Source organism: Malaclemys terrapin, chromosome 8 (assembly GCF_027887155.1).
Source record: "Malaclemys terrapin pileata isolate rMalTer1 chromosome 8, rMalTer1.hap1, whole genome shotgun sequence".
Classification (NCBI taxonomy): Eukaryota; Metazoa; Chordata; order Testudines; family Emydidae; genus Malaclemys; species Malaclemys terrapin.
In genome coordinates this window covers 961,059-1,204,851 of record NC_071512.1, presented here as the reverse complement: position 1 = coordinate 1,204,851, position 243,793 = coordinate 961,059, and the positions used below count along the sequence as shown (strand labels likewise).

Here is a 243,793-nt window from a genome sequence, read left to right as displayed (position 1 = left end):
CGGTTGGGGCTCTGGGCGGCGCCCGGCGGGACGGGGCCCTGATCCGGTTGGGGCTCTGGGCGGCGCCCGGCGGGACGGGGCCCTGATCCGGTTGGGGCTCTGGGCGGCGCCCGGCGGGACGGGGCCCTGATCCGGTTGGGGCTCTGGGCGGCGCCCGGCGGGACGGGGCCCTGATCCGGTTGGGGCTCTGGGCGGCGCCCGGCGGGACGGGGCCCTGATCCGGTTGGGGCTCTGGGCGGCGCCCGGCGGGACGGGGCCCTGATCCGGTTGGGCTCTGGGCGGCGCCCGGCGGGACGGGGCCCTGATCCGGTTGGGGCTCTGGGCGGCGCCCGGCGGGACGGGGCCCTGATCCGGTTGGGGCTCTGGGCGGCGCCCGGCGGGACGGGGCGCTGATCCGGTTGGGGCTCTGGGCGGCGCCCGGCGGGACGGGGCCCTGATCCGGTTGGGGCTCTGGGCGGCGCCCGGCGGGACGGGGCCCTGATCCGGTTGGGGCTCTGGGCGGCGCCCGGCGGGACGGGGCCCTGATCCGGTTGGGGCTCTGGGCGGCGCCCGGCGGGACGGGGCCCTGATCCGGTTGGGGCTCTGGGCGGCGCCCGGCGGGACGGGGCCCTGATCCGGTTGGGCTCTGGGCGGCGCCCGGCGGGACGGGGCCCTGATCCGGTTGGGGCTCTGGCGCTGCCAGGATACACTAGCTAAGCGCTAACACCAGCTCGCAGCGTGTGGCGCTTTGCCGGCCTCAGGAGGGATCAGGCAGCTCTCGGTGCTGGGTGGTGAGAACATCCAGGCTGACACAGCGCGAGGATCAGACTAATCCGGGCTTTAAGCCTGCTGCTGCGCGGCGCGCCTGGCGCTGCCTGGGGCGGGGGCTACTCCAGGCCTTGGGCCTCCGTCTGCCGGCCCCGTTCGCAGACGGCCCCCGGCCGACCCCTTCTTCCTCTGCCCCGGTGCACAGTGGTGGGGCGGGGGTGGGCTCAGCCATGGCGCTCCATGGTGAGGTCATGGCGAGTCTCAGGGTCTCGTTCAGCCCAGGACCTGGGGTCCCCCTGGGCCGGTGGAGGTGGAAGGGGGCAAAGAGCCCAGGCGAGGAGCCAGCGCCCGCTTGCTAAGGCCAGGGAGCAGCAGGGCAGGCGGCCGGGCGAGGACCCGCGGAGAGGAACCGAGCCCTGCGCCGTGAGGGCCGAAGCCAGGCCTGGGGGCTGCTCTGGGCCCGGGGGCATTTGTGGGTATTGAGGGCCCATGGCTGGTGCCCCTGGGAGGGGGAGGTGCCCCCGCGCCGTCCCGCCTAGAGGCAATGCTACACGGGCCCTTCTCCCCCACAGCCCGTGGGCAGGCCGGGAGCTCAGCGCGGGCCCTGCCCTGGGAGGGGCCTGACAGCACTGAGCTGCTCTCCGGTTCCTGCGCCTCCTGCCAAGGCAGAGCGCCCCCGGCCGGGTGTGCCCAGCGCTGGCAGGAGCCTGGCAGTGCCCGTGGGGCCCTGTGCCAGCTGCTGCAGGAGTGGAGCCAGCTCCCCCTCCCCTGCGGCTCCGCAGCAAGAGGGAGAGGGAGCGAAATTGAAAGTGATCTCCCCAATCTGTATTAATTAGGCTCTATTAACTCGTCAGCATGCCGGCTGTGCCACGAGCCAGCGCGGGGCTGCAGGGCACAGCGAGCGGGGTGGGCACAATGCTGCGCTGGCTGGGTGACGTGGCCCCTCGGAAAGCACCCCCGGCCCCCCCCCGGGCCTGGTGTTGCGGCGTGCCGGGGTTGGCAGCTCCCCCTCCCCGGTCCCCTCTCCCTCCCATCAGGGACACAGAGCTTGAGGAAAAGCTGGGGGCCGTGAGGGTGAGCAGCCAGTGAGCCTGGCACAGAGGTTGGGGGGGCAGAAGCTGCTCCTTGGGGCTGCGGGGTGGTGCTGGTCAGAGCCTGGGCCAGGGGCTGTGTAGACCAGGGAGCAGGAGGGGCCGCTTGGCCCTTTCTGCCCAAGTGGGCGCTGGCGCTTGGCAGGGGTGGAGAGGGGCCTGCCCAGACAGCTGCGATTCCCCCTCCCCCCTTCCCTCCCAGCGCTGCACTTGGAGCCCTTGTGCCCAGGCTGAGCCAGACACGGGCACCACCCATCCCTGTGCCTGCTCTGCTCTTGGGGAGCCGGGGGCCCCTCTGCTCCCCATCCTCTCCCCCGCACCCGAGTGGCCACTTGTTCCCCAGCCCGGTGCCGCCACCCTGCCTGGCAACTAGCAAACGCTCCCAAGGCGCCAGCTCCATCCTCTGCAACCCTGAGCGCCTGGTGGGGTCTGGGCAGTGCCGCCGAGGGGAGGTAGTGCCATGGGGAGTCAGCCAGCCCCTAGAGAGGAAAGGCCCCATGTCCCATTCCCTGCCCCCTGAGCCAGCCAGCACCTGCCTTGGGGCCAGTTCAGAGCCTGGGCACCCTAGAAGGGAAAAGCCCTGTCCCGTTCCCCCCCCTCAGAGCCAGCCAGCCCCCCATGCTGGGGCTGGATCAAAGCCCGTTCCCCAGCCCCTGAGCCAGCCCGTCCCCGCCCTGGTGCCAAGGCCAGGCTGTGTGATTCCTGCTCAGCACCAGAGCCAGAGCGGGGGCTGCTCTGGGGCAGGGTCTGCGGGCAGAGGGCAGGGCGGGGGCCTGGCTCAGAGGGACAGGAAGGTCCTAGGGGCCCTGCGGAGGGCAGTGAGGGATCGGTGCCAGTGCCTGGTGCCAGCCCAGTGGCTGGGATGTCTCGGGGGGGGGGGGGGGGGCTATTCCAGGGGCAAGCAGCATCCCAGCTCCCCAGCCCGGCCCCAGGCCAGCGGGTGGGTTTTTGCTGGTATTGGAATCACAGCAGCAGAAGCTGGCGCTGGAACCCGTCCCTGGAGGAGAGAAAATAACAACAGCGCAGGGAGCAGATGGAGTGTGCAAAGCACCGGCCCCTCGTGCCAGCGTCGCTCTGCAGGGCCCTGCCAGCTCAGGGCACGTGCGCGTGCAGGGCTGAGTGTGCGCAGGGCTGTGTGCTCTCCCCAGCAGGGCTGGGGCCACCTCCCATCGGGCTCTCTCTGGGCTGTGAGGAAATGGGACGTGGATTCTAAGAGGCTTCACCCCCCCCCCAGCTTTGCCCATATGAGCCAGGCGTGCCCCCGAGGGGCAGGGCCCTGAGCAGGAACGGGATGTCCGGGCACTGGCACCCAATGGAGAGCAAGTGGGCTGGGGAAGCAGGACCATCCCACCCCCCTTGGTGCCCCCATTATCCCACTAGGGCGGCTCCGTGGGCAGGGAGTGGGAGGGGAGGGGGGCACGGGCCAGGTCCCCCTTTGTCACTAAAGCCAAGCAGGAGGGAAGCATGGTGGAGGGGCCCTGAGAGCCAGCAGGCAAAGTCCCCAAAATGCTCCTGCAGATGAGTGAGGGTACGTGTGTGTGCACCTGGTGCAACCCGGCACCCACGTGCACTGCTTGTGGGCCTAGCCATGTGCGTGTACATGCGTGTGGGTGCGCACAGGCATGGCCACATGTTCACACCTGTGCTCACGCCTGCCTGCACCCCACCCTGCCGGGCTCGCCCGCCCCCCAGGGCTGTCCTGGCCTCTCCAGGAATGACAGATCATGTCGTGTGATGAAACCTCCAGGAATACAGCCAACCCAAACGGGCAGCTGTCTCCCTGGCACCCCGGCTCCTGAATCCCAGCCACGCACGCCCGGCGTGCTGCCCACAGCGACCAGGCAGCCACCAGACTCCCCCCCGGCCCCCGGGCCTGAAGGCCCTGTGCAGCTTTCCTACGCCTGTGCATCCCCGGGGGTTGGCGAGGGGGCACCACAGGGCCAGGGCAGAGGCGAACTCTGCTGGGGGAGGGGCTGGGGAGGGTAGAGCCCCCCTGCCCCACGGAGCAGGGGGCTCTGGGTCATTTCCCCTGAGGGAAGGTGGGTCTGCCCTCCCTGGCCTGGTCTCCAGCCCCTTGACTGGCCCTTTCCATCCAGGCTAGACGCAGAGGGAGCGAGCCGGGGGCCAGGGTCAGGCTGGTTGTGGCTGGCTGCACCGCCTGGGACCCTCACTGTGCGGACCCCTGGGCCTGGCGCCCCCAAACGCAGCAGGGGGGCCACTGGCAGACAGTATCCAATGCTCCCAGGGCCTGGCAGGGCCCCCGGGCATCGTGGCAGGGTGGGGAGGGGCACTGCATGCCGGGCCGGTGGGTGCTGCAGGCTCGTCTGGGGCACGGCGGGTTTGCCAGATCAGGGCTAGGCTGCAGCCGTTGGCTGCTGGGCCGGGAGAGGCTGGTGAATGGCGCATGGGCTGGGGAGCTGGAAGCAGCTTTGTCTCGTGCCAGCCTGTCAAACGCTGCATGTGCTGGGCACCCCAGCCGCCGTGCCCGGCGCCCCTGGCTGCCAGGCATGTGCCTGGACACAGGCTCTCTCGTTGGCTCCTCTGTGAGGTCAGACTCCTCACCGGTGAGCTCACTGGTGTCTCCACGGCAACCCCGGTGAGCTCATGCACGGCGCTGGTGACTTCAGCAGGAGCAGATGGAGCCGAGAGAAGCAAAAACATCCTGTTTTTGTGCAAATGCTGATAAGTAAGGCTGGGAACCCGCGGGGGGCATGGCGGTGCCACCCTGGTGGCACTGGGCGCTGCTGCCCACGCAGGGACCGGAGACTGAACTGCCCCCCATGCTCAGCGATGCCCTGGCCTCCAGCGCAGAGCCAGGGCTTTGCGCCCGGAGTGGCTGTGATCCCGGGGCTCCTGGGGGTGTGGGGCAGCAGGAGGGCGCTGCCCAGGGCACAGGGGTCGCAGCTCCAGCCCATGGTCCAGCGCCCGGCCCCGCCAGGGGCCTGGCGCCTCATTGGCTTTCGAGGGCTCGTGGCAGCCGAGACGCCGGCTGGTTCCGTGAGATTTCAATCAGATACAAAGAGCCTGGTGGGTGTGCAGCCTGCCCGGCTCCCACAGCACCCCCAGCGAGTGCCAGAGGGCAAAGGGGCCGTGCGGGCCCCGCCCGGGCTGCACTGGTGATGCTGCTGCTTTCAGCACGGCTGGAGCGTCTCTCCACTGGCGCTGGGAACCAGCTGCTGGGCAGACGTACCCGGGGGGGACACATGGGAGGTCCCTCTGCAGCTGGGGCTTTCCCCGCTCTCCTGGGGAGCTGGGCTGGGCCATGCCGTGGCCTCCCTGCCAGATGCCATATTGCCAGCCCTGGCAGCTGTCTCCCAGGCAGGTGTTGGGAGCAGAGGTGGGAGCAGGGCCTCGCGCTCAGGCTGCACCTGCCCCGGCTGGGAGCCCGGGCCCAGGCCACCTCTGGCCTTGGCTGGGAGGGGGCCCCGAGGGCGGTGGGCCAGGCTGCCTGGGCCCATCACCAGGATCAGAGCCAGGCCGGCGGCCAAAGGCTGGCGCTGCCTGAGCCCCGGGCCCAGCTCTGCCTGGAGGGGGCTGCGCAGGGGGTCCCTGGGCCCGGCTGAGAGCGGGAGGGAGGCAGCTGCCAGCGCCCAGGGGAGCAGAGTTTACTTCTCCCACTAAAGCTCTTCAAGGCATCAGAGCAGCTTGTTAATTGCTCATCCCCCGGCGCCACTAATGAAATTAACTCTGCCCAGCGCACAGCAGGCTCCGCTGGGAGCACACCACAGCCCCACCCCTGCCCCACAGTGCCCCCCCACGTGCCCCATCTCCTACCCCACAGTGCCCCTCCCGCTCCCACCTCGTCCACCCCCCCACAGTCCCCTCCCCACGTGCCCCATCTCCTACCCCACAGTGCCCCTCCCGCTCCCACCTCGTCCACCCCCCACAGTCCCCTCCCCACGTGCCCCATCTCCCACCCCACAGTGCCCCTCCCGCTCCCACCTCGTCCACCCCCCCACAGTGCCCCACCACGTGCCCCCTCTCCCACCCCACAGTGCCCCTCCCGCTCCTACCTCGTCCACCCCCCCACAGTGCCCCACCACGTGCCCCATCTCCTACCCCACAGTGCCCCTCCCGCTCCCACCTCATCCACCCCCCCACAGTGCCCCCCCACGTGCCTCCTCTTCAACCCCGCAGTGCCCCCTCCCGCTCCCACCTCCTCCATCCCTCCCCTCCCCCACAGTGCCCCCTCCCACTCCTACCTCATCCACCCCTCCTCTCCCCTACAGTGCCCCACCTCATCCACCCCTCCCCTCGCTCACAGTGCCCCCTCCTGCTCACACTTCCTCCACCTCTCCCCTCCCGCACAGTGCCCCCCACGTGCCCCCTCCCCTTCCCCACAGTGCCCTCTCCCGCTCCCAGCTCCTCCACCCCTCCCCTCCCCCGCAGTGCCCCCTCTCCTACCCCGGCAGAGCTGGGGTACAGGGGGAGGGGCCTGCACAGCACCTGCTGACCCTTTGCTGGCTCTGGCTGTTCACAGTCTTTGCCCTCCTGATTGCCATCCTCCCGCTTCTCTTGCTGGGAGCCCCGGGGACCTGCCAGAGGGGCCCAAGGTCGGGTGACTGGCAGGGCATTTGTGGGTGGTGTTTCCATGGGGACCGGGACAGGAGCTGCACCACTGCCCTGCCCCCAGGAGCGCTGCCCCCCACCTGCTGCTGGGCCCGCAGCACAGAGCCCGATGGGAGGGGACAAAGCCGCAGCTCGCTGGGGCCCCTTGGCCGCACGGCGCCTGCCTCTGCCGTGGGGCCCATAGGGGACAGCTCGGGCAGCCGCGGGGGTCCCATCCCAGCAGGCACCTGCACTGCACAAGGGACAGCCGTGGGGCACCATGCTGCAGGGCTGCACCTGCTCCAGGGCTCCAGCGCCCACCCCCGGGAGCAGCGAGCTGAGATGGTGCCCACCTGCCTAAGGGGCATAGTAGGCCTTCGCCTGCACCGTCCCAGTTCTGGCACATCCCTTCTCATTTGGGGAGGGGCCCTGCTGCTCCCCCCCCCGTCGGGTGACCCGTGCAAGGCAGCTCAGGTCAGCGTGCTTTGGAACACGCGGGCCAGAATATGGGGGTTTCTATGGAAACCCCGACTCAGCCTGGCGTCAGCGCTGCCCGACGGCGTGCCGTCAGCTGGGCGAAGGGGCAGCCCGTGGGGGGCAGGAGACGGGCTAGAGGGGAGCGTGGTTCCCTTCCACACAATGGCCCAGTTTCCATGACATTTGAAGTGCAACACGCCGCAACATTTGCTCTTTAACGCTGCTCCAGCAGGGCAGAGCCAGGCGCCCGCCGGAGGCCGGCTCACTGCCCAGCTGCCTGGCTCACAGCGGACATCCTGGCCACGGGCCCTTCCCTGCCGGGGGCCGTGCCGCTGCAGGTGCTCCCAGCTGGCACTGTCTGGGCCCCGGGGACTGTGCCGCCACTGCCCAGTGTGGCCTGGCCCAGGCCACGAGGTGTGTCCCTGAGCGGCTTCCAGAGCAGCAACACCTGCAGCCCAAAGGCCAGCGAGAGCAGGGCCCCCAGCCCAGGGGAGGGGCATACTTGGGTGGGTGGGTGGGGGTCTGTGTGTGTGGCCTCTGGGGGGGGCTCTACAGGTGGCATGGGGGGCTGTGCACCCATCTGTGAAGCGCCCCCCGCTGGAGCCCATCATCGCCTGTGCCTTTAGCCGTGGAGAGCAGCCCATGGGCGCCCGGTGAGTGTATTATCAAGCTCCCCCCAGCCCCTCCCGGCGTGTGTCTAGGGTGCCCAGGCTGCTGCTTGGCGTGCGTGATTGGCAGCCCCTGCTCCAGAGACGCCCAGCCCAGGAGCCGGACAAGACCCGATGGCCGGGGCGGGAAGCTCCAGCTCCGTCACTCCCAGGCTGGAGAACTCAGCTCCATGGCCCCAGGCTGCCTCCCTGCCTGGACTGGGGCACCGTCTGCTCCTGGCTGGCCCGGCACCCCGAAGCCGATCGCAGTGCACTCCCCATTGCCGGTCTCTGCTGCCCCTCTGCCTCAGACGGCCTGGCCCAGGGCCCCAGGCACAGGCCGGAGCCAGGACCCAGATCAGACCTTGCCTGACACTGACTTGCTCTGTGACCCTGGGATCACTTGCCCTTGACTGCCTCGGTTTCCCCATCTGCACAATGGGTGCAATGGGCGGGACAGCCCACGGGGCAGCCGGGCAGGGATGTCTGTGAAACAGGAGAGATGAGCAAAGGGCCATTGGCTCCTACCTGGTACTGGGAACGAGTCTGGATGGGCCGGTTACCCTGATCCAGGCGGGGGGGATGGGCCGGTTGCCTCGATCCGGGCGGTACGGGGGGGGGGGGGGGGGGGATGGGCCGGTTACCCTGATCCAGGCGGGGGGATGGGCCGGTTGCCCCGATCCGGGCGGTACGGGGGGGGGGGGGGGATGGGCCGGTTACCCTGATCCAGGCGGGGGGGATGGGCCGGTTGCCCCGATCCGGGCGGTACCGGGGGGGGGGCGGGGGGACGGGCCGGTTGCCCTGATCCAGGCGGGGGGGATGGGCCGTTGCCCCGATCCGGGCGGGGCCGGGGGGGCGAGGGGATGGGCCGGTTTCCCGGCGGGGGGGGCCCGGCCCGCCCCGCACCAGCTGTTGCTCGCTGCGCTCCGCTCCGCTCCGCGGCGGATCCAGTCCGCGTTTTGCAGTCCTGCCGGGCTCGCCCCCTCCGCAGCGCCGGCACCGGGCTGGGCCAGTCGCTCCCCGGCAGCTGCGGGCTCGGGACCCGCCGCCCGCTCCCCGCGAGCCCGGCCATGGGCTGCCGCGCGCCGCGAGCCCCGCGCCGGCTGGGGCGCTGAGCGGGGCGGGATGGCCGCGGCCGCGGCGCTGTGGCGGGTCCTGCTGGCCGGATCCCTGCTCGCCGCCCGCCCGCCCGCCGGTGAGTGGGGCCGGGGGGCGGGGGGACCCGGGCACGGACCGAACTGTGCAGCCCCCGCACCGAGAGCGCAGCCCCCCACCCCGGGCAGCCCCGCACCGGAGAGCGCAGCCCCCCCTGCGCAGCCCCCGCACCGAGAGCGCAGCCCCCCACCCCGGGCAGCCCCGCACCGGAGAGCGCAGCCCCCCCTGCGCAGCCCCCGCACCGAGAGCGCAGCCCCCGGCCAGCTCTGCGCGTCCCCCCCCCCCCGCGCAGACCCCGGCCAGCTCTGCGCGTCCCGTCCCCCCCCCCGCGCAGCCCCCGGCCAGCTCTGCGTACCCGCCCCCCCCGCGCAGCCCCCGGCCAGCTCTACGCACCCGCCCCCCCGCGCAGCCCCCGGCCAGCTCTGCGCGTTCCCCCCCCGCGCAGCCCCCGGCCAGCTCTACGCGCTCCACCCCCCCCTTCCCCGCGCAGCCGCGGGCCAGGTCCCCCCGCCGAGCAGTCCACGCCAGCTCTGCACGCCCCCCGCCCCCCGGCCATATCTGCGCTCCCCCTCACTGCAGCCCCCGGCCAGCTCCGCTTGTGGCCCTCCCATCCCCCCGGCAGTGCAGGGGCTCTGGACTCCCTGAGGCCGCGGGTTGGCAGCTGTACTGGGGTTTGGGGTCAGTTGTGGTGCCTGGTTCTGGGTTGGGCACAGGCTGTTTGGGTCCTTGGATGCTGCACCATGTAGCTCTGCCCATGGCTGGCACAGGCAGAAGGACCCTGTGCACTGAGAACCCGGTGCCACGTGCCTGCCCTGCCCCCTGGCAGGGGCCCTGTCCGCAGGGCGGTGGGGTCTGTGGGTCGCCCCCGGGTGCTGTATGCGGGCGGCTCGTGCCGAGCCCTGGGATAGGATCCTGCTGGTGCCACTGCTGGCAATGGGGTGCAGGGCCCTGGCTGGGGTGTGTCTGTCTTGCGGGGCCCCACGTCTGGGGGGCGCTAGTGGGTAGCTGAACCCAGGGGCTGGGGGTTGGCTCCTGGCTCCGGCTGGGCACAGAGCTGGGCAGCGCTGAAGCTGTTTGACTTGGAGACTTTGACTTGGCGCCCAAGGCGGGTCCCTGAGCCCCAGGAGCAGGGCAGGCTCAGCTCCTGGGGGGTCACGGGGCCTGTGGCACGGCACTGTTAACCCCCCATCTCTGGAGCCCCGGAGCCCCATACAGATTACCGCACCAGAGCCCTATGGGACCTCAGCCCCTCGCCTGCCTGGCACCGTCACTGGGTACTGGAGAGCGATGGCACGAGGCCCCTGGCTCACAGCCCCATAGCCTGCCCTGGTGCCTGGACCCAGCGGGCTGTGAGCCCCATCCAGTCGCCTCCCTGCTCCCCGGCCGCCGCGGCTCACTCAGGCTCCTTGAACGGTTTGGAGGGAGGGAGACGGAGATGCTGTTGGCAGCGAGGCCCAGCGCGGGCAGAGTCTGGGCAAGCGTCCCCCAAAGTGCTCTGCCGGTGCCCCTCACTCCCGACCCGCAGCCCCCGCCAGCCCAGCCCCCCCCCCAGCTCTGCCAGTGCCCCTCACTCCCGACCCGCAGCCCCTGCCAGCCCAGCCCTGAGCCCCCCAGCCCTGCCGGTGCCCCTCACTCCCGACCCGCAGCCCCTGCCAGCCCAGCCCTGGGCCCCCCAGCTCTGCCAGTGCCCCTCACTCCCGACCCGCAGCCCCTGCTCTCCCAGCCCCTCCCCCATACGTGCACTGGTGCCCAGAGCATTGCTGGTGCTCCCACGGAGCGGGGGGTCGTTGGGCCGGGATCCGTGTCACTGGCGGGTGCCGGGTGCCTCTTGCAGCGCAGAGCTGGGTGATCTGGGCAGGGCTGGGGCTGGGGCTGGGTCCTGGCAGCTACAGACAAAGGACTGAGGTGCTGGTGCCTGGCGTGGGGGAGGGAGGGGCTGCGTGTTCTCTGCTGCCTGCATCCCACAGGCAGGGGCCGTTCTCCCTCTGCCTGTCCCCTGGCAGCAGGCTGGGGGAGGGGACAGAGTTGTCCCAGGACCCCAAGTGGCTGCTGCCCTGTGCCTGGGGGGCAGGGATCTGACCCAGGCCCCATCCTCCCCAGGTCCAGCGCCGGGCGGGAGCCCTGCCTGTGGCTCCCCGGACACCCAGAGGGGGTGCTGCAGACCAGGGCCCTTTCCCTTCTCTCTACTGCAGCTGGCACCAGCGGGCATTGCTGGGGCACCCTGGAGTGTCCAGTGTGGGGTGATGGCAGCAGGGCACCCTGGGGGCATCAGCCTCTGGTGCTGGGCAGGGGGCCGGGGAGAGCATTGGTGCTTCGGTGAGATGGTGCTCGCACCCAGAGGTGGGGGGAGCGGCCCGCAGCCCAGAGCGTGGGGTCTCCCGAATCCCCCTCACTCACCCTTGGGGGGCTGGGGATGGCCCCGGGAATGGAGGCTGCAGGTGCCTTTGCTTGGTCTGTTCCGGTTCTGCCGGGTCTGTGTGTGGTGAGCGGGTCCCTGGCTGCGACTGATCTGTTCCCCTGCCTGGCACCGACACGGAGCTGGAGGCCGCGGCTCCGCAGCCCCTGCCCTGGTGGCCGCAGCGATGGAGCTGCCGGTGCTGTCAGGAGCCCAGCCCGAGCGCGGGAGCTGGGTGTAAGGATCCCTCTGCCGCGTGGCTGCACCGCAAGTGGGCTCGGCACAGGGCGTGCTCGGGTCGAGTTTTCCCCACCCCGGGCACCGTACTGACGTTGACCTAACTCAGGCAGGGCCCTTCCAGCCAAAGCTCCTTGGTGGCAGCGCAGGAGGCTGCAGGCTGGCCTAGCTGGCACGGCCCCAGGAGCGCTCAGACGAAGGGCCAGCCTGGGTCAGTCCTGCTTGCCGACTGCGGGCGGTGCCAGGTGCTTCCAAGGGAATGAGCAGGGCAGGCAAATGCGAGCGATCCGTCCCTGGTGCCCAGCCCTAGCCGCTGGCTGCGGGAGGTTCAGGGCCACCTGGAGCGTGGGGCACGCGGCTGGACGGGCCGCTCGGGGCAGGCTCTGATCTCGGCACAGCAGCTCCTGGGTCTGGGGGGGCCTGTGGGCACGTCCAGGTTGGTTGCTGGGGAAGGGGCCAGGGCAGGGAATAGGCTGGGGGCAAAGCAGCAGCTCCCCCCCCCCCCCCCGTCTGCAGCGCTCTGCCCGTCTGCACCGGCCGGGACTCCAGAGCCAGGGCACTGCCCACTGACGGTTCTGCATCCTGGGCCTCTGGGGCTCCCTGGGCCAGGCCTGCCAGGTGCTCGGGGCCCAGCCCCCGCAGCTGTGTGACTCCCCTGGCGGGATGCGAGCCCAGCACCGATGTGCCACCCCCTCCAGCTGCTGGTGCCACCTGAGTGGCTGAAGGTGCCTTGCGTGGGTGGCCTCTTGCAGGGGGTCTCCATGTCCCCCCGGGTGTGGTCCTGGGGCAACATCACCCTGCAGAGGCTGAGCTGTCCTGGAAGTGCCAGGGGGCTCAGATCCCAGGAGATCTGCCAGTTACTCCCCGTCCGGGTGCTCTGCGGGGCACGGGCTGGGCAGCCACCGGACCCTGCCCGGGAGAGTCTGGGAGCCAGAGTGCCGCTATTCCAGCAGGTGGTGCTAGAGCAGCGGGCATGGGGGCAGGCAGCGGGCATGGGGGCAGGCAGCAGGCATGGGGGCATGGGCTCTGCCCGCGGGCGGCTGGCTCCCACGGCTGGTCTCCCGCTGACTCGCCGAGCAGGGCCCGGTGGCTGCGTGGGGGGGCTCAGCCAGACACCATGGCAGGTGATTGCTGCTGCCCGGGCAGCGTGGCTCTCGCCAGGCTGTCAGCACGCGGTAGACACAGGCTGCCCAGGGGCTGTTTGTTCTGGCTCCGTGCCACGTGGGGCTGGCTCTGAATCAAACCTGCCCGAGCCCGGCAGGTGTTTGCAGGGGCGGGGGGAGCTGGGCTCTGGTAACTGACTCCACCAGGGCCAGGGCTGCCCTGGGCACAGCCACGCCCACCCCGTGCCCAGTCCGGTGGCTCCTTGGTGCTGCTGTCCCAGGAGCGGGCTTGGTCTGTCTGACGCCTCCGGTCGCCCCTTACTCAGCCCCCAGCTGCTGGGCTCCGGCCATGCCCGGCCCTTCGCCCCGTAGGGGGATCTGTGCCCTGCCCCCCAGTCACCCAGAGGCCGCCCGCCCGCCTATGGGCTCGGCGCTGGGGAGCGAGAGCTCACCCCGGCCCCGCTCCGCTGAGCTGCAGATCCAGCGCGGAGCCTTTGAAGTGCTAAGTCCCGTCTCTATCTGAGCTTTGCCTTCAGTCCCCCCAGGTCCCCGGCTGGCAGTGCCCACGCCGCGCGGGCTGGTGTCTCCTGCTGGGCGGAGGCATTGGGGCGTGGTGCTGGCTGGGGCGTGGCGCTCTCTGCGGGTCTGACAGGGCCCCTGGGCATGGGATCGAGTGTGTTGCCAAGGGGGCGGTGAGGCAGGAATGGGGGTGAAGGGGATAGGGTAGTTAGGGGGGAGGGGCCCTGAGCTGTCCCCTCCCCTCGGAGGGGCCCTGAGCTGTCCCCTCCCCTCTTCTCCCTGAGCCCTGCTGGGCCCTTGCAAAGGATGCTGTTAACAGGTGCTTCCCCTTCCCCAGAGGTGGCTGCATTTTGGTGCAGGGCGCTGGTGCTGCCCAGGTGGCACCATGGGTCTATGTGAGCGCGGATCCCGTCCCCAGAGCCACGCTGGGAGGGCCCCAGCCCCTGCACCACCACATCTGCCCCCTCTGGGTTTCAGCAGCGAAACCTGGGGCTTGGCGCTGCCCCCACTGCCAGCCGTGGGGCCCAGGGAAGGGGGGGCAAAGTGCGGGGGCTCAAGAGTCAGCACAATGGCACATGCTCGCTACCCGGCCGCTGCCAGGCTCCCAGCTTATTTGGGGCCCCATCCAAGGTAGCTGCTGTGCGGGGGAGGGGCAGATGTGCGGGGGAGGGGCAGTTTTGTTTCTCCCTTTTGTCCAGGAAATCCCCCCCAGGGCTTTGGGGGCCCGGTGCCCGCCCCGGATGGGTTCTGGCAGGCTCCTCTGCCGCCGTTCTCTGGGTGGCCGAGGGGGCAGCGGCCTGGCAAGGCCCCGGCTGGGCGCCAGCGGGAGGCTGGCGGGCGCTGCGGTGCTGGCGCTGGGGGAAGCTGCGAGGCGGAGGGCAGGGGGGTGAAAGCCCCGGGCTGTGCCCTGCCCCCAGCTGTGCCCAGCACCCTGCCAGGTGCTCCAGGCTGGCCCTGCCAGAGGCGAGATGGGGCCCCCCAGCTGGCCGGGTAACCAGGGCCTGCCCCAGCCCAGGCCACGGGCTCTGCCTGTCCCTCGGACGCAGCAGCGTGATGTGCAGGTGGGGCAGCGCGTCCTGGGCCCTTGCCCAGCCTGTGCCCTCAGCAGCTCCCAGAGACGTCTCCTGGCTCGGGGCCGCCAGCCCCCGGAGCTCAGCCCCCTCCACCCGTGGCTGGGCCCCTGCTCCTGCCTGCCCCCTGCAGGTCAGCGCTGGGAATGCGCAACATTCCCCCCCCCCCCCCCCCCCCGCACCCTGCAGCCTCCGAGCCGGGCACAGGGCGCATCAGAGAACGGCCCATGGGCAGGTGCTGTGCCCGGGCGCTGGGCGCTCGCCTGAGGGCGGCCAGGGAGGAGCCCCAGATGGATGCATCTGCCAGGCCAGGGCTGGGGCTAGCTGTGCCCAGCGGAGTCGGGCACTGACAGCTGCAGGCTGAGAGGGGATGGGCCTGGCCCAGGGGCAGGAGCCCCCCACCCCCAGCGTGGTCAGCCCCAGGACGGAGGGACAGAGGGATCCCCAGCTTGGCTGCCTGCTTGCCCCAGAGGTCTCCTTCCAGCAGCTCCCACTGGCTCCCCTGCCCCACGGCTCCTCCCCGCTCCACAGCCAAAGGCCCCGGGGCTCAGGGTGACCTTGAGGCTCCTGGCAGGAGTGAAGCGGACGGGAGAGCTCGATCTTCACTGTCACTTACAGGAGCCAGAGAATTCGCTCTGCTTCCCAAAGAACCACAGCCGAGCGCTGGGCCTGGGTTCGCAGGGGCTGTGTGTGGGGGGTGCCCTGCGCTGGGTTCGCAGGGGCTGCGTGTGGGGAGTGCCCTGCGCTGGGTTCGCAGGGGCTGCGGGTCGGGACTGAGGGGCACCGGTGGGAGGTGGCACCTGCCCATGTTCTCTGTGGCTTTGGTCAATATTGGTCTCTGCTCCCTGCTGGGAGGAGGGGTTACCTGGCTCCATGCCAGGCAGATGTGGGGAGCCCCATGTGGCCAGGCCCAGGAGAGCTTTTGTGGGGGGAATGCCGGGGCCAGCTGGGCCGGCCAGGACAGTGCAGCTGGCGGGCCGAGCTCTGGGGGGTGCGCGGCTGGTTGGCGCGTGGGGACCGGTGGGGCACATGCAGTGGGGACTTGCTGACTGGGCAGCGGTTGGCAATTAGCAGGTGCAGCCTCCTGCTAACGAACCCACCAAGACTATGAATGAGGCCTGGGTGGAGGTGGTTTGTGGGGGGCACAGTGGGGCTGGCAGCGAGTCCCCTGCCCCATAGTGAATGTGGGTCACAGCGCGCTGGCAGCACAGGGGGCCCGGGCGTAGTGCCGATGCTCTGCATTGGTCACGGCTTTGCTAGGAGCTGTCTGGTGCCCGGGGGGGGGGGGGCATGTCTGCCCCTCCCAGCCCCCCCCGGTTCTCCCCACAGAGCCTGCTCTGCCCCCAGTGCCCCCGGCTCCAGCTCGGTGCCCCAGCAAGGCAGTGCCTGAGGAGGGTCCTGCTCTGTCCCTCGACACCCCCCATTGTTGCCGTTCTCAGGTTGTGGGGCCCGGGGCCCCTCAGCAGCCGGCCCTGGGAGCGCCCGGGCCCAGACGCGCAGGGGGCTCGGGACCAGCCTGGCCCAGCGCGGCCCAGCGGGTGCTGCTTCGGCCCCCCATGGAGAGGGAGCCCTGCCAGCACATGCTAATTGGGTGTAATGGGGAAGTGTTATCAGCTGAAATACTTAATTAGAGTCGCTCCATTGTGATGCAAAACCACCGCGGACTAATTCATTCATCGCCGTCCCTGACTTAATCAGCGCCCAGACTGCTCAGCCCCTCCCGCCTCGCCCCGAAGGGGGCGCCCATCTACTCCCTTTCTGCCTGCCCCAGCAAGGGGTGCTGTGGGGAGTGGGGGGGTGCTGGCTGTGGGGGGAGCTGTGGGGAGTGGGGTGGGTGCTGGCCATGGGGGGGGCCTGTGGAAGTGGGGTGCTGGCCGTGGGGGGAGCTGTGGGGGGTGGGTGGTGCTGGCTGTGGGGGGAGCTGTGGGGAGTGCGGTGGGTGCTGGCCATAGGTGGGGGCTGTGGGAGTGGGGTAGGTGCTGGCTGTGGTGGGGAGCAGGGGGGGTGCTGGCTGTGGGGACAGCTGTGGGAACCAAGGGTTGCTGGCTGTGGGGGGGAGCTGTGTGGGGTGGGTGGTGCTAGCTGTGGGGACTGGGGGTTGCTGGCTGTGGGGATTGTTTGTAGGTTCATGGCGGTGCCAGGGTATGGTGCCATGGGACACGAGAGAGGAGCCAACGCTCTTGCCTGGCCCTGGCCTCCCTGCTCCAGAGGGGCCCATCCCCCAGCCTCACGTACTTACGTGGGTCTGGTATGGCCCCCGTGTTTCCTTGGCCCGGCGCTGCCCCTTGAGCCCAGCCTCTCCCCGCCCCCCGGCTCATGAATCCAGCCTCTGCCCCTGCCGTGCGGATTCCCTGCTGAGCAGCCCTCTTCTGTGCTTACGTAGGGGAGGGAGCAGGGGGCTGGGCATCAGGACTCCTGGGTTCTCTCCCCAGCTTGGGAGGGGAGTGGGGTTGAGTGGTTAGATCATGGGCTGGGCATCAGGACTCCTGGGTTCTGGGTGGGGTGAGCCTGGCCTGTGCTAATGTCCCGTCCCTGCTGGGCTGCCTGCCCTGTGATGTGCAGCCCCCTGGAGAGCTGCCCCCCCACCCGCCCCCATGTGTGGGGCTTATGCTCCTGACGGTGCCCTGCCCCCATTTGCTACCAGCCCCTAAGCAGCGCAGCCGGGCAGCTCCCTTGGCACAAGCGCTGTTGGAGCTGGGCTAGCTGGCTGGGGAGCTCCCTGCCTGGCCCCCGGCCCTGTGAGACGCCTGCCTGCCAAGCCCTGGCTCGCCAGGGCCCACGATGTGCCTGCCTAGGCTTGGCAGCCCCCTCAAAAGGCCGCCCTTGGCGGCTGCCTGTCTTGGAGCTCTGCCTGGCCGGGATTGGCACTGGGCAGTTCAGCCTGGCATGTCCCTGCCCTCGCGTGTGGCACCCGAGTGACAAGCGGGGAGCCAGCCTCCCTGGCCTGCTGCTTATGTGCCGAGTGCCCACACCTGGAGCACAGAGCGGGTCCCGTCGCGGCCCAGCAGATGCTGCCTGAGATGCCGGGGGGCATGGGGGAGGGGAGCGTGGGTGGGGGCAGGCTGTACTGTGTGGCTGTTTCCAAGGGGTGCCTCTGATCCGGCTGTGGGCATCCATGGGGGGACATTGGGGGCAGCATGGTGCCCCTGGGCTGCAACAGGTCAGTGCCTGGCCCTCGCCCCCAGCCTGCCCTGTGCCCGGCCGGCTCCAGGCAGCCCCTGGTCGCGGTACTGGTGCCCGGCAGGCTGGTGGGCGCAGGTGCTGGGAGGCGGCAGGAGCTGTGTAGCGCCTTGCTCCAGAGGGAGGCGCTGCGGGACGGGAGCTGGCTCTGGGAAGGAGGCGTCAGGGCGAGGGCTGGGAGGTGCCAGGCAGCAGTGCCCTGAGCAGGCCCGACTAGGAGGGCAGGTGGGGCGGGGAGGTGGAGGGGCGGGCGGGAGACGCACCTCAGGCCATCAGCCCGGAGCCATGCAACAGGCTAACCCTGCCAAGGGCAGGGGAGGGGGTTCTGTGGTACCCGCTTGCTGGGGAGAGGGGAGGGTCCACATGTGCCCACCAGATGGCTTGGCCTTGGTGGGTGGATCCCCTGGCCAAAGTGGAGCAGGGGCACTTGGGGGTTGGGGGGGCTGACGTGTTGGCTGTGGGGGAGGGGGCGCTGTGGGGGGCAGAGGTGCGGGCTGTACCCATCTGGACAGTGTCAGTGCCCGGCGGGTCCCAGTCAGGGGGTGGCAGCTGGGAGGAGGCAGTGGTGGTACAAGGTGAGGCTCCTGGACCTGGAGACAGACCCCCAGGGTTGCTGGGGTGTCAGGGGGCCCGTGGCAGCTGCTGGGTGGGCCTGGAGGGGCCCCCTGTGCTGTGGCTGGCGCTGGCTGCTCTGTGCTCTCCCTGGGGGGTGGGTACAAGGGGGCAGCCCCCCCCCCCCAGTTAGGATGGTGCCATCAGCAGCAATTAGTGCTTTAATTACCGGATGGCGGGGCACGGGCCGCATGCTGGTCAAGTGTCACCCGTCGGCCCTTGTCACGGAGTGCCAGGCAGGCACTGCCGGATTCTTCCTGCGCCCGCTGGGGAACCCGCTGCGATTCGAAAGGTGCCTCAGAAGTGGGGGGCAGGTGGCTGCGTGTCCCTCCCAGTGGCTCCCAGCTCCGCATCCCGCCCCCAGCTGGTCTGGAGCTCTGGGAGCCCCTCCTGGGCGGGGTCATTGTCCCTGTGGCTGGGGAGTGAGGCCCGGGGGGGCAGGGGCAGAGTGCCAGGCCATGCCCCGGCCCGGGGACCGAGGTGTTCAGAGGCTGGTGCTGGAGGCGGGGGTGCTGGAGGGGCCCCCTGCTGGGGTCAGACCGAGCTCAGCCTGGCATTGGCCCGTGAGCCTGGCCCCTCTCTACGCCCCAGGCGTGTGCTGGAGCAAAGGGAACCTTGTTTGCTGAGGGGATTCTGCGCTTCCTGTCCCAAAGTGCTCGGTGTCCCGCAGGACTCGACAGCTGCCACCCTCCACCCCAGAGGTGGCTGCCCTGTGCAGCGAGGGGGAGGCACTGAGCTATGGGAGGGGCCAGTTCTGGTTGGTTACTAGTATGAGAGTGTCTGGCTAGATCAGCAGGTTGGCGCTAGACTCGGCTGTCTGCCCTCCCCTCCCTGCACAGCTCCTTGCCACACCCCCCAGCCCGCCTCCCGCTTCGCTCGCCCGGCTGCTGGCATCTGGCTGAGTGGTGCCCAGCCCCTCCTTCCCCGTGCCCAGCCCTGGGGCAGGCGTGCTGCAGTGAGGCCCCTTGCGCTGCCCCCACCCAGGGAGCCGGGCGTGCTGGGCCCACCCTGGCAGAGCTGGTGATGCAGCAGGTGGGGATGGCGTCTCCCCGGCGCAGTGGCTGGTGGGGCCGGGCGTCGGCTGGGATCAGAGCTGAGCTGACGTGACACGAGCCAGTCTGGCAGAAAGCGTCTCCGAGAGCCGTCCCAGCGCAGGGCCCGGGGGGCAGGGCTTCGCTGCCTTCGCAGGGCACCGGCTTTCATCTCCTGTGACAGCGGCTGCCGAGCTGGGGCTGTCTGAGGTTCCAGGCCCAGCCACTGCCAGCGTCAGCGCGGCAGAGAGACTGCGCCTGTTCCCTCCGGCGCTCGCACGCGGTGTGTAACGCATGTGCACACGCCGTCTGTGCAACCCGGCACACACACACGCTGTGTAACGCATGTGCACACGCCGTCTGTGCAACCCGGCACACACACACGCTGTGTAACGCATGTGCACACGCTGTCTGTGCAACCCGGCACACACACACGCTGTGTAACGCATGTGCACACGCTGTCTGTGCAACCCGGCACACACACACGCTGTGTAACGCATGTGCACACGCTGTCTGTGCAACCCGGCACACACACACGCTGTGTAACGCATGTGCACACGCTGTCTGTGCAACCCGGCACACACACACGCTGTGTAACGCATGTGCACACGCTGTCTGTGCAACCCGGCACACACACACGCTGTGTAACGCATGTGCACACGCTGTCTGTGCAACCTGGCACACACATGCTGTGTAACACACACGGTCATCTGTGCAACCCTGCACACACTGTGCAACCCTATACATGCTGTGTAATGCTCATGTACCGTCCGTGCAACTCTGTACACACTCTGTGTAACACACACGAGCCTGCACACACACGCTGTCTGTATAAGCCTACACACACATGCATGGACACACACATGGACTGTCTATAAACACACACACACACACACACATGCACTGTCTGTACAAGCCTGTAGGCATGAGGACACACAGACACACACACACTCCCTGTGGCAACGCCCGCCCCCTGCTGTGCATTGTGCAGCGCTGCACGTGCGTTCACAGTCCCTGCCCTGGAGAACTAATCACCCCGTCCAGGCTCCCCGGAGGTGCCTGCTGTGCTTCTGGCGCTGACCCCCTGTGTCTGCCCCCCCCTTGCTCCTGCCCCTCTGGCTAGTTTATTTTCTACGGGAAGTGGCCTTGTGAGACAGGGTGGGGGCTGTCCCCACACATACCCCTCCCCGTCTGTCTGTCTGACAACTTGTGCCTCTGTCTGCTCTGCCCACATCCTTCCCTGATCCCTCTGCCCACCCCCCACCCCCGTCTCTTTGCTCTCCCTTCCGAGAGCCCTGCCCAGCCCAGCCCACTCCGCGCACAGCGCCGCCCTTGCCACGGGTGGTAGGGATGCCGGGAGAGCCTGGGAAGGGCTGGACTGGGTGCTGGGCTCCCTGCCCTGCCTGCGGCCCCTGGGGTTCCCTCTGGGCTGGCGTGGCCCCGCTCCCCCCAAGGCCTGGATCCCACAGCATGGTGCTGTGGGGCCAAGGAGCAGCTCCCACCGGTGCTGTGCTCTCCCAAGGTCCTAGCCTGGTCCAGCCGTCGTGTGGTGCCTCACCCAGGGCCCGATCCCCCAGCCCCTCCTACCCGCTGCCCCGCCAGCATCTGCCTGTCCCCGGGGCTTGCGCAGGGAGCGTGTGGGGACTCCGTCCCACCGGGTGCCTGGCGGTTTGTTCCTCGCGGGGGTTCGGAGATGAGCTGCAGGGCCGGGGAGACCCATCCATGGTGCTCAGCCAGCACCCCTGGGCCAGAGCCCGGCAGCCCTGTTGTGCCAGCCCAGTTGGCTGCACTTGGCCCTGGAGCCCTGGCGTGCGGGAGCCTGGGAGCCGCGTGGTGCCAGCAGCCAGGCAGAGGAGACGCGCTCGCCGCCTGGCACGGCTGCCTCCAATGAGCCCTGGGGGCCTGCCGCTGGCTCCACTCCAGGCCCAGCCTGGCTCTCCCCTTGGCTCTGGGTGTGTGCCCACCTCCAGCTGGCTGGAAAGGGCCAGGTCTGGCAGCTCCCTGGGCTCCTTCCCCCCAGCCTCAGCACCATGGACAGCGCCTGGCCCTCGCTGCCATCCCGCCGCGCTGGGCTAAGTCCTGCTGCCCCGAGCTCAGCGCTCGCTGCTCCGGGCACCAGGCAGAACCCAGGCTGGGGGGCAGGTGGGCGCAGCGCCCTGGCCAGCTCTGGCACCAGGAGCTATGTGGGCTCCCAGAAGTGACCTGCCCCCATGGGTATCCCTTTCCCCTGGCGCCGTGCATAGCTGTCCCTCCCCCTGGGGTGGGGGGGCACTGGCCGTGGCTCCCGTGTCTGCCTGCCCCACTGACCCATGGAGCAGCCTGGCCATGGGTAGCGCTGACCCCCGCAGCACTAGTCTGTCACCCGCCTCCTTTGCTGCCCGCTCCCAGGGGCAGGAGGGGCAATGCGGGGCCAGTGGGGCCAGCCCCATAAAGGGAAATGGTGGAGCCCAGCTCCGGGGCCTGTCTGTGCAGAGGGGTGTGGGGAGGTGCCCTTGCTAGGGCCCGGGCAGGCAGCGCTGCTCTCTCTGCTCCTGGCCCTGGCCAAGGCGTGCGGGGGAGGCCATGGGGGTGCAGGCAGCGCTGTGCCAGCTCCGTGACAGCTGCTCACCGGGGAGGTGGCCAAGACCTCGTGTCTGCTGAGAACACGCAGCCAGCAGCCACGTGTGCGCCGGCGCTAGCCACTAGGCAGCCTGGCTGGGAGCACGAGTGACTGAACAACGTGCAGGCAGGGGGCCAGCCTGCCAGGGCCACACGCTGCGAGCAGAGGGGCGGGCTGGGGGGGGGCAGGAGCAGGCCGGGACTGGGGCCGGCTGGGCTGGGATCGCCCAGCGTGTGAGCCAGGAGGTGACGCAGGCTGGAGCGAGCCGCAGACGTGAAAGTCCGGCACTGGACGGGGTGGCTGGAGCCGCAGTGGGCTGGGGTGCGAGCTGGCCCGGTGCTGCCGGCCTCAGGCCCTCCTGGGGGCTGACTCTCTCCCCCACAGGGCTGCAGCCCCAGGCCCCTCCCCTTACAGTGGGACCCTGGGCAGGGGGAGCAGGGTCTGGTTTCCCATCCCCCTCCCGCCATCAGGCGGCCTGGCCCCTGGGAGAGGGAAGTGGGGCTGGGCCGGGTCTAGGCTGGCGGGTGCTCGGTCCCAGGTTCCTGTGCAGTGTAGAGCACAGGGGAGCCCCCCGCTCCCCCGGTGAGCCGCTGGCGTTGTGTGTGGCTGGACACTCCCCACATGCCGGGGCCAGGGCCGGCTCTGGCTTTTTTGCAACCCCAGGCAAATAAGCCTCCGGCCGCGCACCCCCCCTCCGCGGGGAGCATGGCAGGGGAGGGCGCCGAGCCCGGCCGCAGGCTGCTCTCCCCAACCGGCCAGAGCACCGGGAGAAGGGCAGAGAGCCCGCTGTGGCTCTGCTCTCCCCAGCGGCCAGAGCGCCGGGAGGAGGGCGGCGAGCCCGCTGTGGCTCCGCTCTCCCCAGTGGCCGGAGTGCCGTGCCGCGCCGTCCCCCTCCAGGTGCCGCCCCAAGCACATGCTTGGTGGGCTGGTGCCTGGAGCCGGCCCTGGCCAGGGCAGTGCATGATGGGAAATGGGAGCCAGTGGGTCCAGCCCAGCACCACGGGCCCTGCCTTGCGCCTCCGGGCAGCAGCGCCAGCTTGGTGCAGATCTTCAAAGGAGCAGCAGTTCTGGGTGGGGGCAGGCTGCCCATGCTGGGGGGCAGCAAGGGGGCAGGGCTGGGGGAGCGACCGGGGCAAGCTTGGGAGGGGGCTGGGGATCGGCTGTGGTGGGGGGGTCTTTCCCTGTACTGGGGAGGGCAGATCCTCATGCACTGGTCCCTCCTGCCCCATCTGGCTCCCACGCCCTGTGGGCAGGGAGCTGCGGGGTGCTCTCTTCCCCTCGCTTCGTTAAGCTGGAGCTGCCCTCGTTAGCCCTGGCGGGGGCTGAGAGTGGCTCCCGCCCCCAGTTACCCGGCTAGCTGCCAGCGCCAGGCTGCTCTGCCAGCCTGAGCCTGGCACAGATGCCCTGCAGCCCAACAGAAGTGAGCAGCGGCGGGCAGCGCTCACGCCAGGCGCTGGAGCCAGCCCCGCCGCCCGCTCCATCCCCACATACTCGGCCGGCGGGCGGGGAACGTGGCTCAGATCTATTGCCAAGGTGACATCATAAGCATCTAGCCAGTTCCCATGGCAACGCAGAGGCAGGTGAGCTGGGAGGAAGAGCCAATCAGAGCTGGGGCCCAACGCCAGTGCGACCGTGGACTCGTGAGGGCAGTGCCCAGCATGCGGCGCCCTCCCTGCCACCCTACAGCAGGGGGCAGTGGCGTTACCTCGCGGGGCCCTGGAGCTTGGCGTTAGCCGCCCTGGTTAGGGCCACCTGGGCTGGGCAGGTACGCTCTGTGAGCAGGCGCTGGCCCTGTGGGCTGCCTGCCAGGATGTGGCCTGTGCACCAGGCTGGGCCATGCTGAGACCCACCCGCTGAGGATGCTGTGTGGCTAGCAGCACTGGGCTTTGGACTAGCAGGTGTTTAGCCCTGGGGGGGTTGTTGTATATTGTGGTCATGTCTGGTATGCTAGCAGCTGGAGACCCCCCGAGACTGGACGCGGCACAGATCCCGACCGAATCGGGGCCCCGTCATGCCAGGCGTGGCTGGAGGTTTCTTGCGGTGAATAGAGTTGTTTGCAGGGTGGTTGTGGCTGTGTTGGTCCCAGGGCGTAAGCGGGAGGGGGTGAGGGACTATCTGTCCCACCTGCCATTAGCTGGCACGCTGGGAGTACCTGGCCCAGCCCTGAGGAGAGCTCTGTGGCTCTCCCCAGCAGAAGTTGGTCTCTGGACCGGAATGGCGGGGGGGGGGGGGAGGAGGGCAGAGTGCTGCTGGAGGATGGCGCAGGATGGTGCAGGGATCTTGCAGCACACCTGGGGTTTGGGCTTGTTCTGCAGCAAGGTGCCGCTGGCTGCCACCAGGTTCTTCGGCTCCAGAGACAATCCCAGACCTCAGCCCCCTCCTGCAGGCTCCGGGAAGGCACAATCCAGCTCCTTTATGTAGTCAGAGCAACTGGGGGAGGGGTTCCCTGGGTGCCAGGGCAGGGTGAGAGTGAGTAGCTCTTTGGGCACAGAACCTGCCGGAGGGGCAGGCGTGGGGATAGTGAGGGGGTGGCTGTTTGGTCCCAGGGAATGGGGACTGAGCGCCTGTTCCTCGTGGCTACACCACAGACTCCTCGCACTGCCTTGCCCCGACGGGAACAGCCCCGCCAGCCTGCCACTCTTGACTAAGCGCGAGGGCCAAAGGGGGGCCAATGGGGAGGGTTGTTATTGGAGGGTCTCTTGGGAGGGCTGGGCGCTGGCGCAGCCATTCGTCTGTTTCTGGGCAAAGCCCCCAGCAGGCGCCAGCCCCGCGTGAGCCCGGAGCCCCGCACGGGGGATGGCAGCTTTGGCCTACTGAGGTCGGTTCCTCTGCCAGCTGCACATCCTGAGACTGGTGCCTCCCCCGCTGGGCGCATGTCCCACCTGAGTCCGTCCCCGGGCAGCAACCAGGTGCCCCCCTGCGCCCCCTCCACATGGGGCTGCTGTCGGGAGCCGTGTCTCCAGGGAGCAGCAAGGACAGAGCCTGGGAGATGCCGGCAAGCTGGTCTGGGAGCCATGGGGCTCCCCTGACTGGCACTTCCCAGAGGAGTGTGTGTGCGCTTGTGGGTATGTGCCCGAGCCCTGCGTGGCGCTGTGAGCCCTGTGTGGGTGCCCGTGCGCCCTGCGCGGGTGCATGGGTGAGCCCTGCGCGGGTGGGGTCACATACGCTCAGCGCTGCCATCCCGTGTTTGATGTGTAGCATGTGCTTTGCAACAGGTGGCTGCAGGGTGCGTGTTTTCTGGTGACTTGACATGCACCGTGGCCTGTGTGCGTGTGTGAGACCACAGTGTGTGTGCATGTGGGTGAGACTGCAGTGTGTTTGTGTGTGTGTTGTGCAGGTAACACTGCAGTGTGTGTGTGTGTGAGACCGCGGTGTGCGTGCGAGACCACAGTGTGCGTGCGTGACCGCATTGTGCATGCATGTGTGCATGTGAGACCACAGTGTGCGTGCGTGTGTGTGTATGGGTGAGACCGCAGTGTGTATGTGTGCGTGAGACCGCAATGTGTGTGTGTGTGAGACTGCAGTGTATGTGTGTGAGACCGCAGTGTGCGTGTGTGTGTGTGTGTGCGGGTGCGACCGCAGTGTGTGTGTGCATGTGAGACCGCAGTGTGCGTGCATGTGTGCAAGACCGCAGTGTGTGTGTGTGCGGGTGAGACCGCAGTGTATGTTTGTGAGACCACAGAGGGTGTGTGCGGGTGCGACCGCAGTGTGTGTGTGTGTGTGCACGCGTGCATGAGACCGCAATGTGTGTGTGTGTGTGTGCGGGTGAGACCGCAGTGTGTGTGTGTGCGTGTGCGGGTGAGACCGCAGTGTGCGTGTGCGGGTGAGACCGCAGTGTGTGTGTGTGTGTGTGCGAGACCGCAGTGTGTGTGTGTGCAGGTGAGACCGCAGTGTGCGTGTGTGTGTGCAAGACTGCAGTGTGTGTGTGTGAGACCGCAGTGTGCGTGCGGGTGTGCGGGTGAGACCGCAGTGTGTGTGTGTGCGGGTGAGACCGCAGTGTATGTGTGTGAGACTGCAGTGTGTGTGTGTGCGCGGGTGAGACCGCAGTGTGTGTGTGTGCGCGGGTGAGACCGCAGTGTGCGTGTGTGTGTGCGGGTGCGACCGCAGTGTGCGTGTGTGCGTGCGGGTGAGACCGCAGTGTGTGTGTGTGCGTGCGGGTGAGACCGCAGTGTGCGTGCGGGTGTGCGGGTGAGTCTCCAGCTGGCCCGGGCTGCAGCTGGGGGTCATTCAGTCTGTGAAGTAGGAAATGCCTTTCTCCCCAGGACAGGGGGGTTAATTGAATTAATTGCCAGCGAGGCTGTAAAAGTGCTGATGGGGGATTAATGGCGCGTTATGGCTGCTGTTTATCTTCACCATGGAAATTAGCTGCAGCACCTTGCCTCGGCTGGTGGCAGACGGGAGCGGTAGGCCGCGGCACAGCCGGGCCGGGTGGCAGGGCCGGGGCTTGCAGCTGGGTCTGCTCCAGCAGCGTCCCCTCTCCGGTGGGCGGGCAGCAGCCCCGTCTGTGCCTGGCAGCGCGGGCAGGGCAGCGGGCGGCAGGCTCAGCACAGGCCTCCCCTGGCCAGGTCGGGGGCAGCACGGTGGGCTCTGAGGAGAGCTCGTCTACAGGGCCGGATGCCCGGCTCCCCCAGCTCCCCGCCCGCCCGGGCTTCTGCAGCAGAGCCCGTTCCAGAGGGAAGAGACATCCCGTGCGCTGGGCGTCCCGGGGGGCTTGGGGATGTCCCCCGGCTGCCCCGCTGAGTCTGGCTGCGGGAGCCACCCCCCCCGGCCCGATCTGGAGCAGGGTCTTTGGCCACAGGGCTCAGCTGGACTTGCCTCTGCCCCTCGGGCCGGGCTGCTGTTGGCTCAGGCTTGGCCCAGGGGCCACGGCGGGTGAACTGAGTGTCCCCACCTCACACACCTGGCCCTGGCACTGCCCCCCAGCCAGCACAGACTGTTCGGGGGCCAGGGGGCTCTGGGCGGCATCAGGATTGATAACGGGCTTGCCCTTCCCAGAGAGGTGCCGCCCCCTGCCAAGGCACCCTGCCCCACAGCCCTGTCCCTGCCCCATCTATGCACGTCCTGCCCCACCCTGGTTCTCTGTGCACCCTCCTGCCCCACCCTCGTCTGTGTGCGCAGCCCCCAGGCCCCTCTGAGCCCCATGGGACTGCACGTGATTTGGGAGAACCGGGGGTCTGGAGGTGCCGGATCCGGAAAACGCGGGATCGGGGGACTGTGCAAGGAGGCACTTAATTACTGCCCTGCACTCCATGTAATTGCTGATTAAATCCTAACCAGCCAATTAGCAGCAGCAATTACCGCTCCCAGCGCCACAATTGCTAGTTGATCATTTGTTAATCAACCACGTCGTTAGGGCCGTTTTAGTAACTCTGTTGGCGGGGGGGGGGGCTGGAGGGGAGGCAGCCAGGCAGGGGGGGGTCCTGGCTCCTGGATTCCACCCCCCCCCATCACCCATTTAGCCCCGTGGTGGAGCCCAGCTCCGTGCGCTGTCTCTTGCCTGACTCCCCGCAGGGTCCCCGATCCAGGCATTGCTTTCTCTGCCCCACAGGCACCCGCCTGTGCTCTGTGCCCGGCCGGCGGCGCAGGGTCCGGAGGCTGCCCGGCAAACCGTAAAGCCGGTAGCGCTTGGCAGGGCCGGCTCTAGGATTTTTGCCGCCCCAAGCGAAAACAATTTTGGCCGCCCCCCCCCCCTTTTTATTTTACCCCACCCCCGGCTCCGGCTCAACTCCGCCCCTTCCCCAAATCCCCAGCCCTGCCTCCTCCCCCCAGGCTCTCAAGCCTAGGAGGGAGGGAGGGAGAGGGAGACGCAGCGCGTGCACTGTGGCCACTCGGGGTCTCCCCCTCCCTCCCAGGCTCTCAAACCCGGGAATCAGCTGATTCACGTGTCGCGGCCGCTCGGGATCTCCCCCTCCCTCCCGGGTTTGAGAGCCTGGGAGGGAGGGGGAGCAGCGGCGCGCGAGCGGCAGCAGCGGAGGTGAGTTAGGGCGGCCGGGGCACATTTTTAGGGGCGGCATGGCCGGCGCCAGAATGCCGCCCCTAGAAATGTGCCGCCCCAAGCACCAGCTTGTTTTGCTGGTGCCTAGAGCCGGCCCTGGCGCTCGGGCAGCCCTTTTCGCGTGGCTGGGAGGGAGTTAGGGCGGGGACTTTGGAGAAGGGGCGGGGAAAGGGTGGAGGTGGGGCGGGGCCGGGTGTGGGAAAGGGGCGGGGCCGGGTGTGGGAAAGGGGCGGGGCTAAGGCCCATGGAGTGTCCTCTTTTTTTATTTTTTAAATATGGTAACCCTAGTTTATTGAGAGTTGAACACAGCACAGGAAACTCTCAGGGCCTCAGGCCTGGCCTCCGTCAGCCCAGCACATCCCAGTCTCTCTGCATCCAGGTGGGCTCTGCCTGCTCCCCCTCTCCAGCCCAGAGCCCCCCTGCTCCCAGCTGGGCATCTGAGATCCCCGGCCCAGGCCCCGCCTCTGTCCATTGTCTTCTATCCAGGTAAACAGGGTCGTAAACCGGGGCCTCCTCTCCTCACTTCTGTCCTCTGGCTGGAACCGGCTGGTCAGGTCACTGGGTCCTCACTCTGCAGCCCATTGTCCGCCCACTGGCCAGAACCGGCTGCGTCTCCTCAGCTGGGCCTCCAGGTCACCAGTTCGCCAGGTCACCGGTCGTTGGGGTATCCATCCTCCCGGCCATCGGCTGGGTCCCCACGTCCTCTCTCCAGTCCTCTGCAAAACACACCCCCTCTCCCCTCACCTCGTTAAACCAGTAACACCCAGGGAAACTGAGTCCCACCCCCTCCACATGCAAACCATTGAAACCCCACCGAAAACAAGAAAACCCCCCACTTCGTCACACCCCCCCACGCTGGCTGGGGCAGCAGTAGGCAGCTACTCAGGACTGTGACCTGGATCCACCGGGGATGGCAGGTGCCTGGAGGGGACAAAGCCCCCAGCCCGGGGGGTCTCGTTCCCGGCTCTGCCCAGCGCCTGCTCCTGGAGGAGTCTGGGAACCCCCTGCCCCGTCCTGGCACTGTGCTCTCCGCCCCTCGCCTGCATCTTGTTGTACTTAAAGTACTGCACAGGATCTTTTTAGGGGGAATAAGACAAAACGCCACATTTATTAGTAATACATGTATTCATTAACCCTGTATTATATGCATATAATATATTACACTTACACACACACACACAAACACACTCCATCTTGTTGTTACCAATTAGTTGCTCCCCTTAACTTCACTGGCCAGGTGAGTTAGATGGGAGCGGGGGTGGAGCCGGGCTTCTGCCGATCCGGATCGATGCTCCCATGTTGACAAGACGAGACCCGGGGTCCTCTGCAAGACACCTCACTTTTATAGCAGCTTTCCTTTTATGCAAATCTATACCGGATTCAAACTCTGTGTCTGTGTCCATTGGTCCTTTGTGCTGCTTTCTTTTGAGTGTTGTCCCAATGCTGCAAAGAGGGTGTTTCCAAAAGAAGGTGCTTGCTTCTAACCCCCGAGGCCGTCGGTATGTCTGCTTGTTTTTAATGAGCCCACTTGAGGCGTTTTATTGTCCTTGGGTCTGGCTCCCAGCCCCTCTCCAACAGTTGAGGCTGTCTGGAGGTGCTGCCTTCCATGCCTTGCTCATTCACACCTCATTCATTCAACAGGGCAATTGATTAAGAGTGGGGGACGGAGAGCTCTTGTTCTACTGCTAGCAAAAAGAAATTTTTCTTCTATGTTATTCTATCCTTAGGGGCTATAATATTATACCAAGGGCAATGCAAAGTTTCTAAATGAGGCTTTGATACAAAGTCCCATGAAAACAGAGGTCACATGTGGATAGACCCACCACAAGGTTATATGAAGAGGCACAATGTAAAGTCATATGAAAATTATCAGAGATTTATCTACAATCTCTGCCCCGTGCCAATCCCCAGGGTGCCCCATGGGCCCTCCCCATGGGCTCACTCACCCCATCAGCCTCTCAGCACTGGGGCTGCCGGACCCCTCTGCTCACGCCCCCCAGCCATGGCTGGCAATGGCGGAGCCCACGGTGGTGACTGGCGTGACCCAGCGAGAACATGCAGCCTCATGTCGACACCGAACCCTGCCAGGCGAAAATCCTTGGCTAGAGCAAACGCCGGGTCCCCAAGCAGTGTGGGGTAGCAGGGGGCTGCGGGTTGGGAGTGAGGGGCACCAGGGGAAGGGCAGAGCCCGTGGCTGGGGCAGCAGGTTGGTTGGATTGGCACTGGCAGAGAGGCCGGTCCCAGCGAGGGAATGTAACGAATGCAAATCAGCATGCGGTTATGGCAACCAGAGCCTGCCAAACTCCCTTCGTGTCTGTTCTCAGGCGATTCCAGGGGCGGGTGCTGGAGGGGGTCGTGCTGACATCACAGACTTGGTGCCACCCGACGTCCTGATTGGAAAATAACCACGCTAGAAAATGAACGTGGCCCTTGTTAGGTGGCTTAGATCCTGGCTGGGTGATGGGTCCCCAGATGTAACCGAACGGGGGATTGTCACGGCGCAGGGCGTGCTAGTGGGGTCCCGCGGGATCGGATCTTGGCCCTGCCCATTGAACGTCTTTATCAGTGGCCTGAGAGAAAACATAAAACCACCCCTGAAGGAGCTGGCAGCTGGCACCAGAGCTGGGCGTTGGACGCAGTGAAGAGCCCAGGCCAGTGACACAGCCCTGGGTGAATGGGGTGCAGGCACACACCGCACGTCAGACCACCGAACGTAACTGCACCAGGGGCCAGGCATGGCGGCCATACGTGCCCTGGGGCGGCTCTGGAAAAGGTTGGGGGCCGTGGTGGAGAAGCACCTGAACATGGGTGCCCAGAGCGATGCTGGGGACGGGATTGCAAGTGGCACAGAGAGGTGATTTTCCCTTTGTATTTGGCACTGGTGTGACCGCGGCTGGAATCCGGTGCCCGGTTCTGGTGCCCACAGTTCAAGAAGGACGTTGGTAAAGTGGGGCGGGGTCAGAGATGAGCCCCGGGAATGATGAAAGGGTTAGAAACCTGCCTTAGTGGGACAGACTCCAGGGCTGACCAAAGAGAGAGTTACGGGGTGAGTTGGTCCCGTCTGTCAGTATCTCCATGGGCAACAAACACTAACAGGTCCTTGCGTCCCACGGGGAAAGGTCTGAGCCGACCCAGGGGCTGGAAGCAGGAGGCAGATTAATTCAGACTGGCAGTAGGGGCCCATTTTTAACAGGGAGGGGATTTGCCAAGGGTCCTGGTGGATTCCCCATCACTGGCCATGTGAGGAGTTTTTCTAGGGGTGATTCTGGGCTGTCCCTGGCCTGCGACTTCCCAGACTGGATTCTGGGCTGGCCCTGGGCTCGGTGACTCCAAAGGCTGGGGCTGGCTGGGCACTCTGTTGGCTGCTGCCCCAGATGCTCTCCTTGGAGCTACCCCAGGGCACAGCCTGGCTCACTGCCCCACCTCCATGGCCCTGGGGGCTCTGAGCCTCTCTCCTTTCCTGCCAGGTGCCCAGCAGAGTGCCACAGTGGCCAACCCCATGCTGGGGGCCTCTTCGGACCTGCTGCCCCACTTCCTGCTGGAGCCCCAAGATGTCTACATCGTCAAGAACAAGCCCGTGAGCCTGGCCTGCAGGGCGACGCCCGCCACCCAGATCTATTTCAAGTGCAACGGGGAGTGGGTGCACCAGGGCGAGCACGTCACGCAGCGCAGCACGGACCAGGGCACCGGTAAGGGCAGCGCTGGCCAGGCTGGGGCCTGGGCATCGGGGCAGGGGAAGCAAGGGAGGTGAAACCCCTTCAGCTGGCTGTGCCCATGGCCGGAAGCAGGGAAAGCTGGTGGCCTGCACACCTTGTGCCCAACCGGCGACCCTGGCTCCAGGCACCCCCAGGCCTGGGCGAATCTGGACACAAGTGAGATGAGTTTGCTGGTCCCTACGGGACATGTGCCCCCAGCAATGCAGGGACCTGCCTCGGGTCACGCTGGAGGGGCAGTGGGGGGCAGGCAAGGGAGATTGGGGGTGATTGAGCTGGGGTTTGAAGGAGGAGCCCTGGGGGAGAGGCCTGCTCCCCCATCCCCTGCTCTCCTGGCGACCCTGAGGCCAGGTCCTGCTGTCCCAGAGCCGTGGAGGGGCCCAGGGCCGCACAGCCAGGGCGTGTGCCCACCATGTTGTGAGGGGGCTGGGCTGGGAGCACGGCATGCGTGGGTGTCTGGGCCCGTCCCAGGCCATGGCTACATGGGGAAGGCAGCAGGTTGAGCCCATAGTCCCGCTCTGGACCCGACACGGCCAGACCCCACGTTCGCTGGCTGGGCCCTGGCCGGAGATGAGGCCCGTCCCCTGGCATAGGCCCCGCAGCCAGGCCATGCCCCGGCTCCTCAGAGCATTGTGGGGCGTCACACCATGGCGCAGAGCCTGACGTCGGCTCATTGGCCTGATGCTGCCCGGGCTGCACGATGGCACAGAGGGGAGGGCTTGGTCCCCCCACCCCCATCACTGCACTGCCAGGCCAGCAGGGAGCCCTGGGGGGCGCCATGTCCTGGAGTGCAGGGCTGGGCTGGCTTGGGGGGGTGGAGCTGGCGAATGCCCAGGAGTGGGGCAGTGAGTCAGAGGGTCTCCTTGAATTGCAGCGCCCGTGCTTCTCCCCACCGCACCGGGCCATGCCAGCCCGGCTGGTCCCGCTCAGAGCTGCCTTGGGGAAAGGCCCTGCCCCAGCCATGGCGTCTCTCAGTGCCCACGATCTGAGGTGCCATCAGCCATCCTGGGCACCGGGAAATCCACCTTTCTGCACCAACGCGCCGTGCTGCCTCCTGCTGGCGCCGGGTTGCAGCTCCATGTGTCGGCTGCCTGGGAGCACGGGGGTCCCTGGTGTGTGCCGAGCTGTGCCATGCACGGTCCCTCGCATGCAAACCGCCAGGCTCCCATCTGCCCCCCTCCCGCCCGTGGGGGTGGCCAGACTGCCCACTCCAGGGGGTGGATGGCTTGTTCTGAAGCCCCCTGCTCGGGGCTGTCCTTGTGCCGCCCTCCCGCGCAGGCTCCTGGGGGGCTGGGCCCAGTCCAGGCCGTGCAGGGCAGCCGGGGGAGCGCCCTGCCCCACGTGTCCTTGCAGCAACCTCCAGCGCTCGTCCCTCCTCCCCGCTGGAGACTCCTTCTGCTCCTGCAGCTGCTGGCTCTCCCGGGGCAGAGGGCAGGTGTCTCCACAGCCTGGCGGGGGCAGCAGCTGTCAGCGAGGCCTGTGCATGACGGGAGGGGTCCTGGGGGGGCTGCAGCCCCAGCCAGCCTGTGTCAGAGGGAGCCGGGGAGTGGGCTGTGTATGCAGAGCTCTGTGCGGGCCAGCTGTGCCCGGGGCTGCAGGCCGGGCCTGAGGGGCGCTGGCAGAGTTGGGGTGTGCGTGTCAGGGGTCCACAGGCTGGCTGCTACACCCCAGCCTGGGAAGAGCCTCTGGACGACCCCTCCAGTGGGCCAGACCCCCGAGGGGGCTCACACTTCCTCCAGCGTGGGCTCCGCGGCCTCACCGCCTCCTCGGACTGGGCTCCAGCCCCCCTGTCTCCCGCCGTGAGCTCTGCCAGCGAGTCCAACTGAGCCAGACGCCGCCGGGAGAGTAGAGTCCCCTCCGCAGGGGGCAATGCCCCTCGCCCAGCGTTCACAGCGACACTCCCTGTCACTCAGTCCCCGGGCGATGCTCTGGGACTGCTCCCCACAAAGCCAGTCAGGACTTTGGGGATCCTCCTCTCCCTCGGAGCAGACCGTCTTCAGAGCAAGAAGCTCATACGGCTTCACCTCCTGGGTCTCTCCTGGGAGCATTCAGCGTATGCCCCTCTGTGCGCTTCCCACAGCGAGTCTGCCCCGGCGGGGTCCTGGGGCAGCCAGAGGGTCCTGCACCCCCACTTCACAGTCAGACGTGACTCTCAGCCAGCCAGTAAAACAGGTTTATTAGATGACAGGAACATGGTCTAAAACAGAGCTTGTAGGTACAGCGGCGAACGGGACCCCTCGGCCGGGTCCATTATGGGGTTCAGAGAGCCAGACACCCACCCACGTCTGCCCTCACTCCTCGTCCCCAGGTAGCTCCAACTCTCAAACCCCCTCCAGCCCCTCCTTCTTCCGGCTTTGTCTCTTTCCTGGTCCAGGAGGTCACCTGATCTCTTTGTTCACCTTTAGCTATTTCCTTGCAGGGGGGGATGGGGCCCTGGACATTTGTTGCCAGGGAGACAGAGTGTCAGGAATTTATGCACACTGGCCTTTCCCCACCACCTAGAGACTTAAGAAATGCATAGGGGAAACTGAGGCACCCACACAGTATTGAGAGGAAACATTAAGAACAGTCCCACTTCATCACACTCCCCCAGTGCGGGGACTGGGCAAGGAGCGGGCACAGAACAGGGAGTCCTTAGGGGAGCCCAGAGAGAGGCAGGTGAGAGCCCGGCCCAGCCTGGCCAGCCTAGAGCCCAGGGAACCCCAGTGTCAGGGGCTGTATCTGATCCCAGGTGAGAGCCGCAGCTCCTCCCAGCAGCCAGCTCTTATCCCCCCTCCCCGCCCTTTGTTCTCCAGCTGGGATCTGTGCCCAGCTTCCCCGCTGGGGGGGACCCATCTCCCTCTGGGGCGCGAGGGGTCAGTGTCCTGGTGATGGGATCTGCCATAGTCGTCTCAGATTCTCCACTGAGATGGAGTCAGATTCAGCCAGTCTTTTTTCAGTGCCCCATCCTGGCTCAGACAGCGGGTGACATGCCCACCTATGTCTCTTAGCCCCCCTGAGAGCAAACTGTCCCCATCCCACCCCACCCTTGGAGCCATGTACAATATAGGGGAAACTGAGGCACACACAGGCTTCATAAAACATACAAACAGCTCTCCCTGGTCTCGGGGGCCCGGCTTGGAGATGGGATGGCAGCTCTGCACCCCCCTCGCTGTGAGCGCCGCAGATCCGGGGGAGCCCCTGGGCTGAGCTGCCTTGGGACCTGAGGGGCCCATCTGGACATGTGCTCTGTAATGGGTTGGCCCCTACGAGGGCTGGGGGCAGGGGCAACGCCACCCCAGCGTGTCACCCTCCTTCCTGATGCACTGCTCTCTCCCAGGGCTGCCCCTCATGGACGTCCGGATCGATATCTCCCGGCAGCAGGTGGAGCGGATCTTTGGGCTGGAGGAGTACTGGTGCCAGTGCGTCGCCTGGAGCTCCTCGGGGACCACCAAGAGCCAGAAGGCCTACGTGCGCATTGCCTGTGAGTGCCCCTGCCCCCCCTCCGCTGGCCCCCTGGGCAAGGGGCACAGAGCTCCCGGCTCGAGATCCGGAGCAGGCAGAGCCCTCGTGCGGCCCCGTGGGAGCCGGGCCAGCATCTGTCTGGCAGGCGTCCCGGCTGCTCAGGTTACTGAGGCCTGTGCCAGCCTCGGGGGTCCGTCGGGGTGTTCCATGCCAGGAGGCAGAGCCGCCTGGCCTGGGGGCGCGTCCTTTCAGCCGGCTCTGCTCTCTCGCCCTGTTCCCCAGACCTGCGGAAGAACTTTGAGGAGGAGCCAATGGGCAGGGAGGTCTCCCTCGAGCAGGAGATCATGCTGGCGTGCCGCCCCCCGGAGGGCATCCCGCCGGCCGAGGTGAGTCCAGGGGCCACGTCTCCCGTGGCTGGCACGGGCCAGGCCTCGCTCTGGAACTCAACGGGAATGAGCCGCGGTCGGGGGCCCCTGCTCCGTATCAGCGTCACTGATCGCCTGCAAGGACATTGAATCCCCCGGCTCCAGCTGGCAGGTGGCACAGAGGGGGTGGGAGTGGGGAGCGACGGGGAGCCAGGTCCTGACGCAGAGACCCAGATCACTTGGTAAGCCGGGCGCAAGCAGGCAGCGTAACCTCCCTGCATGGAGCGTGCTAGCCCCAGCCCAGGGAATGCAGGGCGGGCAACAGGGCAGGGACTGGCCTGGGAAGTCCCTCTGCTGCAGCACCCCATGTCCTCCCCTCCCCTGCCTGCCCCAGCGCCCCGTGTCCACCCCACCCCCGCCTGCCCCAGTGCCCCCCGTGTCCTCCCCTCCCCCGCCTGCCCCAGCGCCCGTGTCCTCCCCCGCCTGACGCCCGCTGCCCGCAGGTGGAGTGGCTGCGCAACGAGGAGCTGGTGGACCCAGCGCTGGACGCCAGCGTGTACGTGACGCCGGAGCACAGCCTGGTGGTGTCGCGGGCGCGCCTAGCTGACACGGCCAACTACACCTGCGTGGCCAAGAACATGGTGGCCCGTCGCCGCAGCTCCTCCGCCGCCGTGACCGTGTACGGTAAGGAGCCGTGGGGGCAGCGCGGGGCGGGGGCTGCCGCCAGCTGTGACGCAGGGAAACCCCAGCAAAGCAGGACCCCCCAGCTGTGTCCCCTCCCCCCGTGTCTCCCTGTCTATCTCCCCGCAGCCCCGAAGCTTCCCCTGGAGCCAGCGAATCCCCCCGGAGCAGGGCACCCCCGGGCGGCGCCTTCCCCAGGATGGGCAGCCCCCGCCCGGGCACCCAGCCCGCCGTTCCAGGGAGCCCAGCTGGGAGCCTCCCAGTGCAGCCTGTGCCCGGCGCCCAGGCCCGCGCTGACTCTGTCCCTTTCCCACCCCAGTGAACGGCGGCTGGTCGACTTGGACAGACTGGTCGGCCTGCAGCACCAGCTGTGGACGGGGCTGGCAGAAGCGGAGCCGGAGCTGCACCAACCCAGCGCCCCTCAACGGGGGAACGTTCTGTGAGGGCCAGAACGTGCAGAAAAACGCCTGCACCACCCTGTGCCCAGGTACCCGCTCGGCCACCGCCATGCCCCGCGCCCATCGCTCTGCCAGCCCCAGGCACATGCACATGGCACCAGGGGAGAGCCATGCTCAGAAACGTATGGGGCATGGGGCAACCTCGCCCCCAGCTCTGCCAGTGCCCCTCACTCCCGACCCGCAGCCCCCTGCTATCCCAGCCCTGCACCCCCCAGCTCTGCCGGTGCCCCTCACTCCCGACCCGCAGCCCCCTGCTATCCCAGCCCTGCACCCCCCAGCTCTGCCGGTGCCCCTCACTCCCGACCCGCAGCCCCCTGCTATCCCAGCCCTGCACCCCCCAGCTCTGCCGGTGCCCCTCACTCCCGACCCGCAGCCCCCTGCTATCCCAGCCCTGCACCCCCCAGCTCTGCCGGTGCCCCTCACTCCCGACCCGCAGCACCCTGCTATCCCAGCCCTGCACCCCCCAGCTCTGCCGGTGCCCCTCACTCCCGACCCGCAGCCCCCTGCTATCCCAGCCCTGCACCCCCCAGCTCTGCCGGTGCCCCTCACTCCCGACCCGCAGCCCCCTGCTATCCCAGCCCTGCACCCCCCAGCTCTGCCGGTGCCCCTCACTCCCGACCCGCAGCCCCCTGCTATCCCAGCCCTGCACCCCCCAGCTCTGCCGGTGCCCCTCACTCCCGACCCGCAGCCCCCTGCTATCCCAGCCCTGCACCCCCCAGCTCTGCCGGTGCCCCTCAATCCCGACCCGCAGCCCCCTGCTATCCCAGTCCTGCACCCCCCAGCTCTGCTGGTGCCCCCCAATCCCGACCCGCAGCCCCCTGTTGTCCCAGCCCTGCACCCCTCAGCTCTGCCGGTGCCCCCCAATCCCGACCCGCAGCCCCCTGTTGTCCCAGCCCTGTGCCCCCTCCCCTCAGCTCTGCCAGTGCCCCTCAATCCCGACCCACAGCCCCCTGTTGTCCCAGCCGTGTGCCCCCTCCCCCCAGCTCTGCCGGTGCCCCCCAATCCCGACCCGCAGCCTCCTGTTGTCCCAGCCCTGCCCCCCTCAGCTCTGCCAGTGCCCCTCAATCCCGACCCGCAGCCTCCTGTTGTCCCAGCCCTGCCCCCCCCAGCTCTGCCAGTGCCCCTCAATCCCAACCCGCAGTCCCCCGTTGTCCCAGCCCTGTGCCCCCTCCCCTCAGCTCTGCCAGTGCCCCTCAATCCCGACCCGCAGCCCCTGCCAGCCCAGCCCCCCCCCACAGCTCTGCCGGTGCCCCTCACTCCCGACCCGCAGCCCCCTGCTATCTCAGCCCTGTGCCCCCCAGCTCTGCTGGTGCCCCTCACTCCCGACCCGCAGCCCCCGCTGTCCCAGGCCTGGGCCATCCCGGAGCGGCACCGGACAAGCTGCTGCATGGTGCGGTGACTGGAGGGAGGTCGCCCGCCCCCTGAGCCGGTCACAGGCTGAACAGCAGGTTCCTTTCCTTTGTGAGTCCCCCCCACTCTGTGCCCAGCCCCTCCCCCCCGGCTGTGTCACTCCACCCCCACGTGTCCGTGTTGTTCTGTCCTGTGTCCGTGGTCCCGGCCCCGTTAGAAACCCGGGCAAGGAGCCAAGGGCAATGGGGCACAGTGGGGAGGGTGCAGTGACGCGCAGTGGGGTGCAGTGGGGTGCAGTGGGGAGGGTGCAGTGGGGAGGGGGCAGTACGATACAGTGGGGAGGGTGCAGTGACATGCAGTGGGGAGGTGCAGTGGGGAGGGGGCAGTAGGATACAGTGGGGAGGGTGCAGTGATGTGCAGTGGGGAGGGGGCAGTGGGGGGTACAGTGGGCTGGAGAGGCTGGGGTACAACGGGGCAGAGGTCTGGCCGAGGTCCCTGCGCGCTCACTGGCTGCTGTGTGCAGTGGATGGCGGCTGGTCGGGCTGGAGCCGGTGGTCGCTGTGCGCTCTGGACTGCACGCACTGGCGGAGCCGCGAGTGTTCGGAGCCGGCGCCTCGCAACGGGGGCCAGGACTGCCAAGGAGCCGAGCTGGAGACCCGCAACTGCACCACCGAGCTCTGCAGCCACTGTGAGTGTCTCCTCCCTGGGGCCCTGCCCGTCCCAGCTCTGCGCCCCAGCCACAGAGCCCTGGGGGCTGGACCCCCACAACCTCCGCACAGAGCCCCAGGGCTGGATTGACTCCCCCCCCAGCCACAGAGCCCCAGGGCAGGACCCCCCCAACCTCCGCACAGAGCCCTGGGACCGGATTGACTCCCCCCCCAGCCACAGAGCCCCAGGGCTGGACCCCCCCAACCTCCACACAGAGCCCTGGGACCGGATTGACTCCCCCCCAGCCACAGAGCCCCAGGGCTGGACCCCCCCAACCTCCGCACAGAGCCCTGGGACCGGATTGACTCCCCCCCAGCCACAGAGCCCCAGGGCAGGACTCCCCCCAACCTCCATACAGAGCCCCAGGACCGGATTGACTCCCCCCACAGCCACAGAGCCCCAGGGCAAGACCCCCCCAACCTCCACACAGAGCCCCGGGGCCGGATTGACTCCCCCCCAGCCACAGAGCCCCAGGGCAGGACCCCCCCAACCTCCACACAGAGCCCTGGGACCGGATTGACTCCCCCCCAGCCACAGAGCCCCAGGGCTGGACCCATCCGCACACACAGAGCACCGGGGAGTGGGGGGGCTCTGTGGCGAGGGGGGTTCCTGGCAGGGGCTGCGCCTGCGAAGGGGGGCTCAGCCGCCCACCGTGGGGACTGGAAAAGTGGCACGTCCCGGAGCGGGGGTGTGGCTGGGCAGAGCGGGGGGGGGGCTGGGCGGAGCCGGGGGGCTGGGCAGAGCGGGGGGTGGCTGGGCGGAGCCGGGGGGCTGGGCGGAGCTGGGGGGCTGGGCAGAGCGGGGGGTGCTGGGTGGAGCCGGGGGGGGCTAGGCGGAGCGGGGGGGGCTAGGCGGAGCGGGGGGTGCTGGATGCAGCTGGGGGCGGCTGGGCAGAGCAGGGGGGGGCTGGGCGGAGCCGGGGGGCTGGGCAGAGCGGGCCGTGGCTGGGCGGAGCTGGGGGGGTGCTGGGCGGAGCCGGGGGGCTGGGCAGAGTGGGGCGTGGCTGGGTGGAGCCGGGGGGCTGGGCAGAGCGGGGAGTGGCTGGGCGGAGCCGGGGGGCTGGGCGGAGCTGGGGGGTGCTGGGAGGAGCCGGGGGGCTGGGCGGAGCCGGACCAGGCTGCCCTCACAGTGCCCGGGCTCAGTGCCCTGGAGCCGCTGGGAATGAGGTTCAGGCAGGACCCTCCTGGAGTGCGACACCCCGAGGCAGACGCTCACTGGGGCGCCTCATGGAGCGTTCAGCCCCCATTCCCACCGAGAGCTCCCTGCAGGGGGGTCCGCCTGGGTGGTACCCGTGGGGGAGCCTCACGCCCCCCCAAGGGCCCTGCTCCCACCCCTGCAGCCAGCCGTGACTCCCAGCCAGCGTGTGGCACAGCCTGGAGCACAGCGTCGGACAGACCCAGCGCTGGCTCCAGGCACCAGCCCTCCAAGCATGTGCTTGGGGCGGCACCTGGAGGGGGGCGGCGCTCACCCGGGGAGAGCGGGGCCGTGGTGGGCTCGGCGCCCTCCCCTGCTGCACTCCCCGCCGGGGGGCGGTGGGAGGCTTTTTTGCCTGGGGCAGCAAAAAAGCCAGAGCCGGCCCTGGACAGACCATGTGAGCGCAGGAAGATTCAGCGAAGTCCAACACCGCCCCCCCCCCGCCCCCCCCCCCCCGTGTCCCACCCAGGAGACTGAGCAGCCTCCAGCGACTTTGAAAAGTCATGGAAGACAGGAGAGATTCCAGAAGACTGGAAAAGGGCAAATCTAGTGCCAATCTATAAAAAGGGAAATAAGGACAATCCGGGGAATTACAGACCAGTCAGCTGAACTTCTGTACCCGGAAAGATAATGGAGCAAATAATGAAGCAATCAATTTGCAAACACCTAGAAGATAATGAGGTGATAAGTAACAGTCGGCTGTGCCAAACCAACCTGATAGCTTTCTGTGGCAGGGTAACAAGCCTTGTGGAGGGGGGGGAAGTGGTAGACGTGGCATATCTTGACTTTAGTAGAGCTTTTGATACTGTCTCACATGACCTGCTCATAAATAAACTAGGGAAATACAATCTAGATGGAGCTACTATAACGTGGGTGCAAAACTGGTTGGAAAACCATTCCCAGAGAGTAGTTATCAGTGGTTCACAATCAAGCTGGAGGGCATATCAAGTGGGGTCCCACAGGGATCAGTTCTGGGTCCGGTTCTGTTCAATATCTTTATCAGTGTGTTAGGTAATGGCATGGAGAGTAAAGTTTGTGGACGATACCAAGCTGGGAGGGGTTGCAAGTGCTTTGGAGGATAGGATTGTAATTCAAAATGATCTGGACAAACTGGAGAAATGGTCTGAAGTAAATAGGATGAAATTCAATAAGGACAAATGCAAAGTACTCCACTTCGGAAGGAACAATCAGTTGCACACATACACAATGGGCAATGACTGCCGAGGAAGGAATACTGCGGAAAGGGATCTGGGGGTCATAGTGGATCACAAGCTAAATATGAGTCAGCAGTGTAACGCTGTTGCAAAAAAAGCAAACATCATTCTGGGGTGTACTAGCAGGAGTGTTGTAAGCAAGACACGAGAACATAAGAACATAGGAACGGCCATACTGGGTCAGACCAATGGTCCATCTAGCCCAGTATCCTCTCTTATGACAGTGGCCCATGCCAGGTGCTCCAGAGGGAGTGAACAGAACGGGGAATCATCAAGTGATCCATCCCCTGTCGCCCATTCCCAGCTGCTGGCAAACAGAGGCTAGGGACACCATCCCTGCCCAGCCTGGCTAATAGCCATTGATGGACCTATCCTCCATGAACTTATCTAGTTCTTTTTTGAACCCTGTTATAGTCTTGGCAAAGAGTTCCACAGACTGACTACGTTGTGTGAAGAAATACTTCCTTTTCTTTGTTTTAAACTTGCTGACTATTAATTTCATTTGGTGACCCCTAGTTCTTGTGTTATGAGAAGTAAATAACACTTCCTTATTCACTTTCTCCACATCAGTCATGATTTTATAGACCTCTATCATATCCCCCCTTAGTCGTCTCTTTTCCAAGCTGAAAAGTCCCAGTCTTCTTAATCTCTCCTCATACGGCAGCTGTTCCATTCCCCTAATCATTTTATTGCCCTTTTCTGAACCTTTTCCAATTCCAATATATCTTTTTTGAGATGGGGCGACCACATCTGCACGCAGTATTCAAGATGTGGGTGCACCATAGATTTATATAGAGGCAATATGATATTTTCTGTCCTATTATCTATCCCTTTCCTAATGATTCCCAACATTCTGTTCACTTTTTTGACTGCCGCTGCACATTGAGTGGATGTTTTCAGAGAACTCTCCACAATGATGCCAAGGTCTTGAGTGGTAACAACTAAATTAGACCCCATCATTTTATATGTATCGTTGGGATTATGCTTTCCAATGTGCATTACTTTGCATTTATCAACACTGAATTTCATCTGCCATTTTGTTGCCCAGTTCCCCAGTTTTGTGAGATCCTTTCTAGCTCTTCGCAGTCTGCCTTGGACTTCAGTAGTTTTGTATCATCTGCAAATTTTGCTACCTCCCTGTTTACCCCTTTTTCCAGATCATTTATGAATATGTTGAATAGGACTGGGCCCAGTACAGACCCCTGGGGGACACCACTACAGTAACTCCTCGCTTAACGTTGTAGTTATGTTCCTGAAAAATGCAACTTTAAGCGAAACGATGTTAAGTGAATCCAATTTCCCCATAAGAATTAATGTAAATAGGTGGGGTTAGGTTCCAGGGAAATTTTTTTCACCAGACAAAAAACTATATTATATAGATATACACACAGTATACGTTTTAAACAAACAATTTAATACTGTTCACAGCTATGATGATTGTGAAGCTTGGTTGAGGCGGTGAAGTCATAGGGTGGAGGAGGGTGGGATATTTCCCAGGGAATGCCTTACTGCCAAACAAGGAACTAGCACTCGCTGAGCCCTCAAGGGTTAACACATTGTTGTTAATGTAGCCTCACGCACAAGGCAGCACGAACACGAGGGAGGGGAGACAGCATAGCAGATAGAGACAGACACACACTTTGTGTGTGGGAGAGAGAGATGCACACTGCCCCTGTAAGTACACTGACCCACTCTTAAGTGCATTGTCTTTTTAAGTGGATCAGGAAGTTGAGACAGCAGCTGCTGCCCCAAGCTCTCTCTGTCTCTCTCCGTCCGTGTCCCCTCCCTGCTCTCTATGGGTAAGCGGGGTGCAGGAGCAGGGGGGAGGGGGACGCCCTGACATTAGCCCCCTCCTCCCGCCCTGCACAGCAAGCAGGAGTCTCTGGGAGCAGCTCCAAGGCAGAGGGCAGGAGCAGCACATGGCAGTGGGGCGAGGGACAGCTGCAATTGCTAGCCTGCTGGGTGGCTGCAGCACAGGGAACTTAGGGGAGCGGGGAGCTGATGGGGGGAGCTGATGGGGGGCTGCCGGTCCACCCAGGTTCCAAGCCCCCACCAGCTAGCTGCAACGGGCTACTCTTCCTGCAAGCAGTAGACAAAGCAGGCGGCTCCCAAACGACGTTAGAAGGGAGCATTACACAACTTTAAACGAGCATGTTCCCTAATTGACCAGCAACGAAACAACGTTAACCGGGACGACTTTAAGTGAGGAGTTACTGTATTTACCTCTCTCCATTCTGAAAACTGACCATTTATACCTACCCTTTGTTTCCTATCTTTTAACCAGTTACTGATCCATGAGAGCACCTTCCCTCTTATCCCGTGGCAGCTTACTTTGCGTAAGAGCCTTTGGTGGGGGACCTTGTCAAAGGCTTTCTGAAAATCTAAGTACACTATATCCACTGGTTTCAGAGTAGCAGCCGTGTTAGTCTGTTCTTCTTATATCCACTGGATCCCCCTTGTCCACATGCTTGTTTAAACCCTCAAAAAATTCTAGTAGATTGGTGAGGCATGATTTCCCTTTACAAAAACCATGTTGACTCTTCCCCAACAAATTATGTTTATCTCTGTGTCTGACAATTCTGTTCTTTACTATAGTTTCAACTAGTTTGCCCTGTACTGAAGTCAGGCTTACTGGCCTGTAATTGCCGGGATCACCTCTAGAGTCCTTTTTAAAAATTGGCGTTACATTAGCTATTCTCCAGTCTTTTGGTACAGAAGCTGATTTAAATGATAGGTTACAGACTACAGTTAGTAGTCCTGCAATTTCACATTTGAGTTCGAGAAGTAATTCTTCTGCTCTACTCTGCACTGATTAGGCCTCCACTGAAGTGTTGTGTCCAGTTCTGGGTGCCACATTTCAGGAAAGAGGTGGACAAATTGGAGAAAGTCCAGAGAAGAGCAACAAAAATGATTAAAGGTCTAGAAAACATGACCTATGAGGGAAGATTGAAAAATCTGGGTTTGTTTAGTCTGGAGAACAGAAGACTGAGAAGGGACATGATAACAGTTTTCAAGTACATAAAAGGTTGTTACAAAGAGGAGGGAGAAAAATTGTTCTTCTTAACCTCTGAGGATAGGACAAGAAGCAATGGGCTTAAATTGCAGCAAGGGAGGTTTAGGTTGGATATTAGGAAAAACTTTCTGTCAGGGTGGTTAAGCACTGGAATAAATTGCCCAGGGAGGTTGTGGAGTCTCCATCATTGGAGATTTTTAAGAGCAGGTTGGACAAACACCTGTCAGGGATGGTCTAGATAATACGTAGTCCTGCCAGGAGTGCAGGGGACTGGACTAGACGACCTCTCGCGGCCCCTTCCAGTTCTATGATTCTATGTCAGGCCAACACTCACATGCCCTCAGCTGCGTTTCCCGTGGGGACAGAGACGCTTTGTGAATGCAGGTCCCAGGAGTGGGGCCCAGTGGGGAGCCTGGCCCTGGCAAAGCCCCACAGAAGGCCTCAGCCCCGATCTGGCACATGCCCAGGGATACACCCTCTTGCCATGCCCCAGCCTCCCTGGGCGCCTGCCCGTCCCCTCCTGTGGGGGGCGCTGCAGCACAGGACCCCGCGGCCCTGGCCAGAGCAAAGCCTGGCTCAGCGCGGTTCTCCCCCCAGCCGCCTCTGGCCCCGAGGACGTGGCACTGTACGTGGGGCTCATGGCTGTGGCCGTCTGCCTGGTGCTGCTGCTGCTCGTGGTGGTCCTGGTGTGCTGCCGCAAGAAGGGGGGCCTGGACCCCGACGTGGCCGACTCGTCCATCCTCACCGCCGGCTTCCAGCCCGTCAGCAGCAAACCAGCCAAGGCAGGTGCGTGCGGCATGGGGGGCGCGGGCAGCGCTGGGCGGGGTGCAGCTCCCATGGGATCGGGCAGCGCGGTCCTGGAGCGCTCATCCCTGCCAGCCTGCTGGCACAGAGCCGGGCCCGGGCCCCAGGACCCTTCCCACTGGCCTGGGCAAGGGGCGGGACCTCCCTGCCCTGGGGGCAGGGCTCTCTGCCCCCTAGGAGCCCCCTGACCATGTGTGTGACTGGCTCACCCTCTGCCCGCTCACAGGGACGTCCCACCTGCTCACCATCCAGCCCGACCTCAGCACGGCCACCATGACCTACCAGGGCTCCCTGTGCTCGCGCCAGGACGGGCACAGCAAGTTCCAACTCAGCAACGGGCACCTGCTGAGCCCCCTGGGTGCCGGGCGCCACACCCTGCACCACAGCTCGCCCGCCGCCGAGGGCGTGGATTTCGTCTCACGCTTCGCCGCCCAGAGCTGCTTCCGCTCCCTGCCCCGGGGCGCTGCCAACATGGCCTATGGCACCTTCAATTTCCTGGGGGGGCGGCTCCTGATCCCCAACACAGGTACGGCTGGCGTGGGGGTGGGGCGGCACCCTGTGAGTCCCTCCCCCTGCCCACCAGGCATTGGGTGCCGCGGGGCGTCTGGGCTAGCCACGCTGGGCCTGCACTCCTGCACGGGCTGGCACAGCCCTGGGGGGGCACGGGGCAGGGCTGTGCTGGGGTCAGCACCCGCTGACCTGTGCCATCTGCCCTGCTGCAGGGATCAGCCTGCTCATCCCGCCCGATGCCATCCCGCGGGGGAAGATCTACGAGGTCTACCTGACGCTGCACAAGCAGGAGGACGTGAGGTAGGTGCTAGGCCTGCTGCCCTGCCAGCCCCCGGGCCACGGAGCTCCCTGGGCCACGGAGCTCCCCGGGCCTGCAGCCCTGCCAGCCCCCGGGCCACGGAGCTCCCTGGGCCTGCAGCTCTGCCAGCTCCTGGGCCACCAGCATGGAGCTCCCTGCAGCTGGTGCCAGCTCCGTGCTCTGGCAGTGCCCCCGACTCACCCCTCTCTCATCCTCTCTCCTCTCCCTGTGGAGGTTGCCCCTAGCCGGCTGCCAGACCCTGCTGAGCCCCATCGTGAGCTGCGGGCCCCCGGGGGTGCTACTCACGCGCCCCGCCATCCTGGCCCTGGGGCACTGCGTGGAGGCCAACGCTGCCGACTGGAGCATCCGCCTGAAGAAGCAGTCGTGTGAGGGCACCTGGGAGGTGAGTGCCCAGGCCAGGGGCCCACAAGGGGGGGCTGATATTGGGAGTGCCGAGGGGACCCCAAAGGCACTCACAGGGGGTGCACGTCCCCTCCCCTGACATGGCCTGGGAAAGAAAATGGCTAGGCCTGGGGTCCCTGCTTGGAGCCCCCCAGGGCAGGGGCAGGGGGAGAGTCCCTGCTTGGAGCCCCCCAGGGCACGGGGAGGGGAAGGGTCCCCGCTCGGAGCCCCCAGGGCAGGGGCAGGGGGAGGGTCCCCGCTCGGAGCCCCCAGGGCAGGGGCAGGGGGAGGGTCCCTGCTTGGAGCCCCCCAGGGCAGGGGCAGGGGGAGGGTCCCCACTCAGAGCCCTGCAGGGCAGGGGCAGGGGGAGGGTCCCCGCTCGGAGCCCCCCAGGGCAGGGGAAGGGTCCCCGCTTGGAGCCCCCAGGGCAGGGGCAGGGGGAGGGTCCCCACTCAGAGCCCTGCAGGGCAGGGGCAGGGGGAGGGTCCCCGCTCGGAGCCCCCCAGGGCAGGGGAAGGGTCCCCGCTTGGAGCCCCCAGGGCAGGGGCAGGGGGAGGGTCCCCGCTCGGAGCCGGCTCTCGGTGGCAGGCAGGGCTGAGGCAGGGGCCTGGCGGGCGCGTGCCCAGCTCTGGGGTCTCTGCCGCAGGACGTGCTGCAGGTTGGGGAGGAGCCAGCCTCGGGGCTCTATTACTGCCAGCTGGAGGCCCAGGCCGCCTACGTCTACATGGAGCAGCTGGGGCGCTTCGCCCTGGTGGGGGAGTCACTCAGCATGGCGGCCGCCAAGCGCCTCAAACTTCTGCTCTTCGCACCGGCCTCCTGCAGCTCCCTGGAGTACAGCGTCCGCGTGTACTGCCTCCGCGACACCCCGGACGTGCTCCAGGTACTGCCGCACAACCTGCCCCATGGCCTGCCCACAACCTGCCCCACAGCCTGCCCCACAGCCTGCCCCACGGCCTGCCCCACGGCCTGCCCACAACCTGCCCTGCCCTGTCCCCTGCCCTGCCTCCTGCAGCTCCCTGGAGTACAGTGTCCGCGTGTACTGCCTCCGCGACACCCCGGACGTGCTCCAGGTACTGCCGCACAACCTGCCCCATGGCCTGCCCACAACCTGCCCCACAGCCTGCCCCACGGCCTGCCCCACGGCCTGCCCACAACCTGCCCTGCCCTGTCCCCTGCCCTGCCTCCTGCAGCTCCCTGGAGTACAGCGTCCGCGTGTACTGCCTCCGCGACACCCCGGACATGCTCCAGGTACTGCCCCACGGCCTGCCCACAACCTGCCCTGCCCTGTCCTCCACCCTGGCCTGACCCCTGCCCTGCCTCCCTGACCCTGACTCACCTTCGCCAAAGAGGGGCTGATGCCCCCAGCCCAGCTGAGAGAGGCCTGGACAAAGTGCACTCTGTGTCAGACCTGGGGGGCACATGGAGAGCAGCGGGGAGCTCTGGCACTGGGGGGACTCCCAGCCACTCCAGCCCCAGCCTCTCCCACCAGGGGGTGCTCTAGGGAGCAGGGTGGGAGGGCTGTCATGGGGGGCGCTCTCTGCTACTCCAGTCCTGGCAGGGTTCTGGCCCTTAGTCATGTTCCTGGCCCACCAGCCAGTTCCCATCCCAACTACATGAGAACAGCCCCATGGGGTCAGCCCAAGGCCCGTCCAGCCCAGTGTCCTGTCTGCTGCTAGCGGCCAGTGCCAGGTGCCCCAGAGGGAGTGAACAGAACAGGGCAAGTGCGAGTGATTGGTCCCCTGGCATCCAGTCCCGGCTGCTGGTCGGCAGAGGCTTAGGGACACCTGGAGCGTGGGTTTGCATCCCTGCCCAGCCTGGCTAATAGCCACTGATGGACCTGTCCTCCATGAACTTATCTAGTTCTTTTTTGAACCCTGTTATAGTCTTGGCCTTCACAACCTCCTCTGGCAAAGAATCCCACAGCCTGACTGTGCGTTGTGTGAAGAAATACTTCCTTTTGTTTGTCTTAAACCTGCTGCCTGTTAATTTCCTTGGGTGACCCCTGGTTCTTGTGTTACAAGAAGGAGTAAACAACACTTCCTTATTCACTTTCTCCACACCAGTCATGATTTTATATACCTCGACCATATCCCCCCTTAGTCGTCTCTTTTCCAAGCTGAACAGTCCCAGTCTTCTTAATCTCTCCTCATACGGCAGCCGTTCCATCCCCCTAATCATTTTTGTTGCCCTTCCCTGTACTTTTTCCAGTTCTAATGTATCTTTTTTGAAATGGGGCGACCACGTCTGCACGCAGTATTCAAGGTGTGGGCGTACCATGGATTTATATAGAGGCAACATGATATTTTCTGTCTTATTATCTATCCCTTTCCTAATAGTTCCTGACATTCTGTTTGCTGTTTTGACGGCCACTGCACATTGAGTGGATGTTTTCAGAGAACTATCCACAATGACTCCCAAGGTCTCTTTCTTGAGTGGTAACAGCTAATTTAGACCCCGTCATTTTATACGTATCGTTGGGATTATGTTTTCCAATGTGCATTACTTTGCTTTTATCAACACTGAATTTCATCTGCCATTTTGTTGCCCCGTCCCCCAGTTTTGTGAGATCCTTTCTAGCTCTTCGCAGTCTGCTTTGAACTTAACTATCTTGAGTAGTTTTGTATCATCTGCAAATTTTGCTACCTCCCTGTTTACCCCTTTTTCCAGATCATTCATGAATCTGTTGAACAGCACTGGTCCCAGTACAGATCCTTGGAGGACCCCACTATTTACTTCTCTCCTCTGTGAAAACTGACCATTTATTCCTACCCTTTGTTTCCTATCTTTTAACCAGTTACTGATCCATGAGAGAACCTTCCCTCTTATCCCATGACAGCTTACTTTGCTCAAGAGCCTTTGGTGAGGAACCTTGTCAAAAGCTTTCTAAAAGTCCAAGTACATTGTAGCCACTGGATCCCCCTTGTTGACCCCCCCCCCAAAGAATTCTAATAGATTGGTGAGGTATGATTTCCCTTTACAAAAGCCCTGTTGACTCTTCCCCAACATACTGTCCCCTGCAGTGTTCATCTCTGTGTCTGATAATTCTGTTCTTTATTAGAAGTCAGGCTCATTGGCCTATAATTGCCGGGATCACCTCTGGAGGCTTTTTAAAAATTGGTGTCACATTAGCTACCCTCCAGTCATCTGGTGCAGAGGCTGGGGGTGGGTTCTTGCTTGGAGCCCCCCAGGGAGGGCACGGGGATTTAAGCTATAGGTTACACGCCACAGTTAGTAGTTCTGCAATGTCACATTTGAGTTCCTTCAGCACTCTTGGGTGATACCATCGGTCCTGGTGACTTATTACTGTTTATCAGTTTGTTCCAAAACCTCCTCTATTAACACCTCAATCTAGAACAGTTCCTCAGATTTGTCACCTAAAAAGAATGGTTCAGGTGTGGGAGTCTCCCTCACATCCTCAGCCGTGAAAACCAATGCAAAGAATTCATTTAGTTTTCTCCGCAATGTCTTGTCTTCTTTAAGTGCTTCTTCAGCACCTCGATCGTGCTGGTTTGATTGTTCACCAGGCTTGTTCACCAGGGTTTCTGCTTCTGAGGGACTTAAAAATGTTGCTGTTAGTTTTTTGCTAACTGCTCTTAAAATTCTTGTTTGGACTCCCTACTTACACTTTTACACTTGACTCGCCAGAGTTGATGCTCTTTCCTATTTTCCCCAGCAGGACATGACTTCCAATGTTTAAAGGATGCCTTTTTGCGTCTAACCACCTCTTAGACTCTGCTGTTTGCCACAGTGACATTTTTTTGGACTTCTTACTGTTTTTTTATTTGGGGTATGCGTGTAGTTTGAGCCTCTGTTATGGTCTCCATGCAGCTTGCAGGCATTTCCCTCTTGTGTTCCTTTTAATTTCTGTTTAACTAGCCACTAGTTCCCCCTTGTGAAGTTAAATACTACTGGGGTGGGTTTCTTTGGTATCCCCAGCCCCCTGGGTGTTAAATGTAATTACATCATGGTCGCTATTACTGAACAGTTCAACTCTATTCACCTCTTGGACCAGAACCTGTGCTCCACTTAGCACTAAATCAAGAATTGCCTCTTCTCTTGTGGGTTCCAGTCATTAATCGTGTGTAGAAATGTTATCTCTGTATCCCATCCTGAGGTGACATGTACGCAGTCAATATAGGGGATAGTCGAAATCCCCCATTATTATTTTCTGTCTTTGTGGCCTCTCTACTCTCCCAGGGCATTTCACAATCATCACCACCACCCTGGTCAGGTGGGCAGGAGTATATCCCTGCTGCTATACGCTTATTATTCAAGCATGGAATTTCTATCCCGAGAGATTCTATGGTACAGTTTGATTCATTTAAGATTTGTACTATATTTGACTCGACGCTTTCTTTCACATACAGTGTCACATCCCCCACAGCGTGATCTGCTCTGTCATTCCTATACAGTTCGTACCCTGGTGTCACCGTGCCCCATTGATTATCATCATTCCACCAAGTTTCTGTGATGCCGACTATATCAATATCCTCATTTAACATCAAGCACTCGAGTGCACCCAGCACTTCTAGCATTTCTATATTTGTCAATATTTAGTTGTGTGCCGTCATGTGAGGTAACTGCTGATACAGACTAACACGGCTACCACTCTGAAACCTTTCACTGGACTCTGTTTCTCCTCAGTTCCTACCTGCACTTTATCAACTTGGATCCTCTCCCCTTCACTAGGACATAGAGAATCCCCGTTAAGAGATCCTCCCCCAAGGGATGTCTCTGTCCGAACCATGTGCTCCTCCGCACCCGTTGCCTTTCCCCCAGCCCTTAGTTTCAAAACTCCTCTACCACCTTTTAGCGTTACACACCAGCAACCTGGTACCTGTTTGGTTTAGGTGGAGCCCAACCTTCCTGTATAGGTTCCTCCTTTCCCAATAACCCTAAACCCCTCCTCCCTTCACCATCATCTCATCCACGCATTGAGACCCTGCAGTTCTGCCAGTCTCCCTGGCCCTGCGCGTGGAACTGGGAGCATCTCAGAGAATAGCTGCCAGGGAGGTCCTGGACTTTAATCTCTTCCCTAGCAGCCTAGATGTGCCCTCCAGGACCTCTCTTCTAGCTCCCGTGTGACCCAGTGCCTGTCTCCCCTCCGGCAGCAGGGCCGTGCTGGTCAGTGCCCAGCTGGGCCCTGAGAGGGCTGGGCTGAGCCCCGCAGAGAAAGGCAACGGGCTCCCCCCGTGCCACGAGGCCCCCAGAGCTGCCTTGCTCCGCCCACCGCTCTCACTGGGGCCAGGGCTGCCCAGGGACAGGCTGGGGGCCCCTAGGGCAGGGGGTCAGCGAGGAGGCACCTGAGGGCGAGGGGTGCTCTGTCCCCCCCGCAGGCCGCTGGGCACAGCCGGATCCAGGACCCGTGCTGAGTGGGGACTGGCCCAGGCTGGAGCTCGGTCCCTGGCTGAGTGCCCATCTCCCGGCAGGAGGTGATGCAGCTGGAGAAGCAGCTGGGGGGGCAGCTGATCGGAGCCCCCCGCGTCCTGCACTTCAAGGACAGTTACCACAACCTGCGCCTCTCCATCCACGACATGCCCAGCTCGCTGTGGAAGAGCAAACTCCTCGCCAGCTACCAGGTAGGAGAGCCAGCTGTGCCTGCTGCACCCACCCTACCCCAGCCAGGGCTCAGGGCCAGGCCCAGCTCTGCCCACAGCAGGACGGGTGAGCCCTGCAGCAGCGCCACGGCCGAGCCGGCACCGAGCCCCAGGGCTAGCAGGGACGCCCTGCTCTTCCCTGCCCCCAGCTCCTGCTGCCCCGGGCCCCTGCTCTCGGCCGGGGTGGGGGCCGTCCCTGGTGCTTCCGGGGAGGCTGGGGGGATTCCTGCCCCACCCCTGAAGCCCGAGAGCCCTGCAGCAGCCCCAGGGCGGGCGGGAGTGACCCTCGGCTTCCCTCCGCCGCAGGAGATCCCCTTCTACCACCTGTGGAGTGGGCTGCAGCCCTACCTGCACTGCACCTTCACGCTGGAGCGCCTCAGCCCCAGCACCTGCCAGCTGGCCTGCAAGATCTGGGTCTGGCAGGTGGAGGGCGACGGACAGAGCTTCAACATCAACTTCAACATCGCCAAGGTGAGCGGGCCGGGATCGGGGGGGGCTGATTGCAGGCATGTGCCAGGCCCCGGAGCCACCTGCCCGAGGAACGGGAACCATGAGGGGGCCAGGCCCAGGAGCCAGTAGGGGGCGGGGGGCTCACTGCAGGCGGGTGCCAGGCCCTGGAGCCACCTGCCCGAGGGCTGGGGAGTCAGGGATCCTGGTCCATCGCCATGGCACTGGATTGCCTCCCCCTGCCAGGCACGGGGCACAGCAGACTAGAGGGCAGCAGCTCCCCAAGGGCCGGGCTGCAGCAACGCAGGTGGGTGCCAGCCCCTCCGAACGCCCAGCCCCACCCCCAGGCCTGGGGCCCTGCCACTCGGGGCTGTGGGTCCCCTCCCTGGCTCACCACCCTGTGATGCTGCCTGTGGGAGCCAGCCGAGGTCACTCAATCAGTGTGAACTGCGAACAGAACGGGGCAGACAAACCCCAAACGCTGGGGGATCTTCCAATACTTAGATTTACCAACCAGCTCCAAACAGCCTCGGTGTTACCTCACCGGTTACTCAAAAGTCCAAATTGTGCAGTTCCCTTAAAGTGCCCAGCCCAGGCCTCCATGCAGACACACACGTCAGATATGATGAGGGTTACTGAAAATCTGATCTCATCATGTAAAAGAAAAGGTTCTTCTGATCCCAAAGGATCAGCCACACACCCAGGTCCAATTATAACTTAGATTTTATGCAAAAGACATGCTAGAGCCAATTCTTGTTTACTAAACTAAAATTTATTAAAAAAAAGAAAAGCAATAGGGCGTTGGTTAAAAGATCAATATACTGACAGACTTGAATTCAATTCTTGAGGTTCAGATACAGAGCAGAGATGAGTTTGTAGTTGCCAAAAGTTCTTTTAGAAATCATAGAATCTCAGGAAGTATCTAATCCAACCCCCTGCTTAAAGCAGGACCAATCCCCAGATCCTTAAATGGCCCCCCTCAGGGATTGAACTCACAACCCTGGGTTTAGCAGGCCAATGCTCAAACCACTGAGCTATCCCACCCCCTGCAGGTTATAGTCCAATGTCTGTATTCAGGGTGGCTCCAGTCAGTGACTGGGGATCTCAATCCTTGTGGCTTAAGGTTTCCCCCTCTTGAAACCCAAAGCAGATCTGAGATGAAGCAGGATTGTGTCCCAGGGTTCTTATACATTTCCAGCAGCCTTTTGGCCTGAGAAAACAATAGGCCTAACTCTCCTTCCAAACATCCTGGCAATTAGCACAGGGTAATTTATCCGTTAAACAGTTCAGATCCAGGTTACCACAACCTTCATAGAGACATAGAGACAATAATACTGTTTCCCTCAAGCGTCTTCCGAACTGTTAATATTCCCTTTTTGATCTTTGAATCAAAGCTATAGCAATAGACAAGACTTGTTTGCTGACATCACAAGCCCTGAGCACACACCTCCCCTTCTAGCTCTAACAATGCAGACTTGCATTTCAAAGCTCTGTTCATTTACAGATTTTCCTAGCCAGGCTCTAAAGCTGGGCCCTGGGTCAAGTCAGTCTGGGAGATAATTAACTCTTTCTGGCCCTGTCACCTTCCAGTGAGAGATTATATCACACTCCTAACGTCACCCCCCTAGGACACAAGCTTCTCGGACTGGCTGGTGCCAGAGAGCGAGGCCGGCTGCCCAGCCCTGGTGGGCCCCAGTGCCTTCAAGATCCCCTTCCTCATCCGCCAGAAGATCATCAGCAGCCTGGACACGCCCTGCGCCCGTGGGGCTGACTGGAGAACGCTGGCCCAGAAACTCCACCTGGACAGGTATGGGGGCAGGGAACGTCTCCAGCACCAGGGCACTGGGGGCAGGGAGCATCTCCCTGCCAGGGCACCAGGGGGCAAGCAGCGTCCCCCCACCAGGGCATCAGGCACAGGGAGTGATCCCAGAGGCAGGGAATCGGGGCAGGGAGCGATCCTGGGGGCAGGACACCGGGGGCAGGGAGTGATCCCGGGGGCAGGATACCGGGGGCAGGGAGTGATCCCGGGGGCAGGGCACTGGGGGCTGGACACTGGGGGCAGGGAGTGTCCCCTCGCCAGGCCTCTTGCCCAGCCCCCCCCTGGTCGACCAGCCCGTGAGGGCAGAGGGTGCCCCGGGTGGGGGTGGGCTGGAGCTCCCGGCTGACGCCCCCTCCCCTCTCCTCTGCAGCCATCTCAGCTTCTTTGCCTCGAAGGCCAGCCCGACCGCCATGATCCTGAACCTGTGGGAGGCGCGGCACTTCCCCAGCGGGAACCTGGCGCAGCTGGCCGCCGCCGTGGCCGAGGTGGGCAGACAGGACAGTGCCCTCTTCGCCGTCTCGGAGGCCGAGTGCTGAGGGGCCAGCGCAGGGCGGGGCAGGGCCCTGCGGAGGGGGGAGCACAGGCCCCGGGGCAGCGGCGTGGGTGTCACTGCCCCAAAGGTGCCAGCTCTGTCCCCCCGGGGGCCTGTGCTGGGCTCCTGCCCCTGCTGCCCGCGCAGGGGGCAGGGGGCTGGCTGGGTGCGGGCACTGACTGAGTGCGGGGGGCTGTGCCCCTTGCTGCCCCAGGACCCCTTGAGGACTCACCTGACACCCCCCCCGCATGCCAAGGGGCTGTGGGCCAGTCCCCCCTTGGGGGCGTCTTGGAGCCAAAGAACAGGCCATGGCGGGGGCTGCGGGCGGGGGCTCTGACGGGGGGTGGGATGGGCAGCCTGGCTCCAGCCCGACCCATCCGGGCGCTGTGTGTGCAGCGGGCATTGTGCGTCGTGCGTGCTGTAACCGTGTGGGGCCGGGCGGTGCCAGGCCCTGTCCCATGTTGTGTAAAGACCGGTTTTTAATTCTGTATTCAAGTGCATTCGCGTATTTACACTTGGCCTTATGTACATAGCCAGCAGCGCGGGGAGGGGGCGAGCGGGCACCCTGTAAATAAATCGATCTATATTGCTAGCTGGGGCTCGCGCGTGCACCAGACACGGGGGGGGGGGGGGGGGGGGAGCAGCACAAGCTGCCCCGTGGGGCTGTTCCAGTCCCTGCCCACCCAGCAGCCTGGGGGCAATGCCCCGGGGGAAGGGCAGCGCTGGCCGCAGACGGGGCCGCGTGGGGGTGCAAACGGCCTGCAGGGCGCCCGAGCTCCTCCCAACACGGGGCCCTCCAGTGTCCGGCGCTGGCAGCAAGAGACACCTCACCGCTGAGTTGTGCAGAAAGCTGGTTTATGCTTCGCCCCCCGCATGCCCGCTCAGGTGGCACGATGCCCTGGCACGGGGCAGGGAGAGCCCGTCTCACAGGGGCCTCGGCGTAGGGCCCAGGCTGAGTCCGCGTCCCAGCTGCCTGGCGCAGTCCCCGTGGGCAGGGCAGGGCTGGACCCAGCTGTCCTCCCCCCGCTGCAGGACTGGGGCTGGCGCCAGCCAGAGCAGGCTCAGGCCCGTTGGTGGCGGGCGACACGACAGGCAACAGCTGCGATGAGCGCGGCGCCTTTCCCCGAGCCGTCCTCCGACTGCAGGAAGGTGACGCTGCAGCGTGGGGCCAGCAGCCGCACCGTCGCCTGCACCTGCTGCGCGAAGCTGCAGAGAGGGGGGGAGTGAGGCCGAGCACCCTGTAACCTGCCCCCCTTCACTGCCCACCGGGCCCCGCAACCTGCCCCCCTTCACTGCCCACCGGGCCCCACAACCTGCCCCCCCTTCACTCCCTGCCGGGCCCCGCAACCTGCCCCCCTTCACTGCCCGCCGGGTCCCGCAACCTGCCCCCCTTCACTGCCCGCCGGGCCCCGCAACCTGCCCTCCCTTCACTGCCCGCCGGGCCCCGCAACCTGCCCCCCCTTCACTGCCCGCCGGGCCCCGCAACCTGCCTCCCCTTCACTGCCCGCCGGGCCCCGCAACCTGCCCCCTTCACTGCCCGCCGGGCCCCGCAACCTGCCCCCCTTCACTGCCCGCCGGGCCCCGCAACCTGCCTCCCCTTCACTGCCCGCCGGGCCCCGCAACCTGCCCCCCCTTCACTGCCCGCCGGGCCCCGCAACCTGCCTCCCCTTCACTGCCCGCCGGGCCCCGCAACCTGCCTCCCCTTCACTGCCCGCCGGGCCCCGCAACCTGCCCCCCCTTCACTGCCCGCCGGGCCCCGCAACCTGCCCCCCCTTCACTGCCCGCCGGGCCCCGCAACCTGCCCCCCCTTCACTGCCCGCCGGGCCCCGCAACCTGCCCCCCCTTCACTGCCCGCCGGGCCCCGCAACCTGCCCCCCCTTCAAAGCCCGCTGGGCCCCGCAACCTGCCCCCCCTTCACTGCCCGCCGGGCCCCGCAACCTGCCCCCCCTTCACTGCCCGCCGGGCCCCGCAACCTGCCCTCCCTTCACTGCCCGCCGGGCCCCGCAACCTGCCCCCTTCACTGCCCGCCGGGCCCCGCAACCTGCCCCCCTTCACTGCCCGCCGGGCCCCGCAACCTGCTCCCCCATCACTCCCTGCTGGGCGCTGCAACCTGCCTCCCTTCACTGCCCGCCGGGCGCTGCAGCCAGCCATTGCAGCTCTCCTTTGCTCACCCACAAGCAAGCCCCGTGTCCCTGCCCTCGGCCGCACCTGCTGCAACTCATCCCTGTCCCACCCGCCAGCACGGCCCCTCCCCCGTGTGCCAGCGGGGCCCAGCCGCCCCTCCCGCCCCCACTCACTGTGGGTGCAGCTTGTAGAGCGTCCCGTCCACGCCCACCGTCACCACGAGCTGCTCCAGGCCCCGGTTCTCCCGGATCTTCTCCACCACAGCAGCCACGGCTGCCCCGCAGAGCTGGGCCGCGCGCCGGGCCACCACCTGGCACACCTCCCGTACCAGCACACTGTCCTCGCAGGTGACGTGCAGCCCCAGCTCCTCCAGGATGGCGCACACCTGGCGCAGGGCCAGGCCGTCGCTGTGGGGACACCGGGGCACCGTCAGTACGGCTCCAGGCCCTCGCTCCCCCGCCGGAGCCATGGGCACCGACAGCGCCTGTCCCCTTCACCCTCCTGCGCCCGCCCCGCGCTCACCTCTCGATGAACGACAGGAACTTGGTCTGGAAGATGTCCGGGGTCTGGAGCTTGGGGGACGGGCGGCCTCGGAACAGAAGCCCCTTGGCCGTGAGCTCCAGCAGGATGCGCCGGACGATCTCGCCCAGATACATGCCACTGATGAGCTTCTCGAACCTGCCCCGGCAGGAGAGACCGACCGGCCGTCAGCACAGCTGCAGGGGCCCTGGCCAGCCCTGCCCCGGTACAGCCCTGCCCCAGGACGGCCCCTGGCCAGCCCCTTCTGCACCCCAGTACAGACCCCTGCCCAGCCCTACCCTGCCCCCAGGACAGCCACCTGCCCCGGTACAGCCCCTGGCCGGCCCTGCCCTGCCCCGCCCCAGGACGGCCCCTGGCCAGCCCCTTCCCCACCCCGGTACAGCCCCTGGCTGGCCCTGCCCTGCCCCGCCCCAGGACGGCCCCTGGCCAGCCCCTTCCCCACCCCGGTACAGCCCCTGGCTGGCCCTGCCCTGCCCCGCCCCAGGACGGCCCCTGGCCAGCCCCTTCCCCACCCCAGTACAGACCCCTGCCCAGCCCTACCCTGCCCCCAGGACAGCCACCTGCCCCGGTACAGCCCCTGGCCAGCCCCTTCTGCACCCCAGTACAGACCCCTGCCCAGCCCTACCCTGCCCCCAGGACAGCCACCTGCCCCGGTACAGCCCCTGGCCGGCCCTGCCCTGCCCCGCCCCAGGACGGCCCCTGGCCAGCCCCTTCCCCACCCCGGTACAGCCCCTGGCCGGCCCTGCCCTGCCCTGCCCCAGGACGGCCCCTGGCCAGCCCCTTCCCCACCCCGGTACAGCCCCTGGCCGGCCCTGCCCTGCCCCGCCCCAGGACGGCCCCTGGACAGCCCCTTCCCCACCCCGGTACAGCCCCTGGCCAGGCCGGCCCTTGTGCGGCCTCTGCCCAGGCCCGGTATGGCCCCCTGCCCGGCATGGTGTGGCCATTGCTCCCCCCACCCCAGTACAGCCCCAGCGCAGCCCCTGCTTAGTCCCTCTGCCCCCAGTACCCCACCCCTGCCGCCCGGCCCAGTCCCGGTGTAGCCCTGGCCCTGCCCACCTCTGCCTGCCGGGGTTCAGCGAGACCTCGTCCACCTGTCTGTCGAAGGGGGTGAAGAACGCGTCCAGGCAGCCGTTGTCGCCGAACGCCCCCCACTCCATGTTGATGCACATCCGCCCCTCCTCCCCCGCCAGGGTGCCCACGTTCCGCAGCTCCTCCATGTAGCAGGCGTTGGTGCCCGTGCCTGGGCGGGAGGGAGGGGGCGTCAGCACAGGCCCCTTCCCAGCCAGGCTGGGGCAGCGTCCTCTCCCCTGCTGCACTAGCCCCTGGAGTGGGGCAATGTCCAGGGGCCAGCACTGCGGGAGGGTGGGGGGGCACAGGCCATGTGCTACAGGGGGTGGGGGCCAAGCGGAGGGGGTTGAACACTGTCCTGGCTCCTGAACCCCCCCAGGCCGGGCAGTGCCTTGCCCTGGGGCTGGGGGGGTGCGCCTGCCCGCTGGGCACTGGGGGGGGCTGCCACTTACCCACAATGAGGCCGACCTCACAGTTGAGGTCATCGTAGCCACACGACATCATGGTTCCCACGGTGTCGTTCACTATGGCAACCACATCCAGCGCACAGTGCTAGAAAGAATGAGACCCGTTACTAGGCAACACAATTCCCCGTCACCAGAGCAACAGCACTGGCACACTGCCCTCCCCGTCTCCTGGGAAACGGCCCCTCCCTCTGCGTCTTCCCGGAGGGAGCTGCCAGCCTCAGCCAGGCCGGGCGCCCACCTGCTCCCCAGACACGCCAGCATCCTGTGCCTGGGCATTACCAGGGCACCGTCGGGTTGAGACCGAGCATCACACAGCCCTGAGCCCCCGGCAACCTAACCCCCGCCTGGTGCTCCTGGCGCGATGCCTGGCCGGGCACAACACCCCCACCCGGGAGCCTGATGCCCCGCCTGGCCCGATGGCCTGGCACTACGATGCCTCACCCCACCCCTGCCCCCTGGCCCAGTACAACGCCCTGCATCGCCCCCCCCCCCCCGGCTCAAGGGCTGCCTGCCCAGGCCCCGTGTCGTACATTTCTGCGCTTCAGAGCCTCCCGGAGCAGCTTCACCACGTCCTGCCCCACGCAGCCTGAGGCGTTGAATCCTTTGGTCCAGCTCAGCAGGACGCCCTGGGGACCGGACAGGAGGGTTGAGAGTTAACAAGCTACAGAACAGTCCACTTAGCAGCAACCTGGCTAGTACCACCTGCGGCATCACAGCCCCCGTCTGCGGGCACCTCCCAGCCCGCGGGCGTTAGCATCAATGGGCACCTGGCACCAGGCAGCCTGCTGCGCACCAAGGGCGCTGGGAAGACAGGCCCCAGCTGCAGGCAGGGATGGAAGCGCTGCCTGCCCTGGCCACGGCCCCCCCAGCCTCCCCTGGCACGTCCCAGCCTCCTCCTGGGGCACGGCACCCCCCAGCCTCCTCCTGGGGCACGGCCCCCCCCAGCCTCCCCTGGCACGTCCCCGCCTCCTCCTGGGGCACGGCCCCCCCAGCCTCCCCTGGCACGTCCCAGCCTCCTCCTGGGGCCACGGCCCAAACGTTTCCCCTGCCTAGCGCCCCAAGGGGGAAGTTCAGGGCAGTGGCTGCCCCCCCCCTGGTGGGGTGTTTGCATAACGTCCCCTCAGCCAGCGCAGCGCCGGTCGCCCCAGCCCCTCACCTGGTCCAGGCTGGTCTGCTGGCAGGGGAAGGAGAAGGTGAAGCCGAGCGGCAGCGTGTGGTCCATCATGCCCTGCTTGGTCTGAAAGTCCACGATGCACTCAACAATGTGGTCAAAGAGCTACAGAGATTTGGGGGGGGGGTCAGTGGGGGCTGCAGCCTGCCCAGGGCACTGGCACCCACTGGGGGCACCAGGCGCTGGGGTCACAGCCCCGAGCCAGGCCCTGCGTAGGGGCTGGGAAGTGAGAGGTGGTGCCCCCCCCCAGGCAGCCCCAGCCCACCCAGCAGCAGGGGCAGCATTTCCAGCCCCCCCGGAGTGGGAGGTGTGACGGAGCAGGGAGCAGGGCAGATTTGACCTGGGAATGTTGCAGGGGGGTTGCAGTGGGGATGTGGGACTTCCCTTGAAGGAAGCTACCTGAGCTGTAACCTGAGCCAGGAACGGGGGTGGGGAGAATTAACACCTTCTGCCCGGGAGACTGAACAAAGGAGAGGAGCAGCGGGAGGGGCTGGGAGTTTAGTTTCGGTTGGGGCTGGGTGGTGCAACGCAGGGAACCCCAAGCTGGGGTCTAAGCTCCCTGAACCTCCCAGAGGGACCTAATTGAGGGGGTCCGGTCGTACCTACACGCTCTGCTTGAGACTGTGTTCCTGTCCTTAAATAAACCTTCTGCTTTACTGGCTGGCTGAGAGTCGCAGTGAATCTCGGGAAGAGGGGTGCAGGGCCCTAACTCCCCCACAATCCGCAACAACTGGTGGCAGCGGTGGGATCTACTGCACCCCGTGGACGGCGCTTCCTGCAGTAAGTGACTGGGGAGCAGTAAAACGAAGGGGGATTGACGGGGACCAGGCGTGCTGAAGAGTGAGAGAGAGACGGTTATTACCCCTGGGAGTGTGTGACCAGCGAGAAAGACTTTTGCAGTAACAGGGTCCCCCGGGGGGATCGCAGCGAGTGGTCCCAGGGGCGGAGGAGTCTGCAGCTCGACCCTGGCAGAGAGGTGGTGACCTCGAGAAGGGCTGGCACACTAGGGGTCCCCCTGGGAACTGTGGGGAGCTGTGAGCACACAGGCCGGTGAGTGGCCAGCAGGAAGATGTATGCCAAGCGGCTTAAGAGCGACCTGGTGGAGCTGTGCAAGCAGAGGCGGCTGCGCATTGGGAGGCTCACCAAAGAACAGCTCATTGCCCAGCTGGAGGCGGAAGATCGCGCGAATGAACCGATCCCTGTGTCTCAGGGAAGCAGCCTGGCAGATGCAGCGCAGGCACCAGTGTCTGTCCCAGCTGGGAGTGGTCAGCCGGCTGCTGAGGGCTTCCCGAGACCCCTCCTTCCTATGCCTAGGGGAAGGGTGGGGAGAAGCCCAGCAAATACCGAGGGCGCCGTGACCCCCCCGGCCAGCAGGGGATCCCCCCGGCGAAGCCCGCCGGCCAGCAGAGGATCCTCCCAGCGACGTTCGGCATCCGGGGAGCGGAATTGGCTGGAATGGGAGAAAGAGCTAAAACTGAGGGAGCTGGAGGATCGTGAACAACAGAGACAGCATGAAGAGAGACAGCGTCAGCATGAACGGGAGGAGAAAGAGAGACAGCATCAGCGTGAACGGGAGGAGAAAGAGAGACAGCATCAGCGTGAAGAGAGACAGAGACAGCATGAACGGGAGGAGAAAGAGAGACAGAGACAGGAGAATGAGAGACAGCATCAGCGTGAACTGGAACTGGCGAGACTGAGGGGCAGCGAACCCCCGGCTGCGGTGAGTGAGGGGGGACCCAGGACTGCACGGAGCTTTGATAAGTGCATCATGGCCCCATACAAGGAGGGGGAGGACATGGATGACTTCCTGGAGGCCTTTGAGACGGCCTGCGAGCTGCACCGGGTTGATCCCGCGGACAGACTCCGGGTCCTTACCCCCTTACTGGACCCCAAATCCGTGGCATTGTACCGCCAACTGGGAGAGGCAGAGAAAGGGGACTACGAACTATTCAAAAGGGCCCTGCTACGAGAGTTTGGGCTGACTCCTGAGATGTACCGGGAAAGGTTCCGGAGTCAAGATAAAACCCCTGAGATCTCATATCTGCAACTAGCCGTCCGCATGGAAAGATATGCCAGCAAGTGGGCTGGTGGGGCCCAGACGAAGGAGGACCTGATTAAACTGCTGGTACTGGAGCAACTGTATGAGCGGTGCCCATCCGACCTGAGGCTGTGGTTGGTGGACAGAAAGCCAGAGAACCCGCGACACGCCGGGCAGCTGGCTGATGAGTTTGTAAAGAGCCGGTCAGGGGGTGGCAGGGAGGAGCCCCAAAGGAACAGGCCCGCCGCGATGCAGAGAGAGAGTCACCCTGGGACCTCCCAAAGGGGGAATATGGGGAATCCCCTCCCACGGGGAAGGCCCAGCATCAGGGACAACCGACCGGCTCGAGGGGACCCACGGGACCTGAGCTGCTATTACTGCGGCCGAAGAGGCCACGTTCGGGCCCAGTGCCCCAAGCTCAAGGACAGACTGAGCAGACCGAACCCGCACCAGGTTAACTTGGTAGAGGCCCAGACGGACGAGGGGCAGGCTTCCCACGCAAGAGGGGCTGGCAGCTTATCAACTGCTCAAGAGAGAGAAGGGCCCCCGGCCAGCTTCTCTGGGGGGCCAGATGCTCCGGATTCAAAGTTCTCCGTTTACAGGGTTGGTGCGGGGCTGTCCCTGCGGAGCGAGTGCCTTGTTCCCCTGGAGGTGGATGGGAAGAAAGTTTATGGATACTGGGACACGGGCGCAGAGGTGACACTGGCCCGACCCGAGGTGGTGGCCCCAGATCGGGTGGTGCCCAACACCTTCCTGACCCTGACCGGGGTGGGCGGGACCCCATTCAAGGTTCCCGTAGCGAGGGTACACCTGAAATGGGGGGCCAAGGAGGGCCCCAAGGACGTGGGAGTGCACCACCATTTGCCCACTGAGGTGTTGATGGGGGGGGACCTAGAGGACTGGCCAAGCAGCCCCCAGACCGCTTTAGTCATGACCCGTAGCCAGAGCCGGCGAGGGGCACTACGCCCGGACCTTGGGAAGGATGTCCCACCGGAGGCACCGAACCCTTCCCGGGTGGGAAGGGAAACCCCAAGGACAGGCCGCGGGGTGGCTGGGGCTTCCGACCCAGCCGACGAGAGGGAGCAGGTCCCCATCCCTTCCCCAGCCACCGAGTTCCAGGCCGAGTTGCAGAAGGACCCCTCCCTGCGGAAGCTAAGGGGCCTGGCTGACCTCAGTGTGGTACAGACCATGAGGAGAGGATGCAAGGAGAGGTTCCTGTGGGAGAAGGGGTTCCTGTACCGAGAGTGGGCTCCCCCGGGGGAAGTGGAGTCGTGGGGGATCAGGAGGCAGCTGGTGGTTCCCCAGAAGTTTCGCCACAAGCTACTGTACCTGGCCCATGACATCCCTCTCGCAGGGCACCAGGGGATCCGGCGCACCAGGCAGAGGCTGCTACAGAACTTTTACTGGCCCGGGGTCTTCACCAACGTCCGGCAGTACTGCCGATCCTGTGACCCCTGCCAGAGGGTGGGGAAGGCCCGGGACAAGGGGAAAGCAGCATTGAGACCTTTGCCCATCATAGAGGAGCCTTTCCAGAAGGTGGCCATGGACATAGTGGGACCTCTCAGCAAGGCGACCCGGTCTGGGAAGAAATACATCCTGGTGGTGGTCGATTTCGCCACCCGCTACCCCGAGGCAGTGCCCTTATCGTCCATTGAAGCAGACACTGTGGCGGATGCGCTACTGACCATTTTCAGCCGAGTGGGGTTCCCCAAGGAAGTCTTGACGGACCAAGGGTCCAACTTCATGTCGGCCCTACTCCGGTGCTTGTGGGAGAGATGTGGGGTCCGGCACACCTGGGCCTCAGCATATCACCCCCAATCCAACGGGCTGGTGGAGAGGTTCAATGGGACGCTAAAAATGATGCTGAAAACATTTATGAACCAGCACCCGCAGGACTGGGACAAGTACTTACCTCACCTGCTGTTTGCGTACAGGGAGGTACCCCAGGAGTCTACCGGGTTTTCACCTTTCGAACTGCTATATGGAAGGCGGGTAAGGGGGCCCCTGGACCTGATGAGAGACGAATGGGAGGGGAAGGCCACTCCTGACGGAGAGTCGGTGGTGGAGTATGTCCTGACCTTCCGGGAACAACTTGCCGAGCTCATGGGCCTGGCCAGGGAGAATCTGGCCAGGGCCCAGAGGAAGCAGAAGGTCTGGTATGACCGCACAGCACGGGCCCGCGCCTTCGCCACTGGGGATCAGGTGATGGTCCTCATCCCCGTGAGGAAAAACAAACTCCAGGCCGCCTGGGAAGGGCCCTTCAAGGTTGTCAAGCAACTAAACGAGGTAAACTATGTGGTGGAGCTGTCGAACCGGGCACACCACCACCGGGTGTACCATGTGAATATGATGAAGCCATATTATGACAGGGGGAATATGGTGTTGGCCGTGTGTGGACAGTGGGAGGGGCAGGGAGATGACCCTTTAGTAGATCTATTCCCTGGGACAAGAGTTGGCTTCCCCCTGGAAGCAATTCCTCTCTCTGATCGGCTAACCCCTGCCCAGCGAGCTGAGATCGGAGGGGTGCTGCATCTGTACCAGCAGCTGTTTTCCAACCAGCCTGGACGCACTAATCTGACTGTCCACCGGGTGCAGACAGGATCGCACCCGCCTATAAAATGCTCCCCCTTCCGAGCCACAGGGAAAACTGCTCAGGACCTGGAAAGAGAGGTCAATGACATGCTGGCTTTGGGGGTGATCCAGCCGTCTTCCAGCCCTTGGGCCTCGCCGGTGGTGCTGGTCCCCAAAAAGGACGGGTCGATCCGGTTCTGTGTGGACTATCGGAAGCTCAATGCCATCACTGTGGCCGATGCCTACCCCATGCCCAGGCCGGACGAGCTCCTAGACAAGCTGGGAGGTGCTCGGTACCTTACCACCATGGATCTTACAAAGGGCTATTGGCAAGTGCCGCTGGATGCAGATGCCAGGCTGAAATCGGCCTTTGTCACCCCTCTGGGGCTCTATGAGTTCCTGACCCTGCCCTTCGGCCTCAAGGGAGCGCCGGCCACCTTCCAGCGCCTGGTGGATCAGCTACTGAGGGGGATGGAGAGTTTTGCCGTGGCGTATATCGATGACATCTGTGTCTTTAGCCAGACCTGGGAGGACCACATATCCCAGGTTAGACAAGTGCTGGACCGACTCCAGAAGGCTGGGCTGACCGTAAAACCGGAGAAGTGCAAGGTGGGGATGGCTGAGGTATCCTACCTAGGCCACCGGGTGGGAAGCGGCTGCCTAAAGCCGGAACCAGCCAAAGTGGAGGTGATCAGAGACTGGCCCGCTCCTCAAACCAAAAAGCAGGTCCAAGTGTGACGGAGCAGGGAGCAGGGCAGATTTGACCTGGGAATGTTGCAGGGGGGTTGCAGTGGGGATGTGGGACTTCCCTTGAAGGAAGCTACCTGAGCTGTAACCTGAGCCAGGAACGGGGGTGGGGAGAATTAACACCTTCTGCCCGGGAGACTGAACAAAGGAGAGGAGCAGCGGGAGGGGCTGGGAGTTTAGTTTCGGTTGGGGCTGGGTGGTGCAACGCAGGGAACCCCAAGCTGGGGTCTAAGCTCCCTGAACCTCCCAGAGGGACCTAATTGAGGGGGTCCGGTCGTACCTACACGCTCTGCTTGAGACTGTGTTCCTGTCCTTAAATAAACCTTCTGCTTTACTGGCTGGCTGAGAGTCGCAGTGAATCTCGGGAAGAGGGGTGCAGGGCCCTAACTCCCCCACAATCCGCAACAGGAGGGAAGCCCGCAGTACCTGGGTGCCGGGGCCCTGGGCCACGTTCGGCGGGATGGAGTACACCTCGCTGACGATCTGCACGCCGCCCTGCTCCCGGCTGCCCACCTGCACCAGCAGCACACGGAAGTTGGTCCCTCCCAAGTCCAGCGCCAAGAAGTCGCCTCTCTCTGCAAAGGGCATGGGGAAAGGGAGGGGGTCAGAGCTAGGCACCAGCTCCTGCTCCGGGCACTCAGCAAACCCCCCACCCCCTGCCTAGCCCTGCAGGGCCCTACCCCATGGGCTCCGCCCTTCACCCCCAGCCCTTCCCACGCCCATGGAGGTAGGCCACAGACTGACCAGGCCCAGGTGTCCCCATCTCCTCGCAGGGACCCCCAGGCTGGGATGAAGCACTGGGAGGCAGCGGGGAGGGGGGTCCCCCAAGGCAGGAATGACCCCACACAGCCTCCCCCAGCCAGCGCCCCCCGCAGAGCCCCAGCCTGCCGGCCCCTCACCCGAGCCGTCGGGCGTGGCACAGACGTAGGTGGGCAGCATGCGGACAGAGGACATGGCGTGTGTCTCCTTCTTCAGCCCCAGCTCCATCTCCCGTCTCAGCAAGGCCTGCACCTTGCCCAGGGCATCGGGCGAGAGCTGCAGCAGTGCCAGGGTTTGGTTCACCTGGAGGCGCTGGGCTGCCAGCCTAGATGCCACTGCGGTCACCATGGCAATCCCCTTGCCGCTGCCATCCTCCGACTGCACCAAGGTGACCTCGCACTCGGGGGCCAGCTGCTTCACCAGCTGCTGCAGCGTCTGGCTGAACCTGGGGACCAAGGGAGAGCCTGGCACGGGGCTGGCAGGACTGGCTGAGCAGCCAGCTCCCCATGGGTCTGCCCTGACCCCCAGCCGCCGAGGGGCAGGCCCCCAGCCAGCTAGAGCGGAGCCACCACCGGGGGTGCTGGGCCCACAGCTCCCTCCTGTCGCCATGGGGCCCAGCTGGGGCCACGGAGCCCAGGGCACGGCACCAGCCCCACTACCCCATTCCCCACAGCTCCACCCCTTGGAGGGGCAGCTGGCACGCCTGGGAGCAGGCCCCATGTTCCCTGGTGTCCGGCACTGTCCTGGGGGCCCTTACTTGGAACAGGCCCGGTACACGGCTCCGGCCACGGCCACGCTGGTCTTCAGGCGCGTCAGTTCCCGGTTCCTGCACATGTGGCTGAGGATGGCGGCCAGGCCGGCGGCGCACAGGCCGGCGGCGCGAATGCAGACGGCGGTGCACACCTGCTGCATAATGAAGCAGTCCTGGTCGCTCGCCTCCAGCCCCAGCGCCCGCAGGACACGCTGCGCCGTGGCCAGTCCCACCTGCTCGCTGCAAAGGAGAGCACAGGGGCAGAGCCCTGCCATCAGCCTCCAGGCCTGACACGTGTGGGGAGAGACTCCAGGCCTGGCACCCCAAGGGCGCAGGGGGGGCACAGAGGACAGAGCCCTGCCATCTGGCTCCAGGCCTGGCACCCCTGGGGCATGGGGAGGGCACAGGGGTCACAGACTTCCATCCGTCTGTGTGGCTAGCACCCCTAGGATGCAGGGAGGGCACAGGGGCAGAGCACCCCTAGGATGCAGGGAGGGCACAGGGGATGGGGGCACTTGCTCTCCACACCACAGGTGGGTTCGTGTGTCACTCAGTCACAAGTGGAATGAGGTTGCAGGTCTCAGCAGTTATTGGCTGTCAGGCCTGGCCAGCAGGGAGTGCTGCTGTATACCCCAGGCCTCGGGGACCCACTTACTCTGTGATCTCCAGGATGTCCTTGGTCTGGACCAACCCCTTGGTCAGGAGGGCAGGAGTCGTGCGACCGCTGAAGAGCTCGACCAGAATGTGCCGGACGATTTCGCCCAAGTACAAGCCACCAATCATCTTCTCGAACCTGAGTGGGGGTGAAGGGGCTTGAGCCGCGCGCTGGGCAGGCAGGGCCACAGGGCCGTTGTCACGGAGTATTGGGGAACTCAGGGCCCTGCACCCCCGGCTTCCTGCGATTCACCATGACTCTCAGCCAGCCAGTAAAGCAGAAGGTTTATTTGGATGACAGGAATACAGTCCAAGACAGGTCTTGCAGGCACAGACAACAGGGCCCCCCCTCAGTTAGGTCCAGCTTGGGGTCCCAGGGCATCCCAGCCCCCCCCCCTTTGGGGGGTCAGAGCCATCTCTGCCTCCCAGCCATCTCTCCAGCCCGCTTCCAACACTCTGCCTTCAGCGACCCCTCACACAGCCTTTGTTCAGTTTCCCGGGCCAAGGTGTCACCTGGCCTCCAACCCCTTCCTGGGTTCTCATGTTACACGCTCAGGTATTCGCCTTCGGGCAGACTCCCATCCCCCAATGCAGACTATCCTAGCCACACTCCCGTCAGCATTCACAGACCACAGTAAGAACAGTCCCAGTTCGTCACAGCCACCACTCCCTGGGCATGGCCACCACCCAGCCCAGCCCAGCCCATCCCTGGGCACGGGCGGCCGTGGGGCTAGGGCCCGGCACCCCCGGAGAGCCCTGGGCACGGGTGGCCGTGGGGCTGGGGCCCGGCACCCCCGGAGAGCCCTGGGCACGGGCGGTCTGGCTCAGGCGCTGGGGAGCAGGTGCCACCGACGGGGAATCAGAGGTAGCCAATGCTCCGCGCCCCTCCCCTGCCAGGGATGCCCCCGGCCCCCCGCCCCTGACCCTACCTCTGCTTCCCTGGGTTCAGGGAGCCCTGGTCCACCTGGTGGTCGTAGGGGCTCAGCACGTCATTCAAGGCGCCGTTGTCCCCAAAGGAGCCCCATTCGGTGACCACGCCCATCCGGCCCTCGCTCTCCTCCACCACCTCCACGTGCCGCGCCTCCGCCATGAAGCAGCTGTTGGTGCCAGCGTCTGCCGGGTACAGGAGAGCAGTGAGGGGGCTGGGACGCCTGGCCAGTCTGTGCCAGGCAATGCCGGAGCCACCCCCGCCCCACGCCTCCCCAGCGCCCTGGTCCCGTCTGGCTCTGCCAGCCTCCCGGGGAGTCCCGGCCGGGGCGGGTCCCACTCACCGACAACCAGGCCGACCTCGCACGGCCCTGCACGGAGATCGCAGCTCATCATGGTGCCCGTGGTGTCGTTCACCACAGCGATGACCTTGATATTGTAGCGCTGGCCAGGCAGAGAGAGAGGGCACGATCAGCAGCCACCACCACCACGGAGCCCCGCCCTGCACTGCCCCACCCCCACCCCCACCCAGGGGGCCCCCAACCTGCCCCACACTGGCTCACGCAGGGGCCCCCCACCCCCCACTGCCCCACCCCCACCCAGGGGGCCCCCAACCTGCCCCACACTGGCTCACCCAGGGGCCCCCCACCCCACACCCCCACACAGGGAGCCTCCACTCTGCACTGCTCCCCCGCCGAGTCCCCCCCTCTTACAGCTTGCTTGTTGATGGCACTTTGCAGTAACTCCACCACGTCTCTCCCCTCCACGCCGGGGCATTTGAAGCGTTTTGTCCAGGAGATCAGGTAGCTCTGCCAGGAAAGAGCCCAGACCCTGCAGTCAGCCAGTCCTGCCCCACGCCCCGCAGCGCCCCCTGCTGGGAGCCCCCAGCCAACGCTCCCAGCCAACCCCCCTACAGCACCCCCTACAGGGAGCCCCCAGTGCTCCCAGCCAACTCCCCTACAGCGCCCCCTGCTGGGAGCCCCCAGCCAACCCCCCTACAGCGCCCCCTACAGGGAGCCCCCAGCCAATCCTCCTTCAGCGCCCCCTGCAGGAGCCCCCAGCCAACGCTCCCAGCCAACCCCCCTACAGCGCCCCCTACAGGGAGCCCCCAGCCAACGCTTCCAGCCAACCCCCCTACAGCGCCCCCTGCAGGGAGCCCCCAGCCAACGCTTCCAGCCAACTCCCCTACAGCGCCCCCTGCTGGGAGCCCCCAGCCAACTCCCCTACAGCGCCCCCTGCTGGGAGCCCCCAGTCAATCCTCCTTCAGCGCCCCCTGCAGGAGCCCCCAGCCAACGCTCCCAGCCAACCCCCCTACAGCGCCCCCTACAGGGAGCCCCCAGCCAACGCTTCCAGCCAACCCCCCTACAGCGCCCCCTGCAGGGAGCCCCCAGCCAACACTCCCAGCCAACCCCCCTACAGGGAGCCCCCAGCCAATGCTTCCAGCCAACCCCCCTACAGCGCCCCCTACAGAGAGCCCCCAGTGCTCCCAGCCAACCCCCCTACAGCGCCCCCTGCAGGCCCGGAGCGATGCGCTCACCTGGTCCAGCCGTGTCTGCCTGCAGCTGAAGGGGAAGGAGAAGCCCAGCTCGAAGTCCGTCCGGCGCGTGCGGTGCCCGTCCAGGAACTCACACAGGCATGTCGCCATGAAGGCAAAGAGCTGGGGAGCAAGGCTGGGAATTAGCAGGGCAGAGGTTGCCCCTTGCCCGGAGCCAAGCCTGCCCCCCTGCCGGCTCCAGGCTCTGCTGTGCTGGCGCTGTGCTCACAGCGCCCCCCAGCCCCAGGCTGCCCAGCTCCCGGCGCACCCTCTGCCCGGCGCCGGCTCCGTGGGGCCGGAGAACTGGCTGGCATGCAGCCAGCCGCAGTCCCACCTCCTGCTCCACCAGTTGCCAGGTGGGTCACCCCGTGTCCAGCAGGAGCGAGGGTGCCCTGCCCCCGTACCTTCTCGCCAGGGCCCTGCACGATTGCGTCTGTCACAGGAAAGTGCTGGTCCTTCACCATCACCTTCTGGCTTGTGTCCCCCGACAGCTCCATCAGCAGCACCCGCAAATCAGTGTCTCCCAGCTCCAGCACCAGGAATTCGCCTCTCTCTGCCCGACAAGCAGACGTGGTGTCAGGGCCTGGGTGCCCCAGCCTGGCATACAGGGGGGCACCCCCAGGACGCAGGTACTCTGCGCCCTGCCTGGCTTCTGCAGGAGCCGCTCATGCCCAGCAGATCCAGGGACCCAGTCGCTCAGCGGTACCATCCCTGACGGGCTCCAATCACCAGCTTGTGCAGCCGCGTCCCCCCCAGAACTGGCACCGCACCCCTCGCCGGCTCACTGGCCAGTCTGCGACGCTGGGCTCGCAGGTCCCCAGGGCAGGCCTGACGCCAGGTGCAGCGTGGTCAGCGACGGGGACAAAGGTGCCCGTGGGCCTGCGAGCCCCACGCCGGCTGCACATGATGGGCTGGGGCACCAAGCCCCTGTTCTTAGTGTGGGGCCCAGCCACAGCCCAGCAGGGATGGGGGGGTGCTGACACCCAAGCTCCGAAGCACCCCGGAGCACTGGCCCTGGAGGGGGAGCCTGGGGCACGTACCAGGAGGGGCCCCAGCCCCGGGCACCCACAGCCTGTCCCTTACCGGTGCCGTCCGGGATGGCGCGGATGAAGGTGGGCAGCATGCGCACTGTGGCTTGGGCGTGCGTCCAGTGGCTCAGGCCCCGCTCCATGGCCTCCAACATGCGGTCCTTAACCCGACGGAGCGTCTCCAGCGACAGGCACAAGGGCTGCAGGAAGCTCTGCATCTGGGAGAGGAGGCAGGGTCGGTCAAGGAGCACTCCCAGCAGAGCGCGCTGGCAGCAGGGGGCAGCGAGTGGGGGTTTACCTGCGCGGTGAGGTGTCGGCTCTGGGCCTGGGGGCTGCCGCTCTTGCTGACGCCAGCCAGTCCGAGGCCAGGGCACGGGGGGCTCAGCTGGCTTGGGGGGGGCTTCCCCACCAAGGGCGTCTCCTGGCCGGAACTCATCTGGGGCCTGCAGGGGCAGAGAGCAGGGTCAGTTCCCTGCACCAAGGGGAAGCTGCAGAGCCAGCCTATGGCCCCCCCAGCCCCCGCCCTGCGGGCCAGGCACCCGCCAAGGGAGGAGCAGGCGTCTCATTGGGTGCACCGGGCCCCAGGGTGGGCGAGCGCCCTGCCCTCGAGCCCAGAGCCCCTCCACAATCAGGGGGCCACGGGGGCTCCCCAGCTGCCAGCCTTGCCAGGGCGCTGGCACTTCCCAGCGGCAGGAGGCAGAGCCAGCCCCTGCCAGCGCCCCCAGAGCTCAGCAGCTGCAATAATTCATGTGGGGCGGCCCCAGCATGATCCCCCCCCTCACCCCAGCGCCTCACCCCCGGCAGGGTGCGAATCCTCAGCTCACCCCTGTGAGCGCAGAGAGCGACGGATCTCTGAGCACCGATTAACCACAGAACAGATAGCCTGGCACACGCCCAGCCCAGCACATGCCCAGCCTCAAAACATGCCCAGCCCCGGCCTGCACTGCCCAGCTTGGCACATATCCAGCCCCAGCCTGCACTGCCCAGCCCAACACACGTCCAGCCCTGGCCTCCAATGCCCAGTCCCGGCACACACCCAGCCCGGCACACACCCATCCCCGGCACACACCCATCCCGGCACACACCCAGCCCGGCACACACCCATCCCCGGCACACACCCATCCCGGCACACACCCAGCCCGGCACACACCCAGCCCCGGCACACACCCAGCCTCAAAACATGCCCAGCCCCGGCCTGCACTGCCCAGCTTGGCACATATCCAGCCCCAGCCTGCACTGCCCAGCCCAACACACGTCCAGCCCTGGCCTCCAATGCCCAGTCCCGGCACACACCCAGCCCGGCACACACCCATCCCCGGCACACACCCATCCCGGCACACACCCAGCCCGGCACACACCCATCCCGGCACACACCCATCCCCGGCACACACCCAGCCCGGCACACACCCAGCCCCGGCACACACCCATCCCCGGCACACACCCATCCCGGCACACACCCATCCCCGGCACACACCCATCCCGGCACACACCCAGCCCGGCACACACCCATCCCCGGCACACACCCATCCCGGCACACACCCAGCCCGGCACACACCCAGCCCGGCACACACCCATCCCCGGCACACACCCATCCCGGCACACACCCATCCCCGGCACACACCCATCCCGGCACACACCCAGCCCGGCACACACCCAGCCCGGCACACACCCAGCCCCGGCACACACCCATCCCCGGCACACACCCATCCCGGCACACACCCATCCCCGGCACACACCCATCCCGGCACACACCCAGCCCGGCACACACCCATCCCCGGCACACACCCATCCCGGCACACACCCAGCCCGGCACACACCCAGCCCGGCACACACCCATCCCCGGCACACACCCATCCCGGCACACACCCATCCCCGGCACACACCCATCCCGGCACACACCCAGCCTCAAAACATGCCCAGCCCCGGCCTGCACTGCCCAGCCCGGCACACGCCCAGCCCTGGCAGCTGCACAAGCACACACCGAGGGTGCTGGGACAGAGGGGGAATTTTTCATACTATTTTGGATGAATAGTGTGTGTGCCTCGGTTTCCCTGACGTGGTCCATGGGTAACTAGGTGAGGGGACAGGGCTGTTTGCTCTTTGCAGAAGCCCAGCAATACCGGCATGGCCAACACCTGGCTGCCTGGGCCCCATGCCCATGGCGAGACCCAGAAGACAGTGGCCTCTCCAATTCCTGGACATTTGGCACCTAGCAACACCAGACTGTGGCTGGCCCCTCCTTGGGAAGCCAGGCGGGTGCGACCAGCTGGAGGACAGAGGACTGAGGTGGGGCTGCTGGAGGCAGGGGAGAAGTGTCTGGCCGTCAGAGGGCGCCGGGCTCTGCACTGCCCCGGATGGACCAGGCTGATACTTTCTGTCTCTGCTGTGTCCAGACACCTCCTAACCCTCCTGCTGTCCCAGGCAGGCGGGGAGTCACTCCAGGGTCAGGCAGCCGGGGGTGCATGGCGCCCTCAGGCGTCCAAGCCAGGTGCACTCGCTGCAGGGAGCTCACAGCGTGACCTGGGGTGCTGAGGGCTCTGGGGGGTCAGTCCCAGGAGGCGGGGAAACCGAGGGGCTGAGCCCAGCGAGAGGGTGACCCTACAGGGGCTGACACACCAAATGGGGGCTCCAGGGACTGCTGAGAGCCGTGCGAGAGCGCCAGGCCTGGGGAGCCATGACAGGCTGTGCCAAAGCGGGGGATTGTCTTGTTTTCTCAGGGGGTTGCATGCAGCATGTGGGGGACTCGGTTTCCCTGTGTGCTGCACATGTAACGCAGTGGGGGATGGGGTTTGTTGTTGCAGAGGACTAGGTGTGACCTCGCCTACCAGACCAGCCAGGACCCAGGACAATGGCCTGGAGATTGGGTGCCCTAGCAACTGGTTACCGGGAGGCTCAGCCCAGCTTAGACATCAGCCGGTTCTGGCCAGTGGGGGGACAATGGGCTGAGAGACCAGTCGGGTCCAGCTAGTGGGAACGAAGGACGGAAGCAGGAGGGTCCAGGTGACCTGTTTGCCTGGGACGGAAGACAAAGGACGGAGGAGGGGCTGGTGGGGAAGGTGATCTAGGATGATCAGCTAGAAGGAGGGGGCTGCTGGACCGGGGACAAAAGGCAGCCTGAGTCACCTGGGGTGCGGGACAGGCCAAGATGGCTGGTGCTGAGACTGGCCCGGCCCAGGGGCTCTGAGAACGGCCTGGGCTGGGTTCAGCCATTCAAAAACCTCCTGTTTTCTGCTGGCTGAGAGTCACTTCAGGCTGGAGATCGGGGGGGGGGGGGGGGGGGGGGGGCGGGGAGAAGAGGGCATTATTCCCTCTGGGAGTGGAGGCCTCGGGGGCCCAGAACAAGGGGACTCCCTGCAGGGCCCACAGCAGAGCCAGGCATGGTGGAGACTCGGAGAGGTGCAGGCCTGGGAGGTAGAGGAGCCTACGGCTTAACCCCCGAGAGAGAGGGGACCCCTGAGAAGGGCTGTCGCACTGAAGGGGGTGTCACGTTATTGATTTGAACTGGGACTATATAGAACATGGTTGCAACCAAAGTCCTGTAGTGGCACCAAATCTTGTATAAAGGGGGTCAAATGGAGTGTCTAAGACAAGGTTACGGTTTGCTGGTTATGATTATGCTGTCTATATGTGTGTATCAATTTGGTAGTTGAAGTTATGAATGTTGGCTCTATACTGTCTGTATGGCAAACTTATGCTATGCTTCTGGGAGACATCCCAGCCAAGTTGGTGTTAGCTCTGCCTAGCCTGCTTGATGGCCCATTAAGGACCATCAGCTATACAATGGACCCATTGAGAGAAGGCAGATACGCCTTGTACCTCGGCAAAGTATGCAGGGACTGGCCCATGTGACTCCAGACTCCATTTTGCTGTAATTTTCCACAGTAAGAACAAAGAGATGTTCTCACACCTGCAAAAGACTATAAAAGGCTGATGCCTCATCTCCATCTTGTCTTCAATCCTGCTTCTTACCTCTGGAGGGACTTTACGACAAATGGAAGCTCTGAACAAAGGACTGAATGACCCATCCCAGCTGGGGATGTTTCAGAGACTTGATTTGAACCTACAGTTTATTCCATCACTGCTACAAGCCTGAACCAAGAACTTTGCCATAACTGTGTGTAATTGGTTCCATTTAACCAATTCTAACTCTCATCTCTATCTTTTTCCTTTTATGAATAAACCTTTAGATTTTAGATTCTAAAGGATTGGCAACAGCGTGATTTGTGGGTAAGATCTGATTTGTATATTGACCTGGGTCTGGGGCTTGGTCCTTTGGGATCGGGAGAACCTTTTTTCTTTACTGGGGTATTGGTTTTCATAACCGTTTGTCCCCATTAAGAGTGGCACTGGTGGGGATACTGGGAAACTGGAGTGTCTAAGGGAATGGCTTGTGTGACTTGTGGTTAGCCAGTGGGGTGAGACCAAAGTCTTCTTCGACTGGTTTGGTTTGCCTTAGAGCTGGAAAAACCCCAGCCTAGGCCTGTGACTGCCCTGTTTGAGCAATTTGTCCTGAATTGGCGCTCTCAGTTGGGTCCCGCCAGAACAGCATCATTACAGGGGGCTCCTCCCAAGGGCCCTACGGAGCAGGGCCAGCTCTAGGCACCAGCAAACCAAGCACGTGCTTGGGGTGGCACAATTCCAGGGGCGGCATTCCGAGTGGGGTTTTTTTCTGCAGTTGCGCTCTTGGAGGTTTTTTTTTTTTTTCTTTTGCTTGGGGCAGCAAAAAACCTAGAGCCGGCCCTGCTATGGAGCCGAGAGCCCGGCCCTGGGAGCCGTGACCCAGGTGCACACTGCCCGGCCGTCACAGAGCCACCCACAGAAACGCAGCCCATGGCACTGTGCGCCCACCTGGGCACCGACAGCCATCCGAGGAACGCAGGTGCCTGACCCACAACACCGGCCACATGGGCACACGGGCCGGAGCTTTGCCTCGGCAGCCCCCCCAAGTGCCACGGAGGAAGGCCTCAGGATACGTGACAGGAAATGCCATGAGCCTAGGGAACTTGGGTCCTTCAGGACAACTCACGCCGGGCACTGCCCTCCGGGCCGCTGGAGCTCAGCCCGGAGCTGGGGACGATCTGTCCCAGTGGCAGGAGCCCAGAGCTGAGCACGGCGAGCCGAGGCAAAGCCCTGACCACTGCCCCGAAGCGATAGCCCAGCCTGGAGCTGCGGCTGCGGGGAGCTAAGGCAGGCCGATGCCGCGCCCCTGCACCAAGTGATAGACCCACGCCCAGCCTGGGCGCACACAGCACCCCCGGCCAATGCTGGCCCCAGGACACCCGCTGGAGCTGGCCCTGCCGACGCGTGAACAGTGCGAGCTGCCGGCCGCTGGCAGTGCCCAATGCTGGGAGACCAGCTCCCCTGCCACGGCGCAGCCGCTGCGCCCCAGGGCGTGGCTGTGGGGCTGGCACTAGCTTCGCCCCACAGCTTCCCTTCCCCTCACGCTGCCCAGGCTCAGGTCCGGCCTCTCTGGGAACAGGAAACTGCGAGTCAGTTTGTTCTTGTGTAACTGTCCATTGCCTCACCCTGCCCGTTCCCCTGCCACACCCCTTCCCTTGACCCTCACCCTGCCCCTTCCCCCCCACTCTGCCCGTTCCCCTGCCACACCCCTTCCCTTGACCCTCACCCTGCCCCTTTCCCCCCCGCTCTGCCCGTTCCCCTGCCACACCCCTTCCCTTGACCCTCACCCTGCCCCTTTCCCCCCGCTCTGCCCGTTCCCCTGCCACACCCCTTCCCTTGACCCTCACCCTGCCCCTTTCCCCCCGCTCTGCCCGTTCCCCTGCCACACCCCTTCCCTTGACCCTCACCCTGCCCCTTTCCCCCCCGCTCTGCCCGTTCCCCTGCCACACCCCTTCCCTTGACCCTCACCCTGCCCCTTTCCCCCCCGCTCTGCCCGTTCCCCTGCCACACCCCTTCCCTTGACCCTCACCCTGCCCCTTTCCCCCCCGCTCTGCCCGTTCCCCTCCCCTCACCCAGGCCTGATTTCAGCGCTAACCTGAGGGCAGCCAGGGCTCAGTCCTCGCCTGGCCACCGCCCACCTTGCGTCCCCTCCCCGTCCCTGAAAGCAGCTGCCATCCCCCCTCCCCAGGGTCCCTGCGGGGCGCCCAGCCGGAGCCAGAGCCCAGCGTGTGCCAGCGGGTGGGGGGGCAAAGCTCTGACAGCGGGCTCCAGTCCCGCCCCAGCGTAGGGCACCGGGGTCGCCAGAGCCTCCCCTCCTGGTTGTGCCCTGCGGCCCAGGGCTGCAGGACTGCGTGGCCAGGCAGAGCAAGCAGGGACAGCCTGGGAGCCAGTTCGCGGGGTGAGGTGCCTTGTGGCTGGGGGTCCCCAGCTCCTCGCTGGAGGGAGGCACCAGCTGCTGTGCCCCACCGGGTGGCGCGGGGCTGCCCCAGACCCGGCTCTCTGTGCCCCACTGGGCAGCGCGGGGCTGCCCCAGACCCGGTTCTCTGTGCCCCGTCCTGGCTCTCTGTGCCCCACCGGGCGGCGCGGGGCTGCCCCAGACCTGGCTCTGTGTGCCCCCCCGGGCGGCGTGGGGCTGCCCCCGACCCGGTTCTCTGTGCCCCACCCTGGCTCTCTGTGCCCCCCCCCGGGCGGCGTGGGGCTGCCCCCGACCCGGTTCTCTGTGCCCCACGGGGCGGTGTGGAGTTGCCCCCGACCCAGTTCTCTGTGCCCCGCCCTGGCTCTCTGTGCCCCACCGGGCGGCGCGGGGCTGCCCCAGACCCGGTTCTCTGTGCCCCGTCCTGGCTCTCTGTGCCCCACCGGGCGGCGCGGGGCTGCCCCAGACTTGGCTCTGTGTGCCCCCCCGGGCAGCGTGGGGCTGCCCCCGACCCGGTTCTCTGTGCCCCACCCTGGCTCTCTGTGCCCCCCCCGGGCGGCGTGGGGCTGCCCCCGACCCGGTTCTCTGTGCCCCACGGGGCGGCGTGGGGTTGCCCCCGACCCAGTTCTCTGTGCCCCACCCTGGCTCTCTCTGTCCCCCCCGGGCGGCGTGGGGTTGCCCCCGACCCGGTTCTCTGTGCCCCGCCCCGGCTCTCTGTGCCCCACCGGGTGGTGCAGGGCTGCCCCAGACCTGGTTCTCTGTGCCCCGCCCCGGCTCTCTGTTGCCCCCCGGGCGGCGTGGGGCTACCCCCGCCCTGGCTCTCTGTGCCCCCCGGGCGGCATGGGGCTGCCCCGTGTGCCCCTTGAGGCATGGCTTGCCCCTGTGACTCTGCCTTTCACAGGGCGGGGCTGGGAGCAGCCCCCACCTCCAAGTCAAACCTGCTGTGGGGCCAGGCCGGGCTCTCTGGCACCATGGGGGTGGGGTCTCTACCCTGAGCTGCTTGGACCCACCCCCCCCCAACACTGCCTGAAGTGGCAGTGGTGGTGCGGGAGGCCGGACGCCCGGCTCAGCCCCAGGAAGTGGGTTGTGTCACAGGCCTGCGGCTGGGCCCAGCCTCTGGGGCTGCCCCTCGCTGGGACATTCACCAGGGAACTCTAGGGCCACTGTGCCAGCTTTGTATCCTCTGCTCTGCCAAGGTCTCTGACCTGTCCCCCCAGCCAGTCCTCCTCCAGCTCTGCCAATGCACCCGGCCCCTGACCCACGGCACCACTGGCGCGCCCCTCCCAGGCTGTCACCCTGCTCTGGGCGGGGGGGGGAATCACTGGGATCCCTAGAAAACAGCTTCATTGTGCCGGGAAAGGCTCCAGACTCTCCTTGGAACCGGCTCTGCCAGGGCGAGTTGCAGACGGGCAGCCTGCGTCAGGCACCGGAATCCCACCACACTAAGTACCCGGAGAGGGAGTGGCCTGGGGCCAGGATGTGCCATGCCCCACTGGCACCCTGCATTTCTCCCCAGCTGGCTGGAGCCCAGAGCCTGCGTCCCCCGTAGGCCAGGCCTGGCCCCGTTGCAGCGCTCAGGGCTGGAGGGAGCTCCCTGGGCCAAGCTGGGATCCTTGGGGGAATTGCTTTCGTGTCCAGCCCCAGCCGCTCCTCGGATGCTGCAGCCGTGGAGCCAGGCCCGTCCCCAAGCAGTGTCTGGGGGCAGCGGGGCGAGAGGGCCAGGAACACAGGCGCCCGCAGGCAGCCCGAGCACCCGGTCCTGGTGCCGCTCTCCGAGTGCCCCGGCAGAGGTCTGGTGCTGCTGGGCTGGTCCTGGCAGAACCCACCAGGTGTTTCTGCCCTGGGGCGAAGCGGCAGGAGAGCCCTGACTCCTTGGCAGGGCGTCTCGGAGTGGGGCCAGCTCAGACTGCGGGGGGAGGAGACAGTGTGGGGCTGCCCCCCTGCCGAGCTGGGGCAGACTATTTCCAGGCCAATTTGCATTTACCTTCAGTTCCAATTAGCACTTGTAGATTTGAGCCCAATGTTTTAATTAGCTCAGCGATTATTTGTGCCATTAATTAGGCAGCCACATTAATGAGCCCTCCCCCTCCCAACTAGCAGTTGGAGCAGCGGGCGGCTCGGCAGGGGGAGCAGGGTGTGAGCCCAGGGCGCTGGGTCCCAGCAGGTGCTGCTGCCTGGCCCAGGTTCCCCAGTTCGCCCCTTTGGAGAGGAGCTGGGGGGAAACCGGTGGGTGCTGAGCTCGCTGTCCAGGCTCGGAGCATCCCGGCTCCGCCCCGAGGGACCTGGCACTGCTCACCGGCCTGCAACGTGGGCCAACAGCTCCTCACCCCGGGCCGGGGAGGGGGGGGACAGGGGGTCCCACATGAATTCATGTCTGAGCCGGCACCTCCCCATATGCTAGAGCTGCAGCTGGCACCATAAGGGTCAGACGTGAAAGCAACCCCCCGACCAAGCCAACGCCAGAGCCCAGGAAACCCCCACAGCTGCAGCCAGCCCAGGTGACAACCAACAGCCCTCCCATCCTGTGCTGGCACCTTGCTCGGTGCCCAGCCCTGACTCACCGGGGCTGGGGTGCCTGCTGTGGGCTGCGGGGCGCTCCTGGCACTGCTGCGTGTGCTCGCTCCACACGCTCTCCCGGCTGTGGTCGAATATCAAAAGTGAAAGCAGCATTTGACAAGCTATAAAGTTTTCCTGCACGTAACTCTCTTACTACACGTACTCTTACTGGACATACTCCGCCCTGTCGTCTGCCTGCCAATCCGCGCAGCCTCTGGTGGAAAGCGGGGACCCTGCCCTCCCAGCCACACCCTTCACTTCCTGGAGCTAGGGGCATCACCCCTGGGGTCATTGAATCCACCAGAGACAGCCATGCCCAGCCCCCCGCCTGCACATGCACCACCTGGAGCACAGGGCTGGCATCCGGACTCCTGGGTTCTCCTCCCAGCTCCCATGCTCAGGAAAGACTGCAGCAGCCCAGGTTAATCGCAGGTGCCTGCCTGCTGGGCGTGGGGCTCCGAGACCCCTTAGAGAGATTAATGAGTCTGGTCTACAGCCTTAGCTTGGTCCTGCACCGAGCTCCAGAGGTCCCAGGCTGGGTCCCGCCCGCCAGCGACCAGGGTCTGTCGGTGTTACACGGGGGGCTCCAAAGAGGATGGAGCTCGGCTGTTCTCAGTGGTGGCAGATGACAGAACAAGGAGCAATGGTCTCAAGTTGCAGTGGGGGAGGTTTAGGTTGGATATTAGGAAACACTATTTCACTAGGAGGGTGGTGAAGCACTGGAATGGGTTATCTAGGGAGGTGGTGGAATCTCCATCCTTAGAGGTTTTTAAGGCCCGGCTTGACAAAGCCCTGGCTGGGATGATTTAGTTGGGGATTGGTCCTGCTTTGAGCAGGGGGGTGGACTAGACACCTCCTGAGGTCCCTTCCAGCCCTGAGAGTCTCTGATTCTATGTTCCAGACTCATGGACACGTGCTCCCCCACTGCAAGGGTCGAGCCTGGCCCCTCAGCCTGGGCTGGGACCCTGCTGTCACTCCACGGAGAAGGGGTCACTGCTGTGCCCCACAGAGCGGGAGAGGTCTGCCCCAGGCCAGCCGAGCAGGGAGGGAAGCCAGACTGCCCCTGGGAACTGGGCAGGACCAAACCCCGGGAACTGGCCGCCTCCCCTGCTCCAGCAACTCAGGGGCCTCAGGCAGCAACGGTCAGGGGCTGGGCTAGGCTGCCGTGGGTGGGGAACCCTTAGGAAGAGCTCTGGCCAGGGGCGGCAAGCCACGGGGGGCAGTCTGCCGGTCCCTGCAAGGGTGGCAGTCAGGCGGCATTCGGCGGCTTGCCTGTGGGGGGTCTGCCGGTCCCGCGGTTTCGACAGCAATCCGGCGATGGGTACGCCAAAGCTGCCGTCCGGTGGACCTCCCGCAGAAACACCGCCAAAGCCACGTGACTGCCATGCTTGGGGCAGCAAAACACATAGAGCCGCCCGTGGCCCTGGCCGGTGGGGCTCTGGCGTGGCCACAGACTGAAACTGGGCCCTTGCTAACATGTGTGTCACTGAGCGTGGGGGAGTCAGGGCCCTGCACCCACTGCCTGGGATTCCCCGGGACTCTCAGCAGCCAGCAACACAGGTGGTTTATTGGACAATAGGAACACAGTCTACAGCAGAGCGTGTAGGTACAGCCAGGACCCCTCAGTCAAGTCCTTCTGGGGGGGTTAGGGAGCTTAGACCCCAGCTGGGGGTTCCCTGCGTTGCACCACCCAGCCCAAACTGAAACCAAAAAACCAAAACTCCTCCAGCAGCTCCTCCCCTCCTTTGTCCCGTCTCCCGGGCAGAAGGTGTTATTTCTCCCACCCCCTCCCGGCTCAGGTTACAGCTCAGGTATCTCCCTTCAAGGGAAGGCCCCCATCCCCAATGCAACCCCCCTGCAACATTCAGGTCAAATCCGCCCGCTCCCTGCTCCGTCCCAGCGTGCACTGCCAGGGGCAGCTGTGCCAGCCGCTGGGGCTCTTGCAAGGAACACGAAAGCCCGGGCGGGGGGCAGCAGCCGGCCGGGGGCAGAAGCCAGCACAGCCAAGAGCTGAGGACAGTCTCATGGGGACCACGTTCTGCTCCAGGCCCCAGCCCAGCTGCCACTGAGCCGAGCGCCTGCGGGGGGGACGGGACGGGACGGACTTTCCCCAGCCCCCCCCCCACCGGCTTGCTGCAGTCACTTGGGCAGGGGATTGCCCAGGCTCCCGGCCGTGTTTCCCAGTGGCTGTCACTGGTCTGGCTTTTGCTCCCCGGGCGTGAGAGGCTGACGGGCAGGGGTGGGTGCAGCCAGCCCCTTTCCCGCACATTGCAATGGAGCCTGGCGCTCCCTGCCCAGGCTGATGGCGTCAGGCAGCACCTGGAGCAGGGCTCAGCCCCGCTCTCACTGGGGCAGCCTGGCCCGTGGGTGGGGCATGAGCCAGAGACCTGGGTTCGAGTCCCCGCCCAGCACAGACTCCCTGGGTCAGCCAGTGCCCCTCAGCAGCTCAGGTCCCGCTGCCCCATGGCGCACACGGGGGTGGGAGGACAGATACCACAATGGTGCCAGCGGAGTACAGGGGCGAGGCAGAGAACCCCTCCCCCAGGCCAGGGCCCTTGTGCGGCTCACAGGGCAGGCCAGACACAGCAGTGGCTTCCCCCCACTCCAGGGAGAGGCTGGGGGTGGAGACGTGGGCATGGCCGGGGGGTGGGGGTTGCGGGGAAAACCAACAGCAGAGGCAGAAGGTGGCGTCTTTTGAAGGCACCAGGCGACCAGCTGCTTTCCAGCACCGGGCCCAACCCGGCCGGCCAGGGGCAGGGCTGGGCTGCCTGCGGTGGCTCTGCAGGGAGGGCAGCTGGCCTAGGGCACAGCACATGCCCTGGCACGTGAGCAGCATCCCTCGGGCCGGCCAGTCAGGGCAAACCCCAGCTCCAGCTTTCGGGCAGGACAAACCCTGCTCACTTCAGTAGGATTCTCCCCTGCAGCGGGCCCCGAATCGCTCCCCCCCGGGCTGCTCCTGCCCCTGCCCAGCATGGGCCACACCTTCCTCTGTGTGACTTCCAGAGCCCGGCAGGCTCTGGTGAACGTGGGGAGGGGAGCAGTGGTGTGCCCGCCAGCTGCCGTGCCAGTCTGTGCCCGTAAACCAGCAGAGTTCTCAGCACACATCTGATTCCTGGCCAGCACCCAGCTCTCTGCTCCCAGGGCAGCAGGTTCCTGGTTTACTGCCACCGCACAGGATGCAGCGCAGCAGGAGGCCTGGCCCAGCCTGGGCAGGTGCCATGCGACTCGGAGGGCTGGGCCACTCCACATCACACATCCGCGTTTCTGAAAATCTAGCATTTCCTGGTCCTGCAGGGGCACTCCCAGCTCCCAGCAGTGCCCAGGAAGTGCGCTCGGCTCTGGAGCAGGAGTGGAGCAAAGGGCACCAGAGCCTCACAGAACAAGCAACTGGGTGCACAGCTAACGCCCAATGCCCCGGCACCCCCCAGCCCTGCCTTTGAAAACCCTCCTGCTTTCAGGAGAACCCAAAAGCAATTGCTGGGACCCGCCGCTGGCCTGGCACCGGTGCCCGTGGGGAGCCCTGCCCGTGCACAGCCAACCCCCGCACTCGGCCAGGGTACGCACCAGCCCTGCAGGACACAAGGGCCTTTGGGGCAGGCCCAGGACAGCGCTGGGCACCAAGATTTCTAGTCGCTGGGGCATCCCCTGCTGCTACTCCTCCTCCGCCCCCCGGCCCCAAAGAAAGACGCAGAATGCTCCACCGGGTCGCTGCCATTTCATAAAAACATCCATAAATATATGTCAGTGTCTGGCTGGCAAGCGCCCCGCAGTGAGTCTCTCGCCCACGGCTCCCAGCCCTGGCACACAAGCACGTCACGCTGCCTGGCCGTGGGCAGGGGCTCTGCCCGGGGCTCTCGCTATGGCCCTGCTGCCCCTTCGCTGTGGGTCTCCCGAGGTCCCTTTTCCATCGCTCACGCCTCAGAATTTCCTCCTCCTCCTCCGGCTGCCCTTGTTCTGCTGCTGGAAGCCCCCCGGGTAGCCCGCGGCTTCGGGAGCGGACACCAAGGATGGACTGGGCAAGTCACTGAAAGCCATGTGTGGAAGGGGGCTCTCCCGGGCCAGGCTGCCGCCGGCTTCCTCCTCAGCCCCCGACGGGGCGTGCCTAATGGGAATGGGGGAGGGAATGCAAGAGATAAATGCCAATCCAGGCAAGAAGCCACCACCTTTGAGCAGCGTCTAGGCCCAGCCACCAAGGCTCCCATTCACGCCGGAAGCTGCTCTGCCCCCTCCCGTCCAGGCCCGCACACTCGCTGGCGTTGCACCTGTCAGCAGCTGGGAAGGAGCTGCCCGACGTGCCCTGCACAGCTGGCCTGGGAGCTCGCTGAAGGGCCCGGGACGAGCCCTAGGAGTGGGCCGGGCAGTCCTCTAGTCTTGCAGCCCAGGACAACCCCAAACCAAGCTCCCCGCACCCCCCGAACCAGCCCCCACCTGCCCTTCCCCGAGTGGAGAGCAGCCCCTCTGCCTTGCAGGATTTGCCTGCCCACCTTCCCCAGCCCCACTGCGCCGCCCTGCCCTCAAAGGAGCCAGGGAGCAGCTGCACGCAGCACAGCCTCCGAACAGGTCAGCTGGCCACAACCTCCAGCCAGCTTGTCCTTGGGCAGCACCGAGCGCGGCCAGCTGCGGGGGGCCCGGAGCGTGACTCCCCAGGAGCCCCGGCTCAGCTGCGGACAGCAGGAGGTGACGAGCCTGGGCAAGGGGCACAAAGGGAGAGAAGCAGCAGGAAGGAAGGGCCCAGGGCTGGGGAATGAAGTGGGGAGCTGGCACTGAGGCTGTCCCGGGGCTCACAAGGGGCCGGTGGAAGCAGGGCCAGGCCGAGCGGAGCCGCGGGAGGGGAGCCCTTTTGGCAGTGCTCATTCCACGGGCTCTGCACGGTCGCAGCCGGGGCTGGGTGCTGCTGTCCAGGCCAGCCAGCCACACCGCGCTGCTGGGGGAAGAAAACCTGCAGCTCACAAAGCACCGGCCGACCTCGGGTCTCCTCCTGCTCCCAGCACGGCCCCCGCAACAGCATCTGCAACGAGAACGACGCAGCAGCTCAGGCTCTGGGAGCCAGCGGCACCGCTGCCACCAGCCGCCTGCACTCGGCGAGCAGGAGCGGCCTGCTCCCCGGGGCGTGCCAGGAAGCGGGGTCGGGGGCATTTCACACTCCCAACCCCTGGCCGGGCCGTCCCTCACACGGAGCAGCGATGCCGACTCTCCGAGCACAGCGCTCACCAGCACGCCTAGGACCCTGGCCCCAGAGCCCAACACGGGGACAAGCCAGCAGCAGGGCTGGGGAGGCTTCTCCACCCCAGTGCGCCATCTGCTCAGGGGTGAGCCTGGCCACTGCACCCCACAGACCCCAGGCTGGCTAGGCAGCCCGCCCCCACCTCCAGCTGCCAGCTCTTCTCGGGGGCATGGGGCACGGGCGTACTGCCGGGCGCAGCCAGCCCCAACGGAGCCTGCACTGCAGGTGAAATCAGCCACTGCCCACGGGTCAGGCTGAGGGGCCGAGACCCTTGTTCCCAAGGGGCTCAGAGCTCCTGTAAGCACCTTGCGTCGGTGTCCCTCTGCCCCACCTGCACTGGTCGTGGCACTGGGCTCTGTCTGTGCTAACCGAGGTGCAGGGCTGGAGCAGCAGTGGGGCTCCCGGAGCGTATGGGGAGGAGATACAGGCCCTGGCCTTTCCCCCATGGCTGTCAACAGCCAGCTCCCCCGGGGGCTCGGAGCCAGCTGATACTGGGGCAGCGCCGGGTTACTCCCCAGTGGTGGGCACAGCCCAGCCCCACACTGCGTGTGCTTTGGAGATGTGGTGTCCCCACCTGCAGACTTGCACTCGGACATCTCCAGCATGCTGAGGAGTCTGCCGTCGCTCCTCCCAACGTCCTGTGGCAACGGAGAATGCAGAGCCATCACGGGGCTGACGGGGAGGGCCCCCCTCCGGCCCCAGCCTGCCCTGCCCAGCCTCTCCCAGGGACCATGGCAGGTGGCCTGACCTTGCTGCAACACCCCTACCCTCAGCCCCTGTACGCCACTGCACCTCCGCATGCCCTCACCCCACTGCACGCCCTCACCCCCCACACACACACCACTGCCCCCCAGCCCTCACCCCCCCGTACGCCCTTACCCCCAGCCACCACCTGCTGTATGCCACTACCCCCCACCCGACACTGCCTCTCCACCCACCGCCACCCCCCGCGCACAGTACACGCTCGCCCCCTGCCAACCCCCACATGCCACTGCCCCCACCCCTGTACACCACCGCCCTCTGTACGCCATCGTCCCCCCACCCTTGCCCTCCATATGCTGCTGCCGTCGCCGCCACCCCCCGCCCCCCGCCCACTGAAGGGCGTTCTGTGAGCAGTGATTACTTGGCTAGGGGCCCTGACTCCCACGGGAACGGGCTCCCTTTCACAGTCCTGTCCCCTTGCCCTGTGCCCACCTCCCTCCCTCCCAGCAATTCCACCTGTGGTCAGCCCAGGAACTGGCAGGACTGGGGTGCAGCAGGACAAGGCCAGCCCTCCCCGCCACTTGGAGTGTGCTGATGTAGTTGTAACAAGGCAACAGGCGACCGTAGCCACAGCTCCCCCGTGGGCAGAGCCGTGTCCACCCAGCTACTCACACGCTCGCTCACGCTGGAGGCCAAGCAGCGACGCTGATGCAGAACAAACCCACCTGGGCCTTGGAATGAGGCCGGACTCCACCCTCACCTTGGCACTGCGCAGCCTCCGGTTTCCCTGAGCGTCCCTCGCAGTCTGCAGGCAGCCGTCTACGTGCCTCGGATACTCCGCCAGCAGCACCAGGGCCTTACAAAGGTAGCACTTCTCACACCTGCCGTGCAAGGGAAGCAGAGCCGTGCATTAGGATTCACTCTGCAGCGGGGCTCTCGCTGACGCCCAACATGGCGTTTGACTTCTCCAGGCCATTCCCCTGATGAGGCCCGTCTGTGGAGCAGCACTGGCTCGGTGGGATCGCCCATCAAGCCAGCCCAAGGCCAGTCCAAACGACGGAGCGATCAGCCATTTCCCTGTCTGCTTCTCTGTCCCCCGCGGCTGCAGCAGTGGGACGGTAATGAAATCAGCTCGGCTGATGGCTCAGACATAAACCACCCTGTCAAACTGCAGAAATGAAGAGTTCAGGGGATGCACAAGGGAGTGACATGTTGCTGGAGAAGCAAACCCAGCGTGTTAAAGCAGAAAGCCACCTTGTCTGACTGGCAGCCCAAGTCTGTCTCTGCCCTGTCCCTACTTAGCCCACACCACCCTGGAGCCCTGTGCCAGTCAGCGGCCGTGCCCATCTGGGTACAGCAGCCTTGCAGGCCAGCGCTGGGCTGGCAGGGGTGAGCTGGGCAGAACAGTGGATACAGCAGTCGCTGTTCAGGAGAGGTGTCTCGGTTACCGGAGGCCCCACGCTCTCCAGTACGCGCATGGAGAGCCCCCAGCATGCTCCACGCAGCGGGTTCTTCTCCGATGCTCCTTCCAGGCAGTGCTGATTACCAGAGAATGTGTCTAAACAGAAGCTGTCCTCTCTGTAATTAGCCTAATTCCATTAGTGATGTTGCCATCCACTGTTTGTAACGGCAGAATAGCTTCCCTGGCAGGATTGTACTGTCTTCGGAGGCTCTGTGTGGGAGGGAGGAGGTGGGGCTGCACAGGGAGAGATTCAGCAAAACCACTGTGACTCTGGAAATCTAAGTGAATTAAGGTCATCACTCCAGGTGCCATCCTGTCAGCCTTCCCACCTCCCCGCTCCTTCCCACAGGCTCCTGCACTCAGCAAAGTGCCTGCCTTGGCCCACCTGACCCCCCCTCACACACACTTCCGAACCGCATGGCGAGCTGGCTGAGATCAGCTGAATGCAGCTAAGAGTAGGAAAAGAAACAGATTTCTTTTGTGCTCATCTGAGGACCCCCAGATACCAGACATCACAGTGCTGGGCCCCAAGAGAAGAACACAGATTACGGGGACATAGCTACAAGGAACATGCAGGAATAGAGATGGGCTGGGGGACGGGCTGCACAGAAACAAGCTCTCCGAAGCCAGCATACCTACTTACTTGTCAAGGGCTGCGGGTATCGGGACGTCTCTGCCTCTGCCCGCTCTACTCCTTGTTTCTCTCCGTCGCTGAGTGAGCGCTTAAGACACAAACAGAAAGTTACCCAGTTGTGGGTGACTTCTCCCTTCCTGACAGCGTTCGGGGGCTTGGAAAGCACCTGGGATGGGACGTGGGGCAAATTCAGGTGCTGCCTGGCAGCAGAGGGATGTGTGATGGGAAAGGCAAAAGGAGCACTGGGATGCTGATGGGCTGCAAAATTGGCAATTGGACAACTCAGATTGGTCCTGCCAGGGTCCTGGGAGTTTGCCATCCTTCCTGAAGCCAACCAACCTGGGAAGGGGCTTCGGGCCAAGTTTGCGGTTTAACTAAAGGTCCCGTGAAATGGAACAGCGGCCTACAACCTGATAAAGCCAACTGCAGCATTGCTCCCCCGTGTACCCAGGCCAAGGACCGGGCAGAGAGAAGAGCTGACTGGTCAGAGGGTGGGTCCGGTGAGCCCCTCCCGCCAGGACTCTGATTCGCTTCCAAGAAAGTTCCAGTCCCCTCCCCTGGGTGAGGGCTGGGATGGCTGGGTCAGACTCCCGGAGATGCACAGTAAATCTCAAGTCACTGCCTCGCTCTGTGCCCATGTGTGACATGTGGGGGGTCCCGACCCCCAGTCAGGTGCTGTGAGATCTCGGGGGAAAGGGCTCTATAGGTGCTGGGCGAAGAAAAGGGCTTCCCCCCCCCCCAGACTGCCAGTGGCTGCTGCAGGCTCTTCCAGACTAGTGTTCTGATGAGTGAAGCCAACAAGCAGTGCCACAGACCGGCTCTCCAGGCATCTGCAGGGAGAATTTCAACGTGTTTCTCTCTTTCGGTTGAATTGCTCTCAGCAGATTCCCGCTGACATGCCACCCGCTCAAATCCTGAGGGAGTGTTTCCGATAGCTCGGCCGGCTCCGGTAGGGATGTTTGAGTTTCCACCTCATAAACAGATATTGCCGTAAGTACTCCCTGGCAATCTGGCTACGGGGACAAAGTGCACGAGAGCTGCTTTCCAGCCTGGCATCGGAGCTTCCGGGATTAGTTCGGCTCCTGAGAAGAAAGGCCTGACTCCAGGATACAGGCGCCGGCCACCTCTTGCTGTTTGCTAACGTCTGTTATCACAGAGCTCAGCGCCTGAATCCGGAGCACAGCCCAGGTCTGAAGCAAGCCTTGATTTTCTTTTCTCCTCGGTGCTGGCCCAGCAGGCCAGTCAGTGACTAGAGCTGGCGGCTGCCTTCGGCACCACCCAACACGCAGCCGGGCAGCCTCCTGGGAGCTCCCAGGAGTGAGGCAGAGATGCTTGTGGTGGAGAAATGAACCACTGGGCAACAGCCCACGGCAGGGACTCCTTGTTCGCCCCTCGCCTGGACTAGGGGTGAACCAGTGGCCTATCCGTGTCCTGGTACCGATCCCAGAGCCCTCCTAACTCAGCATGGCGAGAGCAGCTCTCTCCATGGGGGTGCAGCTGTTAATATTCCTTTAACGCCGTCTCAAGACGCCGTGTGCACTCGCTCAGGTGTTAATCAGTTCTATTTTTTCCAAAAGCAGTGAGCACATCTGGCACGGCAGGCCTGTTAGAAATCTTTGGGATCACGCGGGAAGACCCAGCTGTGCTGCCGAGAGCAGCAGGAGGAATGGAGAAACATGGCCAGCATTGCTGATCGACTCCACCACACGCACACGAGCCAGCTATGGTTCCAAACTCCCCCTTCCCCCCATCCCTTGAGAGGCTTTTCCGAAGAGACTCGCCAGAAAGAGAGCACACCTGGGGGCCTGGGCTCACCCCAAAGACAGAGCCCTGTCCCAGCACACCTCTCCCGGGCCGTGCCACTCTCGTGTGAAATGTTCTGCAATGCACAGCATGTCTGAGAATGGACCTGTCTCCATCAGCTCCGTGTCAGGACAGCCGGGCATGGGTGCGTCCTGCCTGGGCGAGGCTCCAGTGCTCCCCTGATTCCACATTTGCCCTTGTCCCCATCACCACTGGCCAGGCAAGGCAGGTCGTAGTCAGTGCACAGGAATGGGAGCCAGGGCTTGCTGCGTGGCTTGGGGCAGGTCCCTGGTCTGTCCGCCTGTGGGTCTCTCTCACCAGCATGTAGAGAGCCTCAATAACTGCATGCCTGACACTCGGCAGGTGCTAAGTGCCATCGGTGCATGACGACGCTTCCTGCCTTTTGCACAAGGCTTGTGTCTGTTCAGGCTGCATCTCTCCACCCCAAGCTGTCTAGTCCCATTACCAGCAGGCTATTTTTGTGCAGATCCTATTAATGGAAAGATTCTCTAGCATGTTGGCCCATCTCAGAAGTGATGAAGCTTTTCCCTGCCCCAGTTGTGTTACTCTTTTTGCTGCATCAGTGCCACTTCTCTTGGTGTTGGGAGCTTTGTACAGTATCAGCACTGCTGCTGGTGCTCTGGAAACCGATGGTGGGGTGTCAGTTGCACGTGAGGTGTGGGAGGGGCATATGGCGTCTCCTGCTCTCCTGTCACTCACTGTGGAACAGGAAGGCTGGGCCAAAATGGAATGGGAGGTTAGTCCACAGCCGTGGTACCTGGTAAAATTCTAGGCTTTCTTCCCGAATACTGAGCTGGGTATGTTTGTGGTCGCAGCCGCAGAGCACAGCAGAGGGCAGTGACCCAAGGCAGAACGTGGGAACTCCTTCAGAGTCCTTCAGTTCTCATTCCCAACTCACCAGCCCTTTAGCGCTTGTGCCTGGGGGTGGGGGGCACACATATTCACTAGGGCTGAGCACGGGGGTCAGGAACGTTCATTACACCAGCAGCGAGGAGCCCACCACTCCCCGTCCTGGCGCAGTGTCTAGGGCTTAGAACAAACTCTTCAAGCCCTACTGAATTCACTCAGAAACAAGCACCCAGGAAAGCAGAAGCAGGACTCTGGAACACAGTCCACACAGGGAACCGTTTCAGTCAATTGCCCATGGAGACAAGCCCTAAGGGGCTGTCTACACTGCACTGTAAGCCCAGGGTTTGTAGACCCGGAGTTTGTTAGCCTAGGGCTTGAGCATCTACACTCATTTATAACCCCAGGTCAGGAACTGTTGAACCCTGGGTCCCAGCATCTACACTGCATTATGCGAGCCCAAGTCCAAACACCAGGCTTCTTTGCGCCCTCCCAAAATGTGGCCACTCTAGCCCTCAGCTTGAGGTGCAGTGTGGGAGAACGAGACCGGCCACCAAACCTGACTAGCCACAGGACAAAGGAAGTTGGAACTGTGGGATTGTGGGATACTTTTTGCCAACTCCCAGGGCACAAGTCCAGTGGGGCTGCGTCTCCACTGCAAAGCAACAGGGCTTGAATGTAGGTCCTAGCTGGACTCAGGCTTGGACCCTCCACCCTGGGTCTGAGCCCTGAGTTAGTGCGACTTGTGTGGAGGTGGAAGGCGGGTTAGGCAAGAGCCTGAGTGTGAACCCTGGGCGTACACTAAGGGTACGTCTACACTGGAATAAAAGCCCTGTGGCATGGCCACAGCTGGCCCAGGTCAGCTGACTCGAGCTTGCAGGGCTTGGGCTGCAGGGCTAAACATTGATGGATGGACGTTGGGGCTGAGGCTGGAGCCCAGGCTCTGGGACCTCCCCCGACAGGGTTCCAGAGCTTGGGCTCTAGTCTGCTGGGAAGCAGCAGCTCTGACAAAGAATTGGGAGTCGTGATGGCTAATCAGACGGACATGAGCTCCCAGTGTGACACGGTGGCCAAAAGACCTAATGCGATCCTGGGATCTCGAGTAGGAGCAGAGAGGTGGTTTTCCCTCTGTATTCAGCACTGGTGCAACCCTGTGCCCAGTTCTGGCGCCCACTGTTCAAGAAGGATGTTGGTAAATTGGGGAGGGGTCAGAGAAGAGCCACGAAAATGACTGAAGGATTAGAAACCTGCCTTGTAGTGACAGACTTGAGGAGCTCCATCTATTTAACTTAAAGAGAGAGTTGCGGGGTGAGTTGATTCCAGTCTATCAATAACTACATGGGGAACAAATACTTAATAATGGGCCCTTCTGTCCCACAGAGAAAGGTCTGACCCGATCCAGTGGCTGGAAGCTGAAGCCAGATGAATTCAGACTGGAAATAAGACAAAAAAAATTGACAGTGAGGGAAACTAACCACTGGAACAACTTACCAGGGTGGTGGCGGATTCCCCATCCCTGGCAATTGTTAACTCCAGATTGGCTGTTTGTCTAACAGCTCTGCCCTAGAGATTATTGTGGGGCAGGTCTCTGGGCTGTGCCACGCAGGAGGTCAGACTAGATGATCACAATGGTCTGGCCTGGCCTTGGGATCTATGAATATTCCCTCTCACCAAGTCAATCCATTCTGCACAGCACTTGGCGCCACAGCTCACCATGTGTTGGACACTCTCAGTGCAGGCTGTGTGCTCCATGCTGTGCCACACACACACAACCCTGGCTGAGACTGCGTGCTGAAGGGCTCCCTCCTTCTCTCTGCTCCGTGGGCCTGGGATTGTCCTAGCTGAGGTGCGTGGTATGGTCCTAGAGGAGTCCTGCATTGTGGGCCTGCAGGAGACGGCCAGGGCTGGAACCTGGAGCGATGGTCACGTGGACTGCTAAGTAACACACTGACTACAAGGAAATTCTAAGACTTGACAGTGCAATGAGTGCTGGAAAGCCACCGGGCTCAGCGCGCTCTCCGGGGCAGGTGGAACCAGGCAGAGGGGAGGAGGTCTCTCACACACCTCTCAGCGGGCCTCAGCAAGAGAGTGTTTGCTACACTCTCTGTAGCCAAGAGTCGGAGGGGTGCTGAGACCCCCAGCACACAAGGCTGCTGGGGCAGGAGAGGGAAATCACACGCACACTCACAGGACCCAGGCACGAGACCAAGTGCTTAGCAGACCTGGAACGCCTTCGTTTGCATCCTGTCCCCCAATGCCGTTACAGCACATGGCGTGCAGCTCAATCTCGGTGGCTGGAAACCCTCGATCACACAGCGGGCACGACACACTGTCATCAGCTGACGGGCTGCATTCAGAGACGGTGTTCCCAGCTTCTTCATCTCCACCCGCCTGAGGAAGGGGACAAGAAATCAGCCGAACAGCTCTTGCTGTTTCATTCTTCATGCCTACCCTAGAGCGCCTGGCTGTCTTGTAGCTACTTACCCTCCCGCAGCTGCTGCATTGCTCAGACACATTCATTCCCACAGTACAAGTCAGATCTAGTAACTGCACTGACTAGCTCACTGCATGAGCGAACACCACCGCACTACTATCAAATGCTTGTTCCAAAGCCAACCTGTCCTGCCGAATCACCACGAGGCGTCCCTGGACAGCCAGCCATTCCACTGAAGGCAAGGATCCCCTGTGCTGCCGCTACGCATCGCTGGGTAAAATGTAAAGCATCCCTAACTGAGCCCCCAAGAATGCCAGGAAGCAAACCCCACAAAACACATGAAAAACTCATGCGGCAAAGCAAGAGTTCAACACATGACATGGGCTCATCAGTCCCTAGCCATGGCCCAGCACAGCACAAGCCGCACGTCTGGGACCCTGCTGAAGGGAGGCTCCCACCCTCCCAGTGGGTGAGCTCAGAGTGTTAGTCTGTATCCGCAAAGAGAACAGGTGTACTTGTGGCACCTTAGAGACTAACAAATTTATTAGAGCATAAGCTTTCGTGGGCTACAGCCCACGTGGGCTGTAGCCCACGAAAGCTTATGCTCTAATAAATTTGTTAGTCTCTAAGGTGCCACAAGTACTCCTGTTCTTTTTACAAAAATGTCATAATTTGCTAGATATGATCATCTTGTTTATATGTTTGTATCACCTTTGTATTATGAGGTATAGATATGTCTGTATTTCAAACTTGTGCTATGCTTCTGGGTGACACCCCCAGACAGTTTGGCATCAGCACTGATGGCCCATTAAGGACCATCAGCTAATACAACTGACCCATTGAGAGAAGGCAGATACTCCTTGTGACTCAGCAAGACATGCAGGGACTTGCCTACGCAGAACTCTAAGGCTTCCAAGCCATGTGCTGGGTAGCTTGTGGTCGGAACAAAGGAAGCACAGGCCACATGGCAAGAGACTATAAAAGGCAGCATCATCATCTCCATTTTGTCTTCAATCCTGCTTCTGACCTCTGGAGGGACCTTGCTACAAACTGAAGCTCTGAACAAAGGACTGAATGACCCATCCCAGCTGGGGATGTTCCAGAGACTTGATTTGAACCTGCAGTTTATTCCATCGCTGCTACAAGCCTGAACCAAGAACTTCGCCATTACTGTATGTACAGTAACTCCTCGCTTAACGTTGTAGTTACGTTCCTGAAAAATGCGACTTTAAGCAAAACGATGTTAAGCAAATCCAATTTTCCCATAAGATTAATGTAAATGGGGGGGTTAGGTTCCAGGGACATTTTTTTCACTAGACAAAAGACTATATTTTTTATTTTTATATATATATATATATATATATATATATATATATATATATATACACACACACACACACACACACATATACACAGAGAGTAATAAGTTTTAAACAAACAATTTAATACTGCACACAGCAATGCTGATTGTGAAGCTTGGTTGAGGTGGTGAAGTCAGAGGGTGGGATATTTCCAGGGGGTGCCTAATCACTAAATGAGAAACTATTACTCGGCTGAATCCTCAAGGGTTAACACATTGTTGTTAATGTAGCCTCACACTCTACAAGGCAGCATGAATGGAGGGAGGGGAGACAGCATGGCAGAGAGAGACACACACCGTGTGTGTGAGAGAGATGCACATTGCCCCTTTAAGTACGCTGACCTCACCCTAAGTACATTGCCTTTTTAAGTAGATCAGCAAGTTGAGACAGCAGCTGCTGCCAGCAAGCTCCCTCCATCCTGAGCCCTGTCGTATTGTCGTTCCCTCCCCCCCTCCGCTCTATGGAGATGGGGTAAGTGGGGGGCAGGAGCAGGGGGGACACCCTGACATTGCCCCCCTCAGCCCCCCGCACAGCAAGCAGGCGTCTCAGGGAGCAGCTCCAAGGCAGAGGGCAGGAGCAGCACATGGCAGTGGGGGGAGGGACAGCTGAACTGCCAGCAATTGCTAGTCTGCTGGGCGGCTGCCACACAGGGAACTTAGGGGAGTGGGGAGCTGATGGGGGGAGCTGATGGGGGGCTGCCGGTCCACCCTGGTTCCAAGCCCCCACCAGCTAGCTGCAACGGGCTGCTCTTCCTGCAAGCAATGGACAAAGCAGGCAGCTGCCAAAGGACGTTATCAGGGAGCATTGCACAACTTTAAACAAGCCTGTTCTCTAATTGCTCAGCAACGCAACAACGAAACGTTAACCAGGACGACTTTAAGTGAGGAGATACTGCAATTGATTCCTTTAACCAATTTTAACTCTCACCTTTCTTTTTATGAATAAACCTTTAGATTTTAGATACCAAAGGATTGGCAACAGAGTGATTTCGGGGTAAGATCTAAGTTATATATCGATCTGGGTGTGTGGCTGGTCCTTTGGGATCAGAAGAACCTATTATTTGATGAGACTGGTTGTAACGAACCACTCATCTCTTACTCCAGTGTTTTTGGTGATGATATAAGAACTGGAATGACTGCGGAAACTGCCTTTACATTTTCTTGTTAGCCAGTGTGGTGAAACGAGAGTTTACTTTTGTGGCTGCTTTGGTATATCTTATAAAAGAACCACCACCAGTTCTGGGTTGTGTTTGCCCTGTTTCTCGGCAGTGCGTCCTCAGTTTGGCATTCTCGGTTATGACCCACTAAGGCACGACACAGTGGCGTAGTCGGCAGGATCCACAGAACCAGGTCAATTAAGCTTTGGGTCAGAACCTCACACTACTAACATTTGATATTGAGAGTTTGAAAAGTTAAAGATCAGTGACCACGAGTCAGATGGCATCAGCAGAAGCAATGAAACTGCAAGCCCTGAGAGAGAGCCGGTGTCTTGAACATGAACAGAAAATTGCTGAAATAAAGAAAAAAGCCGCTCAAAGAGAGAGAGAAGCTGCAGAGAGAGTGAAAGAAGCCCGTGCAAGGCACATGGAACGGCGGGCTGCTGAGGAGAGGGTTGCCAGACTTAGGCTCCAAGTCAAAAAGGCAATGGAAGAACAGCAGAAACTGTATCATCTTGAAAGTCCAGTTTTAACAATGTTGGTTTGTATGACTCTGAGCAGTTGTCTGTGTTTAACCCATCTTGCTATGACCAGGAAGAGGGTGTCTCTAACCTGGGGAAGGTGGAAAAGAGCGGTTTGTCTGTGAATGAAGTTCTAAATGTCTGTCTAGTATCTCAGCAGTGAATCTGGCATTAGATAAGGCTCAGGGAAATGTTTCTCTAGAGCAGATTAAAGTTGATGGTCAGGTTAATGCCCTAATTGAGGAAGAAAAGGGTAGATTTTTTGTGGGTGATGGATTGTTGGCTAATAAAGCTTGGGAAAGTAAGCCTGACACAGGTAAAAGTGATGTGCTTAAGTAGTTTAGTGTGATAAGCCACTGTTTGTGGAAAGCAACAGTTTATCTGTTGAAGGAAAAACTGTCTCGAATTGTTTGTCTGTTGCAAATAGCAGTGTGCCTCAGGAAGGAGAGTGAACCTCCAGTCTTTTGTCTGTGGAGGAGACAGAAGAAGCCTGTCAGCCTATGATGGTTGGAAATGTATCAGCTGATCCAGAGTTGGACCTGTATTTAACTAAAGCCCTGGAAGGGAATGTTCTTAAACTTGTGTCTGATAGGGATCATCCAGTTAATGTCATGAATAGCTCCCAGAGACCAAGCGATTCTGGTGCTTCTATTTTGCCTATTGCTAGTGTGTTGCTGTGTAAAGATATGACAGCCTTGTCCAATCAGGGTGATGATATAACCAGGGCATGAGGAAAGCATGAAGGTAATTTGACTGTGTTATCTACTGACAGTGTGGAAACTTGTAACAAGGAAGGAGAATGCTTCTAATCTTGTGACTATCAAGTCTAGCAGTTTACCTGAAAGGGGTTTTTGTAAAAATCCTCCTAATGGCCCAGTGGTGATTCTGGATTTAAGTGAAACCCAGAAAGAGTCTGTTGTTGCTCAGGGAAATGTTCCTTTACAGCAAGCCCTGGGTGAAAAGGGGAAGGGCAGAATTTCTGTGAAAAATGGATTGTTGCTTAGAAAGATTCCGGAAGAGAAAAATCTTCAGGGTAGTTTTTGCAAGCAGTTTGCTGCAACGGATGGGTGTGGAAGTGATTTGATTGAGTTAACTCAGGGTGAATCACTGTATAGAGAAAGCAACAGTTTGTTTTGGAGACTTGTTCCAGTTCCTAACTGCCAGTGTCTTTCTGAGATGTATAGCTCCACTGATTTTGCTTTAGAAAGACCCAGCGTGTATAGCTTTGAGAAGGTTTCAGATGGAGTGAAAACGGCAGTGAAACTCTCATCTCTAGACACTTCGGATATGTCTTGTAGTCTCTTAGTGGACTTGACACCTGATGCCATGTGGAAGCAGAGGTTGGTTATGGAAGGACCAAAGAACCTTGAGTCTAACATGTCAGTGAAAATGCACGGTATCTCTTTAAGACAGAGTCCAGCCTCGGAATTGGTAACAGTTAAGGATCTGAAAACTAGTAAACAAGCTAGTTTCTGTGTTGATGCAAATTACCTGACTGGGGGGAGGGGGGGAGAGTGAAAGACTTGTCCATAGTTGGTAGCAAAGAGGACACACGGAGCCAACCAATGGATTCTGTTAAGCAAAAGAGCTCCCTTTTGACCCTCTGGAAAAGGAAGAAAGGGGAAACGTTTCTCATGCTAATGAAAGGCGCAGGTTAACCCTAAAATACCCAAACCCCAGTGGTAGTGAGCCAAAGGCATGGCACGACACACACGATTGTAATGTACACCCACAATGAATCTTAATGCTAATGTTAACTCTGGTCACTCGTGTGTTGCTAATACCGAGAACTGTACAAATGTACAATGCGCCTAATCTTTGGGAAAACCCCTTAAACATGTTAAGAGTGATACATAGAAGCCCACTTTATGATAAAAGACCTTGGGATACTGATATTTCACAGTTCGTGCCTAGAACTAATCTTGAAACGGTACACAGAAGAAAAGACATTGCAGACCTAATGTCCTGTATAAGAAGGGAAACTGAGGCACACTACCATATTGCTTTCATGTCTAAATGCCAAGATTCCTACACTATAAAGAACATTAATATCTACATTGACCTGTTGTTAATTGGTTTCCAAACATTTGCCAGAGCTTGTATAAATAAATTAGCTATTTTCTTTAGCTCTTGGCAAGATCACATGAAACATACAGGAATTATGTGGCAAGAGCAGATCCAATCCACTATTGGTCTAACCAAGTTTTACCTTGGATTTGTAAAGGGATTCAACAATATTGTTAAACATGATTTTAATAAACCATTTTGGTTATACACTGCTACTTCTAATACTGGGTTAGAAGCTGTAATAATACAGAACCAAGAATGGGAAATTCCTATGATGCATTCAGTAATGCACCACTTCCTGCAACAATTTTGTGTCAGGGAGTTACTTTCGTGGCTGCTTTGGTATATCTTATAAAAGAACCACAACCAGTTTGGGGTTGTGTTTGCCCTATTTCTCAGCAGGGCGTCCTGACATTGACATTCTCAGTCATGACCCACCGAGGCACGTTTACACCGGGTTCCTCCAGTCTCCACTCCGGGTAATGGGGGTAGGGACAGAGGCAAAGGGGAAAGATAAAGGCGATAGGGTTGAAAATCTGTTACTAAAAGTTACCAATCCTGGCTTTTCTCTAGTACTCTGTGATCTAAAACGGTCAGACCGCCTGCGTGTCTGGCGTCACCTGCCCCCAGCCTCTGCATCTCAGCGCTAGCAACTCTCTGCAATGCAGACTGAGCCTTAACCTAGCAGAGCTTGGGAGAGGGGCAGTCTGACCACTGCTGCCGAAGAAAGCTCTACCGAGGCGGCCTCCCACAGAGGTTCCTGAACCTTTAAGAAAAGGACAGACCCTGCTTTCCACAGCCAGGGCCGCTCTGTGTAATTGTTAACTAGCTAGAAGGAACTTGCAGGAGCCGAATGCAGAGATGGCTGTAGCAGGGCTACAGTCAGCTGAGGAACTGATGTTACTTCCTTCTAACAGTGCAATTCCAGGAAAACCATAATTAGGGTCAGGCTGGCCGCTCAACCCCCGCTGCACGTTCTGTCGATGAGTAAGAATCTGCACTGCCAGGAGTGAGCCCACTCCTGCGCTTGCGTCACGAGCCCCACCCACATCAGTGTGCGGGAGAGTCTGCAGGCCTGGGCTGTATCTCACAAGGCACCTCAGGAACTGCCCTGGGATTGCTGGCCGACAGGCTCTCAGCACAGAACGCCTCGCAGGCAAACCCCACACAAAGCGCCTTTCCAAGCGAACGTTTCTCAGTTCTACTGGGGGTAGTTCAACGACTTCCCAGTTAGTGCACCGGCACTTCCACGCCGTTTTCCCTCTCCGGCTCCCCGCCTCGTTAGACTTTAGCGAGTCATGAGGACATGCCAATACAAAATCAGACATGCTGAATATGAAAGCTCAGATCAGATCGGTGTTACCCTAATCAGACGACACATGCAGATGTGAGGAGACAACAGCAGGCGCTGCTCCTTCTCATTTCCACTTGAAAAGCAATCGTAAAGATCACGTCTTTTGCAAATACCAGGTGTCCAAACACACCACTTACACTCTCGCTGTAAATAACTCATTTTAAATGTAAATACAACAGCGTATAACAAAAACTGTCAGGCGGCTCCCGAAACGGCTTGTGCAGCGCCTTACGAGAATGGCTTTTGGAACCGGTAACTGCACGCGGCCGAGCCAGGCCTGGTCTGCTCTCGGGTAGGAGAGTGCAGCCTGCAAGCAGCAGTGCCTGAGCACTAGGGTTACCATTCGTCCGGATTCCCCCGGACATGTCCGGCTTTTTCGAGTTAAAAATAGCGTCCGGGGGGAATTTGTCAATGTCCGGACTTCCCCTCCTCCCCCCCCATACAGAGCGTGCGCACGGCTTACAAAGCAGCCCGGGCTCCGACAGCCAGAGCCAGAGCCCTTCCTGCACTTCCCCCCTCCTCTCTCCTGAAACTTGACACCCCCCCTCCTCTCCCTCCTTCCCCCGCCCTCCCTGCATTCTCAGATCGCCAGGCTGTTCGCCGTCTGGAGCTCCGACTGTTTCCCCCCCCCCCCTGTCGAGCACGCTGCTCTGCAGCACAGTAAGGGGGCCGGGGGGCAGAGAAGCGGCAGGGAGGTTCTGGGGTGGGGGGGGGTAGTCAAGAGATAGGGAGCAGGGGGGAGGGTTGGATGGGTCAGGAGTTCGGGGGGGGCTGTCTGGGGGTTGGGGGTGTAAGGTTTTGGGCAGTCAGGGTACAGGTGGGGGGGTCTCAGGAGGGGGCAGTTAGGGGAAAAGGCACAGGGAGGCTTAGGTAGGGTGTGGGGTTCTGGAGGGCAGTTAGGAGCAGGGGTCCCAGGAGGGGGCAGTCAGGGGACAAGGAGCGGGGGGGGGGTCGGGAGTTCGGGGGGGGGCTTTCTGAGGGGGTGGATAAGGTTTTGGGCAGTCAGGGTACAGGTAGGAGGTAGGGTCCTGGGGGGCAGTTAGGGAGAGGGGTCTTAGGAAGGGGCAATTAGGGGATAAGGAACAGGGAGGCTTAGGTAGGGGGTGGGGTTCTGGAGGGCAGTTAGGAGCAGGGGTCCCAGGAGGGGGGGGGACAGGGAGCAGAGGGGTTTAGATGGGTCAGGAGTTCTGGGGGGGGGGCTGTTAGGGGGGGTGTGGATAAGGGTTGGGGCAGTCAGGGACAGGTAGGGGGTAGGGTCCTAGGGGGCCAGTTAGGATGTGGGGAAGGTCTCAGGAGGGGGCAGTCAGGGGACAAGAGGCAGGGAGGCTTAGGGAGGGGGTGGAGTCCTGGGGGGGCAGTCAGGGGAAAAGGAGTGGGGGGGAGGGTTGGGGGTTCTGAGGGGGCAGGAAGTGGAAGGGAGTGGAAGGGGCAGGGGCGGGGCCAGGACAGGACGGGGGCGGGGCTAGGGTGGGGCTCCTCTCGTCCTCTTTTTTGATTGTTGAAATATGGTAACCCTACTGAGCACCCACCCGGAAGTCTCAAGTTCCAGGGCAGGCTCCGGCCTGGGAGAAGGCTCTGGCTGTTGCTAACCCCCGAGCCAAGCAACAGGCATTTCTGCCTCTGGCCTAGAAGCTGAAAGCTCAAAGCCGACCCTGGCCTTGGGCCTACTGCCAGTGTTAGCGCTGCGGCGCAATGCCCATGCCCAGGAAGGTAAGTGCTCTAGTGCGAGGTGCTCTGTCACTGACATCGGAGCCACTAGCTGTCGACACGGAAGCAGGAGACTCCACGGGCACTATCTAAACATTGTAAGGGATGAGCCCAGTGTCCTGGCCATGATCCCGACTCTGCCAAAGGCTGCATGAGCACTGGCGTCCCGTGCACAGCGGTGGCTGCGCTATCTCACAGATGTGCCATGCTCTGAGGTGCGGCCGGACGAGAGGCCCAAGAGAACAGATTCTGGGCTGCTAAGAGCCCATGACAAAGACACGCTGTAGACTCCCTGAACTTGTTTCTCACTCATGTCCCCTGCCGGAGCACCACTTGGGACCCCTTTGGTTTTCCTCTGTAAATTAATACCCAAAGGAGCATTTCCAGAAGCAGGTCCAGAAGCCAGCTGTCACTGCTGAGATACCTGCCCAGGTGTGGCACCACAGCCAGGGGCAGACAGCACTTAGTTCCAGGGCTTTGGAGTGGAGCCCAGAGCAGCGGAGCTGCAAGTTTTTGCCTGGACCTGGAGCGGAGCCGGAGCGCAGCTCCAAAGCCCTGCTTAGTTCCACGATGAGGCCTCGAGAATGGCCTTGCCCTGGATTAATGTATTTCATTTTATAAAAGCCAAGGCTCTGTGCTGTCCCCAGGCGCTCTGCTCCACTCCTCTCTGGGCTCCACATGGGACCCAGGCTCTCTGGCTCAATCCAACCCAGCAAAATCAAACCTCCCCACTCAATCCCCTCCGAGAACACCAGGGGACAAGGTTCAGTAGATTCTTCAGAGTCCCAGCCTCACCCCTGAGATTACCAAAGTGAAGTTCAGTCATAGCAGGGAGTCACAGATACCCCTTGGCCCTGTCCCTCTCGCCTCAGGGCAAGCAACTGGCTCCCCTCCTGCAGCCCAACCATGGGGATTAGCAGCAACCACTTCAGCTGATCCAGGTGCTGCGAAGGGAGCTCCCGGCAGGCATGGGGCCAGTGGCTGGGATTGGGGAATCAGGGAGGGGTGTTAGGGCCCTAATGTCAGAGGTATACACCCTCCTCTGATCTTGGGGAACCCACTAGAGTTTGCTGGTGGAGCATGAGGATTTCCAGTTTGATAGAGGCCTGGAGCCTGGTCTACACTTAAACTAAAGTCAACATAGGCCGGCGCTCAAGGGGGTGAAAAGTGCCCCCCCCCCCCCCCCCGAGTGCTGTAGCTATGCCGGTCTAAGCTCCTGTCTAGACACAGCTAGGCTGATGGAAGGACGCTCCATGGACTTAGCTAGTGTTGCTCCTGGAGGTGGAGTTCCTACCGCAACAGAACACCCTCTGTCACTGCAGTCTAGTCACAGACCCGGAGCTGCACTGCTGGAACGCCCGCTAGCGTAAACATGGTCTGGAGCTGGGACGCTTCTCTGGCTTTTCCCCTTCAGGGACTCACTTACCTGCAGAGGTGCATCTTTGCTGGCTGAACGGAGCTCTTCTCTCTCTGGCTCAATAGCTTCCGATGGATTTGGCTGAGTCTCTGAAACAGAAGTCTGCCATGTCAGCGTGGGCTGCAGCTCCTAGAGCCTTCGCGATCGCCCGTCGCTTGACAGGGTTTTCACGGTTTCTAACCAGTTCTCACAGATGTGTAACCCCACAGCTGGATGACAGGTTACAAGTCACAGCACAGAGTGCAAGGACAAAGCTGCTGCAGCTTCACAGGAGTGAGACTAAAGGGGACCCACAGAGCATGTGCAGTGCGAGAATGGAGCTCTCCAACCCAGCAGAGAGAGTCCCAGAATTCCCTTTGTCACATGGGCACCCTCCTCTCCTGAGCCTCATCCACCATCCCATGTTTTCAATATCAACAAAAGCCACATCCAGCCAGCTGCAAGGAACCTCTCGGCCTCCCTGTTCCTCCTACAGATTTCAGAGTGAAAAGCCAGAATCAGGACATCAGTGCAGGACCAACGAGGAGAGGCGGGCCTGGAGAAAGCAAACGATTCAGTTCCAATCAAGTTTGCTAATGAAATGTGAGATGAAAATTCCTTTTACCTCGATCCAGCAGTGGTCAGTTTAGCGGGTCTAGTGAAGACCCGCCAAATCAACAGCAAATCACTCTCCAGTCGACCTCTGTACTCTAGGTAAGGCGACAGGAGAGTTTCTCCCGTCGACCCCCCGCGGTGAAGACCCCACGGTAACTCGACCTAAGATACATCGACTACGTAGCTGGAGTTGCATAGTATAGGTAGACTGACCGCAGTAGTGTAGACATAGCCTTAGAGACGCAGGGCTGGGAGGGACCTCCAGAGGTCACCTAACCTGCCCTCCGCACTGAGGCAGGACCAAGTAACCCTAGACCAGCCCTGACAGGGGTTTGCCCAACTGGTCCTTAAAAACCCCCAAGAACGGAGATTCCACAGCCTCCCTTGGGAGCCTGTTCCAGAGTTTAACTACCCTGAGAGTTAGACAGATTTTCCTAATATCCAACCTCAATTTCCCGGGCTACAGATGAAGCCCATTGCTTCTTGTCCTGCCTTCAGTGACGTGGAGGACAACTCACCCGTACCCTTTATAACAGCCCTTAATCGATTTGAAGACTTATCAGGTCCCCTCTTCTTTTCCAGGACTAAACTTGCCCAGTTTTTTTAACCTTTCTTCATAGGCCAGGGTTTTAAAACTTATCACTTTTGATGCTCTCCACTGGACTCTCTCCAGTTGATGCACCCAGCACCCCAGCTGGGGCCTCCCCAGTGCTGAGCAGAGCGGGCCTCCCGTGTCTGACATGGGACACCCCAGAATGATATTAGTATTTTTCACAACTGCGTCACTGTCACGGAGTCACAGGCTAGGTGCTCTGGCACCGCCCTGAGGAACGTCAGGCAAGACTCTAGCATAGGGTTGCCAGGTGTCCTGTTTTCTACCGGAACGCCCAGTCAAAAAGGGACCCCGGCGGCTCTGGTTAGCACCGCTGACTGGGCTGTTAAAAGTCTGGCAGGCTCCCAACATGGCTCTGTGCGGCTCCCCGGAAGCGGCAACATGTCCCTCGGCTCCTACATGGAGGGACAGCCAGGGAGGCTCCATGTGCCATCCCCGCCCCAAGTGCCGGCTCCGCAGCTCCCATTGGCTAGGAACTGCAGCCAATGGGAGCTGCGGGGTTGGCGCCTGCAGGCGGAGGCAGTGAGCACGCACTACGCAAAGCCGCCTGGCCATGCTTCTGCCTAGGAGCCGGAGAGATATGTCACCGCTTCCAAGGAGCCCGCTGAGGTAAGCACCGCCTGAAGCCCACACCCCCTCCCGCATGCCAACCCCCTGCCTGAGCCCCCTCCCCAAATCCCTCATCCCCAGTCCCACCCCAGAGCCTGCATCCCCAGCCAGAGCCCTCACCCCCTCCCGCACCCCAATCCTTGCCCCAGGCCTGAGCCCCCTCTTGAACCCCAAACCCCTCGTCCCCGGTCCCACTCTAGAGCCTGCATCCTCTCCCGCACCGCTGCCCCAGCCCTGAGCTCCCTCCCGCACCCAAACTCCCTCTCAGAGCCCGCACCCAAACTCCCTCCTGGACCCCACACCCCGCACCCCTCCTGCACCTCAACCCCCTGCCTCAGCCTGGAGCCACCTCCCACACTCTGTACCCCTCGGCTCCACCCCCCAGCCTGTAGCCCTCTTCTGCATCCCAAACCCTTCATCCCCAGCCCCACCCAAATCCCCTGCACCCTATCCCCCTCCCAGCCCGGAGCCCCCTCCCCCACCCTGAAACTGCACCCCCAGTCGGAGCCCCCACCCCCTCCCGCAACCCAAGCCCCTCCCCCAGTCTGGTGAAAATGAGCAAGTGAGTGAGGGTGGGGGAGAGCCAGCGACAGAGGGAGGGGGGAATGGAGTGAGTGGGGGCAGGACTCAGAGATGGGGTGGGGCAGGGCCGGGGCAAGGGTGTTCCGTTTGGTGCGATTAGAAAGGTGGCAACCCTACTCTAGCACAGTCTCTCCTCCCTCAGGGCAAGAAGCCTGCTCAGCTTCAGAGTTCCTGGGTCTGATCTCGGAGCGGTCGGGGCCCTGTTCACCCCGTGAGCTTCCCTGGCTGGGACACCTGGGGGAGCCTCACACTGCTCCAAAGGGGCCCTGCACCCCAACTCCATAGTCAGCAGTGACTCCCAGCCAGTGAGTAACACAGAAGATTTATTAGTCAACAGGAACACAGCGTAGAACAGAGCTTGTTAGCACAGAAATCAGGAACTTTCAGCAAAGTCCATCTGGGGGAGGAATCCAGACCCCAGGGTGCTGGCTCTCCCCATCCCTCCTCGAATCCCAAACCTGGAGACTGACTCGCTTTCAGGGGCCCAGCCTCAGACACACCCATTGCCCCTCCTCTGTCCTTTGTCTCATTTCTGGGCAAAAGGGTCACCTCCTCGTCACCTCTCTCCTGGTTCCAACTTGTTGCAGCTGGCGGGCTCCTAGGGAGAGGGCTCCCGGCCATCAGTTGCCAGGTTCGGAGTGTTTTGGTCATTATCTGCATGCAGGCAGCTAGAGGCAGCCCCACCTACCCACTCGGGTCTCAGCAAAAATCACACACCCTTGTCCCACCACCTAGGTATTTGTTTAATACACAGGGGAAACTGAGGCGCGCACAACATTCATGCAAAACATTAAGAAAATAACCTCCTACTTTGTCACAATCACATTGCTGATTCCCATTCAGTTTGTGACCCACTGTACCCCAGATCCTTTTTAGCAGTACTGCCACCTACCCAGTGATTCAGCATTTTGTAGTTGTGCATTTGATTTTTCCATCCTAAGTGAAGTACTCTGCACTTGTCTTCACTGAATTTTCATCTTGTTGATTTCAGACCAATTCTCCAATTTGTCAAAGTTGTTTTGAATTCTAACCCTGCCCTCCAAGGTGCTCGCAACCCTCCCAGCTTGGTGTCAGCTGCAAATTTTACAAGCATAATCTCCACTCCGCTATCCAAGTGAAAATACTGAATCGTACAGGACCCAGGACCAGCCTCTCCAGGATTCCCACTAGATGTACCCTCCCCGTTTGACAGCAAACCATGAATAACTACTCTTTGCATACAGACTCTCACCAGTTGTGCACCCACCTTACAGCAATTTCATCTAGCCCGCATTTCCCCGTTTTCTTATGAGAATATCATGTGGGACTGCATTCAAAAGCCTTACTAAAAATCAAGATATATCCCATCTTCTGCTTCCCCATATCGGCTAGGCCAATAACCCTGTCAAAGGAGGAAATTCAATTGCTTTGGCATGATTTTGTTCTTGACAAATCCACACTGGCTGTTCCTTGTAACCTGTTATCCTCTAGGTGCTCACAAATAGATCGTATAATAATTTGTTCCAGTATTTTTCCAGGTATTGAAGTCAGGCTGACGGATCTATAATTCCCTGGGTCCTCTTTGTTCCCCTTTTTCCCTGTCTGCCCTCTCCGGTCCTCTGGGACCTCACCCATCCTCCGTGAGCTGTCAACGATATTCGCTAACAGCTCTGAGATTGCTTCAGGTAGTTCCTTAGTACCCCGGGGTTCAGCTGGATAGATTGGAAAGTTTCTCGGGATGGAAGTTCTGCTTTAAATCAAGAGGCAAACACAGATTGCACAACCAAGAAAAGAAACAAGCCAGCCACATGAATTTCAGCTCTGTGAAAACACAGCTGGGGGAGAAATCTTGGTTTTTCTCAATGAATAAAAACAGAGAGAAAAATGCTGGGCTTCCCTTTTGGGAGAACAATGGGGGATTTAAAGAGCAGATGATGTGTCCTTCCCAGTGCAAAGTTCAGTACATTTCAATATGGCTCTTACCAGGGCAAACTGTGATCTCTTCTTCAGCAGGGCTCTCCGTGGCAATGTCTGGGCTCCTCTTACTGCCAAATGGGGTCAAGGCAGAAATGCTATCAAAGCAAACACACACATGTCAAATCAAATCAATCAATGTCACAGCATGCAGCTGGGTCACACACACACACTCCAAGATCTTTGGCTAATTACTGTCTGACCGCCAGAAAGGACCCGGAGAACTAACAAACATACAGGTTTAAAATGCCATGCAACGCCACATGGCTGAAAGGAACTTCCCTCTCCTAGAAGCCCATGATAAAAGGATCTGGAGGGTCATTGTGTCATGTGAGAGGAGTAAAAATATCGGCTCAGAACTAAAAGATGCCTTTGATCCTTTCTGTTCTCAGTTCTAGGAGTTCTGCAGGTAGCAGTGCTTCCTTACCTATATCAAGGAACTCGTTGGAGACAAAAGAGGAGGAGGTTTGCTTGACACTGTACTCCTCTTTCTCCCCATCCTTACTGCTAATTCTTCTTTTTATCCCTGTACATGGCTTTCTAGCGCAGCAGGAACGTGATACTACTCAAAGCTTCCCTACAGCAAAGTCCTGCCAATGTTAGCTTAGTGGCTCTTTTGTGCAGTGTTTAACCATGTCTGGCTCCTCTGTTTGACCTTCCAGTTCCTCCATTTTCTCGCTGGAGTGCAATCTCTTTCTGAAACAGGAAGCCATTGCTGAGTAAGTCTGTTCCTCATGCTGACCCCCTCAGCCAGTATGCAAGAACACTCTTTAAAAGCATGAATCCCCACACCAGCAAATCAAAGATTTATTTAACTTAACCACACACCTAGAGAGGAGTAAACAGCCACCATCGATTTATGACAAATAACCAAATTCTGAGCAGAAACCCCAAGTAACTTCTCTTTCTCAAGAAACCATCTCAAAGCATTTGTTATGAGCCCAAGCTGAGCATGGTTTACTGCGTGTGTAACACCGGGGTGACTTCGAAAAGACTCTCACAAAACAACTTACTATGACAGTTCTAAAATGGGCTAATCAATTTAAAGTCAAACCACAGTGCTTGCTACATCACCTGTCTCTGAGTACAAAGCACAGAACCATTCCTTCACAGTCCGATCCGCTGCGCTCTGCACCAAGCGTGGGGCTCTAACGCCTGTGTGACTTCTGCTACTGGTGCGACAGGCGCCCCACACCCGAGCAGGGGTTCTCCTGACCAGCATGCCCAGACATTGCCCAACAAAGGGCTGCACTGGCACATTGCCAGCAGCCAGAGAGCTCGCTTGATGTGCACACAAATCAGAAGACTGCAGCCACCATTATCTGCATACACAGGGGCTGTCTGCTGAAATGAGAAGTCACAGCAGGCAGTGGTGACGCTTGAGCCAAAAGAGAGCGGCCATCGGCTGCACTGTAGCATTCACGGGGCCACATTCTGGCACGTCAGCTGCCCACGGGTCAGATCGAACAGAGGATTAAACCCGCTACCTGGACACAACGGAGCCCTCTGGAACCCCTTATGTTGGGAAGCCAGCATCCAGCCCAGCTGCTGTCCTGGACTCTGCTAGGGAGCCGCACCTTCTGAGACAGACGCTGGCTACTGGCTACCTGAAACATTACCCCCTCCTGTCCCCCACCTGGCAACAGGGGGTGGGAGCTGCCTCTTCCTTCACGTCCCAACCACAGGGCCTCCTGCTGCTCCGAAGGGAGGGAAGGCTCCACCAGTCAGCCTCTTTCAGGGGATCATTGTCACCACCAGCTTTCAAGCAGCAACAGATTGAAATTGACCCAACTGGTAGTAGCCTAAACAGGGCATACTCCCCAAGCACATTTCAGCAGCCATGAAACTTACCAGAGTCTGGTTTATTTCACCGCCTCTGCTGCCTGGGACAGCTCTGCTTGGCAACAGGGGCCAGCACTGCATCGGTTCACACCTGAGGTTTTCTTCCCAGCCATAAGGGCTAGACACCTTCTGCATTTTTTAAAAACTGCTAAAGTTCTGCAGAAGCCAGGCAGCGTAGGTCCCTTTGCTCCGCCAGGCGAGCTTCCTACTGGCACGAGGTGAGCAGTCAGCTTTGGAAGCCCTGCCCCGAATCTCAGGTGTTCAGCCCCAATACTGCCATATCAGTGAGGGGGAGAAGAGAGTGGGGAGCAGGCAGGGAAAAGGCAGCAGCTTTATGCCAAAAGCATTTTGAATATAAAAGTAGTTTCAAGTACCATGAGAATCAAGCAGCTTCCCACAGCTGGGCTTGCAATGCCTGCAAATACTGAAACCTCCCTAGTAAACTGTTCCCCAAGTCCTCCCCATATGCCTGCTGCTCAGAGCTTATCTAGTCTGCAATAACAACTGCAAACCACCCCAGCCAATGTCTCCTAGCCCTGCAGTGAGAGAGGGCAACCAGAAGCCAACGCTCCTAGGGTCCTGTTCAGAGCCTGGTTTTACCGGACAAAGGGGTAGAGGTAAAATCAGAGGAGAATCGTGTTGCCATGGCCCATTCCCGCCACCGGCTGAGGCCTGGATTGGCTTCCCTGGAGTGCGGTTTCCATCTGGGGCACACAGGGAGCACTGTCTCTGGCATGACATTTTCTTTGCCTTCCCCCCCTGTTCTTTCCTCTTCAAAGAAATCTCTTTTTAATAGACTCTCTGCATAGTTGCCTTTCTGGAAAGACCATGCGATCCTACTGCTGTGTCTCATCCTTACCGCCCCAGCCCTGTCCTATTGCTCTGTTACGTCCGGTCAGATTAGACTGCTGCTCCCCAGGGCAAGGATCACGTCCGCTCAGCTGCCCTGCACAGCCCTAGCCCATGTCGGGATGCTGTCGTCAAACAACGAGAGTTCTCCTCTCCCCATTGTCTCTGAGCTGACTCTGGCCGGCACTGTCCAGCGACATCTATCAGCAGCAAGTGCAGCCCGCAGCACTCCCAGAGCACTCTCCTGCCTGGGGCGCAGGGTGGTGTGTCCAGGAACCAATGCTCTGAACTGACCCCTGCTCCTCACCTCTGTGTAATCTGCATTGGTTCCCCATCTTCAGGCATGTCCTCCGCAAATAGCGCCTGGGAGGCCTGGAAAGGAAATAATGCTGATCATAAATAAAACACAGGCCAGCAGCAGCCAGTTCCTCGTTCTCCAGAGCTGGCTAAGATTTTCCAAGCTACCTTCCCGCCGTTCAATTACAGAGGGAGCACCCTGTGTAAACCTTTCAGAGACCAGAAATCTGCCTGCCTACGTGAAAGGCTTTGAAAAATAGGAAGGAATCGATTCAATTCACTCTGAACTTTGTTCATAAGAGCCTGAAAATGGTGAGTTTTTCTGACAACACTGATTAGCCAAATGTGACGGGGCTCGTTGGCAATTTGTGGACAATCAAGGGGCCGGTAATGGAATGAACCGACACAGGAGGTCTCTCGCCCGGTTTGGGTCACAGGGCAGTGTACAGAAGGGTACCATAAGCACTGTTCCTCGGCCCGGCACCAGGGGAGAGGGGTTGATCACAGAGGAACTGGCAGAAAAGCAGTTACCGCTCCAAGTGGGTGTGGTGGGACGGCCAGCAGCTCCCTCAGCGACACAAGCCGACCACAAAGAGCAGCCTGACCCGGGGGTGGGGAACCTCCAGGTGTGGTGACCACACAGCAAGTGTGAAAAATCGGGACACTTTTTTTTCAGGGGGAGGAGGGATAGTTGCCGATATAAGACAAAGCCCCTAATATTGGAACATCTGGTCACCCCCACTCCAGGCTGTGACAACACCAGGAGTTTTGGCCTAGAATTTCCCACCACTGCTGTCAGCTCCACCCCAGTTACTGCCGTGGGAAAGCACCGGCAGCCGACTCTGAACAGGTTCAGAACTGCACTGGCCTTGGGTTCCCATCACCACCGCCAGCAGTGAAGTAAAATCTGTGGCAGCTGCGGTGGGAAATCTGACAGAAAAAGTGGCGTAGACAAGGCTCAGGTGAGCTGTAAATATCCTGAACCTGGCAGCAGATCACCTGCAGTGGCTCGAGGTGAATGGGAGGGGGGCTCTGCTCTTCGGTTAGCATCGGGGAAGGGGACGAGAAAGCAGACTGTAAAATGAACGGCACGCTCTTTTTTTTGGTTTTGCTTCTTTATGGCAGATAAAGACCTGCAGGGTTTTGTGCTCTGGGTTTCACAGAAAAGTTTTCAGGCTTTCCTGAAAATATCAGCAGGGTCGAATCTGCTCTTCCCTGGCTTTGCTGGAGGCCCTTGGGGGTTCAGACGACGTGCACTGTGAGCTCCTGCCTTGCATCTCTGAGACATCTTGTCTTCCCAAGTCCATTAGGCACTACGGTTACATATGTATTAACACCCCCCCCCAAGTTTTAAACAATCGGATTAAAAGTCCCTCCTTCCTCTCTCAATTGCTGCAGTTTCCAGTGTCTTTTGAGCCCATCATTTAGTTCTCCAGTCACCACAGAGCCTTCCAAGTTCAACAAGCCCTGGATTTCTAATGGAAAAGATGAGGAGAAAAAAATGCTTGTGACACAAATCTCTTGGGTCCTTTGTATCCATCATAAAGAAGCCAAAAAAGGGCACAAGGCCAATTTTTCCCCCCTGCAGGTCACCTTTAAGGCTTGTTTAAATATAGCCTCCAAATCCAAGCCCAAGAAAGAAAGAAACAAAGGCTGAGCACAGACTGCATGGCACTTCTACGTTCTACAGAAAATGCAGACATGATGCTTTTCCTGAGAGTGTTCAGTATTACCAGACAGAATATAAACATCACAGAACAAGGTAAGTATCTTTCTATCAACTGGGGTCAATGATCAAATACACTTGGAAATAGGAACAGAGCTGAGGCTGCCGTCACAGAGAAGATACAATTGTACAGTGATCTGGGAGTAAGTCATTATGAAAAATGAGGGTTGGAAAAGGCTGACACAAAGCTAAAATACAGCAGTAATAAATACTTCATCTGACATGCAATCTGTTTAAACTTCACAATGACAGAAAGCTGTCTTCAACAGTGCCCTGAAAAGTGGCAAACACTGACACCTAGTGCCCATCAGACAGAACAATTCGGGCCAGGCAGACTAACACTGCAAACTCGACAGCACCTGCTACCACAGACAACCCTCGGCAAGCAGCACACACACACAGTTACTCTGGAGCACTTCACTCTATGGTCTGCAGTAGAAAGGACGTAAGAGAAAAAGGTCAGTACAACAGTATAGGTGCCCCACCCACAAACCTGCCTGTTGTGCAAGAGGAAAAGGCCAGGCCATCAGCCTGGAACCATGTTTCCGCCTGGACAGCCTGGGCGGGCGATTAAGCTGTGGTGCCACAGGTCACTGGGCCCCACTCGCATGCGCTTTGCCAACCCTGCTTGGGATTGCTCTAAGGCTCTGGGGATGAAGCTCTTGAAGGAGCGGGTGCGGTTCTGGAGCGCTGCCAGGCAGGCGGTACATGTGGCAATGCCCTGTGGTGCTCGGCGTAGTCTGGGAGCTGAGCACGCAGCAGAGGGGCCCTCTCCTCTCCTGTGGCTGAGCTGCTGATGGGGGAAGGGAGCCACAGGGCACAAACATTAGAAAGGAAAGGCACTGACCTTTGCTGGTGTCTGGTCTGTTGCACAGGTTGGCCCCTAGACAGAAGTCAAGAGCATTAGCACCCCCTGCTCATCCTATATGTACAATACGTACAAGCTGACTCCGTTACCTGGCAATAGCTGGTGGTTGGTTCCTCCTCGGACGTAGAGTTCTTTTCCTCTTCCAAGTTCTGCCCTGGATTCTGCTCGGGCTCCCTGTTCTGTGTGGCGAGAAGCCAGGCAGCACTCTCTGGCTCCTTCCTGCCATCTTCTGTGTCGTCGGGAACACCATTTTCCCTGCTTATTCGCTCCCCTTTCCCATGCTCATTCTGGCTCAGGGGAGAAGAGCAGGGCACAACTGGATCACCAAACTCCTTCTTCTGCAAGAGCTGCCTCTGAGCCTGCTTCAGGCTCTTCTGGTACACCTCCAGCTGGCACAAGATGACTTGCGTGTACTGGTTTGGGTCCACCCCTTTGGGGCAGAATGGAATACCCCAGTAATAGTGCACTGTGTCTCTAGCATCTTCCTGCTTGCACTTTTCATCAGCCATGCTCAGTGTACAAAGCTCGGGTGCGTTGTCAGGCACCTCATTCCGTTCCACGTGCTCAGCACAAACGGAGCCTTGCCCACGGGGCCCACGTTGTGGTGCACACTCAGGGCCTCCTGCTCCACAGCTCTGCCTTGGAATGCCACCCGGCTCCCAGGTCCTGCCCTTCCGGAGCACTGCTGAGCTGCCAGCCGTGGGCTCTCCCGCAGAGCTTCCAGTGCTGGCCAGAGGTTGCTTGTCTTGTTCCCCACCCATTGCTTTTGAAGTGCTGCATGACCCTGAAAACAGTCTCCGAGGCGTCAGTTGCCAAGCGCCTGGAGTAATCCGGCCAAAGGTGGGGCTCAGGGAGATCAGGTCCTCCCCAGAAGGGCTGGGTAACGTGTCCCTGAAATGGCTTCTTGCTGGTGAGGAAGGGTTTTCGTTTGACTTGGTTAAAGGCTGGCTCTTCCCTGGAGAGACGATGATGCTGGATAGTAGGGAGCCTTCAACTATTTCCTGGCTTAACCTGGTCAGCACTACAAGGGGGCTCTTGACAGCATCCGTCTGTCCATTCCCATCAGCTTTTGTGCCCCAGGAATGGGAGCTGCATTCCGACCGGGGGGAGTCGGGGCAAGGTGGCACAGCTCCATGGATCTCAGCCGGGTGGCTCTGCACTGGCTCGCATCTTGCCTGTGCAGGAGGTGCTGCAGAGGGCGCAGCAGGGGAATCTGAAGGCTGGTAGCTCTGAAAAACAAAAGATTTGCTTTTTACAACAACACAAGGAACAACCGAGGTTAGTCCCCACGTGCCTTACAAGTCACCCAGATTGCTATAGTTCTCCCGTCAGTCCACACAAGCTAGCCCCCGTAAAGACTCCTTTCCTGCATGGAGACCAAAGGGGGTATGTGAAGCAACAGTTCTGTGAGCCTCTGTACAAAGGCACACTTACATTAAGGCTCTCGGCGATGGCCTTCCTCACAAGCTCCTCTTCTTCCTCTTCCCGGCAGTTCACTTGTCTGGCTTCCTGCTCACTCATTTTCAGAGCCAGTGCAAACTGTTCATCTTCAGTCATCTCTAAAGAAAGAAGACAGGTTACCACCACCTGGTGGTATAAAGCTACAGGCTTGGGTATATGGGGACAGTCAGGAAAATTAATCCAAATTAACTAAAGGAGCGAATTTGAAATGGATTAGTTAACCCACATTAACCACTGTGTGGATGCTGTTAATTCAGAATTAGTGGTCTTAATTTGGTATCTTAATTCACTTCTGAAGTTAAACAAACTAAACTGAATTAACCCACTTCAATTCTGACTTGTGGGAGGAGGGTTCAAACAAGGGTTTAATGTGGTTTAACTAATCCACTTCAAATATACACCTTAATTAATTCAGATTAACATTCCTGGATGTCCCCACATAGACTAGCCCACGTGAACATCCAGCACGTATGTGGCACGTGGAGGAAGGTACCTAGGGACGCTCACATTCCTAGGACAAAAACTTACACCAGACCAAAGCTGTTAAATCTCAGCTTTCCTTAAGAGGTACTTTTGACATGGGCACAGACAGTACTAAATGCAAAATAATACACTTGTGCAATGCTGAATCACGGACCCAAAGCTCGGAAATTCAGTTAAGGTTTCCATAGCAATCTTAGCTCCGACTCCTTTGGTGTATTCACTACAAAAAGACTTTTCATCCCCTCAGCGTGCAACAGAGGTAGCATTTGGCATTGCTGCAGACAGGACGTGCACCTACGGACACGGGAAGAAGCTAGACGTTGATCACGAACCAACATATTTATAAGGTTCGGTCTCACTGGCAGAGCAGCAGTTCCTTTGCATTACACTTTATTATTGGCCACATATCACGTCACATTGCCCTGTGGTGTGTGATATCCTGGGCGGCCCTACTGAAGAGCAGGGCAAAGGTGCTGAGCCGGGCTCATCCCATGAAGCAGATGCACGCTGTATCTGCTGGGCAGTACCCAGAAAGCTCTGCCACGTGCAAATGGCCCCTCGCCCTGCTCCCATCACTGCTCTGATGGATCACTGTGCCAGGTCTGATGCATTCAGAACTGCTAGTTCAGCAGCACATTTCTTCCCAAAAGGATTCTTCAGTCACAGCAACCCAGAAGCCAGGCTGCCTTTTTCAAACCAAGCAGTTACTTGGGAGAACACCTATTTATTTAGATTCTGACCCCACACTTCACCATGCTTAAAATACACAACACCTGCAGAATGGAGAATGTGGAAAAGCAACTCAGCAGCTCTCTTAGGAGCTGAAAAATACATTGTCACAGTCACAACTCAAACACAACTGGCAGATGTCCTTCAACCCCCTCAGGCCTGTGCACACCTGCACCTGGGGGCAAACAAAGCCTGGACCCTCCTAGCCCGAAAGGCACTTTCTGAAAGCTGAGAAGCAACTAACCATTGGGGTTTTGAACAAAAGGGCCCCCTCAGCCTCACTATAGCATCTCGAACACAGCCCATTTTCCAGGAGAAATGTCCCCCAGTAAAGCCACACCCAGGGACTGATGGCCTCTGCTTTCTAAACCATCCGCTGCCTCCCGGCTGCCCGTGGAATCCAGCAGCACTGTTTCACTTGAGAAAAACGGAGGAATGTGTTGACTTTTGTAATGACACCACATGACAGCACAACTGCATTCAGCCAGCCACAGGACATCACACTTTGGTGATGTTCTCCCATTCTGTGCTGACAAAGTTATTTACTCCACTGAAGTGAGGTTGGCCCATTCTTTCAACTATTCTGACTACAACTGCTGGATTCACTTATGTGCCATCTCAGAGCAGTGTATTGTTAGTTTCTGTATTTTTCTTTACAAATTAATCAAGAAAAAAGAAAGAGAAACAGGGTGAAGTGAAGGCAGACTGCAATGCACTCAGGACCCAGGGGAATCTTTGTCCTTGGACAAAGTCATGCTGTAATTTTCCAGCTAGAAGGAACCATGACAAGAGAATTTTCTCGTCAGTGTAAACACTGCACAATTCTCCATATATCAGAGAAGGGTCCTGTCACCAAACATAACAATACTCTGCACTCAGCCAGCACCTTTCTTGTTCAAACCCCACGCCCTGTAAGCCAGGGAAGACTATGACCCAACCGGGCAAGCATGTACACATGCAAGTACATTTATGCATTTAAATAACCCCCACTGCAGTCACTGGGGCTCCCCATGTGCTTAAAGTTACCCAGGTGCACAAGTATTTGCAGAATGCGGCTATCAACACACAGGCAGTTCAACAAATGCACCGATTTCTCCGTAAATTCCCATTGTACCTTTGTTGTCAGTTCCACCCAAGTGGATGTGGAACAGCTAGAAAAGTGCTGCCTCTGGCAAACCAACGAGAAAAAACTGAAATGTGTTTGTTCCCCTCCCAGATGGGTAGGTGCTTTGAGGAGTGGGGAAGTCCCAGGCCTAGTTCCACCTGGAAATACGAACTGCTGGGAGAGTGGATGGAGCCGCTCAGATCACGTAAAATCCAAAGGGGCTGATCTGTTTCAGCCGAGCTGTGCGTACACTGACTAGTCTGCGAGACCCAGAATAGTACATCTGATGGTATCTAACACTCACAATGTGTGTGCGCTTGATGTTGATTATACTGGTCATAATTTATGGTGATTAGAAATTCTAAGTATTGTGTTAGCCTCCTACTGATGTGTGCAAACAGACTATTTCAGAACTCTGAGGCACGAAAATAGAAGCTGTGCTTTAGAAGGCAAGATGCATCTCAAGGGTGTCCAGATGAGATGGCAGATTCTCAGGGTTTCAGAGAAATAACCACCGGCCAGCAAATAAGGGGCACATGTGAGCCCATGCACACGCCCACCCTGAACCTTCCCACAAGGATGCCTCTGCTTTATATTTTTTAAGGAGTGGTAGGTCCATTATTCCAAAGCTGAGCTTCCTACATACCACACTCCAAGAGACACTGAAGACGTTCATCGTGACAAGGCATGAAATCCAACAGCCCATACCCACTGGGACCAAGCCCAGCCAAGAAACATGGTGGCAGGGGAGAGAGATGCAGACAGACTGTTTTTAAGACATCACAGCCCTAAACAAATTAAAACATTTCAGAGTCTTTTAAAATGCTAATATGGCAATTTACTGTGCAATTTATGTTTCCTTTTAACATTTCCAAAGTGAATGAGATGCCAACCCCACTAATTCTAGTTCTAACACTTGCTAATGCGAGATTAACTCAAAATGGAAATGCAGAATCGCATCATTTCCACATATCCAGAGTGCAATTACAATAAAGATGTTCCAATGTGCTTTAAAGCACCAACTTCAGCCAGAAAAGACAGAGAGCGATTTCTGTGGGGTTTGTCTCTGAATCAAACGTCACAGATCTACTAGATTTATGGCTTAGGTTAAAATGAGGAACATGGCAAGAAGGCAAGAACGGGAGGCTACGTTTTACAAACCAGAGCCTGGAGAGAGCGCCCAGCAGGGGGAACAGGTTGGGGAGGAAGCTCCCACTCTGCCCGTAGGCAGAGTGCCTTTACAGAACCAATTTGCCATGCAATTCAAGAACACGTTTAAATACACAGAGAAAAAAGATTTTTACTGCAAAGCTTAATCTGCCTAAAAATAAACACCAAAAACCTCATTCTCGTTTATAATCAATAAAAGAGCAGCCCTGAAACCGAAAGTGCCTAATTAATTATTGTTAGCTGACCCCTCTCCCCCAGAGACCTGCATCCAAATCCCATGGAAACCTTCCCCACGCTAGGTCAGGACGTAAGAGCCCACACAAGGCGTGATGCCCCAAGGCCTGCAGCAGGCCGTGTGTGGGAAGCTGAAGGGACAGCACACCAATCCCCTGCACACACGCCAGCTGTGGAGCGGCAGAGGAGTCAGCCCAGCCAAGACTCGGGACAGGCGCACTTCTGTGGCAGCTGGGCCACCCCTATGCTAAGGAATGGCCAATGGATATGCCCCACTCCTAGCTCCAAATCCAGTGGGACAGCAAGGCACGAAGACCCCAGAGAGCTGGACTCACAGTGCGCGTTAGCGCCCCCCCCCCCATTTGTTCAGGTTCCTCACTCCAGCTACTTCACGCAGAGGGCTTGGCTTTCTGCCTCCACAGACAGGGGAGCAGGATTTGCCCCATTTGGCCCAGATTCTCGGTGTACAGAAATCCAGCAAACTGCAAAAGGTCCCAACCCATTATAGAGTGGCTGGAGAGCCAGAGGCGTGGGCCCCTTTCTCGTTACACAAGGAGCGCATGTGTGAGCCACACGCACGAGGGACATGGCCTATGATTCAGTCCCATTTTAATGCAATTCCTACGGCCGTTTCAGGAAACCTGCCCCCGCCCTATTCTGTTATCTCCTTTGCTTGTCTGCCATGGGGCACGCGGCAGGCAGTGCCAGGTAATAGCACTATCCAAACGGCAAGCCCAGTTCATTGAAATCAGCGTTCCCAGCAGCGTCAGAGATGCACTCCTCACTGCAGCTGTTGCACTAAAACGTTTCACTCCTCGTATTGATTTGAACTGGATACGTTATTTGGAGCGCTGCCTCCGAGACGCCCAACCAGCAGCTCTAGTGGGGGACGCAGTTATTTCCTGGACAGCTCCACACCTAACCTAGATCTTGGATGTGATGTGCGCGTGCTTGCGCACACACCTAGGAAGAGCACTAGTGTGTACACTCTCATCCTGGGGAACACACAAGTGACAGACAGTCTATTCAGGAAGGGTGAAATTCATCATTGTGCAAGGGAGTCAGCCTGGAATCCCAGGCAACCTTTAACTCCCCACCCCCACCCCCAAGAAACTGACCGTGGTCCGGTTGCCCTCTACCCAGCTCAGGTGAGACCTACGTGCAATTTTTCTTTTAGCGGCAAACTTCACTCTATCCAGCTGCTGCTTGGTTCTTTTCTTCTGTAATCCATTCTCCTCCTTTGACTCCTGCTGCAAAGGAAAACACAAAGTACACAAATGACACAAGTAGTGGTGCCTTTCCCCCTTCCCCAAGACATGCAGACAAAAACACTGGCTCTAAGGACCATCCTCCATTTGTGTGACATTTGAATTTCAAACGTTAATTGAAGAACATTCTGTAACCATTCAAAGAGCAAGCAAAGATACAGACTGACATGCAAACAGGAGCAGAAAGAGACAATAGACTTCATGCCAGTCACTGCAATGCAGTGCACCTGTTGTACCTGTCTGGCCTTAGTAAAATCTTGATATTCATAAGCAAATTCCTAACATCCAGCAGCCTGGCAAGTGAGGACTGTTCCCTTCAGCACAGCTTCTAGCATTCTGTCCTGGACAGCTCTAAGTGCCCCAAGAGGCAGCGCTTTCAACCTTTCATTTGGGGAGACAGCCTCATACCCCTCCCAGGCAGCACCACCAGCCTACCTGGCCCCTAATTCCATCCTAGTACGTTACACCTCCATGTGTTCCCGTCAGCCACTCCTTGCTGATGGTCACAGCCTTCAAACATGTGTAGTCTTGGGGCTTCCCGCAATAGGCCTCGATTCAGCAAACTGCATAAGCACCTGTGTTACTTCAAGCTCATTGATTCAATAGGACTATTCACATGTTTAAAATGCCACGTGTGCTTACATACATTGCCCTATTAGGCCTTAGTCAAGCCACACACGTTTCCACATAAATCAGTCAGTTGCTGAAGATCCCTGGCTATTTACATTGCTTGCCACTGAATTCCTTCCAGTTTGCATCATTTAGTAAAGCAGGGCCCACCAATGAACAGTTCTCCAGGGAGAGGCACTAACATCTCCCTGCTCCCTGACAGCAGGCCTCTAACTCTGCAGCCCCCAAAAGGCATTTAGGGTCAGCAGGAGCGGCGCCAGGGTTTTTGCCGCCCTAGGCAGCAGCGCTCCTCCTCTGAGCATTCGGCGGCGGGGGTCCTTCCGCTCCGCGTCTTCGGGGCACTTCGGCAGCAGGTCCTGGAGCAAGTGAAGGACCCGCCGCCGAATTTCCGCCGAAGACCCGGAGCGGAAGGACCCCCCGCTGCCGAATTTCCACTGAGGACGGCAAAATGCCGCCCCCGGCGACCGCCTAGGGTCGCCTAGTGGAAGCGCCAGCCCTGAGTGTCAGCCACGTTTGGAATTTGCTGTCTGCTCTCACCCTCCATCTCGTGCCACCGTTCCTGTCCCAGACTGCTCCTTCCCATGTGGTGTGCACACTTCAGGTTATTTTACCCTGGATGGATACGCTGCAGCCTTCCAAACTGAATCTACATTTTGCTGTTTCCTGCCCATAGTCCTTATTCCTGGATTGTCTCTCTATACTGATGTGTGTCGGGAACTCCTCCCAATTTAATATCATCAGTGGATTTTTTGAGTGTCCTAACACCAGCCCCTGTGGCCTCCGCTACATACCTCCCCAGAACTAGATTCCTGGCTATTTATCATTACCCTTTGCTGATACCCTCGTAGCAGGTTTTCAGTCCAGGAGGGTCCCTACCCAAACCAAGCTGAATTATTTATCCAACTAGGATTTTGCAAGACACAGTATTAAGTGGTTTCCTGAAACCCTAATACATTATGCCTACTGCAGTCCCTTCCTCCACGGATTGCAGAACTGGGTCAAAACGAGCAAGCATGCATATCCCCACACTCATGCTCCCACCAGAACAGGGGTGGCCAACCTGTGGCTCTGGAGCCACATGCGGCTCTTCAGAAGTTAATATGCGGCTCCTTGTCTAGGCACCGACTCCGGGGCTGGAGCTACAGGCGCCAACTTTCCAGTGTGTGTGTGTGGGGGTGCTCACTGCTCAGCCCCTGGCTCTGCCACAGGCCCTGCCCCCACTCCACCCCTTCCCGCCCCCTCCCCTGAGCCTGCCATGCCCTCGCTCCTCCCCCCACCAGCCTCCTGCACACCACAAAACAGCTGATCGGGACGCTGGGAGGGAGGGGGAAGTCCTACCGGTGGGGCTGCCGATGGGTGGGAGGAGCTGGGGGCGGGGGCGGGAGCTGATGGGAGGCTGCAGCCGTATTACTGTGGCTCTTTGGCAATGTACATTGGTAAATTCTGGCCCCTTCTCAGGCTCAGGTTGGCCCCCCGCACCAGAGGATTAGTTCTGACCACTCCTTTCCCTTCTCCAATCACACCCGGGCTCTGACTTCGCGCTCAGTGTCATTTCTAAGATCTGCCCCTTTTGCTCTGTCCCCAGAGCCAAAACTTTGTTTCACACCATGATTTGCTCTAGCTGGGATTAGAGTAACTTCCCCCCTCCAGCTCCCCGTCTACCCCCTCCTCAGTCTACCCAAGGTTCAGCAGTTAAAATAATATTCCACTCCCAGGCCTCTGCCCACATCACCCTCCCCTCAACCTCCTTGGGCCCCTTCATCGATTCTCTATTTCCTTCCACCTGGCTCTACCCCCACGACTCTCCCTTGTCCTATGCTGTTTGCCAGAGCCCACCACCTTGGAGTGACACGCGCCCCTGCAGTCGCCTGGGGAGAGCAGCCCTGTGCTAACATTTGGACAGGCCCTTGTGCATAGGAGCCAGGGGTGAAGTCCATAATGCCATGTGGCAATCTGGCCTTTCCTTTGTATGTGAGAAGCACACACCCCAATGGAGTGACGTGAAAGCTCTGGTTTTGCCCTCCCAGCCCTAGTTTAAAGGCCTGTCAGTTCTAGGCCTCAAAGGGTCTATCCCCCTCCTGTCGAATCCAAGCAGATGCTGTAAATCCTCAGCCCACCTCTCGATGCACTGCTGCACCACCAGTTGTGCTGCATCAGTCTTCTTCTTCCTTCTTGCAACTACCAAAACGATCTCTAAGATCACTCGCAACACTCCTGTCTTCAGTGCTCATCCCAGATCCCCGACGTGATTTAGGAACGTACCCAACTTTCCTTTGCAGATGCTGCTTGTTCCCATGCATGGAACAGACACTTATAAAACCTGCTACCGGGAAATGGATCCACTGACTGGAAAGGGATCTAGCGCAGCATGCCGGGAGATCAGAATCCCTTGATGTGTCTCTAGTCTCAGACGCGCAGTCACCGAGTGCAGCAGGCCCCTCTGTTTTACCATTTGTGGGTACACAGAGTCTAGACATTTAACAATTTCAGGAGTAAAATTACATGCAGAGGAATGTTTAATTTGCTTCACAATGTTCCACTGTACAGCTCCAGTGCAAAGAACTGCTGGAGGGAATCCAGCCAAGCCTGATGGGCCCAAACATACACAGAGCATCTGAGCTCCAGAAAGTCTTAAATCTTCCTTATTTACTGAACCAAAGAATCGGCACGCACCATTTAATTAGGTTTTACTTCTGCTGGTGGGAGGCTGCACCTCCAGGGCAGAGAAACCCTTTGCCCAGAAGTACTTGGCATGCGGTCAAAGACAGCCTGGAGATCTCTGCAGCGGATAGAGGGGCCTGCTCTAGGCTGACCCAACCTTTTAACAATGCTCATCTGCCGACAAGGCCGGTACAAACTCAAGGGGCCACTCAACCAAATGCTTCTTTAATAAGATCACAAGTCAAAAAAAACCCTTCATCAATTACATATCTCCCAGCTGCAGCCAATGCTTTTTGTTACAAGGTCATCGCTCATACTTAGTGTACAAGGAGAAACTAAGAGCTACGGCTGGTGTGATGCACCCAATGTACACTGCTGTGCTCAGTGACAGCCCAGGCTCTCCAGGCTACAGCTTTCAAATACAGCAGCCTGAAGGAATCCAAACTTCCTGCTCCTTGTAGGTGTAGGCACTGAAGCTGGGGGGGCTGCTGCACCCCCTGGCTTGAAGTGGTTTGTATTATATGCAGGGTTTGCAGTTTGGTTCCATGGCTCTCAGCGCCCCACTGTACAAACTGTTCCAGCCCTCCTGCTTGTAGGAATCTGCTCTTCCTTGTTTGGTTCCCTCTCATGAGCAATTTCACTGTAAGCATTGTCCAAAAAGTGAGAAAACGGTTGGCTTCCAAAGCTCTCGGCGTCTTTAACATCTGCTTTTCTTGCAGGCAGTAGAAAACTACACTGCCTTTCTCACCCCGCTTTGCACAGACTCCGGGGAGCAAATCCAGCCACAAGGCAGGCAGGTGCAACTCCATCTGCCTCTAAAGAGTCAGGTTGTTTGATTCCCCTCCCACTCCCCGGGACACAGCGATTGCCCTCACACTTGACGGGGAGCTTGCTTCGAGCATCTTCATGAAAAGAAATGGTCACTGGAAGCCAGAAGAGGTCACCAAAGGGACAGGGCAGGGCAGTAGCACGGCACAACTGCGCTACCAAGCATGCAACGAGAGGGCAAAGCCAAAACCACAGGAGCCCTGCACGGGAAACACACACGTACCAATGAGGCTAATTTAATTGTTGAAAGTACCACGCCTGGTGCTAGCCAAGGCTGCTGTTGAAATCAAAGTCACACTCTGCTCTATTAGTCTCAGACTTTCAGCTCATCAGCACAAACCTGCTGAAAGCAGAGACTTGAACAGTGAGATGCAACGGGCTTGTGCCAGACTCACAGCTTCCAACAGGTGAGAGAGCCTTGTGCAAAAGGAAGGGGCTGCCCCTGGCACCAGATCCAGCCTCATTTATTGCCAGTGATAGCAAGTTCCAGAGCCAAGGGCCTCCCCGACAATGCCCTCCTCCTCCTGTTTCACCCTGGGACCTCAGGCCTCAACTTCCCTGCTGGCACAGCCAAGCTTAGAAATGGCAAGGCCTTGCCCATTGGAGAGATGGACCAGGACCTTGGAATGGATCTGGAAGCGGACAGGGAGCCAGACGACCATGGAACACTATGGGAATGTGCTCTCATGGATCTCCCTGACCCAGATTGTAGGCCACTACGTGATGAACTACCTGAAACTACTGCATGGCCTTCAGTTAGCCTCAGGTAGAGGGCCCTGTAGTAGCCCACCGTGGAAGTGTCAAAAAGCCATCTCTCCCCACGGCTAGGCCTGCATCCAAGGAAAGCCACAAGACCACCGCCTAACCCAAGATGAACTCCACGCTACCTTGACTACCAGAGGGTAAGTTACAGAAGCCAGGCATTTATTATTGCTCCTGCCAGTTCCTCAAACCACTTCCCTCTCCTTCTACCAACATCATCTTGGTCAATGGACTGAGAATAAACCTGCTTCTATTTATCCAGGTGCCTTCAGATGAGGGACACTGGGGTAACAGTGGTGTTTGTGCCAGATGAGAAGGAGATGTGGAGCTGGGTGCCATCAGCATAGAGATGGCACTGCAACCCATAGCATCTTGCAACCTCTCCCAAGGGTTTGGTATGTTGAGTCTCTGTGGGACTTCACACGAGCTCTGTGAATAGAAGCAGCTACCCATTAGGGCCCTGTGGGCTCTATCCAGGATGACTGAGTGAAACCACTTGTAAGTGACTCCATCCTCCCCCCGAAAGGCCTCACAGGCAGATCCGCAGCACTTTACAATCACTTTATAAAGGCTGCTGATCGATTACCAGTATTAGCATAGCTCCCTGGGCTCTGCCCACAGCTCATCAGCTTGGCTGGTACCACCGCCATACTACAGCTAGGGTTCACCTCTGGCTAACAATGGTCTATCAGCGGAACTCAGCAACAAGCCAAATTGTACTGCATCCTTCTTCTCAGGAGACAGAGCAGTAACTGGCGAGGATCCTAGTGTCAGCTGGTTTCTCAAGTGCTGGCAGAAATATTGCAGATCTAAGGGTGGGTAGAAGATTGTCCTTCAAGGAAGCACGAACAATCTCTGTCGACAGAGGGCCTGGTGTTTCCCAGAGGCTTTCACCAACCAAAAAGGATCAGAACCATTTTGTATGTGGTGACACAGACTTTCTACAGCATTTCCAGAACCTTTGTTTGTGCAGGGAATGCTGTATGGTCATCTCTTCCTGTTTCCATAGAGTTGGGGAAAGAGTTTCAAATTTGCTTGACTCTTTCCAAGAAGGAGGACAAGAGTTCCTTGGCTCCAGGATAAGTCACAGGCACTCAAGTGTGGATTACACAACCCACTATCCAGAAAAGTTCCTGCAGATTAAACTTTTCAGATGCCACTGAAAAGCCCCGAGCAAATGGAGGAAACTTGGTAAAATAGCACTGATGAGCTTGGCAATACAGCATGTCTGAGAAATTCCTGAGAGAGTCAGTTTGCCAGAGATCATCAATAGTAAGAAACCAGAGGCTTTCCAGGTGCTTCTGCTACAAGATCTGCTAGTCTAGGAGGAGAATTGGGGACTACAGATATCTGCCAGGAGATTGCCAAGGAAAAAGGCCATTGTATCTATGCTGTCCAAGACTCTCCTCGTAGTCTTTGAATCCTGAACCATGTCCTAACAACTGCAAGATGAACTGAGAATTTATTGTTCTTTAAAATTGCTATTTATCTGGAGTGTTACACACCTCTTACAAATAGGTAACAAGGTCTTGCTGGAGCAAAATCAACAGTTACAGAGCTCAGGACTAAAATTCAACTTGATGTACACTGCAAGGCTGAGGGTAGTTACAGAAGCTGGGCATTTATTATTCAGAACCCACAGGAAGCAGAGATCCTTCCCAGGATAGAAAACTGGAGGGCACTGCTACGACTCCGGATCTGGAAGCCAAGGATTTAGAGGTAGAAACAGACCAGACTAAATAAACCCACTTATCCAACTGACTGTGAACTGCTGTCACTTAAACAGAACCTAACTGACTCATTAATGGTTTCTCTGAGCATCCCTTTCTGTAATATGGCCAGTTATGCCACCAGGATTTATTAAAAACAAAAAGAACGGCCGTATTGAGTCAGCCCAACGGCCCATCTAGCCCAGGATTCTGTCTTCCGACAGTGGCCAGTGCCAGGTGCTTCAGAAGAGATGAACAGGGCAATTATCGAGTGATCCATCCCCTGTTGTCCAGTCCCAGCTTCTGGCCATCAGAGGTTTAGGGACACCCAGAGTAGGAGGTTGTGACCCTGCCCATCTTGGCTAATAGCCACTGATGGACCCATCCTCCAGGAACTTATCTAATTCTTTTTTGAACCCAGTTATACTTTTGGCCTTCACAACATCCCCTGATCAGTTCCACAGGCTGATTGTGCGTTGCGTAAAGAAGTCCTTTCATACGTTTGTTTTAAACTTGCTGCTTATTAATTTCATCAGGTGACGCCTGGTTCTTGTGTTATGGGAAGGGGTAAATAACACTTCCCTAGTCTCTTTCTCCAGAGTAGTCAAGATTTTCTAGACTTCTATCATCATATCCCCCTTGTCTCTTTTCTAAACCGCACAGTCCCAGTCTTTTTAATCTCACCTCATATAGAAGCTGTTCCACACCCCTACTCATCTTTGTTGCCCTTCTCAGTACTTTTCCCAATTCTAATGTATCTTTTTTTGAGATGGGGCAACCAGAACTCCAATCTATATTTAAGGTGTGGGCTTACTGTGGATTATATAGTGGCCTCAAGATATTTTCAGTCTTATTATTTGTCCCTTTCCTTATGGTTCCGAACATGCTTTTCGCTATTTGCCACTGCACATTGAGTGGATGTTTTTAGAGAACTATCCACAATAACTCCAAGGTCTCTTTCTTGCGTGCTAACAAATAATTTAGACCCCGTCATTTTGTATGTATAGTTGTGATTATGGTTTCCAATGTGCATTTCTTTGCACTTATCAACACTGAATTTCATCTGCCATTTTCTTGTCCAGTCACCCAATTTTGTGAGTTTCCTTTGTAACTCTTCACAGTTAGTTTTGGCCTTCACTATCTTGAATAACTTTGTATCATCTGCGAATTTCACCACCTCACTGTTTACCCATTTTTCCAGATCATTTATGAATATTTTGAACAGCACTGGTCCCAGTACAGATCCTTGGGGAACCCTGCTATTTACCTCCCTCCACTGTGAAAACTGACTATTTATTCCTACCCTTTGTTTTCTGCCTTCCAGCCCATTACTGATCTATGAAAGAACCTTTCCCCTTATCCCATGCCTACTATGCTTAAGAGCCTTTGGTGAGAGACCTTGTCAAAGCTTTCTGAATGTCCAAGTACAATATATATCCACGGGATCCCCCTTGTCCACATGTATGTTGACACCCTCCCCCCCCCCCAAAGAATTCTAATAGATTGGTGAGGCATGATTTCCCATTTTTGTTTATAGACTTGATCATACAGTCAGGGAGATTAATCTTTTCATAGTCATGTTTTAAAAGATGCTTGAAAGTGAGGAGACAAATCACATGCATGTTAAGAGGAATAATTGTGGACAATGAGAACTCCTGATCGTTCATCTACGTCAACATCTCTTACAGCTGTTGGTTCTTCTTTCCTTATCGGTTTCACAGTAAAGGCCGCGATACAGCAGACATCTGAAGTTAACTTAGCTTATTGCAGAGCTTGAGGGTTTAGCCCCAGTGACCTATTACTGCCAGACATTCTAGATCTGTCTAGTTAAGGGAATTTCCCAATGGGGTAGAGCTCAGATAATGTGCAGAAATAACAGCCAATAGCATGTGCCCTACAGCTTGTTTTTCCTGCTTACTGATAGTGCTTTCCCTCTCCTCACATGTTAATTGTCAAGACTGATGCTCTAGATGTGGGCACTAAGGGCACTTGATTTAAGATCTATAGCTTGCAAGTGAACGGAAATGCTTGTTAAAACTGTATAATTCTAAAAGCGTCTTAGGCTCCCAAATCACGGCCAGAGCAAAGCAAAGCCAAGACTTAACAACTACAAATGAAAATATTGTTTCAAATCAGGTCCTGTCTCACATACCTTCCATGTCATGAGTTCAGGCCCCTACGCTCTGGAGCTCCCCTGAACCACTGACGCTATCCGTCACCTCCAGACTACCCTAAACAATGCAGTTACCTCTGACGGCTTAGTGGTTAAGGATGAGAGTAGATTACACTCAAGCCTCCATAATTCAGTTTCATGATCTGACACTAGCTGTACTTTGAACAGTTACTTGCATGTAACAGAACCACATTTCTGTGATTTAGTTAAAGAGCAATAAAATAAAAAGTTTGAAAAGATTTGTGAGGTGATTGAGGAAACATGATTTAAATTAGATTTCAGATTCTGTTTGGACAGGTTTTGGTTATCAAATCTCAGAGACATGACTCAGCACCAGCCAATCAGACGGCTCATTTCATAGTCAAATGGGACATGATTAATCTGAACTACACCTTGAAAAGAAACAGAGCAGAACACTAATGGCAAAGTGAAGCAGGCTGCCCCAAGATGCATGGTAGGTACCACTCAGGACAGTCTCTTGTCAGGAATACACTGGTAGATAAGCATGCCCCAGTCAGGATTTTGGGTTCCGCTTTTTTTAAACCACTGACCTCTCCATCGCTGTCAGATATAACAATAAAGGCATCCACAAAACTACGCTTCTTTTTGGCGTCGACCAGGCCCCTCGGCTCTTCCTCCTCCCCGCCCGGGTCCTGAAAGTCAGGGCTTTCTGCATGCTTCTTCTTCCTCGGCATCCTGACTCTGAAAAAAAGAAAGAGGTTGAAAGCAACCATTTCTTTCCATCTGGTTTAGTTTTCCCTTAACAGCCATCCAGTTTTACTATTTTAAGCAAAATACTCCAGGAATTAGGTCTTATTGCAAAGCATGGTGAATTTAGTGTTGTTGGGAGCCACATGCATAAGTCCCTACTCATCAAGTTATGAATACTTTACATAGCTGATTTGCTCAGAAGGGGCTTTGGAGGAGCAGCAGCACACACAAGAACTGCTTTCCATTCTTGTTCTCCAAAGCAATGAGTAAATTCCCACTCAACTCCTCTTTTTAACGCTCATCTGCAAATGTGTTCAATTATTAATTTTACAGCAGGAAATCGCCAGCCCTCCATCAAGGACCCTTGCCGTCCCCTATTAGCACCACCCTACACTACCACTGATGCAGAACAAACCAAGATGTTGTGGTGAATCATGCTGACAACCTGGTGGCCTTGGCACTCCAGAATAGGAAACCACAGCAGCTAAACCAGTTGTCAGCTTTCACATTCAATTAGATGTGGTGCAAAAGCCATAGTTTTCCAATAATGTAGTTATGCTCACAGAACCGTAGCTCCAAGAAACGCTGCACAAGCTCTGCGAGATAGAAGAGTGGGAAAGAGATCGAAAGCAAGAAGTCATGTGCAATGCACATCACATGACCTGCCTTCCCAATGAACAGCGAATTCAAGCTGTCCTCTGCTGAAATACTCTCCCTAAAGGGTCATCTCAAGCCTTTAGTATAAGCAAGGGCACTCGAGATGCCGGGAGAGCCAAGCATTATCACTGCAACCTTGTCAGTGTTACATGCAGCACCAGTGAGGGCAGATGCAAGTGCTAGTCCTAGGGGGATTCTGCGCCAAAAAAATAAAAATTCTGCACACAATATTTTAAAATTTTGCAAAATTCTGTATATTTTATTTGTCAAAATAACACAACATAATCACACCAGTTTCAATTATTTTGATAATTTATTTCAAAATACCTGTCAGTAAGAATGTCTGTAACAATATAGAACAAAAAAAGACTCAGGAATTTTTTTGTTTTGACAGATAGATTCCATACTAGATGGATTAATACAAGAACTTTGAGTAATTCATTTAAACTGCAATACAGAAACATCTTTCCCGCACCCCTCAGAAGCAGTGCAAAGGCTTGGGGGAGTCAGGGCTAACGAAGGAACAGAGGGAGCGGGAAGGAGCCTGGGAGCGAACCTGGAAGGCTATTGGGTGTGGGTGGGAGAAGTATGGAACAGTTTCTTTGGGGGGCAGAGGGGAGTGATTGTTATGGAGTTAGGGACTCCCCCGGGCACATCCTGGTTGATCCCAAGCCCTCCCATTCAGTCAGGCACATCTTCCCCATCCCCATGTGGCCCTGGAGCCCCCCATCCCCATGTGGCCCTGGAGCCCCCCTCCCATTCAGCCCTTGGCTCAATGCTGTCACCCCACTAGCTCCTGACCCTATGCCCCACTCTGCCCCCCACACACACACACTAGCCCTTTTGAACCCAAGTCTGTGATCTCCCAGCAACGCCTTGTGCCTCACGCTGCCTCCTAACCGGGCTCCATGGGCAGGCTAATGTAATGAACGCAGTCGGCTCTTCATGCACCACAGCGGCCTCTGGTGGGCGAAAGGTGGAACTGCAGCGCTTCTTGGGCAGAATGTATTTTCTGCAGGAAAAAAATAATTCTGCACCCAACATGAATTCTGCACATGCGCAGTGAATCAGAATTCCCCCAGAAGTAAATAAGTGCAAGAAAAGCTAGTGCATCAGTAAGTAGCTTCTTTCCTTGTTCATCTATACACTGCAGGGGGGAGCTGCACAAAAGCATTGGCTGCTCTGATCGGTAAAAGCACAGCCAAGAAGACTCAAGAGACACTGTGGCCAAATAAGAGCAGCAAGATGGCGATGGAGTTAAACTCCCATTTTCCTTCTCCATTCCCAAAAGCTGGTTTTGCATTTCAGTTGAACAAGCAAACTGCTGACAGCAATACTCTCCACTTCTTCCAAGAGCATCAAAAAGCTGTTTAAAGTGGTAGACGTGGTATATCTTGACTTTAGTAAGGCTTTTGATACTGTCTCACATGACCTTCTCATTAACAAACTAGGGAAATGCAGCCTAGATGGAGCTACTAGAAGATGGGTGCACAACTGGCTGGAAAACCATTCCCAGAGAGTAGTTATCCAGTGGTTCAACAGTCATGCTGGAAGGTTATAATGAGTGGGATCCTGCAGGGATCAGTTCTGGGTCTGGTTCTGTTCAATATCTTCATCAATGATTTAGATAATGGCACAGAGAGTACACTGATAAAGTTTGCGGACAATACCAAGCTGGGAGGGGTTGCCAGTGTTTTGGAGGACAGGATTCAAATTCTAAATGATCTGGACAAACTGGAGAAATGGTCTGAAGTAAATAGGATGAAATTCAATAAGGACAAATGCAAAGTACTCTACTTAGGAAGGAACAATCAGTTGCACACATAAAAAATGTGAAATGACTGCCTAGGAAAGAGTACTGCGGAAAAGGATCTGGGGTCATAGTGGATCACAAGCTAAATATGAGTCAACAGTGTAACTCTGTTGCAAAAGAAGCGAACATCATACTGGGATGTATTAGCAGGAGTGTTGTAAGCAAGACACGAGAATTAATTCTTCCGCTGATTAGGCCTCAACTGGAGTGTTGTGTAGAGTTCCAGGTGCCACATTTCAGGAAACATGTGGACAAATTGGAGAAAGTCCAGAGAAGAGCAACAAAAATGATTAAAGGTCTAGAAAACATGACCAAGGAGGGAAGATTGAAAAAACTGGGTTTGTTTAGTCTGGAGAAAAGAAGACTGAGAGGGGACATGATAATAGTTTTCAAGCATGTAAAAGGTTGTTACTGTACAAGGAGGAGGGAGAAGAATTGTTCTCCTTAACCTCTGAGGATAGGACAAGAAGCAATGGGCTTAAATTGCAACAAAGGAGGTTCAGGTTGGAGATTAGGAAAAACTTCCTGTCAAGGTGGTTAAGCACTGAAACAAGTTGCCCAGGGAGGTTGTGGAATCTCCATCATTGGAGATTTTTCAGAGCGGGTTAGACAAACACCTGTCAGGAATGGCCATGAGTGCAGGGGACTGGATTAGATGACCCCTGTGATGGGTTCAGTCACAGAGACCCCCTTGGGACTGTCACCTGATGTGCTGAGACTATCTCTGAGCCCGTTTTCTCTGCCAGTTTGGGCCTCCAGAACCCTGCCTTGTTGAGCCAGACATGCCAGTCTGCTCCAACACAGACCCAGGGTCTGAACCATGCAACCCAAAGCTGCAGACTTAACTGAAAACAGTTTAAGAAGTGCTCCTGTCTCTAGCACCCAGACACCCAGCTCCCAGTGGGATCCAATCCCAAATGAATCCGCTTTATTCTGTATAAATCTTATACAGGGTAAACTCATAAATTGTCTGCCCTCTATAACACTGATAGAGTTATGCACAGCTGTTTGCTCCCTCAGGTATTAATTACTACTCTGGGTTAATTAATAAGCAAACAGTGATTTTATTAAGTATAAAAAGTAGGATTTAAGTGGTTCCAAGTAATAACAGACAAAACAAAGCAAGTCACCAAGTAAAATAAAGCAAAACACGCAAGTCTAAGCCTAACACATTTAAGAAACTGATTACAGATGAAATCTCACCCTCAGAGATGTTCCAATAAGCTTCTTTCACAGACTAGACTCCGTCCTAGTCTGGGCCCAATCCTGTCCCCTAGTACAATCCTTGTTAGCTTCAGCTCAGGTGGTAACTAGGGGATTTCTCATGACTGGAACCTCCTTTGTTCTGTTCCACCCCCTTTTATAGCTTTGGCACAAGGCAGGAACCTTTTGTCTCTCTGTGTCCCCACCTCTCCTTCTAAATGGAAAAGCACCAGGTGTAAGATGGATTCCAGTAGCAGGTGACATGGTCCCATGTCCTGTGAGACCCCAAGCCTTCATTCTTCCCGGCCTGACTCACAGGAAGGCTTGCAAGTAAACAGAGCCGACTACAGTCAATTGTCCTGGTTAATGGGAGCCATCAAGATTCCAAACCACCATTAATGGCCCACACTTTGCATAATTACAATAGGCCCTCAGAGTTATATTTCATATTCTAGTTTCAGATACAAGAATGATACATTCATACAAATAGGATGACCACATTCAGCAGATTGTAAGCTTTGTAATGATACCTTACAAGAGACCTTTTGTATATTCCAGTTACATTACATTCACACTCATTAGCATATTTTCATAAAATCATATGGAGTGCGACGTCCCAACCTCTCAAAGTTCCTTCCAGGCCTATGATTCTATGATAAAGCAGCTCATAGACCGGGTCATGGATGCACAGACAGGTTACGTTGCATGCCCACAGTCACCATGCAAGACTAGAACACCCAGGTCCCTCAACTCCTAGCCCAGGGCCTTATCCACTGGTCCACTGCCTCCCTTAAAATGGTTGAAATCTCTTGACTCTACTGGCTTCGGCCTAATATGGAAACACAAGAAATTATACAGCCATGACCCTTGGCTATTTCCCCCATTACCCACGGAGTCCCTGGGCAATGCTCTGGAACTGCTCCCCACAAAGCCAGTGTGACGGAGCAGGGAGCAGGGCAGATTTGCCCTGGGAATGTTGCAGTGGGGATTGCAGTGGGGATGGGGGACTTCCCTTGAAGGAAGCTACCTGAGCTGTAACCTGAGCCAGGAATGGGGGTGGGGAGAATTAACACCTTCTGCCCGGGAGACCGAACAAAGGAGAGGAGGAGCTGGGGGGAGCAGGAAGGGAGGAGCAGCAGGAGGAGTTTGGGGTTTAGTTTCAGGTTGGGCTGGGTGGTGCAACGCAGGGAACCCCAAGCTGGGGTCTAAGCTCCCTGAACCTCCCAGAGGGACCTAATTGAGGGGGTCTGGTCGTACCTACACGCTCTGCTTGAGACTGTGTTCCTGTCCTTGAATAAACCTTCTGCTTTACTGGCTGGTTGAGAGTCGCAGTGAATCTCAGGAAGAGGGGTGCAGGGCCCTGACTCCCCCACACTCCGCAACAGCCAGTCAGGACTTTGGGGAGCCTCCTCTCTCCCTTGGAGCAGACTGTCTTCAGAGCAAGAAGCTCACACGGCTTCACCTCCTGGGTCTGACCTTGGAGCATTCAGCATATACCCCTCCGTGCGCTTCCCACACCGAGTCCGCCCAGGCAGAGTCCTGGGGAAGCCAGAGGGTCCTGCACGCACCCCCCACTTGGCAGTCAGACATGACTCTCAGCCAGCCAGTAAAACAGAGGTTTATTCGATGACAGGAACACAGTCTAAAACAGAGCTTGTAGGTACAGAGAACAGGACCCCTCAGCCGGGTCCATTCTGGGCCCAGCGAGCCAGACAACCCCGTCTGCACTCACTCCCCGTCCCCAGACGGCTCCAAACTGAAACCCCCTCCAGCCCCTCCTCTCTGGCCTTTGTCTCTTTCCCGGGCCAGGAGGTCACTTGATCTCTTTGTTCACCTTTAGCTATCCCCTTGCAGGGGGGAAGGGCCCTAGCCATTTGTTGCCAGGATACAGAGTGTCAGCCATTTATGCACACTGGAGACTTAAGAAATGCATAGGGGAAACTGAGGCACCCACAGAGTATTCAGAGGAAACATTAAAAACAGTCCCACTTCGTTACACCAATACTGAGCAGAACATTCCCTCTCAAACACCAGAGGAGTTCAAGCACGCAGTGGCTTCAATAGAAGTGAAGGACAGGAACATGCTCAGAACTCGTGCTGACTGAAGAACAAGAGTGTAGCACATTGCTTCATCTGCAGGCAGGCCTGGTCTCTGGTACAAAGTTAGGTTGACCTAAGTCAAATTGTGTCGACCTAGTTGTGCATGTGTCTACACCAAAATTTATCTCCTGCCGACACAATAACACCACACTCCTGAGCAATGCAGAGCCACGGCTGACCTATTTAGGTTGACAAAGTGCTAGTACAGACAGTGCATTAGTTGTGTCAACCATAACAGTCCTCCAGCAGCTGTCCCACAGTGCCCCTGTCCCCACAACAGTGGCCATTCTCGTCATGGTTTTGAACTCCACTGCTCAGGGGTCACAGAAACTGGAAGCTCACCTTCCCCCTTACAAATCTCCGTGTGCTTTTTAAATGCTGTCTCCTGATTGCCCACCTTGACGAGCACACCTACCACCTCACCTTTGTTCTATGCAGGCACCCATGCAGGCTCCATGCATAAAGACAAGCACTAGACCCACTCCTGTCTTGAGCAGGCTAGAAGTCTTGGATCTTCTTGGCCTGTAGGGAAAGACGCTCTGCCAGCGCAGCTACAGACCAGCCATAGAAATATAGACATCTACTGGCAGGATGCAGAGACTGGGGCACGACAGGGATGAGCAGCAGTGCCATGGGAAAGCAAAGGAACTTTGCCAGGCATACCAGAAGGCGATGGAGGCCAACAACAAATCTGGTGCTTCTCCCTAGACCTGCTGCTTCCATAATGAACTGCAGGCCAGACCTGGCAGGTACCTCCCCAGAATCCTGCATTTGATTGTGTAAAAAGCAACAGAGGGTCCTGTGGCACCTTTGAGACTAACAGAAGTACTGGGAGCATAAGCTTTCGTGGGTAAGAACCTCACTTCTTCAGATGCAAGTGTCCATTTGATTGTGGACACTTCACAGGATCCCAAGGCAGAGACTCCTACCATGAACAGCAAAAGGAAGAGGAAGGAGATACACCAGATGACTCAAACCACATGGCGACCCAAGAGCTATTTGAAATGCTACTGGAGTTACGCCATTTCCGCCAGACAAGTGCAGAAGAGCCGGCTGATTAAGGGTCAGGGAACCCGAATAAGTGCATAATTCCAAATAAGCATTTTTCATTGCCCAAAACTTTATCTTCCTCCTTTCCTCCCCCACCGCACTTCTCTCCCATGTAAAATGGCGCCCATCCCATCCGCAAGTTTAGAGACCAAAGGCTTTGACTTTTGATAGCTTACTTTACTTGTATAATGTTACAAAATGAAACGTTAGAGAATAACGTTACAGAACAATTAGCCATGGTATGCAACCTGCACTTAAATCAGCCTCTGTACCAGGTGACTGCAGAATAGCTAATGTAACTCAGATTTTTTGAAAGGATCCAGAGGCGATCCTGACAATTTCAGACCGGGAAGCCTAACTTCAGTATCAGGCAAACTGGTTGAAACGATAGTAAAGAACAGAAGTATCAGACACAGAGATGAAGATTGTGTGTTGGGGAAGAGTCAACATGGTTTTTGAAAAGCTAAATCATGCCTCACCAACATATTAAAATTCTTTGAAGGGGTCAACAACATGTGGACAGGGGTGAAGCAGTGGATACAGTGTACTTGGACTGTCAGAAAGCTTTTGATAAGGTCCCTCACCAAAGATTCTTAAGCAACGTACACAGTCATGGGATAATAGGGAAGGTCCACTCATGGATCAGTAACTGGTTAAAAGATAGGAACCAAAAGGTAGAAATAAATGGTCAGTTTCCCAATGGAGAGAGGTAAATAGGGTCCCACAAAGGACAAGTACTGTTCAACACATTCATAAATGATCTGGAAAAAGCGGTAAACAGTGAGGTGGGAAAGTTTGCAGACGATACAAAATTACCCAAGATAGTTAAGTTCAAAACTGACAGAAGAGTTACAAAGGGATCTCACAAAATCAGGTGACTGGGCAATAAAATTGCAGATAAAATTCAATGTTGAACAAGGCAAAGTAATGCACATTTGAAAACAAAATCCCAAAGATGCATACAAAATGATGGGGTCTAAATTAGCTGTTACTGCTTAAGAAAGATCTTAGAATCATTGTGGATAGTTCTCTGAAAACATCCATTCAATGTGCCATGGCAGTCAAAAAACCCAAAAACCTAACAGCATGTTGGGAACCATTAGGAAAGAGATAGAAAATATCTTAAGGCCACCATGTAAATCCATGGTGCACCCACATCTTGAATACTGCATGCAGTTCTCACCACTCCATCTCAGGACGACCAGGGATGGATCACTCTGTAAATAGCTCTGTTCTGGTCATTCCCTCTGAAGCATTTGGCACTGGCCACTTTTGGAAGACAGGATACTGGGCTAGATGGGCCATTGGTCTGACCCAGTGTGGCAATTCTTATGCTCTTATAAAGTAATATGTTAGTCCAAATGCACAATACACATCAGATCTGTTCTTGCACTTAGACAGAGGTAGAACAAACACAGAGGTAGAGGTGGCGTCCGCTTTTCAGTTCTTCGGTTTGTTGGGCTAAGCAGGAGGTTCTGGGTAGTACTGAATAGAGATCGTCTCTTTTATGTTCTTGAACACTCTCAATGAAACTTTTATGGAGATACTCTACAAACCTCTCCAGAACATCCCTAGAGACAACAGCTTGTTTCTTTTCCCAAAATAGGAGTTTTTCCCATGCCATTCTGCAATGACTTCCCCTGGCACCATGGCAGGAAATAGGCTACAAGCATAAGGGCCCAGGTAGCTTCAGGATGCCAACAGCAGCTAGGGTCTATGTGCCTCTGTCAGGCACGAGATATCAGCCAAAATCACCACTGCCTGTGAAAACAATGGCAATACTCACCACGCAGCCCCAATATTCCTGCCTAGAGGCACCCAGCATCTAGACCTTCCACCCCTTAAAACATCCCACCTCCTCCCTGCTAGACTAGGCCATATTCACCATGGCCTGAGCTGCACAGCTGTTATAAAGGCGCTCCAGAGGGACAATTAGCATTTCTGATGACAGGTGTTCATGGGAATAATGTGAGGGAGTTTTGAGACTTTTCTTTCCCTTCCCATTGTAACTGTAAATCTAATGATGTGTCTGTCTCTTCTAACCAGCAGCCTGTGGTGCGGTGGCATTGAGAGGTGCCCCCTCCATGCCCACTGAACATCTGACTCTGATCAGGAAGACAAAGAAGACAACTATGGAGGATATGTTTGGCGAGATCCTCCAGTCCTCTATGGCCTCGGCTTGTGAACGCTGGGCTTAGAAGGGCCGTATGAGCAGGAGCACAGCAAAGGACTGAGAATGGAGACAGTGGCTCCGCAGGAGAGGGAAAACGACGGAGAAGTGCATCAGGAAATGCACCAGGACATCCTGGGTTTGCTCAGGCAACAAACCCCGATGTTGCAGAGTATTCTGACCTACATGCCCAAAGGTGCTGGGACTCGGCAGCCTCTTCAGGGCTTAGAGAACTCTGTGCTCAGTGCTCCCGACACTCCTCTGTAGGTGTAGGGAGGCAACTTGGGGTCCTTAACCCGATCACTCCATTCCAGACAACACAGAGAACCATAGTTACACATCCACCGACCTGTCAAACCCACACATCAGCCACACTGCACTACATCGCAAAAGATTTTACATCCCTGAACATACATTATCACTGTTTACTTGCGTTTTGAGGTGAGGTTTTAAAGGATGGCTCACCAAGTTAGTGTTGCTAAAATGTTTTTACCTTGTGTATTTGCACTTCAATTTTGTTTTCTGCTTCTTTGCTCGTGATGACGTTCTATTTTTGGAGACTCAGAGTACATTTATCAGTTTACACCAGCATTATAGCTGCATTAAAGAATTCTGAATTCATACACACGAGACACACTATTTCATAAAAGCATCACACAATACTGTGGCTGACTATAAAAATGGTCTTTTAAAGCCTCCCTCAGCTATACAGGTCCACAGTTGGCTCTTCTAACAGCCCTTGTGTCTGGCTGTTCAAATTCAGCAGACAGATGGTCCATCACACCTCTCCACCCAGGCAGTAGCCTGTTCCCCTTTGCCTCAGATATTATGCAGTACACAACATGCAGTATAACAATGGGGATGTTTGCCTCACTGAAATCCCACTAGTGAGTAAAGAGTGCCAGCGACCTGTCAAGCTACCCAAAGCCCATTAAATTGTCTATTTGCTGATAGCTGAAGCTTTCTCTGGTGCTGTCGAGGTCGTCAGTGTATGTCTTCCTGAGCCAGGAGCAGGCCGGGTTCCCCAGAATCACAACTGGCATTTCACATTGTCAATGGTAATGTGTCAGTCAGGGAAGACTGTCCCTGCTTGCAGGTTTTTGAAAAGTCCTGTGTTCTTAAAGATGTGTCCCTGACCAGCCCACACAGATATCAGTGATGCATCCCCAGTGATCAACTAGTGGAAAAGTCTCTCTTTCTGTTTACGCACTCAGAGTCAAGGTGGGATGGTCCCAGAATAGGATGTGTGCGCCATCTATCACCCCACTGTAGTTCAAGATTGCTATTGCTGCAAATCTATGCACTATTTCCTGCACATTACCAAGACTAACAGTCCTGTGTCGCAGGATATACTTAATGGCCTTACACACTTGGAAAAAAATGGCCCCCACTGTAGATTTTCCAACTTTAAACTGATTGGCCACTGACCAATAGCAATCCGGCATTGCAAGCTTCCAGAGCATGATAGCCACTTGCTTCACCACAGTCATTGCAGCTGATTTCGGCCTCCCTGCTCTGGAGATCTGAGGCGAGCTCAGCACACAGATTCAGGAATGTGGCCATTCGCATCCAAATGTTCTGCAAGCATTATTCGTCATCCCAAACCTGCATTACAATTCAATCCCACCAATCAGTGCTTGTTTCTCAGGCCCAGAAGCCAACATCCACTGGGTGGAGCTGCTCCATGAATGTCAGAAACAACCTGGAATTTCTACTCGTTGTGTCCATCAGCACGCAGTCATTACACTGGCATAGCCCTGCAGCTTCCTCACTGCATGCTCAGTTATAGTGGCACTACCTGGGTTCTGCAAATACAGGAGAATTGTGCATCCTGTATTAGCAACAGTCATTAGAACTACACTGAGCTCTGCAGGGTGCATGCTTCTGCCAGAAATATGGTGCACACTGAAAAGCGATGTGTGGGACTGTCCGAGATTTTTAAAACGGTGTGAAAATTATAGGATGGAGCAGGCATCATGGAATGGAGAAATGCATGATGGGAACTTGACTCCTAGTAGCATAGACATGGCCTGAGGGCTGGTCTACACTGGGGAGGGGGGGGGAATCGATCCAAGATACGCAACTTCAGCTACGCGAATAGCGTAGCTGAAGTCAAAGTATCTTGGATCGAATTACCTGGGGTCCACACGGCGCAGGATCGACGGCCGCAGCTCCCCAGTCGACTGCGCTACCGCCGCTCGCTCTGGTGGAGTTCCGGAGTCGACGGTGAGCGCATTCGGGGATCGATATATCGCGTCTTAACGAGACGCGATATATCGACCCCGGATAAATCGATTACTACCCGCCAATACGGCAGGTAGTGAAGACGTACCCTTAGATTCGGTGAGAGAAGACTGGAAGGCAGGAATAAACAACTTCCCATCCCCTCCTCCTGCAGCCTTGTGCAAGTCACTTAGTATATTTCCCTCGCTTACCCCCATCTGTAAATCTGGGATGACAACCCTTGGAGTGAGGATTAATTGATAATGAAGGGCAATAAGGAAGAGTTTTAAAGTACATTAGGAAGAAAAACAATTCTAACAGTGATGTTGGTCCATGACTAGATGGAAAAGGTGGAATTATCAATAGTAATGCAGAAAAGGCAGAGCATTCAATAAACATTTCTGTTCTGTGTTTGGGGACAAGACAGATGATGTGGTAATAGCATGTGAGAATATGAAATACTTTCCATTCCAATAGTATTTCGGGAGGATGTTAAACAGGAACTACAAAAATCAGACATTTTTAAAACAGCAAGTCCAGATAACTTGCACTCAAGTGTTTCAAAAGTGCTGGGTAAGGAGCTGGTGGACCATGAATGTTGATTTTCAATAAGTCTTGGAATACTGGGGAAATTCCAGAAAACTGGAAGCTAACGTTGTGCCAATATTTAAAAAGGGTAAATGGCTTGTCAATCTGACATTGATCTGGGGCAAGATAATGGAGCAGCTGATATGGCACTCGATTAATAAAGAATTAAAGGAGGGTAATATAATTAATGTCAATCAACATGGGTTTATGGAAAATAGATCCTGTCTAACTCACTCAATATCTTTTTTTGACAAGATTATAAGTTTGGTTGATAAAGGTAACAATGTTGATGTAATATACTTAGACTTCTGAATGGCGTTTGACTTGGTACCACATGACATTTTGATTAAAAAATTGGAATAATATAAATCAACATGGCCCACCTTACATGGATTGAAAGCTGGCTAACTGAGAGGTCTCAAAATGTAACTAGAAATGGGGAAACATTAGCAAGCAGTGTGTTTCTAGTGGGGTCTTGCAGGGACCTGTTCTTATTTAACATTTTTATCAAGGACCTGCAAGAAATCATAAAATCATCACTGATATAGTTTGCACATGACACACAAATTGAGGAAATGGGAAATAAGAAAGAGGACAGGTCGCTAATACAGAATGCTCTGTTTACAAAGTAGCAACTGTGTTAGTCTGTATCCGCAAAAAGAACAGGAGTACTTGTGGCACTTTAGAGACTAACACATTTATTTCACCATAAGCTTTCGTGGGCTACAGCCCACTTCTTCAGATGCATAGAATGGAACACACAGACAGAAGATATTTATACATACAGAGAACATGAAAAGGTGGAAGTACACATACCAATTATAAAAGGCCAATCAACTGAGGTGAGCTATCAGTAGCAGCAGAAGAAAAAACTTTGAAGTGATAATCGAGATGGGTCAAAAACTCCAAAGTTTTTTCTTCTGCTGCTACTGATAGCTCATCTCAATTGATTGGCCTCTTACAGTTGGTATGCGTACTTCCACCTTTTCATGTTCTCTGTATGTATAAATATCTTCTGTCTGTGTGTTCCACTCTATGCATCTGAAGAAGTGGGCTGTAGCCCACGTAAGCTTATGCTGAAATAAATTTGTTGGTCTCTAAGGTGCCACAAGTCCTCCTGTTCTTTTTACAGAATGCTCTGGATCCCTGGGGGAGCTGGGTGCAAGGAAAAATATGTTTTAATATTGCTAAATGTAAACGTGTACACCTAGGACCAAAGAACATCGGCCAGTGTCACACGATGGAGGACTCTACCCTGGGAAGCAGTGACTCGGAAACAGATTTGGGGATTGTGGTGGATAATCACCTGAACATGCAGTACCTGTGCAACCTGGTGGCTGCAAAGGCTAATGCGATCCTTGGATGCATAAACAGGTGATCTCGAGTAGGAGCAGAGAAGCGATCTTCCCTCTGTATTTGGCACAGGTGCTACCGCTGTTGGAACCCTGTGCCCAGGTCTGGTGCCTACGGTTCAAGAAGGAGGTTGATAAATTGGAGAAGGTTTAGAGAAGTGCCATGAGAGTGATTAAAGAATTAGAAAACCTGCCCTACGGTATTTGACAATGGGCTCTTCAAACTGGCACAGAAAGCTATAACATGACCCAATGGCTGGAGGGGGAAGCTACATAAAGTGTAAATTTTTAACAGGGAGGGTAATTAACCGTTGGAACAGTTTACCCCGGGTTGTGGTGGATTCTCCATCACTAACAATTTTTAAATCAAGATTGGATGTTTTCCCAAAATATTTGCTCTAGAATTCTTTGGGGGCAGTTCTAGAGCCTGTGTTATACCGGAGGAGGTCACACTAAAGAAGAGAAGACTGAGGGGGGTGACATGAGTGTTAACAGTTTTCAAATGCATACAAGTTTGTTACAAGAGGAGGGAGGTAAATTGTTCTTCTTAACCTCTGAGGACAGGACAGGAAGCAATGGGCTTAAATTGCAGCAAGGGAGGTTTGGGTTGGACGTTAGGAAAAACTCCCTAACTGTCAGGGTGGTTAAGCACTGGAATAAACTGCCTAGGGAGGTTGTAGAATCTCCATCATTGGAGAATTCTGAGAGCAGTTCAGACAAACACCTGTCAGGAATGGTCTAGATCAGTGCTTTTCAAAGTTCAGGTCATGACCCAGGACTGGGTTGTGGCATGTAAGGCACTGGGTCGCCTGGCTCAGCACCCAGGGACCCTGGCGGCTCTGGTCAGCACCACCAACCGGGACGTTCAAAGTCCCATTGGTGGTGCTGCCCAGCTAAGGCAGGCTAGTGCCTACCTGTTCCAATACTGTGCTGCATCCTGGAAGTGGCCAGCATCAGGTCCGGCTTCTAGGCAGGGCAGCCACGGGGCTCCGTGTGCGCCCCCGGCCCCCAAGCACCAGCTCTGTACTCCCATTAGCCGGGAACCAGCCAATGGGAGCTGGAGGGGGTCGGTGCCTGCAGGCAAAAGCCGTGTGGAGCCAATTGCACGCCTCTGCCTGGGAACCAGACCTGCTGCTGGATGCTTCTGGGTGCAGCGTGGTCCACAGTGCCAGGTCAGGCAGGAAGCCTCCCTCTGCACCCCGGATGTGCCACTGACCGGGAGCCACCAGAGGTAAGCCCATGCCCCAGCTAAACCCGGGGTTGTGAGTTCAATCCTTGAGGGGCCATTTAGGGATCTAGGGCAAAAATCTGTCTGGGGATTGGTACTGCTTTGAGCAGGGGGTTGGACTAGATGACCTCCTGAGGTCCCTTCCAACCCTGATATTCTATGAAACCCCACACCCCAATCCCCTGCCCCAGCCCTGAGCCCCCACAAACCCAGAACTCCTTCCTGTACCCCAAACCCCTCATCCCCAGCTCCGTTGGGTCACAGGCACCAACCATTTTCTTCAACTGGGTCCCTAGAAAAAAAGTTTGAAAACTACTGGTCTAGACTAGGGGGTCTCACAACAAAATTTTTGGTGGCCTCAGAGTGTGGCCACCAACTCTTGCTGGTGGCCGTGCTGACAATTTTTCCTAAAATATTTGATTAACTTTAGGAAAAACAAATAAATATGTGCATATACATGTCCAAATCACTGTAATTTATGTAGGTAGGGGTTTTTTTAGACTCAGTAATAAAAATAATTTACAGTTGTCTCTATTCTTTACTGGACCTAAACAGAATAAAAACAGAAATAAGGTACTTTGCATGTTCTTGTCTTTTTGCTGTTGTTTCTTTTGATTTTTTGGTTGCACTTTTTTTTCTTCTCAGACTTGCTAGCTGGTAAGTCTTTTGCTGTGAAAAGTGATATTTGTATGTTTGCTAATATCACTTTTCACAGCAGCTTTACTCAGCCACAGCAAACCCTGGGACAAATTAAGCCCTGGATGGGGAGGTGGGCAGAGAGGCAGCAGGGGGTGGTGAGCCTGGAACCAGAGCCTGCCACCATGTGGATGGAGCCTGAAGCCCTGTGGCCAAAGCCTGGGAAAGTGGGGAATTCACCGGCTGCCTGCACCTCCAGTGTCTGTGTGGCCCTGGGAGAGGGGACACTGCGCCCCCCCTGCCCCCGAGCCCAGGAGGCTGTGGCAGCAAGAAAAGGCCCTGGTGGCTGCATTTGAGAAACACTGGTAGACAATACTTAGTCCTGCCAAGAGTGCAGGGGACCGGACCTGCTGGCCTCTCGTGGTCCCTTCCAGTCCTACAATTCTATGAAATGATCGCAGTGGTCCCTCCTGGCCTTGCAATCTATGAATAAGGTTTGGGAAGCCCCTGGAAGATGAAGAGTGCTGTATCAATTCTATGCATTGATTTTAAAAGGGACTGCAATTGTCAAGGCGCAATCAATAAATTCCTGTTTGTCTGCTACTGCAAAATAAAACAGGGCTCCCAACCAGGGCTTTGGAGCTGTGCTCCGGCTCTGGAGCAAGCTCCAGGCATAAACCTGCAGCTCCACTGCTCCGGAGCTGCTCCGCGCTCCAGCTCCACTCCAAAGCCCTGCTCCCAACAAGACCCTGCAGCATGTGGAAGGGCGTTAGCTCTTGAAAGACAAAACTGTCCTGCTCCAGCTGAGCTACATTTGGACATGGCTGGAGATTCCTTCTTACTGCTCTTCGGTTCCCTCCCCTGCACCAGACACACACCTCCTGGATGCAGGCAACTGCCCTTCTGAGATTCCATTAGAGTGGGGGAGGAGCCTTATCAGAGGAAAGAGATGCACAGACCAAGCCCTTTGGGATGATGGACAGAAGCAGCACCAAACAGACCTTTGGTCTCTGCTGTCTGAGTCCTTTCAGCTGGGCAATAGCCCCGTATTTGGGGAATCTGATTGTAAACCTAGATTTACCAGGAAAACAAGGCAAACAAAAATGAGTAAAAACATCCACGTCCCTAACTCCCTTCCAATTGTGCAACGCACCTTCTGCATGCAGCACCACATTCGATAAGGGATCACTTAGAAGCATCAGTTGGCGGTCTGATGATTTACTTATCCCTGACATTCTCCAAAAGAGATGCACAGAGCTTTACCCACACAACTCCCACCGCAGGAAGGGACTGAGGAGGCAGAGAGACCGTCTGTACAAGATACACTAAGTGAACAAGGCAAAAAAGGAAGCATTTATCAGCGATCTTTGCAGGGGGACAACTACCGGTAACTGAGGCAATGTGATTTGCTTTCACAGCAATGACACAGACTAAAGAATGAATTACTTACTACAACTTGTGCAAACTGGCTCGCATCTTGCTTTCCAGTCACCCACTTGCTAAGAACATCTCCTTCTAAATGTTCCGACAGCAAAGGTGACCCAATAATGAGAGAACTCACACATGCTTCTCTCCACCCGTAACATTTGTAGGGGTATTCTTGACGATCCCCAACTGGTGATTATCTGTCACTTTCTCTCTCCCCATCTATCATTTTGATGAATCAGAAAACAATTACTGACAGGATCATTCAAAATCTTGACACTGCAGCTACAGACTTGCCAAGCTATGACAGCTAAAAAAGGCTTGAAAAATGAGGCCAAAAATGAATGACTCTCCTCCACAGGTAAGTTTCGGAGAGGTCTGAGAGGGGGGGCTGCTGCTTTGTAAACGTCTCCCTCCCCTCAAGAATGATACACGTTGCTGACAATCAGCACCATGGACTAATCACCACAGGGGCTAATTCCACACTAGGCCCTTCCCTAGCCTCTTCTACCCAGAGGCCTTGGGGCTCTTTGCAGCCATTATTTCATTCCACCTCCCTGCAGCCTTGAGAGCCAGGCCTTATTGACAGGAATTCCTACTTCCCCACGGGGACGCTGCGTCCCAGGGAGAGGCCTGATTTCCTGAGGTGCTGAGCACACCGCAGTTCCACTAAAGCCAATGAGAGCAGCCCATCTCAGCATCTTGGGAGATCTGGCCAAAGAGGGCCAGCATCGCCCGACCAGCAGATCAGTCACAGGGGCAGGACTAGAACCCAGGACCCCGGAGTCCCAGGCCTGCAATTTACCCACTAGACGGCACTTCCCTAAGGCCCTGATCCGGCCAGGAGCTCTCTGCCGGGAGGACCCGGAGCTCTGGTAGAGACTTGCTGACGCAGGCTCTCCTGCAGGACAGGGGCCTAAGTGCTCACCTAAAACCAACCATGGCTTTCAGAGGGCTGGGCTAGGGGGTGTCGGCCAAGGCTGGCCCAGAGCCCCAGCTAACCCCCAAGAGCGCCCCCCCTGGACAGGGTCTTACAGTCTCTTGCTATGACCCCTCCACCCCCTGGTAACGTGCGGGAGTGGTTTGGGGCACCCTCCAGAGCGGCCTGGGGGGGCACCCAGCGGGGGGTGGGGAGGGAGGAGGCCTCCAGCGGGGGGGTCAGGCCTGGAGGGGGAAGGACTGGGGCACCAAGCGGGGGGGGGGGGGGGCGCAGGGACTGGTGCATCCGGCCGGGGGGGAGGGGGGGGTCAGGCCTGGAGGAGGAGGGACGGAGCACCCGGGGGGGGGGTCGGGGCGAGGGGGAGAGACTGGGGCACCAAGCGGGGGGAGGGAGGGGGGCACCCGGGGGGGGGTCAGGCCGGGAGGGAGGAGCGGGGGGGCGGGGCAGGGTACTCACCGGACCCAGTGGCTCCCACAGGCCGTAGCTCCGCCCACTCCCGGCCCGCTTGGCAGCGCGAGGGCGGTGTCTCCGCTCCCTCCCCGCGGCCCGAACCGACTCACCCGCCGCGATCAGCGGGTCCGCTGCCCACACTCAAGCTGGCGGCGGCGGCCTCACTGCCCTCTGCCCTCATTCAACATGGCGGCAGCAGCCTCACTTTGGGATCACGTGTTGGCCCTTTCCCATGTGACCCCGGGTGAGGCCTGGGCCGCCATCTTGCCTCCGGGCAGAGAGGAGCCGTTTGCCAGGAGTTGGTTCTTTCCCTCCTCACTGGTTCGTGGTTTGGTTTCCCAGCATTGCCCCCAGAGCTTGGCAGCACTGCAGCCGGGGCACGGCCGTCACACAGCCTTACGACAGGCAGTGGGTCAGACCCTCGGCCCACCCAGCCCAGCAGCCCGGCGTCTGGCAGTGGCCGCTGCCAGGTGCGTCAGAGCGAATGATCAGGACGGGGCGATTTATTGAGTGATCCATCCCCTGTCATCCAGTCCCAGCTTCTGGCCGCCAGAGCAGGGGGCTGCCTCCCTGACCATTGCGGCTAGCAGCCATTGATGGACCTGTCCTCCAGGAACTTGTCTAGCTCTTTTTTGAACCCACTTATACTTTTGGCCTTCACAACATCCCCTGGCAATGAGTTCCACAGGTTCACTGTTGATTGGCTGAAGAAATACTTCCTTAGGCCTTGCGTCTGAAGAAGTGAGGTTCTTACCCACGAAAGCTTATGCTCCCAATACTTCTGTTAGTCTCAAAGGTGCCACAGGACCCTCTGTTGCTTTTTCCTGGTTCTTATGTTATGGGAAGGGGTAAATAACACTTCCCTAGTCACTTTCTCCATATTGTAGACCTCTATCATCATATCCCCCCTTAGTCGTCTCTTTTTTTACATATTGAACAGTCCCAGTGTTTTCAACCTTTCCTTGTATGGACGCTATTCCAGACCCCTTCTCATTTTTTTGCCCTTCTCTGTACTTTCTCCAATGCCAATATATCTTTTTTGAGTTGGAGTAATGTAAGGTTACCATCCGTCTGGGTTTCCCCGGACATATCTGGTTTTTTCAGCTTTAAATGGCCGTCCGGGGGGGATTTCTAATAAAGTAGAAATGTCCAGGAGTTCCCCCTTCCCCTCATGCAGAGTGCGGCGCGGCTGATTGGACGGCTGGGCCTGATTGAAAGCCGCTCGCAGCCACTGGGGCCTCTAGCAACCACAGTCCCTCCCCCTCCCCCACTCCCTCCTCCCCCGCAGAGCAGCACGGCACAGTGTTTGGCTGCATGTGGAGCTCGCAGCTCTCCCTCGGCCTGGTGGGGGGGCAGGCAAGGGACAGGGAATGGGGGGTTAGATTGGTCGGGGGTTCGGGGGGGGGCTGTCGGGAGAAGGGGGTATAGAGAGCAGTTGGAGCAGTCACGGGACAGGGATCAGGGAGACTTAGATAGGGGGTGGGGTCCTGGGGGCAGTTAGGATGGGGGGTGTCTCAGGAGAGGGCAGTCAGGGGACAGGTAGGGGGATTCTGAGGGGGGTGGGAAGTGGGAGGGGGCAGGGCTAGGACGGCACCCCGTGTCCTCTTTTTTGATTGTTGAAATATGGTAACCCTAGAGTAATGAGAACTGCACACTGAACAGTCCCAGTCTTTTTAATCTCTCCTTGGACGGACACATTATCTGGTTCTGAGTAAACTAGTTTGTCTGGCTCTTGCAATCCATGTTACTGAGGGCTGGGAGTGAAGCTACCTCAGAATGGAGTGCCTTTTTATCTAGCAGATGTGTTTGATCTTCTAGTGCTTTATAACAGACAGAGTGTGTTGCTTTAGGTGAGATGATTCTAGAAAGTGCGTGGGCTTTTTGTTGTACAATAATTAACAGAGAAAACTGCCCTAGTTCTGTTTTGCAGGCATTGCTGGGCAAGTTCCTACATACAAACAGGACTCATTTGCAGAATGCCAGGTTCTGAATTTCTGTTGGGTTTTGCCCCAGTTGGTATAACCTGCCATTATAGTGAGCCCCGGACTACTCCCGTCTAGTACAATAAGTTGAATTACATTGTTAAGTAGTGTTGTTAATGAGTTGTGTGACCCAGAGATCCCTTGGTGCCAATTGGCAGAGGGCACAGAGGGGTGCATGGGGCTTTACAGGGATCCACTGGGTTGGATATCTGCATAAGAGTTCACCAAAGGGTAGCATATGAAGTAACAGTCTCCGTCAGGAGTAAAATAGGCATACAAACAGCCAGACACAATTCTGTGCCCATGCGAAGGCGCAGAATTCATATGGCCCGCATATTTCTGGTGCCCCCCCCCCCCCCAACACAGAAAAACGCAAAAAGAAATCTCAGGGGGACATGCATCTCTTCCCTGGCAGCCCAGGCAGCGTGTCTGTTCCAGCATGCCTGGAGCAGCTTCAGACACACAAATCACTGCCGGGGGAGGAGGGCTCAGCATGTGTGCCGTGAGGGAGACATTGATCACCGTCGGGGGGCAGGGCTGACCAACAAGCGAGAAAGACTCTGGGTATGTCTACACAGCCCACGTTACAGCACGGCCCTGGCAGCCGGGGGAGAGCTCTCCCGGCGATAAAAAAACCCCATCCCAAACAAGCGGTGGTAGCTTTATCGCCGGGAGCGCGCTATACTGGCGGTTTTTAATGCTCACATTTTTGTCGCTCAGGGGGATGTTTTTTCACACCCCGGAACAACTAAAGTTTTAATGCTGAAAGTGGCAGTGTAGACATAGCCTCTATCCCTCTCTCTTGATACTGCGGCTGGAGGGGCAGGGAGGAGGGGAGGTCTTTTTATTGTGCAGGAGGAAGGCTCTGTCCCCGAGGCAGAAGAGTAGCTGCCTGCCTGTAACTTCTTGCGAATTGAAAAAACACTTAATTAAATACGGGTGTCATGTTACTGAAAACTGTTTGTTTTTAAGTTAAAGAAAATAGCTTTTGTAAAAATAACAAAAAAAACCCACATTTTGTTAATGTTGCTGTTGATGGTTAATTGATCTCATTCTCTGATGCAGAAATGTAGCAACCTGTCGGCATAGTAACATTGTTAATTATTCTACTGTTAGTTAACTGTTCCCATTCTCAGTCAATTCCCCCAGGAGCATAAAAACCTGTAAAAGTTTTAAGGCCTCTATGCTGCCAAAGTGATGTAAAGACTTATAAATGACAGTAAGGGAATCAGCTAGGAAGATCTATGCGCTGTCTCACTTTTTTCCTGTGAAAAAGTGGCACAAAGGGGTTAGATTTTTACTTACCCATTAAAAAAAAAAAAAGGGACTTTTGAGGGAAAATAAAACATTTACCAAGCAGTGAATAAAATGTCAGGACAATCAGAACCAAGCACTTCCCAAAGTACCCAGCTAGGTACAGGACAATGATTAGCAAAACTGTATGACTTTCATGTGTGAAAGTCTGAGCAATTTAAAATGACATTCTACTTTTTTTTTTCCTTTCTTGTTTGATGTTCTGTAAACACCACTGTCATGATGCTGGCTTTGGTGGGACCCAACTGAGAGAACCAATTCAGGACAAATTGCTTAAAGCAGGGCAGTTACAGCCCAAGGCTGGGGTTTTTCCACCTCTAAGGCAAACCAAACCAGTCAAAGACGACTTCGGTCTCACCCCACTGGCTAACCACAAGTCACACAAGCAATTCCCTTAGACACTCCAGTTTCCCAGTATTACCACCAGTGCCACTCGTTATGGGGACAAATGGTTATGAAAACCAATACCGCAGTAAAAGAAAAAAGGTTCTCCCGATCCCAAAGGACCAAGCCCCAGACCCAGGTCAATATACAAATCAGATCTTACCCACAAATCACGCTGTTGCCAATCCTTTAGAATCTAAAATCTAAAGGTTTATTCATAAAAGGAAAAAGATAGAGATGAGAGTTAGAATTGGTTAAATGGAATCAATTCCATACAGTAATGGCGAAGTTCTTGGTTCAGGCTTGTAGCAGCGATGGAATAAACTGCAGGTTCAAATCAAGTCTCTGGAACATCCCCAGCTGGGATGGGTCCTCAGTCCTTCTCAGAGCTTCAGTTTGTAGCAAAGTCCCTCCAGACGCAAGAAGCAGGACTGAAGACAAGATGGAGGAGCTGCAGCAGACTTTTACAGTCTCTTGCCTTGTGGTCTTTCTTCCTTTGTTCCAAAGACAAGCTGCCCAGCACACGGCATGAAAGAACTTCAGAGTTCTGTCTGTAGGCATGTCCCTGCATACCTCGTAGGCATGTCCCTGCATACCTCGCTGAGTCACAAGGTGTATCTGCCTTCTCTCAATGGGTCAGTTGTGTAGCTGATGGTCCTTAATGGGCCATTAAGCAGGCTAGGCAGAGCTGACACCAACTTGTCTGGGGTGTCACCCAAAAGCATAGCACAAGTTTGAAATACAGACAGTCTAGAGCCAATACTTATAACTTTAAATACAAAAATGATCCATGCACACAGGTAGCATAATCATAACCAGCAAACATAACCTTGTCTTAGACACCTCATTTGACCCCCTTTATACAAGATTTGGTACCACTACAGAACCTTGGTTGTACCAATGATCTATACTGTCCCAGTTCATGTCAATAATGTTACACCTTGCCTCAGAGGTTTTATGACAATGATTTCTAGCATTCATGCTGCCTCTGATAACAGCTTCTAAGCTAGGCCTGGTCTACACTAAAAAATTAGGTGAGCTCAGTTACATCACTTAGGGCTGTGAAAAACCCACAGCCTGAGCAATGTAGTTAAGCTGACCTAACCCCAACTGTAGACAGTTACTGCCTCTGGGGGAGATGGATTACCTACACCGAGGGGAGTACCTCTCCCATTGGCATAGGTAGTGTCTGCATGAAAGCAGTACAGTAGCACAGCTGCAGCTGTCTATATAGGAGTAGCTAGACTTAAGGCTGTCTTCGGCCTTAGTTGGGGATTGGTCCTGCTTTGAGCAGGGGGTGGGACTAGGTGACCTCCTGAGATCCCTTCCAACCCTGAGATTCTATGATTCAATTGTAGCTGCTGTGAAAGATTTTTGTGTTTCACAATTTCCAAAATCATAGTTTTCAGCCAATGCACGCAGAGCTCTTATAAAACATTCAACGTTTTCCCCTCGTTCTTAAATTTTCTGCTGAAAACATAAACCACATTTCTCTGGGGTATAAAGTAGGCATCAAACATAACCAGAACCCTTTCATAGTCCTCTTTGTGACTGGCTTCAGAAAAGTCAAAGAATTTAAAGATATCCTCTACCTACTTCCCTATAGCATAAATTACGGATGATACCTGTATATCTCCAGTGTCTTTGTAAAGCTTGTTTGCCATTTGAAATCTTGCAAAATCCTGCTTCCAGGCTGTCCACTGTGAAGGTTTCTCAAAGCTGAAGTTCTCTGGGGCATTGAAGAGTGGCATATTGTTAAGATCCTGCAACCTTTGATGCTGTTTTCCTTCTGTGTCTGTTCTCCTGTGGCACTAGATGGAAAATAAAGCAAGAGTAGCTGAGGAGGTGTACAAGAGAAGGGATTCTAAAAAGGTTATTCTAGTATCTAAACAACTGATACTACAATTCTTGAACTATTGTGGCATTGTGAATGTTCGAACTGCACAGAAGCACAAGGTACATGTTAGATTGGATATCACTTTCAGGGAGGAGAACACGTGAGGACAAAGACTACCTATCTCAGTACAATCAACAGATGCAACCATCATGGAGACAACTTACAACGGAGTCAAACATCTTGCTCTGGAGACAAAAGTGAGAGAAATAGGTTCCCTTATATTTCACTAGGAACAAGAGTTTAAAACTAAAGCTTTGCAAAACAACCAAACATACATGAAATATTATCCAGGCCTCAAGATTTCTTCCTCTAGAGTTTCTGGTAGTTTTGTTTATATTGTAGTGGGAGAGTCTGTGGGATCTGGCAGATTTTAATGGCATCTCCTCCTACGTATATTTTGGTCATACAAATGTTTTTGTTAGAGAGAATTTTTTCTGGATGAGGTCCTCTGTATGGGTTTTGGAAGAGTTCTGTCCAGATTTTACCATCTTGGATTGCTGAATGTTCTTTCTTTTTGTGGATTTAAATTAATTCCTGATGTAGCAGAAGGAACTGGAATCTACTGTGGGCTGGTTTATGGTAGATCATTATTACTTTCTCCTGTTGGATGATTCCTACAAACCACCATCCAAATTTTAATTAAAAAAAAAAAAAAAAGTCAGTAGACTGTCTGGTAGTAAAGCTAATCTTCAAAATGTGACCCAATCAAAAATTAATGCAGTAAGGTCTGCCTGAGTTTACAGCCAGCCTGAAGTAATAGCTCTGAGGTGTGAACTACCCCTCCTAATCCCAATGGAATGTTAATTCTGATGCCTAATGACACACAATGTCAACCGTTAACTTTCCCACTGCTGATCAAAGCAGATTTTAAAAAGGGGGACAGTCATAGAAAGGTCTGCACAATCTACACACGCCTCGTCTCCCCTAGGTTGCTGTGGTATAAGTAACTTTTCCTTTAGTTTATGGAAGTTTGTATCATGGCCTTTCTCTTACCTTCGCTTTCTTTATGTAATAACCTTTCCCGCTGGGTGACTGATTCTCTCTTGAGGATTCGGTGTGGGTTTTATTTGACATTAGCCCTTGTGTTGGGGAATTTCAGTCTTGCCAACTTTCAGAGTTTTATCACAAGTGCTGTGATATTTGACACCTGTCTCAAAGCTCCAGGTCCTGGAGGCATGGCCGTCAGCGACTCCCCGCTCTGGTCAGGTCATTTCCTGTCCCTCGGGGTTGCAGAGAAAAGTGGATGTGGCCTAGAGGTTCAGAACCCAACTAAAAGACACGCGCGCACGCCCAGCAATGGGGCCGCACCGTTCTAGTCCGTTTTGAAGCCAGGGGTGTGACTTGTGAACACTTGAGGCTGCCAGCCCCGGGGTGGGGTTCACGGGCCCTTGGCTGCTGGATTTCCCGCGGGGCCTGTAACCCAGCAGAGCACAGGTGCGGTCATGCCGCCCAGCTCCAGGGGTGCCGGCTGGGCCCCGGCCTGCGGGATGGGTTTGGCACCTGGGCCTGGGGGGCAGCTGGGTACCTTGGGCAGGGGCCTGGCCTGGCCCTTCGCAGCCCTGGGACAGGCCGCCCCGTCCCCATGGCAACCCCGCCCGGGCCGCCTCTGCCCACAACCAACATGGAGGCCCCGGCCTGGCTCCTGTGTCACGTGCCCCGCGCCGGCGCCGGCGAGCAGCGCGGAGCTCGCGAGAACGCCGGCCCTCTCGCGATAGCTCCGTGCTGGGGGCGGAGCCGGCCGGGGCGCTCGGAGAAGATGGCGGACGGGGCGGGTAGCAACGGGGACGCCGCGGCCTTGCCGGTGGGGAAGGAGGCAGGTGGGTCCGGGCCCAGCGCGGAGGGGCCGCGAGCCGCCCCGGCTGTCGGGGGGGGGGGAACACCCGGGCTCGCGCGTCGCGTTAGCGCCTGGGCCGGGCGGGGCGGGGCGGGGAGCGAGCCCGGCCTGCCCGTGACGCGGGGGCGCAGCGCTCCCGGGGGGGGGGGGGGCGCGACACGGCTCCCCCCCCCGCCTCCTCCCACGCGCAGCTTCCCCCGCCCGGCGCGGGCCCGGCTGTACGGCCGCTGCGGCCCGGCGTTCCGCCCGCGGGCTCGTTCTCCCCCCCGGGCCCGGCCCGGCCCCTCAGCCCCGCTAGCGGGCCCGGCTGTACAGCCGCTGCGGCCCGGCGTTCCGCCCGCGGGCTCGTTCTCCCCCCCGGGGTCCGGCCCGGCCCCGGCCCCTCAGCCCCGCTAGCGGGCCCGGCTGTACAGCCGCTGCGGCCCGGCGTTCCGCCCGCGGGCTCGTTCTCCCCCCCGGGCCCGGCCCCGGCCCCTCAGCCCCGCTAGCGGGCCCGGCTGTACGGCCGCTGGGGCCCGGCGTTCCGCCCGCAGCGCGTGTCACGGGGTGTGTGGTAGCAGGAGCGAGTCCGACACTTCTCAGCACGAGAGTGGCTGGGACACTGCTGTGTCCCGTAGGGCAGCACTGGTTAAGGGAGATGTGACTTGGGGTGTAGCCGGGCAAGGCTGAGAGCCCTACATCTCCTTCGTGTGCCACTGACCCTGGGATGACTTTGCTCTTCCCTAACACCATGTCAGGCCTTACTGAGGAATTGAATCTTACGTCTGACGTCTCCGCTGCACAGTCTTTAGCCCGTTGACTCAGTAACAGGAGGCTAATGCAAGCTTTGAAGCCATATGTAAACTGACCATGGATTGATGATCGGAAGCAAAGGTTGAATCGTCCCTGGTATTCACGCTTCCGTGCTGATGTAATTACTGTTTTCCCAAAGTGAAATGTTCCTTGGATTTTTTTTTCTTTCATTTTTAGAATTGGCATAGTCTGCAATGGATTTTCTTGGGCTGTGAATTATCAGAGTTGTGTTTCTGTGGCTGCCCATCCCTTAACATTGGACTGTTCTTATTCGCTAGTGTACTAAAGGTGTAAAATGCCTATTGGCCCCTGCTCACTCTACAGGTGAGGTCTGCTTTAGGGTTGAGGCTAGAGTGGGGTTCAAGGTAATCTCTATTTGTAGTTCTCTCAGAAGACTGTATTAGGCGCCTAAGTTACTTAGGGCTTGTCTACACTGACACTTTACAGTGCTGCAACTTTACATACATGGAGATAGTTCTCTCATATAGAGCTGGAAGGGATCCTGAAAAGTCAGAGAGTCCAGCCCCCTGCCTTCACTAGCAGGACCAAGTACTGGTTTTTGCCCCTCAAGGATTGAACTCACAACCCTGCATTTAACAGGCCAATGCTCAAACCACTGAGCCATCCCTCCCCCATGAAAAAACCACCCCCCTGAGTGCAGCAAGTTTCAGCGCTGTAAAGCCCCAGTGTAGATAGTGCACCAGCGCTGAGTGCTGGGAGTGACTCCACGGTACCGCTTTAGCACTGCCAGTGTAGACTAGCCCTTAGTTGTGGTGGTGATATCTGAGTTTCTCCCGAGAGTGGGAAGGGAATTTAAGAAGTGATTCAGCACTTAGTGATTTTTTTTCCTCCTTGATTTGTATGCGTCTGTGCTCTCTCATCCTGACTGGGAACCTGGGCGAGAATTACTCTAAATGTCCAGCACCAGAGCATGGGAGATGTAGATTTGGGTGCGCTTCTCGTCCCCCTCTATGAGCTGAGGGGTGAAAACATTATTTACTCATAGATTTAAAATAATAAAATGCCCATCCAAGACTCTAGGCCCCCTAACTACATTATTGTGACAGATATTTTAAGATGGTAGTAGTGGCACGGTGTTAGTATAAAAGACTCTGGACCCTGAAGTCATAGCTACCTTGTTTGAAACTAAACTGCAACACGTTTCCATGTTTTGTTCTTCACAGTTGATCGTATGATCAGAGAGAACAGCCACATTTTCACAGACGCTCAATGTAAAGTGTGCAGCGCAGTGCTCATCTCAGAGTCCCAGAAGCTTGCTCATTACCAGGTACTTCAGGCAGCAAGATGTTGCTGGATTTCTTATTTTGGACGTAATTGAATAGAATATTTGTTGCACATTAACCCAACTTTCTTCCTCACTCCCTGCCAGAGCAAAAAACATGCAAACAAAGTGCGGCGGTACATGTCGATTCACGGCGAGGAGGAGCTCCGTCAGGGGAAGAAGATAAAGCTGGAAACCAAGCAGGTAATGTAGAGAACTACAGGGCCTCCCAGGTCAGAGCTCTAGAAGAGGACTAGCATCCTGTAAGGGCTGAGGAGTGTTTCATTGACAGGGACTTAGCAGACACATTCCATGACAGGTGCAGTGGAATTTGGAATAATACATCAGAGGGAGGATTGTTGGGATTGGGTAATTTAGTGAGGACAGCTGAGCCCTCTAGTTGCTACACATTGCTGCAGTGAGCACACCGCTTAGCCAGTGTGTGTAACACCTGCAATCTAAACAAATGTGTACCCCCCATGAGAGTAGTACTGCTGTGAAGCAACATTTGGAAGGACAGGTGAGCGTAAAAGGTGACTAAGAGCAGTCACAAATGTAATTACTATGTAACTTTCAGTGAGCATGTCCTGTGAATTAATTACATTGCTGGAGTTTACTTTTTTGGATGATCTCTTGTTACTCAAAAGTTCCCATTGCTGGTGCTTACGGTGCCTTTAAGGCAGTAATGGCAACACATTTCCCACAATCTGTCTGCATGGTGATTATGCAGTTTGAGTAACAGATCCAAGTTTTATCACTGCTTCAGCTTTAATTCCTAATCACCTCCAATCCAGCCTCTTGCATATGCCCACATAGCATATACAGTGCAGGGATGAGTATAAAAGGAGGATCTGTGTGTGTGGTGGTAGGTTCAGACATGAATAAAATAGATACTTTTCAGAGTAGCAGCCGTGTTAGTCTGTATCCGCAAAAAGAACAGGAGTACTTGTGGCACCTTAGAGACTAACAAATTTATTAGAGCATAAGCTTTCATGGACTACAGCCCACTTCTTCGGATGCTTATGCGAAGAAGTGGGCTGTAGTCCACGAAAGCTTATGCTCTAATAAATTTGTTAGTCTCTAAGATGCCACAAGTACTCCTGTTCTTTTTGAAAATAGACACTGTTAACCTAGTCAGGTAGCTTTGAATTAGAGATGACAGAGTTGGCTGCAATGCCTTGTATTGCTTGGTCCATACCTTGTAGAGAATAGGCTGGGAACCTACACCAATGCTGCCAGCTACCTTGTCCTCAATTCCTCTGGGTCATAATAGCTTACCAGAATGTGCCACTATCCAATGAAAGTGAGACTAGTCAGAAATAAGAGCGCTGTTCTTCAAAGGAAGGTATGAAGCTGTACCAAATTCCTTGGATATATCTGATTGACGTTTGAGAATCTGAAGCAATGTTCCTTCTTGTGAACAGGAGAGCAGCAATGGAGAAGACAGGAACAAATGCTGCCCCATCTGTAACATGACCTTTTCCTCTCCCGTTGTGGCCATGTCTCACTACTTAGGCAAGACTCATGCCAAGAACCTGAAGCTGAAGCAGCAGTCCCCCAGAGTGGAAGGTATGGCTGTTTGCAGTATTTGTATGGGTGTCCTGTGAGGAGCAGCTCAAGTAGGTGATCTTTCCACTCCCTTCACATCATGATTTCTAGATTAGAGGGTGGCTGAGTACCTTGCTCCAGCTCTGGACCCATTGGCATTAGGGTGCTAATGCTTTCCTAGTGATACGAGTGCTGTTAGAAATCAGAAGCATGTGGCAGCCTGGTGAAACACATGCCAACAACTCTGTTCCCCCTTTTGGTAGTCCGTTTTGTAGACTTGCATTGCCCTGAAGCTTGCTTTAAGAAAGGCAATTCTAATTTGGAGCAACTGGAGTGCCTAGTTCTCCATGTGCAATGCATGCAGAGAGAGTCGACTTCTGGGTCCCATCTGGCATTCTTATCCTTTGGAGCCTCCGTTGGGTCAGATAAGAAGACTTTATACAGGGGTGCTCATGAGAAGACAAGTCACTTTCCGGCAGCTCACTGGGGGAGCGCGCTCGGATATTTTGAAGGTGCCTGTCACTGCGGCATAAGAGTACGTTGCATGTGTCCATCATACAGCAATGGAACTGTGTGCATTTGTCTACAAATTCATTTAATCGGGCTCAGTCCTGTTCCGAGAAAGTTGGTGGCAAGGCTACTATTGACTAATGGTGCAGGATCCACACACAGTTTATATATCGTACCATTGAAAGGAAATGACTCAAAGTGCATTATGGGAGGGTTTGCTCTGTTCTGTATTGTCCCCTTTTTCCATTTGCTGGGAGTGACTGACATCCTTGTGGGTGGGAGGTGATTTGTTTCCAGTTTCTTTAAACATGTCACTGTTGGCCTGCTGTGCTCCAAGATATGGCCAGGTGAATGTCAAGGAGGATCTGCAGTTCTGATTTAACTTGGAACTCTGACTTGTCTTACCATTTGGTGTTTAATGATGGGATATGAAAGGAAGAGATGGATGCAGATCCAAATGAAAAGTCTCCAGCAAAACTTCTGTCAAAAGCCTTTCTCTGTAGAAACAAACTGAAAATTCCAAAGCCTGACTCTGGCTGCTTAGTTTGTACATCTCTGAAGATTGGTAATTGGGGTTCTGTTTCGTCTTACAGTAACGATGCCTCCACAGAAATGCCCAGCTAACTTCCCTCCTTCTGCTGTATCTTCCAACGAGGAGAACCAGAACACTTCTGACCCAGACAAGTTCTGCAGCCTCTGCCATGCCACTTTCAACAATCCGCTCATGGCAAAACAGCATTACGTAGGCAAAAAACACAGAAAGCAAGAGACCAAACTCAAGCTGATGGCACACTATGGTCGTACTTCTGACGCACCTGCATCCTCCTCCATGGGTGAGTCCTGGGCAGCCAAGCTTACTAAAGTGGCTGAAGGATGGGGTGGGAGGGTCTCACGGTGGCAGTGGGTGTGTGAAAGCATTGGGATTGACAGCTTTTTAAAGAGAATAGAGTGAGACTTGCAACAAATTACACACTTTTTATTTTTAAGGTAGGATTGTTGGTGTTTCCATTATAAACTCCTGTTATTGCTTGAGGTATTACCTTAGCAGTTGGTAATTAGCTTGGGGTTGAAATTTGTTGTGGCTATTGTCTGTCTAGATGTAAAGTTTCAAGATTTAAAGATTCTGAGGAATCTTGGGAGCAAGTTGAACTTCTAGCTAAGTGGATTGATCCCTAAATGGAACTATAAAGATGGCAATCAATGCTCCAAAGGTACCTTTCAAGATGCCCTGCCAGGGGAGAAAATACTGGGCTTGTACTAGTCTTGCTGCTCTATGATGCATACATAGGGACTGTGACAGGTTTTTCTGCCTGTTTTGACACTAGTCTTTCCAGTCCCATCTGATGAGGTAGTGTGCTTGCTTCATCCCAGCACATGCTGGAGGGAAAGCTGAGCTATTGAGAGGGATTTGTAGTCTGTTTAAAATCATGTTCTCTTTTAACTGCTATTTATAAACAGTGTTGAGTACAAGAGTCTCTGTTAAGATGGAGTGAAGGTATTTAAAAGCTCACAATAAACTCCTCTGTGCCTCCCACTGCACCTCCTCACACCAGAGAAACCAGACTTTACATTCCTGAGACTTTGAAAATAAAAAATAACAGCCAGAAGAAAATCTTTTTCAGTAGACCTCGATTTCGGGCCCTATTCTAAAGAGATGTAAAAGGGCACAAGCCCAGATTTTAACCCTTTCAGGCACTGCTGGCACTAACAAGTAATGGGTATCACTGATACTAAGCACTTCCCTGCCCCTGGAGCAGTAAGATTAAAGATGCCAATGGCACATGATTTCCACATTCAACTAGAGATGGCCAGGCAATGGAGTGATCTGATGGTCTAAAAATCTGCCCCTTCCCTAATAGTAGAGCCCTGGGTTAGTGTCATTCTTTTGTTGTGGCTCAAATAAAGACAACGTGAAGTCACTTAAATTCTGACCCTATCCGGTGCAGGTGGATGCTGTGACGCTGCGATCTTTGGAGTAGGGAGACTGTGCTGTAATCTTCCATGGGATGTTTGAGGCACCTGTAATGTCTGTCACATCTCATGTTACATTTAACCTATCAGAAACACGATTTCAGAGTCTGGGCTGCAATCAGGAGCCACTCTGATATGCAGCACAAAGAGCATTGGTCTGAGCTACTTTCTTGTCTATTTTTGTCCAACTCCTTCAGCTGTCGGATCTTTGTACAGTTGCTATCTAGCTCTTTCAGATGTCATACACCCATGCTTCCCTCCATGAAATCTGGGCTCCAAGTCAAATCTGTTCTTTCATGGAGGCTCTGGCATCTTCCCTCGCATGATCCTTCCGGTTATCTCCCTGGACTGCCTATCTTGGGGCTGTACCTGATTAGCCAGCAGGCACATCTAAAATCTTCACTTTTATATTGGTAACTTTAGGTACCTCACAATTTAAAAAGCTCCCTTTAAACACAGCCAGTGTAGGGTGGCAGAGATGCCGTTTAAATCGCTTTAACTTGAGTATCTTCCCATAAGGAAGTGTGGTGGAGTGAAATTCTCTGGCCTAGGTTATGCAGGAGTGCAGACTAGGCGATCGTAATGGTCCCTTCTGGCTCTTAAAATCTGACTCCAGATCAGTTCTCAAAGCTAAATGACCTCAGTCCAAAATCTTGACAGTACATCAGCATTGTAAGGAGTGTGTGCTGCATTGCCCTTCGCACTGTTGGTCATTGTACTGCTATTTTTCTCCCTTAGTTATGTTGGCTGAGGTGTGTGTTCTTGGCCTCTTAGTTGTTTCTTAAGATACCTGTTTTTATTATTTTTGTGCATGGCACTTTAGCAAATAGACTGAGGCCCTGCCCCAAGGAGCTTGCAGCCTGAGGGGCTGAGCTGGGAATATACTCAGCAATTTTCATCTTAAAAAAAATTCTGTGCAGTTGTCCCCTGAACTAGCCTCCTACACTGTGCCATGTTTTCCACTTCTGATCCCACTTCCTTGTGCTCAGCATCTGACGTCCAGTAAAAGTTCCAGAACTCTCACTCCAGCTGGAGTTTGACATCTTACCCCAGAGCACTGATGTATCTGGGACAGCTACCAACAGGAAAGAGTTACGTCTGAATGATACACAAACTGCAGATCAAATGCTTCAGGACAGAGCTTAATGTGTGACTGAGGGATGGCCTACAGCGTGTCATGCTGTATCTTAAATTTGACGTTGTGTATGTAATCTTGTGTGGTGCTGTTTCCCTTGTACTTCAAGTCGAAAAATTAGAAGGTTCCCTCTCTGAAACTGAGATGTACAGATGGAGAGAAGTGGAGTTGCAGAGGCATTGCTGTCAGATTTTGGACTGAAAACTCTCAAACCCTACCCCAGGCCATTGAAAGAGCATGAACGATCTCAAACATTACAGTGCATTTTATAATGAAGAAACCGGCCCTCTGATTGGAGACGACGGTTTTGGCTTGGCACGCTCTTCTCCAAATGTCTGTGGCCTCTGCTAAGGCTCCATTGGTGGGGGCAGATAACAAGCTCTCTATCTCCTCAGCCAATCAGAATGCTGGAGTTTACATGCCGTTTATTTCTGTTTAGCAACTGTTTCACTGGTGTGTCCAGTTGATTGATTGATCTTGCTTATTTCTACCTCAGGCACCAAGTGATTGGATAGCTGTTTGTTAACATTGATGTCTGTTTCAGCTGGGAAGGGGTACCCCTGCAACACATGTAATATAGTACTGAATTCCATAGAGCAGTACCAAGCTCACATCAGCGGCTTCAAACACAAGAATCAGTAAGTGATCTTTGGTTTAAATGCATTTACAATGGCAGTAGTTACATTGTATAGTTACATTTCATGCCATTGAATTGGAAGCACTGGTTCAGTGTGACTCGCAACCAACATGATGCACTTTGTGCAAATTTGTGTGCTTCCTTTTAAGACCAAGATCCACTAGTGTCTGTTTACACAGATACAAGGGGGGAGGTGGGGTAATCTTTTATGGGACTAGCTTCTGTTGGTCAGAGAGAGGCTTTTGAGCCACCCAGAGCTCTTCTTCAGGTCTGGAAAAGGTGCTCCTAGGGTCACCGCTAAATGCGAGGTGAAACAGATTGTTTAGCATCAATAGTTAACACCTAGTGTCTGGGGCCATTCAAGGTAGAGTGGTGTGGCTTGAAGGCATGTCTGTCTGTCTGTCTGTCTCTCTCCCCCCCAACAGAAGTTAATCCAATAAAAGATTCTCTCCCCCACCTTGTGCGTCTCATCCTGGGACTGACACAGCTACCACTACACTGCAGTTTACACTCTGGTCAGTTTTGCTTAGAGCTCCCCCTACAGGCCAATCCATGGTGCCGCACTAGCAGATGAGTAGGGCCCTATCAAATTCACAGCCTTGAAATCTGGTCTCTTATGTGCTTTTACCCTATACTCTACCAATTTCATGGGGGAGACCAGCGTTTCTCAAATTGGGAGTCCTGACTCAAAAGGGAGTTGCAGGGGGGGTCACAAGGTTATTTTAGGGGGGATTGTGGTATTGCCACCCTTACTTCTGCACTGCCTTGAGAGCGGCGACTGTTGGCCCGCTGCCCAGCTTTGAAGGCAGCGCCCTGCCAACAGCAGCACAGAAGTAAGAGTGGCAATACCACACCATGCCACCCTTCATCGCTGCTGCCTTCAGAGCTGGGCAGTTGGAGAGTGGCGGTTGCTGACGGAGAGCCCAGCTCTGCAGGCAGCAGCGCAGAAGTGAGGGTGGCAATACTGTACCATGACGTCCTTCCTTCTGTGCTGCTGCTGGCGGGGCTCTGCTTTCAGAGCTGGGCTCCTGGCCAGCAGCCGCCGCTCTCCAGCTGCCCAGCTCTGAAGGCAGTGCTGCTGCCTGCAGTGGTGCGGAAGTAAGGGTAGCAGTGTGGCCACCCTCCCCCCACAATAACCTTGTGACTCTCCTTCCTCTCTTCTCCCCCCCCCACTCCTTTTTGGGTCAGGACCCCTACAATTACAACACCATTAAATTTCACGTTTAAATAGCTGAAATCATGACATTTACTATGTTTAAAATCCAATGACTCTGAAATTGACCAAAATGGACCATGAATTTGGTAGGGCCCTACATATGAAAGCTGTTTGCCAGTTGTGAACCAAAAACACCAAGCAACTGATGAGCGGGTTGGCTGTACAGACGCTCCCCGAGTTACGCAAATCCGGACTTATGGGAAAAGTTCTGTACTTTTTTTTTTTGCATAATTGTCGTATACGTTCCCGACTTCGCAAAATTCGACTTACGCAAGGTGTTCCGGAATGGAGCGCTTGCATAAGTCGGGGAGCGTCTGTATAAGTAAGCCATATAACATCAGGCAGATGTCCCATATACATGGGCGTTTGAGGTCAAGTTGTCTAGCCTTCCTTCTGTCGAGCAACATTTCTGGAGCAATAAAGCTTTTGATCTGAAGAGAACGTAGCCGGAGAGCTGTTTGCAGCTCCAGCTTTTTCTGCTGCCCTGCCTGGAGTTGGCACATTCAGTCACAGACAGTAGCACTAAGTGTACTGTAACCAGGCACACCAAATTACCTGCTCTACGTAGTGTATTACTGACCTGAGAACGACTTCCACAAGCATAGGCTGCTAGGCAAACGTTGGATAAATTATACCACAAACATTTGGGAGCCCTGATTCTGAGCTTTAAATTAGAGGGTGCTCATAACGAAGCCAAACCGGGAGGGTGAAGTGTTCCTTAGAAAGGGAGGGGAGCTCAGTAGTAGGAAATCTCCATGGTGGAAACCTGCTGTCCAACCACGTGTCCCAGAGATGTTCGGAAAGATCTGGGAATGGGGACAGGCAGAAGAAAGGTGCTTCACCCCCCTTCTGTACCATAGGGAATAGCAGCCCCTCCACGGGTTTTGTTACGGGGGGAATACTCCAGCACAGGCAAACTCCTCTGACAGAAAGGTTTGACCGTGTCCCAAGGCAGGACGCTGCGCTGAGGAGGTGCCCAGCCTTTGCAATGCAAGGTGCTGAGGGCTCTGCCTGCCCGGCATTTTGGCCTTAGTTCTGACCTTGTTTGCATTTGAACAAGCTCAGGACATGTTGGGGGGGCAGGAGGCCGTTGGTGACTCCCTCCAATTGGAATGTGGGTGCTTGTGGTCTCACCCTTCACAAGCGCGTGTTGCCTGTGTACTTGGTGAGCTGGAGCTGGCTGTTTGCACTGGGGCATTGCACCTCCAGGCAGAGAGGTGGGATGTGCATTGCGAATGAGCTCCACCACCTCTGCTGCTGAACTAGGACTAACACCTGCTGGCACTCTTAAGCCAGGGCTTCTTTTAGTGACTTCTTAAATGCTGGTAGCCATTTTGTAGAGCCCTCAAATCTGCAACGTTCTTCACAGAAAACACAAGTGGGACCCACCCCAACTCCTTACACTGCCTACATCTACCTTTCTGTAGCTTAGAACTCCCACAAAGACGCTTGTGTACCACCCCACAGGGCCCTTCAATGCTAGTCCAAAGAACAATGTCACGAAATGTGTCCAGAAACCTCTGCTCTTTCTCTAGTGACGCAGAGCAATAATTATCCCCATTACAGAAAACCCCTTACAACAGTGTAGTTCAGCAGTAAGCTGCTTTTAGCTCCCGGGAGCCCAAATTCTGGGTTGCCAGTCTTTGCAGCCATTGTAACTGATCTGTTTTAAGCGGCTATTGGTTTGCTGCTGCCAGCTCCAAGCTGGATTCTACAACCTAACTGAGAAGAAAACAAGGAAACTTGGTTTATAATGGAAACACTCGACAGACATTCGAGTGGCGCTGTAAACACACGGTAGCTAACAAGTACTGGGTGCTGACATTTGTGCATAGTTCTGTAAATAGGTCACTTGAAAGCACATTGCCTTGATGTAAGCATGCTGCCCAGCTGCAGTAGGGCCGTGGCTAATGATGGCAGTGTTTGTTTAGCAATGATAGCTGACAGACTCCAGAGTGGTTCTGACTATGTCTACTCTCCCTTTCTTCCCCTCCATTCACTGTGCAGGATGCCAGGAGCAGTGCCCAGCGTAGGACGGTTCCCAAGGCAGCAGTATGTTCGGGAGGAGTCCACTGCCCCTGGGGGCTACAGTTACTTCAGCCAGGACTTCTAGAGCAATCTGCAGCCTTGTTCTTGGAGCTGTCAGGGGCCCAAGAACGAGCATTCTTTGCCAGCCCACAGTGGCTTCATTATCCCTCTGGATAAGCAAAGCCGTTCCCTCCCGTGTGCGCCTGTCGATCAGCCCCAGGGCTGGACGTCTCTTTGATGAAGGATCCAGCAGAAGCAGACATTGGACAGCAGGACCTCGCTCCCCAAGAGCGGTTCTCATTGTGCAGTCTCTTCCTGTGTGGCTGGTGGGGCGAGGATGTGTCTGGTACAGGCAGGGTCCAACAGCCGCAGACAGCCTGTCTCAAGGACACCTCCTCCCTCACCTAGAACAAACAGCATGGAATTCCTGCATCCGATGAGCCAACACCCTGTGCCAGGGGGTATCTGTCACCGAAGGAAGGCTCCTGGCTCTCCTAGGGCAAATGGCTAGGAGGTGAGGTGTGGATTGGACGCTTCGCTACACCGACAGATTAGCCTTGCCCAGGCTTAGACTGGGAAATCCTAGAGCCATGTTTCTTCCTGCCCCCCTCCCCCAGTTGGGTTTGTGCACAAAGTTTCTTGGTCCGCTGACTGCCAGTAGGGTTTTTCTGTCGTTCTGCAGATGTTGGTTCTGGAGTGTCAGATTTAGTGGTCTCTTTCCATAGCTACTATGTCTGGCATACAAAACCTGCTGCTAAAACAGGGAGCTGGCAGGGCCCTCGAAGAAGTAGAAAGTACAAGCTGCTGGGTCTCCAGAGAACTCTCAGGACCCCATTGGCCTCCACTCCTGGCGCTTTTCACTTGAAAGGAAGGAAACTTTCAAACCCTCCTTGCACAAGTTTCTTTTACGTCAAACGTTCATGTCCGTCTGGTAGAGGAAATGGTTGAGTCAGGTGTTCTTCATTCAAAACCTAAAGATGGTAGCAAATCTTGATGTGGTGCTAGCAAGGCTGAGCTCCTTGGGAGAATGCTCCCAGACTCGGTAGAGGAGACCCCCGAAGGAAGGGCTAAGGCGGCTTTGAATCTCAGATCACATTTGTGTGGTATTTTTTCCTTCAATTGAGGTATTTTCCTTTTGGTCTCTGCTAAGCTGCTGCACAGAGCTGCACACTCCCAGCTGGGCTGTCCACGTGTTCTGTCTGACATCCCTTCCCTATACCAGGCCTTGGCAAGCCCCCGTCTGGCTGTCCTCCCTCATCTCATCTCTCGTGAGGCTTGTGTTGGATCCTGGGGCTTCCCACATCTTGTGCAGGTCTGTCGTGCTGCTGACGTCCATTTCTCTACAGGAGGGAGACGTGCCCAGCCTCTGCGATGCATTTGGACAGTGACTTCCAGGGCCGATGGGCGGGAGTGTTACAGCTGTGGATGCTGTATGTATGCCAAGGCTGGGGGGAGTGATGGTTGGGCTAGAGGCGTTACTGCTTTGTGGAGGCACCGCTTCTCAGGTGGTTGGGATTAAGAATCCAGGCCATTGACTTTCTCCCTGAGCCCTGTGTGAAGCAGCTCACGTTGGCATAAGACTGGGAGCTGGCCTGGGCTCCAAGGCATATCCAAGGTGACCAGCACCAGGGAAGTGAACACACAAAGCAAGGGGACCACCTTGGATGCTAATCTCTGAGCTAGCACCTTCCCCGCCCCCAATCCAGGCTGTAGCTCTCCTCGGCAGCCTAACCTGCGTTCACACTAGAATAGGCGGCTGCCGCTCTGCCTAGCGCTTCCCAGTCCTGCCGTACTCGGGCGCCTGTAGGCTGCTTAGTGTCCCAAAGAGCCCGTCCAAACGTCAGACTCGCTAATGAGCAGTAAACACTAACAGACTGAAGGAAACACTGTGCATTGTGCACACTCCCATACTGTGCTGCTTTCTAGCTAGCTCTAGTCTCATTGTGCCAGTTTCCAGAGTGCCTGGCGGCAGGCAGGCACTGCGCGTTATCACCAGCATCACGGGAGCAGTGTGCGGCTCTGCTCCCGCCCAGTCTGGGATACAACTCACTGCCAGTGCTGCCTCGTCGGATAGTCAGTGTCTACGTAGCTGCTGTTTCCCCAGGATAAGCTCTCAATAGAGTGTTACTGTTTGTGTGTCGTGTGTGTATTTGCTGTTGCAGTTCGTGTTCATACCCGTGGCAGAAAAGCAGGCTGGGAAGAGCCACACTGGTCAGCCAAAGTGCATCTTTGTCAGCCAGCCATCTTGGGTTCCTGCAGCCCAGGGCATATTGGGGCTGAAACCCAGTCAGCGATGGGTTTTCTTACGCTGCTGCTGTGGGGTGATGACCTGTAGCTGGTTGCCAGCCAGGGCAGCCACTGGGTGAGTTAAGGGAGAGTCCAAATCTGGAAGCTGCTTCCCCTTTCACTGTTGCAAAACTTGTGCCAAACGTGTTTCCCGGCCAGGTTGGCCTGGGCAGTTGTAAGAGAATACGTCCTATTCTTCCACCACACGCCGCCTCAGGCCTGGGGACAGACAGCACAGCTGTGCTGGGGTTCAGCATGTGTACATCCCACTCGCAGCGGGACAATGTTCTCGTGCATCAAGGGACCAGACTTGGCCTAGTCCAGTCTCTCTCCTCATTCCTGCCTGGCTATGCCCAGGCGTAGAGCTTGCCAGCTGCTCTGCATATCAAATAACAGCTTGGCCCTGTGTTGTGACAGCAGCATTCCTCTGCGAGGTGCTGCCACTCAGCGTATGCCCTGCAGTGTGAGGCAGCTAGTTTATCCATGACTGATGGGTCAGGCAGGTATTGCCTGACTCCGGCTGGGTAGAGCCTTCCTTTAACTGGCCTTGATTCTTCAGGGCTCTGCACTATGCTGAGGCCTTGTCCTGTAGGCCAGGTGTATGTTCTAACCTTGACAGCACGGCACACAATGGGCATGTGCAATATGAAAGAGCAGAGGGGGAATGGGGTGGCTTCCTTGCTTTGCTTGGAGTGTAGAATCTGGATTATCCTGCCCTGAATTGCATTTTATTTGTGGTAGTAAGAGGCTATGTCTTGATAAGAAAGTGTTTCACAGCTTGAAGGACAGGCAAATACCAGTACTGTGATAACGTGATCTTCACACTGGCTCAGCTGGGGAGAGGGATGGGCTGACTTCCATGCGTTTCCATTTGAAAAAAACACCCACCCGCTGCCTTGTCTGAGAGTGTAAAGCAGGATTCTCCTTTTCGGTGTCTCAGTTCCATTGTCTCCCCAGCCCGGAATTGGCAGGGGAGCTTGGGACTTGCTGCCTTGGAGTCTCGGCTAGAGCGAGTTGGTTCCCAGGATGCTTTGCTGCCCCCGAGGGGTGAGCCTGGCGTAGTGAGTGCAGAGGCAGCACGGGTATCCCCGGAGTCGGAGGTGACTTGTTCTAATACAGATGTGGTTGCAGGGTCTGGAGCTGCTCAGGGATGAGAAGGACTCTGCCCCATGGAAATACTGCAGGATTGGAAAGGGACTGCTCTGTCTATGGTGCAGACGTGCCCTGGGGTGGCACGGACAGACAGCACATGGGGAACTCGGGATCTTCTCAGCATCCTTGTTACAGCTCAGGGTCTGACCCTTGCAACTGCAGAATGCTACAGCGCAGCTGTGCTGAGGGGGCAGCAGGAGTCCCCGCCAGTCTAAGCCAAGCCCCTGACATCTACCTCCTGTTGGCATCGGAGCCCTCCTCTCTCTAATGTGAACAGTGGGGGTCGGAGCTAGGGCCCCTGGTGAAAGGGAGAGCAGCTTAGCAGGGTCACAAGGTCTCTTTCCCCTGGGTGGATTCCCAAGCATCATATAAGTCTATAGGGTGACACCTGCTTTCGTAGCTATCACCACAAGGTAAGAGCACGTCTTAGCCAGCGTGACTCACAGAGTTCCATTGGGAAGCTGTGAGGACACTGGTTCGATGTGGCTGGCACAGCAGAGTCCACGGGGCAACTCTTGCAGAGTACCACGGCATCTTTCACAGCCACAGACTGAGGCCCAGCACCGTCCAAAGCAGACCTGGTCCCATGATGACGGATGGGTGACGGGAAGCCAAGGAAAGGCGCCCACCTAGTCGTTCTCTTCCCCCCCCCCCCCCCGGTGCCTTCAGGGGTGTGTGGAGCTACCCTGGCAGGTGCAGGAGGAAGGGGACACGGCTAAATTGCGTTAGCTTTTGTGCTGTTTGCGGCAGTCAGGCTCCAGGCCAGCATCCACGTCCTGTGTGAAGTCTGTCCAAGGAACAGCATCCGCATCGGGGTCTGCTCCACGGCGCTTGCCTGGGAATGGCTGGGTGCAGCAGAGGAGGGGAGAGCTGGTGTTTTCCCTCAGCCCAGGCCTAGTGCACAGCTGGTTATGCAGCTCAGCACAGGAGATGCCGGCAGTGCCCAGGTATTCGGGTATGCCGATGCCATGTCAAAGCCGGGTGCCATGCTGCACTGCAGGGCTGGCTGATGTCTTGCTTCTGTACGTTCCAGATCACACTTCAGCCATCCTTGCTGAAAGAGGTGAAACTGAGCAGGGAGTGTCTGTGACCACCTCTAGGGCAGGGCAGTCTTATGGCAAGTAACCCCTGTGCCTGCCTCCGGCTGAGCACTGAGACTGGCCCGGAGCGTGGGAGCAAGTCTCCCATGTGCCCCATATCCCCTGTTGGAACCTAGCTGGGCATGTGCCAAGCTGCTCATGGCTAAGAGCTGCAGCAGTGGCTAGGCCCTGCCCTGTGCTGGGGTCTGCGTGTCTGTGTATTGGGCTGGGGCCGAGTCCATCTCAAGCTGTCCTGTCAGTGCAAATTCCCTGCGGGGGGGGGAGCTTGGGGAAAAATGGGGGGAACCCCCTGCTCAGTATCCTGAGCACTTGCTTCCCCAGTGCACGGTTATCGCCGGCAGCTGCCTAGAGCCAGCCTCCGGTAGGGTCTCCTGGCCCAGTGCAGAGCTGGGCCTGGGTGTCACTTAACCTGTGTGTTTCCCTGGCTGCCTCCCTCGGGGGTAGGAGCATTTCTACAGCACTCCGGGCACTTCGCTGCTGCTGGGGCAGGTCCCCTGGGGCTCCCCAGGCTGCTAGGGGGAAGGAAGCCTCCACCACGGAGAAACGCTGCTCCACCAGGGGCAGGAGGCTGTACTGTCCCCCCTGTGATTAGCTTATTCACAGCCTGACCTCCGAGCCAAGGCTTGCAAGGGGCTGCGGCCAGCTGGGTTCCCATTGGCCCCTACTCCAGCCAGCTGAGGTCGCTGGGCTCGCACTGCAGGGCTGGAGCTGAAAGTGCTGGCCAGGGAGAGATCTGCTGTAACTCAGCCAGCCCAGTGCCTGCAGCCTCGGGGCGGAAAGCCTGCCTGAGGAGATGCTCTCGGGGCACAGACCAAAAATTGGCTGTGAGTTCTCTGCTGAGACTTCCCCAACCAGCCCCCCAGTGTAAACTTCTCCGTCCCTACCCTAGCCTGGCCATGGAGTCAGCCGGGCCCCTGGGTGCGCCGCTCTGATGGTTCCTTACACCGAGAATCTCAGCTCTGTTCCAGCTGCTCTCACTCCCCGAGGGCCAGTCGCTTACCCCAGGCCATTGCTCCCTAGATCTCACTGCAAGGACAAGGCTTGTAGCCAAGCCTGTAATTATTTACCCGTTTATTATCTAGGGAAAAGAAAGGAGTTATTCACAAGATTGGAGCAGGTGAACTCTCACCAGTGAGTTCCCAGGTGAAGCTTCAGCAGGGATCATCTGTCATAAGCGAGCTCTGTCCAGCACCAGGACTCTTTGGCTAAGGCCTAGTATGCCTTGGCCCCGGAGCCCAAGTCGCAATCACCCCTGTTTCCTCAGGCCCTGCCCCCTCCTGCTGAGAGTTACACACCCAGCTGCTGGGAAGAATTCACTCACAAGCCGGGGGGGGAGGGGAGATGTAATGCACATTGGAGAAAAATAACCCCAACTCTACATACAATATGATGGGGGCTAATTTAGCTACAACTGATCTGGAAAGATCTTGGGGTCACTGTGGATAGTTCTCTGAAGGTGTCCACACAGTGTGCAGAGGTGGTCAAAAAAGCAAACAGGCTGTTAGGAATCATTAAAAAGGCATAGTGAATAAGATGGAGAATATCTTATTGCCCTTGTATAAATCGATGGTATACCCACATCTTGAATACTGCGTACAGATGTGGTCGCCTCATCTCATTGGTTTGAGCATTGGCCTGCTAAACCCAGGGTTGTGAGTTCAATCTTTGAGGGGGCCATTTAGGGATCTGGGGCAAAAATTGGGGATTGGTCCTGCTTTGAGCAGGGGGTTGAACTAGATACCTCCTGAGATCCCTTACAACCCTGATAGTCTGTGAGTCTATGATTAGGGGTTTGGAATGTGTCCCATATGAGGAGAGATTAAAGAAGCTAGAACTCTTCAGCTTGGAAAAGAGGAGACTAAGGGGGGATATGATAGAGGTATATAAAATCATGACTGATGTGGAGAAAGTAGATAAGGAAAAGTTATTTACTTATTCCCATAATACAAGAACTAGGGGTCACCAAATGAAATTAATAGGCAGCAGGTTTAAAACAAATAAAAGGAAGTTCTTCACACAGCGCACAGTCAACCTGTGGAACTCCTTACCTGAAAAGGTTGTGAAGGCTAGGACTATAACAGCGTTTAAAAGAGAACTGGATAAATTCATGGAGGTTAAGTCCATTAATGGCTATTAGCCAGGATGGGTAAGGAATGGTGTCCCTAGCCTCTGTCTGTCAGAGGATGGAGATGGATGGCAGGAGAGAGATCACTGGATCATTGCCTGTTAGGTTCACTCCCTCAGGGGCACTTGGCATTGGCTACTGTCGGTAGACAGGATACTGGGCTAGATGGACCTTTGGTCTGACCCAGTCCGGCCTTTCTTATGGGGGTGGGGGAAGAAAACAACCAAGTCTTGTTCCCTTTAACATTCCACTCTTGTCCCTCTGGTGTTGCTGGGCCTTCCCTGTGGGGTGGACCTGGTACCTGTGGGGAACCAGCCCTTCCCACCAGTTAATGCCCCTGCTATCTGGTGATTTTCACTCCACTATCACCTTGGCCTATGAGCTGCAGCTGTTACAAGTGAGATTAACGCAGGCTGCAATGCACACGCCTAAGCCGAAACACTAACCCCCTTCTGCTCGTTCTGATACGTGTCCGGTGAGCCAGGTTGCTCGGGCTGTCCGTGTTCAGGGGAGACGGGGGCACCTTGGCATGGGCTGGCGGCTGGTCTGCCGGCACCACCCTCTGCAACTGTCCACATTTCAACTCGCTTTCACACCGTGAGCGTCAGTCCTGGAGCCCAGGGCCTGCTCTTGGTAACTCCCCCAAGCCATGGCCCTCAGCCGCTGGGACTTTGGGTCAAGGAGTGGGTAGGGGCTAACTGGACTCGCTATCTTCCCCTGCCAAAGCCAGGCAGCCACATTTACCTCTGCTCTGCGTGGTCCTTGCCCTCCCTCCCCCCCCCCCCCCGCGTCCTCCAGGGCCAGTGCAGTGTGGCCGGGGAAGGGGGTGGATCTGGCAGGGCCCAGCCTAGCAGCGAGCTGGTGCATCTCCTGGATGTTCGATTCTCCCGCCGAGTGCTGGAGTTGGTGCTGTGCGTGACTGCGCCGTGTTCGGCAGAGAGCAGTGCTACGCCGGGGGCCTGCTGCCACAGCTGTGCACAGAAGCCCTGGAGCTAATCTGTGCGTGTGTGAGCTGGACCAGGTCACAGCTGCTGGGTGTGTGCTAAGAGCTGGGCAGTTCTGGCCCTGGGATCTGCCAGGCAAAGGAATCTCATGGGACAGCACAGGCTGCAGGCCAGGAGCAGACACTGCTGCCCACACTCTGCCTGGGCTGTGGGGGCCAGCGCCTGGCTTGGCTCCTGGAGCTGGGTGTTCAATCAGGACAGGGCTCTACCTCCTCTGCCCACAGGAGGGCAGCCAGAGTCCATCAAATCCCTGTCCCCCGAGCGCCTCGTGCCCCCTTTGCAGTAAAGGCACCTGCTGCCCCCCCAGCCTGGCTCCCTGGCAGTGTCACCCAGGCCACTGGCCTTTCTCCAGCTCCCCCCTCCAGAGGTCACCACTCGCTGGCTTGAATCTCCCCCCAGCTCAGCAGGCAGACGGGCTGAAAAACCCGTTCCTGGGGGCAGGGGGCACAACGGGGCAGGGAACTTAGTCCTCTGGGTTCAGCCCTGGGGCAAACACAAGCCGGTCCCCCTCCTTGAGGCTCTGGCCTGGGTGGGGTTTGTTACTGGCCTGGAGCTGCTGCGTCCCAGGCAGAGACGGGCACCCGCAGCTCCCCGCAGTGTCCCCGAGCTGCAGGGCCCATCCTACCAGCCCTGGCTGGGACTGGAGTAGCCCAGCTGTGTTAGCTCACAGGGTGGGAGCAGTCCCTGGGCGGGCGGCGACTCCTCTGAACTCCGCTCTTGCAGGCACAGGTGAGCAGGGCCTTGGGCCCCCCCAGGCATGGCAACAGGCGGGGAGTCCTGCGGGGTGAGCCTGGGGCTAGGGTGACCAGTCAGCAAATGTGAAAAATCAGGACGGAGGTGGGGGGTAATAGGAGCCTATATTAGAAAAAGACCCCAAAATCGGGACTGTCCCTATAAAATCAGGACATCTAGTCACCCTACTTGGGGCACTGGCACTGTTTGGGGTTCCTATGGGAGGTGGCTGCCCCAGGCCTTGCAGGTGGGGGCCTTTTCTGTGCTGGGGGGGCAGGACACAGATACGCCACCCCCTCCTCCCATGGAGACCTGGGTCCCTGAGCTCATCCCTGCTAGCTGAGGTGTTGCTGTCTGAAGCTGCCCCTGGTGGGTGATCCAGGCTGGGCTATGGGGTGTTGAGGGGTTGGGGGGGCTCAGGCCCCCAGCCACCCCCTCTGTTCTCACCTCAGCCTGCTTCTCCATTGGTCGTGGGCTCCTCTGTAAGGCAGGGGGTTGGGGGCGGGGGACGCTCTGGCTGTGACTGGCACTGGAGACATCCCTCGTGCTGCTGCCCCAGGAGCTAAATCTATGAGGTCCCTGGCGTGGGGTGTGAAGCGTAGGTTTTGCTGAGTGCCTCTGAATAGAAGAAGTGAGGGATTGTGGAGTGCCCTTCCCCCCAAAATGCTCAGGGCTCAGGGATCCTGAAATTGGGGTGGGGCAGTGCTGGCACCATTTCTCTTTGGATGTGGGGGGAGCCCAGGGCTGGGGTAGCAGGGGCTGCGAGTCGGGAGTGAGGAGCACCGACAGAGCTGGGGGGGGGCAGGGCAGGGCTAGGAGGGGGTGCAGGTCGGGAGTGAGGGGCATCGGCAGGGCTGTGCGGGGAGCCCAGGGCTGGGCTAGCAGGGGCTGCGGGTCAGGAGTGAGGGGCATCGGCAGAGCTGTGGGGAGCCCAGGGCAGGGGTAGCAGGGGCTGCAAGTCGGGAGTGAGGGGCATCGGCAGGGCTGTGGGGAGCCCAGGGCTGGGCTAGCAGGGGCTGCGGGTCGGGAGTGAGGGGCACCGGCAGGGCTGTGGGGTGGAGCCCAGGGCTGGGCTAGCAGGGGCTGCGAGTCGGGAGTGAGGGGCACTGGCAGGGCTGTGGGGTGGAGCCCAGGGCTGGGGTAGCAGGGGCTGCGGGTCGGGAGTGAGGGGCACCGGCAGGGCTGTGGGGTGGATCCCAGGGCTGGGCTAGGTCACCTAAATGGAAGCGCCGGCCCTGCGTAGGGCAGTTTCTGGCTCTGCCCCTCCCACACAGCCGGCGGCTCTGGGGTGAAGGCCCCACTCAAGGGAGTGCCCAGGGACTGGGGCTCTGGTGCCTGTTGGTGAGGAGCAGCCGTGCCGGATGGGGGGTGAGGGCCAAGCGGACGCGAGCTCTGTGCACCCCCCGTACTGGGGGACCCAATCCCTTCCCGAAAGCCTGGAAATTCCCAGGGCCAGGAGCCTCTCCGTGAAGTGAGCCGGGGCCAGGCTTCCCCAGCCAGCAGGGCCGGGAGCTGCTAAGTGCAGGTGCCTGGCTCTGGGCACAGGAGAGGGGCCGAGCCCCACCTGGAGTTCCCCTGAGTCGCCTGCCACCCCAGCCCCTGGGTTAATGTTTGCTGGGATGGCGCCTGGTTAAACCTTAACAGGGAATCAGTTATTGTAGCTACCGATTGATAACAGTCCCTGGGGGAGCGGGGCCTGGATGGGGGGTGAGGGGACAGTGACCCCCCCCGGGAGAGGCAGAGGAACTGGCACGAGCCCTGGCTTCATGACTAATGCTCTGTAGTCGCCATTCACCGGCCACAGCCTGTGTTGCTGGGAGCTCGTCCCCGCGGGGAGCCCCCAGGCGCCGGTGCCCCCACCTGCCCGCCACAGCGGAGGCCCCTGGCTCCGATCCAACAGGCCAGGCAGGGAGGGGGCAGAAGGGAATTCCCAGCGGGGACCCCTGGCTCCCGGGGATGGCACTGGGGCCGGGCGCCAGCCTTCTGCCTCTCCCCTAAGCTGTCTGCAGCTCCTCAGGGCCCCAACCCACGCGCTGCGGGCTGGGGTCTCGGCTCCGTCCACTCCCAGCAGGACCCTCCTGCGGGTAACAGGGATTGTGGGAAGCGGCCAAAGGCCATAAAGCTGACGCTTCTCAAGGCCAAATACCTGGAGGGAGCTGGGAGCCTTTGGACTGGGCTGGGCTGGTTCTCTCGGCACTGGCCACCCCCCCCCAGGACGGTTCCCTCACTGACTCGGCGTTTGGGGCTGTGGGGACCAGGCCTGTTCTGGGCACCCCTGGGCCATGGTGTGGGCAGGGGTGCTCTGGATGGCTCAGGTCAGGCCTGGGGGCTCTGGGGCAAGGGGTGCTGGTGTCCCAGACAAGGAGTCAGGAGAGGCCAAGAGAAACTTTCCGAAGGAAGGGGCCCCGGAGCCGGCTCGGCCGCCCACGGGTCTAAGCGGGCTGGGAGTGGCAGAGGGGAAGCGGCCGCAGCTCACGGCCCAGGCCAGCACAAGGGCTGCTGTGTTCCCCGCGGCCGCGGCTGCCGCCCAAGAGAAATATTGTTGGCACCAGGCAGCTCGGTGCTACCGCAGCACAAACCTGGGGCTTTCGCACAGAGGAGCAGGGACGAGGTACGGCTGGGGGGGGTGTCGGGGGGCCGGTGGAGCAAATCCTGGAGAAACCCCCTGGGCTGGGCGCAGCCTTGGCCCCTGTGCCCCTCCCTGGGCACGCACAGACACATGGCGGCGTGACAGACACACGGACATGCGCATGTAGCTGCGCACACGGAGACACACCGCCCTGTCCTGTGCATTCGGAGACACGCATCGTACATGCCTGCACATGCCCAGCTGCACATACACACTCGCACAGCGACACCACCAGCCACGTCCACATGCACACGGACCACGCTGCCTCCAACGGTCCCTTGCACACGCAGTAACTCCTGTTCCACCAGCCACGGGGTGCCCCGTCCAGCCTGCAGAGAGCTCTGGACGGTCACCGCTGGGCTCCCCCCAATAGAAGCTTTAACCTCACGCGCCTTGTCTCTCGGGTACACACCGTACCTGCCCCTCCTGGGGGGGAGGGTCCCAGTCCTTGTTGATCTGACTGGTGTGGGGCACCGGCCAGTGGTGAGTCTCCTAGTCCCTGGGGCAGCATGTGGGGCTGGGGGCTCAGGCATAGCAAGGGGGGGTCACAGCTCAGGGCCCCCCAGGCAAGGCAGGAGGCGCCTGCTCTGCTGTCCAGGCCCCACCCCAGCCCCAAGCAGGGGGGGGAGGAGCTTTCCCACATGGGGGGTGGAGATGCGGTGCCCCAGCTCTGCCCCTGCAGGTGTGGGCTGGCACTGCCCACGGCCTGTTTCCTGGCTGCCCTGAGATCTCCCCCAGCTGCCTGGGGCTGGCCTAAGGGCTGGGCAGGGCTGCGTTCCCCACACTCAGCTCTGCCCTGGCTGGGGGGGGCAAAGGCGCCTCCCCCTTCGTTCTGGGCCCAGCTCATCGGGGCTCACCTGGCCTCTGGCTAGTAGGGACCAGTGTGAGGGGCGGGTCGCCCCACCTGCCCTGCGGGGTCCTACACCTTCCTCAGAGCACCTGGGGCTGGGACCCCTGTGTCCCCTGCCCGTGAGCCCATCCCCACACCCAGGAGGCAGCCCCACAGCTCTCCCCGGCCCCATTCCATAGCTGGCTCCAGGGGTCCTGGGAGGGCGGCTGGGGCAGCACGGCCCATGCATCTGGCCGGGGCAGCTGCTCTGCAGAGCGGGAGCAGGGCCAGGGGAACCCGCGGGCTGGCGCCGGGGAGCAGCAGCGAGCTGTGTGTGTGCAGAGCTCCGGCCGTGGCTCCAGGGAGGGGGAGGCTGGCTCCAGCTCCAAACACACCATTCAAATCTGGTTGTAATTGGGGGGGGGGGGGTGTCACCCTAGCGCCAATTGGATCCAGGCTTGCGGGGGGGGGGGGGGGGGGGAGAGGGCTGCTGCAGCTCCCTAGGCCAGGCTGGGCCACCCCGCAGGGCGCAGGACAGGCAGTTACATCTCCCCACCTGAGGGGAGGGGCTGTGAACTGCCCCCAGGAGCAGCCCCCCGTCCAGCCCCGGGGAGAGTCCTGCAGCAGCGCTGGGCGGCCGGGGGCTCGGCAGGTGCAGCTGCAAGTCCCAGCATGCACTGCTCCAGTGCGGCCCTATCCCTGGCTGGGAGCGAACTGGCAGTGCAATGGAGCCAGGCCATGTGCACCACTGAGGCCAGCCCGGCCACAGCGGTACCCGGACTGCAGGCGCTGAGCTGTGCCCGGCCGGGTCACCCTCCCCGTGGCATGGCCACGTGCTCTGCCCTGCGCCCAGGCCAGCTCAGCAGGGCAGTGCTGCTGGACGGGCTGCTCCTGGGGGCACATGCATAGGAGCAGGGGGGACCTTGTGTGGCACCCATGGGGCAGGATTTGGGCAGGTGCCTGTGGAAGGGGGGTTGGGCGGGTGCCCGTAGGGTGGGGTTTGGGCAGGTGCCCATGGAAGGGGGGGTTGGGCGGGTGCCCGTAGGGTGGGGTTTGGGCAGGTGCCCATGGAAGGGGGGGTTGGGTGGGTGCCCCTGGGACAGGGGTTGGGTGGGTGCCTGTGGAAGGGGGGGTTTGGGCAGGTGCCCGCGGGTGCCAAGTCCTAGTGTAACGATGTGGTTCTGGCAGGACCCAACTGAGAGTGCCAATTCAGGACAAATCACTTAAAGCAGGGCAGTTACAGCCCAAGGCCGGGGTTTTTCCACCTCTAAGGCAAACCAAACCAGCCAGACTAAGAGGATTCCGGTCTCACCCCACTGGCTAACCACAAGTCACACAAGCAATTCCCTCAGACACTCCAGTTTCCCAGTATCCCCACCAGTGCCACTCGTTATGGGGATGACTGGTTATGAAAACCAATACCCCAGTAAAGAAAAAAGGTTCTCCCGATCCCAAAGGACCAAGCCCCAGACCCAGGTCAATATACAAATCAGATCTTACCCACAAATCACGCTGTTGCCAATCCTTCAGAATCTAAAATCTAAAGGTTTATTCATAAAAGGAAAAAGAGATGAGAGTTAGAATTGGTTAAATGGAATCAATTCCATACAGTAATGGCAAAGTTCTTGGTTCAGGCTTGCAGCAGTGATAGAATAAACTGCAGGTTCAAATCAAGTCTCTGGAACATCCCCAGCTGGGATGGGTCATTCAGTCCTTTGTTCAGAGCTTCAGCTTGTAGCAAAGTCCCTCCAGAGGTACGAAGCAGAATTGAAGACAAGATGGAGTCGAGGCATCAGCCTTTTATAGTCTTTTCCAGGTGTAAGAACACCTCTTTGTCCTTACTGGGGAAAATTACAGCAAAATGGAGTCTGGAGTCACATGGGCAAGTCCCTGCATACTTTGCTGAGTTACAAGGTGTATCTGCCTTCTCTCAATGGGTCCATTGTATAGCTGATGGTCCTTAATGGGCCATCCAGCAGGTTAGGCAGAGCTAACACCAACTTGTCTAGGGTGTCTCCCAGCAGCACAGCATAAGTTTGAAATACAGACAGTCTAGAGCCAATACTTATAACTTTAAATACAAAAATGATCCATGCACACAGATAGCATCATCATAATCAGCAAACATAACCTTGTCTTAGGCACCTAATTTGACCCCCTTTATACAAGATTTGGTGCCACTACATGACTTTGGTTGCAACCATGTTCTATATGGTCCCAGATTATGTCAATAATGTCACACCTAGGTCCCCGCGTGTGCCAGGTTCAGCACGCCCTGGCCGACCCCCCTCCCCTGCAGACTGGAGTTGGGGGGGCTGCCCCAGCACCTCTGAGATGTTGCCAACTCTGCCTCTGGGCTCGGGTCAGCCCTGGCACAAGGCACCACGTCTCGTCCCAGCTGGGGGCACCTGCCCCTTCCTGTGGGGTACATGGAGCCAGGTTGTAGCTCCAGGACCTGCTGCCAGCATGGGCACCCATCCTGTGTGCCCAGCCCAGCCCGGCTCCCCGTGGCACCCTGCCTGCACCTCCCTCCTTGGGCCTCCTGCAGCGCCTGGGAGCGCGGGGTGTGGGTGGGGGCGTTGCTTTCTGCCTCGGTTGCCTCTCCCACGTGCGGCTGGCTGGGGTGCCCGGCGCTGGGCTCAGCGCTTGCAGGGAGCAGTTACACATGGACCCGCCCCCAGCCCGCTCAGGGCCCCTGCTGCAGGGGGGGGGGGGGAGGGAGGCTGTAGGATGGGGACTAATGGCAGCACCCCTGCCCCTGCTCCCCTGGATGAAGCCGGTAGGAGTTGACTGACATGATCCCTGTCACATGACGTGCTGCAGCCCGGCAGAACCAGCCCCTGGCCCAGGCGTGAGTGGTGGCTCTAGGGCCCACGGGGGCGATAGCGGGGTCGGCCCGTGGCCTGTGCTCTGCAGCACAGCAGACTAGTCACAGGCTCTGCTGGCCTTGGGCACCGGGAGTCTAGGGGCCGTGGGGAAGCCCCTGACAAAGTCGCGGTCTCGGGATCTTGGTGTCGTGTCTGGCAGGGCCTGGCCTCGTTTGCACAGACACAAGCGGGCCCAAGCGCAGGGCCCTGTAACGTTGAACAAGGGCCTCCCGCCCCCTAGCTGGGTCCCGCTGAGTCCTGCGAGGTGGGGGGCAGGGTGCTCCCAGGGCAGCAGAACTCGGCTGTTCTCCAGCCTGTATGTGGGGGGTGCCGAGAGCCCCCGCGCCATCCTCACCTCCCCAGCCCTGCTGCAGCAGCCCCAAGAGAGAAAATACCCAGAAGAGCAAAGAAAGCTCCAAGGATCAGCAACAAAACTCCCCCCCCCCCCGCCAGTGTCTGGGCTGCACAGTCCTCTCACAGGCTGGGAGGGGGCGGGTGAGGGCGCAGGGAGGGGCCCTGCGGCCTGTCTACACCAGGGGGATCCGTAGGCAGGTTTCTCCCCGACAGGTTAGAGCAGGCGGGGCTCACGCCAAGGCCCCAGCACTGCAGGGCAGGCTAGAGAGGCAGTGGGGCAGTGGCGTGTCCAGGGGGGCTGAGCGAGGGCCCCTGATTCACTGCCCTGCCCCACGCCCCAGCCCTGGGGGCTCTGACAGGAAGTCTCAGCAGACGTGTTTATTGGTGGGATTAGGGCTGTTTAAACCCCAGGCTCCCTGCTCCAGAGTTTATGAGAGTCTCTAATGGGCTCCTAATGAGGGTCACAGCCGCTTTATGGCATTGGCAGCGATAATGGCTCAGCTAATTACACCAGCAATTAGCCACCGACCTGCCTCTGCCATGCACACGCTGAGGTGGCACCCGGAGAATTCCACGGCAGCCAGGCTGGCAGGCGGGACCCTCGGCAGGGCACTGCCGCCCCCGCTCGCCGTGCGCTCGCGGCCTGGGCCTGCAGCCGGGAGCCGGCCTGAGCTGGGGCACACGAGAGCTCGGGAGGGGGCCGGGCCGCACGGTGCCCTGGGTGCTAGAGGCATGTCGCTGAGGCTGCTGGGTCCTGCCCTTGGCCTGTGCGTGTAAATGTCTCTCCAGGGTTTGACGTGGATTTGATTATTATCACCCAGCACCTCCGTAAGGATGAGCCAGTGTGACCCGGTTGGCCCAGTGGAGGAGTTTCCCAGGCACTTAGATGCTGATCAGCGGTGTCGGCTCGTGCCCAGCCTCACGGAGACGCCGGCTTTACGAGTTTGGAGCCATCAACACAAGCCCGAAGCAGGGTGCCATGTGCCTCGCCCGCCGGCGCCCGCCAGAACCTCCCTCCTCCTCCCCCTCCCCCTCCTGGCTTTGTGTCCACTTGGGTCTGTCTCTGGACGTTCAGTCATCGGGGGCAGGGGCTGCATATTTGATTTGTCTGCCCAGGACCTAGCACCCGCTGGGTGTGGTATAACGACTGCCTGGTGTGACACTCAGCACTTATACACCCACTCCTTGCGCCAGGAGCTGCACATGCATGAACCAGGGGATTCATACTGTAGTTAAGGACCTGGTTCCATCCCTCTGCGTTGCTGCATTGTGTGGAATCCAGCACAGTTACATCCTGGCTCGTACAATGAATAACGGAGAAAATGGAAGTAAAAATGTTGTGAGTCACCCGGCTGTACCGGACACAGCCCGACCTGCCCGTCACCCGGCTGTACCGGACACAGCCCGACCTGCCCGTCACCCAGAGTCACCCGGCTGTACCGGACACAGCCCGACCTGCCCGTCACCCAGAGTCACCCGGCTGTACCGGACACAGCCCGACCTGCCCGTCACCCAGAGTCACCCGGCTGTACCGGACACAGCCCGACCTGCCCGTCACCCGGAGTCACCCGGCTGTACCGGACACAGCCCGACCTGCCCGTCACCCGGAGTCACCCGGCTGTACCGGACACAGCCCGACCTGCCCATCCCATGGAGTCACCCGGCTGTACCGGACACAGCCCGACCTGCCCGTCACCCGGAGTCACCCGGCTGTACCGGACACAGCCCGACCTGCCCGTCACCCGGAGTCACCCAGCTGTACCGGACACAGCCCGACCTGCCCGTCACCCAGAGTCACCCGGCTGTACCGGACACAGCCCGACCTGCCCGTCACCCAGAGTCACCCGGCTGTACCGGACACAGCCCGACCTGCCCGTCACCCAGAGTCACCCGGCTGTACCGGACACAGCCCGACCTGCCCGTCACCCGGAGTCACCCGGCTGTACCGGACACAGCCCGACCTGCCCATCCCGTGGAGTCACCCGGCTGTACCGGACACAGCCTGACCTGCCCGTCACCCGGCTGTACCGGACACAGCCCGACCTGCCCGTCACCCGGAGTCACCCGGCTGTACCGGACACAGCCCGACCTGCCCGTCACCCAGAGTCACCCGGCTGTACCGGACACAGCCCGACCTGCCCGTCACCCAGAGTCACCCGGCTGTACCGGACACAGCCCGACCTGCCCGTCACCCGGCTGTACCGGACACAGCCCGACCTGCCCGTCACCCGGAGTCACCCGGCTGTACCGGACACAGCCCGACCTGCCCGTCACCCGGAGTCACCCGGCTGTACCGGACACAGCCTGACCTGCCCGTCACCCGGCTGTACCGGACACAGCCCGACCTGCCCGTCACCCGGAGTCACCCGGCTGTACCGGACACAGCCCGACCTGCCCATCACCCGGAGTCACCCGGCTGTACCGGACACAGCCCGACCTGCCCATCACCCAGAGTCACCCGGCTGTACCGGACACAGCCTGACCTGCCCGTCACCCAGAGTCACCCGGCTGTACCGGACACAGCCTGACCTGCCCGTCACCCAGAGTCACCCGGCTGTACCGGACACAGCCTGACCTGCCCGTCACCCAGAGTCACCCGGCTGTACCGGACACAGCCCGACCTGCCCGTCACCCAGAGTCACCCGGCTGTACCGGACACAGCCCAAAGAGATGAGAAAAATCCAACGGGAAAGGACATTCTCAGCTGAGGCCTGGGACTGAATCCACCCAGCCAGCACTTTGGATTCCATACACATTTTAACTCTCATTTGTTTCTATTTTCCTGGATTTGAAAATGCCCTGAAAATAAAAGCAGTGTCCTCTCCCCCACCCCGGCCCAAACAAGCAGCAGTGAAAAGCCTCAGTGCAGAGCAGATATCGAGTGGTTTCTGCAGGGTCACACAGGCTGAGCCCCATGAATGGGCAAATCAGGCAGCGAGCTGAAGGCCGAGGCCGGCTCTGACGCTGGGTCCAAGGGCAGGGCGCTGGGGTCTGTTCCAGCCCCGTCCGGTGAGCTCGGGCAAATCACTTCCCCTTTCCGTGTCTCAGTCATAAATTACAAGGAGGCCCTGCTCCTGGTGAGCCGCTAAGCTCCAGCCCAGCACCGGCCGGGCAGGCTCCTTCCTCCCGGACGCCAGCAGCCAGGGTGGGAGATAGGTGTCCCACACGGCAACCAGCGGCTGGTTCATCTCTGCAAATAGTGTGGGGGGGGGAGAGGTGTCTCTGAGTGTGTACAGTGTGTGAGGGGGTGTCTGTGTGTGTACAGTGTGTGTGGGGGGGGGAGGTGTCTGTGTGTGTACAGTGTGTGTGTGTGGGGGAGATGAGTGCACAGTGTGTGTGTGTGGGGAGGTGTCTCTGTGTGTGTGTACAGTGTGTGTGTGTGGGGAGGTGTCTCTCTGTGTGTGTACAGTGTGTGTGTGTGGGGGGACTGTGTGTACAGTGTGTGTGGGGGGTGTATCTGTGTGTACAGTGTGTGTGGGGGTGTCTGTGTGTGTACAGTGTGTGTGGGGGGGAGGTGTCTCTGTGTGTGTATAGTGTGTGTGTGGCGGGGAGGTGTCTGTGTGTGTACAGTGTGTGGGGGGGTGTATCTGTGTGTACAGTGTGTGGGGGGGGTGTATCTGTGTGTACAGTGTGTGTGTGTGGGGGGACTGTGTGTGCATTTTGTCTCTGTGTGTGTCTCTGTGTGTGACTTGGTGCCCGCGTTGGGGAATCGCCGTGGCCTGCACGTCAGGGAGCCACCTGGGACTTTGCTGTGGTAAAGCTGGTGCCTTTCTGGTCACTCGGGGGGGGGGGTGGCTGGGGCAAAGCGGGGGCTGGGGTGTGTGGCTGCCATCAAACTCCTCCCACAACTCCAGAACCTCACTAGAGAGATTCCCTTGAGGGGTTAAACAGGCCTCCAGGGGCCGGGCCCCTCCTGGCTAACCACGCCGCAGCTCTCCCTGCCCTGACATGGGGCTCCTTACCGTGGCCCTGGGGGGTCGCCACACAAGGAGCCCTCTAGAGAAGAGAGGCCCTGTGGGGGCTGGGGGCACCTCTCTCTGCCTGGAGCCTGCACCGGCAGGTTTTCCCAGTACAGCTGCAGGGGAGAGAAGGGCAGACGCCTGGATCGGTGTAACTGCAGCTGCCTCGGGCATGGCGGGATCCGTGGGACCACACGGCCACATGCTGTGCCGCTTACACTGGCCAGGGCAGAGCAGGCCAAGTGGCCTCCCACTTGTGGCTCCCGGGGTCACCGGGTCTGGCTTGGTCCCACGGGAGGAGCTAGACCCTGTTGCTCAGTGACTTTCCGTTCCCGGGGGCACTGCGGGGGTGACGGAGCAGCACCTGGTCAGGCCAGCACAGAAACTGCAGCCGGCTTCCTATGTGTGATCGGAGCGGGGGCAGGAGAAGGGACAAGGATACTGGGGCAGTTCCCCCTTCGCCCCTCTGTCCCTGGGAGCCCAGGGGCCGGGCTGGGGGCTGGGGCGGCCTGCAGGTGTGGGGTTTGCATATCAAAAGGCCCCGCAGAGTTTGGCCTATTGGAGGAGCCATTAATAAAAGTACCATTGGCGTCTGCCCCATGCAGCAGGGAGGGCCCTGGGCCCCACAGTCATGAATGTGCGGAGCTAACACAGAGCAGACACAAAGCCCAGATCCCTGTGGGCCAGGAGCCAGGACAGCCAGACTATGGGCCCCTCCTGGCCGGCCATTGACATGCAGCCGAAGGCAGGGCCAGGGCCTGAGGCAGGAGGCAGGGCCCGGTTTGAAATGCCCGGTGGTGGGGGAAGATAATGCAGCTGGCTGGGGGGCGGGTCGCTGAGACCCCTGTGGAATGTGCGTTTGTTTGGCTCCAGGGAGATGGACTCAAGAGCTGCAGGGCTGGGTGGGATGGGTCGGGAAGGGCCCTGGGTCAGCCAGCATGTGCCCTTATGTCCCCCCCCCCGTGATACCTACGGAGCACGTGGCAAGGGCGGGCAGGCTGCCCAGCATCACCCCCCTTCCCTGGGTCCCCTCGCCTGGCTTTTGTACCCACCTGGGGTCTCCTATGCCTAGAGCTTAAGGGCAAGCGGAGCCACGACCATCTCGTTTGCGCTCGTCCCTAGCCCAGGCCGGAGGGTTTCATCCCCTTTCCCCTGCCTTGAGCCCAGTCACTCGTGTTCAGCTAGAGCACCAGCCTGGCTCTGACGCCCCCAAGAGACGGAGAACCCCTGCGGCCCTGGGGAGTTTGTCCCAGTGGCTGGTGGTCTCCGTTTGCACTTAGAGCTTGTCTCCCTGGGGAACTGTCCTGGCCTCACCACACTGGGGTGAGCACAGCCCTGGGGCGCTCCGGTCTAACTCCGTCTGGGCAGCGCTGTGTTAGGGTCACATGGCTGTAGTGACGCCGGTGACGGTTCCCCTCTAGACCGGCCCTTGGACTGGAAACTCTTCTGGGCAGGGACCGGCTCGGTTACGGGTCTATATCGGAGCTAGCGGAACAGGCTCCGCCAGGTCACAGGCAAAGGCAGAAAAGTTCCAGGTGACACAAGATGGGATTTTTCCAGGGGAGGGTGACGAGCCACGGGAATTACCAGGGGACGGGCTCCGGCTGCATTCTCCAGCACCTGGAGTCCTGGCATCCTCCCAGAAGGCTCTGCTCTAGTCCCACGCCCAAGCTGATGGTGAGTGGAGGGAGGTTCTCCAGCCTGTGCAAGGCAGGTCAGACTAGATGGTCTAACCTCCCCTCTGGCCTGCCCAGGTGAGACTGGTCCTGAGCCTGCATTTCTACCCCTGCGAGCCGTGAGCTAAAGGCCTGACACCAGTGGGGTCTGTCCCTCTGCATGTCCCCTTTGGAACTCTGCCAGGCCCTTGTGAGCTGAGATCTTGTGGCAGTGAGTTCCGCAGACCAGAGTGCCGTGTGTCAATGCTGCCTGCGCTCTGCACGCACTGGGGTGGGGGGGAGAGCATGGAGACAGCTCTTTGGCGATGGGCAGAAGATCCCAGGGCCAGAGGGTCATAGACTCATAGGACAGGAAGGGACCTCAAGAGGTCACCTAGTGCAGCCCCCTGCCTCCCCCCAGCCATGGCAGCAGGGGAGAAGGGCTCCTGGCAGGGGCTGGGAAGCGGTGCTTCCCCTCGGTGACGGCCCCGTTCCGTGCTGGCTGCAGCTGCCCGCCCCGAGGAAGCAGGGCTCGGCCCCAAGGCGCCCGGGGGCAGGCATGCGGCTGACCTGAGCTGGAGCGGAGCAGGGCCGGCCGGGGGCGGGCCGGGGGCGGCCCATTGTTAGCTCGGTGTAACCCGAGCGCTGCGCTGCGCTCCGCTCCGCCCGCCCAGCGGCCCCTCCTGCGCTGCCCCAGAGGCGAGGAGGCGGCGCCGGGACCTGCAGAGCGCGACCGGGGCGCCCGGGGGAAGGAGCCGCCCGGCAGCTCCAGCCCAGAGCCCTGCGCGCGGCTGCGGGCCCGGCGACAGGCTCGGCCCCTTGCCCAGCCCCGGGATGCGGAGCGATGAAGCCCGGCCCTAGAGCCCCGCAGCGGGGACCCGGCGGCGGTGAGGGGCCGGGGAGCCGGGCGCTGGGGCGCGGGGAGCTCCCGGGCGGGGCCGGGCGGACTTTGCCCGAGTCCTGCAGCCGCGGGGTCTGTAAATCTGTGACCAGCCGCACTGGAGCCTTTGTCAGCCGGGTTAACCATTAAACTGCAGCCGCCTCGCGGCTGCCCCCAGGGCGCTGGAACGTGGGTGTTGTGGGTGCGGGGGGGCTGGAACTGGGGTGTTGTGGGTGCGGGGGGGTGGCTGGAACTGGGGTGTTGTGGGTGCGGGGGGGTTGCTGGAACTGGGGTGCGGAGGGGTTGCTGGAACTGGGGTGTTGTGAGTGCGGGGGGGGCGCTGGAACTGGGGGGCTGGAGGTGCGGGGCCCCCGCCCGCGGGTCTGCAGTTTGGTTCCCTGGCTCTCAGCGCCCCTGCTCCCCGGTCTCCCCATCCAGCCACGGGGAGCCCCCACGCGCGCCCAGCCTGGCCGGTCAGGGGCAGGGAGAGCCGGGGGCCGGGCAGCCCCTCTTCTCCCAGTGGCCGGTGGGCTGGGGGCCAGTCCGGCCCGGCGCTGGCTGGAGGGAGCGGCCGGGGCTGGGCTGGTTCCCCCGCGCCCTGCCTGTACCCAGCGGAGGGAGGAGCGGTCCCCGGTCCCATGCCCTGACTGCGGGTGGGGGGGACCCCGTCCCCGGAAGCGCCTGGTTCTCCCAGCCGGTGCGGTGGGCGCAAGCTAGTGCCAGCTGCGTTTGGAGCGCAGGGACGATTCTTCCTGCTGGGACAACCCAGATTGTCCCCGGTGCCCAGGACACTGAGGTAGCCCCCCGCCTCGCACCGCCCGCGGAGCGCCTGCCTCCGGCTTGGGAGAGCAGCATCCGCCAGGCCATGCCCGGGGCCAAACGCTGCCCGCCCCGTGCAGGAAGGGTCTCGGGGCGGTTGGGGGGAGGACTCCTCTTAGACCCACGCCCTCCCTCCAGGGCCCTTGCCTGCTCCGGATGGAGCAGAATGGAAGGGGTTAACAGCTCAGCTCGTGGTGGGGAGCCCTCTGCATTGCTCCCCTGAGGCTCTGGGGGTTCCCCAGGGGCTGGAACTGGGGGGGGGGTTGAGGCTCTGGGGGTTCCCCAGGGGCTGGAACTCGGGGGGGGGTTGAGGCTCTGGGGGTTCCCCAGGGGCTGGAACTCGGGGGGGGGGCGGGGGGAAGTTGAGGCTCTGGGGGTTCCCCAGGGGCTGGAACTCGGGGGGGGGCGGGGGGAAGTTGAGGCTCTGGGGGTTCCCCAGGGGCTGGAACTGGGGGGGGTGAGGCTCTGGGGGTTCCCCCTCGGGGGGGGGCAGGAGGAGGTTGTGGCAGCGGCAGGGTAACCGGCTCTCTCTGGCCCTGTGGTTTCAGGCTGTGAGGGCCTGGGCTCCAGCCTGAGCCAGGAGAGGAAGGGCAGGAAGATGCAGCCACTGCCCTGTGCCCTGCTGGGCCTCCTGGCAGCGATGACAACAGGGGCTCAAGCAGTTGCTTCCCCCGGAAGGACAATGGAGCCAGGTAGGAAAGGGCAGAGAGGGGCCTGGCGGAGGTGGGCAGAGCCGGGGGTGAGGGGAGCTGGGAGGAAGGACCAGAGGGGAGCCTGTGAGCTGCATGGAGCAGGGGAAATAGCCATTGCAGGCAACAGGCCAAGGAGAGTCCGAGCCTAGTTCTTCGCACTTGGCACCTGGGCGGTGCTGGTAGGTGTGCAGGGCGCACAGCCTGTGCGGGAATGGCACCGGAGCACGGAGCGTGTGCCGCACGGGCAGGCGCTGTTCAGGTGCGCGGGTATCCAGGCCTGCTGCTGTTGTACCTGGCCCGGCGCAGGCAGATGGTGGCAGTTCAGTGCCGCGGGAGCTCCAGGGATCGCACCGTGCTGCAGCCAGGCCTGGGCGAGGACGGCCGAGCAGCTGGACTGGCCCTTGCTCACAGCAGGAATGGTTCCTGGGTCCCCGGTGCTGCCTGGCAGAAGCCCAGTGAGACTCACAGGGTGGAGGGTTGGCTGGTATTGTGGTAACACCTGGAGACTTCAGCAAGGGACCTATTGTGAGACGGGGGGGGGGGGGGGGGGGGAGTTCAGGGGCCACCGACTTGGCTTTTCAAAGCCCGTAGCTAGTGGAGCCTTTGGCCCTGTCCCTTCCCCACAGGCCCAGAGTCCGGCTCCTCGGGGTTGGGCCGGGCGGAGCCTTTTCACCTCAAAGCTGGCCGATCCGGAGCAGTTCTGTCTTGCTGGCTGTGGGCGGGTTTAGGCTCCTGATACCTCCGCTCTGGTGTCAGCCACTGAGCCCCAAGCGCCACCGGCTGATGGAGAAACTGCCTGAATGATAAAACCGTCCTCCCACCCCATCTCCTGGGGCTGCCCGAGCCAGACCCCGGCCCAGAGTGGAGTGAGCCAGGCCCGTGGCTGGAGACGATCGTTATGGATTCCCTGGCTTGGTTCAGGGCGTGTCCCGGTTAAAGTGTGGTTCTGGGGGACTTGGCGCGGCTCTCATTGGCTCTGACTCCTGATCAAACCTGCTCCATTTACACACAAAGCCCCATAGCCCCTTGACATCTGGCGCCTTCTTCCCTCTCCTCACCTGCAGCCCTAAGGGTTCTCAGTCACCACGGCTGGGGCAGAACGGACTCGCTCGGCGGGGCTGGCAGGAGCCGCTTGGACCCTGACTGGGAGCCGGTCCGGGTGGGAAGGAACCCTCCTCGCCCCCACCCCCAGTGTGCCGTGGCTGCCTCCCCCTTCGGGGGAGGGGGCAGGCAGCAGAACAGCCCTGACCAGGGCCGGGCAGGGCCCTTTGGAGGGGATTGGTGGTGTCCGGTCTGGAGATCAGGTGTGAGAACTCCAGGTCGGGGGCAGCAAGAGAGGGGCTTGGTGCAGCCGAGCTGGGGGTGGGAGAGTGCGTGCCCGCCAGGTCCCTATGGCCCTGCTTTGCGGGGGTGTCACCGAGCAATCACAGTTCAAATCCAGGTTAGACAAACAGGGCAGGCGGGAAGTGCTGGAGGCAGCTGAGTGTGAAAACCCATCACTCCCAGTGGCCATGCCCAGCTGGCAGCCCTCCCTCCCGAGCCCAGCCGGCGCTGTTTGGGGGGGAGCTAGACGCTGCTCCCCTGGGCTGGCTGCTGGAGCTCTGGGACTGCAGCCGCATCTGGGCTCCTCTCCTCCAGCTACAGCACATGCAACACCCGCTCTTCCCTCAGCCCTGCAAAGGGGGCCGGGGCTGGGCCCAGCGGGAGGTCAGAGGGTAAGAGGGGCTGGCGGGGGAGGAGCAGCAGTCCCTGGCTGCCTGAGGGGTCCATTTGGGGGCGCTGGAGAGCCGGGCTGGGGGGTTGGACTGAACGCGAGGAGGCTGCAGCGGGAGATGAAGGGCCTGGGCCCTTGGCCCCCAGCGTTAATGCTGGTCATGCCCCATGCCCAAGGCCTCTGGAAAGAGGGAGCCAATGCCACGGGCAGCCTGGCTCTGGGATCCAAAAAACCAGCCTCTCCCCCTCCCCCCACACGTACCCTGCGCTGGCCACACCGGTGCCCAGGGCCTGGCCTTGGAGCGGTGCGGAGAGGAGGGAGCAGGCCATGTGGCCTGTGCTCAGGCCGGGGGCTGTAGTGAGTCCACACCAACCAGTGGCTATTGATTAAAGCCTCTTCTCTCTGCCCGGGGCAGGGTCCAGGCTCCGGCCTGTGGCTCCCCACCTGCCTGGCAATGCCACCGCAGGACATGCTGCCCCCATCTGCCCTGGCTTGTCCATTGCAGAGGGTGGAAGGAGCAGCTGCTTGGGGCCTGCCTGGGGCAGAGGTCCCCCTCGGGCCCCTCCGCAGGGTGTGGGTGTGCGGGGCACAGAGCTGCTGAGCTTGTCTGGGGAGGGATGAGCTGCCTTCGGGCCCTGGGGCTCAGCTGTCCCCCCTGTGCTGGGCAGCGCTGTTTGAGAGCCGCCTGCTGGAGACGGAGGAGCACCTCCTGCTGGACCCCGGCCACGTGCTGAGGCTTCACTGCGATGACAACCACAGCCTGGGCGTCACCTGGTACAAGGAGGCCAAGCAGCTCTTCCCAGGCGGGCGCGTCCGCATCTGGCAGCGCACGCTGGAGATCGCCGAGGTCGCCTATGAGGACTCGGGGCTCTACATGTGCCGGGCGCAGGACACTGGACAGAGTCTGCGCAACTTCACCATCTCCATTGTGGGTAAGAGCCCCGGGCAGACAGGTGCTTCCTGCCCCGGGAGATGAGTTTGTCCACCCCGCTGCTTGCCACCAGCGCTCCTGCCCCGCTCCCTGCAGCGCCCCCTGCTGGGAGAGCCAGACCAGCGTACCTGGGACAGTTGGTTCCCACACCCCCCCCCCCCCCCAGCCCGTGCTCCTGCCCCACTCCCTGCAGCGCCCCCTGCTGGGACAGCCAGACCAGCATATCTGGGACAGTCCCCGCCCCGCCACCCCCCCGCCAGTGCTCCTGCCCTGCTCCCCTGCAGCGCCCCCTGCTGGGACAGCCAGACCAGCGTACCTGGGACAGTCCCGCCCCCCCCCCCCAGCCAGTGCTCCTGCCCCGCTCCCTGCAGCGCCCCCTGCTGGGAGAGCCAGACCAGCGTATCTGGGACAGTCCCGCGCCCCCCCCCCCCCCCCCCCCCCCCGCAGCCAGTGCTCCTGCCCCGCTCCCTGCAGCGCCCCCTGCTGGGAGAGCCAGACCAGCGTACCTGGGACAGTTGGTTCCCACCCCCCCCCCCCCAGCCCGTGCTCCTGCCCCACTCCCTGCAGCGCCCCCTGCTGGGACAGCCAGACCAGCGTATCTGGGACAGTCCCCGCCCCGCCACCCCCCCGCCAGTGCTCCTGCCCTGCTCCCCTGCAGCGCCCCCTGCTGGGAGAGCCAGACCAGCGTACCTGGGACAGTCCCGCCCCCCCCCCCCCCAGCCAGTGCTCCTGCCCCGCTCCCTGCAGCGCCCCCTGCTGGGACAGCCAGACCAGCGTATCTGGGACAGTCCCGCCCCCCCCCCCCCAGCCAGTGCTCCTGCCCCGCTCCCTGCAGCGCCCCCTGCTGGGAGAGCCAGACCAGCGTATCTGGGACAGTCCCGCCCCCCCCCCCCAGCCAGTGCTCCTGCCCCGCTCCCTGCAGCGCCCCCTGCTGGGAGAGCCAGACCAGCGTATCTGGGACAGCCCCCCCCCCCCCCCCCAGCCAGTGCTCCTGCCCCGCTCCCTGCAGCGCCCCCTGCTGGGACAGCCAGACCAGGGTACCTGGGACAGTCCCCGCCCCCAGCCCATGCTCCTGCCCCGCTCCCAGCAGCGCCCCCTGCTGGGAGAGCCAGACCAGCGTATCTGGGACAGTCCCCGCCCCCAGCCCATGCTCCTGCCCCGCTCCCTGCAGCGCCCCCTGCTGGGAGAGCCAGACCAGCGTACCTGGGACAGTTGGTTCCCACACCCCCCCCCCCCAGCCCGTGCTCCTGCCCCACTCCCTGCAGCGCCCCCTGCTGGGACAGCCAGACCAGCATATCTGGGACAGTCCCCGCCCCGCCACCCCCCCGCCAGTGCTCCTGCCCTGCTCCCCTGCAGCGCCCCCTGCTGGGACAGCCAGACCAGCGTACCTGGGACAGTCCCGCCCCCCCCCCCCCCAGCCAGTGCTCCTGCCCCGCTCCCTGCAGCGCCCCCTGCTGGGAGAGCCAGACCAGCGTATCTGGGACAGTCCCGCCCCCCCCCCCCAGCCAGTGCTCCTGCCCCGCTCCCTGCAGCGCCCCCTGCTGGGAGAGCCAGACCAGCGTATCTGGGACAGTCCCGCGCCCCCCCCCCCCCCCCCGCAGCCAGTGCTCCTGCCCCGCTCCCTGCAGCGCCCCCTGCTGGGAGAGCCAGACCAGCGTACCTGGGACAGTTGGTTCCCACACCCCCCCCCCCAGCCCGTGCTCCTGCCCCACTCCCTGCAGCGCCCCCTGCTGGGACAGCCAGACCAGGGTACCTGGGACAGTCCCCGCCCCCAGCCCATGCTCCTGCCCCGCTCCCAGCAGCGCCCCCTGCTGGGAGAGCCAGACCAGCGTATCTGGGACAGTCCCCGCCCCCAGCCCATGCTCCTGCCCCGCTCCCTGCAGCGCCCCCTGCTGGGACAGCCAGACCAGCGTATCTGGGACAGTCCCCGCCCCGCCACCCCCCTGCCAGTGCTCCTGCCCTGCTCCCCTGCAGCGCCCCCTGCTGGGACAGCCAGACCAGCGTACCTGGGACAGTCCCGCCCCCCCCCCCCCAGCCAGTGCTCCTGCCCCGCTCCCTGCATCGCCCCCTGCTGGGACAGCCAGACCAGCGTATCTGGGACAGTCCCGCCCCCCCCCCCCAGCCAGTGCTCCTGCCCCGCTCCCTGCAGCGCCCCCTGCTGGGACAGCCAGACCAGCGTACCTGGGACAGTCTCCCCCCCCCCGCCCCCCAGCCCGTGCTCCTGCCCCGCTCCCTGCAGCGCCCCCTGCTGGGAGAGGCTGGGGCTGGAGTCGCTGGGTGCACTCTGCAAAGCCAGTGCCCTGCTCCGCTCCCAAGAACTGGGTCTGGAGTAGCCGGGAGCTCGCAGGCAGGAGGAACGTGACCCCTCGTAACGCTTTCCTTCAGACTCGCTGGCCTCGGGGGACGATGATGAAGACAGTGACGGGGACGGTTCCCTCGGTGATTCAAACGAGGAGCCCACTTACCGCAGAGGTCAGTCCCGGGGCAGCTGCTTGCAGCAGGGGCTGTGTCCCCAGCTCTGCTAAAGCAAGAGATGAGGGAAAAGAGGTTTGGTGCCGGGTCACTCGAGCTGCCAGGAGTGCAGGGCACCCTGCCCATACGCCCCTTCCTCTGCAGGCCACTCCCATCAGCCCCCACGTGCTTGGCAGCCTCTGTGTCGCCCATGGCAGGCGGCTGAACAGGGCCAGGTGCCCCTCGGCCTGTGCCCCGCTCACGGGGTTCCCGGGCTGAGCTCTGTTCCGGGGCAGAGGGCAGTGCTTGGGGAGCGCTGCCGCACCTCCCGGAGGGCTTTGCAAGCCCTTTCCTTGCTGCCCTGGCGTCGATACAGGGGAGATTTGGAGGAGCTGGTGGTGAGGACCGGCTGGGTCCCTGGGCACAGCTCCGTGCACACTCCGAGCCCTGGTACTTGGCATTGGGAGCTTCTCCCGACCCTGTGGCTAGTGGCCGTCAATCGTGCAATGTCCTTCTCAGCCCCGTATTGGACGCAGCCGCAGCGGATGGATAAGAAGCTGTATGCCGTCCCTGCGGGAAACACGGTCAAGTTCCGCTGCCCGGCGTCGGGGAGTCCCAACCCCAGCATCCGCTGGCTAAAGAACGGGCGGGAGTTCCGGGGCGAGCACCGCATCGGCGGCATCCGGGTAAGAGTGCTCCAGGGAGCCGATCGGAGCTCAGTCGCCTCTGCCCCAGCCCCCTCCAGGCCTCCGTCTGCCCTGGCTGAGATCAGAGCCGTCCTGTAACCAGGCGCTGCCTCTGGGATAAGGGGAAGGCTTCTGCCTGCCAGCTCCGTGGGGGGCACTGCTGGGCACCGGGTGCCATCTGCCTCCCCTCACCTGGTGCTTGTCCCCTTCTCTCCGCAGCTCCGGCCCCAGCACTGGAGCTTGGTCATGGAGAGCGTGGTGCCCTCCGACCGGGGGAACTACACCTGCCTGGTGGAGAACCAGGCTGGCCGCATCCACTACAGCTACTTGCTGGATGTGTTAGGTGAGGCCTTCACCTGCGCCGGGGGCTCGCAGACACTGACTCTGGGGTTTCCCCAGTCAAGCCCTGCCTGGCGCAGACCCTGGGGGCTGTGCTAACGAGGGGTCTGTGTCCCAGTCGGGGGCCGTCCCCAGGCAGCCTGGGAGCAGAACAGAGCAGACTCCTGGGCGCAGAGTCACTGATCCCGAAGCTTCACAGCGCTTTGGAGATCATCCGGGTCCTGGCATCAAATGGACGCAACTAGCCCCCAGCCGGGACCTGCCTCCCACCCCTCTTTGCCCCTCCCCTTCTGGCTGCTGCGGGCCTGGAGGAATTCCCACCGGGCTGTGGTGCTGGGCAATGGCAGAGGAGGGTCAGCAGCCACGTTCCCGGGGCGAGGAGGGAGAGGGACAGACAGGCAAGAGACACTCTGGCCTGAGCATCGCGCTGAGCGAGCAGCGGGAGGGAACGCGATGGCCGGGTGTGGCAGTGGGAGAGCTTGGGGGGGGAAGGGGGCTCCTGTCTGACCCCTGGGGATGAGGTACAGAGAGGCTGTAACCACCCCAGGCCACGGAGGGAGTTGGTGACACAAACCAGGTGCCCTGCCTGCCAGTGCCCTGCTCTGCCCACTTGGCCGGGGCCCCGGTCAGCGGTTGGCGCGTGCTGGGTGGATTTGGCCCCGCTGTCGGGCTGGCTGCACTGGGCTGTCCAGCTGGGCGATGCTGCTCCCTCTTCCCTCCCGGCAGAGAGGTCCCCGCACAGGCCCATCCTGCAGGCCGGGCTGCCTGCCAACACCACAGCGGTGGTGGGCAGCGACGTGGAGTTCTTCTGCAAGGTGTACAGTGACGCCCAGCCCCACATCCAGTGGCTCAGGCACATCGAGGTGAACGGCAGCAGCTTCGGCCCCGATGGGGTGCCCTACGTCCAAGTGCTCAAGGTAATGGCCAGGCCAGCGAGGGCGCCATGCCCCCAGAGCAGCCCCTCCTGGTGCAGGCGCTGGCTCTCCAGGGCACACGTTGCCCCCAGGCCCGGGTGGGACTTGACGCAGACTGGGGGGGAGCAGTGGGAGAAGCCCCAGTCCTGGGGGCAGCAGGGTAGGGCCAAGCGGGGCAGGCTCAGCCTGGGTCCAGGGGGCTCAGTGCCCCCCCGTGATGGGAGGGAATCAGCCACCTGCTGGGACCCCATGTGCGGGGCTGGGCCCTGACGCTGCGGCTCTGCCCCCGCAGACAGCCGACATTAACAGCTCGGAGGTGGAGGTGCTGTACCTGCACAACGTCTCCAGGGAGGATGCTGGGGAATACACCTGCCTGGCCGGGAACTCCATCGGCCTGTCCTACCAGTCAGCCTGGCTCACCGTGCTGCCAGGTAAGGCTGGGGGGCTGGGAGCGCTCCGGCCACGGCAGGGGCCCGAACTGCCGAGAACACGGGGAGGCCCCGTGGGGGCGGGACAGGGCCGGGCTCACTGGCTTCACTCTCCAGCAGAGGAGCTAGTGCGGGAGGTGGAGGCCCCCGAGACCAAGTACACCGACATCATCATCTACACGTCGGGCTCCCTGGCTGTCGCCATGGCCGCCGTCATCGTGGTGCTGTGCCGGATGCAGACCCAGGCGAGCAAACAGCCCCTGGAGCCCGTGGCCGTGCACAAGCTCTCCAAGTTCCCACTCATCAGACAGGTACGTCCGGGCAGAGGGAGGCTGCGGGCCCCCTGCGGGTCATAGACGCTCTGCGCTGGGCACAGCGGCCTGCTGAGTCTGCAGGGCCAGGGACCGGCTGTAGTGTGTGCGGGCTGCTGCCCGGCACCACGTCTGGCGGTGACCTCCTGCCGGGGCCGGGGCCTAGTGCCGCGTCTGGCGGTGACCTCCTGCTGGGGCCGGGGCCCGGTGCCACATCTGGCGGTGACCTCCCGCCGGGGCCGGACCCTGCACTGCAACCTCTCCCCTCCCGTGCTCCCCGGCTGGCCCTGGTGCTGACAGCAGGTCTCTTGGGCTCTCCCACAGTTCTCCCTGGACTCAAGCTGCTCCGGAAAGTCCAGCACGTCCCTGATGCGCGTCACCCGCCTCTCGTCCAGCTGCACCCCGATGCTGGCCGGGGTCCTGGAGCTCGACTTGCCACTGGACTCCACGTGGGAGTTCCCCCGAGACAAGTAGGGCCCTGCGCTGCTCTCTGCCGTGGGGGCGGGGTCACGTGGCAGTGCCCTGCTGCAGGAGGGCTGGGATTGGGGCATGGACAGACAGACTGACCTGGGCTCAGACACCGGTTGCCTCCAAGAGCCATTCACAGAGCGAGGGCCCAGCGGCAGGGCAGGAGACCCGGGGCCTGGCCCAGCCTCTGCGTGGCCCTGGGACATGGGCTCTGGGTTGCTTTACTGAGAGCTTGTACCAGTTTCTCAACTCCTGCCACCAGGGCTCCTCCCTCCGCGCTCCGGGCAGGCTTTGAGGAGGGGAGCTGCAGACCCCCCGTCTCTCCACCCCTCCCCCCCGTGCACTGCACAGCTCTGCCTGGGGACCCTGCAGTGCCGTAACTTCCTCCCCTCTGTCTGTCCGCAGGCTGGCACTGGGCAAGCCCCTGGGAGAAGGCTGCTTTGGCCAGGTGGTGCGAGCAGAGGCCTATGGGCTGGACAGAGCCAGGCCAGACAGAGCTCTCACCGTGGCTGTGAAGATGCTCAAAGGTAACAGGGCTACGCAGGGCGGTGTCCCAGGGCTCAGCCCCGGCAATGCCGGTTCCCTGCCCTGCACAGTCACCACCTCCCTGTGCCCCCAGACAATGCCACGGACAAGGACCTGGCCGACCTGATCTCCGAGATGGAGATGATGAAACTGATGGACAAGCACAAAAACATAATCAACCTGCTGGGAGTCTGCACGCAGGACGGTGAGGGGCTGCCACGCTTGGTGGGGGCGAGGAGAGGGGCTGCTGTGCTGGGGTGGGGGTTGTTCTATTCAAGGGAGGGGGGGTTCACTGCCATGCTTGGGGATCAGGGTGGGGGGCTGCTGAACTCGAAGCAGGGGGGGAGCTGTCACGGACTCCCAGATCGTGCCCACTCTTGGCCCCATGCGGTCCGTGGGGGTGCCCCTTTCAGTGAGACAGCCCTTCTCGGGGATCCACTCTCTCGCAGGGTCAGGCCCCTCCACCTCCTGGAGCCGCACCTCTCGGAGCCTTAGCACGTCTGTCTCTGACGTGGACTCCCGGGGCCTCCACCCCCCGAAAGGGAGTAATCCCCCCCCCGCCCGCCGCCCTGTCCTCCAGACCGGCTCCGCCAGTGTCACACAAGAGGGTTTATTGAGCGTTGAACCCAGCACAGGAAACTCTCCAGCCTCAGGCCTGGCCTCCCCAACCAGCACCTTCCAGTCTCCCCTGCATCCAGGTGGGCTCTGCCTGCTCCCCCTCTCCATCCCAGAGCCCCCCTGCCCCAGCTGGGCCTCTGAGATCCCCGGCTCCAAGCCCCCACTCTGTCTATTGTCTTCTCTCCAGGTAAACAGGGTCGTAAACAGGGTGGCCTGGGCCTCCTCTCCTCGCTTCTGTCCTCTGGCTGGAACCGGCTGGTCAGGTCACAGGGTCCTCTCTTCACAGCCCATTGTCCTCCCACTGGCCAGAACCGGCTCTGGGTCACCAGGTCACCTGTTGCTGGGGTATCCATTCTCCAGGCCATTGGCTGGGGTCCCAAGTTCCCTCTCCGGTCCTCTGTAACAACAAACTCCCTCTCCCGTCACCTCATTAAACCAGTAACACCCAGGGAAACTGAGTCCCACCCCCTCTGCATGCAGCCCACTGGAAAACAGAAAAAAAACAAGAAACCCCCCCACTTCATCCCAGGAGCAGACTGCGCTTGAGGTGGGGGGGCGCTGCCTCCCCTTGGAAGGGGGTTGTGCTCGGTCAGGGGGGCAGGAGAGGGAGGCCCCAGTGACCCTAAGCCCCACCTGATGGCCCGTCTCCGCAGGGCCACTGTATGTGCTGGTGGAATTTGCCTCCAAGGGGAACCTGCGGGAGTTCCTGCGTGCCCGGCGCCCCCCCACGCCTGACTACACCTTCGACGTCGGCGCCATGCCTGAGGAGCAGCTCTCCTTCAAGGACCTGGTCTCCTGCGGCTACCAGGTGGCCCGCGGCATGGAGTACCTGGAGTCGAAGAGGGTAAGGCCCTGGCTCCGGGGGTGCTGGCTGAGAATGGGAGGTGGGCCCGGCTCCGGGGGAGCTGGCTGGGAATGGGGGGTGGCCCTGGCTCTGGGGTGCAGCCTGGGAATGGGGGGTGGCCCTGGGGTGCAGCCCTGGCTCTGGGGTGCAGCCTGGGAGTGGGGGTGGCCCCGGCTCCGGGGCACTGGCTGGGAATGGGGGGTGGCTCTGGGGGTGCAGCCTGGGAATGGGGGGCGGCCCTGGCTCCGGGGTGCAGCCTGGGAATGGGGGCGGCCCTGGCTCCGGGGCGCTGGCTGGGAATGGGGGGTGGCCCTGGCTCCGGGGCGCTGGCTGGGAATGGGGGGTGGCCCTGGCTCTGGGGCGCTGGCTGGGAATGGGGGGCGGTCCTGGCTCCGGGGCGCTGGCTGGGAATGGGGGGCAGCCCTGGCTCCGGGGGGGAGGCTGGGAATGGGGGGCGGCCCTGGCTCCGGGGCGCTGGCTGGGAATGGGGGGCGGCCCTGGCTCTGGGGCGCTGGCTGGGAATGGGGGGCGGCCCTGGCTCCGGGGCGCTGGCTGGGAATGGGGGGCGGCCCTGGCTCCGGGGCGCTGGCTGGGAATGGGGGGCGGCCCTGGGACCTGGCTCTGCCATGCAGTTTCTGGGCAGGCTCAGGCGGCACCAGGTGGGGGTGGGAGGCTCCTGGTCCATGGGGCAGGTCGGAGGTCGTCAGAGAGACGTATTTGGCCAGGCCCCGGCTGCGGGTTTCGGGCCCCCCCACCCCAGCCCTGAGCCGCCCCCTCCCTGCAGTGCATCCACAGGGACCTGGCCGCCCGCAACGTGCTGGTCACGGAGGAGAACGTGCTGAAAATCGCTGACTTTGGCCTGGCCCGGGACGTCCACGACATCGACTACTATAAAAAGACCAGCAATGTGAGTGGGGTGGGGGTGCCGAGGTCCAGGAGGGGGCGGGGCTGCCGAGGGCCAGGCCAGGAGGGGGGCGGGGGATGCCGATGCCCGGGAGGACAGCGGGAGGTGCCAAGGGCTAGGCCGGGAGGGGAGCCGGGCGGAGGGTGTCGAGGGAGGGGAGAAGGGCTGGGGGTTGCCGAGGGCTGGCCCGGGAGGGGAGCCGGGCGGAGGGTGTCGAGGGCTGGGAGGGGGGTGGGGCAGGGCGGGGGGTGCCAAGGGCCAGGCAGGGGCCGGGTCGGGAGGTGCCGAGGGCCAGGAGCGGGGCGGGGAGGCATGTCACCTTGCAGCGGCAGCCGTGGGCTGAGGGCTTTTCATCTCCCTGCAGGGCCGGCTTCCCGTGAAGTGGATGGCGCCCGAAGCCCTATTTGACAGAGTGTACACGCACCAGAGCGACGTGTGAGTCCGGCTGCGCTGTCAGGGGCTGGGCCTGGGGTGAGGGCGGCTGAGGGCATCAGGCCCCGAGGGCAGCCCCTGTGCACACACCAAGGTGTGGCGTGCGCCCCGCTCTCCGGGTAACACAGGGCAGATTGGCACCCTCAGCACACTGTGCCCGGGATCATGGCACTGCTTGGCCATGGCCCTGGTAATGGCGGTGCTCCAGTGACAGTGCCCTGCCCACAGTGCCTGTCCCAGCCCACGCTGGGCCTGATCCTTGCCCTGTTCCTAGGTGGTCCTTTGGGATTCTGATGTGGGAGATCTTCACGCTGGGGGGCTCCCCGTACCCTGGGATCCCGGTGGAAGAGCTCTTCAAGCTGCTGAAAGAAGGGCACCGCATGGACAAGCCTTCCAACTGCACCCATGAGCTGTGAGTACCCGCACTGCCCCTGGCATGCGGGGGGGAGAGGGGACTGGTTCCTCTGGCTGACAGCTCTCTGCTCTGCCCTGCCTTGCCAGGTACATGCTGATGAGGGAGTGCTGGCATGCCGTCCCCTCCCAGCGCCCGACCTTCAAGCAGCTGGTGGAGGGGCTGGACAAGATCCTGGCAGCTGTCTCAGAGGAGGTGAGTTTGCAAAGCAGGCAGGCCCTGTGGCATGTGGCCCAGGAAGGTGGCCAGGGGGTTCCTGGTGTGTCTGGGCCTTGCCCTGTCTCTGGGGGGCACGCTCCCTGCAACGCTGACGGCTCTTCCCTCCCGCAGTACCTGGACCTGTCCGTGCCCTTCGAGCAGTACTCCCCCTCCTGCGAGGACAGCACCAGCACCTGCTCCTCCGACGACTCCGTCTTCACCCACGACCCCCTGCCCATCACCCCCTGCCTCTTCTCCTACCGCAGCGTGAGGACGTGAGGGGCCGCCCGGCACTGGCCTGCCTGCCCAGGGCGCCTTGGCTCTGGGGGGCTGGACAGCCTGGCAGCGGGGCTGGGAATGACGAGGCAGCTCTTGCCCTCCTCCCGCCGCAGGGCACTGGAGAGAGCTGAGCAGCGGGAGTCTCTGGGCCCCCGCCCCAGCCTGCTCCTTGTGAGGGGTTGTCCTCGGCTGGCCTGGGGACTCCGTGTGGCCCACCTCCCCAGCCTCCTGCTGGCGTCTGCTCTCCAGGCAGTCAGGGCAGCCTGGCCCTTCCCGCACTGCCAAGCCCCCAAAGGTGCTAGCTTGCCCCCAACCCGCCGTCACGCCCCGCAGGGCAGAGTGAACTCGTGTCAGCCCATGGGGCATAGGCTCGGTGCCCAGAGGAGCTGCCTGGGGCCGCCCACAGGCCTCGCCCGGGAAACTCTGCTTGTTTTGTTTGATGTAATTTTTAATCATATTTTTGTGATCCTGTACCAGTGGGAGCCAGGCACCCCACCCCCGCCCACTGGAGCACCCTGCCCAGGGCTGGCCAGCCGCCCCCCCACATCCCACCTAGCCCTGTACATAGCCAGAGAGAGGAATATTTATGTACATAGCGTCTCTAATGCACATGAAGTATCGCCTTGATAAATTATTTTTTGAATAAAGCCTCTTGCTGGAGGTTTCTTGGCTGCCTCCGGGGAGGGGTGGGGGCTGCTGCTCCATGCACCGAGCCCGGGTGTCGGGCCAAGCATGGCCCCTTCCCATGGTGAACTGGGGCTTGGAGCCGTGTCCCGAGCCCACTCCTTCCTCGCCCTGTGCTGCTTCTGCCAGACCCTCAGCATGGGCTTCCGTGTCCAGCCGGCATCCTACGCCCTGGGCAGGCGTGGAGCCCTCCGCTGCCGGGTCTCCCCCTTGGCATGGAGCCCCCCCCCCCACCCTCGCTGCAGGTTCCTGCTTCTGCCTGTGGGGCCTCCAAAGCAAACGCCTGGCTCCTTTGGCCTGGCACCGTCTCTGGGGCCGGGGACTCATCCTGGCTAATCGGCCCGGGCCCTGCTCTCATCCTTGGCTTGTCTGGAAGTGGGCTCAGCCCCTGGGGCTTATCCCCACCAGAGCTGGGGGAGGGGCGCAGAGTCTGCCCCTCCGGCCAACAGCAATTACAGGCAGCTGCTGGTGGCTCTAATGGCCACGGCGGAGCGGGCTGGGGGCGGTCAGCCAAGCAGCAGGCCGGAGCCATGGCTAATTCATAGCAAAACCCAACTGGCTTCGAGGCTGCTGTAAATGCTGCCTGGGGCTGGGGGTTGCCTTGCTCAATGGGGTGGGGGAGGCACACCCCTCCCCCCCCGACGCTACTGGGAAATCTGCAGCTGGGAGGGACAGAAACCTTCACCCTCAGCAGCTGCGGCGTGGTCCTAGGGCGCAGGCAGGGCTGCGGCGGGAACAAGAGGCCAAAGGCTCCCTGGTCAGAGGTGGCCAGTTCTGCCCCCTGGAGCGCCTGGTTCCTGGGAGCCCCTTTGGCTCCAGGGCAGAGCGACGGTGGGCGCTGCCAGCTCCCCCGTGTCAGAACTGCTGCCTGGGGTGGGCGTGCTGCAGCCAGCAGTCTGAGAGCAGTATGCTCCCGCAGCGGGGCAGAGCCCCCTGCCCAGACAGGGACTGGTCGAGCCCTGGGGTGCATAAAAGCAGGCAGGCCCCTGGGCCTAGCACGGCCCCAAACACTCGTGCTTTGGTGGTGGTGTGGCTCCTGTGGGCTTAAATCTCGGGAGAGCGCAGCGGAGTGGGCAGGACCGCAGGGGAGCCCCAGCTTCACAGGAGGGGCAGGACCGGTGCTCCTGGCCCCCAGGCTGTGCTGGAAGGAGCTCCTGCTCATGGGGGGCCCTCTCCTGCCGCTGGCTGTCACCTTCCAGCCTGTAAAAGGAAGAACAGGAGTACTTGTGGCACCTTAGAGACTTCCAGCCTGTGAATCGCTGCACGCCCCGAGCCGTGGCCACCACGGGCTGGGTGACTCTGCTGTGAGCCTGACGCTGGGCCAAGGGGCCCTGGGTGCCATCTGCATTCGGCTGCGCTTGCTGGCTCCGAGCGTGCCCCTGTGCACCTGTGTCCCTGTGCGTGGCAGGGGGCAGGGGTGGGCCAGGGCCCGCCCACGCACACAGAGCTGCTGCATCTGTTCTGCCTTAGCTGCTGTTCCATTAAGCCACCGTGACCTCCGCTCCCAGCGCCCCCTGAAACCGATCCACCAGCTGCCTGCTTGCTCCCAGGCTGGGAAAAATGTCCGGACTGAGCACCGCAGCCTGGAGTATCTGCCCCTCCCCCTCCCCACCTGGCCGGCCCCCAGTTATGGGGCTCTGAGCTGCCTTCCTGTACCCCCGCCACAGCGCCCGGGGGGAGAGTGGGGCAGCTCCAGCTCTGAGGGCGAATTCCAGCTCGGCCTGTCTCACGCTGGCTCCTTGTAGGGCCTGGTTCCCTCCCCCCAGCTCAGCCCAGAGCTGGGCACCCAGCAGCAGGGGGGCTGCAGCTGTCCCTTGCCCCCAGCCCTGCTGCGCTGTGGGTTTAGGTTTCACCGGAGTCCCCAGGGCCTTGCCTCTCCTCCGCTCCGGCAGGATTGGGTTTCGCTGGGCCGTTCGCCTCAGGATCTTCTTTCATCCTCCCAGCCCCAGCTGCGGCTGCAGCCTGCCCTTTCCCTGGGGGTGGGGACAGCCCCCCCCAGACAGGCTAGGGGATGGGGGTTGGCTTCGGGTACGCTGTGCTGCCAGCCTGGGCAAGCACTGGCCCCTCGGCCAGCTCAGCCCTGCAGGCCGCTGCCTGTTCATAGGCAACTGTAACTAATTCCCCACGGGCCGTGTCTGCTGCTGGGCCTAGCAGGCTGGGTGCTGGCAGTGGGTTGAACTGGGTGCAGGGGGCGGGCACTGGGCTGGGTGTGGGTGGTTGGTGGCGGGCCAGACTGGGTACGGGAGGTTGGCGGGCCGGTCGTGGGTGGTTGGGGCTGGGTGCGGGTGGCTGGTGGCAGGCAGAGCCAGGCGGTCTGGGAGTGGGTGGTTGGCGAGCAGGCCGGGTGCAGGTGGTTGGTGGCGGGCAGGGCCAGGCATGGGAGGTTGGTGGTGGGCAGGGCTGGGAGCAGGTGGTTGGCAGGCAGGCTGGGCACGGGTGGTTGGTGGGGGGCAGGGCCAGGCATGGGAGGTTGGTGGTGGGCAGGGCTGGGTGGGCTGAGTGCGGGTGGTTGGCAGGCAGGCTGGGCACGGGTGGCTGGTGGTGGACAGGGCCAGGCGCGGGTGGTTGGGGCTGGGTCAAGCATGGGAGATTTGGGCTGGGTACGGGACCCTATGCTGCCCCCCCCCTTGGCCCCCCAAGCACCAGGGGCTCTGGCCACTGACACGCTGCAGCTTGGCCGGACTCATCTAGCCCAGCACCTTCTCCCCACTGGGGAGGCCCCCCCCCAATCCCTGCTCATGGCCCCCTCCCCACGCCATGGCAAAAGGCAGACAGACCACCAGCAGGTGTGAAACCTGCTCTGTCCCAGCGTCTGTACCACGCCGAAGAAACCCAGCTGTCTGCTAATGTGCAGAACCGATGCATTGGTCACAGCCTGTGAATGGGGGCATTCAGCCAGGCACCAGGGCCTGCTGCCCAGGCAGCCAGCAGGGGCTTTCTTGTCCCACCCTGCACAGCTCCTGCCGGCGAGGGGGGAGGGGGTTTAGCCGTCAGGGCACAGGAAACTCTAATCAAAGCTGGGGGGGGGAGCAGCATCTCAGCGTCTGGGCCGCATTCGCCCCCTGCACTGCCAGCGGCCGCCTGCTCCTTTGGCTACACCCAGCTCAGCCCGCTTCCTTCCCCCAAGGCCTGCAACACGCTCAGCCCCCCCACAAGGTGGGCCTGTCCCTGCCCGCCGGGGAGCTGGGGCTCACGGGAAGGGGAAGGATGTGGTTTCGGAAATGCCCCGCCTCAGGCGCCCGGCTTCGCTCTTCATTCAGTCCCTTGTTCCTGGCCTCCCAAGGCCCTGGCAAACGGACCTGGGGCCAGTTGCAAAGGCAGGCGGGAGGAGGAATGACTGAATGTTTAACGCTAGCGCTGGGCCAGGGGGAGGGAGACAAGGGGGAGATTGTGTGCAAGGAGCCTGCAGGCCCCACAGCAAATGCGCTGCTCATGTTCCCGCTCCCCAGGCAGGCTGTGGGGTATGTGCAGCAAACAGGCGCGTCTCCTCCCCGCGTGGCAGGCACCACATTTGCTTGTTCGTGCTAAGTGTCCCCCCGTTGTTCCCACTCATTTAGCTCTGTGAGTTCCAGTGCGTGTGAGCGCAAGGGGACGACTGGGGGCAAGGCAGGCCCGAGGGGCTGCTCTGAATGCAGAGGGCTGAGCTAAGCAGAGGGGCCGAGCAGAGGAGCCCGCCTAGCTGAGCCCCTCCTGTTAGCGTCTGGTGCGTGCTGCACAGAGGAGTCATGGAGCTGGGGTTGGAGCTGACTTGGCCATTTCCCCCTCGTGCTGGTTCACTGCTCCCGCTGGGCTGAGCGACCGTGGGCTCCCACGGTCCCCAGGGAGTGCAATACAACAGCCAGGGCCCTGCTGAACTGCTCTGCGCAGGGCTGGTGTGCGAGTTGGCGTGGGAGCTGGCGCAGGGCTGGTGTGGGAGCTGGCGCGGGGCTGGCGTGGGAGCTGGTGTGCGAGTTGGCGCAGAGCTGGCACAGGGCTGGCGTGGGAGCTGGCGCAGGGCTGGCGTGGGAGCTGGCGCAGGGCTGGTGTGGGAGCTGGCGCAGGGCTGGTGTGGGAGCTGGCGTGGGAGCTGACGTGGGAGCTGGCGCAGGACTGGTGTGGGAGCTGGCGCAATGCTGGCGCAGGGCTGGTGTGGGAGCTGGCGCAATGCTGGCGTGGGAGCTGATGTGGGAGCTGGCGCAGGACTGGTGTGGGAGCTGGCGCAATGCTGGCGCAGGGCTGGTGTGGGAGCTGGCGCAGGGCTGGCGTGGGAGCTGGCACAATGCTGGTATGGGAGCTGGCACAGGGCTGGTGTGGGAACTGGCACTGGACTGGCATGGGAGCTGGCACAGGGCTGGCATGGGAACTGGCACTGGACTGGCATGGGAGCTGGCACAGGGCTGGCATGGGAACTGGCACAGGGCTGGTGTGGGAGCTGGCACAGGGCTGGCATGGGAGCTGGTGCAATGCTGGTGTGGGAGCTGGTGGAGCTGGCGTGGGAGCTGGCGCAGGGCTTGTGTGGAAGCTGGCGCAGGGCTGGCATGGGAACTGGCGCAATGCTGGTGTGGGAGCTGGTGGAACTGGCATGGGAGCTGGGCTGAGTGGGGAGCTCAGCACTGAGAAGTGCTGTCAAGGGTCATGAGGCACCACCAGACCCTCTACCCACCACTGGTGATGGGAAAAGGCCCAAAAAGGAGCCAGCCAGAATTCGTCTAAACCAAAAGGCCTCCGGACCCAGTTCCCGGCCTGGGCTGAGACCCTGCTTGGTAAAGCCCTGGAAGGAGAAATTAATGAACCAAACCTGGTGTGTTGGAAACGAGGCGTAATTGGTGGAGAAATAACAAGGGGCGGGGCTATTCCACCCACCACTCCCTTCCTGGGGCCTTGACGTTCGAGGCTTTGGGAAGAACCGAGGGAGGCTCCTGGAGCGAGATTCCCCATCATGGCTCCTCTGCGCTCCAGCTCCTGGGGCCGGCTTTGTCCTGCTCCTGAGAGCGGGACCCACGTGTCTGCCTGAGCTGCAGCTGGACCCTGACCCGCCGGGTGAAACAGGCTCCGACTGTAACAACCCCAGCTCGAGCCCAGCTCAGCCAACGCGTCTCTCGCCCCCGGAGGACAGGAAGCACCATCTTGGGTGCCAGCTCCGAGCCTGTCCCAGGGGTTTCCTTCGCAGATCCCTCCAGCTACAGGCCGGAAGGTGGGCTGGGGGCTCCGGGGAAGCCAGCCTCAGAGTTTGGAACTGCTTTTCCTCCTGGCTGGTGTCCTTACGAACAGGTGAACGCGGGTGAAGGGTGCGTTTACCATGGCACCAACATCTTTGGGGCACTGCAGTCCCTGGGAATTAGAGCAGCGGTGCCCAGCAGCATCTGGGAAAGCCGGGACCATAAATCTATCAGCCAGTCAGCGCAGCAATACCCAGCGGGGCTGGGGTGGGCAGCCCACCCCACAGAGCGTGCATCTCACCCCCACAAAACAGGTGGAGAACGCCAGCGAGCTGGGGAGAGCCCAGCTGTGGGTGAGGAGGGGGCCTGGGCACGTGGGAGGGTTGTGGCAATCGGGGAGTCGGGTGCAGAGCCCGGAGGGCAGAGCCCAGTGCAGGGCAGGAGCCCTGACCTCGAGCAGCGCTTGTCAGATGCTTTAGTAACTGGGATTTAGCCCCAGTCTCCACCTAGCCTGGCTGGTTTTGTGTGAAGTAGAATAAAGAGCCCAGGTCCCTGCACAGCACCTCCCCGCCTGCCTGCCCCGGCTGGGCGGGTGCCTCTCCCCGAGGCCAGCAGGGCTGCTGAATGGCCAGGACTACCCCAGCACCCGTGTTCCCGGCGGGGGCAGCGCAGGGCCAGAGCTAGCGGGGTCCCCAGTGCTTGCTGCACAGGGGCCTGTCTGCAGCCGGCAGAGCCAGGCCTGCCAGGAGCCACCGCGAGCCGAAGAGAGTCCAGAGCAGAGCAACACCCGTGGAAAGGAGGCCAGGTTAACCCAGCGGAGCGTGTTTAGTCTGAGGGGGGCCCTGCGACCAGCCTGCCCAGGGGCAGAGGGCTGGTCTAAAGAGTCTGGGGGTTGGGGGGCTCCCTGGACACAAGCAATGTAAGGCCATTACTCTGGAGCCGGGGAGATTGCAGGTAGATATTAGGGAAAACTTCCTAACTCGGGGGCAGCGAATCTGGGGCCCAGCTGTCTGGGGAGGCTGGACAGTCTCCTTGCTGGAGGTTTTTAACACGGGTTGGCCAAACCCCTGCCGGGGACGGGGGGTGTCCAGGTCTATGGGACCCTGCTGCAGCGCTGGGTCTGGACACGCTGAGCTCTTGCCGTCCCTCCCAGCCGCCATTTCTGAGTCTGTGCCTGGGGGTTACTCCTTAGCCGGGGCTCTGCCGACAGCCGTGGCGGGCATCCCGCACCCGCAGGGGCCAGGCGAGGTAGGGCAGAGGCTGGGGGTACGTGGAAGCAACGTGTGGGCTCCAGCTGAGCAGGACGGGGGAGCCCGGTGAGCCCAGAACAACTGGAGGCAGTTTTATTGTTTAACATTCCTGATCTTTGCTGTCACGGCTGAACCAATTGTCCTTAATCCGCCAGGCTCGGCTGGCAGAACAAGCGCGGAACCGCCGGCATCCTGTCCCGGGAACAGGCGGCTTTTGTGTGGGAGGATTTACAGCCCAGCCAGTAAATCCCGCTCGCTTCCTGAGCAGAGTTCCCACTCGCACTCTCCCAGCGCCTGCCTTGCCCACACACCACTGGGACACTGGCCTGCCTGCCCTGCCTGGCCCTCCACCCCACCCCAGCCCCGCTGCGCGGGCCTGCATGTCCAGGGGACTTACCAGAGTGTACAGGTCACCCTGCCCCCGCTCCCATGGGCAGAAAGAACCACTCTTCCCTTCACTCCACCTCCCTCCCTGGCCCCTCCTCGCACCAGGGGGAATTCCTCACGGCCAGGGCAAAAGCTGTGCCCTCTGCCTGCCCAGGGAGCCACAGCAGGACTGCCTGAGCCCTCCCCGGAAGGGGTAGCCAGCTCGGCACCACCCCCCTCCTCTGTGCAGCCGGACGCACTTCGGAGCAGGGCAGAGGCTGCAGGAGAACCTGGGTGCCACGCAGCACTCACCACCTGGGGCACAGAAATGGGGATGGGCCAGCACCCAGGGCGGGCGGCAGCAGGCATGGGGCTCAGGCAGGAGGGGCGAAGGTGGGGGCTCATCAGGAGGGGTGGGGCAAGGGCTCGGGCAGGAAGGGTGGGGGCTTGGGCAGGAGGGGCAGTGGCAGGGGCTTGGGCAGGCCCAGGCAGCCCCCAGGCAGGGACGCACACAGCAAAGGGAGGGAACTGGCCTGCTTACTGTTCTTGGAAGCTGTTTCATTTTACGACGATCCTCCTCCTGCAAGCCCCAGTGTGAAGGGGTGGTGGGTGGGAGATGCATTGGGACCCCTTACTCTGTCCCCCTCCCAGCTCCTAGCACCATGCGCCCCAGGAAGGCAGCACACACCCAGCCAGCAAACTACCCCCAGGCCCTGCAGCCTGTCCCGGCAGTGCCTGGGAGCGCAGGCTGGACAGGGTTAACCCAGGGGCGCCCGTCCTTGCTCACTGAGCTGGTGAGTGGCCAGAGCAGCTGGGACAATGGCCCCATTCAGGGCCAGGGGAGCTGTGTGGTATTTGCACAGCTCTCTCCTGAGTCAGGCACCTTTGCCCATCCTCCGCTGGGTTGCGCACTCCTACCTCCGGCCTGGCCACGGAGCCGCCCTGCCAGCCCAGAGCTGGTGGCAGCAGCCGAGCGTGGCACGGCCCTGGGCTCTGCAGGCCTTGGCGAGGGAGAGGCCAAGCAGCGAGATGGGTGCTGGCAGCCAGGCTCTGCCGCTCATAGCCCCCAGCCGGTGTTGGGCCCTACTGGAGTCACTGGGGGCACTGCTGACCCCATTGCCTCAGTGCAGGGCTCAGGGGGCCCTGCTCCTCTCGGAGCCAGCGCTGGTGGCTGACCCCGGGGCCAAGGATCCTGCCCACCGGCCCCTCAAGAGCCCCTGCGGCTTCCTGCCGCAGCTGGGCTCTGAGCTGTGCTTTCCTGCCCAGCTCCTGACGCGGTGATTCTGTTCTGCTCCCCCGGCCGCACTCACCGGGCTTCCCGGGCTTCTGCTCGGGTTGCTGGCGGAGGCAGGGCAGGGCTGCGAGAGGCCTTTGCTATCCAGTGCCACTGTGCCACACCTCCAGCCCCGAGGCCCTGGGGGGCTCCCCAGAAATGGGAGCTGAGCGTGCCCCGCACTTTGCAACGTGCCCCAGGCTCTTCGGCCAAAAGCTGTGTGCAGCGAAGTGCGCAGAGACCTGGGGCTGCCAGTCCAGCCTGCTGAGCAGTGACGGCAGCTGCTGTGCCCAGGGAGGGGGCACTGGTGTCTCACTGCAGTAAGATGCTGAGACCCACTTGGGCTGGGCCTCCATTCGCAGCCACGCGGCCTCGCACGCCTGCCTTCGCGTCTCCCCACAGCTGGAGAGCAGAAGCCCATCCGCCGGGATGCCCGTCTGTGCCAGGCACAGGACCACTTGTCGGAGAGGGCTGCTCGGCACTGGTGCCACGGCACTGCAAGGTGGCACTCGGGGCAGCAGGGCCAGGAAAGCGTTCCCGTCAGCCCTTCTCGGGGAGTTGGCTCCAATCAGTGGGACCAGCTTCTGCACAGCCAAGCCCCACATCTGAGCCCCCCAGTCCCTGTCCCTGGCCAACAGCTTGCCTTGGCCTCCCTGCCAGGCGCGGCCCTGCCCCGCCCCTCCTTCCTGAGCCCCTCCTGCCCAGGCCCCTGACCTGCCCCTCCTGCCCAGCCCCAGACTCCTCCCCAGGCCTGTCGGGGGGTCTCTGGCCCTGGCTGGCCTGGTGGGCTAGCAGGGGCGGCTCCCTTCTTCCCAGTTCCCCACATTCTCTCCAGAATGCGTTGCCGGCTCCCAGGTCCCGGCTCCGGCTCCCGTCCCAGGACTGCTCGGAACATCACTGACAGTGTCTAACCGACAAACTATTTCTTGGGTCTTGCCTAGTGACACCCGTGCGCCCCAGCCTCCCCTGGAGCGGCTGGCCCGCTGGAGAAATGCCAGGCCTGGCCCCTCTGCCCCAGCCCTTGTCAGGAGTACAGAGCAGACACGTCTTGGAGAGAGGCTGGAGAGGCAGCCAGCAGCAAAGCACGCAGGAATTTGAGGCCTGGCAGAACTGCCCCTTCTGTGCAGAGCATGGAGCTGGAACGTAAACCCTCGGGACCCTTCACCGGAGCTGGCACCAGGGATCGGGGCTAACAGAGCCGCAGGAACTGCTCCCGGCCCTGAGCGGCGCGGGGTCAGAACGAGGCTCTGCTCTGCATGGGGCCCAGTCTCGGCCTGGACAAGGGCAAAGAGGGTCAGCAATGGAGGACATTCCATGTTGCTCATGGGCTCCGTGCGTCTTACGCCTCGGCTCCCAGGGAAATCCTACCCCAGCGAATGGGCAGCTTTGAGCTGGGTCAGGACGACGGCCTGGGGCATGCCCCCACATGGCCAGGCGTGGCATTGCGCTCACCCTGACTCAGTTTCCCTCTTGGGTTTTCCAATAACTCATAGCCAAGAGTATTTACAAATCACATTGTCCTTTCTGGGGGTCTGATTCCTCTAGCCAGCGTTCCTGGCCCAACCAGTCTCAGCCTCTTCCTTCCTGGGCTCCCCACGCCCACTTTGGGTCCCACTTCCTGCCAAGCAGGGCAGCTCTGTTGGCCCCCCACCAGCCCCATGGGCTCTCAGCAGGGTCCTTCCTGACTTGCCTCCCAGCCCCAATCCTGGGCTCAAATGTCTTCCCTTACCCGCCCTGAACACCACTGGCTACATCCAGTCCTTGTTCCTGCCCTGGACTGGTTAGCAGCCAGCTGGTCTGCTTCCCGCCAGCGCCAGACTGTCATCCGAGCCCCAGCTCTCAGCCTCCCCATCACAACCCGAGCACCGTGGGAAGGCCTGGGGCACTGCAGACTGCCCGCAATATGACGGGCACAGGCTCCCCGTCCAACCCGGCTCCAGGACGCAGGGAGGCGAGTGTGACCATGGCCCGGCCTCTGGCTCCATGGAGCGAGGGGTGACAGCAGGCAGCGCTCCAGGAATGCAGCTAATCTCCCCCTGGGCCACAGAGTCGCACCCAGCCCTTTGGCCAGGGCACCCACCCGTAGCACTTTGCAGCCATGGCCCATTGCCCCCTCACTGCCTGCCGGAGGAAGGGACTCACCCAAGGCACATGGGCAGAGGCCCCCTTTGACTTTCAGGCCCAGGCCAAATGCCCTCCCCCCGCCCTGATTGCCCCTGGGTCAGGGCGGAAGAGGGTCTGTGGGCGGGCAGTGAGCAAGGGCCGGCCTGGCCAAGGGGCAAGCCGGGGTGGGGGCTGTCCACCTGCCGTGATGCTCCCCACGCCTGGCTCGTCACTCAGGGATTGCTGTGGGGCTGGCTAAGGTGGCTGTGGGAAGAGCTTCCCCACTGGACCCGTCAGACAGGCCCCAGCTGTAGCCCAAGACTCACACGCACGCGAGCGGGAGGCCGTCAGCAGGGCCGGCTCTGGCGTTTTTGCCGCCCCAAGCAGAGGAAAACAAACAAACAAAAAGCCGTGATTGCAAGCGGCAGCAGCTCTACCGCTGCTAATTCTATGGTGGCAATTCAGCGGCAGGTCCTTCGCTCGGAGAGGGAGTGATGGCCCCGCAGCCAAACGGCTGGATGTGCCGCCCCCCTCTTCATTGGCCGCCCCAGGCACCTGCTTGCTAGGCTGGTGCCTGGAGCCGGCCCTGGCCGTCAGGTGGGGAGGGGCAGGGCTGTGTCAGCCACTGGGCACGTTCCCATAGCTGGTTTCACTGCGCACACCCTGACTGGTGCATCCAAGGGTCAGAGAACATCTACCTGCACCCTGCTGCGGTGCTAATCCCCAGACCCCCTGGAGGGCCTGGCCACCACACAGTGCCCGGGCTACAGAGCTCACCGCTGTCTGCACCTGCCTGTGGCGCTCACCAGCCGGTCTCCAGGCCCCCTGCCACTCCCCCCACCCCCAGGCTCCCAGAGCCCTGACCGGCCTGGGGGTGCTGCACGGGCGCTGAGATGGTGTGTGCCAGGATTCAGTCGTGTTCATCACACCGTCTGCGGAAGGGGACGTGAGATGGGGCTGCTCCGTCGGCTGCGTGTGTGACCCGGCCCAGTCCCATGCTCCTGGCTGTGTCCTGGCAGGTTTCCCAGCTGGGTGGGCTCTGGTCTGGCAGGGCCCTGTGCGGCAGCTGCTGCCCACCCTAGCAAGTGCTCTGTGATCTCCTGCAGCCCCTCCCCTTGAGCTCAGGGCTGTTCTCCCAGACAGGTGGGCTACACCCAGGCGGTCTCAGGGGTTGGAGGAGGAATAGCCATGGGCTGTCCGGAACCCCAGTCGAGTGCCCGTCTCCCGGGATAATGCTTGTAGTGTTTTTACATGCGCCTCTGGTGGTCCCAAAGCCCCAGTAACGTCGTGCTCAGCCGCTGTTGGAATTGGTCAAGCTGAGAGCACCATCTGCTGGCGCACGGGAGAGCTGGCCCCATGACTGCGAAGCCAGCCACAGATGGGACACAGAGGAGATGCGGGCCCCGGGGGGCTGCCCAGTCTCCCAGACGGCTCTTGGAAGTTTCTTCTTTTTCCATCAGTGGCATATTGTCAGCCTGCTCCGGCCCGGCCTTCGCTGCTTGTCCCATGAGGAGCCATCCTTTCTCCGGCTTCTCAATGGCCAGGCAGGGCTATTGTCTGCAGTCTAGAGTCATGGCAAGGTGATGCCAGTGATCTGTCCCTCTGAAGTCATGTGAAGCCATAGGGACTGTTGTGGGGGGCTGGGTGCTTGAACATGGGCTGGGGCCGGCTGCACTGGGGACCGGGTGAGCGAATGCCGGAGCCGGGGCCTGCTGCGCGCAGATCTCTCTGTGTGGGGTTGCCGTGTTTTTTTCAGCCTCGTTGCGCTGTTCTTGGTGAAGCTGTGAGCTTGCATTCTGCCAAGCAGTTTCGGCTGCCCCACCACCGCAGAAATGTCTTTCCTGACTTATTCTCCTGCCAGGGATGGGCAGGGTGACAGCCCATGATGGCTTCACCCTTGGTAACATCCCAACGGCAGCGGAAATAAACCCAAGCTGTGAACTTGGTGCCTGGGGTCAGGGCTGCAAACAATCACTTCCTGCTCCCAGCACACAGCCAGGGAAGGGTCCCGCCAGCACACAGACTGGGAACTGAGCCTTTGTGTCTGTCTCTGCACGGGCCTGGGCCCTGTTCCCCCCACCCCTTTGGAGCACAGCCCCTCCCCCCTTCATCTGACCGGGACCCCACTGTCAGATCTGTCTCCAGCTGGCCACTGAGAATTCCTGCTGTGTCTCAGGTGCTGCCCCAAGCCAAGCACGCCTAGAGCTGCCGAGCCCCCAGTGTCTGCGCAGATGATCCCAGCGTGGGCGATGGGCCCTGCTCTGGGCAGCCCAAACAATCACCCCGGGGGAGCTGCTCACGGGCTGACTTTGCCAGAGCTCCCCGAGATAAGGTGCAGCGCTCACCGGACGCCGGCTGGGGCCCTCTCCCTCCCCACCCGCTCCTGTCACTCCAGACTGTGAACCAAGGCCCTGAACTTGTCTTGCCTCTATTTCCGTGCAGAGCCGCACAACCTGTCGGCTGGAGTCACCACACAAATCGCTCTGCTTTGCGGCATAGGGGGCAAAACTCTGGCTGAGCCAGCAAAAGCTCCTCCCAGTGAGGGTCACTGGTTAGCAAGACAGCTTCCCACACTGACAGAGCACACAGGGCCTGGCTGCACCAAGAGGGGAAGCCCTACAGGGGCTCACGGACATGGAGTAGCTGGTCCCTTCCCTTGCCCTTGTGGAGCTCCATAGAGTCCCATAGTAGTGGTGTGTGACGAAGTGGGGGGTTTTCTTGTTTTCTGTGGAGTTTCAATGGTTTGCATGTGGAGGGGGTGGGACTCAGTTTCCCTGGGTGTTACTGGTTTAACGAGGTGAGGGGAGAGAGAGTGTGTTTTGCAGAGGACCGGAGAGAGGAGGTGGGGACCCAGCCGATGGCCGGGAGGATGGATACCCCAACGACCGGTGACCTGGCAACCTGGTGACCCGGAGGCCCAGCCGAGGAGACGCAGTCGGTTCTGGCCAGTGGGCGGACAACGGGCTGCAGAGTGAGGACCCAGTGACCTAACCAGCCGGTTCCAGCCAGAGGACAGAAGTGAGGAAAGGAGGCCCCGGTTTACGATCCTGTTCACCTGGAGAGAAGACAATGGACAGAGGCGGGGCCTGGGGCCACGGATCTCAGATGCCCAGCTGGGAGCAGGGGGGCTCGGGGCTGGAGAGGGGGAGCAGGCAGAGCTCACCTGGATGCAGAGAGACTAGGGTGTGCTGGGCTGAGGGAGGCCAGACCTGAGGCCCTGAGAGTTTCCTGTGCTGTGTTCAACTCTTCATAAACCCTCCTGTTTTATGCTGGCTGAGAGTCACTCCGGTCTAGAGAACAGGGTGGCATCAACCCCTTCGGGGGTGGAGGCCCCAGGGGTCCAGAGCGAGGGGACTCCCTGAGGGGGCCCACGGCAGAGACAGCTGTGCTAAGGCTCAGAGAGATGTGGCTCCAGGAGGTGGAGGGGCCTGACCCCGAGAGAGAGTGGACCCCCGAGAAGGGCTGTCTCACTGAAAGGGGCACCCCCCACGGACAGCATGGGGCCAAGGATGGGCACGATCTGTGAGTCCGTAACATGGTGTCTCTACAAGAACCTTTGGGTTATGTCCTTCTATCACATCCCCAGTCCTCAGCAGGGTTTGGATCCAGAGCCTTCAGCACCCCAGCACTGGAGCCAGAGAAGTAACTCAGATAGCTGGTAGCAGTAGTAGGCTGTTATCCTCTAGTGCAGTGGATCTCAAACTTTGTTACTGGTGACCCCTTTCACATCGCAAGCTTCTGAGTGTGACCCACACAATAAATTAAACACACTTTTTAATATATTTAACACCATTATAAATGCTGGAGGCAAAGCGGGCTTGGGATGGAGGTTGACAGCTCGCGAACCCCCATGTAATGACCTTGCAACTCCCTGAGGGGTCCCAACCCCCAGTTTGAGAACCCCTGGACTAGTGGATGAGCTACCAGCACCATAACACTCAGCACTGGGCTTTCAGGTCCCTTCCACAGTAACTGCTTCACCCGCTCCTGCGGTGAAGGACTCTGAGTTCCCGGAATTTCCCAGACCCAGGGGTGTTTTCGCCAGGGGCCACCCCCAGCTCTTTGTGCAGGAGAATGGAAGTGTGGGAGGGTCCAGAGGCAGGTGGATTTGTGAGGAGACCGGATGGTGGGATTGATTTCACGAGAGAGAGACATACTCGCACCCTGGGGAGCCCTTGCCCCAGGCGTCTGCAGCACAGCTGTGGAGTGCCTGGCCCTGATGGATTAGAAAACCAGGCCCATTCTCCTCCCATTGCAGGATGGGGAAACCACTGCAGAGGAGCCCACGTGGTGTGGGCTGCAGGCGGGGCCAGGGTGGGCTGGGAGAGAGGCCATGGGAGGCGCCCACAGGAATCCTGGGAGTGCCCTACTCTGGGGCTGGGAATCCAGGTCGGGGCACTCTGTGGACTGATGGGTCTAGTCCATAGCCACGGTGCTCATTCGCTGCTCGGCCTGTGCAGAGCCCACGGGGCTGTACCTGCTGTGCTGTGATACCCTAACCCTAGGCCTGCTTCCCAGAGGCTGCAGGAGGCTCCCCCTGAGAGCGTCCCCCCCGGCACACATCTCCGCAGGCCCTGCCATGGGCTGAGGGGCCTGCGACTTGCTTTCTGGTCAGTTTGGGGGCCAGGACCCACCTAGGGAGAAGCCCCTGGAGCCAGCCCTGGCTCATCCCACTGCGAATGAAAGCCTCAGGCCAGGGCTTCCCAGGCGCCAGTGCAAGTCAGGCTGGTGAGTCGCCAGGTGCTGCAGGTGAGGTAACGTGTTGTACAGGCTGTGGGAGCTGCAGGCTCAGGAAACCAAGGGGAGGACAGGGCAACGTCTCAGAGTCCACGGGCTGCAGGCAGAGGCTCCCCTAAGAAGCCAATCAAATCTGAGAGAGACCCCCCCCAGGCAGGGCTGGCTGAGGGTAGCTGGGGCTCCAGCCCCGTTCCCCACCACAGCACGGGAGAGCTCTGCGGGAGTGGTGGGGTACCTGCCCCTCTCGCTGAGCTCCCCCTGTTTGACAAGGCAATAGCAGCACTGACAGGCTGGGGGCGCTTTCTCCGTGGCCCAGAAGTGGCACGACACTAGGCTGCTGTGGTGAGGAAGCCCTGGGCCCAAAGAGGGGGAATCGCACAGCCCCTGCGGCAGCAGGATGCCCTGGAGGGGGCCAATCTGGCAGCCGCCGGAGCAGCTAGTTACATGCTGGGTGTTTACGCTGGTTGTAGGACCGGGCGGGGAAGAGACCTGGATTTGAGCTAAACCCTCCATGTCTTTGCAAGCTGCAGGGAGCAGGGCAGACCAGCTCAGCTAAGCGGGGGCAGTTCCTGGGAACACGCAGTAGCTGTTTCTGAAGCTATGCGGGAAGTTTCTCTCAAGGCCCAAGACAAGGCAGGTCCCATACGCTGACCATCAGCGAGCCGAGCCAATCGCAGCTTGGGGGAGGGGCAGATGGAGACTGGGCGATGGTGCGTGTGAGTGTGAGCAAGGCTGTGTGTGTCTGGCCCAGCACCCTCCGGGGCCGGCTGGCGGGAGCCTCCGTGGATCCCTGCCTCGGCGCTTGGTTGAGGACCCCATTCAGAAACGTTCCCCTGCTGCTCGCCAGCGTGGGTGGAGGAAACCTCTGGTCACCAGAAATTGTCTGGCTCCTGGAGGCCGACTGGCAGCTGCTGTTAGCACCTGCAGCTGGGTGTCAGCGGCCTGCTCTGGGGGTGTGTGTGGTGGTGGCAGTGCGTGACCAGACAGAGCTCTGGCCTGAGCTGGAGCAGGTGGGAGGCCAAGGAGCAGACGCACCAGGACTATGACTGCCCCACAGCTACGGTGACCAGATGTCCCGATATTTAACCCTTTGTCCTGCGTCCCGATCAACGTACGCTCGGGACACCATTTGTCCCGATATTCAGGTAAGGAGGCCAGCGGGAGGGAGGCGCTGACCCCATGGGTGCTCCAGGGTTGGAGCACCCATGGGGAAAAATTGCAGCCAAGCTCCCCCCGCCTTGCCTCCTTCTCCCCCCGCGCGCCTCGTCCCCGCTCCACCCCCCTCCAGTGCTTCCCGCCGCCAAACAGCTGTTTGGCAGCACTTAGCGCTTTCCAGGAGGGAGGAGCGGGGACACGGTGCGCTCAGGGGAGGAGGCAGAGAAGAGGCAGGGCAGGGGTGGAGACTTGGGGGAAGGGGGTGGAATGAGGGCGGAGTGAGGGCAGTGCAGGGGTGGAAAGAGGTGCGGGGTGGGCGAGCACCCACGTGGGAGGGGGAAGTCGGCACCGTAGGGGTGCGTGGCGGGCGGGGAGGTGAGCGGTGGGTGGGGGACTGAGGAGGGACGCATCAAGCCAGTGGCAGGCCGGGGGATGAGGAAGGGCGTGGTTGGGGGGCTGAGTGGGGAGGGGGCTGGACCTGGGGCAGAGTGGGGGCGGAGCCTGGGAGGAGCGGGGTAGTGGTGGACTATGGGCGGGGCCAATGTGTCCCGATATTTGAGGAGTGTGGTGATCTGGTCACCGTACCCACAGCCCCTCACCTCAGCCCCGCAGCCTGTGCCACGGCATAGATCTGCAGTGGCCTGGAGGTTAGCCTGGCCCAGCCCACTCGTTTCCACAGAACTGCTTTGGCTTGTTCTGCCCAGGACTGTAGGGGTGGGGGGAACAGAATGACCCCACCAGTGTCACATGACAGTCTAGATGTGGGCAAACCCCCACAGGATGGAGCTAGGGCCCAGTGGGGTGAGGGGGCTGCAGGCTGGGACTGAGAAGTGGGGTGCAGCAGCCCATCTGAAGGTTACAATCACGGGCTGGAGTTTTTAGGATCCTCCGCTGCAGGTCAGGGAAGGCGGCCTGGGTCCCCTGCAGCTTGTTGTTCTCGGTGGCAGGTGTGGGCAGGGTCTTGTGCTCTCTCCACACAGGTCACTCTGAGGAGGAGACTGGCTGCACCTGGCCACACGGCAAACTCGACCCCTGCCAGGGAGCAGCTGGGCATGAGACAGGCCTGCCTTGGCTGGGGGCAGGAGTGGCTGGTCGGAACCCCAGGGTGGCCAGTGCACTTCATGGAGAGTTGCCTGGAGCAGCCCAGTGTCACCTGCAATGTGGCCCACCATTGCTCCAAGGGCTTCCTGCTTTCCAAGCGGGTCCTGGCGCATGGGTAGCTGCAGCTAGGATGATTTCCCCCAGAGGCCTCACTTGAGTTATTCCAGCCTGACCTGCGTTTGTCATTGATCTGGCTGGTCCTGCCGTGTGCATTACAACGCTGCTCACTGATCTTTGTGCCACCCCCTCCCCGCCCCGTTTGTCCATTAACAGCCTACTTACCTCTGCCCAGCTCGTTAATGAACAGGGTGAGCCGGGCCAGGCTTAACACCCAACTGGCTGCTGCCAGATGGATGATGGCGTTCGTTACCCTGGATTTGAGCAGCTGGCTCAAGTGTATCTGTCACACCAAGAGGACATTATTTTGTACTGGAAACACAATGCTGGCTTGAACCCAACACCCTTCTCTGCCAGCTTCTAGACAGCCCTGCATTCATGGCTTAACACAAGCCATTTCAGCAAGTGAAACCCACTGCCCCTCTCCCTGCGCCCTGCCCCTCGCTACACACACAGGACAGGACCTGCCTGCGCCAGAGGGAATGGCTGGGGAGGGTCTGGCCCAACACACAGATTAGCTGCATTGCAGAGGACAAGGCACCAGAGGGAGACATCCCCGGCTCAGCGTGCCCTTGGAATGGAGACACACTATTAACCTCGTCCCTACCCAGCGTTCAGGGCCCGAGTCCATGTGGCGGCTGCACCTGCCAGCGCTCTTACGCATGGACGCACAGCCAGGGGCAGGGGTCTTGGAGGAGGCCAAGAGAAGCCGTGTGGGTGCTAAAGAGACTCGTGGGGAGGAAAAGCTTTACAAACCATTCAGAGACCCGTGCTCCTGGCAAGGACAAATCTCACAAGCCCCAGTGAGTGACACTCCCTGCCCGGAGAGCAGCCGCTCGAGAGACCAGACAGAAGCCCATAGTCCCCCTCGGGGCAGGGAGCCCAGTCCTGCTCCTCTGGGGCCTCCCCCAATGCAGCGTCGGTGCAGAGCAGGGGGCAGGACTGCTAGTAACCCCCACGATCGGTGAGGAGGCAGCCGGGCCAGCAGGAGCGCTGACCACGCACTTGTGGGGGACGCTGGAGATGGTCCAAAGGCTACGCGCTGGGCACGGACTTTCTCAGGGCCATCTCGGCAACAGGGGGCAGACAAAATGCATCTGACACGTCCGACCAACCCCCCCATTAGGTTACGGCCTGAATGCTGTTTAACCTTTCGACGTCTGGGGCCCATAGAGGCCAAGCAGGTTGGCCCCATTAGCCTGGTGCGGCGTGTCCGTCCCTGCCCACAGAGCACCAGTCTAAGCAGGCTGTAGGGGGGCTGTGAATGATACAGCGATGTAGGTGGTGACTAGGAAGGCGTCGGTATGGCAGGCAAGGAGCCGCTTGTTCACTTGTGGTTGTCAGGCAGCTGTCGGACAGGCCGCCAGAGGGCTCCAACATCAGGGACTGGGAGGGAGCTGTAGCCAGGGAGTAGCAAACTGTGATTAGCAATGAAAACACAGAGCAGGGGGGTCACAGGAGATGCGGCTGCCAAGAACTGGAGCATGAGTCACGGCTATGTGCAGTGGCAGCTTTTAAACCAGGTTTCAGCCCAGGCTGACTCCTGAATCCCAGGAAATAGAGGGGGATTTCAGGGGTCACCCGATGAAAATAACAGGCAGCAGGTTTCAAAGACAAATAGGGAAGCACTGCTTCACATGTCGCAGTCAGCCTGTGGAACTCATGGCCAGGGGATGTTGTGAAGGCCAAAACTATAACTGGGTTAAAAAAAGAATGAGGTAAGTTCATTGAGGATAGTGGCCAATGGCTATTAGCCAAGATGGTCAGAGACACAATCCCATACTATGGGAGTCCCTAAACCTCTGACTGCCAGCAGCTGGGCCTGGACGGCAGGGGCTGGATCACTCGATAACTGCCCTGTTCTAGTCATCTCCTCTGAAGCATCTGGCACTGGCCTCTGTCAGAAGACAGGATCCTGGGCTAGAAGGAGCATTGGTCTGACCCACTATGGCTGTTCTTAAGTTCTTCCAGTGAGAACTACAAAGGGAATGAAGGAAATGCATTTCTAAAGCCCAGAGACTCTAGTCTGCCCTGCTAAACTTTACACCATAGGCCCTGTCCTGCAAACACATATGGACGTGCTCCACTTTCAACAGGCGAGTAACCCCATTGACTGCAAGCAGCACCTGGGGGTGAGTGTGTTTGCAGGACCGGGGCCTTGGGTGGTGAGCTCTTTGTCGTGGTGACCAGGCCTGAAATGCTTCAATGTAGGCACCTAAATAAAAGCAGCCTCGCTGTCAGACAAGCTGAGCACATGCTGCCATCAGGAGCTGGGGGTGCCCTGCATCTCTCAGAATCACTTCCTTTACATGGCTAAAGCTGGACATAGGTAGCTTGCTTTGAAAACGTTGGTCCGCATCTCTGCTCTGTTTGAGCACACAGCTGAGCGATGTCCGTGCTTAACAAACAGGCAGCAGGTTAAAACAAGCTGCGAATACCCCGAGGCGAATATATGTAGTTGGGGGCTTTTCGTGGCTGTAGTGAATGAAGCTGGGAGTGCTTTGTTAGAAACTTACAGTTTTTTGGGGTTTTGTTGTCTTTATTTTGCTGTGTTATTTCTTCAACAAAAGTATTACAGAAGGAAAGAGGAAAACCACGATTCTCCACCAGTGCATTGGATTTGTACAGAGCCCTGAGTGCCTTTTGGGATGTTTACAAACAATTTTTAGCTTTATCATGGGAATAAGTTTTCAGAAATGCATGTGACAGATCACCCAAAAAAGCCAAGAGAAAAGTCAGCTCCAAGCTCAAGCATAGCAGAAAACGAAGTGGTAGCAGGACTGGCGTATGTGTCCTTTGAGTCTGCGCCCTGGTCTACCCTCCCAACTTATGTCAGCATACGCCCCTCAGCAACGTAGTGAGACTGACCTAACCCCCAATGTAAACAGCGGGATGGCAGGAGGGCTTCTCCCATCGCCATAGCTACCGCCCCCCAGGGAGCTGGAGTACCTATGTGAGGAAAGCAGCTCTCTCATCAGCACAGGTAGTGTCTTCACTAAGCGCTACAGCGCGGTACGTGTAGCATCAGTGCTGAGAACAGTAAAGCTGGAGCAGTCACAAGAGGAGGAGAAGATGGACTGTAAGCAGATCAGAGTGCTACATTCTGACAACCAGGGTCAATGCTGGAGCTAGAATCCTCAAAGAGAGTAAGAAGATGAGAGAAACTGTGGTGAGTAGTTGTGGGACTACGCAATCCATTGTCGTATACGTGTTGTTGTAGCCATGTCAGTCCCAGGATACTAGCGAGATAAGGTGGGTGAGGTAGTATGTTTTATTGGGCCAACTTCTGTTGGTGAGAGGGACAAGCTTTTGAGCCACACAGACCTCTTCTTCAGGTCTGGAAAAGGTGCTCCCAGGGTCACAGCTAAATGCAAGGTGGAACAGATTGTTTAATGTAAGTTGTTAGCACATATTGTAAGAAACCATTCAGGGTAGAGTGGCGTACCTCATCCAGTGCACTAAATGCTCCAATAACTACGTGGATGCAGACAATCATTACACTAAGCTTTAATGAACTTATACAGGAAAACGATAAATGACAAACATCCCATCACCTGTGGGTGAACACATTTCACAAAGTGATCACTCCACATCTGACCTCTCAGTCCTCGTCCTCTAAGGAAACCTGCACAATACCTTCAAAAGACAAGCCTGGGAGCTTAAATTGAGAATTTTGCTAGACACTAAAACTCATGGACCAAACAGAGACACTGGATTTATGGCTTCTTACAACAATCTGTAACCAAATAACCCCTTCTTTTTGTTCTATGACTGCAGAGCTGTTAATGGGCCACTACCTTGAATGGTCCCTTACATATGTGCTAACTAACTACTCATGCTAAATAACCTGTTCCACCTTGCGTTTTGCTGCGACACGGGGAGTATGGTCCCATGTGAAGAAGAGCTCTGATAAGCTCGAAAGCGTGTCTCTCTCACCAACAGAAGCTGGTCCAATGAAAGATACTACCTCCCTCACCTTGTTTCTCCATGCAAACCACGACAGAGATGTGGATGTTAGCAGAAGTAGTAATGTGTGTGTCAGAGGCACTACCTGGTGAACAAAGGGTTAACCTCTGCTTGTACAGGAGAGGGAGAATACATGGTCTTCTCCCAGTGTCCATGGGAAGGTTGGGCCTCACCCCTAGAGTTGTGGGCCGTGGCTTACTCCCAAGTTGGGGACTCTTGAGGAAAAGCCCTTGCGGACTGCAGCACATGCCTTCTGCCAAGTCATCCGACCCCCTGCTTACCTCCTGCTTTAAGCAGTGCGAGGCAGAAGCCACGTGAATAGAACCAGTGAGGTGGTTTCCCCTGCTCCCGAGAGAGAAAAAGCCATCCACTTTGGTGGGGGGGCAGCAGGACACTTCTCCAGTCCTCTGCTGTTCAGCACGTTCCAGCTGATGCTCCTTTAAGAGAAGGGGTGCACACAGGGGCCTACAGAGTCCATGGCCCAGTGTGTAGTGACAGCAGTCTCCCTCTCCCCCCAGCAGAGACAGGGACCGGGCAGTAAGGAACTGGCTGACATGCCAGAGCCAGGAGTGGGGAGAACAAAGGAGAGACCTGTGAGTTATGGAGCCTGTGAGGGGAGCATGAACAGAGATCCCCTGGCAGCAAAGGGGCTGAAGGCCTTGGTGCCATACGGAAACCACACAGAGCTGGCAATGAGGCCCAGGAATGGTGGGGCAAGCTCTCAATTCCCCAGCCCCTACACCGAACTCCAGCCTGCTCTACCCCTTGCAGAAGCCAAAGGTCCAACTAGGCATAAGCTCTAGTAAGGACGGAGACACATGAACTTCCAGGGTTTAAATCAGGACCACCAAACATCCGGCCTGCTGGCCAGATCCTGCCCACATTATGTATTTCTCAGACTCATATGTGGCATGTTCAGATGCTCTAAAATCTCAACTTTAAATTTACAAAAGAGCAAGTCCCTAGCCTTCCTGGCTGCAGGGCCACAACCAGTGATGTCTGCCTGAGTGTGCACAGAGCCTGCAACCGTGACTCAGCGCAAAAGGCAAGTCCGCTGTCTAACTGGACTATCAGTTTTAAAGGCCAGTGATGACACTTCCGTGTCAACATTAAGTATTTAATCACTGATGGTTTGAGTGGCAGAGGGGGATGGGAATTTGGAGTAGCTGCAGGGAAGGACATGCAGAGAAAAGAACACACACACTGGGAAGAGGGAGAGAGAGAGAGAAACAGAGACGGGCAGCTGGGGAAGGAAGAGAAACAAAGGGCAGAGACAGCCTTGGGCAAAGATTTTTCACTGAGTGATGACTGTGACAATAGGCACTGAAGGTATAACTAGAGTCAGGTTTAATTCAAAGGCGATATTCTCCCCTTGATCTCTGTGCTGACCTGGTTCCTGCTGCCGTTCCCCTGTGCCCCGAAGGGACAATATGCCCCAGAAATGGCCCCCAGCCCATAAATGATAATTACAGCTCGAATTCAGCCCGTTCCTCCAAGGGAGTCTGACACCCCTGGTCTAAATGCTTAGAGGAGGAGGCTGGACATACACCCCCAGTCCTGGAGAATATCCCATCTCTCCCTGCAGAGGTACCGGCAGCCCTTGGGAACACAATCACACCTCCGAAAAGGGGGCACCCTGCCGCCAGACTCATTGTAGTAAGAGGCGAGCGAGCACCACCTTGGCCATCCGCCGGGCGGGCTGAACCCCACCCTCCGCGCGTCCCTGGCTGGTGACCCCCTCCCCAGGCCGGGACTCGGGCGGGGTGAGCGCCTGGCAGCCAGCGGAGCCGCCTGCACGGGAGCACCAGGGCCCGGGGCCCAGCGCACGGCTGGGGCGGGCGAGCCCGAGCCCGAGCCCGAGCCCGAGGCCGAGGCGGTCCCGGAGCAGCGGCCCCGCTCCAGGCAAGGATCGCGAGGAGCCGCCCGACCCCGGGGCGCGCTGGGGCCCGGCCGCGCTCATGGCCGCTCCCTGGGCGGGCAGCACCAGGCCGGCGGCGCCCCGCGCAGCCAAGTGCGGACACGGGCCGGGGCCGGAGCGGCCCGTGGGGACGGGGACGGGGACGGGGGCCGGGGCCGGGGAGGCCGCAACGGCCCGGCCGGGACCCCGAGGCGGCGGGAGGGGCCGGGCGCAGCCTCCATTTTGTTGGCGCCGCTCGGCAGCCGCGTGCGGGGCGGGGTGAGGCGGGCCGGGCCCCGGGGCCTGGGCAGGGGGCGGCGAGGCCGGGCCGGGGGAGCGGCCGGGGGCAGGGCCGGGCCGGGCCGGGCTCGGCTCCGGAGCCGCCGCGGGGAGGCAGCAGCGGGCCCCGGGCACGAGGCTCCGGAGGGGCCGCGCGGCGCTGATTGGCCGGCGCTGAACCCCAAGAGTCAGTGAGGGAGGGGCGGGCGCGCGCGTGCGGGATGGCGGCGTGCGGGCGCGCGCGCGAGGGCGGGGGAGGGAGGGAGGCAGGCGGCGGGGCCGGGCCGGGCCTGCAGGTTCTGTGCCCGCGCGGGGGCCGGGCGCGGGAGGGGGCAGGTAGGGGCCGGCCGGGCGCGCGCGGGGGGGGGGGGGGGGGCTGAGGGGCGCGCGGCGCGGCGCGGGGCTGGGCGGCGGGCGCCCGGCGCTGAGGGAGGCCGCGGAGCGCGGCGGTCCGGCCGCCCGGCGGGGCGGGGGGAGGGGCGCAGGCTGCCATTTTGGAGCGCAGGCCCGGCCTGACCATTGTGCTGTGCTCGCTCCGCAGGTCGATGCCCGCGGCGCGGGATGGAGCCGGCCTGCGACGTGAGCCGGAGGGGCGGCCTGGCCCCCTTCGCCGGCCCGCGGGCCCTGGCCGCGCCCGAGAGCCCTGAGCCGCCCAATGGCTGCACGGGGCCGCTGCCCGCCAAGGCGGCCTACGGCCAGGACCCGGCCTCCTGCTACATCCCGCTGCGCCGGCTGCAGGACCTCGCCTCCATGATCAGCGCCGAGTATCTCAACGGCGCCGCCGACGGGCCCGGCGACTCCCGGCCCGGCTCCCCGCGCCCCGCGGCCCCGGGCAGCCCGCCGCAGCCCGCCGGCGGGGGCCGGGACTCGCCGGGCCAAGGGGCGGCCGCCGGGAGCCCCGCGGCCCAGGCCGAGCTGGGCGGGAGCAGCCTCGCTAGAGCCACCTGCTGCGAGCCGCCGGGGGCAGAGCGCGGACACAACGAGCCCATCGCGGCCGTCCTGGGCTCGCCCTCGCCGCCGGGCGCGGGGCAGGGGCAGGGGCAGGGCCAGGCCTGCCGGGACGCCGGCCTGGGGAGAAGGACGGAGCGGGTAGAGCTGCGCCCGGTGCCCGGGCCTGTGGGGCAGACACGTGGGACAGCGGAGCAGCCCTTCAGCGCCACCGACGGGTCCGACAACGACGATCCCGATCCGAGGCCCGGCACCGTGCGGAGCGCCCTGGAAATACCTGAGCCACCAGCGGGAATACAGTTTGTAAGCAGCCCTTGGTACCGGCTGAGCGCTTTAGGGGCGAGCTGTGCTCGCCTTGTCACTGGCGGGGTGGGGTGGGGGCGCTAACAGGATGTCAGGTGCATGTAAACATGCCGGTTCCTAGTGTTTACTGCGCTGCACAAAACCAAGTGGGGGGACCGAGGTCGGGGCCTGTACAGGTAACACAAACCTGCTGCCATCTTGCATGGCACAGAGTCCTGGAGGTTGGCAAAGGAGAACCCCTCGGCTCACCTTAGAAACTGGACGAGGTTTATACTTTTGATAGTAGCTGACATCTCCGAGCTGCCTGGTAGCATTGGCAGTCACTTTGCTTAAATTAAAAACATTGGCAAGTGTGGTTTTATTCTGGAAAGTTTTTATTTAAAGATGGCACCTTCTTACGTGCAAGACCTGTCCCTGTATGTAGTCATTGTCCTTATGCTTACTTTACTAGCTGACCCAGTCTTTACTCCTGGGAGTGCTGCTGACCAGTACAGTTATGGTGGAGCTGTGTTTTCTACCTGTTTATGTATCATCAGCAGAGTTTTTAACTAAGGCCTCTGCAGAATATTTATTGTCTGTGACCTGTGAGCCAGGAAGAGCCCAGTTGGCCTCTTAGGACTTAGGCTTAGTTTGCAGGTCCTGACGGTTAGAAAAAAGATTGTTTTACTTGTAAACTGAGTGGATTTGATCTGGCGGTCATGGAGATGATAGATACTGGAACCCGGTGGTGCCATTTTTAGTCTCTCTTCAGTGTGGAACAGTTCTTAAAACATTCACATTTTTTGAGATATTAAACCAGTATAAAAGCAGGATTGATATAGTTGCTGGCCTCTGGGGTTGTTTCTCCCTATATGATGATGTTTTAAAGATTGGAAATGCCATTTGCAATTAAAAACTTTATTTTCAGATACATTTTTTTGACATTGCAAGTAGAGTTATCTCTTTAAAACTTTAGAAAGTGGAGATGAAAAGAGCGATTGGACCCGCTAGTCCACCCCTTACAAGTGCAAAATTGTTCCCTACAGTACATTTTCTAGTGCTTTGTCCAGTCTAGTTTTAAATAACCCAAGCCATTGGATTTTCCTACTTCATGGCTTAATAGCGCTCACTGTCAGGAAGTCTCTAGCTAGTCAGGCTACATTTTTCCTTTCTAATTTCATAGACTCCAAGGCCAGAAGTGACCATTGTGATCGTTTAGTCTGATGTTCTGTATAACACAGGCCAGAGAACTTCTTCCAAAATAATTCCGAGAGCAGAAAAAAATCCCATTACTTTTGATTATATCTCCTTGATTTATCACCCTGTCAATTTTCAGAACTCCCTAGAAGCAACAGAGAGTCCTGTGGCACCTTTAAGACTAACAGATGTATTGGAGCATACGCTTTCGTGGGTGAATGCCCACTTTGTCAGAGCAAAAGAAGCAAAACTGCTTTAAACCTTCCTTTTGAGTTACACACGTCCAACTACTTATGGAACTGTTGTTGCTGTGTTGTATTTTACATGTGCCACCTATCATTTGTAGTCACTTTCCTTCATTTCTAAGTGCGTGTTTTATAAACAATTGCTGCAGCACTGAAATATATTATTCAGATTGCACCTGCCACTCGTTTTTTAAAGAGAATTTGGCTAAAACTTCCCCTTGCTTTAAGCATGTCTTGTGTCTGAGTTTTAAATATTTTCTGACGCTTGTGCTGGGGAAATTACTTAATACGACAACATCAACCCCCTGAAGACTTTTTTCATTTAACTATAGGTACTATAGTGTGACATGCTATGCATGTGTACAGTACTCTTGAAAATTGATTCATGTTTAGGTCTGTGTTCTTTGCTGTAGGAAGTGGAGCTATAAATTGAGAAACTTGCAGAGGGTTCTCCTAAGATGTGTTCAGAGGTGGGGGAGTAGGCTTTTGAAAGGTCTCTGTGCCCATAGAAAGGGATGATCTTGGAAAATTGGGAATGTCAGTTTAAACTATTTATGCTGCTGTTTTAGGCCCAAACCTTGCAATGAGCTTTGGGTGAACAAAGCTTTCAGGGAAGGTAGCGCATGGGACCACTGTCCTTCTAGGGCTTTGGGGAAATCCTGTTGCTGCTCTGTCTCTTTTCTATTTCCTGCAACTTTCTTTGTTTTGAAAATCAAAGGAGTTACCTACAGCAGATGTGTTCAGTGATGCGGCAATGGGAGGGGTCTCACTTTGTAAACAGAAGCTGTGTAGAGGAGTTTTCACAGCAGCACTTGGCACTGAGGCACTCAAGTGGACTCAGTAATTACATAGGCAGTGCAGAATTTGGAAAGGTGCAGAAATCAAATCAATTAATTTTTGTATTGGATTTGTAATGCTTTTTCATGTACAAACAGGAGGCTCAAAGGCTTGGCTTTCTACTAAAATACAATCCTCTTTGCTGTATTCTGGCTGAATCCTTAAAATAATTCAGTGCAGTTAAAGAGTAGTTTGTATTTGGAAAAAATAATATTTTTTTAAAAAAGCACCTTTTAACCAACCGATCATCTTCCTCTGTGCATTGTGGAGGTCTTATCTGCTTTCTTTATTGGCAAAAGTAAATTCTTGTGCGTTTACAATTGCTAGTCCTGCAGTTCTGGGAGAGGAAGCTAGATTTTAGTCTGCATTGCATTCCCAACAGAATAGTTTACTGCAGTCCAACTGCAGAATCTTTTACTACAGATGATCGTACATAGAAATAACCAAGCTTGATCCTCAGATTCCAAACTGAGTTGGTGGTGCTAGCATTTAACTCCTTACTCACCTATTTACCTGTAAATTGAGCCAATTTTCTTTGGAGTTGCTGAAAGATTTAAAAATCAGGAGCTCACATTACTATTTTTAGAGCTGCTTTTCAGAGAGAGACTACTCTGTAAGCCCTTTCAACCCTGCCCCCAAGGACGGAGCTCCACCTTATACAGAACTTGCAGGGAGCTTTTGTTCATGATGGTAACTGCTTTGAGCATGCCCACAGCTTCTCAGACTTCCTGTTTTGTTAAGAATAAAGCCTGTTTGAAGATAGGGCCTCTTGTTTGTGCCTGTGTTCAGCTGTTTTTTAAATGAAGCTTTGGGCACTCACTTTCAAAGGGATGACAGTTTCTAAGATGACAGTAGCTCCCCCAATGGCATTGATGGGAAAATATGTGGATTTTTTGGTTGGCGACAAAAAGTCACATTTAAAAATAGGCACTTTGCATGCTAAATTCCTTTATTATATAGGTGAGATTAGAAAGCATGTACCATTTTGCCTGATGATGTGTTAATAGTTCTCTGATCTCTTTGCACACTGTCCATGTCACATGGGCGAGAGGTTTCTTCCTTAGAGTTAAGGTATATGCAGAGATGTGCACCTTTCTTCATGTCTTTTACATGTTAAGTGAAGGTTAGTATAGGAGTTTATCCATCGGAGTTACTGCAGGTGCTGTAAGGGTACCAAGTGTAGTAACACCATCTCAAACCTGTTGGCACAGTAAAGTCAGCTCAACATAGTGGCTGCTGCTGTGGTCCCCCTGCCACATATGTTACTTATACTGGACTACAGCTTATTGTTTAACTTTCAGATGAGTAGCCGTGTCTGGTTCTTCTGCTGAGGTTTTGTCATTTTAATATGTGATAGTTACTCGTTTCAGAAATTCTAAACACAGTTGTTCTGGTCTTTGCAAGTTGAGTAAATCTGGTGAGAGCATGGTGGGAATTACATAGACAGTACAGCCCTGATCCGGGAAGGCGTTGTGCATGGTGGACCCCTGCAAACCTTGGAGCCTCATGGACTTCCACGGGGCTCTGTGTAGATGCAGGGCCAGGTCTGTGTGCAGAGCATTGCAGGGCCAGTGCATTTGTTCTCATAAAAACCCTTCATTTACATTTTGTTTTGATTTATATGCATTTTGTTAGATTATTTTCCCTTCACTTCAATGTTTTGTTAAAGTTAATTATAGTAAGTACACTAAACTCTTAAAAGAAAATTATTTGGATTGCCATATTAAGTGTTTAGGAAATGCTGAATTTAAGGTTGCCCGTGCAACCTTAGTGTATGTTCATTGATACTGCCTTTCATTACATGGTCACGTGATATATTTTCCACATGACTCGGCTGGGGTCAGGGTACGGGATGCCCAGTGCTCAGGGAATGAGGCATCTGTTCAGTGTTCCTTATCATTTAATGTGTGGCCTTATGTCTTCTTTTCTGCACGTCATCCAAACCCTGCACTAAATACAGAATTATTGATTTCCTCATAGGCTCTTCTGTGGGTCTCGTTACTGTAATATCTGGTCCTCACAAACATTAATGAATGTATTGTCACACTCCTCAGTGAGAGACGATAGTAGTATTCCTGTTTTACTGATGAGGAGCTAATGTATTGGGCCAAATTTTTAAGTCACCACTAACTGTGAGTTATTCAGTGATTATACTCCACTTGAGACATCTAGGGTGCATATGCAGTGCTAGTGGAACGAAGGGGGGAGGGGGGTTGTGTTGCCAGAAAATAGCTATGTTGTGTGAAACATGGACAAGCAATGGCAGTTTTCAGCTGCTTGTAACTTGGCCAAATTTGAAAGGATTTTCATGAGGCTAGCAAAAAGCACTTCTGACCTCCAGAACTAATCCCTGCTAAACTTCAGAATCCCACTGCAAACCGTGGAGGAGTGATAACTCTTCTGAAAAAAAAACAATAGTTTTTATAATAAAAAGTGTTAGGCACCCTAAATATAGGAGTTGCTGCTGCTATATAATGAATGGCTTCTGTGATTTTCCCCCCCACCCCCCCTTCTTTTTAATGCCTTTATTCTATACTAGTATCTTGTTAAGTGTACTGCTGTTGGAGAGATCTCTAGAAGAATCTTCTAGTATAAACCCCTCATTATAGGATGAACAATTAAGATTACATGTTGATTTAAATTTTAAATAATTATGATAGTACACTGTCCCTTAGGTGCAAGTGTTTGTTTGTATTCAGAGTATAAGTTCCTTCTGTCAGCCCTGATTTTCCCCTGGTGCAGTAATCAGATCGGTTTGTCTTTCCATATTGAAAACAGGCAACATGCTCCATGTGCATATACCCTCTGAAAAGAAGAGTCTATCCACCAGGCACTATCCTTCTTCTGTCTCTTTCAATGGCCTCTTTTTAACACTGAAACTTGTCTGGATTGGAAGATCTGGCTCTTCCTTGGAAATTGCTGGATCTTATGCTTACTGTGAAGTAGAATGCCATGGAAGTTGCCAGGATACCACACTTGTGAAGTGACTACACTGTACCTATTCATGTACACATTAATGTTTTAAATGCTGCTTACATTTTATGCAAAAATCTTCAAATGTGATGATTGTACAGAAGGAAGGGTGGTCCAGTCGTTAGAACGTTAGCCTGGGCCTTGGGAGAGCCAGGTTCAGTTCCTGCTCCACCACAAACATCCTGCGTGACCCTAGGCAAGTTACTTAGCATCTCTGTCTCTCAGTTCCCATCTGTACAATGGGGATAATAGCAGTGCTTTACCTTGTAAGGATAGACACCTTGTAAGGCTTTTGTGAGGATAAATACATTGAAGATTGTAAGGCACATAGGGCTGGTCTACACTGTGTGTGTGTGTGTGGGGGGATCAATCTAAGATACACAACTTCAGCTACGAGAATAGCATAGCTGAAGTCGATGTATCTTAGATTTATTTACCTCGCATCCTCACGGCGTGGGATCGACGGCCACGGCTCCCCCGTCGACTCCGCTTCCGCCTCTTGCTCTGGTGGAGTTCCGGAGTCGACGGGGAGCGCATTCGGGGATTGACTTATTGCGTCTAGACGAGACGCGATAAATAGATCCCTGATCGATCGATTACTACCTGCCGATCCGGCGGGTAGTGAAGGCGTACCCATAGATACTGTGTGTGGGGCAGATAAGTACAATAGGTAGAGGCTGCTGTAATGGTACAATTTTATTTTCAGTCTCTGCGGGCTTATGAATAGTTATTCAGGAAGTAGAGATTTCCATTGCAATGGATTGGATCTTGGCAATATTGCACTCTTTAGCAGTAATCTTCTTTGTTCCAGTTTCACCTCTACTTGTTTCCACCTGATACTTGTGGCGATCAGGAAATTAGGTGTCAACTACTTTCCTTTGCCTTGTGGCTATAAACAATGTGTTATCACTTGGTATGTACATTTATATCACACATAATGCACCTCAAAAAGTGTTTGATTTGTGATCTTCTGGTCATATAGGGTCATGCAACTGTTTGAAGCTGAACAGATGCTACAGCTGTGAATAGCAAAACCTCAGGTGTTGTCTTGCAAGTTGCTAGAAATGGGTCACAAAAGCCATTGGCATTAAATTCTTCAGAGTCCTGAAAGTGATGTATGTTTCTGTCTCAGAACTTTATTTTGAAGTCCAATTTAATGTCAAAACCGTCACACACGTTTCTGTTTACTGTATTTCCTCTTACTTTAATATTTGTTTGAGTAACAGAAACTTTGTTTAAACAAAATACTTTGTCTATTCTTCCCACTTGTATCTCATTCTTAACCATGTGTTTGGACTCAGCTTCTTTTAGTACTATGTTTATTATTTAGCTATTTGATTTTTCTTCTAGAAAATCTCTTCCAAAACTGTGCCTTTTACAAATTTATATAACTGAACATGACTGTAGTTCTGTTCTTATTAACTCATATAAATTTTAGCCAAGGGTTGAGATTAATGTTTCAGTTTGATTATGGAACAGTAATCTCAAAGACATAGTGCAAAAAAACCCAAATATTTTGATCCAAAAAAGTCACACAGTAGCAAGAAATTAGCAAATTCATGTAAGAGCTGCCTTTGAAACCCTTTGTGGACTATTTCCAGAGGTAGGTTAGAACTTGTGGTTTTCTTTTAAGACAGTTGATTGTATGAGCAGGAGTTCTGTGATCTCTTGTTTTTCTTACTTCCGCTGTATAAACTGGACAGTCTTTAAAGTACCAATAAAGCAAATACAATCAGAAATACACACAGATCTGTAGGGTCAATGGAGAGATGTAAACTTTTGGTTTGTTTTATACCTAATGAGTTCTGAATTTTAACTAATGAATTGAGGCACAAGAAGAACCCAAGTGGAATTTTCTTGAAGTAACTGTAAGTAGTTCATAGTGTTTCTTAAAGGGACACCATCAACTTAGAAATCAGACTTCTGCATTGTTATAAATCAGTGGTTCTCCACCAGGGGTCTGTGGACCAGTTTCTGGTTTTGTGGGCTCTGCTGCTGAAGCCCCAAGTCCCTGCACCCCTTTGGGGTTGAAGCCCAGAGCTCCGAGCCTTGGAACCCCCACCCTTGAGCCCCAGTGCCCCCCATGGGGCTGGAGCCCTGAGCCCCCTACCCTATGGGGCTAAAGTTGGGAGCCTTGAGCCACAAGCCCCGGCACCCTGCGGGGCAGAAACCCTGAGCCCTGGGGGCTAAAGCCAAGAGCCCCCAGCCCTGCAGGACTAGAGGCCGCCCCTCCCCCTGTGGCTGAACCCAGGAGCTCTGAGGGCTCATTTCCCCCCCCCCCCCCCCCCGAGTTTTTATATTGTGTTGAGGGAGCCTCAGAAAGAATAAGGTTGAGAACCTCTGTTATAAATAACATTGAAGATTACTATTACTGAAAGATTAGAAGAAGAAAAAATCTTGTTACTTGATGCATTTGATAGCACTTTGTATACAATAAGTTTCATTGTTTCTCTTGAATAGTCCTTCAGTAAATTCTTCCTGTTCTTTGTGTGGGTCATTAACAACACAGGAATGAGGCGCTGATTTTAAAAAATATGATTGTAAAACCACAAAAAGGGCAGAAGGGTTCAGAGATGGTGTGGGACCTGGAACTATTTTAAACTCATTTAAAAAAAAATGGAATATTGATGGTGTCACTTTAATACTGGAAAGGTGATTTGTGTTTGGTCCTGTCTGTACTGATCCGTCGGTCCTGTCTATACAGTCTTGGCTAGGGAAGATGCAGGTTAAGTCGTTTGACAGTGGGGAAGTAGCACTACCATCATTAAGATTGTTAGGATTCCCATTTTAATAAAAAAGTCTGTCTTGATTTAGCGGATCAGTTGCAAATACTTGTAGTTTCTGAACTGCTAGAATTTCCTGTAGTAGTTTGTAGTGAATAAAATGTTAATTGTAACTTTTAAAAAGTGCCACGTAACTAAAATGTTTCTAGTGTTGGACATTTTCTTTGGATCCCTTTTGAAGATATACTAGAGCAGCCAGTAATGCAATTAAATATGTGATTCTTTGCTAGGAGCACAGTGCAAAAATATTTGATAAGTGACATGTTTTGATTAATTATTTAAGGTTTAAAAAGTTACTTCTTTGAACATTGACATTGATACAATATAAGGCTCATGTCTGACATTCTTACTGATGACTCCAGGTGGAGGACAGCATAGGAGTTATTCCGCGCAAGGACAGAGAGCTTAAGATGACACAATGTCTCAGACATATTGCTCCCTGCCAGGCAGCAGGATTTGAGGAGATGGCAGCTGTAATCCACCCTAGCCCAGCGGGACTGTTCCTCCTCCTGTGGAGGCTGGACCGCAGATAATGGTTTGAATTGGATACTGACTCTATTCTGATCCTTTATTAGCTCAAGCAGCAGAGCCCTTGTGCTTTTCAGTCCAGCTGTCCTAGGTTCAGTCCCCACAGATGTGTCTGGGGGGTTACACTGCTATGTACTCCTACCGCTCAGACAGTCTTCCCCCGTCAGGGGAGTGTGACCTATGCTAACAATGTGGCTCTGTCGCCCTCTAGAGGCTAGATGATGTGTAATGATGCCCCCGTTGGGTCACTTATTGGGGAATGAACCCTGTACTTCTGGTTTTGAACTGGTGCTGTTTTGAGCTAAAGGACCAGTGCTCCTGCCTTTGACGTAGAGCTGACTCAGTATGTGTGTGTAGCCACTACAGAGAGAGACAGCCCCATGCTGTGTTGGAATGGGATGCAGAATGCTTCCAGGAAAAGAGGAGGTTTGGGGCATTTTGAAATAACCATTGCCTCTTGCGGTCAGTATATTAAACATCCGAAGAAGTGGGCTGTAGTCCACGAAACCTTATGCTCTAATAAATTTGTTAGGCTCTAAGGTGCCACAAGTTCTTTTTATATTAAACATTGATGATCATGTATTAGTGTCATCTCTGTGGTTGTCACTCCTGGCGCTGGCTGTCAGGTGACAGGGAGGTGAGGGGCTCAGTCACTCCTGTGGGAGCCCCTCCATGTGTCGTCCCCCCCCCCCCCCCCGATGATTCTTCCACCAAACGCCAATTCTGACCCCTTTCAGCTGACTCCTGCTTCCTTTTGCAGACTGGCGAACCTCACTGAGCTTGCAAAATGTGCTGGTGATCTGGATGTTATCAGAAGTATTGTGTTTGGGGTGGGGAGGGTCGGGAGGTGTCAGTCAGGACTTCCACAAGGTACAATCATGTTATTTCCACACGCAGAGCTGGCAAGGCCAAAAGGAAAGTGTGTTGTAACATTTCAGGAGTTTGACACACTGAAAGTTGGTATCACAGTGGCAGGTTGGAAGGGGGAGAACTCTGCTTTATGCTGGCTGAGAGTGGGATCCTGGGGTGTGTGTGGAGTAGATAGCGAGTTGTTGGATGAAGTTGGGGTACATATTGTTTTTTGGTATGCACTGGAGACAGAAGTGAATGCCTCTTGGAACATGTCATCCACAACGCTATAGGCACTAGAAAGGTGGCAAGGGATGTTTGAGCCTTTTTCCTTGTCGTTTTGCATCCTTTCAGGGTTTTGGGTTGGTGAAATGTGTCTTGACGTGATCTCTGCTGTTGCAAAAGAAAATTGTGGGGTTTTGTTTTTTGTTAATTCGTAATAGTATAATAACCCTTTCCGGTGGCTTTAAAAGAGCATGATGCTGGACACTTACGAGCTCCATTTGAGATTGGGCATTGACATTATTTTGATGGGATTTCAGTAACATAACTTAGAAAACGTTACGAACTTTCCTGCACTTGGTAGTGATGGCTGTAATTAACATAGCAAAGTAGCTTCCATTGCATCTGAAGAAGTGAGGTTTTTACCCACGAAAGCTGATGCCCAAATCAATCTGTTAGTCTTTAAGGTGCCACCAGACTCCTTGTTGTTTTTGTAGATACAGACTAACACGGCCACCCCCCGATACTTAGCTTCCATTAGTAACTCTCCCCTAGTCTCATAGGCTCATAATTTTCCAAAATACTGATTTGGGGGCTTAAATTTTCCATTTTCTGATTTTTTGCATGTGTAAGTTTTGAGTTGTGTGAGAAGGGGGAAGTAGCCCTTTAAAATGTTACCACTTCGTATCCAGAGTTTGAAATAAAAGACTGGAATGGGGAACTCCTGCTCATTCTGGCCTTCAGCAGTGTTCTGATGAAAAATCTTGCAGCAGTTCGAGGCTAGCTAGATTCAGGTTGTAGGATATCTAGCAGGGTGCTGTCCTTGGGCCCTTCATGGAGCTTCCATCGTTTACATTCAGGGCTCTGCTCCACTCTGGCTGTTAGAAGGAAGAAGGAAACTTGTCTGCTCTCTGTAGCAGCAGGAGGTCAGGGAGGGCCTCTGCTAGTCTGCTTCTGCCCCAGAGCCTCCTAGCTGCTGCAGAAAGGGGCAGGGAAGGATTTTTATGATGTTACTGGTCTTCCTTCTCTGTCGATAATTAATGCCTGCCCTTGCCCCTGACCCTGTTTCTTGTTTTCCCAGGCAGCTGCTTGAACTTTACATTATTCTGGATGAGTGTCTCAGCTGTCCACAGATTTCTGAATAGCAGTAGTGAAAGAGACTAGAGTCTTGTTAATTTCACCCTGCTGTCCTTCTACTCTGCAGCAGCACCAGAGTTGTCTGTACATTCATGAAGTTACCTTCACAACCATAAGGCCTAGGAGATTCATCTTTTTTAAATTAAATCTTAAATTTGTAGAAACTGATGGCTGTGGCCGTGTTATTCTCCAGGGCACATTACTTACTGGTCTGTTCTAGAAGTAAACCAACCGGGGTGAGTTTGTACGGGTCATATAAAGAATTCGGACTTCACTTCTTTGGAATACAACAGAAGTAGCTGAAGTTTTAAACTTAAAATTTGGCATGAACATAATCCTCATTAAGGACTAATGCCTTTGCTTGGATTGGAAAAAAGCTTGATTTCACAAATATAAGACTTTTTGACAATGTCATGCTACACATGCACGTTGAAAACCTTTCTGAAATCTAGAGGTGCACACTTAACTTCCTAGGTTGCATTTTTCATGCCAAAAGCTGCAATAATGTAATTGCACACTCCAGTCATTCAGTCATGGAATGCAGAAGTCAAGGTTTCAGCAGCAGTGCTTGCTTGACTACATTGTACATATGTTTTCTATTCCTGTTTTTCTGGTTAAATCTGTAGCTTAATAATGTTACTGTTTAGGTCATAAAATTTGTCCTGTACGTGTGTGATACTTGCAGGAAGTGCAACACAGCCAAGTTAATCTTGCTATCTGAATGTTTTCCATTTCCTGACTTTTCACACTTAACTGTGCAACCTTAATGTTGAATCTATGCAGATTTTTGCTTTAAAAAAAATGTGCATTTTTCTTAACATCAGGGAAGATGGAAGAAAAACTTAGAGCTTAATGTGCTCAAATCAGGAGACTGGATAATTTCCACCCCAGAATATTGAAAGAACTGGCACATGAGATTGCTTGTCCAGTAGCAAGGATTTGTAATAAAACTATCTATTTGGGGGTAGTATCTTAAGACGGAACCATAGAATATCAGGGTTGGAAGGGACCTCAGGAGGTCATCTAGTCCAACCCCCTGCTCAAAGCAGGACCAATCACCAGACAGATTTTTGCCCCAGATCCCTAAATGGCTCCCTCAAGGATTGAGCTCCCAACCCTGGGTTTAGCAGGCCAATGCTCAAACCACTGAGCTATCCCTCCCCTGACTAGAGAATAGCTAATGTCATGTTTATGTGTAGGAATGGGAAAGAAAGTGATCTGGGCAATTACTGACCTGCTAGTCTGACCTCAGCACTATGCAAAGCTTTAGAACAGATTATGAAAGAGAGAATAATTAAATTCATGGGGGTAAATGGTAAAAGGGATGTAATGCAACATGGGTTTAACAAAGGTAGATCATGCCAGTCTAACCTGATTAGTTTCTTTGAGAAAGTAACTGATTTTTTTAGACTAAGGTAAGTACAGTAGATCTAATCTACTTTGACTTCAGTAACACGGTACCACATGAGAAATTAATCGCTGAATTGGGGAAGATGGGGATCAGTACAAGCAAAGTAAAGTGGATAAGGTGACTAAAGGGGAGAAGGCAACGGGTTGTGTTGAAGGGTGGATTATTGGACTGGAGGGAGGTTACTAGTGGAGTTCCTCAAGGATTGATTTAGGGACAAATCTTATTTGATATTTTTATTAAGACTTTGGCGTGAAAATTAGGATGTGCCAATGAAACTGGCTGATGATACATATGTAGGAGGCATCGTCAATACAGAGAAGGATCGGAACGTAATTCAGGAAGCGCTGGATGATCTTGAAGGCTGGAGTAATAGAAATGGGATGAAATTCTATAGCACAAAGTGCAAGATCATGCATTTAGGGTCAGATAATAAGAATTTCTGCTATAAGCTGGGGACTTATCAGTTGAAAGTGACAGAGAAGGAAAAAGAGATCGAGGTTTGTGGGTTGATCACTGGACGACTATGAGCCACCAGTGTGATGGGGATGTGAAAAAGGCCAATGTGGTCCTAGGATTTATTAGGCAAGACGCTTCCAGTAGAGACAGAGAAGTATTAATGCCATTATATAAGACATAGGTGAGACCTCATCTGTAATACTGTGTACAGTTCTAGTCACCCATATTTAAGAAAGATGAATTTAAACAGGAACAGGTGCAGAGAAGAGCAACTAGGGTGATCAGGGAAATTGAGCTTGTTTTGGTCTAGCAAAAAGAAGGCTGAGAGGGGATCTGATTGCTCTCTATAAATACATTGGGAGCGTAAACACCAGGGAGGGTGAAGGGCAGTGACCTAAGGGATTTTTCCCTTTCCCCTGCAGCATGAGTGCAGATCACTTGCCAGGATTATTTGGGTATAGCTCACTTAATAATTTCACTGGTTGATCTGGTGCTCCCTTCTGGGCTTAAACTCTGACTATAACTCTGTGAATAAAGGGAAGGGGGAAGTTGAGCAGGACTGTGACCTATTTTTTATGAGTTCTCTAATACTGGAACATGTGTTTAGTGAAAAGACTCTTCCGTAAGGCATTTATTCAAAATGCAGGAAATGTTGTATGCTGTTTCTCTAATTTTGAAGTAATTTATTTGTAATAAAGGTGCTAGAGCAGGAAAGTGAAGTCTTCTTTACCCTGAAAACATACAGTTTCAGCAAAAAGCAAGTGTAAGCATCCCCACATTCATCCACTGCTACTCTTTTATCTCTAACCTGGAGGGACTACATCGGGGTGGGCAAACTATGGCCGGGGGCCGCATCCGTCCCTTCAGGTGTTTTAATTCGGTCCTTGAGCTCCTGCCGGGGAGTGGGGTCGGGGGCTTGCTCTGAGCAGCTCCCAGAAGCAGCGTCACATCCCCCCCTCCAGCTCCTATATGTCGGGGCAGCCAGGGGGCTCCGCGCGCTGCCCCTCCCCAAGCGCCACCCCTGCAGCTCCCATTGGCCAGCAAATGGGGCCAATGGGAGTTGCAAGGGCAGCACCTGCAGATGGGCCAGTGCACAGAGCCGCCTGGCCATGCCTCCACGTAGGAACCAGAGGGGGGGACATGCTGCTGCTTCCGGGAACTGCTTGAGGTAAGCACTGCCCGGAGCCTGCACTCCAACCCCCTCCTGGGCCCCAACCCCTTGCTCCAGCTCTGATCCCATTCTCCAAAGCCTTCGGTCCCACCTACCTGCACCCTAGAGCCCACATCACCAGCCAGAGCCCTCACACACCCCCACCTGCACCCCTACCCAGCCTGGAGCCCCCTAATGCACCCTGAACTCCTCATTTCTGGCCCCACCCCAGAGCCCGCACCCCCAGCCAGAGCCCTCACCCCCTCCTGCACCCCAACCCCCAATTTCATGAGCATTCATGGGTCACCATACAATTTCCATACCCAGATGTGGCCCTCGGGCCAAAAAGTCTTCCTGTACATTCAGTTCTTGGCTTTGCCTCTGAGGCTGCTCATAAAAGTGCCACTCAAAGAGTCCTTTTTGTGGTGTGGACTTTCGTCCACTAGGAAACTGGACTGAGAACCTCCAACTCCTGCAGTTGTTGCATGGTGTCAGTTGGATTTCTGGTTACTATGGTGATGTTGAGGTGCAAACTTCAGTATCGCATTGGTAATACTTGATCCAGAATATGTAAGTACACTTAAAATCACCACTGGTAAAATAGTAATGCAATTAACCCAAACCCCTTTATGTCAGAGAACTCTTATCTATTAGCATCTCCTTCATAACTAAATCAGAATATTTTTACTCTAGAATTTTGAAGCTCCCTTGGAACATATAATTTCAGGTTATTATAAATAACCCAGTCAGCTGGTTTGTTTGTCATTTTCAATTTATATATACACACTCTCTCTGTTTGCCCCTTGGTGTCTGGGTGCTGCCCACTAATTAAAAAATATATACCAAAAATACTAAAAATAGGCCTCAGATAAAAGAATAAATATAAGATTATAATATGAATAAAATCTAGGTATGTCATTTATTGTGCTCTTTGTTTCGTCTCAGAACTGTGTGAACTATCCAGGGTTTGATGCCACTTGTGCTATAGGTTTTTGGACATTAATGTAAAGCAGTTGCATGTTAACTTTTTACTGCTGCAGTTACCACCAAACTGAACAGAGATTAATGCAGGATGCTCGGCTTTTATAGAAGAGTGAAAACCCTCAGCCATCCAATCTGGCATGATGGGTAGAACAGGCAAACTCCTGTCCAGTTGTTGGTGCACATTTGGGTTCTTTAGCTTAGAACTTCAGACCATCAGTCACTGAGGGCCTCATTCTGACATGCTGGGCAGCTCTGAACTCCCAGAGCCCAAGCTAATGGCAAAAATCCCATTGATTTTAGTTCTCCAGGATCAGGCCCTGAGGCTAGAGAAGTGAGTCTATTTAAGGTTCTGTGGGCTTCTGTATGTCTGTGTTTTGTTCTAGGTGTGTGCTACACGCAGTTTTCATACCTGTATAACTATTTTGATTAGGGGGTTGAGAGTTTTTTTTTTTTTTTTTTTTTTTTTTTTAATAGTAGAAATACTTATAGCGGTATAACTGGTATAGTGTGGTTGCAGTTATACCTATACAAAAGTGCTTATACTGGTATAGCTTACTCCTCTTCTGCTGTGGTAATAAGCTGTAGTGCTATGAGCACTTTTATATTGGTGTAATTGTGAGCACACTAGGGCGGTTGTATCACTTTATCTGTACTGGTATATTAAAACAATACAAATTGTGCGTCTAGTCAAGGCCTTAGTATTAATGTGCTTTGTGTTACTTCATGTGCAGAAACGTCAATAGATGGGCTCTTTTTGCTTGGATTCAAACATTTCTTTACTTGTATTACTTTTCTTCCCTTTACATGTGTTTTGGCTAGTAGATTCAATTTGATTGAAAGAGATTTCAGAATGCTTATTTAAAACAGAAAATTCACTAAAGAAAAAGCAAGTCATACCAAACAAACATTTTCACAATCCTGCCTTTTTTTTCTTCTCTGTTCTATTGTTTCTCCATACTGAAAGAAATAATGATCCATGGAATCACATCATCTTTTGTACTCCAAGAGAGGTGATTAGCATCGTTCGGATAACCAAGTCCAGGTTAGTGAGCTACGGTAGAACCTCAGAGTTACGAACACCTTGGGAATGGAGGTGGTTCAGAACTCTGAAATGTTCATAACACTGAACAAAATGTTAGGGTTGTTCTTTCCAAAGTTTACGACTGAACATTGACTTAATACAGCTTTGAAACTTTACTATGCAGAAGAAAAATGCTGCTTTCCCTTTATTTATTTTAAATAGTTCACGTTTAACACTGCACTGTATTTGCTTTTTTTTTTTGGTCTCTGCTACTGCCTGATTGTATGCGTCCAGTTCCAAATGAGGCATGTGGTTGGCTGGTCAGTTTGTAACTCTGGCGCTCATAACTCTGAGGTTCTATTGTAGTGGGTAGCTTCAGGAGGAGCTTGGTGTAAGACTGAAATGCCACCAGCAAGTGATCGATTCGAGCACTGATTTACGTTGTGGTCCATAGTTTGAGAGTGATGTCCATGGTCATGCTGTGGATTGTGTTTCATCTTCCAAGGTTGTAAGAGATGACAGCATCTGCCATGCAATGTTCTAACAGTTCACTGTGTGCCATTTTTTCTGGGGTTTGTTGAGGCATGGAAGTTCTTTAATGGAGCCAGCAATTTGTTTGTTTGGGACATTAGCATTGTCCCAGACTTCTTTCCAATGTGCCTCAGGATTGAATGAGGATCCCTTAAGAGCTTCAGCCTGCTCCCAAAGAAGCTTGAATGATTTCAGCCATGTCTTTGAAAGGTTCTGGGAGTCCTCGTGAATTGGTAGCTTCAGGTTGGCCATGGTTCAATTGTACTCATGAGCTTTGTGTCTCTCTCTGGATTTTAGGTGGGGGTATGTGTGCCACCTACATGGGGCAGCCATTTTTCATGTAAATGAAAGCTGCTGGTTTTGCTGAGTCTAGCAGTCTGAGCTCCTGTGAGCCTTTACTACATTAGGGCTTTTTTTTTTTGCAGAAGTTACCTGCCGCAGCAAGTGCCTCTTTGTCTTTGCTAGCTCTAGCAACACTGGACCCCAAGTTGGATAGGCAGCTGACATTATATGACACATGTAGCTTCTAAGTTTAGACATTTCAAAGTCAGCTAGTCCAGATAGCCTGCATCCAAGAGACTTAAAAGAGTTAGGTAACAAATATTTAATAATGGACTCTTCAGTCTTGCAGAGAAAGGTGTAACATGAATACACAATCATGTACATTTGAAATGAAGTAGTGGAAGCTTTCAGCCTAGTGCTAATAGTGGCTACCTTTCTGAACCCATGACACTTATTTATGTATTGGCCTTACAGGGCTACATTAAGTGGCATGTACTAGTCTGTTGACTAAGCTTACTAGCCAGATGGAGATACCTATTCCACTATGGCCTCCTGCAACCTCTTCTTGTGGTTTAAAGAAATAAACAGTTGTGTACTGTTTGTTGCCTATTCATTGGAAACATGCTTTCAATCACCTTTCTATTCAGTACACATTTCTATGTAGCTTTTATAGCTTCTAAGGCCATAAGGGACCATGGTAATCATCTCGTCCCCTGCAGAACATATGCCATAGGATTTCCCCCAAATAATTCCTGTCCTTTGCTTTTTACCTTTCCCCTCCTGTCTTTATTCCACTTTTTATTTTCATTCCTACAGTAGATCAGAGCTGTATCTTTTCCTGCATTAATCTGTGTCTATGGTTTCCTTTTTCTCTGCCTTTAGACTCTGTTTTTGATCCCTGCATCATTTTATCTTCCTCCTCTGCCTGTTACCGTTTGTCTGTTCTTCTTACTCCTTCCTCCCCCAAATTTCTCAATACCCTGCTTCTCTTTTCAATTTAACCCACCAGTGCCACTGTCTCTTCCTCACATGCATCCACACACTAACACATTCCTTCATCCCATCAGCACCTTCACACAAAGGACTTGAAAAATTAATCAAACATCTAATAGCCAGAGGAGTAAATACCCAACATGAGGGGCAGCACCCAAATAAGAAGTCACAGCCCCTGTAAATTGATGCTTGGATGCCTATGTGGCTGTTCTCTCTGCGTCTCATTCAGGGTGTAACCTTACCACCACTGGGTAGGCGCTGGTTTTCAAGGCTCTCAACCACACTGTCTGATGGAAGGAAGGAGCATTCTTTGTTCTCCCCTCTGGCCCCAGAACATCCTGGCTGCAGCAAGGCAGTGGTGGAGCTGTTTGCTGATCTGTACCTTCCTGATCCTGAGTGCCTTGTGTTTATATAATTCCAGTTCCCCAGTGAATAACTCCTGGGTTTGTCACTGCCTGTAATTTTTCTGGACACCAGTAGCCTGCCTGATGCTTGACCGTTTCCCTGCTACCTGGCTGGTTCTAAATAGCCACTGTAAAGCCAACCAGTCTCGTTAGCTTCACTCCACTGCTGTGGAATAGACATGGAAGCTGACTGTTTGCAGACTTAGGAAGGTGCTGTTGCATCTGTTTACACTCAGGACTAGTCTTCACTAAGGAGAGATCCGTGCTGCTGCAATTGATGCAGCAGGGATCAATTTAACGGGTCTAGTGAAGAGTGCTAAATCGATGGCAGAGCACTCTCCAGTCGACCCCCGTACTCTAGCTCTCCAAGAATTGTAAGGTAAGTCAACCAGGGAGCATCTCCCATCGACCAGCACAGTGAACATACCAAGGTAAGTCGACCTAAGCTACGTTGACTTCAGCTACATTATTTATATAGCTGGAGTAGCGTAACTTAGGTCGACTTACCCCAGTAGTGAAGACAAGCCCTCAGTTCATGTTTGGATGGTTATCGGCACCAACATGAGGGTGAGAATCTTACTTTTTTTAAACTGAAAGATTAAAATCTGCAGAAGTTGATGGTGCCTGTGTAGGAAAGAGTCATGCTTGCCCTGCATGAGTAGAATTTTGTTTTCAGATCCTGTTTATATAGCACCTTTTACAAGCATCAAGGTGCTCTTCAGAGTTGCAAACAATCCATACAGGGATCACTTGACTTTCCACTATATTGGAGTTACCTCTCATGTGGGAATCAGCAAAGCTTGTCCAGGAAGTGAAGATGCCA

The 243,793-nt window shown here is 58.1% G+C and overlaps 6 protein-coding genes across 16 annotated transcripts; 4 read left to right on the top strand and 2 right to left on the bottom strand.

Annotated features, from left to right (window-relative positions):
• Window positions 1-8,602: 8,602 nt before the first annotated feature.
• Window positions 8,603-54,547, top strand: UNC5A (unc-5 netrin receptor A). Of its 2 annotated transcripts, XM_054037347.1 has the most exons (16): window positions 8,603-8,705; window positions 30,874-31,095; window positions 34,439-34,582; window positions 34,846-34,949; window positions 35,432-35,612; window positions 35,929-36,096; window positions 37,941-38,105; window positions 44,144-44,332; window positions 44,577-44,876; window positions 45,073-45,160; window positions 45,393-45,561; window positions 46,207-46,440; window positions 50,990-51,139; window positions 51,464-51,628; window positions 53,233-53,411; window positions 53,794-54,547. In XM_054037347.1, exons 1-16 carry the CDS (start codon window positions 8,636-8,638, stop codon window positions 53,957-53,959), a joined length of 2,694 nt encoding a protein of 897 aa, XP_053893322.1. In that variant the 5' UTR covers window positions 8,603-8,635; the 3' UTR covers window positions 53,960-54,547. The 2 variants fall into 2 exon arrangements, with proteins under 2 accessions (XP_053893322.1, XP_053893323.1); XM_054037348.1 differs by lacking the exon at window positions 35,929-36,096.
• A 246-nt stretch (window positions 54,548-54,793) lies between these two features.
• HK3 (hexokinase 3) lies at window positions 54,794-79,316 on the bottom strand. Of its 3 annotated transcripts, none has more exons than XM_054037346.1 (19): window positions 79,209-79,316; window positions 70,633-70,777; window positions 70,390-70,552; window positions 69,711-69,859; window positions 69,310-69,429; window positions 68,486-68,581; window positions 68,117-68,216; window positions 67,775-67,958; window positions 66,847-66,984; window positions 66,198-66,431; window positions 65,581-65,885; window positions 65,108-65,256; window positions 59,311-59,382; window positions 58,685-58,780; window positions 58,140-58,239; window positions 57,676-57,859; window positions 56,602-56,757; window positions 56,253-56,486; window positions 54,794-55,161 (listed from the first exon to the last, which is right to left on the bottom strand). In XM_054037346.1, the coding sequence occupies exons 2-19, from the start codon at window positions 70,768-70,770 to the stop codon at window positions 55,017-55,019; spliced, it is 2,763 nt and encodes a 920-aa protein (XP_053893321.1). In that variant the 5' UTR covers window positions 70,771-70,777; window positions 79,209-79,316; the 3' UTR covers window positions 54,794-55,016. The 3 variants fall into 3 exon arrangements, with proteins under 3 accessions (XP_053893321.1, XP_053893319.1, XP_053893320.1); XM_054037344.1 differs by having other exon boundaries at window positions 59,311-59,430; window positions 79,209-79,313; XM_054037345.1 differs by having other exon boundaries at window positions 59,311-59,430; window positions 79,182-79,301.
• A 3,587-nt stretch (window positions 79,317-82,903) lies between these two features.
• On the bottom strand, window positions 82,904-145,755 carry UIMC1 (ubiquitin interaction motif containing 1). 6 transcript variants are annotated; one of them, XM_054037733.1, is made up of 15 exons: window positions 145,611-145,755; window positions 127,610-127,760; window positions 118,187-118,277; window positions 113,280-113,404; window positions 111,935-113,074; window positions 111,825-111,860; window positions 109,262-109,326; window positions 106,273-106,361; window positions 101,922-102,001; window positions 92,118-92,286; window positions 87,235-87,313; window positions 85,890-86,010; window positions 85,002-85,065; window positions 84,154-84,211; window positions 82,904-83,305 (listed from the first exon to the last, which is right to left on the bottom strand). In XM_054037733.1, exons 2-15 carry the CDS (start codon window positions 127,751-127,753, stop codon window positions 83,122-83,124), a joined length of 2,445 nt encoding a protein of 814 aa, XP_053893708.1. In that variant the 5' UTR covers window positions 127,754-127,760; window positions 145,611-145,755; the 3' UTR covers window positions 82,904-83,121. The 6 variants fall into 6 exon arrangements, with proteins under 6 accessions (XP_053893708.1, XP_053893704.1, XP_053893705.1 ...); XM_054037729.1 differs by lacking the exon at window positions 145,611-145,755 and adding an exon at window positions 140,880-140,977; XM_054037730.1 differs by lacking the exon at window positions 145,611-145,755 and adding an exon at window positions 140,880-140,977 and having other exon boundaries at window positions 118,187-118,274.
• A 7,165-nt stretch (window positions 145,756-152,920) lies between these two features.
• Window positions 152,921-166,270, top strand: ZNF346 (zinc finger protein 346). 2 transcript variants are annotated; one of them, XM_054037677.1, is made up of 8 exons: window positions 152,921-152,998; window positions 153,985-154,131; window positions 154,992-155,095; window positions 155,198-155,293; window positions 156,514-156,658; window positions 157,741-157,980; window positions 160,798-160,891; window positions 164,114-166,270. In XM_054037677.1, exons 3-8 carry the CDS (start codon window positions 155,000-155,002, stop codon window positions 164,217-164,219), a joined length of 777 nt encoding a protein of 258 aa, XP_053893652.1. In that variant the 5' UTR covers window positions 152,921-152,998; window positions 153,985-154,131; window positions 154,992-154,999; the 3' UTR covers window positions 164,220-166,270. The 2 variants fall into 2 exon arrangements, with proteins under 2 accessions (XP_053893652.1, XP_053893651.1); XM_054037676.1 differs by lacking the exon at window positions 153,985-154,131 and having other exon boundaries at window positions 152,926-152,998.
• Window positions 166,271-173,950: 7,680 nt separating this feature from the next.
• LOC128842174 (uncharacterized) lies at window positions 173,951-180,589 on the top strand. The gene is made up of 2 exons (XM_054037960.1): window positions 173,951-175,144; window positions 180,034-180,589. Exons 1-2 carry the CDS (start codon window positions 174,816-174,818, stop codon window positions 180,446-180,448), a joined length of 744 nt encoding a protein of 247 aa, XP_053893935.1. The 5' UTR covers window positions 173,951-174,815; the 3' UTR covers window positions 180,449-180,589.
• A 4,951-nt stretch (window positions 180,590-185,540) lies between these two features.
• FGFR4 (fibroblast growth factor receptor 4) lies at window positions 185,541-200,343 on the top strand. 2 transcript variants are annotated; one of them, XM_054037775.1, is made up of 18 exons: window positions 185,541-185,713; window positions 187,074-187,217; window positions 189,600-189,863; window positions 192,248-192,334; window positions 192,833-192,999; window positions 193,219-193,342; window positions 194,065-194,255; window positions 194,545-194,683; window positions 194,801-194,991; window positions 195,316-195,461; window positions 195,865-195,986; window positions 196,079-196,189; window positions 197,256-197,446; window positions 198,231-198,353; window positions 198,715-198,785; window positions 199,057-199,194; window positions 199,284-199,389; window positions 199,525-200,343. In XM_054037775.1, the coding sequence occupies exons 1-18, from the start codon at window positions 185,671-185,673 to the stop codon at window positions 199,669-199,671; spliced, it is 2,505 nt and encodes an 834-aa protein (XP_053893750.1). In that variant the 5' UTR covers window positions 185,541-185,670; the 3' UTR covers window positions 199,672-200,343. The 2 variants fall into 2 exon arrangements, with proteins under 2 accessions (XP_053893750.1, XP_053893749.1); XM_054037774.1 differs by having other exon boundaries at window positions 194,798-194,991.
• Window positions 200,344-243,793: the final 43,450 nt, after the last annotated feature.

What these genes read in the sequence shown, in the direction of transcription:
- UNC5A (XM_054037347.1), top strand. Translation starts at nt 8,636, where the DNA reads ATGGCCGCGGCCGCGGCGCTGTGGCGGGTCCTGCTGGCCGGATCCCTG. An exon ending in CAGCACGGACCAGGGCACCG is followed by an intron (nt 31,096 to 34,438) that starts GTAAGGGCAGCG and finishes GCTCTCTCCCAG; the next exon opens with GGCTGCCCCTCATGGACGTC. An exon ending in CAGCAAACCAGCCAAGGCAG is followed by an intron (nt 44,333 to 44,576) that starts GTGCGTGCGGCA and finishes GCCCGCTCACAG; the next exon opens with GGACGTCCCACCTGCTCACC.
- HK3 (XM_054037344.1), bottom strand. Translation starts at nt 70,770, where the DNA reads ATGAGTTCCGGCCAGGAGACGCCCTTGGTGGGGAAGCCCCCCCCAAGC. An exon ending in TGCCACGCCCGACGGCTCGG is followed by an intron (nt 65,257 to 65,580) that starts GTGAGGGGCCGG and finishes TGCCCTTTGCAG; the next exon opens with AGAGAGGCGACTTCTTGGCG. An exon ending in CTCTACAAGCTGCACCCACA is followed by an intron (nt 55,162 to 56,252) that starts GTGAGTGGGGGC and finishes CCCTCTCTGCAG; the next exon opens with CTTCGCGCAGCAGGTGCAGG.
- UIMC1 (XM_054037729.1), bottom strand. Translation starts at nt 140,941, where the DNA reads ATGCATCCAAGGATCGCATTAGCCTTTGCAGCCACCAGGTTGCACAGG. An exon ending in CGCTAAAAGAAAAATTGCAC is followed by an intron (nt 113,405 to 118,186) that starts GTAGGTCTCACC and finishes TTCTTTCTTTAG; the next exon opens with AGATGACTGAAGATGAACAG. An exon ending in GTCCGAGTGCAAGTCTGCAG is followed by an intron (nt 84,212 to 85,001) that starts GTGGGGACACCA and finishes TTCTCGTTGCAG; the next exon opens with ATGCTGTTGCGGGGGCCGTG.
- ZNF346 (XM_054037676.1), top strand. Translation starts at nt 152,938, where the DNA reads ATGGCGGACGGGGCGGGTAGCAACGGGGACGCCGCGGCCTTGCCGGTG. An exon ending in GCCGGTGGGGAAGGAGGCAG is followed by an intron (nt 152,999 to 154,991) that starts GTGGGTCCGGGC and finishes TGTTCTTCACAG; the next exon opens with TTGATCGTATGATCAGAGAG. An exon ending in AGAAGCTTGCTCATTACCAG is followed by an intron (nt 155,096 to 155,197) that starts GTACTTCAGGCA and finishes ACTCCCTGCCAG; the next exon opens with AGCAAAAAACATGCAAACAA.
- LOC128842174 (XM_054037960.1), top strand. Translation starts at nt 174,816, where the DNA reads ATGGTGTGGGCAGGGGTGCTCTGGATGGCTCAGGTCAGGCCTGGGGGC. An exon ending in CACAGAGGAGCAGGGACGAG is followed by an intron (nt 175,145 to 180,033) that starts GTACGGCTGGGG and finishes ATTATCACCCAG; the next exon opens with CACCTCCGTAAGGATGAGCC.
- FGFR4 (XM_054037774.1), top strand. Translation starts at nt 185,671, where the DNA reads ATGAAGCCCGGCCCTAGAGCCCCGCAGCGGGGACCCGGCGGCG. An exon ending in CGGAAGGACAATGGAGCCAG is followed by an intron (nt 187,218 to 189,599) that starts GTAGGAAAGGGC and finishes TGTGCTGGGCAG; the next exon opens with CGCTGTTTGAGAGCCGCCTG. An exon ending in GGAGCCCACTTACCGCAGAG is followed by an intron (nt 192,335 to 192,832) that starts GTCAGTCCCGGG and finishes TGTCCTTCTCAG; the next exon opens with CCCCGTATTGGACGCAGCCG.